The 288358-nt window shown below is 42.3% G+C and overlaps 6 protein-coding genes across 12 annotated transcripts; 4 read left to right on the top strand and 2 right to left on the bottom strand.

Annotated features, from left to right (window-relative positions):
* Positions 1-77439: 77439 nt before the first annotated feature.
* On the bottom strand, positions 77440-90383 carry LOC133130026 (glutaredoxin domain-containing cysteine-rich protein 1-like). The gene is made up of 4 exons (XM_061244237.1): positions 89982-90383; positions 82240-82479; positions 81081-81146; positions 77440-77619 (listed from the first exon to the last, which is right to left on the bottom strand). The coding sequence occupies exons 1-4, from the start codon at positions 90381-90383 to the stop codon at positions 77440-77442; spliced, it is 888 nt and encodes a 295-aa protein (XP_061100221.1).
* A 14229-nt stretch (positions 90384-104612) lies between these two features.
* LOC133130380 (phospholipid-transporting ATPase IA) lies at positions 104613-230481 on the top strand. Of its 2 annotated transcripts, XM_061244939.1 has the most exons (37): positions 104613-105020; positions 126509-126623; positions 133895-133994; positions 135696-135794; positions 143776-143821; positions 144173-144213; positions 146619-146692; positions 148609-148678; positions 150531-150658; positions 154384-154495; positions 155669-155834; positions 159229-159356; positions 160464-160541; positions 161388-161476; positions 168582-168626; positions 173501-173573; positions 176411-176516; positions 177914-177996; positions 180566-180615; positions 181242-181311; positions 181890-181974; positions 182573-182712; positions 184265-184403; positions 187220-187284; positions 194378-194550; positions 195979-196162; positions 199299-199409; positions 205264-205338; positions 208005-208127; positions 212219-212297; positions 213354-213415; positions 213704-213760; positions 214441-214548; positions 220583-220671; positions 221089-221181; positions 225819-225910; positions 227543-230481. In XM_061244939.1, the coding sequence occupies exons 1-37, from the start codon at positions 104975-104977 to the stop codon at positions 227638-227640; spliced, it is 3492 nt and encodes a 1163-aa protein (XP_061100923.1). In that variant the 5' UTR covers positions 104613-104974; the 3' UTR covers positions 227641-230481. The 2 variants fall into 2 exon arrangements, with proteins under 2 accessions (XP_061100923.1, XP_061100924.1); XM_061244940.1 differs by lacking the exon at positions 168582-168626.
* Positions 230482-231369: 888 nt separating this feature from the next.
* Positions 231370-241764, bottom strand: LOC133131060 (protein shisa-3 homolog). 3 transcript variants are annotated; one of them, XM_061246163.1, is made up of 3 exons: positions 241154-241764; positions 235413-235775; positions 231370-232899 (listed from the first exon to the last, which is right to left on the bottom strand). In XM_061246163.1, the coding sequence occupies exons 2-3, from the start codon at positions 235681-235683 to the stop codon at positions 232289-232291; spliced, it is 882 nt and encodes a 293-aa protein (XP_061102147.1). In that variant the 5' UTR covers positions 235684-235775; positions 241154-241764; the 3' UTR covers positions 231370-232288. The 3 variants fall into 3 exon arrangements, with proteins under 3 accessions (XP_061102147.1, XP_061102148.1, XP_061102146.1); XM_061246164.1 differs by lacking the exon at positions 241154-241764 and adding an exon at positions 236137-237379; XM_061246162.1 differs by lacking the exon at positions 241154-241764 and having other exon boundaries at positions 235413-237379.
* Positions 240643-268499, top strand: LOC133131059 (BEN domain-containing protein 4-like). Its single transcript, XM_061246161.1, has 5 exons — positions 240643-241357; positions 258363-258947; positions 259235-259329; positions 262308-262548; positions 263535-268499. The coding sequence occupies exons 1-5, from the start codon at positions 240895-240897 to the stop codon at positions 263768-263770; spliced, it is 1620 nt and encodes a 539-aa protein (XP_061102145.1). The 5' UTR covers positions 240643-240894; the 3' UTR covers positions 263771-268499.
* A 3085-nt stretch (positions 268500-271584) lies between these two features.
* pomk (protein O-mannose kinase) lies at positions 271585-274087 on the top strand. 4 transcript variants are annotated; one of them, XM_061246209.1, is made up of 3 exons: positions 271585-271709; positions 272389-272690; positions 273234-274087. In XM_061246209.1, the coding sequence occupies exons 2-3, from the start codon at positions 272424-272426 to the stop codon at positions 274005-274007; spliced, it is 1041 nt and encodes a 346-aa protein (XP_061102193.1). In that variant the 5' UTR covers positions 271585-271709; positions 272389-272423; the 3' UTR covers positions 274008-274087. The 4 variants fall into 4 exon arrangements, with proteins under 4 accessions (XP_061102193.1, XP_061102197.1, XP_061102194.1 ...); XM_061246213.1 differs by having other exon boundaries at positions 271595-271709; positions 272407-272690; XM_061246210.1 differs by having other exon boundaries at positions 271662-271787.
* A 2225-nt stretch (positions 274088-276312) lies between these two features.
* Positions 276313-285183, top strand: wdr32 (WD repeat domain 32). The gene is made up of 7 exons (XM_061245514.1): positions 276313-277033; positions 278138-278251; positions 278823-279020; positions 279665-279867; positions 280524-280613; positions 281774-281919; positions 282627-285183. The coding sequence occupies exons 1-7, from the start codon at positions 276585-276587 to the stop codon at positions 282996-282998; spliced, it is 1572 nt and encodes a 523-aa protein (XP_061101498.1). The 5' UTR covers positions 276313-276584; the 3' UTR covers positions 282999-285183.
* Positions 285184-288358: the final 3175 nt, after the last annotated feature.

Here is a 288358-nt window from a genome sequence, read left to right as displayed (position 1 = left end):
TATTAGGTATTTATTAGACTTTTTTTTTTTCTTATTGGTCTTCTGCTGCTGGAGCCTATCCACTTAGAGGTTCAACGCTTTGTTCAGAGATGGTCTTCTGCATACCACTGCTGTAATGTGTGGTTATTTGCATTACTCTCACCTTCCTGTCAGCTTTGACCAGTCTGGCCCTTCTCCTCAGAGCTCTCTCATTAACAAGCCATTTTTGCCCGCAGAACTGCTGCTCACTAGAAGTGGATCCCAGGAGATCAGCAGTTTGAGATATTCAATCCACCCTGTCTGGCACGAACAATCATTCCACGGTCAAAGTCACTTCGATCAAATTTCTTCCCCATTCTGACATTTGGTCTGAAAAACAAATGAACCTCTTGGCCATGTCTGCATGCTTTTATGCATTTAGTTGCTGCCACATGATTGGCTGATAACAGCAAATATAGCAAATATAGTATTTCCCATTTCTGACTAACTGTTAAATAAACTGTTCCAAGAGTTATTACTCCAGGCATTGTGATGAGCAAAGACTTTCAAGTGCATCCTAACAAGGGCCACTTTTTTTCCCGCAGAGTGATTAACATTTAAATTCTGCTCCATTTGTCTTTCCTTTCTTGTGGCTGTCAATAGCCATGAGTGACGGCATTGTTTGGAATCAATGCAGGAAGCAGGACTCTCTGTCTGTTGGCGGACGTCACTCTGAGACTGCAAGGGATGGGTACATGCAGCACATTGTCAAAATGACTAATGCAAATGGCCTTTCCAGGGTGGCATTTCAGAGCCTGCAGAAAACACGGCCTGCTCGTGCAGACAAATGACGCTGCCGGAAGGAATAATAGGAGCGTAATTAAGAACTCTTGGTGATCAAGCGCATCGTCCACTTGATCAGGAAAATGGGACGATTTTCACTAGGCCGCTGATCGTTGATCGGGTTTATTGCACAGAGAGTTCTTTCCCTAATGCTGTAAACCCAATGACAACTCATGTAAAGTGGATTAGATTCAATTAAGAGCTTTAATTGCTCTTGAATAAGCAAGTCTGCCTCCTGGTGAGAGCAATATACGACCGATATCTTTCGTTGAACATCCCCCTTTACAAACCTATTCTGAATTGAGAAATCCGCACTTTAAAGGAAGGGGTGGGGGAGGGTGCTCGGTAATGAATTGCTTAATTTATTCATCTTTTTATAGCAAGCCTCCCCTGCATTGCTTATGACAATATGTTACACCGTGAACATAAATGCCCTGTGGGCAGCAGAAATCGATGTGCTTTGACCCAGAAGTGCATTGGCTCAAAGCTACATTAGGAAGGATAAGTGTAATAAAGGGATATGCCCATGTGTTTCTAACTGAATAATAATAACTGAATGTATAAATTAATATAATAGTGCAGTTAAATAGGAACATAACTTAACTAAAATGTTACACAAGACGTGTACAGCTGTAGAGCAGAATGGTTGGGAAATGGGGTGGGGGGGGTCAATGGTTCAAGGTGTGAAATTGATGGTATACTTTCAAGGTTTCTTTATCTTGATCACTCCCATGCAAATGGCTTAAAAGTCAACATGATGTACAGTTATCGTATATAATTGAGCATAAGCATGTCAAATAAATAATATAATGCGATAAAAGCTGTTGCCAGACTATTGGCTTTGACATGTTCAAGGACACCCATAAATATCCCACATAAATAATGAGGGAATCCGTGGTGGGATGACATGTTTTGTAACAGTATGTCGTCGTGGCGACGACTGGAGAAAGATGATGGGATGTAAACTGTTGGAGGGCCAATCCACCAGTGTTCCCCATCTGTAGGGCTCTGTGCTTTAAAACCCACGCAGTGGGAACAGAATCTTCTCTCAATTGAGAATTTTTAATGGAAAAAATGTTGAAACTGAGTGGTATCTCTACATGGTAGCTGATTTTAGCATTTGTGAATTTCATAAGCTCTATTTAGAGTTTGAATGAACATTGCTCCATTTAAGTCTGCTGATGTCAGGCCAACATTTACAGGATAATTACACTTTTAAAAACATTACATAGACTTTTAGCTCTTTCAAGTATGGCACATCTCAGGATGAAAAATGAGCCATGTTGCGTTAGGTTAAGCACAGAGCCCTGTTTATTTGAACTGTGCCACAAGTTGTGTGAATTTAAACCACTAAGATGCCTTCATCGCATTACTGTGTCGTTCCAGCCGAGTGAGTCCTTTTGCTTGTGTGCCCTTTGAAAATGTAAATTTATAAATAAAAAAATCTTTATTCAAGTGCACTTCAGTGACATTATTTCTCTACCCATTGGCTTGCGGAGTACACTTGTTTTCGCATCTGTGAGTCTGTTGCAGTTGCATTGCAAATTTTTCTTTCTGTGTTTAGTGTATACTTTTTAGAGACAGAGGAATTGAATTTCTCTGGTGTGAATACTCGGGACTAACCAACTCTTTTACCAACAGTGATACTTTCATTCAGCTACATTGCACTATGTAGCAGATGTTCTTACACCGAGCATCTGCTTACAGTTTAAGAGAATGCAAATCCATCTGTAACTGCATCAGACCAAGCGGACAACTTTCCCAGACCAGTGAGTGTATAGGCAATATCAGCAATGCACAAATGGACATCGATAATGCTAACCGACAAAGTCCAAATCTAATCCCAGACAATATCCATTATGTCACAACCTGAATGTATAGGGATGTGCGCATGATGTCATCATTCCTACTGCATTCTGGGTAAACTGAAAGTGTCTGGGCAGTGTGGTATCCCAGGTATGCCACTCACCGAGCTGTCACACAAGACAACTGCAAGTGAACAAAGAGAGTAAAGAAAACCTTTCAACACAGAAATGGAAAAGCTATTGGAGATAAGTCTGAATCTGACCTGAATCACAGAGACTAGTAATTAATTACTTTGCTACTGGCTACAACCACTGATTTGAATACATAGTATATTATACATGTTTAGAGGGCAAAGGAACAAATTTGACATGGCACAAAGTGTGTAATTATGAGGCAGAAATGTGTTTTCACGTCTTGGTTACATTTGTAAAATCCCAGACAATATTCCTGGAGACATTAATTGTGTAGGCAAAGGTAAGATTGTGTAGAATAGTATTGTAGGAGAGAATGCAATTTCAGTATGTAATTAATTCACTCGCAGAGACTCGCAAAGAATTGAATTAAGAATAACAAATGAATTATACAATAGAAAGGCTTTGGTGATGGCATCACTTTAAATGACCCCTCTGGCCAGGAGAGGATGCTGATCTGCCTGCAGAGCAGTGGCCATGAGCCATCCCTGGAGGAAGGGCCATCAGGTCAGTGGATGAAGGGCAAGCGAGGGCCCGACCCGGGAGGGAGCCAGGAGCCACTGGTGGTGGCTGAGACATTACATTACATTACATTATTGGCATTTGGCAGACGCTCTTATCCAGAGCGATGTACAGTTGATTAGACTAAGCAGGAGACAATCCTCCCCTGGAGCAATTCAGGGTTAAGGGCCTTGCTCAAGGGCCCAACGGCTGTGCGGATCTTATTGTGGCTACACCGGGATTAGAACCACCGACCTTGTGTGTCCCAGTCATTTACCTTAACCACTATGCTACAGGCTGCCCTGTAGCAGACAGAAGCAGACGCAGACAGAAGCAGATAATGGGCATTTTTATACTCTGTGTAAATACTGATGATTGGCCAATTGAGGAATGTGTTTCCATCCTATGTCTCTGTGTTTTAACTTTTGTCTCACTTCTATTTTATTCAAAACTATTTCTGGATTATATTTCCAGTGTAGTTAGTTTACAATTATAACATCAATAGCCAGGCTTTTCTAAATAGCTTTCATGATAACGAAAAACCTGTTGAAAACAACCTACTGTACCAGGGCACATGCCAAATCATTACACATGAGGCACATGATGAATTTGTCAACACGGTCCACATTGTGCTCCTGTTCAAGAGGAATGCTATCAGACACATGCGGACGGAGCAGCTCTTGATAAGAGCTCTTTCTCGAAGCTGTGATCAATTTCATTTATTTATGTTTTTTTTTTTCCCCAGTTGAAGAAGAGCCCTTTCACAAGAAACAGCAGCAGGACTTTGATGACACAGTAAGTGGATTGGATGGGGGTTGTTGACAAGAAAGTCTTTCAATTTGAAAATTGATTGTTTTGTGTGTGATGCCACCGCTTGGCCTTTCATCAAGAAGAGCGAGGCGCTATAATGGACACTACGCAGGCACACACTGCACACAGGGGTTCCCGTTTGAACGGAGGTGCGAGCTCCCTGGAAAAGGACTCGGGCCACATTCATATGAGCACGGTGCACCATCAGGGCTGTAGCCTTTCACAGGTTATGCTCTTCCTGCAAGATTAATTGCTGCCATGGCTGCATGCAATTTGCACTGCATTATGCAGATCTTGTTCGTCTTCAAGGATTCGAGGATTTTGGGAAGATCCCAAAATCTACACACGGCACACTTCCCCTACAGTGGTAGCTGTTCAGCTGTCCAGCTGTTCTTGCAAGGAAGTTGGCCATCTGTACACGTTGGTTTTCAAAAGCTATTTATGAAATTGACAGCATTTTGTTGGGCATGAGAACCATACAGCTACATTTAGTAAGTAATTCACCAAAGTGCTAACTATAGGACAAAGAGCATCCTAAATGGGACAAACAATTTCGGTTGAAATAAGGGTTGTTAGGCATTGGGACTGCTGTCTTATTAGTAGGCATTATTCCTTCCCAATATTCGCTCTGGAAAATGTAGGTTTTGCAGCCAATTATCATTTCAAAATGTTTACCCTTTGCTTTTCCATTTTCCTTGAGAAGGTGAAGGACCCATCAAAGTGGGATACCAGTGTGCTCCCTTAATTGAATCGGAAACTATTTACAGATTATATTGCAGGGCTACCCAATACTGTTCCTGGAGATCTACTTTCCTGTAGGTTTTCACCCTAGCAAAGCACACTGCATTCAATAGCTAGAGGTTGTGTTGAGCTGCTAATTAGTAGAATCAGGGGAGGAAATTAGGGTCAAAATGAAAACCTACAGCATAGTAGCTCTCCAGGAACAGGAATGGGCAGCCTTGTTATGTCGGATTGAAAGCTAGAAGTACTTCCTCATGGGTTGGAGATGGAACAGATTGTAAAAAATTCCAGCTGAGAAACTTTTATTGCAGTTTTGCATTATCTGCTGTACACTGGGTTGAGGGTTATATGTCTGTCACTTTCAGTAATGTTACCTTCCCTGCTGACATTTTTCAACAGGGAGAATACAAAAATCACATTTCCTTTGGAATTTGTGGTCTTATCCAAACATCACTGCCATGCACATGCTTAGCAGGACTGTCTAACAATGCCCAAATATAACAAACTGCAGCAAATGTGCAGAAAATGTTCATGTCTTATTGTTTTTTTTTAAATTGTGTCATGATAGAGGTCAACAAACAAAGAGAATGCCTTTCAAAAATAAATCTGAGAAGCAGCTTTACAGTATGTTTTTCCACAATTTCAATAAAAGCAGAATATTACATGAGGCCAGTTGTGTCAAACAATCACAGGCCAAGAACTTACCCGAGGCCAATCTAAATTTTGAATGGAGATTTTCCATACAAAACTTAATCTATCTTATTCTGTGTTTATGAAACCAGCCTGTGTCATTGTTGAAAGAAACACATGAGCAGAACTTAACAATTTTCCTGTTTAATATTTATGTAAGGAGAAAAAAAAAAAGGTTTTGCCCTAGACTAAAAAAGTTTGCAGCGACAGACTTGGAGGGGGTTGCACTGTGGCTTTTACATTTCAAAGCCTTAATCATTCGGCTGGAAAATCATGCAATGATGAAAAGCTATTTTGCATTTCGCAGGCACACAAAATACAGGGACAGCATCTTTTAAGGAGGGCTCTGTTTTACTCATCTAAACATGCGTGTGAAATTACATTTCATTAATTTAAAATGAAATGGAAAAGGGACTAGTACATCTAATTAGCTTTCTGTTGGATGCAAAAACAATTCAAGAAAAAATATTTAAGAAAAAAAAAAAAGATTTATCATGTTCACATCATATTTTGCCATCAGAAGCTTTCAGAGAAATCATTCTCCACCGGATACACATTTGCAGCAACTCACTGTATAGTGAGGAGTGTTAAATTACATGGAAATGCATGAACATAAGAAGTATAGGATTACAAAAGGCAAGTATATAGCATATAACAATATTCATTGTTTCCATACTAGTGTGAGGACAATGTTACAAATGTATACAATGATGAATGTATCTATAACACTATTACATAAGTGGACAGAGATAGTCCAGGTTTCAGAGACAGATGTTCGGTGCATATGTAGCACTGGTTCATAATGGGGTTCTAGCACCTAAACAGGAAAACATTAATTGCATTAGTGGCATTTGGCAGACACTCTTATCCAGAGCGACGTACAGTTGATGTACGTCGCTCTGGATATAGTGATAAGATGAAGGATGAGTCAATGCAAACACATGAAACCACCCCCTTAACCCGCAGTGGATGTCTGGCTTCTGTATCTCAGCAAAAGAATACAAGTGGAAAGTAGAAGTCTGTCAAGTCTGTATCTCAGCCAACTATGGGGCACGGTGTCTAGCCTCAATCTAGTCTGGGTCTCCCACCCGCTAATCTTTTTTTTTTGGCCTTTTTCAGCTTTTATTGGACAGTATATAGTATAGAGAGACAGGAAGAATGGGAGCGAGAGAGAGGGGAAGACATGCGACAAATGTCGGACGGTCAGATTCGAACCGCCGACGTCGCGGCTCGCAATGAACATGCGGTCAGTGCTCTACAGGCTGCGCCACCGAGACACCCGCCCCACCCGCTAATCTCCTGATATCCATGACTGCAATTTATCAGACTTACCCACATTTAATCTAAGTTTGTGTATTCTCTGCTCTGGAAGAGATGCCTGGGATTTCATTCCTGCTCCTGTTGTGGGACATTGTTAGAGTGAGCATACGGATAACTGAATTAGACAAGAAAAGGTCGTATTTATTACATTTGAGGACAATGTGAATATCATTTTTGACACAAGCAAGCCTGCCCACCTCATAGTATGATTATGACATGGTTATTATAGCTGTAGAGCAATAATTGCATGATGTGAACATAATCATATAGCTAAGAAATACTGAATTTTATGTTTCCATGGACCTGGGTGGGTTAAGATTTTTTTGTTTTGTGTGTGTGCTGATATTTATGTTCCTTGTCTTCAGAAATGCTTCTGCGATTAAATGTAAAGGGCATGGTAATTGTCAAATATCACTATCAAATATCCATTTCCAGGTTATAAAATGTTATTTTGTAGGATAGAATATCTTAATCATCTTTTAGATCAATGTATTGCCCCAGAATATACAAATAGTCTGAATATTTGAAATTCTAGTACTGGCAATCTGACTTTTACGTTTTTTATAGATTTTTAAAAAGTATAATTCAGGGGAAAATAAGCCCACCTGAAATTTGAATCCCCAGCTTAACTCTAGGTATTGCAATGTAAGTATTGTCAATCACTCTTATCAGTTTCCCACCGCAGGGAAAAAAACAAACAAAACAGACTGAAAGATCCTTATTGATGTATGAAGGAGCTGAGCTGACTATCAGTTGAACATCAGGGTGCCGGTAAGAATCACATTTGCATGGGTTTCCATTTCGGAGTTGCGGATTTAACAGCTGGTGACATGAGGACACCGCTCCTTCCGGAAAGATCTTCCATCTGCTTCTGTTCATTTGTTTGGGAGATGGAGAAGCTGTTCTCCCCCAACAAATGCCTCCCCCAACTCTTTATAATCCAGTTCATCTCTTGCATCTATCCCTCCCTTCTGTCACCCAGACGCTGCTGTCCAGATCCACTCTGCACACCTTCCATCTTGGTTCTGTGAGGTACGGCCTCCATCGTGGGCTGCCCCACCTGCGTGAAATGAGCGAAACAAGCAAGTGAGGCTTTGGAACCACAGACAGCTTGATCTTATGACTCCATGTCACAGTCTGCCACCATCTCGGATAAAATGGATGGGCGAAATTATAGCCATCGTTCACGGACAATGGAAAAGGGAGGAGACCATTCAGTCTGACAAATTGAGTCTGAAATGGAGTTTTCTTTCTCCTTCCCTGAGACCCCATAACCTGTGTGGGTGAAAAAAATATGACTGTTTCAATTCATCAACAAAGCCAGGAACATTTAATGAAGAACCTGATTATGAGGGTGTCTCCACCCCCCCCTCACGGAAATTTAATTTTGTCAAAGTTTGCTTACTCGGATTGTATAAAACAGATTAAACAGCCAGTTGTGAGACTGGTGGTGGGATAATGCAAAATAATCTATTAGTCTCTTCACATTATAACACAGACAAAGAGGTGAGAACAGTCTATGAATACAGAAGCTGGAATGTGAATTAGCAGGATATCAGTTGTTTATGCCATACTTTTTCTTTTTTATTGAGACCATTATTTTTTTATTGAGACCATTATTTTTTTTTTTGTATTTATCAGTTGCAATGCATGTGATCTCAAGAGCCATCTAGTGCCATCACAAAGACATGCCACTCTCCATTAGAGGCTCTTTCCTCATCAGTTTACTGTATTACCTGGGAACCCCTAGGTGGCTGTCACTAAATCCATGACCTGTATGTCATTTGAATTCATGAGGAATATGTGCACTCCACTACGCCTGAATGGAGAGGTATCAGCGAAAGCACAGCCCGGTGGGTTTGTAACAAGAAAGAAAAAACATACTTTTATTATTTTCATTTTGACCTATGTAAGAGGGCCAGTATTAACTGGAAATTGCGGCGAGAGAGAAAAAATTAAGAGAATATTTATAAGGAGGGGAAGGGTCTGTGAGAACACTGAGTGACTGTTTGAATCCTGGGGAAATGCAGTCTTTAATGAGTTATAGCATGGCCCTGGGCAGCGTGGATTTTTAATGCAGGATTTCTGCCCGCCTCGTTGTGCAAGGTAGTTTGCCTGCATCAACCGTGCATGATGCGTTCTCCACCAACACAATGACTGTCCAGCCCGTTTCGACCTGAATGTCTGTGTATTCCTGAACTGACAAAGGACTTTGTAGTTACAGGATGGGCTTCACTGCACATCCCAAATTGGGGAGAAAATGAAATGAGGAATAAAGAATGGTTTTAAAAATGGCATTTTTGCAGAATGCATTTAAAGTGAAGATTTACAATTGAAATTTAGCTTCACAGGACAATGGCCCATGGGAGTCTGATATTACTTTTCTGAAGAAAACAAGGACGGAAAAAAGAAGTCTGGAGTCAGTTGGTCGATATCTTGAGCTGAATAGTCCTTATTCTCCCTACGAAACACCTTATTATGCCCCCATTTCAAATTTGAGAAGCATTACACTGCAGTGCTCAAATTGGACATCGGCAGCACAATCTCAGAAATGATTCAGCTGAATGAAAGTATAACATTTATTCTGCCAAAATATGCCGGTCTATTATGACAAACTGTGAAATGTACGCTGAATCCACATCTCTGGTTTTTAAAAAGCTAACACAAAAGCAAATGAAAAAACCTTTCCCTAGCAGACTATGTATTGTACAGTTTGCTTAGCAATACAAGCCCTCGGAGGTTTCTCCATCTGAACCGATCTTGTGATGAGTGATGAGAATGATTTGCATAAATTAGCCAGTCCACTCACAAGACAGACTTCTTCCCAGTCGCAAAAACATTTCCTGAATATTCACTCTTTTGATTCAATTGTGTGGGATGCTATTGAAACCGGAGCACCTTCAGGATAACAATAGCACAAACAGCACTTTGATTCAGAATCAATGCTATGTTAATTAAGTATAGTTAGGGGAAAGGGACTTAGCACGAAAGTCATTAATTAAACCTTTGATGTATCCACTCATAAGTACAATGAAAGACCATCAATTTGTTTTTCATGCACTTGCATTTACATTATTTAAATGTGTAATATTTTCTGAATAATTATGGTAATGTCGAAATATGATGCAAGTCCTTTCATTGGTAATTCTAGAGAAATGGCTCTGATTGCACAACTACTTGAAGAATTAGGCTTTATACACCTGAATGTGTGCAATACGTAAAGATACACAGGGGCCAGGGGGAGGATCAAATAGCCTTAATCAGGGAGCTATTGTTGATTATGCCTATACTGCGCATACATCATAAAGCTCAGGAAGAACTTCCTCTTCTTAAAATATTCACATATTTTTATGTATTTTCCACAAGGTACTGTAAAGAGATAGTAAAATTTGCTTAAAATAAATGTTTTAAAAGTGCAAGTAAAGATGGGAGCAATAGATCTCTAAAGACCCTGCACAGTTAGTATTTTCTACTTTGAAAGTGTTCATCAGAGGGGTGGCACAGTGATGCAGTGGGTGCCTCATAGCGAGAAGGCTTGCATGTTCTCCTCATGTCCACGTGGGCCTCCTCCCACAGTCCAAAGACATGCAGTGTATGTTAATTGGAGAGTCTAAATTGCTCCTAGCTATGAGTATGTGAGAGAAGTGCTCTGGGACGGATTAGCGACCTGTCCAGGGTATGTACTTGTCTCTCGCTGGGATATGCTCTAGCACCCGTCCCGGACCCTCTCCAGGAATAAGTGGAGTAGATGATGGATAGACATGTTCATTAGTTCATAAGAACATTGCTTAGCCTGTCCAAATATGGGGGTTTAAATAAAATAAAAACAGACCCATGGCAACCATGTTTCGTTTTCGGAATGCAATTTGAGCACGGTAACCATGTTTTGTTTTAGTAATGCAATTTGCGCATGGTAACCATGTTTTGTTTCAGTAATGTAATTTGAGCATGCCCTATTTCTCTATTTAAGCATTCTCTAATCAAACATTCTGTTAAATTAAAGGCAAACCAATGCTCTTTGTTTCCGTGTTAAGCGATTTATCCGTCAATGTATTTCAGTTGTCAGCTTTTCCGTAGCAGCTGTCAACTTCTAGTTGATTTTCTTTATTTTCATTTGACCTTTATTTAACCAGGAATACATAATCAAGATTGAAATCTCTTTTGAAGGGGAAAAATAGATTTATTTGAAACTTCAAGCAGCCTACTGTTAGCCTACTGTTGCTTGTTATTTCAATCATTCCCACTATGATATGAAATCAATTAATTAAATAAATTTAAAAACTCTGATTTTTCAGCTTTCTTTGGTTTTCCATAACGTTCAACAACTTTGAATGACTGCTCCGCCACTCAAGAAGACACACACTCTGCATTCCTGATCAGTAATCCCTAGTATTTCCCCCTTAAAATTCAGCAGAAATATTTCCCCCAGCTAACAGCACAGTTGTAAAAGAGGCTGGTTCAATAAGTACAAATTAACTGTGGGTGTGATGGGTGTTTGGTTTAATTATTGCAAATCAGACTGCCCCATTTCTTTCCCTTTAAAAACAATGCATTAGCATCACAGCAAACCAATAATTTTGTGTTGGCCAAAGACCAAGTGAATTATGAAAGATAAGAGTCTCTTAAAGGCCGATTAGATTAGGGAACTGCAACATCTAAATGCTAAATATATTATTATGGCCACATCCCAAGTGGCATAATAATAATAATAATAATAATAATAATAATAATAACTACTATCATTATATTTTTTAAATATTAAATGTTCATGACAACAGACAGAATTTAAAAGGAGGAGTCAATGTTATGCCCCTGCCTTTATATTGGATTTCCAGTGTATAGCAACAACAAATGCCGAGGGGGACAGAAAATGAAATAAAAGTGAATCTCAGTTTGACCACCTTCAGTTCCATGGATATTACATTCCGTTTAATATGTTTTTGATCAATTCTGTGCTGAGGATATGGCTGTCTCTCATATTTTGAGCCCCGGTTTTGAAGGATGTCTATAGACTGACCCATGGTATTGTAACTGAAATTTTATTTCTGACAGCAACACAAATTACCTGTTCACTCGAGCTCAGTGGATATTCATCCTCCCCCTTGATATGAAAAAGTATATCCCTTTCCTCTCAGTATCTGCCACTGTCAGCAACATTTGGCAGATTTTCACAATTAAAATAATTGCACAGCCCCTAGTTACTTCAATAGTATTTAGTATGTGGATTAATATTGCGTTGCTTTCCCTGGCGAGCACAGATATTTTTAGGACAAACCAATAAGGGACGCTGGGTAACTAGCCCTGACTGAGGACAAATCACACCCTTGAAGTCTTCCCACAAATGGCTACAGCATATGGGCTGGCACCAGGGGCCTACAATAGCAATTAGCATTAGCATTAGTCTAAGACCCATGGGCCTGCACAGGCCAGGGCATGATTACTGTGAGCTGGGATTCAGAGACACAGGCCGTTATTTAGTCTGGGCTATCAAAGAGAAGTGTTTCCCTACCCTCCATTTTGTGTTCCAATGAACACAAACAGTGAGGCTTCTAAACTGACAGAAAAAGAAAATGGCTCCCTCCACATATCCAACCTCTTATTGCTCACATGCTCTTTGAATAAACCTTTGGGTGAATTCTAAGCAGGACTTCATCATGTATATGTCCAAGCATGAATTGCAAACAGTTACAGTATGTGACAAATGGGGAATCCTATGTGGTCTGTTGTTGAAGTTAAGACCCTGAGATGGATATGGCATGCTCTGTAGTGTGCTCTGTCTGTACATCAGGACTGAATCCTCTGGAGGAGTCCCGTGCCTGCACAAGATACATTTGCATGTAAGACAGAGCAGGACAATAATGGGGAAAGGCTCGTGGGAAAACTAGCAAGTGAAACAAATTAGCCGTTGATTATCCTCACGCCTTAGAGACCTTTAGCACTGATTCTGGCACCATTGAGTGGGCAGTGAATGGACATCACTTGTAGCTCTACAGTCATTTTCACATGCTGCATTGTTACACTCGTGTCTGCAGATATACACTCAGTGAGCACTTTATTAGGTATTTTACTTATTTCTTCTGCTGCTGTAGCCTATCCACTTAGAGCTTTGATGTGTTGTGTGCTCAGAGATGCTCTTCTGCATACCACTGTTGTAATACATGGTTATTTGTGTTACTGTCACCTTCCTGTCAGCTTTGACCAGTCTGGCTATTCCCATCGGACCGCTCTCATTAACAACTTATTTCTTGCCACAGAACTGCTGCTCCCTGGATGTTTTTAGTTTTTTGCACCATTTGCTACAAACTCTAGAAAGTGATGTGCGTGAAAATACCAGGAGGTCAGCAGTTTCTGAGATACTCAAACCACCCTGTCTGGCACAAACAATCATTCCACGGTCAAAGTCACTTAGATCACATTTCTTGCCCATTCTGACACTGGTCTGAAAAAAGCTGAACCTCTTGACCACATCTGCATGCTTTTATGCATTTAGTTGCTGCCACATGATTAAATATTTGCATTAACAAGCTGGTGTACAGGTTTACCTAATAAAGTGATCACTGAGTATAAGTTAGTGAACATTCCTTTCATGTGTAACAAATGCATTTATTGTAATAAAACTAGCGAATAAACTCCCACTCTGTAGGCCTACTGTAACTGTGAATTAAAGTATTCAATATGCTGCTAGATGTTCACAATGCTTAGCCAGACAAGGTTACTAAGCAACAAAGCTGATCTGTAAGTTCTGATGGCTAGTTAGCTATAATAAGATTACCATATCTGAATTGCTGCATTAAAATATAGTTTATAAAATATAAATAAACAGACAAATAAAAAATATTTATTTGGTTGATTTGCCAGTTCTTGCTGTTTTTTTCCCCAGCGGCACCCATAAAAGATGATAATTGGCTTACTGGGTTGTGACAATTCTCATGTGTCCAAAATATTTTGACCTGAGGATACAGAGTACTCTGCAAATCAGGAGATGCACCGTTAACAGTGCAGATATTGGTCTCATGCCATATCAGCTAATTACATTACATTACATTATTGCCATTTGGCAGACACTCTTATCCAGAGCGACATACAGTTGATTAGACTAAGCAGGAGACAATCCTCCCCTGGAGCAATGCAGGTTTAAGGGCCTTGCTCAAGGGCCCAACGGCTGTGTAGATCTTATTGTGGTTACACCGGGATTAGAACCACCAACCTTGCGTGTGCCAGTCAGTTACCTTAACCACCATGCTACAGGCCGCCCCAGTTGGTAGCGGGCAGTAGGCACTCTTATGAGATGGATGCTTGGGGGTTGGACCCAAAATGCACGACTCAGAAACAGGGGTGTAGTAAAGTCCCGTCAGGGCTTTATTCAGGGAGTGTCCAGAGAGCATAGTAAAAAAAACAAGCAATGTTCATACACGTAAAATCCAGCCAAAACCAAAGTACAGTACGGAGGGAGAAGGCAGTCTCGTAATTGGTACACCATGCAAAACGTCCGGTAGCCAGGAAAGCTGTCAGTGGGGCAGAAGTACAGGCAGATGGTAGGCAGGCTCAGGTTCGAAGTCTGTTCCGCGGGGCAAAAGCACAAAGACAGCAGGCAAAGTCGTGGTACAGACAGGCAATGGTGAACAAAACAGAAGTCAATAATCAGGCTTGGATTGTAACAGGTAGACAATGGCTTGACAAAACCACTCAAAAGTGCACTGACAAACAGGGGGCAACAATTTTGAGCTGGCTGAGCTTATAGGCAGGTGTAGACAGGTGTAGACAATTAGCTTGAGAGCAGCATGAGAATGGAAATCAGATGTGGAGGATTGACAAGTTAACAAGGTAATTAGTAATCGTTAGTACTAAACCTATCCTGCCCTAGCATTAGTAAATTAGTAAATGACATGCACAAGAAACGTAAGGTAACATGAACACGTGGTTAGAATGTTAGTATTACCCAATCCTGATCTAAAGTTAGTAGATTAGTAAGAAGACAAGGGAAATTGAAACAATTAGGGTGTGAGTGACAGAAAGGGAGAGAGACAAAGCAGGAATGCAAGATTTGCAGAAAGACACAAAAAAGTGTATGCTAATCAATGAACAGTACAACATAACATGAAACATAAATTGTGACATAACAAGTTTGCAAAACTATGACAATAAACTATATTACGTGACATGACAAGACTAACATAATATGTGACATGACAATGACATAACCAAGACAATAACTAAACATAAAACATGACATGACAAGCATGAAACGTGACATCTTATTCACCAATGAACAGATTCAATCATGCCCATGACTGTAAAAACACCTAACATTGCTTTTGAACACTAGAGCGTTATTAGTCCAACAGGGTATATATAATGCTGTTTTTCAGAAAATCTATTAATTTTCAATAGATTCACTGGATTTACATGACTCTGTAAAACTATGAAAGATGAATAAGGGGGATATACTTGTTTATTGATTGGACTGCTTATGGATTGGTTTACTTGTCATACATATTTAGAATACAAGAACATTTAAATGATTTAAACAGCATTTCAGTCCGTCTGGGCTATTTAGATTGGCCCTGTTGATACCAATCTTTTCTTCTACAGAGCCCCTCTCATACATTTAAATAAACAGTCAATCAAATGCTTGAACCAGCAAAACAATATTTGAAATATGCTGTATACCATGACCAAAGAACATGTGTGAAGCAAATCAATCTACAGTATATCCAGTGCTGCATATTCTGAAAAGACTCAGTTATCCAATCATCCAGTTAGTTCTAGACATACCTCCTTTCAAAATGAATATCATAAACCAATGCTTTTACATGGAAACTAATATTTTACATATGTGAAAGAAAAACATTATGCTGTATGCTAAATTGATGATTTTTGTTACAAAATGTTTCCCCATAATGCGATTCTGACACAGAGACCTCCAACCTCTGCTGCTACTGCCCTTTATTTATAAGCTCCATAGGAGGACGTCCTTTGAAATGCATGACTGACCTTTAAATTGCATTAATGACAGCCATGTTGATCTTAATCTTTCAGATCTGTATCACTCAGCCTTGAGATACATCACCAACTCTATTTTTACGACTCATCATCGCACTCTATTCAACATGACTGGTTGGCCGTCCCTTACTTTGCACAGGCTACAACATTGGTACATTTAAATTTATAAGAATATTTTAGGCAAATTTCCGACATACTTAAGTCAGAAGTTTTTATTTTTGCAAAGCAGTCATAACCTGAGATGGCACACATGGCCTCAGTTTAAAGTCTTTTCATCAGAGGATGTGGTCCTTGGTCCTGGAACGAGCTGCAGGCCAAGATCAAACTTGATTATCTTATTTCATTAAACAATTTGAAATTGAGAATAATGGATGTTCTCACGGTTATCTGCAACTGTTTTAACTAACACTGATGTGTTTATGTCACTGTTTCCATGTCTTATGTTGTCGTATTGTATTTATTGTAATGCACTTGTATGTATCTACATACTTATGTATAGTACTGTATTGTAATGGTTCTGTGATTGTTATTTTGTAATTTTATGCTGCTATGCTTGGCTAGGTCTCATTTGTAAAACAGGTTTTAATCTCAATGTGACTTCCTAGTTAAATAAATTCACTTTCAGATTACAGAACAGACTGAAACCCAAAGGCTTAATTTCGTTGTTTTAAAAGGTCTGTAAGATCATTTTTGCTTATAATTTTTTCTATTGTTTTTGACCTGGTGCCTTTGGATTTACACAGTGAGCCGTATCTTTTTTTGATGATGCAAATAATATGCAAGTATGCGAATAACTATTCAGGAAGTGGAACTGTGCAAATATACAGGTTGAAGATGGAGATCCTACTATTTATACTGTATATTATACAAGGATTTTCACTCATTTTGGTATATTGGTAAGGTATGCTAGTTATAATCTTTCTCTGTTTGTCCTAGTGCCTGTTTACCCAAAACAATGTGTTTGTGAGAGCAGCTGAGCATATGTAATGGATGGAGAAAATGTATTGTTTGTCACATCCATAGAGCACTTTGACTACATGTGATAAACATATTGCCGAGATAACAGAGAAAGCCTCAAATGGAATTTTAAACAAGCATCTGTATTCTGATTATATGGTCACTGTGTTTGCACTAGGGCTTAGGGTCATATACTACTATGACTAATAATGCTAATAATAATAACAACAATACTTGGGGATTTATGTAGTGATCGATAATAATTACCTCCTAATATTTTAATATAGAAATCCTGTGAAATATCTCTCAGACCAAAAACATCTCACTGCCTGATAACCTCATCTAGCCACTGTACAACACCTTACAAATTGAACTACCTGATAATAACCTTTGATGGAACATAAAGGCATTCTAACATTATTATTAATATAGCCCGCTATATGCTGGATGACATGTTACGAAGATTTGTATTAGGTGCAGTAATATAGGCACCCTTGCTAATGTGGGATTCCATTCTTGATAAAATACATCATATTCATGAACTTATCTTGAACAGACAGCCAACGGGAACATTCACCAACCAGCCAGCACGGTGGGTTGTTAAAAATTAGTTTCACAATTTCAATAATAATTAAAGCGATAACAACACCGTGATATGAGAACAACGTGCTTGTACAGAGTCCTGATAATTCATATTCATTTACCAGCCGAATCTCCAAATGAATACACAAAATTAAAAAAGACCCATTTAAGTGACACATACATTGACGTGCTATGCATTGACGTACAGCCGGCAGCTTCATAACTGAGCATTTAGTGAGTAATCTGCACCCCCAAATAGCGGAGAAAAGGGTGAGGACGGTTCTGTAGCAGCCTGTGCATTCATTTCTCCAGTCTCCATCTCCTCCTGCATTTACATGCAGGGCCAGCTGCCTCCAGCGTGCAGAAGAGTGATTGCGTTCTATCTGCCAAGGCAAATTGACAGCTCCTCACCCACAATCTTGTCCTCCTCATCCTGGCTGCCGGTTTCCTTTGTATTTCATCATTAAGGGACAGTGCTCTTGATTAGCTCATTGTGTGGAGGGTAGACTTCCACGCATCTGAAAAGACAGCTGAAAGGACCACCACTCTCCTGGTTCCATCCCTTTCATCTAGGAACAGAGATGGTCGCTGCGATAGAGTTTAAGGTCCATTTTTACATATACTGTACAAAAACAACTTCTATCCAATTTACAAGCAGCCTCTGGGACAGGGGATCGTCTTTTCCGCATTTGTCGGTTCATTTCTGTTCAGCGCACGCATGCCGTGCCTTTTTATTTCAGATCAAGTCAGCCGTTTTATCATCTGTGGTGGCATTGTGGTTGTTTTCCTCATTTTGATTGGCAATATAATTTTATGAATATGAAAATGATGAGAGACAAGGCAGTCGCAGAGACATTGCTATCATGTATCTGTAAAATGTGGAAATGTCCCCACAGATGGAAACAAATATCTAAGTGTGTGTAAACGGAAATGATATTGACAAAGAATTACCATAAAGTTTTAGTATATGCTAAAACTTTTTTCCATCACAACACTATCTACAATATCTAAAAGTATATACAGAGAAAAATAAAAACTGCTAAATAATTTAAATGAGAAATTCAGATAAATATATTTGATATTTATTTTTACTGTAATTTCCCCTTTTTTGACCAGAGAAAGATAACTATTCTAACCAAGCCAAATAAAGCAATTTCACATGAAAACAAGGTTTCAGCTGCTGCTGCTTCTATAGGCCAATATTGACCGACTTATTTCATATTTCAAAGCACAGAGACAGTAATTCTTTAAAGTCCAGAAAGGGACTAGCCATCATTCAGTGGTGGGACATTCAGTTATTAGCCTATGAGTATCAATGCATACCTTACTGTCACAAACCTGTTGCCACTGTTCTTAGGCATGCCCTAAAGGCATGCCCTAAAATTACAGTATAAAACAGAAACCTAGCAATAGCAGCAATAATTTCATGCATCTCAGTTAATTCGTACAATTCTGTCACTCAGGAATCAAATGAAACTGACTTCCTGAAATAGGCCTTTTGACGTACAGATAATCTTAACTTTGAGGCATAAACTCTGCCGCATTTCATTAATACTGGACCCAGAGGAGCATTGATGTGTATGGATGTAGAACTCTGTAGCATGCACTGTAGACATTTTCAGGTTGCCGGTCTATTTGATTGGTGCTCCTAGGGTCTGACATGTACAGTGGAGGAAGGGGACAGTTGTGGGGTATTGTGTGCTGGAACTGACATTAGCAGGAGGGTTGGATGGAAAACAGCAGGATCTGTGTTCATGCAGGCACTGACTAAATAGCACCTAATTCAATGTCCCAGTTCTAGTGGAAGGATGTTTGCTTTGGTATGGGGGAAATTGGTCTGTTTTGATTGTCGGGAGAGCCAGGCTTGAGTCCATCCTATTTCTCATTTCACTAAAAGTAAACAACTGAAACAGAACGAAATGGAACAGACCTTGTGTGGTTCGGTGTTCACCTTTGGCAGACTAAAGTCAGGTCCATGGGGGCAGGACTGGGCCTAATACATGGGTGTGAAGCAGATAAGCTGATTGCAGTTGTGTGTGTTTACTATACAGTGGGCTCCAGAATTAATGATATAATTAATGAAATATGCAAAAATATAGACAGAAAAAGACAACACATAACTTCAGGTCAAATAAAATATACAATTTATACATTTATAAAACAAATCATATTTTACATCTTAATTTTTAAATAATTAAGTCTTACATTTTTCAAGTTAAACAAATATTTCCCCAAAAAATAGGTTCCTCAATTATTGACACCCCTGGCAAAGATGACAGCCATGAGTCTTTTCCTATACTTTGTATAAAGGAGCACATTTGGAGGTATTTTTGGTTATTTCTCCATGCATCACTTTTCAGAATCATTGATAATCATGGGATACCCCCCTCACAGATCACCGATTATTCATGGGATTTAACTCTGGAAACTGAGATGGCCATTGCAAAACATGGTTGTTGTTTTTACTTAACCATTTCTGTGAGGATTGAGATGTACAGTACTGTGATTTCTGCATTTGCAGTCTTAGGCACCCTAGATTTTATTATATATATTTTTTGTGTGTGTTAGTATAAAAAAACACATTTGAGATTTCCAAATATTCATTTTCCAAAAGATTAAATTTTACAGAGACATTTTTGTATTTAATTTGAAAAAGTAACATATTACTGTAAGCAATTGACTATTTTTTCCATAAAAACTTGATCAAGGCTGTCTGAGATCAGAAGCAAGGAGCCAACCAAAGTCTGCAGAAGAACTATGGCAAGTTCTCCAACATGCTTGAAACAAGCTCCCTGTTGATTGCCTTATAGAACTGCAGGAAAGCGTTGGCTATCTCAGAGAAGTGATGCAGTTTTAACGCCGAAGGGTGGTCACAAAAAATATTGATTTGATTCAGTATAACTATTCAGTCAAACTATTCTGCCAAATTACTAAAATGTAATGTATAGTATGCTTATTTAGGACCTTTCATTGAATTATTTTGGAAAGAATCTTATCTGTACAGAATGTTATGCAGGTGCCTAAGACTTTTGCACAGTACTGTATGCTTGGAGTCATTGTCCTTCTGGACAATCTACCTATGACCAAGACTCAGCTGCCTAGCAGAGAGAACCAGATTTTCTGCCAAGATTTCCTTGTACTTTGTTGAATTAATTGTGCCAATGATCTTAAATAGTTCCCCTGAACCACTGACAGCAAAACATCTCCAAAACATAAATGACCCACCTCCATATTTCATAGTAGGCAAGAGGTGCTTCTCCTTGCATGCATTCCATTTTGTCGGCAAATTTTTTGATGGGGTGTATGCCCAAACCATTCAATGTTGGTCTCAACTGCACTAGGTCTCATAGCACTCTCTTCCTGTCATAATTCCAATGAAGTTTGGCAAAAAAAGATTTTGATCCTTGTGCTCAGTAACGGCTGTCGTTTTGCCACCCTTCCAAATAGTTTGCTGGTATGGAGGTGCCATTTTATTTATTTATAATTATTTTTAGACGTGGTGACCTCAAGACACAACCAATCTCTACAATTCTAAAACTGTGATCTTTGGGTTACTTGTGAAATGCCATCACCATCTTCCTTACCATCCGTGGGGATAATATGTGCCTGCCTCCTCTTCCCGGCACGTTTCCAACCATTTCACATGTTTTCTGCATTTGCATTCTTGCCCTTACTGTGGTAAGAGATATGTTTAATAGTTTATGTAGTTTTTCTGTACCCATTATCTCACTTGCTGGTCAATTATCATCTGTGTGTTCTGAATTGTTACCTCATTTTTATACTGAAGTGATGGAATGACACAATAAATGTAATTCAGACTGAGATTAACAGAATCAAAATAAAATTGTTTTGGCTATTTCACATTGTTTCACAACAGTTAGGGTGCCAATAATATTAAGTACAAATGAGATTACTAAATATAAAACATTAACACAGGTTAATTGTTGTGCGTTTGAACATAAAATATAGACCATTATCATTATTTATTATATGCAGTGTTTTAAGTGTGAATTAAGTGTGCCAATAATTCTGGTGCCCACTGTAACTTGTGTATTGCTAAGCAACAAAAATGGCAGGTGATTTGGAGAATGGGGTCTTAGTAAATCATTAGTGATGCTGTTTTCGAGGAAAGAAAAATGTGTTATTTCCTTGAAAGCACAGGCTTTGGCATAATACAGTTTACCCAAAGCATGCAATTTAAACATGCCGTAGCTGTCATACTTCACATAAATACTAGGCCCGGCCGTATCTTTTATTTTACACAGTCGGTAATCGGTGTACTATAGAATCCTTGTCGGCGGGTGTTCTTTTTTTTATCAAAATGTCTTTTTTTTGGTCGATTTGATGGATGATGAGATCACAATGGATGAAGAGAATGCAGTAAGCAATGCAGCTTATTTTCTAGAGGCCTCATCAGTCAATCTGAACACCTATTCTAAACCACGGTAACAAAAGGAGGGTCTCCGTTCACTCAAAGGTGTTTTCAGCCTTGCTGTACAGATAGCATTTTGTGTTGCGCTGCCGAATATGATAATCTAATTACTATGTTTTATCAATCCTGACACCCCGATTATCTTTTTTAGCGTGGCTGTGTGGGAGGAGAAAGAGTGCATGTCATCATTTTCACGGTGCAATTTTCCCTGTAACGAGAACAATTAATAAACGTGCCATTCTTATCACAGTCTGAGTTCTGTAGACAGGTCCATTTAACATTGCCCACAATTCAAGGCTGTGGAACCAGCCTTTTCTAAAATGGACAGCCACAGGTCAGCTGTGGTCTTTCCCCTCCGCAATCAGTCCTTCATCAGAACTGAAGTTGGATAATGAATTCCTTCAGTGATAGTCTTACTAACTGTCTGTACTTTTGGACAGCTGAGTTTATTTTGTGACTACTGGTCAGTTCTACGGATAATTCTCTGCTATATTACCCCTCAAGGAGACATTTGCATAATATTCACAAAATAGATCAATAAAAATGCGGAAAGGAATTCATGACACTTGTAATAACTGGTGAACTAAATGGAATGTGCGGTATTTAAAATGTAAGACAGCATTGACCGTGAAAAATCCGCTGAACAATATATGAAAAATGAACATTTGACAATTGATTGGAAAGATCATATTAAATTAGTCCGTAGAAAAGTAACAAAATCACTTGGTGTCATCCATAAAATCTGTCCATTGCTTCACTAGTGCTGTCTTAACTCTGTAGCATAGCCTTATTTACCCATATACAGTGGATTTTATTTAATATAAATTGAGAAAGGCTGCATATAATAAACATGGATAATGATCTCTATTTTATGTTCAAACATATAGGAAAACTATGTACATACTTTTATTACAATACATTTACTGTCATGATTCAATGCTTTTTATTTAGTAATCAAATTTCTGAAAACTACAGGTGCCAAAAATTGGCACCCCTAAAATTAAAATCTAAGAAAGTGAAACAAAGTGAAACAATTGGCAATACAATTTCACTTTAATTTAGTTCATATCAGTCTAAAGGAACTAGTATCATTCCATCACTGCCTGTTTCACAAGAGTATAAAAATGTGGTAACGTGGATGCAAAATCCCTTTGTCGGCCATCAGCATGGGAAAAGCCAATGAACTGTCAATTCAGAAGACACAGATGGCAACTGATCATCACAAGTGGGGTAATGGGTAAAAACATACATAAACAGTTAAACATACCACTTAGCACTGTAATGGCAATATTAAAAAAGGTAAAACATATGGAATGGGTGCAAACTTGCCAGGAAGAGGATGCAAGTGCAACTGAGCACAATAAACATAACCATGCATTTTGAGTTTGCCAAACTGCAGGAATTATGACTGGAAGAGAAGGCTATGGTCAGATGAGACCAAAAATTTTTTTGGCCATATACACCATCAACATGTTTGTTGGAATGCATACAAGGAGAAGCACCTCATACTTACAAACATGGCAGTGGGTCATGGATGTTTTGGAGATGTTTTGCTGCCAGTGGTCCAGGGGAACTATTTAAGATCAATGGCACAATGAATTCAAGTATCACTTTGTTGTACGTCGCTCTGGATAAGCGCATTTGCTAAATGCCTGTAATGTAATGTAATGTACCAGGAAATCTTGGCAGAAAATCTGGTTGCCTCTGCCAGGAAGCTGAGTCTTGGTCATTGGTAAATTGTCCAGTAGGACAAAGCATACATCACCATCCACAGATAAATGGATGTGTGGTTGAGTAAAAACAGCAACTGTGAACTGCAATACTGCAGTATATTGTAATATTGCATGGGCCACTACATACCCCACCTCTCTTCATAGAATATTCATTCCTGCAGGAAAATTGTAAGACTAATTATTCATGCTAACCGTTATGAGCTATCGTCCTCACTTTTTGATAAACAGAGTATACTGTCTATTTTTGATATTAACATTCATATAACATGCTCTTTCATCTACAAATATTTGCATCACCCAGAATCCCTTTCTATACCCTGCCAAGATCTATTCTGCCTTAATTCTCAAGTTCACACATATAGCAGTAGACAAGCCAATAATTTCATCTCTCTCGTTCTCTCCTCTTATTGCTAGTTTTCAATTTGATAGAGGTGTATACTTATGGAATGAGCATTCAAACCAATACACTCACTGAGCACTTTATTAGGAACATTTACTTTATTACACCGACTTATTCATGCAATTATCTAATCAGCCAATTGTGTGACAGTAGGGCAATGCATACAATAATGTAGATGGGTGAGGAGCTTCAGTTAATGTTCACATCAACCATCAGAATGGGGAAAAAATGTGTCCGAAGTGACTTAGACTGTGGAATAATTGTAGACAGAAACGGCTTGTTAATGGGAGACGTCAGAGGAGAATGGCCAGACTGGTCAAAGCTGACAATAAGGCAAATAACCACACATTACAACAGTGGTATGCAGAAGAGCATCTCTGAACACATAACACATCATAACTTTAAGTGGATAGGCTACAGCAGTAGAAGTTTTCATACATAAGTCTAATAAATACCTAATAAAGGTCTCACTGAGTGTACATAAAAACAGCTCTTTTGAACTTCAAATACAAGTTAAATACATATGTTACACTCACACACATACCCATGCTCATATGTTATACACACACACATCCATGCTCATATGTTACACACACACACACACCACACACATACTTTTGGAACTACTAGAATTGTGCATTTTTATGTGCATTTTTACTATATCTGCAGGTTAATATTTGTCATATTTCTTTTGCTGTATTGCGAGTTTATTTACTTCTTGTATAATATGCATATGTTTATAATTTAGGGGAGGACTCCTAAATTATAAGCCCCTTCTTTCCTCTCCCACACAAACTTTCTTATGTTTTGATAATATCCCTTTATGTTGTTTTGTGGAAATGAATCAAAATTGAAATAAAAAATCTTCACCAAGAGCAATGTTTTCAAAATAATTACTTTTACAGTATGTCTCTATAAATAATTACAGGAGAAACCCAGCAGTTGAGATCAAGTAGTGTGGGTGTGCAGCATTAATATAGCAGAGCATGAAGGAAGCCAGCCATCATATTGGTACTGACACATACCTGAGAACAAATGTTTGATTATTCTTGGATGCATACACAGTTACTGGTGGTAGGTAGTTTTTATTTTACTGTATGAATTTTGCTTATTTTCAGGTGACACACTGTCATCTCCCAAAGATGTACAGTATAAACAAGCGTGTGCAGCGTGCAAAAAATTCTGGTAGAAATTAATTGCAAAGGCATGATTGACTTGATGTACTTTGCCATACTTACATGAGATTAATGTACAACTTCTATTGTTAGTGCTTGCACATTACAGGAAAGGCGCAGTAACTATCCCATAACTGAGACAATCAATTAATCAATAGTAATTTTGCACTGCCAAACATCCTGAATATTTGGTCTCTCAACAGGGCAGAAGTCAACAATACCACTGCCAAGCTCATAACAGAATGGAGTTGGAGGAACACCTTTCATATTTCACTTTGGCATACAGTTGATGTGCACCAGATTGACCCCCCAATTGGCCAGGTGTGGCACATCCAGGCAGCAGGCGCATCCAAACACACACACACACACACACACACACACATGCCATTGTGGGTCCTGCTTTCTGGCTCCCATAAAAAAACATCTTTTTGGGTATTGCATTCTGTCATCTTTAATTACCAAGCTGGCAAATGGCACCCTCTTTGTGTTGTGACTACATTTATAATTCAGTTGTTAAAATCTCTTCCTGGCTTATGAATATCAACTGTCCAATAGGGAAATCTCATTCTCTTCTCCTCCCTCCATCCAAACTCCTCCCCTCTCCCGCCCATATCATTCTGTCTCTCAACCTCTCTCACACCATCTCCATATCTCTTTCCCTATCTGAATGGTGTAATATAATTCACTTCCTCTTCTCAGAGGGCCATCTGGTAGAGCACTGAGTCATGCACCCCCTCCCCCCACTCCCCAAAACAGGAAAAGCTGCAAGTCTGGAGAATGAAGTGACACGGAATCTGTCCTCATCAGAATCTCATATTTGTATTGTGCTCCTCCCACTGGTTACCCTTCAGAATATCAGGGCTTTACACAAATAACAAAAGCAACAAAGATTACGCTCATGTTCTGGAGACTGAAAGAGCGATGTGACGAATGCAAAGAGACACTTGGTGAATAATCACCAGAATCAAAGTGGTTTTAATGGAGGGTGTTGAAGGAACTGACGTAGTTAAAAAAAAAGAATATAATATCATTGGTGTCAGTTCTCTCACTGGGTTTTTAAGTGTTGAGAAATGTGCAGCTGCTATTGTTCATGGTGAACCATCATCACTTGCACTGTTCAGGTGAAGCTAAGCACTGAAACATACAGTATTATGTGCATAGCACTGTTCAGGTGGCTAGCTAAGCACTGGAACATACAGTACTATGTGCATAGCACTGTTCAGGTGGCTAGCTAAGCACTGAAACATACAGTATTATGTGCATAGCACTGTTCAGGTGAAGCTAAGCACTGAAACATACAGTATTATGTGCATAGCACTGTTCAGGTGGCTAGCTAAGCACTGAAACATACAGTATTATGTGCATAGCACTGTTCAGGTGGCTAGCTAAGCACTGAAACATACAGTATTATGTGCATATACACTCAGTGAGCACTTTATTAGGTATTTATCAGATTTTTTTTTAACTTATTAGTCTTTTGCTGCTGTAGCCTATCCACTTAGAGGTTTGACACATTGTGTGTCAAGAGATGCTGTTCAGCATACCACTGTTGTAATGCGTGGCTAGTTGCGTTACTGTTACCTTCCTGTCAGCTTCAACCAGTCTGGCCCTTCCCCTCTGACACCTCTCATTAAAGCCTTTTTGCCCACAGAACTGGTGCTCACTGGATGTTTTTTGTTTTGCATGCCTTTATGCACATCGGCATGCTTTTATGTATTTAGTTGCTGCCACTTTAGATTGGCTGATTAAATATTAGCATTAACAAGCTGGTGTACAGGTCTACCAAATAAATAGCTCACTGAGTGCATATAGCATATAGAACGTTTCCCAGCATGCATTGTTCGGTTCATGAGTCAAAACTGCAGGCATTATACTCCGGTATAATGCAGGAACCTTGCTGACTCATGGTTCAGTGTGTCACTCTGAATGTTTTTTGTCCTTTTGACCTTTGTCACCCCAGCATCACAGATGCAAATGAGCTCATGCCAGAGTTAGCTGCAATGAATGCATAAGCATCTGAAGTGAGATTGTGAGTGGCGGAATACAGTAGAGTAACAGGAGAATAGTAATCACAGCACAAATCACAACAAACAGGAGGTACAAAGAATATACAGTATATTTTCCTGGAAACGTCAGGATGGCCAACAACATGAAGCATTTTTTGAACATTACAACATCCCACAAACAGTGCTGCAACAGTACTCAACATTGTACGGGGTCAACAAGTTAAAATTATTCTGCTCTAAACAATGGCTATAACTCTTCTTATGAGCATACACATTGTGGGGCCAGTTTGTAGCAAAATAAAGAATTAAATGCTATTAACCCTTTCCACTTTGGCCCCCTAGAAGGTAATTTCAGCCTTTTTCAGCATTTTGTACTAGTCCTATGAAAGTGTCAACATCTCAAAAACTATTTCCTGCAAACAAATGGTTAAAGGGGCTTGTATCATTCAGAAATTTTAGACAGAACTAATTTGTCAGAGCATGTACATACAGCATATACAAAAGATATATAAAAAATACAAATAAAAATGGCAAAACACTGTACTGTGTTTTTATAGTTTAACACTGAATCTGAATCTGAATTTCTCAGTTGGGAACCAACCCAAAATGACTTTATATTTTTGCACAAACTTGATCTCAATGTGTGCACAAGATTTGGCAAAGAGTTTTCCCAAAACTGCACCCAGATGTCGTCAAGTATCCTCAAATCTCTCCAAATATGAAAAATCTGCATATCTTTTTGTCCAGACACATTAATAATCAGAAAAGCTTTCTTTTTCTGGCCCCCCCGCTCCCCGCCCCGCCTGGGGGTTCGCCGTCCGGGCGCCGCGGTGGGTGCCGCCTCGCCCGCCTGGGGGCCGGGGCTCGGGTGGGCGCTGCCGTGGCGCGTGGCACGGGTTGTTGTGGTTGGGGTGGGCTGGGCCCTGGGGGCCCGGCTGCCCCGGCCCACCCCTGGGCCCCGCGCCCCGGGGGGTGGCGTTTCCGTCTGCCTGCCCCCGCCGCCGGCCCCGCGTGGTCGGGCGTGTGGCCGCCTGGGGGCGGGGGCCCCGGGACCCGGCCGGGGTGTGCGCGGGGGGCCTGATGCTTGGGGGCCACTGGATGGCGGGGCCAGCCGCGCCCTGTCGCGCCCCTCACATCCACCAACGTTCCACAGGAAGTGACAAACCTGCTCACGCCCACTTACATGTGCGTATACACACATACCACTTTAGTGAATATTTGGTTCATCTTGATGCTAACCTCTTCTCTTGTTACAGCCAAGTCTTTAGTGTTGTAGTTGTCTTTGTACTGTCTTGAACGTATTTCTTGTTATGTTTGGTGTCTCTCCCCATCACTTGTGTCCCCCTCCCTTCCCCTCTCCTATGCCCCCCCCCCCCCCCCGGCCCCCCTCAATCTGCGGCGTGGGGGAGGAGAGCAGTAACAGCCTACTCAGGGAAGAAGACGAAGACGAAGACTTGCTAAACCCACCCCCCCCCCCCCCCCCATCTCATATCCCATCCCCATATGCCTAAATAAAGTATGAAATAAGCAACAGGGGGAACATCTGACACCTCTGGAAGAATACAAGGGTACCAATACTCCCCTGTTATAGATCAAACTGGCCCCAAAACACACGGCACCCAGATCAATCATACTGCTTGCCCAAGATACCGGGGACACAAAACAAACAAAAAAAAAAAATAATAATAATAATAATAAAATAAAATAAAATAAAATAAAATAAAATAAATAAATAAATAAACAAATAAATAAATAAATAAATAAATAAATAATAATTTAAAAAAATTAAAAAAATATTTTCTATTAAACTCAGAAAATGTAAAGAAACTATTCAACCAAATTAACCTTTATGTGTGTTTTATTCACATATATGACAGTAGATTTTATAAAGCATGCCCAATGTGTCAAAAAAGCTCTCTAAAAAGGATTTGGTTTTGGAAATGTGTCTGCATTGAATAATTTTCTAAACAAACTTATATTTGTACCAAAACAGTAATATGTTGGCCGGACGTGTAGTAAAGGTGAGCTAAAAATAAGAATGATGTTTATCTATGCAACTTCTGAATTCTGTATACTTGTGTTCTTTAATTGGAACATGATTTTTTTTTACATAGAGAAATGGTATCAAGGATTGTTAGGATATGCCTTTTGTTGTCTCAGTGTGTGACTCGTCAGCATTGCAAAATGTGGCATGGGGGTGCCTGTTGTTTTATTGTCATCAAAATATGAACCCAACAATAATTTGGGACGTCGACGTCTCAACCAAATCGGGGCAGCGTGAATGAGGTTAAGCAATGCCATTAAGCAAATAAGCATATTTACACGGGTGACACAACATCATGTGTCACATTTTCTGTGAAAATGAAGTGTTATCTACTCTCTGGAAATTGTAATGATACTTAGCGAGAAAGGCCCTTTTCATTTGCTGGATAGTTTCCCTGTCCGTCTTTAAAGCTTGGTCCCAGGGGAGCAGAATTCCTTTAATTCGAACTCTGGCTTTGCTTTCCTCACAACCATTCCTTAAGCCTGTCAGGGAAGCCGAAACCCTTATTACAACACAAGGGTAATCTATCAAGAGCTTAGATTGGGGCTTTAAACTGGCCCAAAGGAGCAGCTATTGAATTGGCTCCATGATGAAGTTATAAACATGCCTTTCACAATCCACAGTCCAGTCTGCTGGGGACTTGGGAGGAAAGACATTTAAAGTTAAACACAGAAAGGAGCTATGAATCAGTGGAATCCAGTCAGCGTATTGATGGCAGCATGCACAACACTTTTCAGTGGCCACAGCACACGTAGCAACTCTAATTAACCCTTAACGATCTTGCTATAATGAATGCGTTTAGTTTATTACCTGCGCACACAGTATTAAAAGACCTTTTCAGTGGATGCTGTTAATTTATTAGCTGCTGGAACAGGATGATGGCAATAAAAATGAATATTGTATATGTTCTGTGATATTTTATCCAAGTTCATTCATGATAGAGCCTTCAGCTGATGGCACAAGTCAGCCCTGTGATCAGCCCAAAACCCTGTAGAGTAAGCCGTGTGTTTTTCCTATTCTGGGGAGAGCTATCAGATCATTAAATAATACAATAATAAAAAAAACGTTATTCTTTCGCATGTTCAGTTTTCTGGTTTTAAATCAATGCTAAAATGTAATAAAAAGTGCAACACGTTAAAATGGAAACGTTCCGAAAAACATTTCCACAGGGGCTGCATCAAGAATGTTCAGTTTGTAATTTGTGTGTTTTGGTTGTGTGACCCTAAAGGTTACATTTTTTGGATGTTTTGCCTTGCTGATGAGTTATCTTATTTTTGATAATATGCTATTAAATTCTGGATTTGCAAACCTCTGACTGAATGCGCTCCCCTCTGTTGCAATGTGCTGCTAAAATGTAAGATTTTCTGAGAGCTTTGCAGTGCTCACAGTTGGACATAGAAAATAAACCCCTGTACCTGCCTGCCTGAAGCCAAACCTCTTTTACAGCCAAGCTGCCTCAGGACATAACCATGGAAACGTATAAAATTACAGTCAACCCAATTATGACTGAACAGCACCCAAACACCATATTATTTTTTGCCGACACAAAAGGGCATAAAGCAAACTTAAGTGCAGACTGCACATATAAACACTCAATTTAATGGCATTCTGACTGTCATCAATGACATATTACACATAATAACAGAAGATTATTATTATATATATATAAAAAGAAACACATTTGTTCACATAATATGTTTTTTTGAAAAATCCACTTCCACAGGAGAGATAAAAACCACCGGCTACAGCATTCAGGGACATGCCCCCCAACCCCAATTAAACATTTTTGTGTGTTACTATAATGGTAATGTAATGGCTCACATAAGTCTTTTTGTATGAGCCAGTCTTTTCTGAAATATCATTGTAGTTTGGGAATTGTTACTTTGATGTCACATACGACTATTAAAGGTACAATAGGTACGATTTTTGTGTTAAAACATTGTTACAAGACCATTGTAAATCCCTTCCTATCACTGAAAAAGGCTCACTGACATGATGACTCACCCTCTGCCTGTGTTTATAGTCCTTTGGAAATTCGGGAAGCTAACTAGTAATGGCTAATTTGCTTGTTGTTAGTGATAGCGAACTGGTATTGTATTATAACTAGATAAGCAATAGTGCAAACAGTTTCAGTGATTGCTTGTCAGGAGTGGAATTTGGGCAGCGACACGTTCCTTTTATCTCTTTACATGTTCAATCATCCGTGTTGAGCTAAACCTTTATTTCTCTCACACTGTAAGTTACAGTTGCATCGTTTGTGGTAGACTATCATATCTTAGTTATATAGCCAGCTAGTTACATTACATTACATTACATTATTGGCATTTGGCAGACGCTCTTATCCAGAGTGATGAACAACAAAGTGCATACCCATAACCAGGGATACGTTCGCTGAAAGACCCTAGAGGGAAGTACAATTTCAACTGCTATCTGTACAACAAAGATAAGGACGAGGGCCAATTATTATTATTAGTTTTTTTGAACAAAGAAACAAACAAACAGAGCAAAAGTGATCAAAGTTAACTATCCAAACACTGCTTACCAGCCAACTAAATATACCGATACACAAAGCAAGTCACAGAGACAACAATTAAGGTTCACAGGGAGGTAGGGAGGGATGGGGAGAGGTGCTGCTTGAAGAGGTGTGTCTTCAGCTTGCGCTTGAAGGTGGGGAGAGATTCTACAGTTCTGACCTCAACGGGGAGTTTGTTCCACCACCGTGGAGCCAGAACAGACAGTAGTCGTGAGTGTGAGGTGGAGGTTCGGAGAGGGGGGGTGCCAAGCAGCCTGTGGAGGATGAACGAAGAGGTCTGGCAGGGGTGTAGCGTCTGATGATTTTTTGTAGATAAGCTGGGGAAGACCCCTTAACTGCTTGGAAGGCTAGCACCAATGTTTTGAATTTGATGCGAGCCATGACAGGCAGCCAGTGGAGGGAAGTAAGCAGGGGGGTGACGTGTGAGTATTTGGGAAGGTTGAAGACCAGACGAGCTGCTGCATTCTGGATAAGTTACATAGCCAAATAACTTGCTTGCTCACAATATAGTTGGTTAGCTAAAATGAAAACTTTATAAAAACTATAAATAGTGTTGTGTAGCACACCAAGTCAAGATTTCATAAAGTCCCCTGTTCAGCGAACATTTTCTTACTAGAACACTACGAAAAGACAGTAGGCTCTGTTGCGTTTGTCACTGTCAGCTTTCCAAAACAGTGCATGAGAACACTGAACTGTATAATAACGTTTTATATTATGAATTATATTCATAGACTGTGGGAAGCATGAACAGTGTTGTGCTTTGAGGCTGTTTGTTGTTGCAATTCCTCTCCTGACATTACCTATTGTACCTTTAAGACAACCAAAACGAACGCTATTTCTCACGGATAATGTTTGCTGCTTCAGTTGCTGTCCGTTCATCTTCTGTATCCTTCCCTCTAAAATCCTACTTTCCATCCACAAATAAACCAAACCAAATAATTATCCCATTTTTGGCAGTGATGAGGAAGCTCAGTGAAGCAGCTCAAAAGGAAGGACAAGTAGAAGCACAGTGCCCCACCATAGGGTGGACCCATGTCCTTCTCGTCTGCAAAGACCCTTTGCATTCTACAGCAGCATACAGCTTCAAGATTGAGGAAAGATCAGAGTATGGAAAGCAGGAACGAGTGCTTAACTGTTTTGAATGAAGAAAAATCAGAGCTATTCAGAATTCACAAAATCAAGTCAAGTAAAGTTGGTCAAATATCTCTTTGTTCTAATGTCAGCAAATGCTGAATCACTGAAAATCCAGTTAGAGGGATTATAGTTCCAGAAAAATTTACAGAAATTAGCATTTCAGATCAGATTTCCCCTCCCTCATTTGTATAGTTTGTACAAGGGTTGTGTGTAATTTAAAAGACTTAGTCTGCAAGCCTTTACTGAATGATTTTTCAATACCTTATTCTATAGACCTCAGTTTGTGCATGCCCGTGCATACGGTTAAACAATGGATCCCCTTTTAAAATTCTACTCTATAATTATATATAATTCATTGAACAGCTTTTGATATTCATGTTGTAATTCGATCACAGAAATTTGAAGTGCATCTCAGATACAGACCCTCTTTGAAAATATGTTTGTGGTTTTCTTTGAGCTTCCTCTTCTTTGCCCTCTTTACAGAATCAAACAATGATTGTATCAAAGGTACCAGAGGTGAATTTTCCATGGAGGAATCACTTTAACAAGAGACATCTCTACAGTCTGGCAGTCTGGCAGAACCCACTACCACGGCCATGTTAAACCAACGGGCATCATGGGCCGCAGCCCAAGGCTTCCCCTGCTGAAGGGGTAGCATAGTGGTTAAGGTAAATGACTGGGACACGCAAGGTCAGTCGTTCTAATCCCGGTGCAGCCACAATAAGATCCGCACAGCCGTTGGGCCCTTGAGCAAGGCCCTTAAACCTGCATTGCTCCAGGGGAGGATCGTCTCCTGCTTAGTCTAATCAACTGTACGTCGCTCTGGATAAGAGCGTCTGCCAAATGCCAATAATGTAATGTAATGGGTCTCCCTGGATGTCTTCAATTGTTTTTTTCATTAATCACAGGCCTGTGTCTAATGTTAATTGCAGTACAACAAATATGTGTTCATGTAATATATTATGCATATAAAACTACGTCCAATAAAATAAACAAAACCTTTTTGCAACTCAAACACTTTTGATTGGCCTTTTAAGCAAGCCATAGTTATTTAGTTACAGATCACATAGTAAGCTAACACACATTCACAGCATACCTACACTATTTAAGAAATGTAATCTAGCATCGGGAAAAATAAAAGTAGGGCAAAGAGGAAAATCTGTCAAATGCTGAAGAAGTACGAAACAAAAATCCAGAATTTAAATTTTAGACTCACCATTTCCAAACACTCTCCAAAGTTGGCTCACAATGTTCCGGCTGGTGCAACCTTTTATGACAAATGACTAAGAAATTATTTCTAGATCAGCTTTGGTTTGTGTGTGTGTGTGTGTGTGTGTGTGTGTGTGTATGTAAAGTCGAATTCCTTCCGTTTTCATGAAAACTTGGCACAAGTCACATAGGCGTTACATTTGAGCATACAGTGACAAGGTAATGGTGCTCCCCAGTGACAGTGTGGTGGGGAAGCTGTTGCTAACGAGAGCCTAATCGGGCAGGCTTATAAGGCTCCGCCAAAAGTGTTCTTTGTAAAATCGTTCACGCACACACACAAAAATGTTAAGATTGACCAGATGAAGATTTAATAGAGATTTGGCTGCATAACTGTAGTAGTTGGGCCTCAGGTGCGGTTTGGAACATCGTGCACTAACACGGTTTTCCAAACACAGGGAAGTTGTGTAGTAATTTGTTGTTTTCAATAAAATAATTGCTTCAATTAACATCATGTTTTAGTGTCTGGGGTGGCCAATAAGCAACCATAATCATAAACCACATTCCTCAGAAGAAAAACTACCAATGAAAGGATGTTAAATTCGGTTAGAATTCTATTTTTCTACAGTTTATGGGTGCAACCTATTTGAATTGAGTTGCGTCGTAACTCTGAGTTAATGTTCAAACTCGCCTACATTTGAACTCACGTTATACTGATGAACAGGCTGTGGACTTTACGAACATTGAGGAATTTGCAAGGGTGAAAACAAGGAAAAATATAAAATAATATGAAATGTATTTTCTAATAAAGTACTATAATGTGAATAAATAATAATTATGTGCTGACTGATACAGTAGGCTACTTCTGTGATGTGGTATAGTAGCCTATAAGGCAGCATCTAATAGGTATATTTTGGCTTTGAAGGAGGCTACTGATTGTGAATCTCAATGTGACTCTGTACATCTCATGCTCAGAATCAGTACAGTGGGTCACTCTCTTGGAGCCACACCTATGCATCAGCCCAGGACCTCCAAACCCCTTAATGTGGGCCTGCCCACTGGCGCTACAATAGTCTGTTCTGCATGGAAATTCATTTGAATGTGCAAGTGCTGTGTGAAGAGGAGGAATTAAGCAGACATCCCTCAGATGGTCACCATGCCAATGCAGTCCTATTCAGTGCTACTCCCATTTCTAATAGTTATCCAGTGCTGAACATAATGTACCCCATTTACAGTCTATGGAAACTGACAACTTTTCACCCCCTAGTCCACAAGTAATAATTACAATAATTACGATTGGTTGCGCTTCCATGAAAAACTGCATATTGTTCCATACGCAATATAGAAAATTGCAGAAAATTGTACACAATTCCCATATACTGAAATTTATTTGCTGAGCCAATTGTCCCATGCTGAAGAGGAAGAAAAACACTGGAAAATGCATACTGATCATAGCAGCAATTTGCAATAATACTAGTTTTTGGGGACAGAAAAGCCTTTTGTTCATAAAAATAACACAGCAAGCCTCTCTAATTCAATTCTACCTTATGACATTTGTACTATAATCTATGACCAGGAATTATGGAAAACAGTTGGCTTTGTCTTTGCTCTGTGTCAGCCAGGATTCCTTAGGTTATGACTGCCATCCTTATGGTAGCTGCTCTTTAGCGATCAGTGAGTGATGCTGCTGTCTGAGCTAGCTCTCCTGTAGCACCCTGTATAGGTTACAATGTGAAAAATGTCCGCTGGTCACTGGTTCAATTCACTGGCTGGAACATGCTGAATGAGGGCATGCCCTATAGCCACAGTGTTGCCCACAAAGATATGGACGGGGTCGTGATAATGTGAGGGAATAGTCAAATAGGCTATTCCATCCATTCATCCATCCATTTTCTATAGCGCGTACTCCTGGTCTGGGCCACAGGGGGACCGGGGCCTATCCATTACATTACATTACATTATTGGCATTTGGCAGACGCTCTTATCCAGAGCAATGTACAGTTGATTAGACTAAGCAGGAGACAATCCTCCCTTGGAGCAAAGATTAGCATAAAAAGGATTAGCATTTACAGCTTCTGAAAATCAACTGGGAGCACAGGTTACTATCTCCTTTAAGCCAAAATTAAAGAGCATCCCCACCCCTTTGATTGGCCAAGAGGGGAATGCACCAGGCTGTTCTCAATTACCAATTAGGAAATTACCAGTTCCCACACCCTGAGCTGCAGGTGAATCCAATCACCGTCCAAGGTTAAGGGCCTTGCTCAAGGGCCCAACAGCTGTGCGGATCTTATTGTGGCTACACCGGGATTAGAACCACCAAACCTTGCGTGTCCTACCTTAACCACTATGCTACAGGCCGCCCTATCGAAAACTGAAAGGCAGGAACACACCCTGGACGGGCCACCAATTATTCCAAATTAAAGAAAAAGGTTAGGGCAACAAGTAGGAAGAAGGAACATACATTGTGATCCAGTGCAGTGGCTGATTCTGTCAGCACAGGTGATTGTAAAGGCTCTACTCTATCGTCTGCTCCCTGAATATTTTCTCCACCTACTTCACAATCACAAGATGAGCTCCTCTACATTCACTCTGACCCAGTAACAAACATTTCAAATTCAAATGTCAAATTCACATCTCATAGGAAATACAACCTTTATTCTGGGTTAGGCTAGTAGCATTTATTCAATTCAAGTAATTGAATGCATTATTCGAAATGCAATATTTTGTATTAAACCACTAGGTTCATCAATCGAAATAATGGAATTGTTTTTTGCGGCCAATGGGAAATCCAAGGACTGGAAACTATAAAAGGAGCTCACTATTTTGGAATTGAACAGATTGAAGCAGCTCGTATCACATCAAACGAGAAAAGAATAAAGTAGTAATTAGTGAAGAATAAATAAAACTAAGGCTGGGATTCGAATCAACATTGGTCATGAATTTTTCTTGACTGAAAATCAAAGTAAAACAATTTCTTTTGTTCTTCACTTACAGTTTGGCGTATTTAGCAATCAGTAAAACTGACTTTTGAAACTGGGAAACTTTGTGAAGAATAAAAGTGTGATAAAGTTCTCAAAGATCAAAGTTAAGGACAAAGATTGATTGAATAGAGAAGAGATTATCTTCACTCACTCATGATTGTGTAATTTAGTTTCATTCTGGACCTCTCACTGAAGAAAGCCACTACAACCTCTGATGCAAGGCAAGTTCTCTCTGGTGCTTAAGTAAACAGTAAATTAACTCAAACAACTAAAACCTGCAGGGCAAGGCCATAATTAGGGCTAGCCAAGAGGTTTTGCAATGACAGGCCCGTAAGCCCTGACAGCGATACAAAATATACCACAAATGTGCCGGTAACCAGCGCAAAGAGACTCTAAAAGGATTAGCATTTCCAGCTTCTGAAAATCAACTGGGAACACAGGTTACTATCTCCTTTAAGCCAAAATTAAAGAGCAAAGCCACCCCTTTGATTGGCCAAGAGGGGAATGCACCAGGCTGTTCTCAATTACCAATTAAGAAATTACCAGTTCCCACACCCTGAGCTGCAGGTGAATCCAATCACCCTCCAATTAACCAAGGGGAAGTTTGCTCTGCTGCAAACTGAAATACTATAATAAGAAAAAAAAGAAACAAACTCACTAAGGAACTACTAGCCAGCACCAGAAAATTGGTGACTGCCACAGACCACAGATGACAAGTTTAGTGTTTAATTCAGTGGCTGTATAAGTATTTTAACATTGTTGCAAATGGGGAATATACAATATCACTGCCCAGGTGTTTTGAATAAAATTTGAATGTTATTATTAATTACGCCATGTAATAGCAGCTTTTACTAAACCCCGTGGTTTGATAAAACAGGCACTGCTATTACCATACAGTTTTAGAGTATTCTTTAATTGGTCTCTTCACTTCAAACAGGAATTGATGTTTGACATGAATAATGGATCAGATCGAAAAATGTTGTTTGCAGAATCTCTCTGAAGGAAATTTTGGAACTAACTGACTTCCTCTGGTAACATGAGGATGAGTGAATGCCAAGTTTTTGTTTGCCTTCAAGCTTATAATCTCAAGCAAATGTATTCACTGAATATGAATGCATGCTTCTGATGCCACACTTAGTTTGATTTAGTTATGCTAACCTACCCTGAAACTCTGAAGGAAAGCTTCTCCATGGCACATGCAGGAAATCTTATCAAGTGACATTTACAAAGCTGACATTTTGCGCTGTTGTCAGGCAGCCATGTCAACCAATATCTACATCCTGCATCAAAGTGAGGTTTGGCTGTCAAGAACCACAGTAAACCCTTATGCGCCACTAGGGGCAGTCGCTTCAAGGGACCAGCTTTCAGCCTATCAGTTTCGGCAACTGATCGCCCCTTAGTGAGATCAATATTTTCGCTCAAAAAGCCAATTTTCCCATAAGCAAATATTTCCGGTAATATATTGATTTTCAATCTATGTTGCATATTTTGTTATAATTTTTTCATTATTTTTTCATAGGTTTTTTCATTATTTTTTCATTTTCATTATTTTTTCATTATTTTTTTTATGTCCCAAAAAATGCTCGGATGTCAAATCTTTGCACCCTCGTTTGGTAATTGCCCAAGCATTTCATTATCCTGTGTTTTACTTGTTGTGCATGTGACTAGACTTTTGACCATGGACACAGCAGTACAGTGAGTGAAACTGAAACTATTACACTTCCTGGTGCTCTGTGTGGCATAATGTTTCCCTATAAGTTTATATTGGTGTCATTGTCTCTATATATTATATATTTATGTTTTAAGACTGAAAAGCCCAGTGCAATTACAGGGACTGTAGTAGCTAGCATTCTTCAGACTGTTGTCATTAACGATCCCTTAAAAAAAGGTATGTAAGTCCAGTGTTCCAGACAAATTCCAAAATTTGCTGTCTCATACTGGTCATCCCCTAAGAGCTAACTGGCCAAACCCTGGGTTTTCAGCAGGGGGTCTGCAGACTCCTAGGGGTAGTTGAAGGTAGTGTAGGACAAGTGTGCACAATCCAGTTCAGGATTTTTTGGCAGCTTCTTATTTAATCAGCTCAATCCCATCTTGATCTAACATTAGTGTACACACCAGCTATAGCCTGTACGTGTATTGTAAAGAGTGTACTCTGCTCCAGTACAGGAGGAAACAAGTGTAGTTTATAAATAGGCTGACTAGAAAACCTCTATTTCCCAGACATTTCTTTTCTTTAGGACCAAAAATATCCATCAAGGGCAGAATTGTAAAGTCTTAAAAATGTCCGGCTAGGAAATTGCTCCTTAGATAGTACAGTGGGTTCCAGAATTATTGACACCCCTGACTTTCACTGCACAAAAATGACTTCAAAGGCAATTGGTTGGAAGAAAAACTAGCCTGTAGACCAAGCCTCCTGGATGTGCAACGCTGCTGTAGGGGGATCCTGGTCAGACTTTATATGCAATGTAGATAGATTTGGGACAATATTCCAAAATATTAAAAAAATATATAACCCTTTTAACTGGTGAGGGGGTCCCCAGGATTCCTTTGAGACAAGGTGGGATCCCAGAATCAGAAAAGGTTAAAGACCTCTGGGCTACACAATCCCATTATCCCCTAATCGCCTTTGTTCTCCAGATTATCACTCAATAAGAAATCCTTGAGGTTCTCAGTTGACCTTCCTGGTTAATATAGACCAGAAATTTAATTAAAGGCTGGATATCTCCTTGATCAGATTAGCATTGGTCAAAATGTTGCTTATACATGTACTGTAACTTTCGATGGAAACTCTATTCTTTTACAATGACCACAGCACTTTCATTGATTCCCCTCTGAATATTTTCATAATGTGTAGTTAAGAGGATTGCATAGTTTGTATGTGTAAGGAATAGGCTACTATGAATTTTTTTGTCATTCTTTCCAATACTGTAAATGTAAGTCTTGCACCCTGCTACCATGAAGATTCTTTATTTAATAATTTTGTTTATAGTATTCAGAGAACAGTTTATTCAAAACTGCAATAATTTCATTTCAAGCACATAAAAGCAATGTTTAATGTTATTGTGGTACAGTAGCCTCGGTAGGAGCAGGATTGCATCAAAAACAAGTCCTCTGGCACCCATAACCGATTCCTCTGCTTGATGACTAATTAACTGACCTAATTGCTGTAACACGTGCAGTGCAGGACAAATATTATGCCTGAAGATTTACAATGATTTAAATTAATGAGTGGTTATATTTTTACAGCAAACACAGAGTTGCCATCAATTCAGTCACAAAATCACAGCTAATACGGAAGAGGATGTCAAAAGGGAAAGGAACATCAAATATTACCAAACACAGTTTATCCAGTATGACTTGTGTTCTTCATCTTCACGGCGATGGGATTCAAGGCCTCCATCTCATATTCTTAATGCGCCAAGGGAAGAGGAGGTTTGGGGATGTGCTCACTCACCAGCTGTCTGTACAAACTATTAATATACCAATTCCCCAAATTCTCTTCCCTTTCTTTCTCTAAACCTGTGCCTGGAGCCCACAGATTTATTTGAAGAGACAGAAAAACTGCCAAGCAAACCTCTGAGGAAGGGCGCTCTATTCTCTAAATGAAAACAAAGAAAGTTGTTCATTTCTCCGACAGGAAACACTCCGGTGTGGGCCATTCAATACAAGCTAAGGAGGCTGTCGTTGCCCCGCTACCTGTGAGATGTGTGAAAGTTGAGTTGCTCTTGGACAGGTGTAGTCATTATATAAGAGCAAGTGCAAAGAGAGAGCATCTTCACATGTGAAGTTCCAAAAAGCTGCTGATGGGATTCAAAATGGTGCTGGGGAGAAGGATTATAATTCAATGTAGAACAAAAAACACTCACTATTGTGAAGGTCCAAAAGATCCATTCACACTGTGGAACCAAATTGCCAATTTAATTCAACCGCATGACTTCCCAAATCATCTCCATCTTTTGTAAGCGTAGAAATCCCATAAGAAATGCTTTGACCCTGACAGTGTGGCATGTGACACATTGGGGGATAAGCCTCCTCACTGGGTCCCTTCTACAGAAAAGAGCAAAGATTAAAAGCAACATTAAAATTGTGGTTGGGAATGTGGCAGCTGTTGTTTGGAAAGGTTAAGTGCTTAAATTTATAAAAGTGCACTGATCAGTGAAATTTTAGCATTTTATTAAATCTGGGATATGCCACAGCCATTGTGAGCCACCTCAGATGATTGTTTACTCAGCTAGCATCTCCATGCAGGGCAACTTCTATAGATTATATTTAACATAATATTTAACTTATTATTCATGTGTACAGCTATAGGTGCAGCAATTATGGTTGAGTACTGTACGTTCATATAATGTAAAAACCAATGGTCTGAAGATGTCAAGCCCAGGTCCTGAAACACTGCAACACATTTACAGATGATTTATGCTTTATCTCAGAGAATCATATGGAATACACTCTCAGAAGAAAGGTCCCAAAAGGCTCCTCTGTGTCTCTACTCAGGGACCCTATCTAGTTCAAGAGTTCTTTGTTGGGCAAAATGGTTCTAAGAGCTTTCACACTTTTCACACCTACAGTTGAGGGTTGCATAAAGAACTGTAAAAGATATTTGAGTAAGTTTCTTCATTAGATTTTGTTCTGCATTTGTTAGAATCCGGGGCGGCACAGATGGTGCAGTGGGTAGCACTGCCGCCTCACAGCAAGGAGGTCCTGGGTTCGAATCCCTGTCGGCCGGGGCCTCTCTGTGCAGAGTTTGCATGTTCTCCCTGTGTCTGCGTGGGTTTCCTCTGGGTACTCCAGTTTCCTCCCACAGTCCAAAGACATGCATGTTAGGCTGATTGGAGAGTCTAAATTGCCCGTAGGTGTAAGTGAATGGTGTGTGTGCCCTGCGATGGACTGGCGACCTGTCCCTGGTGTATTCCTGCCTTTCGCCCAATGTATGCTGGGATAGGCTCCAGCCCCCCTGCGACCCTGTTCAAGATAAGCGGGTTCAGATAATGGATGGATGGATGGATTTATTAGAATCCAAACATCAATGTACTGCATCTACCCACTGGCTGTACACATAGACAAAGAAATATGTTTTAATGAGATACTCGTTACCGCTAATTAACTGTATGATTATGATATTCTGACTACTTTTAATTGAAACCAAGATTTTTAGCTATAATAATAAACAAATAAATAATTACAATTCTTTAAAGTGGTGTGCTTTGACATGATTTTCAAGTTTCATGAGTTCTGAACAACCTTCTTTCCGTTATCATTCATGTCAGAGGTTCTAGCGAAATTTAATGAAAAGTGACAAATTTCTGGTTAATGCCTATCTATTTTACACCAATGATAACAAGGAGCTTGATACGGCTTAAAATGGACATTAACTAAACCAAAAATCCAACCAAGCAGAGCCCAGAGGAGAGAATGTGGTGTGATTTAAACTGCACTCACTACCACATCTCACTCAACAGGTCCTAGAGAAAAAGCTGAAAGCTGTCCCCAGCTGAGACTAGCGCAGTCAGGTTGGTATTCATCGTAATCTTTCAAGCCAGCTCCTCTGATAACTATCTCCAGCATAAATCTCATTTTGTCACATTTTAAGGGGACACATCTCTTATCGGACTTTATTTTCTTACCCTGCCTTCTGCTCCTCTATGGAATGATAGGAGTGACAGTGTTTTTAGCCAACATAATAGACTGTTCTGGAAACTAGACCTGCACAGTCTTTTTCTTCTTTTATTTTGTGAGATAAAGGTGAGTCCTGACATGAATGCATGTGTGGCTGTCAGCTGATTATCAGCTGATAATATGCATCTGTTCTTTAGCATTCAGCAGGCATTTTTCCACTCAATTTAGACAGAGAATTTCAGTACAGTATATTCCCTTTATTAGCAAAGGAAGCATTCATACTGTCGATTAACCGCCAAGAAATGCCAGTTACATCTGAACTATTCAGAAAGCAAAAAAGAGAGCAGGCCACAGCTCTCATACAAAATCCTATCTTATTTCATTGTTTGAATAATTTATGATTGCAAATCTCTCCTCTTCCATCCACTGACTTCAAACGATTTGATTGATCCCAAGTCTAATTTAGATTCGTACATGCGTTCTTGTTCTGTTTTTTTTTTTTAAAGGCCACCAGTGGTGTAATTTTAGGCCCTCTCAAAACTTGTCAATGCACATTACCAGTCTGTTTTTCCAATTATCATACTTGTGCACTCTTTCCTAGTGGCTATTTTGGCCAAAGGGTATCGAATGCAGCACAACGTGCCAGCTACGCCTTCTATATGCAATCCAAACATTGGAAATTACACTGCTGGGCAAAATAAATAAATAAACAATCCAGTTATGCCAGAAACCAAATGCATCTCCTGAAGACACACTAGATTTCAGCTGTGAAATAGCACTGTGAAATGTCTTATTTGTGGTGGTCGCACTCATATTTAATTAGTTTCGCTCCACTCCTCTGCCAGGTCTCCTAAGGACAACAAAACAGGACCAAACTCCTCAGCGATGCCACATCGCATTATACGGCACAGAGGAAGGCAGCCACTGAAGGGAGAACCACTCTTGTCGCGCATGTGCAGTTAGCAACGATAAAATGTATTCTGTGCAGAACTGAGAGCTTTGATTCATCTGCTGGCCCATTCCATATTCTGTCAGAACATGAATATGGGATTCTTTTTTAGCTTTCTTACCTTGCAGACCATGATTGCAGTTCCTCCAGTCAAGCGGTCAGATTTTCTGAGTGCTCTCTTCGTAGGGCTACCAGTTATCAAGGATAAAATAATCCCAGTCTGCTGGCTGGGCAGGAAGCCTGCAGCACAGAAGTTTGACTAAACTATTTTTGCAAGTCTTACACCAGTATGTTCTAGCATGGACAGTCCGTTATGCATGAGAAATTGTGTATTTCTCATCAAAGTCTAACTGAATACAAAGTGCACTTCCAAAACATTCTTTATAATGATTAAGCAACAAGGATATTCACAGGGACATGATGAGAGCACCTGTACAAGAAGAAGATATTGCTGCAAACTGATACAGGTAACGAAATGTATACCTAGCCACCCAGTGGCTACAGACACAAAATAGGGAAAAAAAGGTTCTATGGAGATTTTCTATTTAAATATTAACTATGAGAGGAGTCTATTTCAAATATTCTTACAGAAATGGAAATAATAACATTTATAAATGCAAAGAATAATTAACATTAAAAGGTTGTTTTTGTTATGCAATGTTCAAGGTTTCAAGAATTCTGAACAACCTTTCTTTCTTATGCATTCATATCTCGTAGGTTCTAGTGCGATTGAGGTCTTTTCTATCAATGAAAACTGACAGTTTAACGCTCCTCTTTTTGCAGCACTGGAAATGAGGGGCTTGATTAGGCTTAAAGGAGGCATTAGTGGGTAAACAAAACTAAGAATCCATCAGAGCTGAGTCCAGGGAAGAGAGCCCATGGTGTGATTTAAACCGCACTCACTACTCAGGGGCAGAGGCACCACTATGGTACGTGACAGAACGCCACAGCTCTCTCAACTGGTCCTAGAGAAAAAGCTGAAAGCTGTCCCCAGCTGAGACTAGCTCAGCCAGGTTGGTATTCATCGTAATCTTTCAAGCCAGCTCCCCCGATAAGTATCTAGCATAAATTAAGGAGGCAAAACAGACAACACATTTCCTGTTTTTATTCAGACCTCTTTGAGTGAACCCTGTCCTCACACACATGCCCTCCTTCCCTTCAAAATAATAATAATAATAATAATAATAATAATAATAATAATAATAATAAACCTGTGCCTGCTTTCCCACCAAAAGACAACAAGCTCACATCTGAATTAAAGCTATGGTTGTCTTACTGTTGTTTATATTTCGTTAAATAGTTTTTGTTCCCCACTATGGAGTCATGTGATGGAGAACTAAATTCACACAAAATGTATGAACCTTTCAACCCCTGCACTATTCATGAAGATATAATATAGACTTTATGCATGCCAAACCTGGGAAATGAAAAAGAACTGTTTCACAGACCTTTGGCTTTGGATCTGAATGGCAGACATATACTGTATCTTAGCCAATAAAGAAACAGAAGGGAACTCTCTCTCTCTCTCTGTCTCTCCCTTCTTCTCCTCCCTCCTTCCTTTGTCTGCTGTGTGAACTGCCTCCACAACACAAAGCTGGCACGAGCAGATTAGCGTGGCCTGTTGTCTGCACTGTGCCAGCAGCAGGTCCATATTCCTCATCTCCCAGCTTGGCTCTGGAGCGGCTGCCTGAAGTGATTCGTGAGGTGGCTTCTTGTGCGAGCGCTCTGCCTCATGAGAGCTGCACTGGTCCACTGCTCTGCACACACGTGTCCTTTATACTTCGGGTGATTGGCATGAACATTTGTCAAGGACCCGTTAAACTGCATAAAGCTGCTTTTCTGATCAAAAGGACATGAACTATCCTTATTTGAAGATTTTGTTTATTTTTCTAAGACATCCACAATAAACTGGATAATGAAAGCCCCAAGGCAGTTGATGAAATGGCTTCAAACCTGCCGTTAATAGCAGTGGCATCTATTAATGCTCAGGACTATTTTATAGTTTACCATGTTTACCATTATGATTGGTTAATAAAATTAAATGCTACACATACATGTACCTATAAGCTGTGAACTTATAACCTGAATGCTACATACAATTATTTAGGGTGTACAGACATAAACTGAGTTTTGAAGAAATCAGTTTAAAACTAACAAGTGAGATCTGCACTGTCTGTAACAAGTTCACAGTAACAGGCATGGAGCCTTCCTGATCAGACCACAGTTGTGGATGGAGGCATACGAACCTCAGGTTTTACATTGAATAGGGCTCCCACTGTCCATAAGAATGTTTGAAAATCCTTTCAACCTGCAGGAAGTCGTTCTATAAAATAATGGAAAAATCGGGTAAAAGTCAAGTGCAATATTCCACTGTGAACCTTTTTATTATTATATTCTGTTTTTTTTTTTTGTGAAGTGAAATTCATCTTTTTAGCAAATTGGTAGTTGATTTTAAGTCATTCAGTATCCATGCACTAATTCAGTTAACTAATTGAACAGTTGTACCTAAGTTGCAAAAGCAAATTTAGTTGGTAATTGGGAGTTGGGAGAGTAAATGAATACCTTCATAGGTCCTGCATATTGAATGTAATGTGCCTCTAAATGTAGTTCCACATTGCTCTGTAGCTCAATGAGCGCACTACTGCACCCAAAAAAAATCACAAATGTATCCTTAAAATGTCATTGAGATTTCATGGACAATATGTAATTTGACTGAGAACCTTGATTGAATATTTGGCTTCTGATTTGCTGAACTGCAGTCATTCTGCACGTGTGAATTAATGCGATGATTGAATAATCAACCATTGCAGGGACCACAGCTGTTTCTTGGACACTACTTGTGATGGTTTTCTTGTTGTTACTTTAACCTTGACGCTACCATAACCATGTTAAACATGTCACATGTAATCAGTTTGCCTGTGTGTTTACAAAGACTATAACAGTGCAGGAGAGTGTTCTGGTATAGCAGCTGCATAATGCATAAGGAGCAGTGTCACGCCTTGAACAGCACTGTATAGAAATATTTCTGCCAGTGACTATGTCTCATAAATGTTCTGTGACCCTAAGATGTCAAGATAATGTAACAACGACAAAAGGCCACGAGGGAAATTCGTTAGTGACACTAGCCTTGAATGGAGCATTTAGAGTTCTCCCCTGCACCTGTGGGCTGTAGTGCTGTTCTGTGAATCTGTGGAGAATGCTCTGGGCACGTGCGCACTTGTTAACAAGCTAAATGAATGTTTCTCCCATGTCCTCCTGCCAGGTGCATCTCCGAGGCTGCCTGCCTGCGGATGGCTGCCCGCTCCCCGCCCATCCGCCTGCAGATGAGGCGAAGCGTGCTTTTGAGCACCTCTGTGTGCGTGCGCTCCTGCTACAAACGCCTCTGATTGATACCAGTCAGCCTTGGGCTTTTTGGGCGCTGTCGTTCGCTCAAACGACGCCATTCAGATTGCACACAGCCTGCGCCAGCGCAGATGTGCCCGGCATCAGGCTGCCATTCTGCAGTGATCAGATCAATTGTCTGTCACATTTAGGTGCCCTGTTTAACTGATTTCTCCAAAACCCTGCATACCGTTTTAGTCATCATACACTCTGTGCAATCTTGGCCCTATTTGGAGCGGTTTATAGTCGAAGACTGTCCATGCCAGAGCTTGTAGCTGAATGATTGTATATTTAATGTCACATACACATGCATTGCCCCCCCACACACATACACATACACTCAGTGAGCACTTCACCTTCACCTTCCTGTCAGCTTTGACCAGTCTGGCGATTCTCCTTGGAGCTCGCTCATTAACAAGGCGTTAACAACTGCTGCTCACTGGATGTTTTTTTTCCACCATTCTCTGCAATCTCTATTGGCTGCTGTGTGTGAAAATCTCAGGTGATCAGCAGTTTCTGAGATACTCAAACCACCCTGTCTGGCACCAACAATCATTCCATGGTCAAAGTCACTTAGATCACATTTTGTTCCCATCCTGGTGGTTGATGTCAACATTAACTGAAGCTCCTGACCCGTATCTGCATGATTTTATGCATTGCACTGCTGCCAGACTATTGGCTAATTAGATAATCACATTAATAAGTACAGACATATTGTATTTCAGAATATATAATAACTTTTTTGTTACTGATGCTGAATCACCTTTATGAATGCACATGAAGGAACTGACAACCCTGCCATCATTCACTCACTTAGCTATACTACACCAATTTAAAAGCCTCATTTGGAGTCTCCTGGACTCCTCTTCAGTTTCAATTAACAAGCTGCTACCATGTTTCCAGGGTTGCACATGAGCCCATAGAGGATAACTGCAGTTCTAGTGAACTGTGCAGTCACCACTGTACAGACAGCTGTGTAACCTTGGGTACTATAGACACCCAAGGCACAGTAGATTTGCAATATACCTGAACAAGGAGACCCATCAACAGGAGATAAATAACGCATACTAATGCTGAGGTATTTAACATGGGATGTATTCAATTGGCAGAATGTCCTGTGTTTTGTCTAGAGAACAAAGTTAGCTACAGTACACAGCACTCCATAAGAGACATTTTACAGCCCTACCGTGTGGGAACTTTGGGAGACTTGGCTTCAGAATAAAGTCTGCAGCACACCTCATGCAATCGCCCCACTATACCGTACCTACAGCATCCTGCAGCTTGACATTCAGTTCAATCCCATTTCATGTAACATAATGTACTAAAGAGTAGCCATTTTCTTGTTGCTCAGCTAGATATAAGCCCCACTAGCAAAGAAAGGGTTAAGCGAACTGTGAAGAAGGAAAAAGCACAAAGTCCTCCATACTGTAGTTCACAAACAGGCATATCTGAAGCCACCTGCTAACCCCCATATCCCTGAGCTGCTTCCTCATAGAGAGGACCCTGCTCCATTGTACCTCTCAGGCTCCGTATTTTGGGGTTGCCCATCTGGAAACAAGGAGATGGTATTCTGTTAAAAGCTAATGAGGTGGATGCGCTCCAGGCTGGTCGACAGGAAGCCTGCTCATCAGAGCAGTGAAGGGAGAAGATAGCCTGGCTGGAAACGGTCCTCATTACTGTCCGACGAAGACTACAGGAACGGTCTGGCCACGCACCCAAAGAGCGCTTTGAGCAGTGAACACAGCGAGGCACTGGCACACCGGGCGCACTTCTGATTGCACCGACGAGCAAATGCCATTAATGCTTTTGGAGGGGAAAACAAAAAGCAGGCCGTCGCCAGCCTAGTGCAGAAGCGATTGTGAGTTTTTAATGATAAACGAGTCGGAACAATGCATGCAACAAGGCGTACTGCAATCGCATGGAACATTAAGCACGCTAGTAATTCAGTGAGCAGTTTTGCCATGGCGTGTTGACGCACCAATGCCAAGAACCGGTCCAAATTGCCAGAAGTTGATTGGTGTAAATATTTCAATTGTTTCCATGGTCTGTGGCGTCTCATATTTTCTGTATTTTGGAAAAACAGTAATGCGCATTCATGTACCACTGTACAGACTGGGCCATGCACCGCTCGGCAGTCTAAACGAGAATCGGCAGAAGTTGAATACAATAGAACATATTCCTCTCAGCTGTTTCCGCCCAAACCCGTCTGTCCAAACTAAGCCATCCAGTTGACAATGCTGGAGACCCTATCAGTCTTGGCTGGCAGTTAAATAACAAGCCATTCTTCACGGCACCCAGCACTCACACGAGTCGAGTGATCATTACGCGTAAGTTGAAATCATTTTTCAAGCTATTTTTACTTCAGTCCTGGTTATATATTGCGTCGTATACTGTGGGATTCACAAGGCCCATTAAATGACCTGACTGCGCTGGCTTGTGCGCTGTGGATCCGTGTTCAACTTAATGGCGTGATGGATTCAGAGCTTGTCTTTAGAATCCTCTGTGGATGCTATATGAAATGGCTCTCTTCAGCACTGCTCATATACCTGCCTGATGGCACACAAAGGAAATGGCTTATGATCCAGGCTGGACATGCATCTCAGGAACAGGGCATTAAGTGTCATCAGAGGAATTATGTCTTCCATTGTGGCTCTCTGAGTTGGCTCTGACGATGTAAGAGAGGACATCTGTATATGAGAAAGGATGAGGCAGACGTGACACTCAGAAAACTGGGCTGGAGGAGAAATGGTACTGTAAATGATGGCAAATGTTTTTTTATGTTCATGGTTGCTTACTTCACTGTGATTCAGCAATTTACAAATATATATTTTTTATATTGTGGTGAAGAGTAAGCATCTTTATATACTGCACCTTCTCTTTCAGAATCTTTTCATAAAAAAATATTCTTGTGATTATGAGCCCTGTAATTCCTAGGCTATTCTTTGTTTAAATGAACAGCTTCAACCCTCTGAGGTATTCTGCTGCTTCCCAAAGCATTCAAACTTATGGAAAGTACTGTAGGAAGTAATATGGTTGTTAACACCAGACAGAACAGCCACTGCAGCTGGATACTTTAGAAGTCATGGAGTTACTTCAGAATAAAAAGTTCAGCCCTAGAATTATACTCGCCTGACTGAAGCCCTAACAAGTAAATCACCTGGGTCTGGGCCTTAGTCCTTATCTTTAAAAAAAGTAAGAAATAATAATCCAAAAGGGTTCCCAAACTTTTGCACAGGGCCCTATTCCTTTTTTTATAAGTTAAAAATGAAAATAAAAAGCAATTTCGCCTTCAAATGCGCAGAAAGGTCTCATGTTTAACTCTGTACCATTTAGAGTTCAGGTTTGCTTTCGATCACATACAGATTCATTGTAAAACACACAAAACCAACTTTTTGCACTCAACAGTACAATTGTTAAGAATAAAATAATAATAAAATTAATTAAAATAGTATCCAGTATGTTTTCATTATAAAGTAAATTAATATTGTAGTTTTTTTGTTGCTCTTCTGACACATCCTTTTCCCTTTGTGACAATTAGCATGGGGAAAACTGACAATGAATGAATTCACTGTTTTTTGCACAAGAAACAGATACATTAGAAGGACCACTCATGTTAATTTAACTGATTTTTAGACACTTTGATTTATTAAAGTGACTATAAAGTGGCTGGAAATAGAAATAAAATAGCCATAAATTATCACAATGGATCCACTACTCAGAGAAGGAGGGAGACTTGAAGAGGGATGAGCAAAATGCAAAAACAAATTGCATGCTACAAATCTCTATAGAAATGTATGGAATGATGGAAATATTAAGATGATCGGTATTGCGATGCAGTTCGAGAGAGAGAGAGAGAGAGAGAGAGAGAGAGAGAGAGAGAGAGAGAGAGAGAGCTTGCAAAATAAACTTAAACTCTTTGTCCTCCCCCCCTCAGGGGTAGCTTTTCATCCCCATAGCCAGCTCAGTCTCCATAAACACCTCTCTCTCGCACAGCAGTTTTCCGGTCCGGTGCAAAGAAGCACATCTTTTAAAGGCCTGGGCTGATTCACTACATAGTCCAGGTGTGTGCCTATTTAACCAGTAGGTGTGGTCCTCAGATCGCCCTGCTTCCTTCTTGCAAACCGAGTCAACTTGCCACACTAAATAATTTTCTAATTTTGGAAATGGTTCTTTAGCAATTGTTTCTGAATACTAATAAAATGATTATAAATAATTCAAATTAGTATTTGCAGTGTTTGCATAGCCTAGCAGACTACCACTTAGCCATGGGTCATGGAGGAGTCACATGCCCATATTTCACAACACGCCCGGCTCTGAACAGTTTAATCAAGTCTACCATTACAGTGCATTTACACAACAATTAAATGTTTATTTCATTTTATTCAAACAGAATTTTTATTTTCTTCTCAATAACGGGTTTAGAAACTTGCTGAACCTTGCTTCCCCCTGCTTGGAAAAAGCCCTGTACACTGACTGAAACTGTTGAAAACCTCTATCCAGGAGCACTCTGTTTACTCCAACTTCATAGCCCATTTATCTGTATGTTTGTGCCTCTCACCATTGTGCAATTACCATTCCAGAAAAGAGTAGAACAGAAAATTGCGGTCTTGTAATTTTTTCTGCCCACTTCACAAACTAAAGTTTTCCTCTTTGTGTATGGTCCCAATTAGCAGGCCAGCAGCTATGACTAATGACCCTTCAACAGCTAACACCCACCAGAGACATTACTCTGCACCCACAGACAACACAAAGAGCGTTTGACTCGCAGTGCCTCCCACAGCACCCTCTGCTGGTGCCTGGACGCCAAGCAGAACAATTCTTAATTTTCATTCCACGCTAATTCGGCAGTGATATTTCAGACGTTTCCGAACCAACATTGCGCTAAAGCCTATAGTTTGTGATGGTGTTGTTCCTGCAAATTGTCACATTTATTTTAAAGTGAACTAACAAACATATGTACAAATACATGCAAAGATATACAGATACATGCTATATTAATTATGCCATGTATCTTAGTTGTTGAAATATAAAATATGTTTTACACTGTGATACCACTGGGGAAAGGTAATGCTGTTGTTATTGCTGCTTTTTCATCATAACCTTATTTGTATTTCAGCCATTCCAGCTGTCTGCAAAGGAAGGTGGACATTGTGAAACTCAAATATTAGAGTCTGAAGAGATGACCTTTAGAAAGCATTGATATGTACTGCTCCCCATGATTTACATTGGTATTCTACCCATAAGACCTCGCCATATCCCATATGTCAGCTAATTTATTTCTGACTTCTCTTTTATTAGTTTCATGTCTTTCTGAAACATGGGCCTGAGACTGTTGATATTTCCAACCAATTACACCAATATATCTATCCAATCTACAGTTTGAACATATTTACATTTGTCACTTAATTTTCTGCAAGAGCTGGCAAATTATGCATAAGAAATCATATACATTAAGGTCTTGATGGTTTTTAAAGTTAAGTTTCAATAACAAATTTTGTCAAGCACTTTTTAAATGGACTTTCAGATAAATTGTTCAGTGTTTTCTATGATTGTATCATGAAGAACAATATTGTGTAGGTCCTCCTCATGCCGCCAAAACAGCTCTGACCTGTCAAGGCAGGTATAAATACACAGGGAAATGAGACAAACTAGGCAGGGCATGGGAGTGAGGGCGGTCTAACAAATAAACATCAGGTGAGACACATGAAAGGGCAATAGGACAATAATGAGGGGGCAATGAAAACACGGACTGGATTCACAAAGACACACATGTAATACAAACGGCTCCGGACTAGGGAGTAGACAATTTGCAGAGAATCAGGAGAGTAATCAGTGATAGAATAGGGAGGCGGAGTTACAGAACAGAATTGAAACTGGAGATGCATTAGCAAGTTAGTTAAGTGATTTAAATTACAAATACCCAAAACTAGTGAATGTTAGTTTGTTAGTTTGACAAACATAATAGTGTGTTCGTATAATTAGTACTGTACAAATTCATATATTAGTGCTATGTACAAACATGAAATGGAGAGAAAGCAGGAAGTAAGGAATGCAAGATTGGAAGGAAGGTTGAACCCCGGAACTACCGCAAACACCCGAATAGTGGGGCACGCAGACAAGGGGGTGACTGGGCTAGTAAACATTCAGACTCAGATATCACAGGGGAAGACAAGTGCAAAGACTAATGACTATAAACAGAACACCAGACATGAATATGAAAAATAATAAATAACAAGAATAACAATAATAAACTAACAGACAGAACACAGGAACATAACAACATTAGCAGTAGATCCTATAAGTCTTGTAAGTTGTGAGGTGGGGCCGCCATGGATTGGACTTGTTTATCCAGCACAACCAACAGATGCTCGATTGGATTGAGATCTGGGGAATCTGAGGCCAAGTCAACACCTTCAATGCGTTGTCCTGTTCCTCAACCATTCCTGAACAATCTATGCAGTGGCATTATCCTGCTGAAAGAGGTAGCTGCCATCAGGGAATACCGTGGCCATGAAGGGGTGTACTTGGTCTGCAACAATGTTTTGGTAGGTGGCACGTGTCAAAGTAACATCCACATGAATACCAGGATCCAAGGTTTCCCAGCAGAACATTGCCCAAAGCATCACACTGCCTCCGCTGGCTTCCCTCCTTCCCATAGTGCATCATGTGGCCATCTCTTGCCCAGGGAAACAAAATACATGCACCCGGCCGTCCACATGGTGTAAAAGAAAATATGATTCATCAGACCAGGCCACCTTCTTCCATTGCTCCATGGTCCATTTCTGACGCTCACGTGCCCATTGCAGGCGCTATGAATTATGCTGGAAATGAAAAAGGTACATTTTCTGTGGCTTATTCCTACAACACAAAAAAGTAAGAATCCCTATTGCCATGTTAGATCCGCATTCACATAACATTTTGAAAACCAGCTTCCTCTGCCGTTTGTCGTTTTGTCAGTTTGATTCATACGTGTCATCTTCCTTCCTTATCAAAAATGCATTGAAGACGGACACATACTCCACATGTCTAATGGATTATCTGCAGTCGCCTTTCAAAGGAATCAATAAAGTGGGTTTGTGACTCCCATGGTATACCGTTTTCACTAAGACTATATGCGCTGGTGTCCCTGACCATCCGGAGCCAAAGTTGACATAAAAGCACAATGATTACAGAGCATGCAGTTCACATAAAAGAAGATAAAATTGCCATTTTGAGGCAGCCTGCTCATTGGGCGTACAGCACAGAAGCCTGTATACGATAGGGATGCCTTCAAAGCCATGTCTGTGCTATCAGATTGTCCTTTACTGTTTCTTATCTTAGCAACGGTGGTGTCTTGTCTCACAGGAGGAAATCCGGAAGCATTTTATTCCCCTTTCAATGATGAGATGGCTCGTGGCTCCGCTACAGAACACAGCCGAGAAACAGTCTCCCTCTGAAGCCCCGTGGAGCGTGACAGGAAGTTGCCTGCAGTCACTTCTTTTCTCCCGCCACAGACAGGGGGTGACAAGGGGACCAGGGTGGCATTAGCCTACTCATGCACAGGGCTGACAAATGACTGACAGCGAGCTAAGCGAGTGGGATATGGTGACAGAAGAATGATGGAGATTTATGGCATTATCTAAGCGTGTAATAGGGTTGTCTGAAGCCACCATGTCAAATGGGAAGCACCCTGTATTGGGCTCTTTTCATGAGACACATGACAGTAAATCATGTAGACATGCAGTGGAAGTGTCTCCTGCCGTGCATGAGTGTTTGCTTTGGGGGTTATCTTCAGAGGAAGACATTCGTATGTACATACAACGTCAAAGGGGGAAAATGCACAAATTAGTTTGATCAAAAACATCTCCCAAGTAGGAAAAAATCCATTAGATTTTATTTATGTATTATTTGTGTTTCTCACGATACTACTGGAGCCATAAAGGGACTGGAACACAATAAAAAAATGAATTCATTGAAGTTTAAGGATCCCTGCAGGATTTGTGCAGGTATAGCAGTGACATTAACCAATAAATCCAGTTCTTTTTTAGAAGAAAATTATTCATTGCAGTAAAATTGGTGCATAGATACTCAGCACATATTTGTTAATGGCTGAACATTTGTTTTCCTCCAAATTCACTATACAGCACAAAAAATGAACTCAATCTGACATATAGAGTACTAAATAATGTTATAATAATCGCAATTATGCACAGTCAGCAAAGGAATCAATTTGTAAGTGAAGCAAACTCACAAGATTTATTGTGTGGTTTAACTGAGATTCAGCAAGACTGGAATGCATGTATTTATTGTGTCCTCCAGTCAAAAGAGGAGAAACTCAGAGGAGAAAAACATTAAAAAACTCTGATATTAACAACATTCACAGTAACATAAACTGAAGGAGCTTATGGATGGAGCACTGCAGTAATTCAAAGAATGTGAGCTGGCACAGTACCCAGAGCCTGATTGCTCATTTGAGAATGACGCTGACAGGTGGGAACTCCTAAAAATAGATTTTTTTTTTTTTTTGAGGTTTACACACGTCAGACGAGCACTCCAGCTCTTTAAGTGCCTTCTGTTTCAGCTGCAAAAGCCTATAGAGGAGAAGAGAACATTATTCCTGATGAAGGACGCCCGGATCTTGTCCTTCGCACACCGAGTACGGAGAAGCTCCGGGAGGTTTGTTTAGGCTTCCTTTGCACAAACAGCGGCTACTCCCACAGACAGGACACCGGCTTCACACGAGGAGAGCAGGCAGGTCATACTAATTACTCGCCGTTGTGCATGAACTCGGTATGACGTGCAAACGTGTGGCACGTTTATTTGCGACTTTGCTCGATCAGACAGACGTCAGCTGATATTTCAGCTGTCGCTGCTGAAACACCGCAGCCTCATCAGCAATACTGTGTCAGTGGTTTTAGAATTTACGTAATTAGTCGGACAATGCCCGTCCATCATTATTGAAATAATCATGAATAATGAATGGGCCTCTTCATGAAAAGCAAGGCATGAGTTTCAGTATAATCATTCATTCCTTTTTTAGGCACACTCTATGCTTTTTGTTTCTGCTGTCTAATTTTCCTTGAAAGATGACTCCTCAATACAATTGTTATATCTTTATTTAATAACATTGGTGTATGCCCAATACAACTCCTTGGCATGTTGAGTAAACTAGAGGAAAGAAATGTGGCAGCAAATACCCTTATAAACGATGAGATAACATCTCAGAGCCAGAGTCCACACTCACGGTCTGCTGATAGTTGCACACAGCTCACTGAGATCAGTGCCAGTGGCCTGCACTTCATCCCCACCTGTGCATAGCATAAAGGGACTTCCAATAGGTCATAAGAAATCGAATCCAGTTTAGCACATCAGAGAGGATCCGACTACTGCTGCCTCAGCACCGCACCTCAATGGCAGGGGTCTTCTGATGAATGTACTCTCAACCATCACCCCCGCTGACTGCAGGCCAGCTCAGGAGCCAATAGCCACCGTAATTTCTCCACATGCCAGAGGGAAGCGCTAACTGCACATTTTTAAATATCGGAACTTCGACCCATTTCAATACCAATACTGATATTATCTTTTCCCCCAAAACCTCACATTTACATTTACAGTAGGTGTTTAGCGGACACTCCTATGTAATCTATAACATTAAATGCCTCAGTGGGTGAAAAAGGGAGATTGATGATGTAGCGCTTTAACTAGCAAATGGATCTGGGGAACTGATCCATTTACTTAGATGGAGCATGTTTTTGAATACTCTTGAGGGCCTATTGAGACTTGCGATACACACACCCAAAGTTAAAGTTGTGATACCACTCACAATAGGCGCTTAAGCCCTTCTTTCATTGCAAACTGACCACTGAAATCCCATCAGCTTTTTTGGATATATTAAACCACTAATCAATACGAAGTTATTCCTTGTTTGAAAGTGTCACGGTCCCAGAGCCATGTTTTCTGTAATTAAAGTAAAGAAAAAGAAAACTTCAAAATGCAAACGACAAAGTAACGGAATGACCCACTGATTCAATGCGTAGCCTTTCCTTTTAATTAAATCTAAATTGACTTCTGTTTTAGCCCACAGCAGACCTTAATGAAAGTCTCATGAAATGTCATTGGTACACAAAATTAGAATAAGGATTGTTACCAAGCCTCACACTAATGTAAAAGGGAATATCCGAGCAAAGGGAAGGGTTTAAAGTAACGATACAACCGTGTATTGAATTGTGATTTGAAAATTAATGTCAGAATCTAATCAGATCTGTAATAGCTTTGTTTTATATGAAGAGTATGTCTACTGTAAATAATATATAGAATGATATTGGATGAATCCACTTTCATTAACAGAATTCCTCAAAACATTTGCCAATTAGAGCATCTACAAAATGGGAAAATGTTTATCTTGGGAGACATCCTCCTCTGGACAAAGGGAATATTTGATCACTCAAACCATCTACACCATTATGAATCTAACAGAACCCTGCATGGTTTGAACCTTTTCGTGTTTCTATTTTTCATCACTACTTTTTTATATGTATGGCTGAAGAATATATTGTGTTTGTAAACAACCTGTAAGATTCTGTTGATGACCTTTTAAAAATACAATTCTGATATCAAACACTCAAGGTTGATCTCCTCACAACATTTGTGCAAACAGAAAGGCTAAGAGTTGGAGATATGAATCACTGTTTTTTCAAAGGAATTGAGAAAGAAAACTTCCAAACAGAAAAAGATAAATGTGCTTTCACATTTTCCCACGGAAAAATAAATTGCCTCAATTAAAAGTTTTCAAAAGACTGCATCAGCTGCTGTTCCTGAGCTTTGCGGTTTTCTTTCGCAGCCACTGTTGTGTGGCAGCACAGCCCCAGGGGGCACTAGTGGGGCCTCGTGCTCAGCTTTTATAAGACCGGGCGTTGGGGATGCGCTGTCTAAGAAACATTGTCTAAAATGGGGAGGGTAGGTAGGCAATCGACCTTGATCACAGCATCTGTTTTCTCCCTTAGCTGTTCAATGCAGCATGCTGTCTTTTATACTTTTTTCCCCAACTGAACTTTAAAATGCCATACATGGCAATGAGTACTATTTAAATTGAAATTTTAATTCCAGAAAGTCTAGACACAATTTTTGTGAATAAATCCTAACACATTTTATATTTTGGGAAAGTTGCTTTCTTTTTATGAGTGGTATTCATAATAGTCAGCGTTAAAATAGCCTGCTCCTCCAAACAGCGAATCATGTGGCTGCAACTCAATAGAGCATATAGAAATGAAGAAGAGATTTAGCTGCCATTTGGCCAAACATTAGAATGTACAGGATGATCTGTAGTGACTGACTGTGGTTTGATTGGTGGTGCCAGACGTGGTGGCACCATGCGCCCCTGCTCCTGCTGAATGATGAAGCTCGGCAGGTGTGGGTACTTGGTTAGTACTTGGATGAGACTAACTGTGCTCATTAAAGATCCCATGGCACTCTTTGCAAAGAGTAGGGTGTCCTGGCTAAATGACATGCCTGGCTCACCTAATCTGCCACCTCCTGATTTAATTGGTTAAAGAAATGTTTTCTCCCTCTCCACCTCAGTTGATGTGCGGTGAGCATCCTGGTGCAAAATGGCTGCCGTTTTGAGGTGAAGTGAGTTCCCCCCCCCCTCATCACTGTAAAGCACTTTGAGTGTGATAAAAGCGCTATATAAATGCTTGGCATTAATCTCAGAAACAGCTGCCCTCCTGGGATTTGCACATATAACAGTTTCTTGAGTTTACAGAGAATTTCATGATTAAAAAATCCACTGAGTGGCAGCTGGGCTACTGTAGCAGAACACTATACAGGGTTCTACTCCTGCCAGCTAGGAACAAGAAGATGAGGCTGCAGTGGAAATGTCCACTAAAGCTGGACAACTGAAGATTGAAATTCATCACCCGGTCTTACAATTCTGCTGTGACATTCTGCAGATGTTATGGTCAGAATTCGGTATAGACATACGGTAAGTCAATGGATCCACCCTGCCTTGTGTCAATGGTACAGTACAGGCTGGTGGTGACGGTTGTGTTCTAGGGAATGCTATGGCATATCTAAGTATTGTTAATGACCATCTGCATCCCTTCAGTCTATCCTACAGTCTACTATTTCAAATGGGTACTTCCAGCAGGATAATGTGCCAATCACAAAGCATGCATGATGTCAAGCTGGTTCCATGAACAGTTTACTCCAATGGCCTGCACTGACCCAAGATTCCCAACCAACAGAGCACCATTTGGATGAAGTGGAATGGGAGGTTTTACAGCACGGTCATGGATGGCCATGGACTATAGTCTCTAAGGAATATTTCCAGCATCTTGTTGAATCCATGTTGAATAATATTTTAGATACAGAAGGTGATCTAATAAAGTATAAATAAAAATATATCTAGAAATCCTTCTAGATTCAGAGTTCCGCACAGAGGATATACATAGTGTACTTCATCCTATGGTGTGCTCTGTGGAAGAAGAAGTGGTAATGATTAATCTGCAGTGTAGAGAGTAAGCTGTACCTAGCTCTCCAGTGACTGCCATTGTGCCATTTCTGGTCCTGCAGGTAATCACTCATTATAATCCCACAAAGTACCTTCCGTAGTTCAGCAGCACCGCATTCTAAAACTTATATCAGTAAACTATAGAATCAGTTGCCTAAAGTGCCATCAATTAAGCCAAGAATGTTCCATAATGTCAGCAGTGGAACCATGACAAACAATAGCACTTTTGCAATGGCTTGTATTGCGAGTGTGTTGTGTGCATTCAACATTTGAATTTAAGCACATGGAAAAATATTAAAAAGGTCTAGAAAGATAAAATAGTGAATTCATTATATTGTACTTTTTTGTTTGAGATATTCAAATGGTTTGACATATTCTTCGACCAAGTTGAGTCGAAGCCTAATTTCGGAGAAGTTATCTGTCATTAAAGCTGCTAATTGCACAGTCTCCTTACATCCTTAGCTTTTCATGTTCCCCTGTATGTGCGGAGCTGATAACGGGTTTGGTTTATCAACAGCAGTCAGCTCTGCGTCTCTGTGTGTTCCGAAGCTGGCAGCACAGATTACGAGAGTTGCGGCATACTTCTGCATGCTGTGAGTGCGCTTCAGAGGGAATCGTCTATTTGACACGTTTCCGTTTAGGTTTTGTGATGCTCCCCTAATCCCAGAAGGTGACAGCCAGGCCTCTGACACATTGCTGCTCTTCTGTCTGGTGCACAGCATTTAGCTGAATTTTCAGAAGGTTTCGGCCATCATCAATAGCCAAGCTAAAATTGCTGTGTTTTCTCAGGATACATAGATCATACATCCAAGATGGTCTACGGGTCCTATGAAACATAGTGATTTTAACTTTTTCAGTTGCCCAACCCTATTGCGACGTTTTGTGTCATGGATGCAAGATGAAATGCATTACATAAGAGTGTGAAGCTTTAATCATCACCATAAAGCCTGAGAATAAGACATCTGGACTAATGTATATTCTATTGCTATGTTTCACCTTGGCTGTCTTGGAACTAGCGTAATTGAATTGTGATGAATCCACTTGGGAGAAAAGCATGATTTAAATGACAGTGATGTTGAAATTGTTACATTTTCATTATGATTCTTAGATATTTTTCATGATTTTACATTGAAATATTGAAATATTGAGGGTAACATAATATTAAATTGAATTGAATTCAATAGCGATCATACTATCCAGGTTTACTCTGCACTGAGTGCATTTATCCTGACTGTGGAAGTGTTTACTCGCCACTCAGGGGAATCAATGATGGAAACTGTATTTAAGCCACATACAGCTCAAGCTTATCTCTGTCTCCATGAATGCATTGTTATGGTAAATCTGTGGAAATTGGCATATTACCTAATACTTAACAACAATGTGAAATTGTTTAAAGGCTTGTTGCAGTATGTCAAGTTTTATTGGTTGCAAAAATCAAACTTTTTTGACCCATAGCTACTGTTCTCTGTCTTTCACCCATAAAATTAATTTGGCAAGGTCTCTGTGTTCCTTTCCTAATGGGCTGTCTTTAGAGATAAGAGCACTAAGTATATCTGTCCACATTTGAATAGAATAAATTAAATCCGTCTTTTTCCCCACTCCTGCTGATTAGCTCTTGTGAAAAATGGCTATTGTTCATCACCCAGGTGTACACATTGTCAGCGACTGAGATGAATAATCCAATTCAACCTAAAGTGTACGAATGAAATAAAATCTGCTGCATAAGTGCGACTGAGCATTATCATTCATTAATGAAAATTAATTATCTGAAACATTTCACCAGTATCTACGTAGGCTACATGTTTTTTAACTGAAATTTGGGTTATTGGTAAAGTTGAGAACTCTCATAGCTGTGTATTGTAACCCCTGCGTGAAGGGTAAATCTCTACTCACCGTCACACTGACACTAATGACAATATAATAGTTACACTGCATAAAACAACAATCTGTATCATAGGCCAAATCAGAAGATCTAGGGTTGCAGGAGCTAATAAGCACACACACATGAGGTTTCTGTATTACAAAACTAGAAGGAATTATTTGACACATTTACATAAAAACATAAAAGAAAATACACTCTTTTTAGTTTGATTTGGTCTCTCTTTTCAGAATATCTGGATAGTTACTACTTTATACTTTGATCACTAATTTAAATGACTATTTAATCACAATATGAAACGGTTTCAAACCAGGGTCGCAGGGGGGCTGGAGCCTATCCCAGCATACAGTACATTGGGCGAAAGGCAGGAATACACCCTGGACAGGTCGCCAGTCCATCGCAGGGCACACACACCATTCACTCACACACTCATAGCTATGGGCAATTTAGACTCTCCAATCAGCCTAACCTGCATGTATTTGGACTGTGGGAGGAAACCGGAGTACCCGGAGGAAACCCGCATTGCTGAATGTTCTTCTCCTGGGAGGCTCGCCATCTTGTTTTCCTTCGGTGAAACGTGGTCGTTGAAGCCACACGATGAACTCGTCGTCAATTTAAACGTGCGTTATTCCTTGTTAAATCAACCGGGGAAATTATTAGTTCGTTCACTCTCCAGATTCACTCCAGAGCGTTTTGTAGCTACTTAGCTGGTTAGCTACTTTCCGTAGGTCGATTTGTTTTATCACAAATATCGAAGTTCTTCCTAGGTTATTTCTGTCACCAACCGGTAGAACATGTAGTTATACTGTATATTTCGGTTATTATTCGTTTCTGTTTCTGTTTTGCGCAGCTGACTCATTCTTCTTCTGTTTTTATTTAGCTATCGGAGGTCTGTTATTTTCTACAGTTCTTTTTTTTATCCACAGGGTGGAGCTCTAACATGGAATATGACCCTAATGTAATTTTGCTTCAGCTTGTTACAATCGTTTTAAGAACGATTTATATTTATTTATTTTACATAATTTTGATATATGTCATTAGATATTTAGATAAAAACTAATAAATTGGTTATCTTTACAGTTCTACAGGTTAATGCATTTTAAACCTGGGTTACAATATGGGCAGGGAAGTATTTAGCTTGGTATCAAAATTTAATATGTTAATATGTGTGTGGCAAGGCCACGGTTTGCGAGAAGGAAGCAGGGCAAGCCTACTGGTTAAGCAGGCGCACTCGTGAATTAGTCCAGGCTGTTAAAATGTGTGCTCTTTTCCACAGTAGGTGCCTGTGACTGAAAAACCACTAGGGAGAAGAGAGACGTTTTCCTAGGATTTACCTGCTTCCTTCCCACAAACCGCACCCTTGAACAATGTGTTAGAAATTTGAAAATGTGCAATCATGTCTCAGCCGAATAGTACAGTCTGATTTTGTGATTTTGTGATATTCTGAACAGCCATTCTGCTAGCTATGGTTTGCTATGCAGATTTTACTGAGGAATGTGTTTTTTTTAATGTTTAAAATCTTCTGAAACAAATTATGTCTCAAACCAGTGTAATGAAAACAATAATACGCAATAAAACAGACTATTTAACCGCTTTTGACAGTCATAAATAATTACGCTAAATACATAAAAGAAAAATCTTGATAAGCCCTTTCAGACGTAATGAAGGCAGTGTTGCATTTTTTTTTATCCCTCCCCAACAGAGCAGTCTTTGGCTTGCTCGAAGCTGCAGAAGTGTGTGAGATACTTAATAGTGGTAATTGTCAGGAACAATCCTGGTGCCTGCTTTGCAAAATGACTTCAGGGCCAGTACCAATTAGTTGTATTTTTTTGTCACATTAATGCTCCAGATTGTTTGTTTGGTTTTGTGCCCCTGTTTTTAACCTTTCTTTTTAACGCCACTGCATATCACCCTCATTAATGTATGCCTACAAACAGATGATGGCCATGGTGCCAGGTCTGGAGGCCAGTGGTGACCTGCTGGAGTAGAGAGACTGAGAGTTGCACTCTCAATACAGTTTTTTGCTAGGAAATTCAGATCACCATGAAAAAGGATGGAACTGAGGGAATGAAACAGTGAAATGGTGGTTATTAATTGCAAGAAGGAGATCAAGTGGGGGTACTATTTATGCTGACCTGTCATAAACTCTTAAGCATTAGGAGGATATTGTACAATCAGCATGAGTATTGAGCCCTGGAAATCTTACCTCAAGAATGACCACATACACATGTATCAGTTAAATTGTAATTTAATGCTCACAAGCCATTGTGCTTTTAAAGGTTTGTAAAAATCGATGGAGCAATTGTTTTCATATTTTCTCATTGTGATGCGTAATGGATTTATAGCCGAATGATAGACGAGTATGTAAAGTTTCCAAATCTGTACTTATGTCATTTTTGACCAAAATCGAGTCTGACTCGTTTTTAAAGTATTCTGTGTAACTGTGAACTGCGCAATGTTATCCCCTTGGTCATGCGGCGTCACAAATTTGTACAAGGAAAGTGTTTACAGAGAAGCCATTTTTTAATTGAATTCCAAAAACAAAAATATCTTTCTATCATAAGAGCTTTCTAAATTTAATAAATAAATAAGAGCAAGGAGATGGGGAAATGTCATGCCTCAATGCTTAATTTCTCAAAAAAAAAGAAAGGTTTGGCAGCATTTTAATGTAGCACCATAAAACTCTGAAACATGAAAAACTAGAAGTGGAATAGGACCATAATTATTTTTTCAGCTTCTTAGAATTTAGACATGTTCAGACAAATAGAGGTTTCTCTCTTAAATAGAGCCATAAATTATAACATTTTATTTATGGGTCCAAGTAAACATTTTCTATTTGTGGATGCACTTGATGCATTTTCATCAAAAGGTAGAGAAGGCATGTATTTAAATCCTCATTACAACAATCATGGCTTCTTGTCATGGTTGGAGGATGGCAGTAGTTGCAGGACAGCATATTCTGAATTGGCAGTATGTACATTCATTTTCCATTATTTTGTTGTTTTTATACAGTCTCTAATTACTGAATACTTTAAACTTTTCAATGTGATGACTCTCACTTTGAGATGGTTCACTACCTGTATCTTGTCATATTTAGTTGACTATGATTGACATGTTACTTCTGTTGAAATGGAAATGGAATTGTCTGTGTCATGCACGAATATCCTTTCACAGTATGCCATTACCGCACACTTACATTTTATATTGTGAACTTATGCATTGAAATGAGATGCAATGACCAATTACAGAAATGTTTTTGCATGCCACTCAGGAGGTAATGTGCAGTCATTATTATGTGGATGACTGTGCATTTTGCTGAAACCCGACATTGCCTGTTTCGACAAATAGAAACTGTACTGTTTCCTGGGAAACAGCAGCACCCTAATAACATGAGAGCAATAAGGGGTGAGATTGGGACTGGTTTCCGCCAATGTGTAATATGTTGTTTTATTGTTGGCCTGTCTCACTGCTGCCGTGTCAGTTGAGAAGACTGTGGATGAGCATGTTTTCTCCGCTGAGGAGCACACTGCCAGCTTCTGTTCCTTTCCATTCCACAATCCTCAACCAGGGCGGCCCTGCGATTGGAGGAGTACACCGTGCACAGCGTGATGAGACAAGGCCAAGCTCACCAACTGAAATCCTCCCTCCCTGGGGGTGCAATTATGCACCACCCTCTATAGCTGCCAGCTGCAGTCAGCGCTGATGCGATCTGAATTCAGTTCCAGAGTGTGGGGCCAAACAAACACAAACTGGAACGGCATCTCAGCCAGATACGGAGCACCCAGCACACCCATGTTTAATCTTCTATGCTGCCCCTGCATTTTGCCATCTAGTAAATGGCTTCCCACTGCACCGTCACCAGACCGGCTATGCCAAAACAGATGCCTTAACAGTAAACCTCTATTCTAGAACTGACATGCAGAGTGATGTCATGGTAACAGCTTTGGGGAGGTTCTGTCCAAATGAAGACTGATCTGAGAGCATGTTCTGACATCATCATTGTGTAGCTCCTCATGCAGAGAAAGGTAATGAGACAAGTAATTGTCCACCGTGAGACAGTAGGCTTGATGAACTCTCCTCAAAATCAATAATCATATTTTTCTAAATCTCAGAATAACTGCATAAATGCAAGGTTTTTGTCTTCTAATGTGTCAACAACAGGTCTAAATACAAAAATGAATTATTTGTGTAATGGTAACGTTTACCCTGCCTGGAATGTTTAAAATGTAAATGCTCACAGGTGTCAGATGGCTAATACAGGTAGCACAAAACCATGGCCATTCATCAGCTGAATATCAATAATCAATTACCAGATAGTTTCTCAACTAAGCAACTGGAAATAATGAAACACAAAATCCATACATCTTCCTAGTGCACACAAGAACTGTCACCAGAAATAATAATCAAGTGTGTACCATGTTGCCAGAGGAAGTAATTACCTACCAAATTAAGCAATTAACTTCCAAAAAGGTCTTCTTGTACATCATCTGGATCTGGAGGACCTTCTCAATTCAGCTCTTAACCCACCAATGCTGGTCATTTCCCAACTGGGCGACTGCAACTCTTTTCTTACTGATCTGTTTGTCTCCCAATCATGCTCTGTCATCTTATCCAGAACATTGCAGCTCATCTAATCTATATCCTTCTCAGTAAAGTCATTAATGCTACTGGCTACCTACAGTATATCAGCTCACTTCAATTTCAAAACCTTGGTGCTAGTCTATTCGGCTGAAAGAGTGCTCCATTTTATCTTTACATCCATTATATAATTATAATTTTCTACAATGAAAAGAAACAACGATTATGTACATAGATATAAGTGCCTCTACCAATCACTGGTAACAGCTAAGGCCAGTAATGGTTGCTGGATACTAGTTCTGGATAATGACTATTATTATCCTTGGACTTACCATGAAGTGCAGCCAGAAATTATCGTTATTGGTGTTGTTGTAATGGTTCTTCCCAGAATAATACATAATTGGTGGAGCTATTTTATGTTTTGTTGGCATGGAGTGATTGGTGCAAGCAAGCAAGCACCTATCAAACTTCCATTAGTGCTTGCTGTCAGTTTAGCAGTGTTCAGTAAATTTGTGTCTTTTTCTGCCAGTGGTAGGACCTTCAACTGCATCTTTTAACAGATTTTACAAAATCTTGCTGGACTGACAGCTGTGCCAATCGCTAGGCGGCGCTATATGTTTGCTGGCTAGCAGCTGTCACATCAGTTTTGCTAAGGTCTTTGCGGCAGAAGAAAATAAAACGGACGGCTATGAACCTACGCTGGAGGATTTGATCGATCCTCTGCAGGTGCATGTGTACACTGCTGTTTTCTCACACTCGGAGGCCCCTCCCGCCCTCCTCTCCCTTTTGATGATGTCATCTTATTGGTTTGTCATTCAGGCCGTGTGGTTATGCAGAGTGCCACTGGGATGAGAGGGCACTGGTGGGATGGTCTGGCGAAGTGGGAAGCTAATGTCTGTCCTGTCGCTCTCTGCCTGCAAAAGCATCGCTTCATCACTCAAACCAGAAAGGAGGGGTGCTGCTAAGAAAGCTGAAAGCAGGTCCACTGTGTTAAAAAAAAGACAAAGGCTGTTTGGCCACCATGTAACACAGACTTTAGCAATTTAATTAAGATGAATCTCTGTAAAGCCATTAACAAGTACTATTCCTAACACTATTGTTATTTTTGAGCTCACAAATGCATTAGCGGTTTTATTACAACAGATATTTTCAGTAAATTAATGTGTGAATGCATTTAAATCACCTTCCTGTTTACTTCACATAATTAGTATTGACGAATTTTCCTCTAAGCAGTCATATTGCTTTGCAGTGGAGGATGTGCTGTATCTCAGATACTACAGGTACTGCACCGTGGTTATATCTCTCGCAGTTATAAAATAATTAGTATAAATTTAACTTAAGCAGATGGATGCAGGAGGGATCATCATCCACTGTTATAAAAATGTACTTTATCTGGGCTGATTTAAGATTACATTTAACCTTACATTGCTTCCACTATATTTTCAGATGTAGTACTGGGTAGCAGTAATTAGACATAGACATAGTAAAGACATAGTAGTGAAGTTCACAGTATGAAGGGCACAAATACTCATACAGGTATGCACATACATATGCCATATGCACATACAAGCATGGATACACAAGAGGAAAGAGAGAGAGCTTTGCATCCATAATTCTCTTCAGGCATTGCACCTCTGAAGTGCATCCAATCTACCTCCTTTAAAAAAAGATTCAAAGATTATGAATCTTTGAATTTTCATGAAAACTGGTAGAGTGCAATCTTCTGAAAACTGGGAAGAATGTGTCCACCAGTAATGGTTGTTTTAAGGGGGGAAGTAATAATTGTTCATTTTTACTGAAAATAAAATAAGAGAAAACATTGCCCCCAAGTGGTGAGAGCATGTTAAAACCAAAGAGGGACAACAGCTCAGAATTACCTTGAGGTAAATGGCTATCATTCAGTCAACTTTAACACTCTTGAGGTTATGGTTAGGTTGTTAGATGTGCACATCCCAAAACAAATAAAACACCAACAAAGTCACTTTTGGCAGCACAGTTTTGAGTTTTATGTACAACTTTTATATAGACATATGCCTGAGAGTGGCTGACAATCCAATTGATGGGTGGTAATTCTAGATATTTCGAACTTTTTATTAGAGTTCTGAACACGAAGAAGACTCCCGAGAGTCTGGCTGACTGCAGATGGAGCAGCAGTGTGACCTTTTCCCCGCCCGGGCGTGACTGACATGAGCATTTCACGCGTGCCCACGTCCTCGTTTACACACGACCTGTTTTCCCTCTGCCCGTTCATCCGGAAGGTTCCGCCACGCTCCCGCGTTGCTGCACAGCTCATTGTGCACGGACATAAATAGCAGCGGCATGGCCATCTCTGGACGCGCAGAAAGGCTCGCAGGCACACCCCCTCCTCTCCCGGGCGTAACGTCGGAGTGCGGCTGGGGAACTGGGAGGGGGGGCGGCATCCCACCAGAATGTTCTCACGATATCGCCACGCTACAGCACTGCTGCTGCGTCCCTGCGATGTGGTAAAGCCGTTATCTCATCTCCCGCTTTCTGCTACCAGAAAGCACTCGCCCGTTTCCGATGAATATTTTGTTGCTGTTTACTTGCTCTTAACGGCCCTAAATTGTTTAGTAACCCACACAGAACTACAAATGGGTAACAAGCGTAATCTAAGTGATGTAATTAGTTAGCACTATGCGATGGCATCTGCTAAACTATCACTGGATTAGCGTGGATTGCAGGAGAACATAATGCAAAGGAATGGGGTGAAATGGAACATAACAGAATTAAATGGAGGACAGAATAGCATGATAAATCTTGCCATAGTTTGTAGGGATGGTCATATCTAGGAAAATGGCTCTCGGGCATTGGTTATGGCACATGATGGATTGGATTTACGCAGCATCTTTAATGGATCTCAAAGTGTTTTACAGTGAATTAGGGGAGCTCACTTCAACAGGCTTTGAGGGGCTTGGGATGTATAGCCTGTCAGGTACAGTATCAGTGTAGCTCAGTGTTTAATGATTTTGCATTCAGTGACTGGAAAAATAAATTGAAAAGAGACTCCCAAGTGGCTCCCAATTGGCAGAGGCGCCTGAACTGGTGGAGTCAACCCAGTATTATTCACTGATTTCCTCTGATATTAATACCAGCGTGCCTGAGTGTGCATCTGCATGTGCCAAAGAATGTAGCATTGTGCATTAAGATGTGACTATCGAGAGACTCATTGGGCTGAAGTCAGATTGTTAAGCAGGTGACATTGTGAGGTTTGGCAAGCTGGACATGGTCCGGTATTCAAAACCCGCAGGCAAGGTGATGCACCCTTAACCACAGTGACGCAGCCTAATTAGTCCAGTATATATGCAACAGGATGGTGAAATATTCTTGCAATATGCTAAATAGGCATCCCTACACTGTAATACTGTCTATACAAATAATGTGTTGAATAAATTAAAGAGCTAGTAATAAAGATAAACTTATAACGTGAAAAGCCACTTGAATGCCGGACACGTATGTGATGAAAAACCATATCCTATTCACCAAACCCAGAATAATTTCAGCATCAACGGTTTTTACTCCGGGCTGGTAATTAACTCAGCCTCGATAATGGGAGCACGTAACGGAACGTCACACCTGGTACTTATGGCGTGTTCACTGTCATTTCGGAAGGTTGGAACTCAAATAAAAGGGCAACGCAATTAGCATCTCTCTGACCATACCACATTTATGCATGCTTAGAATAATGGATGTCACCAAAAAAAACCCCACAATGTTCAGCATGGTGCTTCGTTCAGCTGTGATGCGTTTGTTACCATCCTGTTAACTCGGTCCACTCCGGAGGTGCCTGAGATTCCAACTTGGAATGACAACATTTATAGCCATTCAACAGGACTTTTCCTAATCGGAAGTTGGAAACTGCAACTTATGAGATGCCGTGAATGCACCAAAAGTCAATTGCAGACCCCAATGGACTCCTTCCTCACATGCGTTCAGAAGGAACATCTTCTGTAGAGACGTCTCTGGGGGGGAAGTCTCAGCAGGGCACGGGTGCTTTCAGAGCGTCAGCTGTTCATCTGCATTGCCCTTTTTCAGCCCTTAAGGCATGACGGGGTTAAATTAATTAGAGGGCAATAACACACAGCGGTGTGTAACAGGGCTGTGAGATTAACTTCCAAATCAATAGCCTGTGATTTAATGCACCAAGGTCCATGGGTGAATAAGTCTCTGAAGCGTCCAGATAATAAGATTTTCGGACTCAGCCCAAGGATGCAGAACATGGACATTCCAGGAATTAGATGTTGTTTATACCTTACTGCGGTCAGCAAGTCATTTACTTTGAAGGTTTGTTGAGAGAAGAACTATTCAGAAATTGACAAAAACAATATCACCATCTACTGGTGAAAATGTGGCACAGCATTGAACCCACTTTGGGTTTTTTTTCCTTGAATGATTCTATGGTGATTATCTCTTGCTCTTACTTTGCTGCAGATGGACATGTGGGGTGTGTCCCATTATTTTGAAAAAGCATACTCCTTCGCTCCACTACCACCCTCCTCCACTCCATGTCCTGGAAAGTGATCTTTGTGGACTCCCTCCCTCTACTGTTGACGAGTGAAACAGCTTCAACTACGCCCTCTTCCACTCCCCCAGTGAAGTGTACAATGATGTACGTTTTATTGGAAGTCTTTTCAGATTTCTGCATGACTTCATCATGTTCATGCCCACATACTAAGATCCAAAAAGCGAAGATGGCAGGGAACTTTAATTCCCCCAATTGTGCTGTGCTGTAATGTTGTTATTATCACACATAGCATCCTACCCGGATTGCAAAATGTCAGTTCAGTTTTGTGGCTCATATACTACAAACAAATTTGGAAATTTAAAATGAGAAGTAGGTGACTCTAAATAAGCACAGCAGCTACCATTAGCATTACTTCAGTAAGTGAACATGCGTGGATGCATTTATACAACCAACCGTTTCCAACAACATATTTATTACCAATAAATTGGTGAAAGATTTTACAGAAATAATTGTTTTTCAACATAAACACTGAATATTGGAAAACAATTATTATTATATACTATTATTATATATTATATACTATTATAATATGGAGCACCATATAGGCTAGGCAGGTTTCACTAATCTACAGAAATGTTTCTGAATTAGCTTATGTGAGATGCAACTGACAATAGCCTAGAACACTGGCTGTTACAGTACAGGGTGTTCAGATCGGTAAATGTAATCCCAGTTTGTATAGATTTTTACTTTGATCCAATATTGCTGATTTCATATTAAATAGTGTCTTGAGGCAAACCGCAATGTTAGGTCTGTGTTTTTACATGATAGTATCCGCCTATGCAAAGCTATTTTGTAGCCTTAAATAGGCTGACCACGTGTAAGATCTGGAATTGGTTATGAGAATATTTGTGGGCAAAGAATAACACTTATGATAGGACTGTTTCTTCGACATCGACTTTGACTATGGCGAGATAACTTCTAGTCCTGTTTTTCTTCACTCCCCCTTCATTTACTCCTTTTTTCTATTCGCTAACTCCAGACCTTTGCTCCACATACTTCCGCTGGAGTGGAGGAGTGGCAGTGGAGGAGTCGAGTAAAGCAGGGTGGAGTGAAAGATAATAGATGCACCCATGGAAAAATGGATCCTTGAAGGAAGTGGATCCTCCGGATTTTCCTAAATGTATCCTTTATTTAAGTCAGCATGCTTGATCAATTACTGAGGACCGTTCAGGTAAGGGTATTTGTTAAAAAATTTGAAAGAAGACAAACACAAAAAGCAGCACTCCCAGAGAACGATTTTATTATAATTATTGTCACATAACTCATTTTAGTTTTCTAATTTTGAGTATGGTTATTCATTATCTAATAGATAATGAATAAAGATATGACACAGCAGGGTAATCCTATTTCTTCATGATTGGCATGTTAGTTGCTTGTTTAATTGATGCACCTTGAGTTAGGCTCTTAATTTAAATGTTTACTTACCTAAAGGCTTAAAATATTCTCACCAACACATAGAATACATCCATGGATGGCCAAAGCAGTAGTAGTAGAACAATCATGTAAAAATGATTATTTCTGGATTTTATAGTAACACAAATTTCTTACATACATTTCCATACACATTTGCCTTAAGAAAATGATCCATATTCTTATCATCGTAATAAGCACAGTATTTATTTGTGTGTCTGTGATATATATTTCTTAATTGACAAAATTACTGAATTTTGGATTTTCTAGCATTATTAAATAATGCCCAAACTTGTCTATATTTATGATTGCCTTAAGCTAATCATAAATATTTGTTTTATTTGCTCAATGAAATCAAAAGCTTGATGAGCAATGTATTCAAAACTACAGCCATGATTTTGTATTTTCATTTTATGTTGCTATAACATCACTTTGCTGTTATCCTGCAGAACGGAGGCATGTAAAGTATAAAAGAGCCAATACAAAATGGATTCCTTTATATTTGCAGCTGCTCTCTCTCTGTTTGATGAGAGATATGAAAAACCATTGTCCCACTTACATTCTCTCATTGTTCTCCATAGACCTGGCAGCCAGAAACATGCTGGTTTTTAACATTTGGCACTGTTAATGTGATGTGCTTATGAGCTAATGCTGTTAGATCCTTCCAGGAATATAGATTGCTCAATTGTTCTCTTTCTGTGCAGTACCCATGAAGATCCACACTTTTGATTAATGTGTGGAACAGATTCCGAAATCCTTCCATAAATCCTCTCTGTATCACTCTGGTGATAAGTAAACATACTGGGTGGCAAATTTCACATCATCACCGAACACATTAATCCACTAATGTAATTGTAGCTAATTTGGAATAAGGGGGAAATGGCTTTGCTTTTTATACTGGCTTTGCTTTACATCAGAACCACACATACACAGACATACAGACATACACGTGCACATGCACAGGAGCACGCACGTGCACACACACAACACACACTTTTTGTGAAATACCTAAACAGAATGCAAATGCATTTCCATGGTCATATTTCTATCCAACATTGTGCATTCACATAATATGTGTATGAATATACTGTACCTTATTTTTTAATACAAAAAAGTGTTAATATATGGGTACTTCATATAGCTTTAATCTCACTTCATAGCAATCTCTCAAAATGATGAATTACAGAATAAAGAACTCTTTCTCGGGAAATATCTCTCTGTGTGACAATGATCTAAGCAGCACCATGTTGAATAAATATTTGGTATTGAGGTCTCCCATTTTGTTAAATATTGCCATCTACTGGGCTGAAGACCAACTGCAGTGGACATAACTGAACTGCTTGCTTTCTGTGGACAATTTGGACCTGGTGAAATACGCATCAGCATCACCCAATTAACTAATGAAGTACAATTTAGTGATTCCCAATTTTGGTGGGATGCCTGATGAATAAGACAACATAACTGCTAATATAGAATAAAGCACATATCTCTCTCACTGACCAATAGGAACACACTGTCTGTATCTAGAAAGATTATGCTTACAAGATTATTAAGCCTACATTTGTTTACACCCCTTATCTGTGGCAGGGTTGCATTTGAAGCTAAAGACCTCATTATGGTCTAAATAATTGAAAGTGAAGTAAACAATATACATTAATCAGCTGCTTAAATTATTTATCACATTAATGTTCTTGTGCCAACGTTGTTTTGTGGTCTCATCGTACTAAAATTAAATATTAAAAGTTATTTCACTTTAAATATGGCTTTGTAGAGATGTCCAAGGCAGTCCTTGGACAGCTGAAATACTATTGTGCAACTACAAGAGTTGCAATTTCTGCCACTTTCTAATAAACCAGGGAACATTTTAAAGCTTTATGGAAAGGTCCATTAGGAACATAACCAAAACTAATAAACAGTATTGGGAGAAATAAACAAGCCTTTACATCAGTAATTATTTAGTTCTAGTTTATTTAAATTGTTTATGAGACTACAGAGAAGCAGTGTTGACATATGTGTGCCTGGTACAGGGAGTTACACTGCACTAAATTGGATGATATTTATTATGTAGCATTTGAGTCGCTGTGAAAGGTGCTAAGGTCAGCTTTTTATAGTTGCTGTGAGTCTTACTTTTGGAAGCATTCCCTTTACTCCATCACATAGCACAGTTTCACCTTACAGTATACAGTACCACCCTGGGCTAAAAGACCTTGGGCTGCAGTGGGTCGACCTACAAATACAGCTGAGATTGATTTGTAATCTGCCCTGCTGTTCCTCATTGCCTTTTACAGGCCCTTCATGTGGACTGTAAATGTGTCTTGTGTCTGTAGGTTTGGACCTCATAGATTTAGAGTTTAATGAAGACAAGTTTAATGAAAGTTTAATTAAATGTGTCCTTAAAGGAGAGTCACTGAATGTCAGATTTGTGTCTGTCACATCCAATCAACATTGAATTCAATGGCAGCCACACATACTTGTTTTTCGATAAAGATTAAATGACATCACATGCATTTCTTCCATAAACAGAATTTCCCGTCTCTTTGTACAATAGGATCAGTTGTTTATTGAGATAACTCCCAAAGGGATAGCTGTAGTATTGTGATACTTTATGACAGCAGAGATTAAGATTAAACACATTAAACTCTGCAGGTTATGTTACACAAAACTGAAAGTCCTTTGTTTTGTATTTTAAAAAGTACTGCTTGGAGTCATAACACAAGTGAAGCTGACACATTTTGACAATGATTCCTCTACAATATATCACTGTGTCAAACTCCATGGTGTTTTGGGCTCAGCACCTGCAGTTCATTCAAGTCATTGATTGGCTAAAGAATCCACACACCTTGTTCTCAAGGCCTTAATTGACAGCTGATTGAGAAGAAACCACAAAATCCTGTGGACACTGCAGCCCCCTGGGATTTTAGTTTGACACCCCTGCTCTAAGGGCGGCACGGATGGTGCAGTGGGTAGCACTGCTGCCTCACAGCACGGAGGTCCTGGGTTCAAATCCCGGATCGGCTCTCTGTGTGGAGTTTGCATGTTCTCCCCGTGTTTGCGTGGGTTTCCTCCGGGTACTCCGGTTTCCTCCCACAGTCCAAAGACATGCAGTTTAGGCTGATTAGAGAGTATAAATTGCCTGTGCCTGTGGGTGTGAGTGAATGGTGTGTGTGCCCTGCGATGGACTGGCAACCTGTCCAGGGTGTATTCCTGCCTTTCGCCGAATGTATGCTGGGATAGGCTCCCCTGTTCAGGATAAGCGAGTTAGGATAATGAATGAATGGACCCCTGCTCTATATGAACCCTAGGAATGGGATTTCATAAATCCGCATAAATTCAGCCAACCACTTTCACTTTGCGATTAACAACATCATAAAGTAAATTATGCTGTGTTCTTCATACCATTAGGAGAAAGTTACTCACCGTATGACTTCCCAAGCTTCATTTTAGCTCATTGAGTTCATGTGACTCCAGGTGACCAATGAAATGGATCTGGATCACATGTCACTGAATCACAAGCAGAAGATAGGCTAATTGAATTGCACTGTTACAAACATTTGCCATTTGGTTTTGTTTTACACGTTTCATGGGTACTACATTCAACAGGTGGCAGGTTCAATGTTCAGTGTCACCTTTGTCATCAAGGAATTCTAGCATTGAATGACTGAGTCTGTAATGACAAATAAATGATGTCTGTTAACCAAAAGAGGGATATAAATGTATGGACATTGACACGGACTTTTAAACAGACTGTGCCGCATTGCCACCAGGTTGGAGGTCATCTAAAAAAACTGCATATTGCGAGTGGTAATTTGCGATCATGTCAATTGGAGGCATCCTGTATTGAGCCCCATTTGCATGTTGTTAATGCAATTTAAATATGCATGACCCAGATGGTGCACTGTGTCGCTAATTTCCCTGGCAACGCAGTGCCGTTGTGTGTGCTTTCCACCCTCTGTGGGTGTTTTGTGACTCGTGCGTAATGTTTTCTTCATCACAGCATCACAGTTGTGTGTTTACCCGCTCAAGCCGATGTTGTACTCTACAATCCAGATTGAATCAGCGCAGTCTATGGTGTAGTGGCTAAGCTGCTTGACTGGGACCTGGCAGGTTGCTGGTTCAAGCCCCATTGTAGCCCCAATAAGATCAGTGGAGCTGATGGGCCCTTGAACACAGCCCCTTAACCCCAGGGGATTGGCCCCTGCTTAGTCTAATCAATTGTAAATCACTTTGCATAAAAGCATCAGCTAAAATAACTGTAATTTAAAATAACTGCAATCCTGATAATGCCATACGGAGACATCAGTCCAGCAGGGAGGATTCGGTTGAGTGGTGAGACCTGAGGATATCCATTTCTCATCACTCAACAGGACTTCTGATTGATCCAGCACCTGCAACGATGATTATGAATGCAGCAAATATAAACAGGCAATGAAAGGTAAAAAAAAACTAAAGACATCAATACAAGCTGGATGAAGGTTGAAAGTTGCAGTGGGGGGCGGCGTGGAAGACAAAGTTGATTAAATGGAATGTGACTATTATTTATTTATTAAAATATTTATTTAACCCAGCAAAAATATCTGCTGCTGATACGAGTGGCATGTTAGCGTTTGACCACAGGTCACTGCTGACACCAGAAGAGACCAGCTCATTGTAAAGTATTGCTGACTGGTACTGACTGCTGCCCAGTCAGCACCTGGACTCATCATAAGAGTTCACACTGATGACACGTATGAAGCAGTGCTCTTGGCTTCTCCTTCACCGTAGCACACCAGCATGACAACTTTCATTTTTGCCCTCCATAAGAACATTACTAAGGGTGCTGCCATTAGGACATATACATATATTATATAATATATTATATAACCAAATAGGTCAAACTCTAAGGGCTCCCTGCTCGGCTCAGTGAAATTATAGACTGTAATTATAGACTAGTCACTCAGGTTTGCAATGTCTGATACATTTTTAAGTTCACCACAAAATATCAAAAATATAGGCAACTGTAAAACACAATGAGATACTGAGGTTTTTCTAAATGGGAAGGGCTAGTTGCATGGCACTGAAGTCTGGTATACAGCATCAAATTTCTATAAATTGCTTGCCATTATTTTGTGAGCTAACATTAGTTAATTACTTTCCTTCAGCAATTATGCAGTTAGCTTTTAGTCACAGCACCCTTTAATAACTTTGTAAGGCTGTCACTTGTTTAGAAAACAATACAAAATTCCATTTCTGTGGAGGAAGGGGGAAAGATAATGTTTACTTAAAATGTATTTGTATTTCTTATCACTGTGTTTGTTGGATATACTGCTATAATAATGTATAGCCTACTTCTAACATAATTCTGAAAACACTAATTGGCATATACTGTAATAGCTGAATCAATAATAAAGCATTCAAGGTTCTGTTTGTCTGAGAAATACTGTCTTTATTCACATTTGCGTGAGGAGAGTGCCATGGGTATTCTTGTGCAGTCCCATGCTTGGCCTGTAGGGGCAGTCAGGTGATTGGGGCAGAGAGGGGGCTTGGGGGGCTGAGTGCGTGCATGCAGTCCTATCGGGTGCAGCTAGGGCAGGGCTGCAGGCCGTTCTCATTGCAGGCGGTGCATTTGAGGGCCTTGAAGGCGTCCGTGAAGCAGTTGCGGAACACGGACATCTTGCTGCCATGGCACATGGGGCACGGGATGAAGGCAAATCCCCCACAGGTGGGGCAGGTGTGGGGGTGCTGCACTCTCTGGAAGCAGAAAGAGCATGATACCCCGTGTAAATAAGATAGCTTCGGAGTTGCTGTAAGGTCTATTTCTTCACTTTGAAGGAGGTAGACTCCTATAGGCTTCAAGTCTTTATGCTGAACCGAGTCAGGTGAATGCACAAAAATGAAAATTAAATCGAATGTCTCGTCTGAGTAAGTCTGGGTAATTTCCCCAAAATGGCGGTGTATTCCTTTAAATCTGGTCAGGCCCTTTAGTGAGGCTCAGTACTCCAGTTCAATCGGTCATCTTCCTGCTTATAACTTCACAGATATTATAGCTTAAAAAGATGGTTGACTCTTATGTCCTGCTTTTTTTTTTCACTCTCAGAAATAAAGGTATAGTGAGGGTACATTTTTGTTCTGTAGCCTAACTATTGAACACGGCCGTAACTATGCCGAAATAACAAGCAAGACTTTAATATTTACTTGGTTGCAGAATCAGTTATGTGGCAGTTTTGGCCTGTGCACAGGTTAACCTGCTTGCTACTATTCTATCCTGTATAAGCCCGAAAAACCCGTAGAGACAGGTAATTAAAGTCGGCCAGCCAGCCGAACAACAAACTCTTTTATTGTAGGTAGCCCTAACGATAACTAATTATTGTAGTGTAACACTAATTGTCTTACCGAAAACCGGCTAATAATATAACTAGCTAGACTGCGAACGCGTTTGAAATAATTAAATAAGGGCAAACTAACGGGATATATGGGATAACTACCGTCACTACGTCCCCTAGCTTGGCTATGTTGTTTCAGAATGTGAACCACTTAGCGGGGGTCTTATTTGCACTGAAACGTAACTTCAAAATAATTTATATTAGAAAGGGGTGCGGCTTAAGAATCAACACTAGACGCTTTACACGCATGACATACCCTAAAATAACAATAATAATCTATTTTGCAACTAATTAGTACCATCTACAAGCAAAAAGGTACAAAATAATTATATATTCCTGGCTTGGGGTACAATGTTATGTACCTATAGGCTACCACCCCAGTGACAAGCAATTGTGCCTTTTTCTGAGAGTTCCAACTACAAGAGGTCCCAGTTAGTAACAGGGGTGTCTGGTGTTTCAGAACATCCACCCACATCTAAACCCAAGACCTGGTTGGTCTTCCGTAACATTTGTGGAACTACAAATCCGTCCTTGTGTCATTGCATATAGCATACCTTACAGTACATAGTATACTTTGTAGGCATTTAACAGCTCTTATCTAAAGAAGCTTACAGAGCTTACAGATTTTACATTCAGTCCATGTATACAACTGGATATTTATTGAAGCAATTCAGGTTAAGTGTCTTGGTCAATCTGCAAGCTTTGAGTTACAAGCTCAGTTCCTAAACCAATACACTACATCTGCTGCCCTTTCTTGCTCAATTGTTTCCCCTTGTTTTTACCATTGTGCTGTACTGGGCTTAAGGTGGGTTGGATTTCAGGGCCGCTAACAGGTTTACTTTTTATAACATGCTATTGCAAGCCATGCTCCTCTCTGCCAGAGGAAGCCCAATTTGTTCTTCCTGTTTAACTTTTTTAACATACGTATTGTATGTGTACATGTTCGAAGTATATACTGTATTCTATAATATTTATCATTTTGCAATATTTCTTTTCCATATGATTAATGACACAATAAGAATAATTATCATTGTGGCAATCATAGAAATAACAATAATGACAATAATGAAAAGAAGAAAAGATTGTGAAATGTAAACTGTAATATTAATCAATAATAATAATAACAAACAAAATATAATAATAACAAAATAATAACATTAAAGCCAATGAAGAAAGGAAAGGAAAAACATGCCGATATAGTGATAAGCTTGGAAATCCAGATGCAATATGTTCGGATTGTCTATATGTGAAGTGAATGGTCCACCAATACAGCTATTATACACTAAATGACCTAAACATCATTACCATGAGTTCCAACCCTCTCATCACACTGAGGCAAAGCTCACATCCATTTGCTCTTCCGAGTGATATGGCTCCCCCTGCTGTGTGTCAACAGTTTCAATGAATGCAAAGCTGGCACCCTGCATGCATTATTTATGCCATTTATTGATGCCCATTCATAATTCATGGCAGCTCGCAGATGCATAATTGATGACATGTCTCTGCGTATTTCTGCTTTGGCGCAGTTTTGCTGAGGCGAGAGGGCAGACTGGCACAGACTCGCTGGCCACATAGAGGGCACTTAAGTTCTCCGGTCACAACTGCCAGGAAGCTGGCACCACGTGGCTTGGGCATTTGAGAACTTGGGGTTTGGACACTTGTACTTCCTCTTCAGTACACATGGGTAAAAACAGAGCACATTGGGTTAGTCACCAGAACAATGTCCCAAACGCTGACACATAATGTTCTCATAATGCTGCTTCCACCATTACAGAAACAATGGGGATGTTTTGTGGCAGCTGAACAGAGGTTTCAGCACTTGGAGTAGCAGATGCCAATGGGAGCTGAGTGGCAGACAGATGAATTTGAAAAGATAGAGCTCAAAACAAAACAGTAACAGAACAATAGTATGAGATGACACCTTACATTTGAAGTCCCATTAACCCCTTAAGTCAGTTTTTTGGGGTTTTTTTGCATTCAGTCCTCTTTTCATGGTGAAATTTTCAGTCACTGGTAACAAAATATACCTTTTGAAACAAGCGTGCTATAAATATGGTAATGTCAGTGTCCTTTATAATTGACTTCTGAATTCCCATCGAAAAGCGACTCATGCTATACATCATTAGTTTAGAATAGGCTATTAAATGCCATATTAATAATGTATGATAATTGTACTGTTTTATTAAATGTCAATTGTTGGCACATTAACCTCTTAATGCAGAGGCAGAATTTGTCAGTACCTATTTAACCCTTTTTTGGAATGCTTTTTTCAAAATTCTAGGCCAGTCTTCAAGAATTTTCAATTACCAACAATAATTGTTGCATTTAATGTGCAGTTAAGAACATTCTAATCACATATTTATGATCTTGCACATTAAAGGATAAAATTATACTTTATCTAGAACACTGTAGAACATGCATCTCAAGCTGTTGGCCTCAGTGTCTACAGATTTGTGTGGCTTCCTTTCAATCAACAGGTCTTGGAATGTTTCCATTTAGGCCTAGGAAAAGTGTATGGATTCATCAATCAATTACTTAAATGAAACACTTAGGTGGCCAATAAAACAGCTGACACTGGGGTCTTCCAGAAGTGGATTTTGAGAACCCCACTGTAGATGGAAGAAAGGAAGGAAAACGGCATTTTCTTACTCTCACTCTTGGGTGTGGGCTACTATAATACTATATAAGCCAGGCCACAAACTTGGCTTTATGAACACATATACAGTATATTACTTTATTTTGATATAAAAATATGCAAATGGTTGACCTTTTATCAGGTTTATATGATGAACTATGATCGTTTGTCTGCATTGGCCAGTATTACTGTACCTCAATTTTGTTGAGGAGATCCTGAAGCTCTCCCGATTCATTCATCCCCAGTATTTTCTGAGCACCCTGGGAAAATAAGACAAACTATCAAGAAGTGTAAAACTTGTACACAACATTCAGAGATCAAAGAGGTCAGCAGTGTTCAATACCTGAGAATTTGTTGTGGGAGGCACTGAATGTAAAATAATACAACATCAAGCAACATCAACATCTCTGTGGGCTTAACGGAGAACAATTTCCACACTGAGCTGCTTCTAATGATTGAAAACTCTCAAGAGTTCTATTTTTTAGACACTGCATTCTATTCACCAGATATTTATCGAGGTTTCACAGAGAGAATACAAGTCAAAGGCAGAAAGAAAAATCTATACACAGATCTTGAGAGGTATAGGAGCAGCTACATGAATTAATTGTAAGCATATACAAATAATTCAAGGGGTGTAGGTTGCTCAGGATGAATGCATTCGCTGAATACATAAAATGTAGATGTAAATAGCTTGAAGTGATACATTATATTATCAGCTATTATGAATCTCCATAATTATGCATGTTGCTCTCCATGCAGGAGTTTGTTATGACAGGACAAGATATGCTTTATTGAATCCCATGGGGTAATTTGTCCTCTGCATTTGACCCATCCTCCCTACTTAGGTGCAATGGGCAGCCACAGTGCAGCGCCTGGGGACCAACTCCAGTTCTGAGGCCAGTGTCTTGGTCAAGGGCAATGTTAGGAGTATACCTGACACCCATTTCTTTCAGTTAGACAAGCTTGTGTGAAGGTTGTAGATATCTCACACATTTATACGTTTGTCCTGTAATTAATTTCCTGTATTTCCAGCTCACCTACAAACCACACAAAATATCAGTCTTGCATCAAAATGACCTTTCCTGTCGATTCAGTCTCAAAGGGAAGTTTGTTATATTGCTTTAGCGGACCAGTATGTGAATATATCATCAGCTTTAAAGTTTTTCAAATACTGTTTTATAAATATATATTTTTATTACACTATACAGCTTGTGTGAATGGTGAAATGTTTCTGTAAAAACATAAATGGTGTGACAGAGCAGGATATGTCATCGCTACAATGAGGTAATGTATTCATGTGATTACTTCCATGCGTGTGGCGGTGCTTGCTTATAGACCGAAGCCCAACTTAACCCCGAGGTAGTGTCCGTCGATGAAGACCACGGGAAGGGAGGGGGGCTCCCCCACCTTCCTGCAGCGCTCCTCCAGCTCCTTGCTGTAGTCGCTGTTCAGGGCCACGTTCTTCTCCAGGAATTTAACCCGGTGGTTCTGGAAGATCTTGTGGACTAGCTCACAGCGCTCGAATGTGTCCCTCACCACCCGGAAACTTGTGGTGTAGATCACAATCTGCCCAAACTCCACTTTCACACTTGACTGGGGAAACACATTAATGCGTCATTCATTATTTATTCAACTCTTAGCAGGCAGAAATATTGTTTTGTCACGACCGGAGAGGTAATGTCATAGTAATTGCTTATTAAAGTAAGGTCAGTATTGTATAAGGAAAACAGGTCTGACCCCATGTTAGCACCCCTATAAATAATGCTTCCACTCAGTGTGCATTATTCAATATGCCTGGATTCTATTGGCTGCCCAAGAAACTGACACTGTCATTTGGCTGTCATCACGTTTTTAATTTGTCATTTTGCTACAGTATACCGGTAGATAAAGATATTTCACACTCTCCAAGCTGGGTATATACATGTGGCATACAGTATAGTAAATACCTGTAAAAGTAAATGCATTAAATTATACAGTAATTGACAATAACTGGAATAAGAATCATCAAAGTTGATTACTTTTTTGTGGTTTGACATGAAATGTACACAAACTGTTGGGGAAAGCTCAATAATTTCTTGAACCCAGTGGGTATGAAAACCAGGAACAATACAGAGAAAACAACATAAATATACTCATTATTTTAAGGCGATCAACTTTTTTGCCTTTATTTCCAAACAGAACAATCAAAAGCCTGTTCCTATTATGGACAGCAAGATAATGAAAATGAAGTATAATATTACAGATGGATGTCTAATGCAATCACAAAATGGAATTATGCTTACCCTTAAGTGGAACACAGACTGCCGTCTGTGACAGGTTACAGTACACATCAGTGAGAGGAAAGAACAGCGCACAGCAGAAGAATGAGATGAAGAAATCCCCTAATCCATATCGTCCCCTAATTAGACATTATTTAAGTATTAGCTAATTAACTGAGTACTTAATCAGTTATTAATGTCACCATGCTATTTTGAATGTATTTCAATGTTAAGGTGTCCTTGTCAGATGTGGCCAGCAGTCCTTTTCAATGTACAACTTTAACCCTTTAATGGTCAAAAATGACCTGCCACTATGTTTAACAGCAGAGAAAATCCCCTAAATTATCTTTTTTTCAACTTTAAATTTGACGACAAATTTGTGATGAGTGGCAGGTTGTTTTTTGAAGCAATATAAATTTTGGGTTTAAAATTCAATTAAGCTGCTTTAGTGATGGCGGACAGCGTACAGAATGTTCAGACTACACAAGGGTTAATTCATATATTTCTTGTAACAAGAAATACAGCATCTGTGTATGCATGTGTGTTTAGACCAACAGTGTTTTAAAATGCTTGTTTTGCTGTTGTGTTGTTGTTTTTGTGTGTGTGTTTCTGTGTGTTTGTTTTGTACATTGATAATGTCATAATGTCATGTTCTTGTGATTTTGTAAGGTCACATATATTGTAAAACACATTTTATATGACACTTTTTATATATGTCATATAAATATAACATGCACATGAAGCATCATAATAATTATGACCTTCAATGATGCTGGGGAGCTGTGGTTTCAACAACAGTCAAGTTATAAAAACTAATGATGGAATACAAAACATTTAAAAGCTATAAAACTTTAATCTGCATTAAACAGAAAAAAATGTGTAACCAATTAAACTCATTCTCACATATTTCAAGTTAGGCACAAAACTTCCCAATTCAATGAAAAATACATTTCTCACATGGACACTTTACTGTCTCCTCCACTCAATGGCAACCACAGCCCACAAATAATGAAAATAAAAAATGCAAAACACATTTTACTTGTCAAATTTCACAAAGGCAAGATACAAAAAAAAAAAAAAAAAACAATTCACTAGTGACTAGTAATTACAATACAAAGAAATACAAACCAAATCTATAATCTCATTTCATGTAGGACACAGCTACAATTTGCACATTTACAAGGCAATAATCTATTTATGGATTTGCACACAAAATAGATTTAATGTTTACAAAAATGATCATTTCCAAACGTATTTCTTTTTTATTCTGAAGGAGACTGCCCCCCAGCTTTTTGTCCTCTTTCACAGATTGACAAGAAGTATATTTTTATGGGACGCAAGAAAATAATATTTTAGATTTAGACTTTCAGACCCACCAGATTTTAATCTAAAGAACATTGTTATTTGCAACTCTGAAAGAAGGGGACAATGTGGCACAAACTTTGTAAAGATTTGCCAGCTCCTCTCAAGGGGCTTCCAGAAAGCAGGTATAAATTCATCACTGTCTCTTTGTTTCTGCTGGCTCAATGGAGAAGAACACCACTGGATTAATGGGCTCTTGATAGTGGACCCATCGCTTCCACAACCCCTGTGTGATATTCAGATAAATCACAATTCAGGGAGTAGCATGGCAGCTAGCAAAAAGAGAATGCTGTGTACAAGTCTGAAGTCCAGCTATGCTACGCTGGTTCACAAAGTGCAGTGGTCAGCTTTTCTATGCAATGTTCCCAGAATTGTTTTACACACAGTACTGTAAGTAGAGGAAGATCTGCAGACCAGGGCAGAAATAAAAAATAGAGGGCCTATTGTATCAGAACTTGTGAGATGGACTTCCAAGGCCAATACCTGAGATTAATTTTTTGAATATACTTATAGATATTTCCTTATATGCACCTACCATTCCTGATATAAGCAGAGTTTTGAATATGTTGAATATGTAATACTTTTTATACTATTTTTATTTAGAAATTAATAATGTATATTTATAGTATCACTGGCTGTGCAAAAGCAAAGCACATAGTTTTTTTTTTTTTCATTAATAGATGAATGCTATATTTTACATTGCAGAGTATTTGATTTATTGTAGCTATGCTAATGGTGGTATTAATAATCATGTCATATATCTCACATTGCGCAATCTCTTTATGTGGAATGCATTCTAAGACATTCTTCTAAATGGAAATAATATGTGAATCATATTACTTGGCTCATACAATATGTTCCCTTTTCTGATACATTCTATTGTTGGAATAGTATTGTATTATTCTATTGTAATAATTCTATTGTAGCTTCAGTGGGATTTAAAACCGACACCCAAGCTTAACATCTAAATAATTCATGAATTAATCCCTGAAACTAATGAATAAAAAATAAATAAACAGAACATATTATAGTGTCGACTATACACAGTTAGGAATATTCCAGTACAATATGTTATTTTTTCTTTTGAGCTGTTTATGAAACTTTTCCTTTCAGTTTAGAGTACCTCAAGTGAATTGATATGTGATTTTCTTTATTTTGCCATTGGTTTATATGGGTTCAGGGAAATCTTTTTTGAATTTGTTTGTTGATACGCTCTTGTCCAAAAGACTTTTCATTTCAGTGCTGTACCTACATACTTATTGAGGTTTGTATACTTGCATTTTCATGAGCGCTCTAATCCCAATCTGTTGGGTTATGTTGTTATTTCATTTATTTTCTTTTTAGTCTTTATTTATAGAAGTAACTCCTATTTTGGAATGTAATAGATCCAATCAACAGGGGAATGGGTAGGTAATCAGATACAGACAGGTTTGAGGGAAGTTGTCCAAGGCACAGGAGTTAACACCAATACTGCCCTAACGAGTGCCATTGGCTCTTTAATGGCCACAGTGTAAGAGAACCTTTCTATCAGCCATAGAGGAAGGGAAACAGACAAATAAGACACAGATACTGCAGAGATGGCAGCTGCAGAGTAGTGGAAAGGGGTGAATTGGGAAGGTAACACTGTGGCAGTTCTGGCTTCAGCCCCACTCGTTTGCTCCGGTGTCCCAGGGGTGCCCCAAAAATAAACCCACTCCCAGCAGCCTCTCCGGCAGAAGGCCTTCAGGGATGTTCTTTCTGCAGAAGCCTGTTGCCTCGGATGGAACCCTTCAAGAGACACAATCATAGTTTCAGCTACTTCAGCACGTATCACCAGAACACCTTCTCGGCTCAGAAATGCACAGGTCCAGCAACTGAGGGCTAGAAGGGGCAATGGGTGAGAGAGTACTGTTTCTATGGCCATGGGCCCGATTTACAGCAGATTTGGGGAGACCTCACCTTCAGATTTTCATAAGTGGGGAATTCCTCCACCCCTAGTAGATTTTTATGCAGTATAAGCCCCTCCGACCTGCCGGAGTGCAGCCCCCCAGAGCTGAAACTGGGCACCCCTGAGACACACCTGAGCACCAACCTTCAGCACAGAATCGGCTGCTCTCTCCTATTCAAAATATCCTACCCTATAGGACCCACACATATTTGAAGGCAAGGCAGTAACCATAGATGGAATAAGAAACAGGTTAAAATCCAGTCCTGGAGGGCTGCAGCGTTTGCTCATTTATGGTGTGTGATTGAAGTGAAATGATTCAATTCTGTGTAATTCTGTGTTGAATGTATCAAAGCTTTTTCTGATTTTCTTCCTTAAACACAATGCAGGTTTGGCTCCTTATCATTTGCGTTGTCTTTCAATTCCTCATTATCGACTAAATGGCCAGTTTTATATATCATGTGTCCTCATATTCACCAATTATCATGTTATCAGTAAAGAAAATGTACCTCTTTTATCCAAACATTTGTAATATTGCACAGTAAACACAATGTGAATATGTGACTTTTGAATATGACTGCATAGGTACTGCTGACATAATGTGGCTTAAGAGGGTAAACAATCTCTATAAACACGAAAATAATCTAATTAAGAAATATGATAAAGATTTGCAACTTGCTAAAATCCTGGGATTGCCATTGTGGTTGGAAAAAAACCATCATACACAGGGGCACCCCAGGATTGAGTTTGAGAACCATACTGAATTTATGTCATTTGATTGGTTCAAGTCTCAACACACCTGATTCCCCAGACTTTAATTGGCTGTTGAAAGGAAATACACTGCTGCCCTCCAGCACTTGAGTTTGACACCCCTGGGGTAAATGCACATGCTTTTCTTCCTGCATGCACAAGTACAATGCACCACTGTATACTGTACAGTTACTGTACACAGCAGGGACATAATGTATGGTCAGATTAGGAAAGGTAGGTGCAGGGCATTGCTGCCTTCACTATCATCTGTGTATTTCAGTACACAGAAAACATTGCACTGACAACTGACATAAGATTATGGAATAAATAGAGAATTACTCTGTCTTTAGGGGTGCCCTACCCACATATCTCACTGCACCTTAGAGGAATTTACATGACCAAAAATGTTTGCACTCTGCAGAAATGGTTAGTGACCAATATTACACAATATAAACTGCAATTCAAAGGTTTTGCTGGATTTTCATAGGGTGCATGTGCCTGATACACAGTGTTATCCAGTTAAATAGTTTCATTGCTCACAACTCAGGCCAGCAAAAGTAGTCTGTCACTTTGGGATCAGTGTCTCATTAGCAGGACACTTACGAAGTATTGTATAGGTAATGGCATGTCAATTTGTAAATTATGACGTAAGTAACTCATGACTATGTTTGACCTGTTCTTCAGTTTGTACTCTTAAGTACTCTGTAGGTAATTGTAGTAGTCAGCAGGAAGCCACAAATGATATCAGGGTCATTCATTGAAAAATCAACCAGTTGTGGGAGTTGACCTATCCAATTTTGCTCAAGATTTGTTCTTTGATTTTGATTCTTTATATATTCAGTAAAGATCAATCAAAATATTAGCCTCATTGGATTTGTCATTCTAGAGATATTGGGTCTTAAATAAGGGGGGGGGGGGGGTGATACCCAAAAAGTCACTCGTGAGTGGAATATTTGTCTAGTTCATAATACTTTATAGACTTTCAAACTTCTCAGACTAGTCCATATGTTGATTAAGAACAGTCACAAGGAAAATGAAGTCAAATAGATAATTTCTTTTTTTTTAATTGTACAATGCCAAATTTTGGTCCGGCCAGAAAATGACCAAAAAGTGTTGCATATTCAACCAAAATCGTTGGGAGGATGGAAAGTTCCCTATCAAAATAAATGTTATGTAGTTCAAAATGGAATAATAGGCCTACTTATGTACAAAAAATGTAGTTGATACTGCAATGCCTTAGCATGTTTTAATCAGTTCAAACCAGACCTCACATTACATTTAAATATTTAAGTTTGAGAAAAATTGGAGTGGTCAACTCCCACACCTCTGGCTGATTTTTCACGGAATGACCCCATAATTGCATGTTGGTGTCTGAAACCTTTTGGCATATGAGTGCAGGAGACTTGCACCAGGAGTGTCCAAACTAAAAAAGGGTTCACATTTGTATCCTTGTGGGTACAGATTTTTGGTCTAGCCCAACCATGATTAAACTAATCTTCCTTCACAGAATACACAAAATAATGTTTTCTGCCATGTTTAGCTCAGCCAGCTGACAGGATTGAGGACATTAGCCTGGATTCAATATGTAAATATTGGTATACAGTATATGATGGGTGACATTTTGTCTTGTTGAAACAAGAGAAAATCGTATTTCCACAGTTTAGAAATCTCACCATTCTCTTTATTTGTCATGTAATTTATAATTTGTCTTCTCATTGTCTGCAACTACAGGCCAATGACCCTGCAAAATGTTGAGTCACTAGAAAGCGGAAGTCTGTAGACATCATTAACCAGATGGGGTTCCCCTATAACACTTAACGAATTGAGTCATTAATCTTTCATTTGGCAGTGACCCCGCCTGCACTGTGATCATTCATTCATTTGGGCTGTTCTTGAGAAGGAGAAAGTGACACATCCTGTAGGCCTATCCTTTCCTAAAACACCAAAATGTACTGGATATATACTGCCATTATTTTCTGCAGTGATATAATTAAAATCTGTAACAGTATCACTTCCTGTTGGAATTAGTATCAGACAAAGGGGAGTAGCACCTGCTACTAGAAAGGATTCATATCTGTTTGAATTGACAGAATAAAGTGTAATAATGTAAATACTCTAAATGTCTAAATTTTTGTGGCAATTGTGTTTATGCAGGGATTTAATGCTGCTATAATGTGGCCATCTGCAGATAATAATATTGTTAGAAGTATGTCATTTTCTGAGGATAATGTTTGTTTGCAGTGATATCTTACTAGTTTACTGCTACACTACTTGTTCCAATATCATCAGCATGCAGACAGTTGGAAAGCCCACAAAAGCTCTAAAAGATTTGACTGTCGCTTGTCATATGAACACGTGTACTGTAGCTACTTTGGATTGATATGTAAAGTGTTGTCTTTGTCTAACTGACAGAACCAGAAACATAATTAAAAAGTTAAATCTCAAAATAATTGTTTCTCTCATTCACACAAAAAATTGAACAGAGCTAGTTCTGATTTCTGATATTTAATCTGTTCTTTTTCCTATGCTGTGTGTCTGTTTCCCTTGCATAAAGGCTAAACTGTTTTGTTGTTGTTGTTGTTGTTGTTGTCGTTGTTGTTGTTGTTGTTAACCATAGAAATGGCACACATTTAAAGTTAATAGCCTTTTGGGGGCTTTAAATCTCTGGACACCAATTAAGTAAACTCTGTGTGGTAACCCAGATGGAAAAATGGTTCCCAGGCCTGTGTTAAGAAGGAAGTAAGAAAAGAAAGTACTTTAACTGCAAAACATTTTTCATAAAGTGTTTAGATGATACTCACCCCATACACGCTGGACAGGTTGTTGAAGAGCACCTGACCAGCGCTCACTTTGTGTTTCACCCCACGCACTGTCCCATTTTTGCTCAGGATGTTCACGCGCTTGGTGCTGAAGAGTCTGTCTTTGGACGCACTGGCATACAGGAGCAAGTCATCCGGCTCGCTCCCGCTGTCATCCAACTCGGAGTTAAGTCCATTGAGGTGCCCGTTGGCTTCGCTGGTCGAAGGGGTGCTGACCCGTTCCGCCTCGGAGCTGCTGGAAGGGCAGTCAGAGTCCAAAGAGTCCGACGGCACTTCATCCTTGTACACCTCCTTTATGATCCGCCCGCTGTTCGCCGAGGCCACCCGAAACCTCACTTTCTTTTGCGGTTTATCGTCCACGGCTTTTAAGGTTGCCCGCTCCATTGAAACGTGAGAGGTTTACATGATCCTGATGATTTTTGTTTTATCATACATGCCACCATTTGATGCGAGGTCAATCGATATTCCAATGCGAGTCCGCTGTTCCGTGAAGACCTATAAACCTGTACTTCACCATTCCGAAAGAATTGGGACGCAAGCAGCCAGTCTGCCACCCAGCCAGTTAATAATAAATGACGTTTTGCCATGGTAACCGTGAAAACCTACAGAGTAAAGTGATAGCTTTCGATTAAATAATTGATATATTCTACTAACTTTTCAGGCAGCTTTAAAACGCAAACCGGGTCCCTTTTTACAGTGTGTACTTGAAATAATAATTTCTGGAAAGTAAGAGGGAAGTAGCCTGTACAGAAGAAACACTGTTCCCTCCAGTATTACCTTCGTCATCAATAGCTACTGCTTTTCAATGAAGCAGCCATGGTCTGAGTTAGCCTATTTTTCCCATCAGTTCACATTCTTTGTTTACATTGAGTTTGAGGTGGATTTTTCTGGATGTTTATCTGTGTGTAGATGTAAAAATGATGGGTGCACTATGCTGTGTTTGGCAGTACGGCTTGGTTCTGGAATCCCTCATGCCCATCCATGGATAAGGCAGGGAGGGCCGTAGTAATAACCCCCCAGAGGTGTGTACAGATACAGCAGCACTGAAGACAGGTCATAAACACATGAGGGAATGGAGTTGCAACATTATGTCAAATCAAGGTGTATAGACAAATATTCTAAATTAATAATCACAATTTTTTTTGTTTTCCAGGACGTCTGAATTATTCATTAGCAGTCCAGTGCACTTGATGATGGAAATTTAAGCAGGTATGGTACAGAACAAAAAAGAGTTCTTTGTTGCTTAACTCACTTCATTCCGGTGTAACTGAAATGTTACACTTATTTTAATGGATTTTTAAAAACTTTTTGCCTTTTTTTTTTACATTCAGAAGTGAAGTTTAGGGAAAAAGTACTAAATGCAGTTATAGATAACAATCAATACTTGCCTATTATATACTGTAGGGTGCATTTCCCCTTTGTGAAGTTGTGGCTGTTGTGGAAGGTATGGAGAGCCAGATGAAATCCAGAATGTATGGAATTATTTTGGGGGTTCAGTCCATTTATATGTGTTTTAAATTAAAATTAATTCAAATATGTTTAACCGGGAATAATTTTGAATTATTCCAAACCATTTTTACTAAGATTAATATTTTACTGAAAACCATTCAATTACACATCCTTTTCTGTTAGATTATATAGAGCTGCACTATATTTTAATGAATCTTTAATTATCATTTGGAGCTCAATGGTTTTCCACTGCAAAAAATTGCATGCTGCCAGCAAAAAATGCTGACATATAAGACTTCCAAATAATTTGATACAAGCAATACACCACTTCTCTAAAATGTAAAGTCCATTAAACTATGAAGCACTTCAGAGTTGTTCTGAGAGATGTGGTCTGTCAGTAGTCAAGTGGATGAATATGTATCATTCCTTATATTCTTTGTATGATCAAAAGCAATTCTTTTATTTATTTTTTCCCTTTCTTGTGTGAATCATGAGATTCACGCCGTAAAATCTCATGGCTGTAATAAAGCAGATTTATGAGCTGTGTAAGGAGGAGATGAGCAGTGGACTCTATTGATATGCAGCGCACAGCGGCCCCGCTCTGTGAAGCTCAATACTCCTCGCCACTATATTATCCAGACAGCGCCAAGCATCTATCAGGGCATGAAATGGGAATCGATGATGAGCTCCTCTTAGAACCACTGTTTCATTTTACCCCCTCTTCTTTCACGTCACGAACACTTCATTCCATGACACATCCGCATTCCAAATCCGAAGTCAATACGAATTGTCTGGCTCTTGGCGCGTCTCCAGTCTGAAAATACACCTTGTGATGCTGGCTGGCTATGTAAAGACAATCGATGAAAATGTGCATCTGCCAAACCCCTGCTGTTCTTGCACTTCTGCCTTAATGAGGTTGCTGCATTACTGAAATACAGTATTTTGGGGCCTGCACATAATCTCTTTTGGTGAGCTGGGTAGCCTCAGTGGTGCTGCATACCTCAGCAGCATTCAAATGATGAAATTCAACTGCCTGCAAACTTGATAAATAAATGAAAGTCAATGCATGGCAATCTATGCTACAATTACCATTGCTAGATTTGCTCGATTCTTCCTGCATACCTTGGGAAGAAATCCTGTGAGGTACTCTTGCCTCCCTAAAAACCTGCAGCAGCCTAAGTGATATCAATTCTAGCTTGAATCCACTCTTTTGGCCAATTTAGACCTTCAATTTCCACAGACTATTATTAGGGGCATTTAAATGAGCCTCCAAACAGTCTGATGGCTCAGGAATGAGTTGCATGGTAATGTCAGTCAGCCTATAGCCTTGTGGCTAAAGTAAATGATTGGAACCTGGAAGGTTTGAGGATCAAGCCCTAGTGTAGTCAGTAATATGATCAGTGCAGCTATTGGGCCCTTCAGCAAGGCCCTTATCACCCATACTGCTCCAGGTGGGATTGCCCCCCTGCTTTGTCTAATCAAATCAAAGTTGCTTTGGATAACCGCACTAGCTAAATAAATGTAATGTTAATGTTGTCAGTGCATGGAAACAGGTAAGAAAGCATGCATAGAGCCCATATCCTGGATCCCATGTCCTCTGCAGTAACACTGCATATGCTGTCTATACATCGCATCAGAGGACTGTGGTGTGGTGTTACAGTGTGAGGCCATGCCAGTGGGGTTGGCCTCACTGCGACTGTGAGCAGAGAGAGGGCCACGGGCCCTTGACATCCACAGCTTCACACTGACCCTCTAATGGTCCAGAGACACCCAGAGGTCAGCCCCTGGGGTCCCCCGACGAGAGGCCACGGCCCGGCCTGTCACTCTCTTCACTGCAGCGGGAGTGTGTGTGAGAAGGACTGCCTGCAGAAGGGTTATTCAGTGAGTCTTTTCTCATGCCTTAATGCAGACGTGAAACCTGCCCCCTGGAAGACTGGAAGTGACACAGACACACAGTGAAATATCCAGTGTTGATTCAATTCTAACAGAGTACATATGAGTCTAATAGGGACCATTTTCTTAGCCTGGATACTGTCACATCAAACTCCATTTTGCACTTATCGTTTGTTGTGTATTGTGTTATGACCTGCGAAGGGACTACAGATGGAAATTAACTGGAGCTAACTCTGGTGTGATGCATCATATTTCACAAAGTGAAATGTATGTTAAAAACTAAACATGGTCCCTGTGAACTAAATTAAATTAATGAACGTGTTAATGCTTTTTTAAACTCCTAATAGTCTTCAGGCAGCCCTGTCCATACCCCATACCGTCAGGTCTCGTGCCCCAGGATCAGAAACAGGGCAGGATTCTACAGGCTCTCCTCTCCCCAGGGCCAATCCCTGATTAAGATTCAATTATCTCAGACAGGTTTTCTTTTCCTCTAAATGACCAGCTTCTTAGATTCAAAAATCAAACCTGCATTTGTGGATGTTCTGTGTGTTTAGTTATTTACCAGAGATAATTGCATTAAACTGCCTGAACGGACAGCCTGCTGTAATGGAGTTAACATTAGTAATTGGTGGATCTTTTTGCTGGTGGTGTTTTTGCCCCCTAGATTTCAGTGGCATATGGAGGAAAGGAAGGGAATTACTGGTGCTTTAAATGCACTTTTCACATGAGCTCATCTTTAAAATAGTGATGCAAAGGTGGATTTGTATACAGTAAGTGTTGGTGTGTGAGGATTTTGTTTGTGTGTCTGTCTGTGAGTTAGTGTATTTTATTTCTGCACACAATTTCCGCTAAGTGTGCCAGAGTGAATCTGTGATCATGAAATAATAAAGTTGCCCCTTTATGGAAAATAACAGTAATGCTGAATTAATATTCAAATTGCTCTACACAACATTCTCCAAAGCCCTTAACTTGAAAATATGCTTAGAAAATAATAGCAGTACAGGATATAAATTCACTGGAAAATTGCAGTATGTCCCTTTAGTGGAAACTCTAATTGTATTAATTTGCATAACTGAAATCAAAACTGTAATAGGTTGTGGGCTAAACGTATTCAACCTGACTTGCTGCAGGAAATATCCAGCTAAGTGCATGGATTGGATGTAAAATATCTGGATTGGATATCTGTGTCGCTCTGGATAAGAGCATCTGCTAAATACCAAAAATAAACTTAAAATGAAAATATATAGCCACTAGGGGTCAGCAGCCTACCTCTTTTTAAGAATAGGTACGGCTTCACTTACAGGACACAATTAATGAAACTCAAATCCTCTCTGCCTGTTCAGTGCAGCAGCTGTTCCTGCCTCCGTTTCCTTGGGGAACAGCCTCAGATCTTGGTGACTTACCAGCCGTAGACTTTGAGCAGTGCTTGTAGAGAGAGCACACTGGTTTAGCCGGCTCTTTAGCAAGCACTACTCCTCAGGCTGCTGAGGATGAAATGTGGTGGAGTGGTGGATTTAAACTGCAGCCACATCACATCAGGATTACTGATATGACAGGAATATATGTCTGCGCCCAGATGCTCAATACTAAAATGGATGTGTCCCTATTTTTGTTACATCAGTATCTACAGTATCTATCTTATCTATCTGTATCTATACAGTATATGTCTGTCTGTCTACATAGTATGCGTATCATACACAGTATGATGTTCATTCATCTGTGCATGTAGTTTATTATACTTTAATATTGCTCCACTTTTTGTGAAAATGTGTGACTTTCATGATACAATATGAGCATTGATCAATGTGCACAACCTAACAGCAGTTTTGAGTAAAGTGACATGAGAAAAAGAAAATTCCCAGGCCAATATTCACTCCAGCCCCATCAATGCTGAGGATGGGAGATGGCGGGCCGCAGTTTGGCTGGTTTATGGAGCTAAAGGCAGGCTTCAATTCTCAGTCGCGATGAGATCACAGGATAATGGTCTGTTCAGGCCCCACTCAGCAAGGCTGCCCACACTTCCCCATAAGAGATAATGGGTCTTAATCTGACAAGAAGTAAAAAATGATTTGAGACACCAGACTGTGCTAAAAATAAAGCGCATAATAATTCATAAATCCTTGCATGGTGTCAGGATGTTGGTGTCATGAATGTGGGGCAAAGCTATGGTGTTAAGCCAAGACCTATGTTTAGATCAGTGATGATATATATACATATATATATATTTCACAGGAATAAAAACAGCACTTATAAGAACATTGTCTTGGGCCCAACTCAGACAATCTGTTTTTCTCAGTGGGTTCCAGGCAGGGTCAAGAAAAGGATCATGTGAATTAGAAACATGGAGGAAAAGAAGAAAAGGAAAAGAGAAGTCTTACAGAAAAAAATAAAAGATTTCATGAAGGGTAAATACAGTACAAGAGAAAATATATACAGAGAAATATGAAAAATATATATAACAAATAATTATAGAGGGACAGCTAACTAGTCTTACATGATTGGGCAAGGCGTGTAAATATTTTTGCAGATGTTTGGAAGTATTTATAGATATGGATGTTCTGAGGGGTAATGGTAGGGAGTTCCAGATGGGAGTGACTGACTGAAGAATGATTTCTGCCATAATTGTTTTTAAAATCAGGTATCTTGCTGGGATATGGATCTGGTAAGTCGTGATTGTCAGATGGGTGAGTTGGTAGGAGTGCGCAGATTGTTTCAGGCAAATGCTTATTTTTAATTTGATAGCACAGCTTCATAGCGGATAAGATGCAAGTCATCGAAACTGAAGGGGCTTGAGTTCTGTGGTACTATACACTGATGTGTCCATGGTGTAACAGATGAGTGTGTTTTATTAAGTTTATTATAAGGTTTATTATTTATTACTGAGGTATATGTTGTGGTTTTTCTGTATGCAAAACATTAAAAATTACAGTACATTACATTGCATTGTTATTATTTTTCATTACTGGTAGCCAAAGTATAAATCATATATGGCAAATGAGATGTGTTTTGGTGGGGATGTAATTCTACAACAGTCTAAGAAAATAACACTTTCAATGGGTTGAAATTAGCTTTGTGCAGAGTATGATGATATAGACAATATGTTATATGCTTTAAAATGTTATATTTAAGTTATATTTTATCTGACACTGGCATTCCTTCTGTATGTGCATCAGTAGATTAGCGGCACAAAGCAACAGTATATGCAATTTAATACAGTAAGCAGAGTATATTGTATTAATGTATGCATCCATGCATCGTTGGATGCATGGCTATTATAAGATATCGCCATGGAGACCACAAAGTACCGGAAGCGCAGTCTTAAATTTCATAAAGTATGAATGAATAAATGCAGGGAATTCTCCTGAGGAGCTTGCAGGCTTCCTGTAGATTCAAGGACATATGATGATGTCACTGCTGCAATTCAGACAAAAAGCTAGTTTATGGTACAAACAAAGAAAAAGGCAATATATGTGCATAAAAACTTACAGTATAATGATTACAAATCTGATTCCACTAGACAACATTAACATAATGCCCGTTGCTGTACACAGTATAGACTGTATTCAGAATATACAGAATATCACCATGAAAGTATACACACAGGAAATACAGGACATGGAAGAAAGCAGGATTATGCTCTTCTGTGGAAATTTTCCATGACACACAGTCACTGCAGCAATGCAACACCTGCAACACCCCACCGGCACGCAGGATGCTGTCATGCTGAAAGACTGCACATATCACGCCAATGTCTTCTGCTGTGCTGAACTTTGAAAGGACTGCTCCAGAGTGAGAGAGAGAGAGACTGTGTGGGTGTGTTTGAGAGAGAGAGAGAGAGAGAGAGAGAGAGAGAGAGAGAGAGAGAGAGAGAGAAAGAGAAAGAAAGAAAGAAAGAAAGAAAGAAGGGCTTGGGAGAGGGCGCCACAGGAGTTCACTGCCGGTTGTGTCATGCAGACATTTCATATGTTCGCATCATTACCAAGCCATTTGGCTGACGACTGCTCCCAAGGTGACTGTCTAAGCTTTTTCAAGCATTAATACCCAGTCTGCCTCTGCCTTACACACCACATTAAACACGGCAACAGTCTGTCTGATGTCATGTCAGCATGTCCAAAGTATTTTTATGCCTTTGATTTTACCATGGTAAACTAGGCCAAACCAACAGTTCTACAGTTCTCAGTGGTGAACATGCTCAGCAAGGCAGACAGGTCAGATTTGTGCAGATGTTGGCCTGATCTTGACTGAATGCCTTGTACTGTAGCTTTATGGATTTAATTTCCTGTCTGTTGTCAAACACATCTTTAATATGTAATACAAAATGGCGTCTTTACTATTCTGTGCTAACCCTCATGAAAGCCAATTCTGCAGTTTGGATGCTTCTAGAAGGACCGCTCCTTCCCTGCATCACAGAATATAAAGGCAAAATACAGTATATTTCCAAATAGGCAGTTGTGCAGTTATACACCATCTTTGTTTTGGTCAGAAAGAGTATATTCCACAGCTCACAAGTTCATATTGGTGTCACTTTTTCAATGCTAGATATATGACATGTCAATTTCAGCTTTGGTCTATAGTCAAAACCAGTTTTCAGAAAGAAAGTACCTGTCTTCCTCTGGCAAAACTCCCCGCTGCCATTGCAGATACACTTTTGTGTGTGAAAACTGCTACTGTAATTAGCCGCGTTAGACGGCTGAATTGCTTTAACAACACCATTTGTTGAGCGGCCGTTTCGCTCCATTGAGAAAAGTTCAGTGGATAGTAAGGCCCATAAATTACATTGCCTCAACATGGGGATGAAATGTGGATTGCATGCGTGATTCATGATTCCGGCAAGATGCTCACTCAAACACAAAACCACTGCCCACAAGCAGAGAGGCAGGCTTTTCCTCCCTGTTGCTTAGCAACCTACCAATCATGAATCTAAAACTCAGCAGTGATGTAATGATGCTGTCTGAGAAAATATATATATACATATAAAACTTTGGAAGCCACCCAGCTAAAAAAAATTTTAAAAGGAGAAACTATTAGTCAAATAATAATAATAATAATAATAATAATAATAATAATAATACTACATCATTACTAATGTTACTACTATCACTACCAGACACATTATTTCACAAAGGGAATTGTATGAGTATTACTGAATGGAATAAAACCTTACTGTCTATAGGAAGTCAGCCGATACTACTGGGAAAGCATATGATTGAGGTTGGCGATGTTTGCAGCTTGTTTCAACAGTGACAGATAATGCTCTCCCAAGCCTACCGGCAATGAATTAGTGTGTTCACTGTGTTCTATTATAACAGTTCAGCTGACTATCAAATACACAAATGTTGTGCATAAATACTAAATGTTGCAACTGTACTGTTGTGGGCTGCAATTTACAACAAAGTAACACACCGGAACAGCAAGAATACAGCAGAGAGGGTCTATGATGTATGTATACATGTACATTTTCCAGTGAACATCCACTACAGGTGGACTGCAAGCAAAACCAAGCACAACTTGAAAACTTGCATTGTGAAGTCATTTGTATTCTGGGTCCACACCTAGCAGGTAGGCAAGTGAATTAACCAAAATACATGTACAGTACATCACTTAATTTGAAGATTAATTCAAGTTCAATTATATTTAACTACACAGAAACAGAGTGAACCCAAAGGTTTTCCTCAAAATATGAGTTAGTTTGAAGACGTAGAGTACAAGGTTGGTAATGATTTCAAAAAAATTTAGTATGAAACGTTCCAAAGAGGATGCACTCTGAATGGTTTACATTACACTCACAGTAACTATGATTGCATATGGTAGATGCTTGGTACTGAAATGCATTGAGGACATTCCACATATGCATTGCATGAAAATCTGCAACAACCTATGAGCAGTATATGGGATTTAGACCTGTGTTCTGTGGTACTAGATTGATATCATAGCCTTGAGCATGAAGCTTGACCTCACTGACAGCTGTAAAGATTTAGTTCGAGTAAAAGGTTCCATGGCTTCTGAACTCTAAACTGCCCTGGATGAAGTAGTCTACCAATGGTTTACACTGATGTCCAATGACCTGCAGTAAAAATGTGGGTAGAAAAATGATTAAATCTGCAGTACATGGTCACCAGCGCTATGAAAATCAATAGCACGGACAGCAGGAGCACAGTGGTGTGTTGTGTGCACTCTGCTAAATGTGTGAGCTCTGCGGAGTCCAGTTTATGAGACAAGCCAGGGGTGTCTGTCACCATCATTAACAATTTTACATTTAAAATGTTTTACTTTCGGCTCTCTGGTACCTCTGTGGACCACAGGCGGTCTATTTTCACCACCATTGTGCAAAAGCTACCAGACATCCTCCCTTTTTTTTTGAGCACTGGCTCACTGCACTGGCTGCCATCTTAATGCACTCAATGTTGAGCTGCAGGTGACTCCTGTTTTGTAAACAAGCGTAGGCAGGGGGTGAGGTAGAGGATGGGACAGAATTTAGAGCTGGGACAGAATTTACAGGGGCTCATTTTGGAATGTCTTTTTGGGTTCTGGGTACCCTGGGATGGTTTGGCTCCAAAATGAAGAGAACAGAAGCTCATTATTATGTGAGTTCTGACAGTTGTATACTCTACCTCCTTCTTACCTGTCCACACAGCCTACACACTTTGAAGAAGAAATGGAAAGCCATTGGAAATATTTTTTCACCATCTGAAACTAGGCTCAAGATCATCACTCAAGATTGGATCCTGTGTAAAAAAAGTACGGGCCGTTCATTTTCCGTATTTAGGACATGAGGTAAATCTGTACCAATCTTGGCATGTAGGACATACGCAGTGGAAAGAGTGCTTCATCTCAGACCTGAGGGGGCACTGTTGCTTGATAGCTGACAAAGGGCTGAGGTCAGTTGGGGAGATGCTTGGAGAAGGGCTGAAGACAATGTCTCTTCTGCTAAAAATTTAAGACACACATCTGTGCTCTGCCACACTACCTATGGAACCATATTATAGAATCACTGACCTCTCTTCCTTGCTTTTCAGTCATTACCTATGTATTCAGGTTCTTAAGGTTGGCAGATTGACCATAATCAATCCAAGGCTCCAAGCCAAACACAGTCTGTTAACCGTCCTGCCATCTTTAGAATCTTAGTTCCATCTTTGTTTAATGGACAGTTCTCTTTTGCTTTGTCTCACAAAATGCACCCCATTGACGTCTGAATAGTGTGTGCGATAGATGTTTGGATCCCCTGCACCCCAATAAACTCATCTCAAAATTCATAAAGTTTTATTCAGTGATCTACATCTGGTATCCATTCCTGAGTCACAACCCTGACACTAAAATTCCTGACCAAGGCCAAAATGGAATGTACCCAGAAGAGATCACATGTTGTCCTAAAAGTGTTGAATCATCTTAGCTAGGCACAACTGTGCTTTTGTTGGTTACTTCCTGGCAGTCTTACTTGCTTACTAAAGCTTAGCTGTAATGGAAAGCTTATACCTTAAAGCTGTTTCCAGCTAATAGTGCCCACATGTTGACTTTTCCCTCTAAGCAAATGCACCTGTCCATTCTGGCTCAGGGAATCCAAACAATAGCACAAGCTCTTGTTCAGTTATGCAGGGGACCAGCTGTCCTTTAAAATGTGTGATGCAAACAACAAAGAACATATTTCCAAAAATGACCTTTTTTTCCCACATGTGAGCAATATGCCCACAGCTTGAGGTGCAGATGTCCCAGTAAAATCTAAAATACTGTGTCAATGTATTCCTGTGTCATTTTCATTTATCAAAATGCCAGTCAGATCCACAGCAAAATTGGCAATGTAGTGGTCAGTCAGTGGCCAGAAGAGGGAGAATTTCAATGAGTAGAACACAAATAAACTGATAATTGATCACAGCAAGCTCAGTTATTATTTATCTGAGGCAAATAATTCTGAAAACAATATGGCATCACCACACAGAAAACTACAAAAGCCAAAGCTGAGAAATATGGAAAGTCTGCCACATAAATATTTAACTGGGGTTGAGAATTATTATTGTTTGTGATGAAGTGACAACAGCTAGCTAGCTTCTGTTTGCGTGTGTGCACACGCACACACGCACACGGCTGTGAGAGGGGAAATAGAACAGCTCACTTTTTATTGTAAGAGCTGGAAAGAAATTTGACTAAGGCAGACATTTCTGTGGGGTTAAAGGTATAGCAGAGTTGTAATCTGTGGTGGACAAGTCCATGCTCCATCTCAGTCCCAGAGTTTGGTAAGGGTTCAGTAATCAGACAACAGTAGACTCTGCTGAACCAGTATCCTTTACCCTTTCACATTGTTGTTTTTTCCTTTTGCATCCAACAATAGACTAACATGACGCTTTACAGACGCGCCATTTATCTCCACCATTTATCTGTAAGTAACTGGTCCCAGTACCTTGCAGATATTTTTCCTTTTTATCCATTTTGTTCCTTCCCCTCTCATGTACTTCCGGACAAGCACCATTTGATCAACAGAAAAACTTCTTAAGGGACGATTGCATGTTTCATTTTTTTACGGACTGTATTTTGAATGTGAATCCTGGAGAGATAATGCGATCTCTCTGTAGCTTCTCCAATTGCTTTTCAAGAGCTCTCAAAGCATAGGGTACCGACCGCGGCTTGCAGAATTTAAGAAATGCGTCATCCGACACATGTAGCTTAGCTTTTATCCCAGGCACTAAACCTAGCCCATTCTAAACCTATACAATGTCTCAAACACTGACCCATAATCATTGGCTATATCGTTCATCTCTCTCATTGTCACTTTGTGCAAACGTGACCAATCTAGTTGTATTTTTGATATCCAGTTTCTACCAAGTAGCGCTGGCCCGTTTCCTTGAACTACCTACCAGCAATTCTAAACATTGTGATTTGTCTTTACAGCCGACTTACTTCAATTTCCCCCAACAATTAAATTACTCATTTGAATGTTCTCAGCACACGGTTAGCAGGTTGAAATTTTACAGCGTTTAACCGAAGACGACACTTTTAATCTTTAATCTTTTAATCGTTAATTCTCATGTATATTAGACTCTAAAGTCTAAACCAACCCGTTCGTTTTCTGGCAACTCACGTCACCTTGTATCAATGTCTTGTGAAAACTCCAACGTCTTCTGTTTCTTCTACTTCCAAATACTTTGTCCAGGCGTTCTTAGTCGTTTGTCCCATGACGTTAGCCTGGATGGCTCCTTTTTGTCACCGGCTAGCTCGAACGATGTGTCCTCGTTTTCCACATCCTCGGCACTGCAGCACTTTGTAACGGCATTCTTTGGGCCCATGGCTACTTCCCAGGCAGCGGTAACACTGACGAGACGCTACTGGCTTTGCCGCCATCTTCTTTTCCACTACGTTCGCCCTGATGTTAAGTCTCTTAAGACCTCCTCCAAAAACTGTCCACATTTGCTATTTCCTGACAGCTTTTAAAAAAAATGGGCCATGTATTCACTGCTACTCTAACCTTCCATTTGGTTTCGAGTATGACATTTGCACCGTTCCCCAATAAAATGGGTTTTGGGAACATAAAACCCCCTTAGCGCGTCCATTACTTCTTTATAAGTTTTCCCGCTTGGCTTATCAGGTGCATACAAGTCCATGAGAACTCCGTGGGTTTTCCGCCCCACAAGTCAGAAAAACCGACTTCTTTTTGTCGTGTTCCGTCAGACCATTCGCCTGAAAAAAACAGTTCCAGCCTGTCCTCATAAGCTTAAAAGGTTTCACCTTCTTCTTCGTCTGACTTTCCGAAAGTCGCCATTTTGTCTTTCTTTTTACTTATTAAACTAGCCAGCTATCTTGTTCTCGCATTATTTAGGAAATCCCATCCTCATCGCCAATTCTGTTGTATACCCAACAGAGAAAGTATAAATAATGGGGAACGGAGGTTTCGCAAACATATGGCTATTTTATTTAGTCACTAGCTTAACACATGGAGGAAAAGTTAAAAAGCCACTTCTCTGGACTCTCTTATCCGATGCGCATGTCCTCTTTTTCAAGAGGGTCTCAACTGTTATTTATTTGACCAATGAACATAAAGGTCATGGAGGAAACCAATGACATTGTAAGGAGGTCATTTAAACGTATTATGATTTCAAACCTTAATATACCACACTGTCGATTCGTTATCTTCCGGGAAAACCAAAAAGAAAAATATTATTTCCGTTATAACGCAAGGTTCCTGTTCCTGCTTATCATGTCACCACCACATTGGTGGGCGGGACGGCTTATCTCTGTATGTAGTAGTTTAGCGCAACGAGGAACACTGAGGGGCTACATAAACAAGACGCTCTACTGGAGGAGTGCATTGCTAAGTACAACCAAAAGCAAAACACAAGGTAGAATGGTAAAATCAGTGCTGGATAACCTTAGCTAAATAAGTGCAATCTCAAGTTACCATTTAATAGTTGTGTTGGGACCTGCTTGGCTACAAGAGCATTGTACCACCACAACCACAAGCACAGGTTATCATATGGAATATGGCAAACCAGTAGACTTTCAGTTTGAGCCTGCAGAGTTCTAGAAAAAGGTATTGTAGACAGAAGAGACCAAGATTTAATTATATCAATGTGTTGGAAAGAGCAATGCGTGACAGCCTAAACTGCCCAAGATCCAAAGCATGCGCCCTCCCACCTCCCATCTGGGAGGGTGCTTCATCCTACAGCAAGAAAATCCCAAACATACAGTACTGTGAAAACAACAAAGCCAAAAACTAGACAATGTTTGACTGGCCAAGTCAGTCACCTGATCTGAATTGAAACTGAACATGGCTGCATTACAGGCCTAACACTGCATCACCAGAGAAGACACTCAGCACCCAGTGATGTCTAAGGGTCACAGACTTCAAGCAGTCATTGCATGCAAAGGATATGCTACAAAGTTTCTTTCTTTTATATAACATGAATATGTCCCAAACATTATGGTGCCCTGAAACGGGATGACTATGTATAAAAACTGCTTTCATTTCTGCATTGCGAGACCAAAATGTATAAACATAGCCTTTAATTACAAATCTAAAATTGTGCATTGTCAAAACAAAACAAAAAAACAACCAAAAAAATAGCCAAATCAAGAAAAAATATATTTGTCCCAAGATATATGGAGCTCACTGTAGGCTACGCACAGAAGCACAGTAGCACACAATGACTTCATTCTTAGAAGCCTCCTGCTCGCTGTTTGTAATAACCTTGTTGGTATGAACAGCTCCCAGTGAAACCCTTTCCTCCCCCATGCGACGCAAATGGTACCGCCTGAATTGTAAAAGGACGCTGTCACTTTCAGATTAGGAAACCAAATCGCTTCGGAACGTTGAGCCCTGTTGTGTGTGTTTAGCTAGCTACGCGTTGCTACCAGACGGCTACGAAATGTTTGCGACATTCATTCACTAATCTACTGCAATCTCTGCGTGAAGATCTGAGGATTTGTCTGTGTTTCATTCGAAGTTGCAACGCGACAATGAGCTGCACCAACAGCTAGCGAGCTAGCTAATTAGTCTGATTTCGTTGTTCCTTCGTTGTGTCCAAGAACAAGGCATTATTGTTACATGTGGGCTGGTTCTGAAAGACAGCGACTGGAGAGAGGGAACGGAACTGAGCGCACAATAAGCGGTTGACAGGTGCCTTTACACGGATTGGTGCGGTACAGAGATGCCGGTCCAAAGAACTATGTCTGATCTCCGATCCCGGGTGGAAGGTAGGTAGCCGGTTGGGTTGCGGTAATGCATGGCTCCTGATTGCATAGAAAATGTTAATACGCGTACAGTGTAATCAATTTCTGAAATATATAGAGCCATATGCAGAATAACAATAACAATAATAATATGAAACATGCATCTTTAATGGTCAATTCGCATTACGTGCGTGAGCAACAAGCTGTAGCTTTCCACACAGTTTGGAGGCTAGCGGCTGTATCCTGCTGAAAAGTACGATTTGCAGTCTCCAGTTGGACTAATAAACTCGTATGCTTTTAATATGCTGCTTATCATACTCAACCATTTTGCTTGGGGACATACAACGCAAAGTGTTCACAGACAATCCTACCAGATCATAGCTTTCTTGCAATAGGACTCTTTGCTAACGTTAGTGACTCTGGGACTGACGAGTTAATTTGATGGCACATTGCAGTGGTTTTTAGGTATCAGTTGTCCACCTACCCCGCCTGCTATCACCTACAAATACAGTTATAGCACTATCCGACATAATGGATGCATTAAGCTCCAGGTTTTACGACGGTGCCAAGCATTCAAAGTGCTGAGAAGCTTAGTAGACACACTGATGCGGTTTTGCTTGCTTGCGCTCTCGAAGCCAAGCAGTGCCAGGTGCGTGTACAGTAGTTCAAGCGAGGCGTTGTCGATTTGCTTGGTGGAGCTGGGAATTACAAGTGGTGGAAGAGTGCGAAATCGTTTGTTTTGACGCCTTATGATACCATCATCATCAAACGTGTTTTTATTATTAGAAGGTGGATGCACTTGCACTGTGAATGCTATATTTTCCATCGCAGTTTAAGCCTTTCACATTCACAGGGTTTAGGTAGAGGTATAGATGGTTTGGTATTGAACGTTATTGATATCAATTTTGGTTCGGAAATAATTTGTTCATTGCAGCCACAGCAAAATAATAATTATAGCTTGTTTGATTATTAAAACGTTTAAAGTCATCATGCAGTTATTCACTAAATCCTAGTTCAAGATGTAGCCTATCAATGATAACATTGTTGATGTTTTGCTACAGTATATTATACAACTCAGTTTCTTTATTCTGAGACCGTTTCAGCTTTGTCTGTACTTGTATGCTATCTTGAGCCCTTAATGGGAGAATTCAATTTAATTGAGCTGTATCAGTATATCCTGAATCATTCAACAGGTAGGCTGAAGTCTAAAGGCCACTGCAGTGGTTCTGTCTTGTGTCTTATATGCTTTGTGTCCAAGCTTGTGTCAGTGTTCCCATAAGTGGGCACAGCCAGGGCACGGTGTCCCTGACAGTACTGACAGATGGACTGTTGAAGGAGCTGAGAAGTGGGGCGTAGATGCACCACGCACATTTGGATCTTGATCAGCTGGCATGCTTCTGCTCTTTAGTGTGTCTATATGGCTTCCCGCTGTTCACTAGTAATGTTCTGCAACAAATACTTTTTTCTGATAATGTCTTGGATAGTAGTCTTTCTTTGCGTTATTTACCTTCTAGTAATGCCGAAGGGCTTCATAAAGGACTGAACAGAGAACCAAGTGTAGGTATAGCCTGTATCAGTTTTGGTATTATGACCTGACAATGTGAAATTATGGTGATCTGCAAGCTTTGTCTTCTTGAACACAAGAACTTCAAAGTACTTATGGCACTTTTGATTCCTGTTGGAAAACAGGCCTTCTGTTTGTTGTTCTACCTTTGCAATGTAGATTATTGTATGAGCATATAATTCTTGTTCTTAATTAGCCTGTATAATTGGACATGAATGGTTTCCCGCCACTGTGAACTGTTAATAATTATGGACCAGTAATTATTACTTTCTGAAGTATGTTCCGTGAAGTCAGAGAGGCTTTGCGGTTTGCTGTCTTTGTCTGAGTCATGATGTGTGACTTTGTGTGTGTGTCTGTGTGTGTGTGTGTGTGTGTGTGTGTGTGTGTGTGTGTGGAAGGAGGTTAGCTTCTTTTATTAAGAAACTAGACCCTGCTGAATGCTGTGTACTTCCCCTGCCTCTTTAAGTGGTGTCTAAATGAAGACTTCAAGAAGACTAAAAACACAAAAAATACACTAGTTACAATCAGGGACAATGTAATTATGCAGTGTATATTGATCTGTGTAGCTTCTTTCATAGACTTCATAAAAGGACAACAAATAATCTTTTTAATCTCACAGGAGTACTGTAATGGGCGTCGTAAATTGTATGCACACACACGCATGCATACACACACTCACACATGCGTGCATAGTAGGACTGTTATTATTCCTCCTATAGTGCAGGAGCATGTGTTCTTTCCTTTTGTATCTGGCCTGTGCAGGCCCCACCCCCTGTGTAAAAGTATCCTATTTTTCAGTGCAAGCACTTCTGGGAGAATGAGAATCGATCAGGCTGTTTGTCTGAGGAGCCTGTGACCTCTATGAGCCAGTCACTCCAGTCACTGGTGTTATGTCTTGCTGCTTTGCTGAATTCTAAATCTGCCTCTCTCCTGCTCCACCTGATTAACTACCTCCACTAACTGCCACCAATTGCAGGCCTTACACACTCTATCAGTGCTGACCCCACCCACTACTCAGTGCCCCCTGATTTTGATACTGTTTGGAACCAAATTAGACTAGAGACTAGAGATTAGAGATTTCAGCGGGATACTAGACGGGATTGGTGAGATTTCAACACCATGTAAATCTGTCTTGTGAGGGCCACTGGCTTGGTGCTTGGGTTGTCTCATGAAATGTTCTCTTTGGGTTTCATTATCTGATAAGAACATTTCTGACTTCTTCCTAACAATGGATTTCATGTTGCAATGAGACAAAGATTGTAATGATAATGCAAGCTAATGATAATTGAACAAACTTAATGATAATTGCCAGATAAATCACCCATCCGTTTCCAGACAACAGTTTACTGTCCTACTGAAGAATGTGTATAGGCAAACAAATAGACTATTCTGATTCATGCAGCAGTAAAAATCCACGAACCAGTGCAGGAAGAGTTAGTATCAGAGACTAGGGACACTACTGTTTGTTGCTTATTCTTTAATGGTTGGCAGGGCTGGAACTGCAAGTCAATTTACAATGAACTCTATAATGTTTGGAACAGGCTTGTTTTTTTTTTTATCTGGCTCTGTACTCCACAATTGTAGATTTCTAATCAAACAATTCACATTTAGATAAAGTGCAGATTCTCAGGTTTTATTACTATTTTTATTTTAAAATTAAAGGGTTTTTCTCCAGAAAAAACAGTCTCTATCAGAAATTGATTTGCCACTGTTGGTCAGCCACTGTTTCTTACCCCACTGTATTTCACAGCACAGGGTCGCACTGACATGAGTAGGAGGAAGATCTTTCACGTGCAGATGGATCATCCAGAAGGACTGGAACTCTCTTATCTCTTGGTGAAGGTAGAGCAAATTGTACTGCCCTGGCGGGCTGCCAGCAGCACTCGACACTGTTATGGTCTGGATTTGATAGGAGTCTGTGGGGCCCATCTATGCACTATACCAGTGCAGTAATAGGACAGTCCAACCAGCAGCCCCTGGAGACTTCTCACTTGTTTTGCTGTGCGTTGATTTGACTTATCGGTTCATGTTCACGTAGGCAGCCCATGTTACTAAAGTTCTCATTCTTTGTTGGCCTTTCTAATCCATGTCGCATTCTCAAAACGCATTCAAAATATGAAATGTGAATATTAAGTTTAGGCCCAGGCGATGTAAAATTGGCTGAGATCTGTGGTGCAGACCTGTGCTGTGATTGGCAGGCAGCCCTGTGCAGTGTCTCCCTGATTCGTGCGCACCAGGCAGGCCCAGCTCCATGACTCGTATTGTTTCTCTCAGCATCCTCCTCAGCTTGGCCGCTACTCGATAGTAAGTTAGCAGGGGAAGGGTGCTGGTTGCCAGGCATGCATGGCTCCCCTCCTTCCCCTACTCTCAACTCAATCTGTGGTCACAGCATGCACACAAACACACAAGTACACTATGTCTGCGACCTGCCTCACTCGGAGGTGAGACCCAAGTTCACAGTAAGAGGCCACGGAGGCCTTGGCACAGGGCAACTGAAAACCAGCCATTATCAGGAAAGCTGATCCCAGATCTGCCCCAGGTCTTATTTCACCTGGTCAACAAGCAACATGGCATTAGAGCCACAATGGATGACAGTGCCACGTGGCCCAATTGTGTAACCTACTTTCATCTGCCAGGAAGTGTATTGTACCTCATAAACGTGTCCAAACGGGAGTCACATTACTAGTGAGGAAAAAAACTGTAGATTACTGATGATACTGTCACGTCCTTGTTTCAAACAATAACAACAGTTTTGCAAAAATCTGGATCGATGTAGGCATTTATTAGCCTACTTTTGTCGGATGAAGTTACAGCGTAGGTTCGGAGCACTTGGCAGAGCTGAGCTGCAACAGAAACATGTTTTTTTGCCGTGCCTTTATGACTGTTATTTGTTTTATCTGCGGAGACCTGTCAAGGACAGTCTTTAGACTGTAAAGAAATATTCATCCTTTGTTAGTGTCTCCATGGGTTTGCCTCTGTGTATGAGTCAAGCAGGCTGTCAGATATGCCGGGTTGCCATTAGAGGTGTGTGCACCACAGTTCAGCCCCCGGTGATCATCACATTCTTTTTCTTTCTCTTTTTCTTTCTTTTTTATTCCCCCCAACTACCATTCATGAAGCCCTGCTATGAACTATCAGAAATTTGTCAGAATACTTTGGCACGATGCCCTTTTTTGTACACCGTAAGTTTAATTCCTGTTTCATAGCCAGACCTATGGAATCAGATTTTATTTTTATTTGCGATTTAAGATGTGAGTGCAGAAGGCTCGGTGTGCAACAGTAAGGACATGATGGTCTTTATGAGCTTCAGCCCTGGGAGTTAGGCTGACATGGAAACCAAAACCTTGCGTGTGGACATAATACAGCCGACGTCAAAGTTGAGGAAAATCTTCCCCTGTCAGGTATGTCGGCGCATTATCGACAAGACCTAAGAGCAGAGAAGTCTATTTGTTATCCGAATGCCAGCATGGGTGCAAATCTTTCAGTAAACACAGCAATCTGAGAGGGGACAGATGCCTGGATGAGCATGTGCACAGTCATAATCCTATGCAAATTCATCACACCGCAAGCTGATATGTGTAGAGATGACAGACCGTCGAACTGGATCCAATGTTTGTGTTTGTGTGTACTGTATGTGAATGTGTGTGTGTCTGCGTGCTTATGAATTAGTGCTCTATAGAGGAATTGGGTCAAAACGTCTTGCTACATCATGGCTCAAATAATTAATGTTAATGGTAAAACGGACACATAATCATGCATGTTTCTAAGTGCTTTTCCTTATGCAACCCTACCCCCAGTTGCTGTTAATAGCCACTGTGCCACTCATCGTGGCTCGTGATGACCCCGAGGAGTGCACAGCTCTCCATCCGAAGGGTTTTAGCATCTCGTGTTAGCGCCGCAAAGGGACCGACGTGACACTTTCGCCGCGAGGGTCAGAGAAAAACACTCGAGCAGTTTTGCAGTGCGAAGGAGGAGATGGGAGGACAGACGCGTTCGATGAAGGATGCTGTCATCCAGTCCCGTCGTGTCTTACGAAAGGGCCGCCAGCAGGCCACGGGAGGCTACCTGCCTGGACTGCGTGAGTCACCGGTCGATTTCACTGCAAAACATGTCTGATCAAGCTTGTTTTAAGTTGCTGTTAGCTTGAAGTGAAATTCTCACCCCATTGGCAAATTGTAAAATAAGTCAAGCTCTCTCACCTCATTGGCAGTTTTTTTTTTTTTTTTTTTTTCATTTGTATCAGTAATAGAAATGAGCTTTTAAGTAGAAATATTAGTCTATGGCCCATGACTCATTCACGCTCGGGCAACTGAGCGGAGCAATTCTAGTAATTCCACCTTCACGGTGTGTGTTCTGTTTGTGTAGAAGTAAGCGGAAGGCCCGCTCTGTTTGTTCATGGGAGCTTTCACCTCGAGAAACGAGGCTTAATGGGCGTGCAAAGTACAGTCGCCTGGTGATTAGATTCAGCCACAGTGCGAGTGGGGCAGGGAATTATGTGAGACGCATTGAACCACAGTAGCATGTTTGCAGCAAACTCGGTTACTCTTGTGGAGAACTGCGGTTTGTTCCAGTCATCTGTGCGAGGAAGCACTTATCGTTGTCACAGATATTTCTGTCTACCCAAGCACCTTGATGAAGGTAAGTAATGCTATTGGAGTTCATTCAGAAGTGGCTGTTTCAACATTCGCTTAAACTTTACATTTTATGGATTACAATTTTAAATAGTTTTTGTTCTAATCACCATTGGGGCAATGCTGTGGGACTCCAGCATACCCCTTAACCCCTGGGCACTTAGGTCAAGATGAAAAGAGCTGCCTAATCTGCTAACAGCAGCAGTGCACTGACAGAGCCATTAGAAAAATGAGGTAGTCTCTCTCTCTTTCTATCTCTCTGTCTCTGTAAGAAAATATTATTTTGCTCTGGATGAGGGCGTCTACTAAATTAATGTAATTTAAAATCATGTCATTATATCACACCGTTTTATAAGGAATGAAAAGAGCAGCATACTATTTGCAGGTCTAAAAAGTTTTAACAATCAACCGCAAATATATTTTCTTTAGTTTAGCTGGTATCATACTGTAGGTATCTTGCTTCTACCAGGTGAGAAACTGTGGACCTGATACAGAGTAGTGATGGAAAATTCTTAAAACTTGCTTTTCTAGGATGAATGGTGAAGGACACTTACTTACTAATAATAATAATGAAAATGGCAAAGGTGCAGCTGCATTTTACATAAAATAATGTAATAAAGACTTGTTTGTGTGGCAGCCACCAATTGTGAGAGTTTAGCAGAAAACCCAGTGTCAACATAATTTTTTTGCTCAGTCTCTTTGGGCTTGCAGTCGGTCTTGGATCATTGAAACACATCGGCGCAGAGCTAGGTCTCAGAGCGCCCCTCCCTTTCTCACGAGAGAGCAGCAGGGAACCACGGCGCTGCCAGAGGTTGCCATGGAGATGGCGAGAGAGGCTTAGAACTCTGGCTTGAAATAAAGAAGAAGTGACAAAGCATTCACTGGAAATCAGAATGGGGTTTATTTCAGGGAGAAATGTCAGCTTCTATCTGTGGAGTGGGGTAGCCCAAGTTTTCATCTTTGTTTCCAGAGATATTCTCATAGTGTGTTGATTGAGAACAGAAATATGTTAAATGCAGGTTGTTTCAACTTCCGTTGTGCTTCTTTTGTTTTTCGTAAATCAGTAAGTGGCTTTTCCGGATGTACTTGTATTCCTGAACTCGCTGACCTTAGTTAATAACTTCTAATCGGCTAATCTGACTGTGAACCCTTTGCTTATGTAGCATAATACTTTTTAAAAAGGGGAAAAAGATGACCGCAGAAAGTTCAAAAGGTCTTGGTGCTTAGTGCTTTCAGAAAGGGAAGCCACACACTTTTAATCCGCTCCTTAAACTCTGAGGAAGCGTTGTTTACTCAATGGGAGCCTGCTATCTGCTCTATTTCCACCCTCCGCCTTTTATGTAAAGATCCCTCATCATCCAGGCTTCCCCTATAAGCCCTCAGGTTCCCCCTCCTTCTGGTCTTTAGTTAGACTAATCCTCTAATGTTGTCACCCTGGGTCAGGACATCCCAGTTTAGTGGCGGGCGGGAGGAGGAGGGGGGAAAGCGCTGCTGTTTTCCTGGCCTGGGTTTCGACGGTACTGTACGACCACAGTCCAGGGTAGGTTAAGCTTCTCTGCTGAGGTAGACAGAAATACGAGGAGATTATCTCCTGCGATTGCAGCCTCCGGCCCGTGCAACTTTCCCTGCAGAGGGATGGACACTGGGGAAGGGGGTGCACCACCTTCACTGACCTGCTCGGCGCATATACACACACACACACACACACACACGCACACACACACGCACACACACACACATCACACATGGGCACATGTGCACGCGCACACACACACACACACACACACACACACACACGGGCACATCACACACATACACACATACACACACAGAAATGCTTAATATGTGTTATTTGTGGTCTTTCACCGTTTTAATGTCTTTATCACTGTCTGTATCAATCGTTTGAAAATGATGGGCCTAGGTTTGAAATGGATTTTGAGACCCTTAAAATTGCTACTATACGAATAAATGTGAAAGAGCAAAATCTTTTCAGTGTGAAGGTATAGGCCGCTCGATGCAATGCTAGTTCATGTTAGCATAGCATAGTCTGGAGCCCCAAGCGTTTAGCCTCAGAAGTCTCTGACATCTTTTATCATTCCTTTATAGCTGAGAAGAGAGCAGGTATGGACAACATATAGCAGAACATCCATTTTTTTAAAATGACAATTTACATAAGATGCGTTATTATTGATCTACTTAAGATCAGTTTTTAAAAGCCAATTTCCTTCATTATAGCTCTTCCCATTCTATATTTTTCTGATGGACACTTTACGGTTGTGCCTTTACCACCTGAGTTTAATTAAAGTTATCATGGCTGCATGGCATTGTGTGCTCGTTTGCCTAAGTGATTTAGCTGAGCGAAATGCGTCCAGTACATTTAATCTTGAGTGTTGTGCCTGCTGACTGGAAGCGCTGTTAAATGCGCCGTCTGTAGAACTTCATGTCAGGGGCAGTCCTTTTCAGTGCTCGCTCTGACATGTTAATTAATCTCCGGATGTCTAGCTGTCTGCATTTGAGGTGATCCTCTATCTTTCTGTCAGTGGAGAAATGTGATGCCCTTTAATATTTCCCCTTTAAAATGAACAGAAGTAATGAATATGCCTGTGTAACGTTTTGCTGGTTCACAATCTTCACCCGAGAATACGTAAGTGTAAGTGTTCCACGCCTGCATTACGGCCTCAGTGCTGTGTGACTTATGCATCGCCGCAGGTTGTGCATTATGTGCTTTTAATCCATCCTTGCCAATAGTCTCTACAAAATACTTCTCTTCTCCTCATCTGTTTGAGGGTGCCAGCGTCCCCCTCCCTCATTTATATAAGAGATATTATTACATTTGACAGGCCTCTCCTCTCCGTTGCAGTAGGCTGGACTAGCCTGCCAAAACTGCAGAGGTGCTTTGGCAGCCCACATGCTCCCTCTGTCCCACGCACTGCGCACTCCCCTAGCCGGAATGTCTGAGGAGCGCCGCACAGAACACCCCTGTTTGGGGATGCCTCGTCCCTGATGGTATTGGACCCCAGAGGTCTGAATCTCCACAGGTTCGGGCCTGCTGTCTACCCAGAAGTTTACAGATAGTAGCGTAGCAACACTTCTGTCTGCTGTTAAGGATTGATAATAGTGCTGCAGACCTTCCAGTTTCTGTAGTGTGCTGTAGTGCAGTGTGTTGTATTGTAGTGGCATTATGCTCAACTAGCTAATTAAAACTGCTCTATTTGAGAGCACAGGGGTGATAAACGTATTCATATTCACGTTTAAGAGAAGAAAAACAGCCCTAAATCTAGCTGGTTAGTCTGTTCTGATCAGTGCGAACAGCGACAGATGTATTATTTATTTTCATGAGGGAGGAAAAAGAAAATAAACAAGGTACATATAATTCAGTCTCAGGCTGAGGCTACACGCTTGGCTTACCTTTAGCAACAGTAGACTTACAGATAGCTAATGCACAGAGCAGCATGGGCAGAGGGTCCCATCTCTTCCCGCCTCAGTTGTTGTGTGGGAGGAGTTGGTCACGACCAAACGCAGCGATACCACGCAGTCATAGGAGCCTGCAGGAAGCCAAAGGCACAGGTTGGCTGTGACTGAGCCACACATGATCTGAAACAAGAGCTTCAGCCATCTGATCACCGCGTGTTTACTGATACTGACCGGAGTCGTGAGATGGGTATTTCCCAGTAATCTGGTACACCCTGGAATGGTCCACACCTTGGAATATATTGTGGCAGTATCATGTATCTTTACTGCATATATTAATTGTATCCAGTTCATATTTTCCATATATTGTGACATTACGCAGTATGAAAATGTTCCGGTGCTTTAACAAAAAAATGTGTTTGTCTTTTCAAAAATATGTTTTAAAGAATATTTTCTTATTGTGGCATATTCCATTTCTGTTAAAATCCAGGACTTTATGTTCTGCTAAACCATCAATAGTATAATGGAGATCTCCTCCAGGTTAATGTTTTGTTCATTTAAAGTGACTGGGCTTAGAAAAGCACTAGGCTAAATGTTAATGCTTTTAGAATACAAACAGAGACCATTCCTAAAGGGTGAAAACAAATCAATTTCCAGCTAACAGGGTTTCCCTCTTTTACAATAGCCTACTGGCAGTCCACAGAGTTGTTTGTATGTAGCTCAAATCTCTGAAACTTTTTTGTCATGACAAGTGTATCATTGTTATTTATACTACTCGAGTCACTGGAACCCTATAAGGAAATGGCATTTAGCCATCTGTGTGATGAAGTGCGTGTATGTGTGACTGCGGAGAGGTATGCTGGACAGAGCGTCGTTAGCTTTAGCCCATTAAACGCTTTGTGGAGATTAGCAGGTAGTGCTCACTCCTTTCATGGGGGCTCCGCCTTCACCTTTCAGTGTCCACGTGGTGGGTCATCTGTGAAGAGGCACACAGGCCGACACACCTGTGTCTCACACACAGACACACACACACACAAATACACACACACACACACACATACACACTCTCTCACACACACACACACACACACACACACACAAATACACACACACACACACACACAAATACACACACACACACACACACATACACACACACACACACATACACGCATATACACACACACACATACACACTCTCACACACACACACACATACACACACACACACATACACACTCTCACACACACACACACACATACACACTCTCACACATACAGGCACACACGCACATACAGACACACATACACACTCTCACACATACAGGCACACACGCACATACAGACACACACACACGCAGACGCATGCGCACACACTACTCCACCGTCTCGTTCAGTTTGGGAAGGTGGCGCATCAATCATGTCAGTAGCCAAGAGGGCTGGCTGTTCATCACGGTGTCACTGCTGCCTGCAGTGTGCATGCGGCTCTAATTAATTTTGCCAGTCATTCTCTCTAATTTGTCTAGGGGTGGCTGAATTAGGTGGAGTGGTCCATTTGCAGATTTATTATTTAGTTTATTTGCTAATGGCTCTTGATATATTTACCCATAGCGGCCGAGAGGATTAGATTCAGAAAGCAAAGCAACTGCAGGGCCTCGTTTTGTTTTTGTTTCATTCTCGTTTTCGTTTTGGTTCTCCTTAGGACCTTTTGATTGGCAGTTACCATGACGACCACATTAACGTCAGCTCTGCTGTGGCGGGAGCTCGATTCCGGCTCGAGCCAGGCCAGCAGGGCGGGGTTGTTTCTATCCGCCCTCCGTCACAAATTCTGCAAGGGGCTCTGTAAAATGCATTGGGGCCTGGGACAATCTTTATTTGTTTGTCACTTTTCAGATTATGGAGCTTAAAGTACTTTCCAAAACGAAAGAAAGATGATAAAACAGACCAAAGTAACACATGACGGTAAAAATTAGACCAACAATGCATAGACAGCATTATAAAGAAAATAAAATCAGATTGATAATAACATAAAATGAACAAAAAATTAATTCACACAAAGGCCAACCTAAAAAAAAGACTTGGTTCTAAAAATAAAAAAACGAATAAAAGGCAAGACAGACAGGGCCTGTTGAAAGCAGCACGGACGTGCAGATCTCTCCACTGGTTTAATGGAGAGAGCTTCCTGTAGGCTCTCCTGGGTCCTTCTCGTCGCTGACACCAGTGGTTTGGGTGGGGTCGAGGGCGGTCGATCCATACGCGGAGCTAATTATCGTCCCGGGGTTTTGTAATTGAATTTTAATGAGCCTTTTGCGTCTAGAGCTGAAGCAATAGAAAAAGCCCTGATGTGACCCATGACAACATTACTCCACCTACACCCCCACCTACTGTACACCTCCCTCCTCCACCTCCTCTCTGTGGCCCTTCTGAACCTTGTATACGGACCAGCATACAAGGCCCCGGACCTGATGGCTTTTCTGGTCAGCATCTCTCCTATTAAAGCTCCTGATACAATATAGCTAGCTGTTAGTATCTGGGTTTAATTTTAGAAGTAACTGTAAAAGTTCTTGATGTTGCAGGTGTTTAAATATGCTATTCCAGGCCTGACTGCAGCTATTCCCAGATTCTGAGATGTTATTTAATAATTTATTTTAAATCCCCTGCGCGTACTCGTTATGTCCTGAAGCTACGCCTCTCTTCCCTCCTTCATCCGGCCTCTGCAACTCCCTGGCTCCCTGCAGCGTCCTTTCCCACAATGCTCTGTTGCCGAGCGGCAGCTGAGCATCACCACAGAGCGAGGGGGTAATCCTGGCCTGGCTTCACCACCCTGCCCCCCTCTCTCTGCAGTGCCGGGCTAGCCGTTGTGTAACGCCCCCCCCCCACTCCTCGGTTTGAGGACAGTGAACTGGAGTAAACTTGCCCCCCTCCCCCCTTCACCCCCCTCCTGTTCCTTGCTATGACAGTGCGGCTGCTGGGGGTGGGCTATTTTTATCACAAATCCTCCTCACCAGGGAGAGGTAGCTGGAGGTGCCCCCACTCTGAGCTCTGGAAAACCGTGCCGCAAACGATAAACAAGCAGCAACACCCCGCTCCCGAAAAATCCCCGGGACGGCGTGACGCAGCCGGGGAGGGAGCGACACGGGAAGGGAGGGAGGGAATGGACGGAGGCGGAGGAGGAGTGACGGGAGTCCCACTCCGTTTCCCCGCGGTGGGGCAGGAGACGGGGGAGCGAGGAGAGCGCGGGGGAATGCCGAGCGGCGTCTCAGATTACTGTGTTTTCGCACCGCTAGTTTTAGTTCCCTCCTCTCCTTTCCGGCAGCTGGTAAGCTTTGGTCACAGTTCCGTTCCCTGCCTTCCTGGATAGCCGCGCCCTCTCTCGTGAATATTAATTCGCTTGGCAGGATTTTGGTTACGGGTAATGACGTCCCCCTGACCTTTGCGGATGGCGGTAAGGCAGGCTGGGTACATGGTGTGAGGTCTATGCGGGGCAATGCGACACTGACGGTGGTGGGGTTGCAGGTGCCGCTGTCCTCAGAGAGATCAGCTTTCGGAACGGGGCTGGCAAGAATGGCCCGAAACGCATCTCATCTCAACGACCGCAAAAACAACCGTAACTCAACCCCCCCCCCCGAAGTCTTGTCACTGGGCCCATTTTACGGTCCAGAAACCCCACCCCAGCATTTTTGGGTAGCGTCCATCAGGCCTGCTTGTGTACCGCCTGGGTCCTGAGGCTTTCAGCTCTCTGGCTGTACCCTCTCTACTTTAGGAGTGTGGCTCTTGAACCGGGGCGCCTCTGTGCTAGCCGTCTGTGACATCACTGGAGTGCTCTCCAAAGCCAGATTAAAACCTCGTTCTGGGAATGACATCCTCGCCGTCTCCCTTAACAGATGGGCCCCCGCTTCTGAGCACGTCGCCTGAGAAAGACGCCTGTCTCAGCTGCACGTTTCTCGCGTGGAACGAGACGGTAACGTGTTGTCTGTGTGCGATCGCGCGTCGTAATTTTATCGCACCTTGAGCTGCGTGGGAGTAGGACTACGCGGTGTGTTGAGACAAGTTTCATCATCCTTGCGCTGAAATGCTATTTTCCACATTCCTTATACAGCTGCAGTAACACCTGACAAATTCTGATTTCATTCTCAGTGGAAATCTTTGCCTGTAACAGATCTCTTTGGCTAATTTTAGCATGCCGATCCACTGCAATTCCGTGCTCAAGCTAGGTTTTGAAACAGCTGGTAGCTGGTTGACCAGTTAAACCAGGCCTATACTCAACATGGTTTGACTGGCTCAAGCTATGTTTTGAAATGGCTAGTAGCTGGATTTTACACCAGGGTTCAAATATGCTGCACATATGCTTCAAATATGTTTCAAACAGGATTTTCTGATGCAAAGCTTGTTCATGTGGACTTGTATTTGTATTTTATTTTTTTACTCATTCACGCAAAAACAATATGAGAGGATTACATTTAAGGTCATGACCTAAGATTATATAAGCCAGTACTGTTTCAGGATTTCAGGATCTCGACCAATCAGAGTCCAGTGTGTGTTGTGTACCCATAGACTGAAGCGCCTCATCAGTAGCACCGATGTTGAGTTTCGTGGAAATCTGGCCTGAGTTTGCTGGCATGATTAAATGCTAACATTGCTGTAATCAGTATCAAAGATTGAGCACAGTCCAGTGGTCTTGCGGCCGGATTTCCTACTTCAGTTACCATCCGGAGAGTCCTGCAAGCCTTTCTGATTAGGTGCCATGTCCTTGTTTCATTGGCCCAAAAACAAAAGCATTCTCTCTAGCTGTTTCACAGCTCCCCGAATGCGCAGAACGAGCTTCAAAGCCATTAGTGTTGGTGTTTTGATGTCGACCCTGCAGAAATACAGCATCTGTGATGCACTCTAGCACCCTCCTTTCAGCCATATTTAAATTGAGGGGGAAAAATGTATTCATGGTGAGTGTATCGGGTTGGGATTTTCACCCCCTAAACTGGATGGGAAATCAGCAGTCGAGTGGAATTGGCCAATGACAGAGACCCACGAGGCAGCGTGGATCTGAATCCCGCTGAAGCACCGTGTGTATTTTTAATGGGATGCATGAGAGGCATGATTGAGTATATAAGGGCTGCCAGCTGCTTGTGCAGGCGTTGAGCCGCATACTGTATGTTTGTGCCTTAAAGCATCTTTAGTATTTTGGTATGTACAGTAGCAATTCATAATGTAATAATGGCACAATGTTATCTGCCTATGGTATGATAAAAATGTTCCATTTATTTTTGCGTGTAATGTACAGCACAGTTGGCCAATCCTGATCATGGACAGGAATGAGGTTGCATTTATTTTTGTGTGTAATGGAGCCTAATAATTATTACATTGCATGCAAAAAGTTCTTTGATTTTATGCCACGGTCTGGGTGAATACTTGATTTTGATTGGATGCTAGGTGGTGATTATTTTTGTATAATCATTCAACGTTTGGCAGATAGTACCAGTCGAGCCTAATCATTGTTCTAAATTCATACACTGTCTGCAATTTGCTGCAACTAAAGGAGAGACCCAAAGCCATCAGTGTGATACGAGATAAAAGTTTTTATTTTTATTTTATTGATCATGATTTGTCATGCCAATAAAGCGACTTGCATGTAAAAATTGTGAAATGGTTTTATGAAGTTCAGTGAATAGCCATAAGTGCTCTATTGTTTTGCGATTTTGTTTGCTAATTAACCTCACTCTACACAGACTGGATAGGGAATGACTGTCAGTCACTCTTAAGACATAACCTATTAGCCAGCTTATGAATGTGAAGTGACCAGATGTGTCAGGAAATATTTCCTTGGATTTTTCAGCACACAACATCTTTAAAGGAAAGGATTTCATACAGGATAGGTAGATACCCTTATCTGCTGGAACAAATCAGAGTGGTTTCTTGAATGAACCAAGAGCTCACACCACAAAGCATGAGTGCTTTTCACTCCCACTGAAGCAATCGCAGGTCTCTGCCGGTCTGTAGTCATGTGACATCTACCTATTTAATGCAAAGTAAAGTAATTACTTTCCATGATTTCTATAAAGGATTCAATTTGCGGACTCCGTACCATGTAATATTTGGAGCATTCTGGCATCATTTTAATAAAGTATGCTCAATACACGGCAGTATATTAATAGCATATTCTGCTCAGTCTAGCACTTGGACAATGACTAGGCTCATATATTAACAGATTTGTTTGCTGCCAGTGATGATTTCAGCGACAATTTAATCTTCTAGCCTTCCATGAAGCTGCAAACATGTTGTCAATTAGGTTAGTTACCCCTCATGTGTGGCAAAGTTTTATGTGCCTATTTTGAATTGTGTGTTATTCATATTTGTGTTTGGTTTAAGTTCTGTAGCTATTTGTTTTATTTGAGTTATTATTGAGTTATTATTGTTTTATTATATAAATCGTTGCTTTAATAATATTTATTTGCTCTTCTTGAATCTAGCTCATAAATAAAATGAGGTCATGCAGACAATAGCAAGAGGAAATTGCTAAAATTAGATTTGTTCATAGAACACAGACAAGCCATCCACACTGTGACTGACAAAACGACACAGTGCATGTGCATGCACGTGAATATGTGACATGCAGGCTACACTTATTGAAGCTGATGGTGAACGTGCGCTCATCTTTCCCGGTAATGTGTGCAGTGTGACCAGGTGACGTGACCTTATTTCAGTGGCTTGTTTTACAGAGTGATGCACTTGACATTAAGCCAAAGTTCTCCTTTTCGATCCCTCTGTAAAGGGTTTCACTTTCTGACCGATCCCTCTGTAAAGGTGTTGGTCAGAAAGTGAAGAGATCACCGTGGGTGCAGGACAGGTCTCAGAGACTGTCAGGCCTCCATTTTAAGTGCCGGTAATTATACCCACCACAATAATGCTTTCCTAGTGACAGGAGAGTCAGGTTTAACTCCCAGAGACCTACGCATATTTTGGCAGATTTCCCCTCCTCTTAGTTTTTAACACATAATAACTTTAGTCTGCCTTTACCTTCACCATCAACCTATTGATCATTTTTTTTAGAATACCACCAACACTTTCAAACTGTCGTTTCATTGTATTATGTGTGTGTGTTAACTGCGATGAACAAAAAAATGATTTAGTGAATTTCTTCCAATATCTGTTCCAAGGTCTTTTATTCATATTTCTGTCACTCCAAGGTCTTGGCATGAACAAAAAACAACGTCACATATCACAGAAAGCATAAAATATTTATATAATTATACATTGAAATTGCCAAACAAAACCGTGTAATTGGCAAACAACTAGAGGAACCATACAAATATAGGCGCTATCTATACATGAAATATATAGTACTCCTAAAACGTCTCTCACTCTGCTAACTCCTTTCTTGACAGAGGCAAAGTGGGAGACTCTTTGCAACTGGACTGCCTACATTCTTTATAAGATATCCCCATCTCTGTTTACTCTTACGGAGTGTCTACGAAAAGCGGATACATTTCTGCATTGGTAGATAGATGGTAAACCCCACCCCCATTTACATTACTACAAAAAACATGATGGTAACCGTCGGCTTTGTGAGAATCTTAGCTTTTAAAGTATAAGGAGTGCATTATTGCCCCGGTGACCAGGGGGTCTCTAATAATGCCCATACTGGGTGGAACCACAATGGGCTGTCATTCACTGACTTGAATGAACCCATCATAAGACTTTGCTGTGATATATAATCATTTTACCCAGTTTTGGTTTCATGAAGTCCTCCACCAACTGAGGAAACTTTGTTCAAAGTTGCTGGACTTCCACAAAGTCATATGCTCCACTTTTGTGTGCAATGGACTCAACTACCAAACACAGGCTGTTCTGATTTGTCAGTCTTTATTCTCACAAAATATGCCAAGGGGTTCACAGCCTTTTGTGCCAGTCATATACCTTTTTGCTATACGCCTGGTGAAAGCAGAACATTTTGGAGCAGTAATCCTACCTGCTTTGGGCAATATAACCAATACTTTATTGCGAGTTACACCAATTCAGTGAATTGGAGCTAAAGGTTGCAGTTCAAACATGAACTATGAGACGCTGGTTGAATAACGAGAGCTGTGTTTCTGTAGTCCTTTCACAAGTCTTCCTCTGAGAATCTGACCGTTGTCTAAACTGGCATGTCTCTGTCGGTAGTACAGAAAGTGCTGTTCCCAGCCAGCGAGACCACAGTGTCTTAGGAGCTTCCAAGATCCGACCATCTGGCTTTAGAGTCACTAAATTACCATATTTACAAACTTGGTGTTGTTGCCTTTAATCTGATTCTGATTGTCTTGCCCTACAATTGTATAATTTTAGTAGAGAAATGGCAGTTCCTGACAAGTGAAGCTTGTACCTGGTCACCCACTGTAGGGAGTTCTGAATGCTATATTGGTTCTTAAGAGTTTGCTGCTTAAAAAGCACGAATGCCAAAGTGGCCTATAAATAGTTTACACACTGTGTCTTTGTTCCACTAACAAGTATGAAAATCATATCACCCATTATCCAAAGAATTTACATAATGACCTAAATCAGGGTCACACCCTGGCCTAGAGCTTTCAGTCCTTTCTTTCTCTTACCAGAAAGCATCAAGGGAGTACGTGTTAATTAGCTTCATGTGGTGGTGTTATGTTATTGTCATGTTTCTCTCCTGACAATCCGCAGGTAACCTGGGAATGCTTACCAGCAGCTCACCGGCTGGCTTCAGGGAACATAATAATAACTTAATTATACAGTCAGGTCCAGGATTATTGGCACCCTTGATGAATATGCACAGAAAATGCTATAAACAAGTAAATCATAGAAGTAGTGTACTTCATTAAGGATTCAATGGAATCAGCCAATAATACATATATTTCCAGAAAAAAACAGAAAACAGAAAATGGTTTTACAATTATTGGCACCCCTGGTTTAATACAAACACCCCTGGTAAAGATGACACCCATGAGTCTTTTCCTATAATTTGTGATATGGTTAGAAAACATATTTTGACGGATTTTTTACCATTTCTCCATGCAGAACTTTTCAAGATCATTGATATCCTCTGGGCTTGTGCTCATGGACTGCTCTCTTCAGTTCAGACCGCAGGTTTTTGATGGGAAAGTCTGGAGACTGAAATGGCCACTGCAGAACATAGATGTTGTCACTGAACCATTTCTGTGTTGGTTTTGATGTATGCATGGAGTCATTGTCTTGCTGGAAAATCCACCTCTGACCATATCTCCGCTTCCTAGCACAGACAACTAAGTTTACTGCCAAAATGTCTTGATAATCTTGAATTCATTATGCGATTGATCTTAAATAGTGCTCCTGGACCACTGGCAGCAAAACTTCCCCAAAACATTCATATTTGACAGGACTGTAGGTATTAGGTGCTTCTCCTTTTGAATTCCCTTTTGCTGCCAAATATGTCAATGGTGTATATGGCCAAAAATTCATTTTTAGTCTCATCTGACCATAGCGCTCTCTTCCCGTCATAATTCCGATTACATTTGACTCAAATGCTTGCTTGCATGTATTGTGCTGGGTAAGTGCTTTCTTTGTGCCACCCTTCCAAAGAGGTGTTTTATTGTTCTTTTTGAGACTTTGTGACCTCAGAACGCAACTGCAATTCATAATTCATTTGTTATCTTTAGGTTATTCATGGCCTACCTTACCACCTTTCCCCATCCGTGGGGAAAATGTACACATGCGTCCTCTTTCTGGCAAGAAAACCATTCCATTCCTTATTGCCCTTACAGTGCTAAGTGGTATGCATTTATGTATTTATTTGTACCCATTACCAGACTTGAAGGTAACTTACAGCAGCATTAGCAAGAGACCTTTTGCTTTATGGTCATGGGTAACGATCATTGCCTTTTAAGAATTTTGAAGAGCCGTTGGGCAGAGGGCAAGTACAGCGTGTGGCGTGGTCCGTCCAATGAGCCCACAGTGGCACAGTATCGCATTGGACAGCACATCGATTTGCGCGTTAAAGAAGGAAAGAAGCGGTCTGCGTGCGTGGCTCCATGCTGAGTTATTGCTCAGTTGCAGTACTAAAGTTCCTCAGTTCATGAGTAACTCTCTGGCATTCAGACTGCTCTCTTAGCCACCGTAAATAATGACCTCAGGAATGGGTGGTTGGACTGGAATCGATCCTACATTTTCTTGTATGTTGAACTGGACTCATTCTGTAAAAGCTCCATCTCTCTATAACTGTCTCAGATCCTAGATTGGTCTGACTTGACTTGACCACAAGTGTGTGATTCTCGTTTTTTTTTTCTTTTTCTTCAAACAACCATGGGATTAAACAAACTAAAGCATGTAGTTAATGCAATGGTTCATGAAAACTTCTGTGTTGGTCAGGAGTAAATTTGTCAAGGAAATGAAGTGACATACATGTGGTTTAGTATAAGTGTGTGTTTGTGCTCGTGTGCGTGTGTGTGCAAATATGCTTGTGTTAGCACTGCCCATTTGGCCCGTGGGCAAAGAAGCACCCATGTGCCCTAATGTTGGTACACTAATTAGATCAGGGCTGTTTGGTAGATTACACAGGCAATGGTGTAGACACTGAAATAAGAGGCCCATTGTTCTCCGCCCAGGTCAGCCCAGAGTACACAGCGCTCCAGACAGGAGAGACAGAATTATCAGCACTGCAGACTGCTGCCCTTTCTCTCCATCTCTCCCTATCTATTCTCTCCTGCTACCTTTGTTTACCTCCCTGTCTGTCCCTCCTATTACACCTTCTTTCTTTCCCTCTCACTCATGCTCCTCTCTTTCCTGGATTATCCCTGTTTGGTGAAGTGACAGAAAGGCAGGGGTAGACGGAGCTGTGCTGTCAGAGACGTGCTCTTCAGTGGGGCAGGGCCTTTTCGCAGGTGCGCTGGCAGGTGGAGGAAACGTGAGCACGGCGCTGCATCGTGTGCTGGTGCTGCCGTGTGGCTGGGTGGATGTGATATAATCTGGACTGCTTGTTCCTGTCACTGTGGCTGATGTGTTCGGATGCTCCTGGAGGTTTTCCTGTGGGCCAGATCCCGCAGGGATTTCACTTCAGCAGTGTGTCTCCATGGGGATAATCCCCTCCCAAAGCATGAATCCCTGAGCCGCTCTGTCACTCACTCGCACTCTCTGCTCTCCCTCTCTGTCTCTCTATGTCTCTCTCTCTGTCTGTCCTCTCTTTCTCTGTCTCTCACTTTCTGTCTCTTTCTCTGTCTGTCCTCTCTTTCTCTGGCTCTCACTCTCTGTCTCACTCTCTTATTCTCTCTATCATTGAAGTGTGTTTGTGGATCATCCACGGTGTACCATTTGGACAGTGTTGTGGCACGCGGTGTCCTTGAATTACTGGTCACAAGTTTTTGGGTGAGTTGCAGAACTCAGAATAGAGTGTTTCTCACAGCTCTTGTGCACATTATTGTGGGGGCTTTCCCAAGTGCTGCTTTTTAATCAGAGTCCACAAACTCTCCCCAGTCTGGAGTCGCAGTTATAATCAAATTAACAGGCTTATGACAGTGATTCCACTGTGAAAGAACACTCCATTTACCCCAGCCCCCCCACCCTCCTCTGTTACTGAGGCCAACATGCCAGAACATGCTCTGTTCTGCGCAACCAAAGAATTCGCACCGCAGCCCGCATGAATCTGTACATCACAGAGCCAATCCGGTTCATTCGCTTTAGCAAAAGAGAGTTTGGTACGCTTGGACAGAATACACTGGGTCTGTTTTATGCTGTAACCATGCAGAAAGAAATGATTCTCTGAACAGATGGCGGGAAAGATGCCGTTATAGGTCGGAGAACAGAGGACTGGGTATTGCCTTCTGGCAGCGATTCACCCAGCCGGAAATGTCCAAGGCTCAAAATGTGCGCGCTGCTAACTAGAGCCTGCTGGTCCTTAAATCCTCACCCTCCACCTTTCTGTTTTCTGTCCCTCTCAGGGTACGAGAAGACGGAGGATGCCTCGGAGAAGACCTCCCTGGCCGATCAGGAGGACGCCAGGCTGATCTTCATCAACCAGCCCCAGTTAACCAAGTTCTGCAGCAACCGTGTCAGGTAAGGCAGTCATTCCAGGAGAGGCCCAGTGCGACCAAGCCAGATGGAGGCGTTCTCATTCGATACTGTCACCAAAGAACAAGAATATCTCACTCTTTAATGCTGCAGCTTAATCGAGCCCATGACGGCTAGATTTACTGCAAGTCCTGAAAAAAAAAAAAAAGTACTGAAATTTCACTTTGAATTGGCAAATAAAGAAAGGTCATGAAGTATAAAAATATAAGTTTTTTCTTTCAATGTGTGAGTCTAGTGCTTTTAAGAACTATAAACCAAAAAACATTTGATGATGAAAGCAGGCTTCTCAATAAATCTAGGCTGGTTCGTAAGGGACCACTGGCCCTTGTCCGATTGCTGTTCCTTGCAGTTGCTTACAGTACAGTTTTGTAGAACCTGAAGGAGTTGAACAATGAGTGTGGCTTGTCAAGTTCTCTCAGAAATTCCCTTCAGATGTGTAGAGCACAGCACAGCCCCCTTGGGCTAGCAGCACAGGGGGCGTTGTCGCATTGCGGTGCCTTGCCGCATGACACCCCCCTTGTTCCTGCTCTTTTCACACCATCAGCAGAGCTGGGAGGAACCCCCCCCCCCCCTTTAGAGATCCACTGAGGGGCCCGCAAAGTTCACAACACTGCGGCAACTTTTGAATTACACCACACTACAGAATGTCACAAGTTCAATTCCCATGTTGCCATTGGACCCTTGGGTGCAGGCATCCCGCTGTGTGAATACATAATGCCACAGCTCGGAGCTGTGTGGACTTCACACCAACCACAGTTTCCTCTTCACCCAACTCGAAGACTCTAGTTATCTCAGGGTCTTTATTTTAGCTACTTGTAGTCATCTACTTGGCTGTAGCGTAGCGGTTAAGGTCTTTGACTGGGACCTGGAAGGTTGGAGGCCACAGTGCAGCCTACATTGGTCCAGGGGGGATTGGCCCCTGCTTAGTCTAATCAGTCCTGAGTATCAGAAGGCTCAGCTTGTTTTGGTTTTTTTTCTGCATAATAGATACTTAAGTGGTAAATAATAGTAATTGGACCACCCCTTTTGTAGTCCAATAAACAGCTAAGAGTTTTATGCAAATTATTATTAGCATTTTTAATTTAAAAAGAAATATTGCCTGGCAGGATGGTAAAAGATAAAAAAGGTGGTGTTTTTTTTGGATTTCATTGGTCAGTTGCTGACTTAACAACCCTCCTCCAGATGGTCTTGCAAAAGTTTCCAAGTTTTAGTTGCTAAGCCTGCTAGCTGCAGTAAAAGCACCGGCCAGCCAAAGAAATCTGTTCAGTGAGTAATTCCCGCACTGCTGGCCATTGACATCAGCTAGATGCTTTTTTATCACACTAATTCTGAAGACACATAGCTGTAAGGAGGTGATGTGGTGCAGTATACTTACCATTGATGTGGCAGTGACTAGGTGATGTATAACATCAACAGACCCCTGCTGTGTTTGACAGCTGGGGACAACTGGCAGGCAATGGCTTGCTCATGGTATTCTGTAAGTAAGCTTGAACAGAATTGTTGGTGTTTTATGCCATCACACAACTAACACTGGTTAGGTACAGTATACTGATTTCAAGCAGAATCATTTACTGCATGTAGACTATCAAAGTACAAAAATGTAGGGTCTACAACAATTTTACGTGTGCTGGCTCAAAATGGCTGACAAGTCTCACCTCGGTAGTGGTGGTAATAATAACGAACAATGATAATACAGGGGCAGCCTGTAGTCTAGCAGCTAAGGTACTGTACATGACAGGGACCCAGAATGTTGTTGGTTCACCGGTGTAGCCACGATAAGGTCTGGGCCCTTGAGCAAGGCCCTTAACCCCACATTGCTCCAGGGGGGTTGTCTCCTGCTTAGTCTAATCAACTGTAAGCTAAATTACAAATTCTTTTTTTGTTTAATAATATTACCCGCAAGAGGATAATATTGTTGTTTTATCAATGTGTATTCTCTCGCAGCTTTCATTAGGTCACTTCTTTTTTTGCTATAAATTACAGCTCTAATATGCTGTATTCATTGTACCATTTCCATAAGGCATAATATGCTATTTTTACACATCTACATTGTTCCGCTGTGTGTCCTTTTACTTTCATGCCTGGCCTGGAGACTGGAGTCCTCATCTATTTTACATTTTACGTCATATGTGTGTTCAGTACACACTCTGAAAATGCATTTAAAACCATCTCCGCTGTATAAGATGCTTTTTTCCCCTTTTATGGGATCATAAGCCTTGCGCATTAAGCCTTGTTTCTGGAACCAGGATAAGCCATTCTGTCAAACCTCAGACACAGACAGGTGCAGGTTTAAGCATTCTGGAGATATTTTCAAATTTGTGTGAGTTTTTCTGTGAGTTTCTTTATCAGTTTATGGAGTCAATCCCTCAGCTCAACCATACACGGTTTATTGTGAATGAGTAAAGAAGCGTTTCCTTTTCCTCCATGTAAGACAGGATTAGGGGGACTTAACATGGCTGTCTCAGAAACCAAAGGGATTTCTGCTGGGTCGTTACAGTCTGTCCTGATTACAGTCCCAGTTTAAATATTAATGGGGTCAGAGGAGGTGACGTGCGTTCTCAAATTGTCACCGGCCACACTGTGGAAGCCAGCTCCAGACAGAGAGCCAGCCTCTTTGGGTTCAGTACATGTAGCACTTTGAATGTGAGGTTACTGAGTGCAGTACAGCACATTTAGATACAGAATGTCAAATTTCAGTTTTAGAGTGGTAAACCCTGTCATTATATCTTAGGTATGTATTCATTTGAAGCTTAAATGTACCTTGTGTTGCTTTATCCATCAATACCGCAGGCACAAAGCTAGTTGGTCCACTCGCCTGTTTTTAAAAGACTGGCTTTCTTTGAGCCTGCATAGAAATTGTAATTGGCATATTCTAATTAAAATTATTCATTTGTTCAGCGAGTCAAAGTGAAGAATCTTTTCCTGGTCTGCGGGCCACAAACACAAAATGAAAGGCGCCGCTTGCTTAATTGTTATTGAGGGACCATGAAAGAAGGCCTTTGTCTTTGAAAGTGTGCACGCCAAATACATTTAGCAAAGTGTGGCAGAGGGAGAAGGAGGCTGCGACAAAATAGATTTTGTGATGTGAAAAAAGAGAGATGGAGGGAGGGAGAGATAGGTGTAGAGAGCAAGAAAAGGAGGGATGCAGTGAGGGAGAAAGGGCAGGGAGGGAATAAGAAGGAGAGAAGACAGATGGAGGGATAGTGAGGGAGTCAAGGAGATGGAGGCAATTGGGGTGGGGCGGTGGAGAGAAAGCATAAGCAAATGGGGAAAGAAAGGTAAAGAAATGATGGATATCATTTTGTCTAAGTGTCCAGATGTTACACATTACCATGCTCATGGTTTAGTGCACAAGAACATCACAGGCTGCTAGGTACCGCAGATTATCACTGAGCCATAGCCACATTTGAGCTATGAACTCATTCATCGCTTTTACAGAGCAAGGTGTTCTGCAGTGCTGGTCTGTTTACCATATTGAACCGAATCCAAGTTGTTCAATCACCGGTCTTCTATTGAGGAGAGGCGCCATCTCTCTCTTCCTCCCCCTCTCCCCTAAGACTCTTTCCTCTCTCTCGCCCCCTCTCTTGTTTTTTAATGATAATGTGTGCGTGCACTGTTTTCACCCTTGTTTCTCCTGTAAGGGAGCCTGCACATTATTTTTTTCCCCGGGTGCCTGCATGAATGAGCGTGTGCCTTCATTGATGCTTTTGTGAGCTGTGCCATGGTGCAGAGAGAAATGATGGAGAGTTTCTCTCAGTCAGAGTGTCTCTGCTCATATGCCCCTCTGATGTGTGTGTTTGTGTGTGTGTGTGTGTGTGTGTCTCTCTCTCTCTCTCTTACTAAGCACACACATCTTTCAGTGTCTGTGTACATATCCCTCCCAATGTGGAAAGCGTGTCTAGCTGCCTGCTTTGCACGTATCTGTCATTGTCTTTGTTGTGAGTATGAGTGCAGCTGTCTGTGCTGTGAGTGGGTCTCTGCTGTCAGAGATGTATTTTTGTGTTTGCTTTCTCTGAAGCAAGTTTGCATATGTGTGCTAAATGGTTGAAGGACTGCATTTATATAGCTTTACAATGAATGGCTCTCATTCACACACACTTGGGTGCCATGCCAGTCCCTGACCAGCTTGTCAGAAGCTATTGGTGGTTAGGTGTCTTGCTCAGGGACACTTTGATACACCAGTGGGGGATTGAACCAGAAACATTTCGACTGCCAGACAACCGCGCTTACCTCCTGAGCTAATGTCGATCACAGGCACGCAAGCACACACTCATACAGATACACACATATACATGATCACAAATACACCAGCAAACACACTCCATCACACAGATACAGACAGTCACAGAACACTACAACACACACTCCATCAGACTGATATACATGCAGAATACACCAACATACCCGCTATCACTGAGATATGCTTGCTCGCGCGCACACACACACAGACACACACACACAATCCCACTTGTATAGTGTGTGTGTGTGTGTGTGTCTCCAGAAAGTTTTTGCATCTTGGTTGTATATGTGAGCAAGTCTGCATATTTTTCTGTTGTAGTGTTTGTGTGTGTGTATGTATTTGTGTGTATCTCTGTTTGGTGTACTTGTTTTTGTGTATTTCTGTTTGGACGTCCATGTGGGATTGTATGTCTGCATGAACACTGAAAGTGTGTGTGCTGGTATATTCCTGGGATTATGTGTGTCTGTGTGATGGAGTGTGTGTTGGAGTGTTCTGTGACTGTATCTGTGTGACGGAGTGTGTGTGCAAGTGTCTCTGATCTTGTGTGTGGGTATCTGTGTGATGGAGTGTGTGTTCTGCTGTATTCCTGTGATCATGTGTATTTGAGTAATGGAGTGAGTCTGGCGGCACGGATGGTGCAGTGGGTAGCGCTGCCGCCTCACAGCAAGGAGGTCCTGGGTTCGAATCCCCGTCGGCCGGGGCCTCTCATGTGTCCCCGTGTCTGCGTGGGTTTCCTCCGGGTACTCCGGTTTCCTCCCACAGTCCAAAGACATGCACGTTGGAGAGTCTAAATTGCCCGTAGGTATGAGTGTGTGAGTGAATGGTGTGTGTGCCCTGAGATAGACTGGCGACCTGTCCAGGGTGTATTCCTGCCTTTCGCCCAATGTATGCTGGGATAGGCTCCAGCCCCCCTGCGACCCTGATCAGGATAAGCGGGTTCAGATAATGGATGGAGTGAGTCTGTCAGTGTTTTCCTGTGATTGTATCTGTGTGCTGGAGTGTGTGTTCTGCTGTATTCCTGTGATCATGTGTATTTGAGTAATGGAGTGAGTCTGTCAGTGTTTTCCTGTGGGTGTGGGTGTGTGTGTGTGTGTGTGTGTGTGTGTGTGTGTGTGTGTGTGTGTGTGTGTGTGTGTGTGTGTGTGTGTGTGTGTGTGTGTGTGTGTGTGTGTGTGTGTGTGTGTGTGTGTGTGTGTGTGTGTGTGTGTGTGTGTGTGTGTATCTGTCTGTGTGATTGAGTGTGTCTGTCAGTCTCTCTGCCCCGGCCCCTGTCAGTGGAGTGACCCTCTGCTGGTCTGTGTCCATTTGTTCTCCCTGGATGGGGTCTAAAGTAAGCAGGCCTGGTCTGCATCATCATATATTCCCTCCAAAGTGGCTGTGCTGCTTGGCTTTAATGCAGCGATAAATCAGAGCCAAGGGCAGGCTGCAGACCCACCGCCATAGCTAATATCACCCCGTCGCACTTAACTGCCCCTCTCTCAAATTATTCTTTATATACACTCACCGAGCACTTTATTAGGAACACCTACACCTACTTATTCATGCGATTGTCTAATCAGTGCAGTGCAATGCATCAGATCATGCCGATACAGGTCAGGAGCTTTAGTTAATGTTCACATCAACCATTAGAATGGGGGAAAAAATGTGATGGAAGTGACTTTGACTGTGGAATGATTGTTGGTGGAGTGGTTTATCTCAGGAACTGCTGATCTCCTGGAATTGTCATGCACGACAGTCTGAGTTTGCAGAGAATGGTGCAAAAAACATAAAATATCCAGAGAGCAGCAGTTCTGCGGGAAGAACGCCTTGCTAATGAGAGAGGTCCAAGGAGTATGGCCAGACTGGTCAAAGCGGACAGGAAGGTGACAGTAATGCAAATAACCACACATTACGACTGTGGTATGCAGAAGACCATCTCTGAACACACAACGTGTCAAACCTCTAAGTGGATAGGCAACAGCAGCAGAAGTCTGAAAAATAAGTCATAAATACCTAATAAAGTGCTTACCCCTTTCTCAATTACAATTTATGAAAATAAATGTGTATACTCCAGTGGGGTTTCCATATAACCGTTATGCAAATTTAGAATTTGCACATTGTAGACCTGAATGGAATTGAAATACTGAAATATTGTGAATAGCTATGCAACCTGGACTAAATCGAATTTCATGTGGAGAATCTCCATTCAAAATAGAATTCAGTCTAGACGAGGCTTAATCTTCGTCTACGTTATACATTTAAAACTAAAACATCTTTCTGGAGCGGCAGTTACCCCTGCAGTCCATGGTGTTTTCACGTAATTCCTGAAAAGCAAACGGAGCGATCTTAGGCGTGAATTCTGCATTAAATCCAGACACTGGCATTTTCCTGCAGTGCTGTTTAAGGGCAGGTGGAGTAGGTCATTCTAAAGGTTAGTGAATGTATGAGTGGACCGGGCATAAGCCTGGCATTATGGTGAAATAAATTATTTTTAGAGTCTCTGTCTGTTGTGTCCCCCTGCTCTGCCACCGTTCACTGTAGTTAGACTGACAGGAGTGCGTGAACTTTAATGCATTAATACTTGCGTCCTTGAAATGTATTTGTACAGCATGAGAACAGCTCTGGAGAAAATAAGCTGACTGCACAGGGGATGACATTTTTCAAAAAAATAACATGAAAATTGTGTAACCTCTGAATGGTACTTCTTTGTATATCAGTCACTCTCTGCAACATTATTCACGGTAAAATAACTTCAGACAAAAAGATGAATAAAGTATAAAATCCATTGAATATCACAGTGAATCTGGCTGAAAATCAGGCAGTTAGTATGAGTAAATATTCAGTTAATTAACTTTTGTGTGACAAGTAAACCCATGATTTGTGTTATGAAGGCTTTTAATATCCATTTATTATTATACTTTACTAATTGTGTTTACTCGCGTGTTATTACCACTTTGTTCATTTGTAATAAAGTAAACTTTGTTGGTAGTTTCCACGTGAATACTAATGTCTGTTTCTCTCTCCTGTTTCTCTTCAGCACTGCAAAGTACAATTTCCTCACGTTCCTGCCGAGATTCCTCTATTCTCAGTTCAGGAGGGCAGCCAACTCCTTCTTCCTTTTCATCGCCCTCCTACAGGTAGGGCGGACTCTAGAGGGTACATTTCATTACAGTTGTTTAGCTGACGCTTTTATCCAAAACAACTTACAGTTGATTTGACTAAGCAGGGGGCAATCCCTCCTGGAACAATTTTGGGGGCCTAGCACAAGGGAAGATCTTATTGTGACTACACTGGGTCTTGAACCACCAACCTTCCAGGTTCCAGTCACATGAAAGGGAGGCCTTCTGCACAGTGAATGTGGCACTACACTAGCCATGTACTATTCAAGCACTTTCCAAGTCTAAAAATAAAACATAACAATGTAGTCCCCCTGCTCAGGTCAGGCCTGGAAACCAGAGCTTGCTTTGAGGCACAGGCCTGTGTGCACTACACTGAACCCCGTAGTGAAACAAAAAGGGCCCTTTAAATATGCAACAGTCTGACAAGGCTGACCCGGTAACTAGGCAACATGGAAGGGGCCATTTTGATCTGGTCTTTTGATCTGCACAAACCAATAAGAGTCTGCGGTTGCATCCTGTCAGTGTTAAAGCACTGAACGCTTGTTGGAATATGGCTAAATAATGGGTAAAGTGTAGGCCATGCATCTTGAGTGGTTGAACTGCAACCCTAGCTTGTATAACAGAAGGAAATACAGTCAGATATCACTTAGCACAGCTGCAGCCTTTGGAAATATTAAACTTAATTTACATGAGGTTGTCATGCTGAATCAATTGGCAGTATTCTGTTTGTATCCTAAGAATGAATGGACAAAACATGAGGGGATTCGATTCCCGTTAACATTTTTAAAAGCTCTCTTGTCCTTTATGGTAATGCAGCTAATGGTTGAGAAACATGATGGAAGGCAAGCTTGTCACCTCAAACTCTCTGTTGGAAGCTTTGCACAGTGTGCACACTGAGGTTTCTGCTGTGGGTCATACTGTGTAGGGAGGGGTCATTCCCAGATTAGAATTCAGTTCGCTTCAGATTCCTTTTGAATGCACCGATTTGACATCCAGTGCCTTAATCTAAAAGCGAGAATGTCATTTTAAGTGTACCACGTATTCTTTCAAAGAAAAGAAACCAGGTCAAAGCTCAGCAGAGTGGAGACTGCCCATTCCACATGCCCAAGGTGTAATCTGCCATCTTTTCATTTTTATTTATTTTTTAATGAAAGGATCCTGGCAGGTGCTTGATTGCTATTGTTGTGTAAAGCCTGAAGTTTTGTGCAAAGCCCTACTGGCATCGTGCAAGCTTAGTGAAATTTTTATTTGCTGCTTTAGCATATTCCACATCTATTGTATTTTTTTTTTTGTTGAATTTGTAATTAACCAGGCACTCCCACTGAGATGGAATTTGTTTTACAAAGAAGACCTGGCCAAGCGGCTGCTCAGTATGCACAAAACACACATAATAATAGACAACAATGATGGCAAAAAAAACAAACAATACCCATGATTTAAAAATGATTACATACACATCCCACGGTGCTTCTTGGCTTCTTGATTTTAATTTGCTCAGTGAAATGTAGCTCTCGACAGGGTTATTCCAGGACCAAGGACCCAGGATGTTGAAAGCTTTCTCTCCCTAACTTAGTCCTTGATACCTCCAGTGGGAATGGCGGATGGGGGTCCACTCAATTGAAGCCTTCATTTCATTCAAGTACATTGTCCTCTGCTGTTCGAATTTCAGAATTGACCTCTTCCCCATCCCCCCCCCCCCCCCCCACCCCCCACCCATAGCAAATTCCGGACGTTTCCCCGACGGGACGATGGACCACCCTGGTGCCCCTGCTGTTCATCCTGGTGGTTGCGGCCGTGAAGGAGTTCATAGAAGACCTGGTGAGGAACCCAACGCAAAAGACACAAACGCAAACCCCACCAGCATACCACGTCATATTGTTCTTCATTCATTCATTCATTCATTCATTATCCTAACCCGCTTATCCTGAACAGGGTCGCAGGGGGGCTGGAGCCTATCCCAGCATACATTGGGCGAAAGGCAGGAATACACCCTGGACAGGTCGCCAGTCCATCGCAGGGCATGCATACCATTCACTCACACACTCATACCTATGGGCAATTTAGCCTAACCTGCATGTCTTTGGACTGTGGGAGGAAACCGGAGTACCCGGAGGAAACCCATGCAAACACAGGGAGAACATGCAAACTCCGCACAGAGAGGCCCTGGCCGATGGGGATTCGAACCCAGGACCTCCTTGCTGTGAGGCGGCAGTGCTACCCACTGCACCATCCGTGCCTCCCCATATTGTTCTTACGAAACCCAAATTTCTAAAAGCATTCTGTCTCATCTGTGAGTCAGTTTTTACTTAACTGAGTTGGACTGGGGTTCAAGCTGCCTGGCTACGTAAAGCCATGTACAGCCAAGCTGGGTGCTTTTCAGTAATTAACAGCCAAAGCAGTTGGTAGTCTGACTGTCTTTATTTGAACATTATGCTAATCATGCATTCAGCTTCTTCATTGAAGTGCTCTGAAGGAGTCGTCCGGAAATGATTAAAGGGAAGATCTTGCGACGGCTGCGGACCAACTTTATTTAACAGCATCCTGAATTTTTTAGTCATTTTTAATTGAAGTGTCAGCCACGCGTATGAGATGTGTGAATAATTTAAGGAAATTGAGCTGGCTGTCCCGGCGTAGCGGACTTCCTCTGGTGACGTCCCTCTGAGCATCCCTGCGTAGGCCCATGTTATTTATAAATTGGATTTAGACGGAGGGTGGTGAAGTTTACCCCCTCTGTGTCTCAGACCGGCGCGCAGTTGAGCCGGACATTTTCCTGGGCTGCGTGCGGTGGGCGTGTGGGCCGCCATTCCTGCACCGGCGCCTGTCAGTCCCAGTTAAAAGCACCTGTCAGTGGGAGCCCATGGGCCCACGGTGGAGCGATAAGCGGGTTGGATGTGACGGGTGGAGGCGACAGCCGAGTGGACAGCCAGCCGTCCAGTTAGCACCCGCTCGCTCGAGCGCTGCCGCAGCATCGAGAAGATTGATGGGACTCTTGATGAATGTATTGGGACCCCCTCCCTCTGTGGGCTGTTTCTCTAGCCTGTGTGCTGTTATTCAGCTGGATCACCGTTAGCATGCGGCACGAGGGTGGCTGAGTGGAGGCTCCCGCAGGTTTCTGCCAGTCCTGCATGTGACACGCTGACCGCAGAATAGGCTTCCAGCGAGTTTGGGAGCCCTCCCCAAAATCATTAATCACAGGGCTCTCTTATTGCTCTGAGCACACTAATTTCTCAGAGAGAGAGAGAGAGACGGGGGGAGGGGGGGAGGGGGGGAGGGGGGGAGACGGGGAGAGAGAGAGAGTGAGACCCTGAGAGATAGTCCTCTTTTTGTACACAAACTGCCACACTCGCACATACATGTGCTCACATACACATACACACACACACACACACACACACACACAGAGCCGTGTTTGCTCACACACAGGAGAGCCGGGGCATAAATCTCAGGCAGTCCAGATCAGTCACTTCCCCACACTCCTGCCTCCTCACCCTGGCCTGAGGGGAGAGCGCACGCTAATGTTCCCGAAGACGGCCTTGACTTTCATCCACAGGTCACATAGCATCGCATTAGACGCGGCCTTCGCTCGTATCGGCAGAGACAGGAGTGCAACTGTTGCTGCAGTTATGGCGAAAGATGGAGATTCTTGCCCGAAAGCACTACATTAATGTCAAACCGCAGGGAACCGAAGTCCCGTCTGTGCGGCACAAAGAATGCAAGCCGGTTAGACCTGCGTCCACCTTTAGGAGAAAAGGGCAAAAATGAGCTGTGTTATGTGACTGTGAAATCTCTGTGCCACTATGTTGTTATATCTGCACCATCCCACCCTCGTGTTTAATTGTATTTTAATTTGCTCAGTTTCCCCTCAGACTTTCTAACACTCCGGTTGCAGATGGCGTGCAGCAGGGTCCATCGTGGTCTGCCATGTACTTGAACTCTATTGGCACCATGTAGTTCTGCGGTGTGAGACGCGCGTCTCCTCCTCACCTCTGATGAACAGCCAGCCTGGCGCTTTTCAGGGGCCCCCTGCATGCGGATATCATTGAGCGGGCAGGGGCCGGGGGATGTGCCGAGGACCTCGTTATCCTGGTGAAGGTTACCCTCCCGGCCCTGTGGAGCACGTGGGGCAAGATTCTGGAAGACAGCGTCTGCTCTGAATTTTGAGTTTCTGTTTATTAATAGCACCTTTGCACAAGTGGAACATATGTAAATAGATTTACAGTTAGCACAAACCGAAATGATGGATAATTCTTCTCTCTCATAGCAAGTCGCACACAGTTCAGGGTCTATGACTGAGGTGAAAATGTCCTTGTCCGAGTTTTCTACCTCGGAGCACCGTTTTCAGCAGAGGAGGAAAATCCGGGTTTGAATAGCATAATTCTTAAGGCAGGAGGTAGAGTAGGGCTAGTGAAATCAGCTGGCTGAGTTCATATGTGGAACAAAGACGTGGCAGGGCTTTTAGTTTCTGACCCCTGGACATTCCATCCAGTACAGCACTGAGAAATACTCAGCATTCCAACCTCCATGTAGTGCCACTATACACAAACACTGTCTTGTGTAACAGGTGAGGTCACCTGCATCGCTCCGGTTCGCCTTTCCCTTCCTCTTAACGTTCGTGTTAGCCTGGGTCAGGGTCCTCAATCCACCCCTTCCCAGAATACACTGCAGCACCCCATTCTATCGCGATCATCTCCTCGTTTACTCCTGCATCGTCCTGATTAAAAAAGTTCATCTTTTTCCGCCCCTCCCAGGAGAGGGTGGCGGGAGGGCGGTGAGAGAAGCTCTCCTGGCCCTGCCTCTCGTGCGTCTGGTGATTGATGTGTTCTTGCACACGGGCTCTCTCACAGTTTTTCTCCCCTCCTGAAAAAGGCCAGCGTCGCAGGAAAAGGTGAAGCTCTGTTGCGCTCAGCTGTCCCTGCATTAATGACTGCATTGCTCCGGTCGTTTGTCATCTTCCGTTCAGAGAAAGACAGGCTCCCCGCAGGGGTTCTTCTCGTCGGGGTTCGGGGGAGGAGAGGAGATCTCTGCGGAACGGCGGAGGGAGACCTCGCGGGGAGGGGGGAGGGGGTTACCATGGTAACCTGTGACATATTCCGAGCTCGGAGAGGGGTGAGGGCCGCAGCTCGGCGCAGCTCACTGAACGTACTCAAATTTTCCCCAGGTGCTCATCAACCAGAAGAGAAGGGGCTTGTGATCACCCTTGAACAGCAGAGTCCCAGGACCTTTGTAGACTAAACCTTCAACCCCCTGTTGCCAAATGAGCTAGGAGTACAAGGATTTATAGCACCGTACTGCACTGGTACTGTAGGGAATGTGTTTAGGGAAGGATGACCTAAACTGTTGAGGGATGGGGGACTAGATACTGACAAGCCCAGGCGTAACTCTATGGTCCAAAACTGTCACTGGTTTAGTGACAGCAGGGCTAGGGCTGACTCAGTTGTCCAAACTGTCACTGGTTTAGTGACAGCAAGCCCAGGGCTGAGTCTATGCTCCAGACTGTCACTGGTTTAGTGACAGCAAGCCCAGTGCTGACTCTGCTGTCCAAACTGTCCCTGGTTTAGTGACAGCAGGGCAAGGGCTCACTCTGTTGTCCATACTGTCACTGGTTTAGTGACAGCAGGGCAAGGGCTCACTCTGTTGTCCATACTGTTACTGGTTTAGTGACAGCAGGGCAAGGGCTCACTCTGTTGTCCATACTGTTACTGGTTTAGTGACAGCAGGGCAAGGGCTCACTCTGTTGTCCATACTGTTACTGGTTTAGTGGCAGCAGGGCAAGGGCTCACTCTGTTGTCCATACTGTTACTGGTTTAGTGACAGCAGGGCAAGGGCTCACTCTGTTGTCCATACTGTTACTCGTTTAGTGACAGCAGGGCAAGGGCTCACTCTGTTGTCCATACTGTTACTGGTTTAGTGACAGCAGGGCAAGGGCTCACTCTGTTGTCCATACTGTTACTGGTTTAGTTTCTGACCTGCCATCCTCCTCTACACGGACTCTTCCCCCTGGCTTCCCCTCATAATAGCCCTTCTGTCCACCACAAACATGCCCCGGCCTGTGTTTTATCGCTCTTTTAATTTAGCAGACGTTCAGGGCCACGAGGCTGGAGGCATGATTCATACAGCGTTCGTAAACGTTTTCCGTGAGGAGCCAAGGGCCTTGCTCTCCTGGAAGCAGTCACTTCAAACATATCATCGCCTTTTGCCGCCTCGCCCATGACACGCTTTTCTCCACGCCTAATAGCGATATCAGCGTGAGTGATAACCGTCGACACATTGCGAGTCACATAAAAAAATGAAAAATATCACTTTTAAAAAGCTATTATGGACTTGTGGGAGGCAGTTATAAAACAGAATGCATGCCTCTGTTTGATGAAAATGTGTCAGTCTGCTTTTCAAAGTGGTTGTAAATGGCTTGTTCAGACTTTTTAATTAAAGGTAGTCCTTGGGGAAATGTTTGTTTTCCGGCTGTGAGCTGGCTCTCCCAACATTTCGGCCAAATAATGCCCTTTTTTAATTCAATAGAAGAATTACGCCATTTACTCCAGCAAGCACATATGTTTTTTCAATGAAAGCATGTGCTAATAATGACGATCTTTCATTATAATCATGATTCATGATAATTTATATTACTGTTGTATGGATTGTACTGTATTCTGCTGTGTTTTAAGCTGTGTGATTTACAAAAATAATTCTGGTCCTGCGTCATTGCTATCTCAGTGGGACCTAGATAAATAAACACATTAATCGTAGTTGTACATAGGGTTTTTTCCACAATATTTTTATATGTCAATAGTTTTCATGACCATTGTAGCACCTCTTTCGTGTTTGTGAGGTATAATTGCCTTGTAATTGTAATTGTACGTAATGTTTGAAACGGTGCATTGTTCGTTCACTGTAAGTGAGCTCTTTGTCTGCATTGGCATGAAAAGGCTCCAAAGTTTTAACGTGTTAGCCTTCTGAGAAAGCGAGCCGGTCTGGGGAGACGTAGGCCTTTTCTCGTACCTGAGCCTAGTCTTTGCGAGGTACACGCAATGAAACCCCTGGGATCGAGCGGTGACATGCGCTGCACTCTGTAGCGTCGTGTTTCCCGGCGGGATTGAAGTGCGACACACGTCTCCCCTCCTCCGCTGTTCGCCGCTGCAGAAGCTCTGACCGTCAGCCGCCGCCAAAGAGCTGGCGCAGACGGCATCTGCTGCTCTGTGTTTCTGGAAGAGGTCCAGCGTCAATCTCCACCAGGGTCAGCTTGCACCCCTCCCATCCTCAGCTGTTTGGAATTTAGCTAATTCAATTTGATTCAGGTTTATTTGTGTAGTGCTTTTTACAGAAGACTGTCACTAATACCCTTTACAGAGTAACTGAAAAGAAGGCCAAAAAATTTAAAGGGCGAACCCAAGGCCTGAACCGCCAAATTGCAAGCGGTATAGAGGAGCCTAAAGGTAGGATCGAGGCATGACCATGAATCAGAGGGGGGCAGGAATTGAGCAACCTCAGGGCGAGGGACAGGGCTGGAGTGATGAACTTCATGAACAGTTCTGAATTTGGGAAGGTGAGCGTATTTACAAGGGGGGATTGTGCCGCTTTACTTTCCTACGGGAACTGTCTTGGCCTCGATGTGCTTATGTGTCACCATCGTTTGGCTTAGCGGAAGCCACGATCCTGCGCTAGCACTTTTACATGCGTGTACTGTCCATCCATCATTATCTGTGCCCCATTAACTGAAGCGCATGTCATCTGTATACATCATTTTAAAGCTTGAGCTGTGTACTGTCATAAACAATAAAGACCTAGGTTTTCAAGAGCCAGTCACATTTACAGTTGTACCAGCCAGTGTTTATTCTGAGTGGGGTAGCCTCAGGTCCAGCATTCTAATTGAGAGATCCTTGAATTTGTTTGAAAGAAACTGTATTAATGTGTGTGGCCTGGCCTTGTGGGGATGTTCCACTGGCTTCATTGTGTGGAAGTTCTGCAGGAGGGACTATGTTTCCTTCCTTGCCTGGGGAGTCCTCCACTCCACAGAGAGGAGAGGCCCACTGGGTCAGGTGATCGGTACCGCCGATCAAATGCGCGGATGCTTGCAGTTCCACTGTGACTAGAGGAAATGGAACAACAGAGCGGAGGGAAGAAAGCCGGGTTTTAATGGTGGGGAGGGGAGTGCATGGTTTAACAGTCACTGAGTCATTCCTGTGAGGGGGGGTGCTGGGTTCCCTCGCCTCGTAGACTTAGGCGCTTCTGTGCACCCGCCTGCGGCGGAGGTTTACCCTCGAGGCTCCGGTCGGATGCGTTCACGGTCCTAATCACTGTGGCAGGGGAAATCCACAGCGAGGAGGATTCCTGGGTCCCCTCCTCCTCCTCCTCCTCCTCCTCCTCCACCGCTGTGTTGGATGAGTCATCCTGCATCCCAAGCGTAACACCCTCAGGACTTCTTCCCACTGGGTGACCCCGTCTCCACTCCGTTTCGTCTTCACTTTGTCTCTTCCCCTCCCCTCGTGGGTTCCCGGGGAGGTTTTCCCTTTCAATGGTGAAATGGCTCGCAGGTCTGTATCGGCGTAGAAATAAACTAAAGAAAAACATTCTGTCCATTATTGGTTATCTGTGTTTCGGTAACGGGCAGGCTCGTTATTGAACCGCAGTCACTACACAATCAGGCGCTCACAAACAGCCCCAGGTGCATCTATTGTGATTAATAATTATTGGCTGGCGGATGTTGAGTGCTGCAGCATGCACGCAGAATCGAGTCGTCGCTAACGAGGGCTGGAGGAACGCACAGTGAGGGCGGCGCTTTCCTAACTGCTGTGGAATTCTCTTCCGTTGAATAGGCTGCTTTGTGTGGAGCGAGAGCATCTCCCATGGTTCTCATATAATTCCCAGAAGTGTGCGTCATCAGTGCTCCAGTAAATAAGGGAGGTTCGTGTGGAAGTCGCCCTGTTTGGTTCACACTCTGTGCGTATGTGTTCAGAACACGGGAAGTTTTTTCCTGAGCCGGCCTGGTAATGAGCTCGGTTTCTTGTGCACACTGACCCTGGATCGGGGGAAACCGAGCTGGAGATATCCAGAGGGCGGTTTGCTTTTCCGCGTAATCCCGGTGCGAGTAGACGCACCCGAGATCAGAGAAGGAGCGCGTCTCAGGCCCATTCGCCGGGGTAACGAGCGGACGGATTGCGCGGGAAGTTATTTCTGACCTGCTCAATTAAGGGGGGATCAAAGCCAGCGTGTAAACAGAGAGAGGGGCGATCGTGTACACACCCGACACGCTTCCGTTCCCCAGCCTTAGCAGTTGACCTGGGGAGTTCTCTCTTCCCTCCCCTCCCGTCCCTCAGTGGGGTGAGCAGCTGAGTTTACATTTGATTGGCTGGTTCCTGACACATGATGTCTCTCTATCTGTGAAGGCGGTATTTTCCTGACACTACTTCTTTGGCACAAGATGCTTTTCAGAAAGCGCCAAATATTTTCCACATTCCTGTGTGTGGATATAAGATATGATTGAATATTGTATGAATAAGATGTATTTTACTTTGGTGTAAAGAAAGGAGATACCTTGTTAAAATATTCATCGTTATTATTTGTTATTCTGTCTGTCGTAGGAGGTATGTTGACATTGTGCAGATTTAGACTTGGACGTCAGTCACAATTTTTGATGCATCTGAAATATATATATTTTTTGTCAATGGCTCTAAAAAAATGGCTCTAGAGTATTTTGCCCCCAAACACATTCTCATTCTGCTGTGCAGCATGAAAGTGCATATCTGTTGGCTGGAGACCAACTGTAGAAGGAAGAGTGTAACCGTTGCCTGTTTCTTTTTCCTAGAAACGGCATAATGCAGACGGCGTCGTAAACAAGAAGGAAACGCAAGGTATGGTCTACCTGCAACTTCTATAACAGAGAAACAAATTAATTTACACAATACAGCACCTCCACAAGGCAAAAATAACAGCAGTATGCAATGTTTAGACGGCAGCATAATAAAGTAAATCAAAGAAATACCTCATAAAGTGCTCACTGAGTGTACATGTTTACCATGCATCGATTTGTCAGGTTTAATTGATGCCTTAAGCTTAAGCTTAAATATTTGGCCGAGATACAACACTAATCCACATTGTGTTGTTTTGCCTTGGTAATGTCCCTCATCGCTTTAAGATGATTTATTTATGAGCCTCCATCACAAAAAAAGCCTGTGTCTCCTTTCTTCTTCTGCTTCTCACAGTGCTGAGGAACGGGGCCTGGGAGATTGTGCACTGGGAGAAGGTATGTAGCCTGGGCTTATGCCGTGTGAAGAGGGGGCCGATGGGCCGGTGGGGTGGGAGTGGGATCCGGTAGTACTGCGATATTCATCAGCAGCCCTATAAATTATGCAGCTTTGCATTTGCGGACCTTTTCCAGGCTCTGACGTAACTAGCCATGTATTATTAAGGGCAATTATCCCAGTCTGTTTTGCAGAAATAGAGCACCGGGCAGGTGTCGTTTTGTTTCCCTCCCTGCACACATCGCACCTCCACCACCTATATCTGCTTATTAAGAAGAGAAGAAGAGATCTCTCGTTCTGTTTGCTGTAGGTGCGCAGAGAGCATCTGCGTCAGCCTGTAATTAAATCCAACGATTCGCCGTCCGCAGAAACCGCCGGCGACACTGGGGAACAGAAAGCAGCTTTTGTCTGTGAATTTCTTTTTTTTTTTCATGAGCAGAATTAATTACCTCGTCAAGAATGCAGTAGCAGTAATTAGAAGGCGCGAAGCCCTGTTCTCTGAAGGCTAACTATGTTTAGCCAGCGACCTCACACAGGCAGTATACGCGAGAAGCAGAGGAAACATGCAGCCGTGCATCGTCACTGCAAACACACACTGACGTTACTGTCTCATTTTCAGGTTTATATAAGGCTTTGTTTGGTTCTTGAAATCTGAATGAACTGGCCTAGTTTTTAATGTTTTACAATTATAAGCAAAATGAGAGCCACGCAATTATAATGTATAGAAAGTGCTTCTATTATTATTTTGACTGTTCTGGAAAAGAAAATGTTTGAAATCTTGGGATGCTTTCTAAAACACTGTACTGCAGCACTGAATCCAACTCTGTCGGTTTTTGACATGAACAGCATACCCCTGTAGAATTGAACCTTCAGTTACATCACTGGAACTCTTTGGCTTGACATTTCAGTACAGACAGCAACTATATAACCAGAGATACACTGAAAGAAACTGTTTTCTTTGTTTTCATTGTATTACTAGGACTGATGGTTCTATAGGCAGACTGCAAGAAAGTGTGATTAACAGTTTAGTGTTTATCGCTATTAGACTTCAATCTTCGGCTGTCCTTTTAGAAGTTTGTCTCTGGGATAAGGACGAAGCAATCGTAGCAATCCCCACCTTATTTTGAGAGGCAAAATGCAGCCACTGTTCAGTCACATGAACTTCTGTAGTCACACCTCCACTAAGGAAACAAGCGCATCTACAGTTTTAACAACCAGTGATCAGACGTATTGTCAACCTCTGCAATACTTTGCCTTCTCTTATCAGGTTTGTCAAAGTAACTGATTGGGCAGTGTCCTACCTCCCAGTAATATGAAAGACTAATTGTTAGCTTCCAGCATTGGAACTGAGCCCACCACGGTTCAGTTCTGTCTGTGAAGGATCTTAATCAATGGCTAGTTTGTTTCTTGCAGGTAGTGGTGGGAGATATTGTTAAAGTAAATCGCAAAGAGTATATGACAGCTGACACAATCCTACTCTTGTCCAGGAAAATTGGGGAGAAACTAAAGTAATGAAAATGACCTGGAGGACTGACCAATTGTAAATTAGGCTGCTTGTCAGGACATTTTTGGGTGGGTTTCCACTACACTCAGTCTAGTCTTCTGGGGAAGTGATGGGTGAAAAATGGCAAAACAAAGGAACATAAATTCTGATCAGAATTAGCAACAGTACATTTGAAACATATTTGTACACATGTATGTACAGTGTTTTATGCTCTTGAGAACCTTCCAGAATGTCATGCACTTGGTTCCCATCTTACCAACTGCTCCACTTGTATCTTCCCTATGGGTGTGTACACGTATTGTACAGGGTTGAGCTCTGAGTAGTTTTGCCTTATCTGAGTCATTACTTCTCTTTAAGAGGACAGCTTTCTTAATTATTTTCATATAATTTTTGCTTCTCCATTTTCCCTTTATTTATTTTTTTCAAAACTCCATGCCACATCAGATCTTGCTGTGAGATTTGCAATTTAGCAGGACCAAAGACCATGTCATGATGTCCCCTTCTAGCACTGAACAGCGTCCGTGAAGCCGTGATTGGTTCCGACTGGTGTCTGACGCCCCGAATGATGAAACGGGTCTTGTGAGCAGTGACATTTGGCGGTGTGCATTAGTGTGTACCAGTGCTTTAAGTGAGCCTTCCGGCTTGCTCCACTGCCTCTTCTTTTTGCTGTGTGTGACCTGACTGAAATGGATTTAGAAAAAAACCCAAAAAAACAGGAAAATTGGGTTTTTGGAGAAGCAGTTTGTAACCTTGTGTGTGGTTATATGTTCTCAGTAAATTTTGTTCACCTCTCTTGTTCACATGCTTTTCCTGCCATCCCTTGTTTGGTCCTCCCTCCCTCCATCTCTCTCTCTCTCTCTCTCTCTCCCCCCCTCTCCCCCCCTGCTGTGGCTGCTAATGTAGGTTTCCGTTGGGGAGATAGTCCGAGCCACCAATGGAGATCACCTCCCTGCCGACCTCGTCATTCTCTCATCCAGGTCAGGAGTTCAGTCTGCTGCCTCTTTTGTAGAGTCTGACCACTGGGTCCTCTGTTCCAGCCAAAGGGGCACTCGGCCCGGCCAACAAAATGCATTCAAGTGGTGCTCATTGACAAGTGATTGTAATGTAATGCGATGCAATGAAAGATGCAGTTCAAATTCCATAGGCGACAAACGCGTAGCCCTTGGTGTACGCAGTAAATCCGTTTGAAGTTGTCAGAGGAAAATTGGCCTTGCCGAATACTCCTCTGGAGGGAACAGACAGGGGAAGCAATCTCTGTCTGCTTCTATCTCTAAATCCAAGATTAAAGTTCAACAGCTGCAGAATGGAGGATGATATTAATAGCGTACTATATGCTCAACGTTGAGAGCTCACCCTGTCATGTGCAACATTGTTCATAATCTCAAGTTTAAGAATGTAGTTTTTCTCTGAAGTACAGTACCATGTGTTGTGTCTCCAGAGAAGGGAGCTTTTCTGGGGTAACAAGTAACTGAAGTGACGTCTAAAACTCTTCCTAGTTTCAGTTTTTATATGAGAATCTAAACCATTAAATGGCTCTTGCTGCCTGTGTAAGAAAGTAGGAGCATTGTAAAATGCCAAAAGGAATTCTACAAAACTTATTCTCTCTAGAGTGAGTCATGTAATATCTCATGTAATTGATAGAATAAATGTTCAAAACAAACCTTTCAAGCTTATTTTTTTATTGAAGTCTGCATATTTCCATTTAGCTATACATAATTAATGTATGTATAATTGTTTTATTTTCATTCTGATGTTTGACTTAGAAGAACTGGAGAATTTGGAAAATGAGTCCATTAGACTAGAGCTAAGTTCCAAAAAATGGAAAAAGAAAAAAAAGCTATTGTCAATAATAATTTGGTGAATCAGAAGCACAGAGATTGGCATTCAAAACAGCTGTAGAGAGGAGGCCTTGCATTTTCATTTGCTGATTTTGTATGCATTACTTCAGCTGCAATCTGACCACCAACTTTGATTTAATGTGACACAATGTACCAAAATTACAGTTCCATAAAACTGCTTAAGTGCTTATTGTGTCAATTCTCATGAATGAATTGCTTGAAAGCTGCAAGAAATAGTGTGTTTGCAGTCAGTATTTCATGCACATTTATATTTGCGTTTTACCTGTGCATGTATTTGACTGCTGCATTTTTCAAGCGCTGGCTCATTTGGTCCTGCTTCAGTCTCTATTGGGTGGAACATTCTGTACCTGTTCTACCCACCTTGTGGGCACTGAGGTCCCCATTAGACTGGTTATTTCTGATATTTAGGTTGGGTCCTCACTGTGCCCAATTTACCTGGCTAAAGGGATTCATAATTAGCCGCTCAGCCTTCCTCAAGCACCGTCTTGCTCCGGCTCGGTGTGCTTGTGCTGGCTAATTGTCTGCCTGATTAACTGCAGTGTGTGCAGGTTGCTGTTTTGTGTGTTTTTCTGTTGTACGCAAAGGATGGCTAAATTTGCAAGATCGGAAATGGGGAAACTGGAAGCAGTTCATATCTGTGCTTTGATTTATTTTATTATATATATATTTAGCAATCTGCCAAAGGGCTGACTCAAATTTCGAAATTAGCTATTGACTCTGGATCTGAGGGACATTTCATTACAGAGAAAATGTGTCTGCTCAGTCATTTTCTGCTGTCAAGCTTCAGAACGTGCTCTCCTGTCTCGGGTTATACTGTCATCTTTAGCTGTCCTTTCTGAGTTTTCATTCCATCAGACATCTTTCAGGAGAAGAAACTTCAAACTGCAATAGAGAATGACAAAATGAAATTCACTTTTAATTTCACTTATAAATTGTGTGTGCGTGTGTGCGTGTGTGCGTGTGTGTGTGTGTGTGTGTGTGTGTGTGTGTGTGTGGACTGAACACAAAATTCACTCTCATTCCTTCTTTACCAGTGAGCCCCAAGCAATGTGCTATATTGAGACATCAAACCTAGATGGAGAGACAAACCTTAAAATACGACAGGTGAGTTTGTTTATATATATATATTTTTTTGAAGCATTGCATTCCTCTGCGAAAGATTACTTAACTCGTGGCATGGCAGGAACAATCTCCTAGGAGACCCTCCAGTTATACTGTACCTAGGAGGCCCCATTGTAACATTGTAAGCTTCATACATATTCATGCTAGTACATGGCCAACGGTTGATTGTGTAAATCACTGTGACATTGCTATCGCTACAGCTATACACAACTGACTATATTCAAGTCATTAGCAATGCTTCTATCCTGTTATGTACTGTCACATTAGCATTGACATACAGACCTATATGTCAGTCATACATTGATCCAGGCACTGGGATTCCAGCTCAGGTGTCAAGTATAATGTAGCTTAAAGGCAGAGGTTTAGTCTTTGTTGGGATAGATAAGTATGTCAAGGCTAAAAGCCCTGTGCTTTTCAAAGGTATGGAAAGCAGGATAAGAAAGGGGGCTGGACTCTCATAAAGCAGGCACTGACTGGCATGTCCTGTGACATCACTGGTTTAATAGATTGTCAGGTACCACTTTGCACTGGAGTGCACCCCTCACAACTGGGCCAGAACCCACTCAGCTTTCCATTCCCTGTGGAGGGACAGTTCTCTCTGCTCCAGTGAGCCCCAAACCGTGCTTTCCTGGGCAGCTTCCATGTCAGTTTGTGGGGAAGGCAGGCACAGGGCTCCCTGGAAGCAGGGTGTCCTTGAAGGCCACGTGTTGGGAAGCAACTGAACCATAAAGCATTAGATTTGCTTGTGTTCAGTTCCTCCTGTAACGGTAATTACAGAAAATACGGCATCTTAAACGCTGGAGGACAGATAGAGCGTCACTGCTGATTCCGTGCGGCCTGATTTATTCGGTGAGAATATCGGAGGTGAAAAGTGTAGCAGGTGTGGGTAAATGGCTCTTCAGCATGAGAAATGGAAAGTGTAAAAAGGGAGAGGAGATAATCATTTGCTAGAGTTATATTGGGAAGTGTGAACTGATGAAACCCCCATAACACACATTTCTGTCACAGTGATTTAGTTGTATTAATATTAACAAGATTTGTTATTTTGAGGTAATTATGTACTGGTTTTTAGGTCATTATAGTATGTAGTAAGGTTGTATATACACTCTGACCACTTCATTAGGTAGGCCTGTACACCTGCTTGTTAATGCAAATATTTAATCAGCCAATCACGTGGCAGCAACTAAATGCATAAAAGCGTGTTGACATGGTGAAGAGGTTCTGCTGTTTTTCAGACCAAATGTTAGAACGGGGAAGAAATGTGATCTGAGTGCCAGAGAGGGTGGTTTGGGTATCTCAGAAACTACTGATCTCCTGGAATACTCACTCTAGTCTCTAGAGTTTGCAGAGAATGCAAAAAACAAAAAAAAACATTCAGGAAGCAGCATTTCTGTGGGCAAAAACATGCTGTTAATGAGAGAGGTCAGAGGAGAAGGGCCAGGCTGGTCAAAGCTGACAGGAAGGTGTCAGTAACACAAATAGCAACGCATTACAACAGTGGTATGCAGAAAAGCATCTCTGAACACATAAAGCGTCAAACCTCTAAGTCAGTAGGCTGCAGCAGCAGAAGACTAATAAGTCTAAAAAAGAAGTTTAATAAATACCAGTGAAAGTGCGCACTGTGTGTATATGAATGTGCAACCATAAAGATCCAACAGTTAACTGTATAAGGATACAAGAATATGGCCAGTGTAATCCCTGAGTACAACTCCGCAAATCATAGAGGGGCACATTATGGCTGTGTTTGACCTGTGCATACTTAGCATTAACAGAGCCAAGATGACTGCCACTACATTCTTCTAACCTCTTCCTGCTTCTGCTGCTCTTTTCCCAGGGCTTACAGATCACAGCAGAAAACAAAGACATTGACAGCCTGACCAGGCTGTCTGGACGGATGGAGTGTGAGAGCCCAAACCGTCACCTGTACGACTTCGTCGGCAACATGAGACTGGAAGGCCACAGGTTGGAGTGACTCGTTGGTTGGCTCGTTTGGTTTCATGGTGGAGACCTTCCTTAGGCTTCACTAGGGCTTGGCCTCATGCTCGTAGTAGTATTTCTGAACAGTTAATGGGGTCGTTCGTCAAGAATACTGTGTCCTTCGGTGGAAACATCCGCTTGCATGGACACAGTTGGTGAGTTCCTGCAGTAGGAAGGAAGAAGGAGGAGAAATAGTTCTCAATTAAAATGTGCATTTTTGAGCTCTGTTGATGTTTGCAAGTAAATATGGCATTTGGAAAGAGACATTGCTCTTGAGTTTTTCGCCTGTAAATCGTTGGCGCATTGATTACTATAAATTAAGAGGTGCATAGAGGCTCATTATATCATGGCAAATTGTGTCTGAAAGTTCATCAAATGTAGAAAATTTGGCCCATCTTCGCGAAACTAGGTGGTTAGATAGTAATCTGAGGATAGCACTGACGATAATACTCTGGGGATACATGCTTTAATTTAATTTTTGGGTGAACTGCCCCTTTAATGAGCTTTTAAGGTACATTTTATTTTACCTTCCTCTAATTGGGTGCACTGTTGTAAGGTAATCTAATTCTCTAATTCTAAAAATGACATGAGAGAGGAAAATCTGATTCCAGAGCCCAGAGGCCAAGTGTCCTGCTGCTGCACGTGTTCTTTTGCTTTTAATTTAATTCAGGTCCAAATGAGATGATATCACTACTTTGATAGAAAGGAACATTAGGCATTATGCAAGTGCCACTCGTACCAACAGACAGCTTCTTATTTCTCATATGAGCGATTTAAGAGAAATTCACCAATTATTTATCATTTTTTCTTAAGTAGAAAGAAAATTAAGGAGTGGTCCCGACCTGTCACACAAATCATGTGAACAACACATTCCATTAATTTTCTATGGAGAGGCTTAGAGTGCATGTCCGCACAACTCGCCTGGCTCACAGAACTCAGATCAAACTTTCAAACTAGATGCTGCTGATCAAATATGAATCAAGATTCAGCAACTGCCTTGCTTTTTTCTTGCCTCAAACTTATTTAAACTTATCTTCATTTGGGACAGTTTTCTGAAGTTAGGAGTGCTTGTTGAATCTGACGTGGCACACTTGCACAGGCCCTTTGTACAAAAAAATAAAAAAATTAATTTATTATAAGAATATGAACATGTTCTTGCATGAGGCCCATTGTAGTTGTGTGGTGTGGTTCTGTTGTGAAACAAGAAAAAAACTAAGTAGTTAGATTGTTTTCTGGTATTAACTAATTTTGTAATACCAATTTCATGCAATGGCATCTTATGTGTTATCTATTCACTTTTGTATGGTATAGAAGAATACAATTATTTGGGGTAGCTGCTTTAAATGATTTTAAAGGAAAAGTTCACTTTCTTGGTTTTTATCTCTGTTTTTGTTTATGTTTTTTATTGGCCTTGACAGTTTTATGTGCAATGACCGATATTTTAGATACTTACAAGAGTTTATGATAGCCATACAGTTTTACAATGGCTGGTATAGGAGCATTTGGGGGTTTGTGGTGTAAAGTAAGAAACTATACACTTAGTAACTGAAAACTGCTTGTATAGCAGCATTATATTTCCAGAGGCTATACTTATGAAAACAGATCTATTATTATGCATTTATTCACAATTATAAACATAATTATTGTGTTTTACTAGGCGGCACTGATGGTGCAGTGGGTAGCACTGCCGCCTCAGTTTGCATGTTATCCCCATGTTTGCATGGGTTTCCTCCGGGTACTCCAGTTTCCTCCCACCGTCCAAAGACATGCAGGTTAGGCTGATTGGAGAGTCTAAATTGCCCATAGGTATGAATGTGTGAGTGAATGGTGTGTGTGCCCTGCGATGGACTGGCGACCTGTCCAGGGTGTATTCCTGCCTTTTGCCCAATGTATGCTGGGATAGGCTCCAGCCCCCCTGCGACCCTATTCAGGATAAGCGGGTTAAGATAATGGATGGATGGATGGATGGATGGATTATTGTGTTTTATATCAAACATAGATATCCGTTTCAATTCCTTCCAGGTTGCAGGAAATAGTTACTGCTGGAAATAAGATTAAACATAATATTTTGAGGACTTGAGTAAGACAGAAGTACAACCTTGAGGCATAGTTTTGCTGTAAAAAAAGGTTTGGAATTACATGGTGGATTTTGTGCTTTTAATCAAGAACTTCCAAATACCCCTATCCCAGCTATTGCAATGGTAATAGGTTGTCAGAATTGTGTGTAAATGTCTCTAATATCCTTTGTTGCACCCAAAAACTGTGAGCCAATCAGAAAGATATGCTAAAACTAAAATAAAGCTCAAATGATTGTAAAAAAAACAAAAAAAACACTTCAACTGAATTGTCCCTTTAAGGGACCTGAATGAGTGTGTCTTGCCCAGGGGCATATTGCCAATGGTCACATGACCAGCGGGAGTTGTAGTCTGGGAGTTGGAGTTCTCAGGAGGGCTCTGAGCGCTAGCGCAGATGAGCGCTTGAGGGAAGGATTAGCGCTGACGGCGCCTCTGGCGAGCCTCCAGGTTAAACTGGCCCAGGGGCGCAGTGGGAGCCTCCGGCCTGCCCAGTCCGTTTAGGGCCCGTCATCACCTCCTGTCTTACCCGACTATCGCCTGTCACACCTCAGAGCCACATGCCTGCAGACCCCAATGCTGCCAGCAGGATCGACCGCTAACAGATTACAGACGCCGAGAGACCAGAATTTTTTTCCTAACCAGCACATTTTTTGCATACATATATTGCACGTCTTGGACTTAAAAAGTGACTGGCTAATGCAAAGTACATACTGTACAGCCCCTTACAGAAATGTCAGACATTATCATAACATAATACATAATAAATATAGTAGCAATACGCTGCGAAGCTTCATGATACATTTACAAATATACAAATTATTTATTCTTTAAAATATTGCAATATATTACACTGCTGTAAAATCTGTTTTCAAAAACACCACATATTTCAGATGTATTGCAGTACATTTTGATTATGTAAGAGCCAGTGGAGTGCAGGGTCTTGTGTGTAATATTGATGAGATTGTAATCATATTGCTGAGCATGATGATTTTGGTAGAAATACCGTACATGGCAGTTATAATAACCTGATGCAGCCTCCAGCTGAGCTGTACTTATCCGGTCATGCTCGCTCTGTTGGTGCAGATTTGAAGCATTAAATGCTATTATATGACGCTGTGACGTATTGCACGTGGCCTTTTTTTGCTTTCAGCATATTTAAAACTCTTGTACACAGCAGATTTATAGAGTATGTGCCGTGTGTGCGTTCTTTAATGGCACCTACGGCTATCATCTAACTTCAGTAGCATAGTGTACATATTAATTTACATGTACATATAATTTGAGCTTGAAATGTGAGGTTTTGAAGAAGAAATCGATTTGATCTAAACGTTGTACGGTTTTGTTTTGTTTTTTTGAACATTGACAAATCATGTGCTGTCCTTTCCCCCATTACAAATGTAAATATATAATTTTAATTATTGTTATTTATGCTTCTGATATAGATATCAGAATTTCCGTTGATGCAGTGTGAAGCTATTTCAGATGCATTGCTTCTGTGTTTACAGAACCTGTCCCAAAGGTTTTTAGACTATTTGGAAATGCATACAGTATGTGTATCTCAGGTGAAGTCTGTCATCATGTCATTATGATTTTTGTTTATTTTTCCTTATGATGAGTCATTTTTTCCCACTCTAGCACCGTGCCCCTGGGTCCGGACCAGATACTGCTGAGGGGGGCCCAGCTGAGAAACACGCAGTGGGTCCACGGCATCGTGGTCTACACCGGACACGACACCAAGCTCATGCAGGTAGGGCCGCCCATTCCATCATTCTGCCTTTGGCAAGGATCGAGGCGAAATCGATGAAAGTGCCGAACATGCACTCTGAAACTAATAACGCCTCTCTCTTTGTAATAACCAAAGGGAGCCCCGCTCATTTATGCTGATATGGCAGTATGTGTATCTGCAGTATATTTACATCAACCGATATGTGCAGCCTGCTTGTATTTCATGGTTTAAGTGAATCTGTGGCTGATTCTCATGGTGAAACAGGTTGCATAATTTGTTTGATGATACTAACATACTACGGCCCTTACCTGAGGATGTCCTCTAATGTCATTTTGCAGTGGAGCATTCATAGGGGATGAAAGAATCCCTGCGTTTTCGCCCCAGTCACTGCCCTGGATGTGAATGGGATATGCTATTTCATAGACAGTAGGGATGTGTTCTTTCCTGCTTTACCAGGAACTTTATGGACACAGCATTCCCATTCATTTCTAATGGAGATTTATATACAGTACATAGCAAGAAGTCTTTCCAAATGTGGCTGTACATGCAATTCATCTTGTGTATTTGTGAGATTTTCCTCTTTTGAGAGCTAAGTTTTTTTCATCTGTGAACTAAACTCTATGCTGGGTGGAATTTACAAACATGTATCAAATCTCTTTGGCAGAGTCTGATTCAGGTGAGCAAATTGCATTCATGAAGATGTCTATTCACACAGGATCAGTTCGATCGAAGGATCTCTTGACTGATATACAGTCCTATAAAGATGGACATGGACGATTGGTATGGGATTAGCACTCTTGGGATTTTCTCAGAAAATAATAATTGTTTTGTTTTCCCTTATTCCCTACCTCCATTATTGCTTTTTTAATGTCCAAGCCACATAAACGTCAGTTAAATCAAAGCTTTTGTATAGCGCTGTTGGGAAATGGGAAATGGGAAATATCAGCCCTAAGCCCCCAAATAGCACATGAGGTTAACGACTCCCTAGTAGGAGGAAACACCCTCAAATATTGGCGAGAAAAAACTCCCCAATGGATAGAAATCCCGAGAGGAACCCAGCTAAAGGGGGATGCCCATCCTCCCCTGGCATAGGTTAAGATGATAATAGTGCAGGCATTAAACTAGCAGGTAATCTACAGTTTATCTACAGTTAATCACAGTTCTCTTCTCTCTTCTTTCCCTGCAACGTCCCAGAATTCCACACGGCCACCCCTGAAGCTGTCGAATGTGGAGCGCATCACCAACTTCCAGATCCTGGTTCTGTTCGGCTGCCTGCTGGCCATATCGCTCGTGTGTTCCATCGGTCAGACCATATGGAAGGCGCGTCACGGAAACGACGCCTGGTACATGGACCTCAACTGTAAGAGCAGCGGCCTCCACAGTGCCCCCTATGTGCCCCCCCCCCCCCCGCTGTTAAACACCTGTGCCCCTCCCTCACTGTCTACTCCTCCTTTATTTGCTTCTGTGTACCTTGTTTGCAATTATTGTCCTTGTTTTTCATGTTGCTTTTTGTAAAATCTGTGTATCACAAAACCGAGAGTACAAAAGACTTCGAAGGAGAAGAAATGAAAATTGTGGCAGTTACAAACCCTCCCCCTTTTCTCCTTCTCCCCCCTCCCTCGAAAGTAAAGATAACGACCCCACACATTGAATGAAATGGTTGACTATCTCAGTTGCTGTTTTTTTATTTCTAACATTCTGTTTTGGTTTTTGTTTTCTTTGTTGTTGTTTTAACAGCTCCAGGTAACAACCATTTCAGTGCCTTGGCCATCTGTGAATGACTCCCTCCCCCTCTACCCCCCCCCCCCTTTCCCTCCACTTTTCTCCCCCTGAATAACACCTAACTGTAGCTCCGACTAGCAACTCGGTAGGCAAAAGAGGCCCCTTAGGTCACCCCAACTTCAGTAAGCAGGGCCTGCGGACCAAACAAACCTGGTCCAACGATCCGTAGCTTCTACACCATATAGATCAGATCAGGGGTCTCCAGTCTTATCTGATAAGGGCCGTTGTGGGTGCAGGTTTTCCTTTTAGTCCAGCACTACAATACCTGATTCAACTAAGTAATGAATCATGGTCTTTAATCAAGACCTTGAAAAGTAGAATCAGGTGTCGTAGTGTTGGGCTCATACAAGAACCTGCCAAACCACAGCAGCTGTTTTTGGATAAGATTGAGGACCTCTGTTATAGATCCTCTCTAGTGCCTGATCCTGACAACATTTCTCCCCTCCCTGCATTCGGTGACGCGCTAAACTCTTTGCAAACAGAAGCTTTCAACCTTTTTTCTCTGTAAATGAGCATGTTTTGCTCTCGTTCGTTTTTCTTAAACCCAGACATTTGGTTGGTTTCTCTTCAGATGTGCTGGGTGGACTCATCTGTTTGTTTAGAAGTAGTATAGCCTCAGGGACTGAGCACCATGACATTTGCTAAATGTCTGCCAAGCCTCGTGTATAGTCCTGTCTGATGTGCACCAAAGACATCCAACCAGGCTGTACAGATTGGAAACAAGTGCCCCAAATTGGATCTGAGATCTACAGCTTGTTTTTATTGATGATGTTGCTTAAACAGCCTGAAGAGGGGACTACGCTAAGTGTAGGCTTAGCTTAGTCTCAGCTGTGTAGGAGCGTATAAATTGTGGAATTTGTACACGCTGCTTAAACCACGTTTGCAAAGCGTTTAGCGCCTCGATGAAACCATCTCTCTTTCTTCTGAACGGGTCTATCGTGGAGTGACTTTTATTTATATTTTTTTGTGCCAGAACAATTCCAGCTTGTTTTATGACCGATGCTGTAACCCCTCGTGTTGCGCTGCAGTGTCTCAAACTGCCAACTCTGCAGCACCTCAGCCTAGGCGCAGTGGTTGTCAGGGGAAAACGGTCCCCGCCGATAGTGACATCGCACGAGAGGGTGAAGTGGAGTCATAAAGCAGGTCATCATTTTCAGATTGATTGTGATCCCTGAAAAAAGGGGGGTGTTTCAGTCTACTGCACATTTTCCTCTCTTTCGTCAAGTGGAGAATTGTGTGGATTGCTGCCCTGTGAACGTGTCTGTTCCGCCACACCGTTTTTTACTTGCATTGCAAACCACCTCGCGCAGGCATCTACCATTAGTCCCGAAAAAATACATTACCGTGAGAAAGCAGTGTAGTTGTAATTAGAATATAAATTATGTATCAATAACTAGCACATCGTACAGGCTAATGGTTTGTGCTTAAGAAACACAATACAATGAAGATGCAGGACAGCGCAGGAAAACTTACTGCATAAATTTGAATAATTTCCTTTATATTTTGGGGTCAAGCTCTCCTTTACATAGGGAGAGCTGATGATAAAGTCGCTCATAATTTATGCCATAAAGGGGCAACACTAATTTGCTTGGCTGCTAACTGCATAACAGAGAGATTTTGCGCAGAATGTTTTCTTGCTGACGGTCAGAAAAGGATCTGCTGACCCTGCATCGCACCTGTTTAATTTGTAGTAGTGCGTTTTTCTCAAAGTTGCTGGTCCTTGCTGCAGGTCTTGTGTCAGACGGTGTGCTGATGTGTAGAACCCGAAGGCTTCAGTACTGTCTGTGCTGTGAAACCAGACACCTTGCGGAAAATGTGACAGCAACATATTTCTAAAATCTGAAGGTGAATCCAAAAAAGATTGTGCTGTAACTTTTTAACTTGATAATATGTAGGAGTTACATTGGTTCGCTCTTGAATAAAATTCATTTTTCTTGTCTTTCAATTTGGAGAAAGTGAGACAATGAATTTATACATGTGTAGGCTGCTGTGGATATTTATTCCTGATGGTATAACCTGCTCTGAATCTAACATATGGCCATTAAAGAGAATTTCAGCTCCGGCAAGTTCAGTAAACTGTAGACCAGTATCTCTAATTATTGTTCAGTTTAACATAAGATAGAAAATCTATTATCTCCTATAATCTACTAACAATCGAGCCCTGCTTATTGTCTGGTCCGTTGCTTTAGACTGAAGCTCCCACCTGCCCAGCCGAAGCATAACATTCTCACAATGTTCCTGCAACGTCGCCGCAACGTCATCGCGTTGCCGTAGTCTGGCAGCTGCATTGTGAGAATGCTACGCGTCAGCTGGGGTTTGTCTTGAGAAATCCAGCACTCAGATTGTCCTCCTTCGCACTGCTAGCCAACCTCCCCCTCTCTCTGCGTGCTGTAAGTCATGCAGACAGGTGTAGGATCCATCATTCCATCCTCCGTTTTTTTTTTGTTTTTGTTTTTTTTTTCCTTTTTATTTTTGTCTGTCCAAAAACCTGTCGAAGCGAGCGAGTAGCCGGGAAGAGCTCTGGCTCCAGAGCTGCTCTGGCTAACTGCAGTAGTGAGTGCTGAGGCGCTCGGGAGCCGGGCTGAGGGAAACGGCCCTCTCGGCTCCTGCGGGAGGAAAGGTAATACAGATTACTCCGATATTTCATGTGGGTTCTCTCTGTGTGCTGTGGGGCTGTATTTCTCCTTTTGATTATTTCCCTGCAGGACTTCCAGGGTGTGGGGGGGCTGGGGTGGGGGCTAGCGGAAATGAAACCAAAGACGTTATTATTATTATGGCATGTATAGCGAGCTTTGGGGCCGAGGCTGGGACACAATGACCCGCTGGTCCGCAGCCCGTCGACGGCCGCTGAGTGGAATGTGGTGTCGTTGAGCGAGGGGACTGTGAGGAGAGGTGTGAGAGGGAGGAGTATCAGACTCCTGAGTGCTCTTCGGTGCCTCGCTTCCACTAATCGGGCTCCTGTCTTCAAACAGACGGCGGCGCCGCAAACTTCGGCCTCAACTTCCTGACCTTCATCATCCTCTTCAACAACCTGATTCCCATCAGCCTGCTGGTCACCTTGGAGGTCATCAAGTTCGTCCAGGCCTACTTCATCAACTGGGTGAGCTAATGGGCACAGGGCAGGTCATGAGAAGTACAATACAGTCGTTGCCCACTGGTTGCTAACATAGTTTAAGCAAACGAAGTCACCACCAGCAGCATATTAATCGTATTAATTTCATTTGATCAGGACATTCAATGAAAGTGCACTGTGATCTTTTTGGCTGTACTGTGTAAATGGCCCATAATTTCCTGTATTTCTGCAAGAGCATCTGTTCATCTGTACCTCTGTTAGTCCCATTAGTCCAGAATAGCTGCAACATTTACAAAACAAACTGAATGTTTGATTCCTCATTTTTCTCTCTAGCTGTTTATAGAATAGTCTGTGCACCAACCAACTGAAACCGCAATGCTCTGCATCCAGACCAGCTGTGTTGCAGTCTCAAGGACTGAGGAGCGAATGCCGACCCCCTTTTCATCCTTTTTGGTTTCGGCCAAGCGCTAGTTGCTCCAGCTCCCCTGTGAGATGTGTTGATTTGTTGAGGGGGCGCAGAAGGGTACTGTGGGTGGAACGTCAGTGCCAGTGAGGGGGTGAGGAACAAATCAGGGGCCGCAGCTGCCCTCCTGTGCCCAGCGTGACGGGCGCACCGTGGGAAGCTCCAGAAATAGACAAGGGGGGGGGTTGGGCCTGGGCCTGTACAGGGGCACATCGCCCCCTCTCCCACCGTCGTGCTTCTCTCTCTGCCAGCTCTGCTCTGATTGGCATAGTCGTGTTTTCTGTTCGATTCCGCCGCCTTAGCTCCCTCCTGCCCCCAGGCCAGCGGCAGACTTTGAGTGGGCTCGAAGGCTCAGGCCACAGGCCGTCTAGGCCGGCGGGTGGAAGGTTGAGGCGGGCGTAGTGCATGTCTTTTCACACTGAGGTTCTTCGGTCAGGAGGCCAGGAAAGGTTTTGAAATGGCGTCCATGGAGGGTGTGGGGGAGGTGTTTGGAGACGGGCCAGTTTTGAAGCTGGCATTCGATTCAGAGACCGAGGTTCTGCAAACCAGCCTTCACCAGCACCAGCCGAGTCATGTTTGGATAGCAGTGGCGTGGGTGACTGCGCTGTAGGGGTTGTTTGGGCTGGCTCTCAACATTGTCAGTATTCATTATTCTGTCTGCTTCATTTTAGGATATGGACATGCTTTATGAACCCACCAAAACCCCAGCCATGGCGCGGACATCTAACCTCAACGAAGAACTGGGACAGGTAACCATAGCCACATGACCTTTCCAAAGGAGGGCAGTCAAGCGTATCATCATAGCAGCCATTTTCTTCTCCAATATAAACCAAGATGTCTTGTGTCATGCCGTTAAATAAATTTACTGTTGCTAATGGATAGATGGGGGAAATGTGTCCAAGATGCACCAGCGTCTCATTTCCTTCCCTGCCCTACTTCCTATCGGATAAACGCGAGACCCATTTGTGAGCCCGCGTCATCAGAGGAAACTGACACCTCCGCCAATGCGAGTAAAAACAGACATGACACAATGTGACTCACGGCACGAGACGCCACAGGCCCCCAGGCTGCAATTATTAAACCCTTTGCCATGTTGGCTTTGTCTTTACTGTGTTTCTCAAGAATTCTTATTGACAGAGTGTTTGAGGAAAAAGGCCCCTCGGAAGAAAAATTGTTTGCTCTCATGCCTAATTCTATTTGAGCGGCTGGATTTCTTTCATGTTTATTATATGTCAAAATCAAGATAAAGATTACCGTCAGGCCCACTGGCATTTTAAGTGGAAGATAAATAAAAATATGCTGAGACTCCCCATGCTGTTTAGAAGAAGAGCTCTCAATTCCAGTCCTGGTGGGCTGCAGTGTGTGCTGGTTTTCACTGTTACTCCGCACCTGATTGGTCGATGAAAGTATTTACTTCACAGTTACCTCACCTCACCTGGTTTATTGCTGGTTTTACAGTGAAAACCAAAGCCAGCAATACCCTGCAGTCTACCAGAAACCCAGGGTTACAGGGAGAACATTGTGAGCTGGCAGGTTTTATTTCGTACTCTGTACTAGTGTTTTGGTTTAGAGCAGTTTTGTTTGGTTTGTTTCAGGTGAAATATATCTTCTCAGACAAAACCGGGACCCTGACCTGCAACGTGATGCAATTTAAGAAATGCACCATCGCGGGCGTGGCTTACGGGTGAGAGACAGTCTTATCGCTAACCCTGTTAGGCGCATCACTGAATGCACCAGGAACCACTGGGGCAAATCTGCTGTTTTCTGTGACACAAAGGTTTGAATTTTACAGAGCAGTGATGAGTCAATACATGTGGCTGAGTTTCTACCTCAGTATGGTACGGTTCAAGATTCCAAGTTAAACATGTCACGCTTACAGTAATGAAAAGTTCAGATCACTTGTACTGTATGTATGTTTTGTTTTACATGTCCATCCCTAAAATAACCCCCAAATTCATCAATAGGAAATGTCACCTGTTTCCTAAATCAGCTTCCATGAATATTCTCTAACATGCTCATTGTGAAGAGCTAGAGGAATGAAGGAGAAACTACAGATCCCATGATCCTTTCCTGTACACTTTTGTTTTGGCTATGCTTCACATTCTGTCTCACCTGCTGTCTGGTGCTCACTTTGTATTTTTTTTATTTTATAGCAATTTCCAGTTTGAACTGAACATATTGCTGGAGTCATGGTGTGAGTGTAGTGCAGGTAGCATTGATTCAGCCACAGTCAGGATGCTCACTCAGTAGCTCAGAGCACTGTTACTTCACCCTGCTCTTGGTGTCTCTCCGTTTCCACAGAGCTTTCTTTAAATAGAGACCTACTTTAATTAAATCAGTTCTGATTGAACTGGTAATTTAATACAGACCTGGAGGTGGGAAATCTTGCAAGCCTCCTACAAGTCATTTTTTTATTAAATGAATGCATTGCCTGTCTGTTTGTGGCAATAAAATATGAGCAAAAGCTTCCCAAAAAACAGAGTTTTACTAATTTCATATATAAATATTCCAAAGTATGAAATAAACATTTGTCAACTTGAATATTTTAAACCATAATGCTACAGTACAGTATATTTCATTGAGCAGTTTTCTTTCTTAAGGATTTTAAGGAATCCAATCGATTCAGCTTCAGAAACATATGCAGTGTCGTCACGTGACCGTTTCTTAACATTTTTGGAAAACTGCAGTATAGTTGTTTCACAAAGGTCATTGAGGAAATCTTCAGTTCCAAAACACTGCGATATGCTCTGCTCTAAATATAACTTTGAAAGGTTGAAGTGGGATGTCTTGTAGCACTCATTAATATGTATGACCATATGAATGTTCTTATTACTGCAGCTCAGTCCTGTATCTTCAGCAGAGTATGAGTATGCTGTACGTACAGGGGGATGAACCGGTACAGAGTATGTGTATTTGTATTCCTGGGCTTTTCATAACAGAAGGTTACAGAAAGTGACACGATACGTCATACGGACCTGCTCGGCTCTGAGCGTACTCTGCGCCACTGTGCCTTGCTATTATTTTGCCAGTTTGCATAGCAGGCACTCTCATTGCATATATATCAATTCGGTTTTGCTTGATTTATGCCAATGGACGTTCACTCATGCTGTTCAGGTTAAGTTCCTTCCTCAATCGTGAAGTTCCACAGTCCCACCTAGTACTTGAACCTGCAGCGTTTTAAATAGCGCAGCTGTTTCAGGACTTCTGCACAGTTGTGCTCCAAGGCACCCTGGGGTACTCTAGTGTTTTCTAAGTAATACAATATTTTAAGGGTCCTCACTATATGGAAGCATCACTTCCTCTGCTGGGAAATGATCCGTACTGAAGAGTTAAAGTGCCTTGATTTAATTTCATGGGCTCGATATCTTCAAATGAGACAGTTGAATGACTTGTCAACACGTCTGTGTTGTGGTTTCTTGCCTAGTGGGGTTGTCCTGTCACCCTTTCATTATGGCACCCTCCACCTCTCCACACACTCAGCTGTTAACTTTGCACCCCCCCCCCCCCCCAACATGAAATGCAGTGGAAAAAGTCTTGAAATGAGCAGGAAACCATGTGATATTGGATGTTATTGGAGATACATTATTGATTGTCTTCTTAACCAGAAATGAAATAGATACAATCATCACTCCGGATGAGAGTGCTGTGCATGACATCATTTGTCTCATGAAGAAAAGCAGCACCCTGAAGCTGGCTGTCATGGTCACACCAACGGGGCCAGTTGTCTGCGATCACAATTTTCCCCTGTTCAGCCCATAATCAAATTTATTGTGTGGCCACGTGGTGCCTTCTGGGAAATGGCATTATTTTACTATAAATTGGCGCTAATAGAAGACTTCCTGACATGGGGGTGTTTTTTTTTGTCTTTAATTAAGTAACCACAGAAATTGGCAGAAAGCATTTCTGGCTTTCTCGGTTATTTCTCTAACGAACTATTTGGCTCCAGGCATGGGATTTTACAGGCCATTATGAATGGGCTTCTGTCGCATATTTTCATCTCATTCTGTTTCCTGCAGTTGAGAAATTAAAAGTCATGCAAGAAAAACAAAAGAAAACAAAGTGGTCCACCCATGAATTTGTTTTTATTGTGAGACTTAAAGCTGTTAATCTGAAATTACAAAACACAGAACTCTTCATTGTCAGATTTATACACAGAATTTAAGTGTTCAGACCATTCCAGGGACATACCCTTTGTTTATCTGAATGTCACTTGTAGTAATACTTTTGAGAACAAATTGAACCTGGAAGATCATAACATTCCGCACTGGTTACGCTATTTTACTACCATTTTCAATCATGCCAGATTTGTACATACCTCATGAGATCAATGTTTTTAGTTTTCATAACCTAATTCCTTGAGTTATGCAGTATTCCATATGTGTTTATGTCAAGACTGTCTCATTTTTGCAAGGGGGTGGCCCTGAAATATTCTGTCTATGCTCGGCCAAACCAACTTACCCGCCTTGGAGAGAAGCCCTGAACTCTTTATTGTTAATAGTATCAAAAATAGTAAAAATAGTATCAACCACCCTATATAACTTTGTAACAGGTCTATAATAATTGGACACAGATGAGAGTGGAAGACAGTTCAGCACATCTGCACATGATTAATGACACCGCCTCATTTGCATATACAGTATATTACTTATGGGACAGGACTCAATACATGTCAATATATCAATTGGGTCTCTGTGTGGGGGAGTGGAGAGCTACGACCTCTTTTTGGCAAAGCAAAATAAAAATAAAAGGACTCAACTGCCAGTTAAATTGTACTAGAGAAGGATGCGAGGCATGGGCAAATGAAGAGGCGGGTAGAAAGCTGGAAGACAAGTTAAAGGCCAGGCACCTTTTGGCTCCAATTGCCTAACACTGTTGAAGGCGTACTGATTTTACCTTCGTCTTAGCTGTAGTGGCAAACCATGCGTGCGTGCGTGGGGGGGCGTGCGTGTGTGTTTTCACCTTTTTGTGTCAGAGAGCAGGACCTGGCACAAGTGACAAACTGCGCTGGCATCTCTAAGGTGTCCTTGTCATCAATAATAAAAGACAGCAGCTGATTTCCCCATGAAAGAGCTAATCGGGTTAATCCAGTGTCTGCGCCATCTTTAACACGAGCAGCTGTCTGTGATAGGCAGGGGTTGAAGGGGCGGGGCTTCAGGCTTTCCTCGTGATTCCTGCCCTGCACCGCAGCAGCCGCCGGTCACAGGAAGGAGGAAATCACGTTAAACGACTCCGGCAGGCATGCGCTCGCGTTTCTCCTTCCCAGATTAACGTGGCTCTGCATGTCCATGACGATGCATGCGGATAGCGAGGTACGCTAATACCCGCGCCATGCGGCGCAAAAATAGTTCATCTCCATATCCACCACCGCCCCTCCATCCCCCATTTCCTTTCAGCATCGGCGTCTATTTTTATGCCCTGACTGGGGATTAGTGTGGGTTCTGGGTTTCAAAGCTTAATGTGCTATTTTTTGCAATTGCCATAATCCGCACTAAGTAGCAGCATTGTGTTTTTGTTGTCGCACGCCTGCCCTTGACTGAGTACAGGCCCTGTCCGTCGCCTCTAGCCTCTGCCTAATCAGCCCACCGGTGTAGCCACCTCAATGTGATTATACATAATTACAGTACACAGGCCGACACCTTATACAACTTGTACCATGTATTCCTGGCTGATCAGATAATTGGTAGGTTCCCAAGTGTTTGCACCAAAGCGAAGTCGACATTGTTTTTTTAAACTGAGGGGTTTTTTTCAAAGGAGAAATTATACTCCTCAGAAGGTTGGTCAGAAACTAAGAAGGCTAAGAGTGAACCTTCGCTGCCACGTATAAATATGAATGTTGATTCATGTTTATTTAAAATAAGATCTCGCACCTGACCCTACATTGCGTTATCTTTTCACATTTTATTTTGGGCGGGTGGTGCAGTGAATAGCACCTCACAGCAAGAAAGTTTTGAACCCCAATCGTGGGCCTTTCTGTCTGATATCTGCATGTTCTCCCCATGTGGGTTTCTGCGGGGACTCTGGTTTCCTGCTGCAGTCTCAGGTCATGCAGTGGGCTAATTGGACACTCTAAATTGCCCGTAGGCGTGAATGTGAGTGAATGGTGCATGGCCCTGCGATGGATTGGACTGTCTAAGGGATATTCCTACCTCGTGCCCACTGCATACCCACGCTTGTGATCCTGACCAGGAAAGAGCTGTTTAGAAAATGGATGGAGGGATTTAAATGTTTTACATATTTATTTATTGCATTTCTCAGTCTTGGGAGTTTGTGTTTTTGAATTGATCTGTTTGTAGTATTGTTATTAGTTAATTCTAAACCCCATGCTGTTGTAATAGAACAGTCTTTGGCTGCATTGAATGTTTCTGTGCCAGTGGTCTGTATCTTGGGTGCATAGCCCTGGCACTGTGTCACAGGGAAAAGAGGAAAAAACACCTGTGCAAAGCTGCCATTCATCCAGTAAACTGCAGAGAGTTCCAGAATTCCTCTGACTGCGTTTAGACCCAACATATAATTACATAATTAGATCAAATGTGAGGCTTGGAAAATGCTATTGACCACATGTCCTGAGGTCCTTTCCAAGTATTGTACTATTTTGAGAGACTGTAAAAATGTACAGGAGAGCTCCTTTTCCTATTTGGTCATAATGGAGGAGAAGCATGGAAATGTACTCATTTTATTAATTTAATAATTAATAAGGTGGGTCTGTGTGTGCCTCTGTGTGTGTGTCTGTGTTTGTTCAGGAAATGAACTAGGATAAGAGGGACACAATGGGATCACATCAACTAGAAATGAAAACGAGTGTTTCAATAATGTTTCATGCGAAGCAGTGGAATATTGTGTTCTGCTGATAGAAAATCTGTACATAATTATAAGTGCTCAGTCATAATGGTAATCAGGATAATTATTATAGGTCAAATACCAATATGTATGGTTTATAGCAAAGCGATTTTACATTTACCTTAATTGGCAGTAAACATTTGAAATATTCTTTCAACATTACATTGAATGGATATTGAGTCACTGTGAGTAGCTGGGGACATGAGCACTTTATCTGTTTTGAATAGCTTTCTCTGAAACCATTTGATTCTAGGGATGAAGGTAAGTGATGACTCATGGTAATGTATCATTTAAGTAGATGTGCTATGATCCAGCCAGTACAGATATTAATGGCTTTAAATAAGCTTCAAAACATTATGGATAGAAAGCTTGAGAGTGATACTGTATGTGCAATTTATTTTAACCCAAACATCTCAGGATCAAATTCACTTGTTTTGACTCATATTGTGGCATGCTTTCATTGTATATAATTGGCCCATTGTTTTTCTGACTATTTTTTTTACCACTAGTCTGTTGGCAATGTGTTTGTGTTTCCATCATTTCGCAGTACATTTTGGGGGATTTTTCTCAGTCATACTGGGTTAGTACGGTTCACTGCGCAGAATACTGTCTGAGCTGCGCAGTCGTAGTGCAGCTGCTGCTCTGCTGGCGCTGGCAAGCTGCTATAGCCCAGTTAATCAGAGATATGGGTGTTGCACAGTCACACAGGGCATACCTGGTCCCTAACCCGCCAACCCGCCAATCAATCAGTCTGTGTGCATTTTTAACAATTGCATTTGCTAAGTGCTGGATGTCTTCCATCGGGATAAATCCAAAGCTCGAGGGGTGAAATGACACCCAGACCTTACCATCGTCACGAGAGGCCCGATAGCTTCTGGTCCCGTCTCCTCGTTTCACCTGTCTCTTTGTGTTCCGCCGGCAGTACGTTGTGTCCACGCCCTCTCATTCCTGTCACGCCTACGCATCCGTTTCCATCGGCAACTGTCAGTCACCCACGCCCCTCAGCGCTGTGGGCCAGTTGGCAGAATGTGGGGAAAGTTCTTGTGCTGTTTGGAAACTGCCCTTTGTTGTGTTTCACTTGAGCAGAACCACCCTTTAAGACAGCATTTCAATAGCGATCCCCCGGGACTTGCTGCAGATACTACCGTGGGTCCTACCAGAGCTCTCTCTTTAATTAAATTTGATTGAGCTATGTGTTGAATGCTGACCTGAGTTTGACATTACCTACCTGTTCTCTGCTGGAGGTAATTTGTGAAATAAATGGGTTGCTGCTATTTTTCCTAACAGCAAGCTGTAAATTTATTTAGGATATTTATGTTCATTTGTGTCCCCGTAACAAATGAAGATCATTTATCCTGATCTATCTAAAGTTGTGCAAAAGGGCCTAGAGCTATTAATGAACTTTAATGATAAGCTATGAAACATGATGCGGCCGACTGTGGATTCAACATTATCTATTTTTTTTTTCTGTAATTTATTCTGAATAAAACAGCACTATAACTCCCTCTCTCTCCCACTGCAGTGAGTAGCAGACATTTTACCATCTAATATAAGTCTCTTTTTTTCTTTTTATTGGTGCTGATAAAGCTCTTACCTCACATATCTTCTTCCACAAATCACTTACGGCAGATAAACAGCTGATTGGTCAAGTAATGGTCAGGAATCAACAGCTCAATCAACTTGCACTTCAAACATATTTTTAATGACCTAGCGTGTGTTCTGTGTAACGAGACCCAGGGCCCAGGGGACCTCTGCTGAGAAATACGGGCTTAAAGCATGTTTTATGCGTGTTTGTATGTAACAGGTTCCAGAGTCAGTCTCACCGGGTTCGGACTGCAGCGCGCCGTCTTTGCCCCGTGTATAGTTGCTGTATGTCATATTTATCAGATTTACATTTGGCTCTGTGTCACGCTTTTCTGCTTTCTCCCCCTTTTCTCCTCTGTGATCCACAGCCACTGTCCTGAAGCTGAGGACCTTAGTATGTCAGGGGACGACTGGTAAGAGCGCCTCGGTAGTGTGCTTCTGTTGTGTATCTGGCGCTTTGCCTTGTGGGAAATGTGATCGATACAAAGGGTTCTTAGCCGTATCGCCCCTGTTTTTGCGGTGCCTTTGTACTTTAGATGCATCTTGTTGCAGTGGAGTGAAACATAAGAGGTTTTCCTCTGCATGGCAGAAGACCGGATTTCGAGACTGATGGTTTAAGATTTAATAATCACAATAGACTATGTGGAAAGGTTGTTCTGAGTCGGGATACTTGTTTCCTTCTGGACATTTTATTTTGAAAGCGCTGATATAGCCGTCTGATATAGCCGAGAAACCATCCTCGTCTCTGACTGCTTATCAAAATGCATGATGTATGGAAAAAGCTTTTCTCTGTTCATCCCGGAAGGGTGTTTTTTCAAATGAGAGACTCGCGAAACAGGAAAAACACTCTCCAGCTTCTCGGCAGTTTCATCAGGCACAGTGAGAAAATGTTGACTCTACTGCCATAGTTAACAGCTAGTTCCCAGTTAAATAAATGAATGTGACATTAGAGGAGTGGGATGATCAAGGAGTGTGAAAATATCCTGCTGATGGGATAGTTTTGCCTGGTTCGCCTTATACTACGACGTCTTTTTGTGAACCAAATGCCACCTCTTTAAACAAGCTATTTTTACTGTATGATATTTTAAAGGCAGCAATTGCACTTTAATTAAAATTATTCCGGCTGGGTATGTGAGGGATAAGATATCGGTGACAGGATAATATTAACATCGAAAAGTCCACCTTCCCAAATCACTCCTGTCATTACCCTGTTCAAAGATTAGCTTTCAACGATGAAGGGAATAGAAGACAAACGATCTGATTGGCCATTACACCCTCACCACCCCATACCTGTGACATAATCTGTTAAATCAACCCCATTTAAAATAGCCTTACACTTTCCCCACTCTGAATGTAGCACAGCATGTGTGCTATTGAGTATCCCATATGTGTGTACGTGCTACAGTAACTCTTGCTATCCACCGTAGCCTTTGCATTGTAAAAACATGAGCCCCCTGTGTTGTCCTTAACGTTCTGTGCATTGGGGTATAATCGTCGTAGAGGTACGCAATTCAGAGCAACCGCCGCGATGGCCCAACTCTGCCCTGCACACCGCCAGCACTCTGAATCACTGCCTGACAGCACGTCGTTGGGTGGAATGGGTGCCGGGTGATTGCTTGTTATGAGCTAGCCGCGGGCTAGCGGGATTCTGCTCACGAGACAGGGCGGCGGTGGGGGAAGGGGCAGGGAAGAGGGTGGTGTCGGACTGCTTATAGCATGCTAGCTCTCTCTCTACTTCCTTCCCTCTCTCCCCCTCTCTTTCTTTCCCTCCCACCCTCTCTTTCTCTCCCTCCCTTCTGCCCTCCCTTTTTTTCTCTCCCTCCCTTCTACCCTCCCTCTTTCTTTCTCTATCTCTCTCCTCACTTTCTCCCTCCCTCTATCTCTCTCTCCCTCCCCCTCTCCCTCCCTCTGTCCCTCTCTATTTCTCTCTCTCTCTGAAGTAGAAGGATGGACTGTCAGAGGGAAGCCATGTGCAAATATCAACCTCATACCCCAAGCCATAAAAAACTTGATAAAATAAATATCAGAAGTCATTTCTTTCTCGATGGTGCTCATGAATAATAAATAGCACCAGTCATTGCTGTAATACGGTATATTGCTTTTTGCTGATATAAGGAGCAAATATGAGTGCTCTAAAATGCCCAGTGTCAGAAACTCCACACACTAAGAACATGAACCTCATCCTAAAAATAAGTCCAAATTACCTCCTTTTTCTTTCGTGCGTACTCTGGCTTGAAAGTGACCCTAGAACCGCAGTTCTGTGTGTAATGTTGCCTCTCACAATGTGCATCAGCTGCCTGGCAGGGGGTTGGCACTGCAAGGATAAATTTGGCATCGGCAGACACGGCTCCACGACTGCACGCATATTTACGCCTTCTTTCAAAATGCCCTGTGCGGTTCACTCTACGGCGACAGGTTTCCCCCCCCCCCCTGGGATTATAACTGAAGGCTGCAGTTTATTTCATTCTGTGGGTATCAGCTGCCAGGCCCTCTTTTGACAGTACCTGGTACAGCTCAGACCCAAGCCTAGTCCATTGGGTTCTGGCTGTTCAGAGCTGTCTGCAGGCAGTCCCTCCCACAGAGTACACCACAACCCCACAGTTAGCACACATTAAAGCACACACAATAGTGGGCTTTCAGATTGCAAATACAACAATTATATTGTTTACTGTGCCATGCCTGTTCAGGGCTGGCATTGCATGCTCTCATTGTCATGCCAAACACTTGGGCTTGATCTGGAGTTTGAGGACTTATTTTGTTCCCATATTGCTTTTGTTTGTATTATATTGATATTAATACTTCAATTTGTTTTGTAATGTATATGCCGTGACGATACTTCAGGTCATATCTAACATTAAGAATGCTGTGCAGTGAACCCCAAGATGGGAATGGAATATACTACTACAGTAAAGTATATTGTACTTTTTTTCCTGCCAGGTCAAGAAGATCAAGTACAGTGAAAAGATTTATTTTATTGAATGTAGGTTCAAGCATACAATGAGGATCTAATACCCTATACTTTATTCAATATTTAACATTTTTTGCAGTTTTTCCATTTATACAGACCAGAGTGTGAAGGTGATCCTCAAAATCAGACTTCCTCTGATGAAGTTGATCTAGGGATGCTTAACACTAGCATGCTCAGTTATATGCATGCGACTGTTGAACGAGACACACATCTTTTCCTCTGTAAGGCCACTGACACTGTGCTACATCAGTGCCAGGTACGTTTTGTGATGTCATGCTGATGTGCCACGCTTATATCACTCTGTGGCCTGTCACTGTCTTACCTCTGTCCAATCACCAGACACTGGTCCTGCATGGGGGGCAGGGCTATTTCAGAAGGCTAATATATCCGCTGTGAAATGCTGATTGCAGCGGAAGCCTTTAAAGAGGCACACATGCCGCAGACCATAGTTTTACATAGTACTTGCATATTTTTTATGGTTTTAACGCAAGCAGTTTCTCAGACTGCAGTCTTGGAGTATTCAACTGACAGCCCAGTGGCAAAATGTCGCTCCCTGTAGTCTTGGCCCTTCTGATACAATTATGATACACCTGAATAATGCTATGTTTAGAGGTCAGGCTAATTTTTAGGTTTTAGCACACGCAGGCTCCAGCAGTTGCTTTCCCGTGCGCATCCGCTATGAAATTCCCCCCGCGCATCAGCTGTCGCTTTGGGAAGGGGGAAATCGATAACGGCACTGGCCCCGGAACGACTTAAGCCCCAGAAATCTCATCCCGCTGAGACGAATGTGGCAGTAATACCCTCTGCGTTTGGCCAGATCAGGGCCTGTGGGCAGCGCTAATCTCCATTTAAATGCACAGCACCCGAGCAGTGGGGACATGTAGACCTGAGGGAGGGGGGAATGGAAGGGTTTGGGCAGGTGATGCTGGCCCAGGGAGGAACAGGGCAGCCGTGCCCTCGGGCTCAATCGCGAGGACCCTCTAAGCCCCCCGAAGGATGTCTCGGCTGTGGAGAATGGAGAGCAAGTGGCTGGGTTTAGAACTGCAGAGCGGTGGGGAGGGGGGGTAGCGGGAAGCACTGCAGGCTGACGGCGGCTTTCAGTGCCCAGACCTGTGCTCATCCATCACTGCCAGGACGCTCCGAGCCTGCAACAGCGCTCTGGAGGCTGCTGTGCTGCATGAGCTATGAGCCCAGCGCACAACGAGATGTCCCCACAATGCTACTCAAGTGTCTGTGAGACAGAGCCCTATGAACAATGAGATGTCCTCACAATGCTGCTCGAGTGTCTATGAGACAGAGCCTTATGAACAATGAGATGTCCCTACAATGCTGCTCGAGTGTCTATGAGACAGAGCCCTCTGCAGAATGCGATGTCCGTACATTACTACTCGATTGTCTATGAGACAGAGCCTGCTACAGTCACCACTGTACCTGTCACTACCAGTGGGCTTAATATTTCAGTCACGCTACACAAGAGCTTTCATTTGGGCTTCCTCAGAGGGCCTCACATGGTCTTTCTTTATGCAGGTTCAGCATTACCTTTTCAAAAACACTGGCTGCTTAAAGTTTCATTAAATTCCTAGTAGCAGAACATACTGTCATGCAGTTGGTCGAGTGACAATGAGGCATTTCTACTCCCAGAAAGTGAGACCCCTTTCCTTCTTGAACGCTTCTTTTCGGAACGAGGTCCTTGTGTTCTGCATATTGTAACATTTCAGCATCTTGACAGGCTTCCTCAAAATGGCAGCAGGCCTGAATGAGGCTCTTTGGGGATGATGAGCGCACCTTAAAAAAGTGTTTTTCACACTGCCATTCTGAATGCTTTGTAGTGAACATCAGTGATGCCTAAGCAAAGTATTGCGTGTCTGTACCAATTATTATTGATCAGCTGGCTGTCAAATTCAAAACTGTGTTTTATATGTTTAAAATGTATGCATGTTCAAAGTGTACATCTGTGCCCATCTGTATACAACTTCACCGTTATGTTTCTTTGTGCTGTGGTGTTAGTAGCCCACCCCAGCTGTCTGAGCATTGTCTGACATTACATAACCTGCACCTCTATTTAAAGCCTTCACGCCCCACTCGGTTAACCCTGAACGCACGTGATATTAAAAAGCATGTGAAACCGGCAGCTATTCCTTCTTCCTCATCAATCATGGTTCTCTATAATCGTCGCAGCAATCAAGCAGATGTGGTCTTTCCCAGTCTGTGGGGGCTTTCCCCATATGTTTCCTCTGGTCTGTGTTCAGTTGAATGAGTGCATAAAATCACTCTCTCTCTCTCTGTCTCTCTCTGTCTGTCTCGCTCACTCTCTCTCAGGCACACAGCGCAATCAGCCGAAGAAGGAGGGTTTAATGATTCCAGCTTACTGGAAAATCTCCAGAGCAATCATGTAAGTACCTCTGGATGGCGTCTTAACCGTCCCTAGTGTACCCGAGCAGAGAATTGTGGAGAAGAACAGGAGTGGTACATTCACTGAAATGAGTGAATAATAAAGCAGGTCTACGGAGGCCCACAGCCGGTTAAATCCAACATGATACAGGGGATGGGCATCGCTCTCCACACGTGCCTTTGTGAGCTTGAGAATCATACAGCTTGTCACATGAGCACTGATTTCCTTACCATACTGTATGTCCCACCCCGTTTAGTGCCAGGAGGCACATTGATTGATTTTTTTCAGTTGATGGTGCTAATTTGTTCAGCTGTAGTCATGCATTCAAAGGGCACCAGTGGAGACGTAGCCCAGTGCAGACAATGAGAGAAACTGGATTATAAACATCAATAAAATGTTAGTGTGGCTTTTTGCACTGCATGTCTACCTTTTGACAATATTTACACTACCTTTGTTAGTTGGGACTACTAAAGCACAGGTTACATTCTACCTGTTGTAGTTAATATCGGACAGTAAACCAGCCAGGTGTCTGGCCCACTGTCTCCCTCACAGATTGAATCCTGGAAAAAAAAGAAGAAGATTTTCTTCTCTCAGCCTGTAATCTTTGTTGTTCTGGAACCTTCCAGGATCTCATTACTTTGAACCTAAAGGCTGCTGCAGATTGGCATCACCCTAGCCTGGTGGAGGTGGAAACGGGCAACATTGATTAGCCGGTTGTCACAAGCACTGCCTGTCAAAGGGTGATATTTTTAATGCAATGGTGTCACACTTGTAGCTTGGGCTGTCAGAGGATCCCTAGACTGCTCACATCCTTTTAGACATCTTCAGTATGAAGCGGAACTCCCCAACAGCCATGGCATGATGCATAGACTTAAGGTCTGATTTTTATTTAAACCACTGTTCCCAGGAAAGGATACATCTTTGGAGGATCCGCTAATCCAGCAATGTTTTGTTTGGCTAATTGATGTCCAGGTGTACAGATTATCTTGACGCTAAATAGGAGGAGGAGACGCTCTGCTTCACACCATGTTACAGGACACCTCAGTTAGTGAGAGCACGTCTGTCATGTGGCTTTGTGGCTCGTTTCTGTTACAAATACGGCTCCATTATTTGTGCATTAAAAATGTACTGTATAATCATTCAGAACAAAGCGGCATCCCTCTAGCCACTGCCTCTTGAATGCTGGCTAACTTGGGTCATTAGCACCCACCTTGCTGGAGGCTATGTGAGTGCAGCATGTTGATCGTTAGCACATGGCTTGCTTAAATGGGTTCAAAATAATAAACAGCCAGCAGCAACATCCAAACTGGGCAGGGTCAAAGAAGGCATCTTCTGAGCCTGACTACGAATGATAGCACCTCCTGTTCAGACCCAAGGAAGATGGTAACGCTGTTCCAATGATCTGTTTACATCCCAAAGTCTCAGACTGTGAGCGCACAACAACTCTCAGCCACACGGCAGGCTGTGGGGATTCTCGGAGTGCCATTAGCGGGCATTTTTCAGGGGAACATTCTAGAAGGCTTGGCCCGGACTTGGACCGCCGACTGCCTTGGCCCCGCCTTGCCCAGGGCAGCAGGCCAGCCTTCCCTGATTAGCATTCCCGTCTGCTGCACCAGTCCTCCCCGCCACCTGGTCTCACTGCGCGTGCGTGACCTTCTGGGGAAACTGTTGATTTCATTTGGCCTTTTTGCTTCCACTTACCGAGAAATGGCTCCGGTCTGCCCGGCCGCGGGATGCAGACGCAGATTTGATCAGAGGCAAGGCCTCTTCGGCTCGGGTACTCACAGTGCTAGCGTCCGTCGCTGCTACAATAATGCTAATGGCATGACATTCTGCCACTTCAAGGAGTCAGGAGCAATGTTCCTGGAATGTTTTGTCAATGTTTAAACATTGGCCCAACATGGCAACAACATAGTGAGAAAATGTTTTGTTCGCTGGGCTGGGCAATGAGTCCGGTTATGCTTGCTCAAGGAGGGAGAAGAAAAGCACACCAGAACTCTTGACTGCTGGAAGCTGTGCATGTGCATTTTAGGGCACGTGATTTATCATTCTCTTGACCCTGTATTGAGTCTATTGAAATGACAATGCTGTTATTGTACTCCTCATTGTTTCAGTGCATTTCAGTGGTCCCTGCTTCAGATTCTGATGTCACTGTGCTCTAGCATTTACCCACAGTTTCTCTGTCCCTGATGCTGTAAACACTTATCAGAGGGGCGTCTCCTTCCAGACATTCCCCACAGGCCTGATGTTTTAATATATGATTTTCTCCAGTATCAATCAATAGGAGACTGGGCAGCGTATTATTGGCCGCCGTGCGCAGCCAATAAAATGACCCACTGCTGTCCTCTACAAGCCTGTTGTGCTTCAGTCTGATCGAGGTCCTGAAAAGCAATTTCGTCGCCCTCGATTTGTTTTCATTGGGAATCAATTTTTGCAAAAGTGACAATACAATAGAAAAAGTGTAATATGGAGTATTTCATAATTTAGCATTTACCATTCTGTGAAGGGATGGGCTTTGTGTGGGTTTCTTTGTATTATGATCTCCATATGTCTAGAACTGTATTTATAATACCTGTATTTACCAGCAGGTATTACAAATGTTTATAATATTAACTTATTGTTTTTTATTTATTAATTTTTGTTACAACTTTCTAATGAGTATAGTGCTCTTGAACTCAACTGCTTTTATTTACTGGTAGTGCTGGTTAGAAGATTCTAATCACCTGTGATCTTACACCTTACGTGATGAATGTACCTTTCTGCCAGGTGCCTGACTTTTATGTGTGTGTGTGTGTGTGTGTGTGTGTGTGTGTGTGTGTGTGTGTTTGTGTGTCCAGCCCACTGCCCCTGTGATCCTGGATTTCATGACCATGATGGCGATATGTCACACCGCCGTCCCAGAGAGGAGCGACGATAACATCATCTATCAGGCGGCCTCTCCAGGTGCGTTCTGACCGGCCACGCCAGGTCACTTCTGCACAAACGTTACCCGCACGAAACAAACCCCACATGCAAATTATCGTCTTCTCGTACTGCAGTGATGTTCACGGAAATTGCTGTCATCCTCTTTGCCACTCCCTGGTAATGAGCTGAACAAAAGCCATGCAGAGTCTTCATTTACAATTAAACAGTTTACAATCATCAGCACTCCTTTTTTCCAGCTGTGATGAATTTTCAAATTAATTTCAATTCAGGAAATGTTTATTGTCCCTAACGAGCAATTTCTTGCAGCATAGTTGTAAAACAACATAAAAGTATAAAAGATAAACATTCGAGAGTGCATTAAAAAAGCATTAAAAGTGTGGAAGTACAACCGCATACTGCACGTTGTTCTCTCAATGAGCTTAAACGGCAGCATGATTAAAAAGAATAGCAGAGCAATATATTGCACATTAAAACAACGGCTGTTTCATTCCCTCATTCCTCAGTGTCTCCTAGATTGAACTAAATGCCTGGCTTGATATTTGACAGTTGCTGGGTAAATGAGTCATGGACACATTAAAGCACGTATCGCACAACTGCTCCTGCAAGGTGCACTTTGCCCTTTAAAACTGTTCGCTGTTTGATGCAGAAGCAGTCGTTCAACCTCTCACCAACCGTCCTCATCCCTGGCTATGCTTAGATTCTTAAACAGAGGTTTATATCTACTTCTTCCATAAGCTTGGGAAAAACAAAGGCTTTTATCTGCGTACTAAGAGTTCAAAATGTAATGCTGTGGACATGGCCTAATTCTCTTGCACTTAAAAGGACCCCTCCCTAGTAAACAGCAACAGAACTTTCTCAGGCACATTGTTTTGAAAAGAAAGTTATTCATCGATTTGATCAAACTCTCACTCCCTAAATTTCCCTAGATACTCTTAGTCGCACCTGGATGTGTGTGTGTGTGTGTGTGTGGACCCTCTACAGCTTGTGATTAACAGCAATGAATTCCCTGTTCATGAGTTTGTCTGGGAGTAGAGAGCTGATAAAAGCGTACTTAGGGAAGGTCATTACCTTTTAATTAGTATGAGCTTTCTGATGTCCATTTGAATTACAGTGAATCTGTGTCACACAGTTGGCCTTTCTTTTTCTCTGATTGGTCTTAAGTGTTGGGCTGCTTAAGGTTGTAAAGTAGTGTAGGTTGGATTAATTGAACAATATGCACCCAGAAAACAAACAAAACTGTAATCTTAGCATTGTTGTAGCAGTGCCTTTACCTTGTCTTTGACATTAACATCGATAAAAGCCTCTTTGATTGAAGAAGGGGTAGACAAATTCGGAGCAGTGACCAGATATGGCTTCACGTTTGCATGTTAGCATGGGCTAAATTTACCCATAATTCCCCTTCCTGTTTCCCACAGACGAGGGGGCGTTGGTGAGAGCAGCTCAGAACCTGGGCTTTGTCTTCTCAGGGAGGACCCCGGACGGCGTCATCATCAAATCTGTGAGTGCATTGTGGGGTCGGCGGGCGGGAGCGCAGGGTGTTGTGTCATCGGCTGATTGTGCGACCACAGCACTCAGGGTTCCTGTTGTGCCAGGCACGCTCGGTGCCAGGAAAACAGAGACGTCTGTGTTCTGACATCAGAGGGGCGGTCCCAGGATCACTTGATTTCAACCCGTCTCACAAACGCTCCGTGCTGCAAAACAAAAACCAGATTTCAAAAGAGAGTATGAATGTGAAATTGGGTTGTTGGAATCCTTTCGCTGAGGAAGATAAGAACCATGGAAAGCAGGAAGCAATGTTTGTGGAAGAAAATTGAGACATAACCCCCCCAAGCTCAGAACCACTGTGTGCGCTATTTCATTAAGCGATTTGTGTCATGACTGGTTAGTTTGCCCCTTTCTTCCTGATAATTGGCTGACCTGATGATACCGGTGATGGAGAGGGGTGATAGAGGGACAGGTCAGATTAATGTTCTCATTTTAATCAACAAACCTCAGCTGCCCTGATTCTAAAAACACATTTCAGCATCCCTAGGGCCAGTTAGTCCCATTGCCGCTCTCTTGGTTGCAGTTTGGAGCAGTCGAGGCCGACCTTGTGACATAATTTGTGCCCATCTGCTGGAGATTTGGGAAGCCTCATCAGTGAGGTGGCTTTGGAAGAGCTAATAGGAAACACAGCACCTGCTTCCTCCACAGTTTGGTCATTACGACCTACGAGTGCTCTGGAAATGGGTTATATTGTAAAAGAAGAGGTAGGATTGGAAAATCTATTGAAGTGAATGAAATGGAATGAGTTAATCTGTCAGGAATGAACTTGTCCAGTGGAAACCTCAGTGATATCCTCAAAAACCAAACACAAAAACCAAGGGACAATGCTTGGCCACACAGACCATTATTCTTTGTTTTACATCTAATTTGATCACTTGGAAAAAATAATTTAATTTAAATGTAATTGTTCTGCAAAATGTATGCTTTGTTTGAAATTATGGTTTGGTATGGTTTTTTTACTAGGGTATGAACAGCTATCTCAGAGACTGTGGATTGCAATTGTGGTTAGGACGAAAACCAGCATGCGCAGGTGTACTCCAGGACCTAGTTTGGGAAGCACTGATATATAGTTTGCAATACCTCTTAAACGCTGATGTTCAGTGCCGCCTTCATCGTAATATAGTCACTGTACACACAGTATGGCGTTTCTCCTCTGTAAATCACTCAGTAAAATTTTACACCATAAGATCTTTATGGACTCTTAATTAATGTCACAGAATGCCAATTAAATCTAATCTTGCCCCTATTAATTATCACATTGGAATCTTTGCTGTAGTAATCAAGCATCCCACGATGGCATTATGATTTATGAATGGTGTCAGTGGGAGAATCGCACTGTGAAATATTACTGAGGTCACACCTTTGGGATGGTGGGGGGTCTGCTTTAATACGGCGCTTTATCAATGTAACGGAAATCGCTGCAGGCCCCATTAGAAATCACTAAACTGTCTGTTTTAGAGATAACGGCTCAGCTGAAGACTATTGCGTCCATTAAAAACAGTCAGGAAATGGCAGCCTTTGGGACACACAGGCCTCATGCTGTTCTCCTCTTAATTGAAGATTTTGAATAGGGCGACCTCAGCCAACCTGGTCCTGCAGGCTTTAATCAGTATAGAGACCGAGTCATTTCTTTGGGCCTAGAGGATCATAATTGCCTATTTTGATATAAAATCCCAGCTTCTGTTCTACCCAAAGAATGGGATGCAGTTGTAGTGATAACCGGTACATGGTAATCCATATCCATAGGTGTTGACACTATGAAAAGATCTAGAGGTGAAATTTCATGTAGAGCTACTATTCATAGTTATGTGAATGTTAGACACATCGTTATTCAGGAAAAAAGAACATGATTGAATAAAAAATAAAGTGACTTTAGTTACTATACTGCCACCTGGTGGTGTGTGTGTGAATGTGCGTGTTGGCGCATGTGCATGAGGGCATGTCTACAGTCTCTTTAATTCCAGATCACAAATTCTCTTGAGTTTATAAATGTTTACAATGCTAAAGAAAGTCAAAAATAACCTCGTGTGCTTCTCTTGCTCTCAAATGCATTGAAATGCAGTGTAAAAAACCTTTACTAATAGAATAATAAACAATTTATTAGGAAAGTTTTTTTTTTTTTTTAAACCTGAGAAAGTCACTGAGATCTTTTGGATTTGACTGTGTTTCACATGGATATAACAAGCAAGCCATGTTCCTAGGCTGGGGCCAATGTGTACAAGGGGTAGCACATTGGCCACGCATTGGGTTCACTGCGGTGAACCCATATTAATCTGCACCCCTGTGGGACTGTTGCACAGGAGCGGCGGACATTTTGATATGCTGAGATCATGCATCCCCTAACACCGTTCATTAAAATGTTTCATTTTTATTCCCAGATCTGGAAGGATGTTGTAATGCCTGTCTGCCTTTACGGCTCTCCCGCAGAAAGAGCGCTTTACTGAGTGCCTCTGTGCTAATTGGAAAGCTCTGTTGGATCATTACTCTTTACAGCTTTTCTGCTTTCTGTTTCCTTCCTTTAGCTGGGCCAGGAGGAGAAATACGACCTGCTGAACGTGCTGGAGTTTAACAGGTAGCCCTGGCCACACAGGACAAAATATATATTCACATGTATATCAAAACAGTTGAAATATATGGCCATGTATGTTGGTCCTTCCTGAAATATAGTGCTTATATTCTAGAAATATATTTCAAAAGACATGTTTTTTTCTGTATGGGTTGTGCTCTCTCTATCTGTTTGTTGCATCCTGTAACCCAATGCTGTTGATCTGATCATTAACTGAGGACAACGGATGGTTTGGAAATCAGTGTTACTGACTTTCTAAGTTCTCTGGGCTTGGTTCTCTGTGACTCTTTAGGGACGTAATAACCCAACCCATTTGGTGTCAGGTTTGTTGTTGAAATTACAAGTAGTACTCCGCACTGAAAGAAGAATTTTAATGAATGTCACCTTCCTCCTGTTCGTTTTTCCAGTTTGTTATTTCACTTTTAAAGAAAATCAATTTGTTTCACCTCTCACAACCTCATTCTGTGGGCTTGAATCAGTGGTTTTAGGGATTTATTAAGTGTTCTTGGTCACCATGTGTGTATTTCAGGTGCTTGTTCACTATGTGATTTTCGTGCAGTACTTACCGATAGTTGGTTGTCATTGCAGTGTATGACCTGCCTGTGATCTGCCCCTTCTTTGGTTTCCCATAGCAACCGGAAGAGGATGTCAGTTATCATGCGCACGCCTTCTGGCCGGATCCGGCTGTATTGCAAAGGAGCTGTGAGTATGCCTTCTCAGGCAGAATGTTAGCCACCTAAAGCCACAGGGGTCCTCATGGAGGTCTACATAGGAAACATGTATTCTGCAGTCGTTCTCATCTGTATAAAGAGTCCTCTTTTCTATTTTAATAGCTGCACTTCACCTGTTGGAAATTGAGGTTAAACAGTGTCTGGGGAAGTCCTTTACCAGGACACTCTCTGTGGTCAGACCAAGCAGGAGTTTTATAGTTTTATTATCATCTCTGGTAATAATAAGTTTGCTTTGCTCCATAAAAGTACTTATGCCTGCCACTCCAAGGTGCTAATTACAGTATGCTGCAACAGGTGTTTCTATCCTCCTGAGAAAGAAGCGCTATGCTGTTGAGCCCATGGAAGCTCCAGATTGTGAGCTGGACTGATTTGTATTCAGTCTTCTTCCCCTGTTATCTCCTGCAGCTAACAGAGCATTTTGTATTCAGCGTGTGACACGTTGAAGCTTATAAACGTCTAAACATTAGACTTCACCGAAGCTAAATGGCCACAGCTGGAGGGTGTCGGTCTGCGGTGGCAGTGACCGGTGTGACCTCTGACCCCCTGCAGGACACGGTCATTTACGACAGGCTGGCCGACAGCTCCAGGTACAAGGACATCACGCTGAAGCACTTGGAGCAATTTGCTACCGAGGGTGAGTGAGCGCGAATGTGTTTCTTCAGACTCCATGCAGGGACACTCTGCCCGTGAGGTCATTAGTTCCCCTAGCACCGCCGTATCGAAGATGAGCTAACCTCGCTGTCACCGCGAGCTGATGACTCTCATCAGAGAGCCACAGATACACCCCTCCCAGCTTCTTCTCCGTTGCTATGGTTACTACGCTTGCCTTGCCTATTGCTCTGCGCTGTTCTGTTGCCTAGAGGAAGAATGACAACATGCAAGGCCAAATAGTTTTTTACCTAATCGAAATAATTGTATTTATTTCTGAATGCTCAAATATACAGTACAGCATGTGTAGAGTTGTTTCTAAAAATGAACCTTTTTAGGTTCATGTCCATAAAAAGCAGATTTGTGAAGTGCTTGCTTGGGGGGAAAAAAATAGTTTGCATGGGGTTCTTTCCTCTCAACAGTATTTCCAGCCCAGGTGTGTTTTGATTTGCAGTGTGTAAGGGAGTTGTTGGTTTAAGTCATTGCTGATGTTCTGCTGTGTGGCAGCAGGCTGGCACTCTCAGTGAAAGTGTCATAGGTGGGGAGGTGGAAGCTCGCTCACGCCCTCGCCCTCCGTCTTGCAGGGCTGCGCACGCTGTGCTACGCGGTGGCCGACATCTCTCAGGCGGCGTACCAGGAGTGGCTGGACGTGTACCAGCGCGCCTCCACCGCCATCAACAACCGCGCGCTGAAGCTGGAGGAGAGCTACGAGCTCATCGAGAAGGTCAGGGGTCACCCTTCCATCCCAGAATTCCATCACAGGATCTCAGGCCAGGCTACCTCGAGTGCATGGAGAGATTTTCTACAGTACTCTGCAGCTTTCTGTTGCTTCTACCCAATGTCTTCCATCATGGGAGTTTCACTACATAAGAGCATAATACCTGTATCTGTGGTCAAAATTGTGAAGTTATATTTGCCTTGAAACTGATTATATTATTTATATCATTTCACTCAATGCCCCAGACCCCCTAGAATAAGTTTATCATTCATATACTGTATGTACCCACTTTTAATTCCACAGTATAAGTATTGGAATTTAGATGAATGGGGAAGTGTAGAATAATATGGCTATTTTAGCCAAGTATGAAATATTTTACTAAATTAAATGAATTTTTAAAAATCTTTACTAAATTAAATTAATTAAAATTCATATCCAATTACACCCATGTAAGTTCAATGTGGTATGTCTGCTTTCAGTATAATGCTTTTTTAACCTTTTCCATGGTATGTATGTGAGGTCATTTAGTCATGCAATTTCAAGTAAGCTACAGGTACCTACACTCCCCATTGTTCTTATATGTACGTCTTAGTACTAGTGATGTTCTGTTTGATCTGTTTGTGGATAATGCAGACAGTAAATTCACTGAAAACTCTTTTTTTTGAAGTTATAGTACAGTACATCTTCCTGAAAGCTAAAACATGAGGTTTTCATTCATTTGTCTTTGAGTGAACCATGACTTTAAAGTTTTGAAATTCAAACTCTTTGCTGTAGAAACACCCTGCTGTGGAAGAAATCCACACCGTACATCAACAAAAAAGGAAACCTGCTCTAGGAATTTAATTTGGTTCCCTACAAGATATCGTCTGCTAAGCAAACAGGCACTTTAATGATTTATTTGCGCACTAATCCGTGTGTTTGCCCAGCACACACAAGGGCAGTGTGTGCTGCTTCATGCCTCTCCTCCACCACGTGAGGTCACAGAGTTCAGCAGCCAGACCCAGCTCCAGCCTAATCTCCAGCCTGGTCACTCTGGCATGGTGTACTGTGGGCTGTGCTGTGAACACAAGCAGACCACGGTGATAGTGGGGATAGTTAGGTCACTGGGGTAGAATCAGGGCACTGTGTGGAGACCAGGTGGCTGTGCTCATAAGTCACAGTGCCAGCCCCAAACACCCTGCCCACATAAATGAGCTCAATCACCCCAATAAAACCTCTCCTTCATTGGACAGAGTGCAGGTCTGCAGTTCACCACTTGGTGGGAGCATTTATCTGTTTTCTGCCTGTGTTCAGTTGCCCAACTCACACACTCACACTCGCACTCACACACTCACTCACACTCACATACACAGACAGATGCCTAAAGTCCTTACTGAATTCTTGAGTCAGTCAACTGTGTGTTAAATATGAAACTTCAGTATGTTTCATAGGTGCTTATCGGGGCGAAATAGAGGTGTAGGTGAAATGACAGAGAAGCTGCTGCCTTTCTTCTCCTCTCTCTCGGGAACGGTGACTGCTGTTGAGTTACATATCTCTCTCTCTCGGTCTCCCTCTCCAGAACCTGCAACTATTGGGGGCCACAGCCATAGAAGACAGACTCCAGGACAAAGTCCCTGAGACCATTGAAATGCTTATGAAGGCCGACATCAAGATCTGGATCCTGACCGGGGACAAGCAGGAGACCGCCATTAACATTGGTGAGACATATCCCACAGAGGTGACATAGACCTCTGTTTCTATAAGGAGCACTGAAGCATCTCCTACAGAAGATGATGTTAGCACTTGGACCTTGGTCTTTAGTCTGGTGAAGGATGTCTGTGATTTTGTTGTTTTGTGCATGCTGAGGGCTTTGATTCAAAGGATACAGCAGACCTACAGGCCTCTATCACACACAGACGCACACACACACGTACGCACACATGCACAAGCGCACACACACACACACGCAAATTTCATGAGCCAGAAAAGGTCAGTCTGTGGCCGTACAGTATGGAGAAACTGTTAGCGTAGCTGTCAGAGCTTACATGTTGATGCAGGACGTGTATTACAGAGGTTCAGTACCTTCACAAAGGGGCACGGTTTCCCACCCTCAGATGTGGCGGCATTAGCTACGACGCTAACGTGTGGAAAATAAATCCCATTAAGCGCAGGCATGAACACGGGAGGCTGAGAGAATGAAGTCCGCAGCCACCTCCCTGAATCGGCCCTTTGTGCGGTAATAAGACGCACGGGAAGCGGGGCAGCTGGCGGAGCGGTGTTTTTATGTCTCCGCCAGCTGACAGGGCCGTTCTGTAGCGGGGATATTTACTCAGTTCCGACCCGCTCCCCAGGGCTGCTCGCCACCTCCCTGCACCGACTCATATCCATAATACCCGGCTCCTCGGACTCGCTGGGGCCAATTAAAACCCGGCCGTGAAAAATGCTGTGCAGCGTGCCGTGTCGTAAACTTTGTGTTTACCGCAGTAAAAACTCCTTCCGTATAAAATATCAGTGTGTAGGCCTGTATATACACATCTATAAAACCTTCATGTTCTTTGTTTGATTTGCCAAGCGAGCCATCTTTCGGTCCTTACCTGAAAAAGAGAGACTGTGATTGAGAGAGAGATTGAAGGAGAGATAGATCAACAGGTAATGATTAGTTTAAGTGTATAGTGTAGTACCGTCAGTGTTGCTGTGGACACATTCTTACCACATAATGATAGTGACACCTTATTTGACCTTGGTGTGGTTCCGGCCTCAACCAGGGTCCTTGGTGTGTGGAGTGGACTACGCTGGTATGGAGGGGCACCATGCCCACATTTTTAATGAAAGCACACTGGCGCTGGTCTGTGTTCTGATGGTCCAGGCCTGCAAAGTGGCCCCTGTGTTGGTGTTGGCTTCCCTCCTGGACACAGCAAGCGAGAAGGCAAACGCATCCCGCCCTGCCAACTTAAACATGGGCCCAGTCGCCCGACTCCTCCAAGACCAAGCCGGGTTCTCCACATTTCCCTCAAACTGCCCCCACTCTCCCTTCAATCTCTGCGCATCTTTAGCTACCGCCCCCGTACTCTCTGGGAGGACTATTTAATCCCACGTGTCACAGCACAGCATTCCCCTGCTCACCCGGGAGCCACTAGAGTTTAGTTCCGCCTGAGAGGAGTAAATAAAGAAAGTATCCTTTTTCCCTGGGTGAAACTGGGCCGGCTTGGTCACGGTGCGCAGAGTCTGTAAGATAAACACATTACTCAGCTCCAGGAGTCGCCAGTGGCCCAGGGGGCTGATGTATGGGCATCAGTCACGCTCAGGGGGGGTGGGGAGAGGGAGCGTTTCGTCGGTAAATATTTGTAAATTAGCCCATTATCACTTAAGAAAACAATCCGCAGGGCCCAGGGTCGCGACCCGCGTGGTGTTAAAGAGAGAGATTTACAATCTGGAGGCGACGCATTCAGACAAACCGGAGAAACCTCTCATCTTACTCACGTTCTCACACTTAGTTAGCACAGACGTTCGGTCATTGTGTGAAGGTTGATCTGTTCTCTTAGCCATAGTAAATGGGCTAGACTATGTTATAATGAACTCGAAAATGCTGAAAAGAAAGAAATATTATAATGGAAATTCCAAATGATTATAATAGTAATGACAATGATTTTTCCCTCATAAAACAGTATTAGCACTGATGAATAACACACAGACAGATTTGTCATTGGATAAACTATTTACTTCAATTTGGTATATATATATATATATATATATATTAGGTTTTTACTTCAACCTATTTTTTTTTTTTTTTTAGGTTTTCTCAATTAGAAATGGTTAGGTTAATTTTCAGGTGTGGGAAGAAAAAAAAAGAAATTTGAAATGTAAGCAAAAAATGTCCAATGAAGCCTTTTCGTATGTGTGTAACATGAATAATATGTCAATAATATTTCAATCCAACATTGAATAAGCAATAGGAAAATCCCAAAGGAACAATTGAGTAATCACTTTATAAAAAAACATGACACACACATTCCATATTTGTCAACCGATACTCCTTGTAGTTTTTAACGACATCCAAATTCCTTCCATATTTTCTTTCTATGACTGCATTTAAATTACACGCCGAGAGAAAAGACCGGAAAGTCTCTTTTATGAGAGTCATTTGTCACACACATTTTTATACCTTGTTATTAAAGGAAATTAATTGCCTCAAGCTTGCCAACAATTCAGCCTGACACTAGTTCCTGGGGACCTTGTGGTGAAAAGTGTTGGGAGCTGGCAGTAATGCATTTGGCAATAGTTGTCAGAAGTTAGAAAGGCGCAGGAAAACACCACGGCCCTCACAAAATTGCTTTTCAGACAATGGTAGGATTTGTATGCATGGAAGATTAATTGAACCCTGTGCGTTAATCTCATATTGTATGGCCTGGAAATGGCCTCAGGGAGATTGCCTTGTGAGGCCATGTTTGAGCTAAAATTGAAAAAACAAAAACAGTTTGTGGCTGATGGTGTTTTTTTCAGGTTCACAGCTGACATGTGTGTCTTCTCCCTGTAGGGCACTCCTGCAAGCTGCTCACTCGTAACATGGGCCTGGTGGTGATCAACGAGGGCACGCTGGACGTGAGTACCTGTGCTTCCCCCGTCCCTCTTCCCCTCCTCTGATCTGTCCATCCCAGCCTATCACAGGTGCAGCGCGAACCAAAAGAATGCATGTTTCACGTCAGCCTAAATCAAACTGACCTGTTCTCATGTGGTTTTTGTCAATACTAGCATAGAGCTACATGTTTCATGTGTTAAGAGGACCTTTAGCCAAATAAAATTGCAACGGGATACCTCTATCCCGTCTAAATAGATGGCTCTATATCTACTAAGTTGGCTCGAAATGTCGTAAAGTTTGTAACGTTTGTATACCGTTACACAGGTGATGCGTGTGTCACATTTGCATCTCTGTAGCGTTGCCATGTTGTTACGGTGTTATGCCAGCACTAGAATATCACGTGTTAGCTGGGGAGCGGATCATTGGGAAGTCTCTGCTCGTCCATGCTGTTCGGGGCATGGTTCACATCCTTACGGACAAGGTGCGGTTTGAATATCATACTGGGAAACACAGCGCGGCTCGCCTGCTTTCTGCATTTTTTACTTTCTCTGTCTTTTGAAATTGAAATGAGTGCGGCCTTTTAAACAGCCTCTCTTTGTGGACTGGACTGATTAGTATTATGATTTATTGGAGCCTCCTCACGAGGAGGAGATGAGAAACCGGAGCCGTTTCTCTCCTCCCAAAGCGCTCTGCGCTTTCCCTCCCACCTCCTGCTTTCCTTTGTCTCCTCATACTCTCTCCTTCTCGTTCTGTTTTCTTTCTCTCACCTTTCGCATGTCTCTTCGTTCAGTCTCTTCTCTGGTTCTCTTCTGGCCTCCTCTGGTTCCTGCTGTCTATCTGTAACTCTGCTGTGATCTTCAGCCCGTTTGTTCCTTCTGGCCTCGAATGGTCTCTCCTGTATTTCTCCATCTTTATTCTCTTTCTGTCACTTCTGACCTCTCTCTTTCTTGTCTTTGCTTTCCCCTCGCACTCAACCTCTCTGTATCTGCTTCACCATTCTCTCTCTCTCTTACTCTCTCTCTCACTCTCCTCCCCCTGGTTGTAGTACTTTGTCTTATTCCCAGTAGTTTGATTGACAGTGAGCTGAGGCAGTTAGGGGATTTGACAGAGTGGTGGGAGGTGGGACAGCCCACCTGTGCAGAGGAAGTTGTGTCGGGAACCCCCTGCGGTGCCGAGCGTGTCCCCCTAACGGGGGGCTGACAGACAGCTCTCAGCGGGGCCTGTCGATCAGCGTGCGTGCTGTATGTACAGTGAGAACAGGCCGAGCTGCAGTCACGGTACGCTGGAGGCACTGCCAAGATTTTACTGTGAGGCTGCAGTCCGTCATGTCACTCATGTTACAGAATGCTACATTTAATCTTCCCCAGTGGCAGTCAATTGATGGCCAATGAAACTACCTGACGACATCTGAGAGTTTAAAATTAATGGAGTTTTTACTGCTTCGGTTAGTTCCAGAGTTAGTTTGAAAACTGCTCCGGGGCTACTGGAGCTGTTCCCTTCAAAGATATATACCGCTGGGCGTTTTGTGTTTTACTGTTTATAAGTTCGCTAATAATCTTGTACTAAATTTGTACTGAATTGAAGTTAACATTAATATTTGAAGATGAATTCATGACTTCTTGGCACACAGTAAGTAGACAATGCTTCTCAGAAAGCCTGGTGAGCGCTCTACTCATTAACCTGGCTGCACCACAGTAACTTTTCTCTGAAAAAGTCATGATTAATGAAGACATGTTTAATGAAGCGATGGGGGCCCACCAGCATGAAGTGCATAATTGGAGATCAGGACCAATGATCTGTGGCCAGCCGTTTGACAATAAAAAGCTTTTATGAAATAGGAGAGGGAGAGAAATGTAGTGCTTGTGTGTGTGTGTGTGTGTCTGTGTGTCTGTGTGTGTGTGGGTGTGGGGATCAGCAGTGTGAAGACGGCAACAGCCACACAGTCATATAAGCATCATCCCATTACGTCATGGCCCATATATCACATCAGCTGCTTCTCGGGGTCTGCACTTCATGCACGAAACGAGCAGTGTTTGTCAGGATCGCTGAATGAGTGTGTTTGTGTGCATGTATTGCAACACGCATGGTGGTGGGTGGTCCGTGAAGACGAAAGGGAGCGGAGCCACGATTACTCACTCCGTTAATATCCCTTCCGCAGAACCTCCACGAGCCCCAGGGTTCCCCGTGTAGCGGGCTGGCGCGTCTGCAGCTTCCCCCGGGCGCTCGGCGCCGTCCCAAGGAGCCCCGCGTGTCGGTGGAAGCGGGAGTGTGTTTGCTAACGGGCGACTCCTTCCCCGTCCGTAAATCAAACTGGGGGCCGCGCCCCGGTGGCCTTCTCCACCAATTCAGCCATAACAAAGAGAGCCGTGGAGGAGACGCGCGGAATTAGCGCTAATATCCCCATTTAAGAGGCGCTGGGAACGGCGGGGCTTAGCCCCCCCATTACAAACGGCTGCAGGCTCTCCTCCCCCCGACTGTGACAGCTCCCAGTGAAAGCCTGATTAATTGTAAAGGGCCCTAATTAAAGTCCCATAACTCCTGTACGCGTACAGTCAACACGGACAGTAATCCGCTAACCACATAGTTTGCTCGCCTCCAACAGTGATACCAAGGCGAGTGTTTCCTGAGTCCTGAATAGGGGTTACTAAAGAGAGTTTGTCACTTTCCTTTCTCAGCGAATATGGTAACTCACAAAGTACTTGATTGTTGATGCTGTATGCGAAAAGCAGGAACTCAACCAACGTATTGAAACGAATAGTCATCCATTTTCTTTATTTCCGATCAAATTTTACTGTTTGTTTTATGACCATTTTATCACGTTTGTCCAGTTTTGTCAACAAACAACACATTCCGTTGGACCACAGGGCCAAACATCCATGCCCCACAATGGGCAGAACAAATGCCGTGTAAAGGTCCGTTTGCTCGCGCTCATGGACCTGTGCTTGAAGCCCAAAGTCAGCAGTTCCCTCTACACATTAGTCCTGCCCCAATGAACATGCGTACACACTGACACTGTCCAAACAGTGGGATTAGCATCTCCCACGCATGCTCTCTTACGCACATGCACACTCACACACAAACACACACACACACACACACTCTCTTACACGCACACACACACATAAAATCATGCACACACACCCACACACACTCATGCACACACACACACACACACATACACACACTCATGCACGCACGCACAGGCACATAGTCACACACTCACACGTATGCACATACACACGCACATATCCACGTATGCACACACACATACGCCTGCACACACAAACACACACAAGCATGTAGTCTTGTTGTTGATTCCCCTGGCCCGAGCTGTCCCATAGAAATGCTCTGTTCTTTTCCCTTCTCACGCCCTCTCATGCTCGCAGTTCAGACATATCTAGTTTAAATGTATTATTGACATGACACACTTTACAAAACACACTCCCAAAGCGTGTAGCAAATATAAGGGAGAGGAACATAATTGTAGACATAATAATAATAAATTACAAAACACTGTACTCAAAGTAAATCCAGTTAAAACCTGGGTCTCCCTCCATCTTGCTCTTCTCTCTGTGAACTGCATGGCCCCAGGGTCTGACATATTTGGGTTTTGGGTGCAGTCACAGGCGCTTAGCACGGACACATTCGCCCAGGGTGAGGATATTCTCCCCTGCCCTGGCCTCGTTTGGGTCCCCCCCTGGGGCCCGAGTCCCCGGCGGCTGTTAAGAGGCGCATGCCAGAGGTCTGCAGTGATAGATGGGTGGGGGGGAGGCCTCTCCAGAAAGGGCTGTGGGCCGAGAGACAGGACCCCACTAATGAGGCGGAAAAGCTCTCCCACCTCAGTGCCGCCCGTCACCCTGCTCGCATAAACACAGCTTGTTTTCTTTTGTTCGTGCCGAGGAGGGGGGGGGGGGCTTTTCTGTTATTTAAGGTGTGACATCATCGCTGCCTTTTCCCTTCGGGGGGTTTTCTGATGCATTGGGCAGCCAAAGCCTCGTTGCTGGTCAGGTGTTTAATGTCTTTTCCAGAATTAGACACCCAGGAACGCCTCGGACAGCTGACGCCTGAGCATTCGGCTCGAGCTTAATGTGCTTAGAGACACAATCGGACAGTAAAATGGATGTATTGCCTCCCAAGCCGTTGTCATGAAGTCATTAGTCTGGCTGCAGAATTAATAAGGAATAATAAGTAATTGTGTGATAAGAAAAACGGGAATGAGGGAATGCAAGAATGGAGGGTTTAGAAAGCGTCCTGCTGAGAACTGGAATGGACAGAGATTTTTTCTTTCTCCGGTCATCTTCACGCTCATTAGTTGCATTTTGCACTGATTCTTTTTTGTTGCTATTAGACTAATTTGTATTTTGAGTGGTGAAGGGCTATGATGACATCCTCTTGATAAAGGTTCATGAATACCACATTATAGGAACAACAAGTTGTCTTTTAAAATGTTTACTTTCTAAAAGTTACTTTAGTTGAAAGTGTCCTTTTCCACAGGACGGTACGTGGCATGATGCAGGAGTGTCTCCATGCCAAGCTAGGCTGGCTTCTCTGTATTGCTCATTGTTCCAAAATATATTGGATATAAGGGTGCACAGAAAAGGGTGTGCGTCTCTGTGTGTGTCTGCTTTTCCTTTTCATTTGGGTTGCTCTCTCTGCTCCTTCACATTCTGTATGTGCTTTTTGTCAGAAACATTATCATTTCTCACTGCACAAAATTCATTTTGTTTTCCCAAAATTTGTTTAAAACATATTTTAAAAATGTATTTCTGTATATGAAAGTAAAACAAAAACCCAAAGAAATTGTGTTTTTCTTTAGTTTCCTTTCCAGTTCTAATTCCATCTGGACCCAAACAGCTGCTTCCTTCATGTTCTCTTGTGCCGATGGATGCAAACATGCGTGTCTTCTTTCAGAGTTATGGACCCAATGAGCCTGGTCACGCCAATGCAGTATTTAACCTCCTCTCGTGCTAGTGCTTGTACAGTAGAGGTCAATCTCTCCCCCAGAAAACTTGCATCAATAGACAGTTTTGTTTTGATTATCACTTTAAAGATTAAATTCAAAGGTCTGTTAGCTTGCAGTTCATCCATACCTTCTCTGGTGCCTGTTCCTCTGGATTATGCCCTTCTGGTATTTAATGAAACAAAAATGCTAAATAAATAGAAAATCCTTGGGCTTTTCAGACATTACAATGCATTCAAATGTAGCATTAATATTATGCAATTAAACATAATAATGGTATAATCCTGAGGACCTTAAGTACCAACATGAACTCATACTCCACAAGTTAGTTTTCATAAATCCCTGCTTTCTGAATGGTGCATATAGTCATTCCCCTTTATTTTATTGGGTACAACTGAACAGTGCACCCAGTTTAATTAATTGTGTTTCTTGATTGTTATGGAAAACGTGATTCTGTTTTGAAGTGTCCAGTTCCTGTCTTGTAATGTTCTGTTCCAGATCTGTTTCCAAAAGGCAGCTCCACAAACCTGCTAGTGATTCTGCGATTTCAGAAACTTAGGAGCTGTAATTATGTACTTTATATATAATCAACAGTTTGACCATTAATATAGCTAACCAAAACCAGAAGTACGAGCAAGGCCTCCATGTTGGCACTGAGACAGATTAGCATCAGGGGGAATGTAGGAGTTCGCACTGCAAATTAAAAAACAACATTGGATGACACTGGAAGTTTCCTTTTCAAACACGCTGACGGGAGACTTTTTTTAGTGATGGGTCAGAGGAATTAGTGTCATTTGCAAGCACCCCCCTCTGTAGACAAGTATATTTTTATACTTTTATTATATTACAAGGTTGTTATGCACTGGTCCATATCTTTGTATGCTCCCATGAGAGAATAACCATGGGAAAGCAGTTTGTTTGGATGTACAGAGATTTTTCTAAATAAACCTTGTCCTTGTGCAAAGTTGGACCATCCAAACAAATTCTTTTCCGTGGGTCAATTTAGGGAGATCTTGGGGTTTGATATGTGTTCAATGAAAACCATACATTGAGGTTTTTGTAAAGCAGCCCTTGCTTCCGTTTTGAAGATCCGACATAACTGCCAAATTTGCCTAAATAAATAAATACAGCGGAGGAGGAAGAAGCCTACTGGGCTGATTTTTTTCTATTTTTCATTTTTTTGTGGCAGAATGTTAACATCTTGATGTATTTAAATAGCAATGTGGTGTAAAATGTGATAGAAGGCCGAAACAGATGAACCCTCAGTCTCCATTGATTTATAGTACGATAAAAGTACATTTCTCTGGGTACTTAGCAAACGTCAGTTATGAGTTGGGTGATGGTTTGCACGCAGGTTAGAACGGTCACAACTTTGATCTTTGGCAAGATGAAGCTATCCAGGAGAAATGTAAACCTTGGAATCCACCATAAGTCAGGACTCATTTCGGGTTGCTTTTCTCAGAATAGCTGTGCGAGGATATCTTTGAAATGTCTTTTTACAAAACAGATGCCTTTTACAAAGCTCTTGCCAGAAAGCAGACAGGAACATATATATGATGGAGTGTAGCGCATTCCAAAGCTTCACAACCCTATGTGATAATCACGTAGCCTAGCCCCCACTGACTTGGAGAGCGCGAGTGTACACGTTTTCCCTTGACGAGTCAGCGGTGATTAAAATCTTCCAGGTTTAATCAAGACATGGAATGATTCCAGGTTTCCATTTCAGAACATTCAACCGGTGCTCCTGGAGGGAAAATGTCTGGTGAAAACCTGACTAATGGACTTCGATTGTGACATGGGATCATAGCACAGAGCTTTGTGACCAGATGAATTCTGCATCATTAATCAGATTGTTCTTGTTATTCATTGCTTCTTTTTTGTTGATGTATTGTTGTCAAAGGAACCATCAATGCAGATCGTAACGTTGTTCTACTGTACGTAATGAGGCATGGGAATATACTTGATCAATAATGTATTTCTACTGGTGTGTGTTGTTCCTTTAGGTTCATTTTTCATTTCTTTTCAGACCCGGTCTTTGAGTGCTCGGAGGAACTGAGAAACCGTCGTCATATTGACTGTGTTGATTTGTATTTGTCATAATTAGAGTCTGATAATGATGAAAAATATGACTGCCGTAACGACCCGTCTGTCTGCAGGGCACCCGGGAGACGCTGAGCCGGCACTGCGGCATGCTGGGAGACGCCCTGCACAAGGAGAACGACTTTGCGCTCATCATCGACGGGAAGACGCTCAAGTACGCCCTCACCTTCGGCGTGCGCCAGTACTTCCTGGACCTGGCCCTGTCCTGCAAGGCGGTCATCTGCTGCAGGTAACCATTCCAGATGAGAGCTGACCTGTTCAGAGCTGACCTGTTTGTGCGCCGCCTTTGTTCCCCAAAGCATTACGTACTGCAAGGTGCTGCCCGAGAATAGCTCAACTGAAGAAAGACAAGACGGAGGAGGTATTGGCAACGGTCCTCATGCCCAGTTAAGCTCCCACTTGTGGGGCGGCAGGTCTTCTGGCTTCACGGACCTCAGCAAAGCCTGCCGGATGAACGTGGAGGGCGTTAACGGGCTGGCTGTCAGCGGCCCGACTCTGAAGCAGTGAAGATAAAAGCCTCTGAAGCCACCCTGCTTTAAGAACGCGTTCATCACTTCGTGTCGCATGTTCGAGTGGCAGTGTGATACCAGGCTTAGGGTCCAGTGAGATAGCTGCAGGGAGAGGGGGCTGGACCCCTGGTGATAGCAAAGCACATTGGGTCTGATGTTAGAGGGAAAGGATCTGTCGGCCCTCCCATCCCGTGGAAACAAGGTTGTCACAGTGCCCCCTGAAGTGGGTGCTGATCTCACTGTTGAGCATAACTGGCCATCCCAGAATGCACCCCGCCGCCATCTTAATCACACACATTCCAATCAACTCCATCATGCCAGCTCAAATTCTGAGGCTGCTCTGGATTTAAATGAAACCACAATTAATTCAGCTCTCATAACAAACCTGTTTACATTGCACTGCTCTGGAATATGAGTTTACAGGACTGTTGGAGAGACCTGTTTGAGTCACAAATAGCTCAGAAACCTTGCTTATCGATCGTGCCAGACTGACATTTTGTGTTGCGTGCGTCAAGCACCCATGTGAAGCCTCTCCATTTTTGTATTGGTACGACGTGACTCTCATTCAGCTCGATAAAACGCAATTAAACAAATGCCGACATTTGAGTTCACTGGCATTTAAATGTTACAGCATGACAAATATGGTATGCAATCCAATTCGGGTTTAAAAAAAGGGGCATTAAACTCAATTCAACTCCAATTCAATTTTGTATGAGGGGATGAGGACAAAAGGTGCAGCATGAGGACAAATGAAGGTAAAAGGAGTCGACACAATTAAACCATCACCATTTCTTCCTAATCCCATTTAGCAAGAGACCTGGCTGGAATTAGGACATCGCTTGATTGTAGGCAGAAAACAACGCTTCCATTCTGCCCTGGAGAAGAACGCTCATGACCCCTTTGGGCATTTTGCTTTCTACTCTGTTATTCATCCCTGTACTGTGGATGCTCATTTTGGATTAGATAATGGAGGCAGCAGCCCCGCTAAGTTGTGTCCCCTCGCTGCAGCTGGAGCGAGTGTGTGAGCCGTACTGCTGCTTCTTCTTCTTCTTCTTCTTCGTCCTTCTAATTGTGTTGGCGGACTGAAGCTAGCTATGCCGCTGCGGTCACGGAGACGCGGAGCGTGACTGCTCTGCCTCCCCCACCAGGGTGTCCCCGCTGCAGAAGTCTGAGGTGGTGGAGATGGTGAAGAAGCAGGTGCGTGTGATCACTCTGGCCATCGGCGACGGCGCCAACGACGTGGGCATGATCCAGACCGCTCACGTGGGCGTGGGCATCTCGGGCAACGAGGGCCTCCAGGCCGCCAACTCCTCGGACTACTCCATCGCCCAGGTGAGCGGCCAGGGCTGGGAGGTGGGGAACGGGCTCTCCTCAGTGTTTTACACGGAGGCCCATGGGAGCTGAGTCTGCTGATGTTACAGTTTGAGTAATGTAGTGTATTGATCGTATTGACTTTAGCTGACCTCGGTCAAATACATCATTGTGTTGGATTCAAATACTTTTCAATACTTTACTGAGCTTGTCTGGTGTATTAAAGTGCAAACCCTGCCAAACCCTGCCTTGGCTCTGTTGCACCAGACAAGATCAAGAAAAGTATTTGAATCCAAAACAATTTACGTATTTGACCCAGGTCTGGTTGGCGGTGCTTACCATTGGTTTAATCACCTAGTTTGTCCATGTACTGGTGCAGGTTCTGTTGTATCAGGAACACACACTACACTAATGCTGTTTTCTTTAGTTTTTTAACTGCTTTAGATTCAAAAACATCTGTCAAGTCCCAATAATACAATTTATGGCAATTTAATGTGTTTCTTTGTGGAAGATATGGAATATTTTTACAGACGCTCTGGATGTCACAGCCTATCAGCAGCTCTGTGAAATGTTGTATAACACTGGGGCTGATGAAGGCACCCAAGGTATGCAGGGTCACTGAGGTCACGTGGCTTGACGTGCAAAGGTGTGCTGTGCTCTGTTACAATGAAGACTTCACGTCCTGATTGTAACAGACAAAGGGAAGCACAAACCAGTTTGAGCCTCATTTGGCTAAGTGCACTGTGACTCAATTTAGTTGAATTGGCTCCTTACTTTTTTGTATGCACCCATTTCTTCAGGTAACATAGCCTGACAAACGCGTGTAGGACTGAAATGTTGGTTGGTTTTTTTATGAAATTACAGAGCACATAGAGTGTGTCATCTTCTCATTTTTGAAATTGTAAAAGGGAAGAATAAACCAGTGTCTTTCATATTTGTGCATTGCTCTTTCCCTTGCATGTTGCGTGCTATCCTGCCCCAACATTAACCACATTGTCACTATCAATAACCAACGACACTCACATGTATCCATAGAGATGTTTTGTTTCGTGGCGGCCTTCTGATAGCACCGCGCGTTTCACTTGTGTTTGTGTCCAAACCCTTTGGCGGTACGGCAGCGGTGCTAAACTTTGAACCATGGGTGACACAACAAAAGAAGACTTTCACAGCGTGCTGGTTTCGGGTAACTGCAATGGAGAAGCTGTCATTAGCAGTCTGCAGGAGCATTTAAGAGGCAGCACGCTCTCGTGAAAACCGACCCTATCACGGAACCTGCTTCCGTACCCCATTGACTCCCAAAGAATTCCAGCTATCCGGTTGCACCTGGCAGGGTTTATCAAATGATTTGCTACACGTGTATTGTTTTGGATGGGGCGTCTCTGTGACACCACGCGCCCTCGTGAATGCACATTCTCTTTTTGCTAAACTGTAAACTATGTCCTCTGGATGAACCCTGTAATGAATCTGTAAGCCCCCGATCCCTCCATCTTCCCTCCCCTGCTCACCACACACCGCCGTCCATCTTGTTTCTCCGAGCTGGCATTGTTTGTGGTTAGAATGGTGTGTTTCTCCATAGACCGTTGCCTCGCAACTTTTTGGTGGGGTCTTTGTTCATCAACGTTGTGTCTGTAACGATGCTGTGTCTGTAGTGAACTGATTTATATGATCCCCACAAGACCCTGTGACAAGCTGTACAGAAGTGGCTCCAGACTACTTTAAGTGTCAATTTACTGTTAGTGATGCAAATTATGAGCAATGAGTAATGCCTCAGAATGCAAAATCACTGAATTATGATGCTTTGGCATCATTATAATCAATTTATATGTAGTCTGTTTCCAATGTTTCTTCTGGAGAGCTCTGCCTGTTCATAGTGGATTATTTTGCTGCATATCTGGGGCCCAGTGTATTTGATCCCACATATCCCACCTGTGATAAGAGACCAGCCCCCCGCCCCCCCCTCCGAAGTGATAAATTCCTCAATCACTCCACCATCGCTCAACCTCTCTGACAGATTTATATATTGGGAGTGTGTTACATGTTGTGATGGTTCACCGAAAGACGGGCTTTAGGCCAAGATGGATGTATTTAGAGAAGAAGCAGTGGCTGTCTGGCTCACTGTCTGGGGAATTATCCAGAATTGATGGATTGCACAGCAATGGGGCAGAGCTATAAAATTGGACTAGACATACTATATTCATGACTAAAGGAAGAATGGGGGAGGCATACTTGCCTACAGGCTCCTTTACATCATTGAATGTTTCTAACTTCTTTATCCAAACTTGTTTTTTGCAGCTGAATATTGGATCGAAAGACATGTATCCAAGTGTACAGCTGTCGACCTCTGTTAGTCCTTAACTTTGACTTGAAATTATAATGCAAGTCTTATCGTTTCTTTCTCCCACAACTTTTCAAGTTAAAATTGGTCATTGCTGAACCCACCAAACTTGTTGAGGAGAAAAAGGCTTCAACTATTGCATTGAATTGTGGGTCAAACTTCAGGGCGAATGTTGATTGAGTCCAGACTTCTGTCTCATAACCTACAACTTATCCTCTGCTGTGCCGGATGTCCAAAGAAACCACAACCATGGAAAGAGTTTGTAGTCACATTTATCAGCTCACTCTGTTAAGGATCTTAGTTTGATGTATTCAGGGGTCTCAGTGTTCAAATACGTATTGGCTTCATATAGAAGGTTTGATCATTGACATAATCTTGGGATCTATAGCTTATCCTAATGACATGAAATGAAAAACCCTTGCCTTCAATTGGAGATACTCAGGGGGACTAATTTAAGTTTGTGGCGCTTTGACAGTACTTGGGTCTTCGCTCCATTCAAGTTGATGCTGCGTTAAGTGTCCCAGAGGGAGTGACACCACCGCTCTGTGCCCTTTTCAAAACCACATGAACGCCTGGAAATGCAATCAAAGTGCGATGAAATATTCCAAGAATGTCTTCATTAAGAGCCGTGCCCTCCTCCCCCACAGAGTCGGCCTTTGAAGCAATGGCGGTGATAAGGTTGCCCTATTTTTGATCAGACGCCCCTCTTGCAGTTAACACAGGCGTTCGCTGATTGGGGTCCCTGGTGATGTATGCTGTGGTGCAGCACACTGTTATCCTGTAGGACTGTTTCTCATGAATTTCTACCCTTACTTCCCCCAGTTCAAGTACCTGAAGAATCTACTGCTGGTTCACGGAGCCTGGAACTACAACCGTGTCGCCAAATGCATCCTCTACTGCTTCTACAAGAACATAGTCCTATACATCATTGAGGTAGGCCATGCTGCACTGTCTGTCTGTCTGTCTGTCTGTACTCTGGCTTTTTGTTGGCCCATGGGTTCATCAACTCTGCCCTTGATAGGCTGTGATAAAGAGCAGGCCTTGCATCCATGTGTCATTTTCAGGGCTAGAAGATCTCTTGACTAGTCAACAGCAGGTTATCAGATTTTGATAGCGACATTGTGGCAGGGTGAGTTGAAGCTTTGATCAGCCCCCACCAGCCCCCTTTTCCCGCCCACCACTGTTTCTGGAGCTTTGTCCTTTGCTAAAGAGGAACTGGATGCTAAAGAGAAGGCTTCAGCAGTTCCGGGTTCATTGTTTTTGGAGCAGCTGGGAGCCCCCATTTAGTCCCCGGAGCAAAGTATCAGGAGCGATCGCTCTCTCACGTGGACCGCTGGAGGGAGTAATGAGCACCCAGGGTTCCCAGCGTCATGGCCGGGTCAGCTTCAGCTGCGGCGGTCCTGGTCACCGCTGGACTGTGACCGCAAACAGATGGGAGGCCCAGCTGCCTCGTATGCACGCGTTCACGGTAGACTGCATCTCAGAGCTCATTTAAAAGTCACTTAGCATGGTATAAATAAATCCAGGCTAGCAGTACAGTTGTTTGAACATACCAGGTCTTTAAATACCAACTTTAGCAATGTTATTGACTGGGTATGGACGTGGCACTTCTAACAACGCTCTTCCAGCAGTTCCATTTTAGTTACCTTTTGCCTTTCTCAAACAATCTTGAATTCCAAGCTCCTTTGAAATGTATCTGACTGGTAGTTGTTCAAATGCTTTAAGGTATGGTGCTATAGATAATGGCACTGCTGTGTATGAGATTGACCTTCCTCTGTACTCTTGGTTGTAAAATGCTAGATTTGGGAAAACACTTTTGGGCAGACCAACTGGCCAGTTATATGCTTTTTCATTGCAGCCAGTGAAAGATTCATGCCGGTTAATAAAAGCTGATGTGGGAATATCTCCCTGATATTTAACATGTCTTTCCTACCCTCAGCTACAATCAGTGACCATGAAAACAACCTTTTTTTTGAGAAAAGACATGTATCTGGTGATGGTGAAATATTACCCCCAGTACCCCAGACGGAGGGTAAGAGCGTGAGGAAGGAGCCGAATGAACCTCTGCCCCCCCCGCATTCTTTCAGGATAAAGGCTCAATGTTATCTCTCCTCCGCTGGGCGCGATACGGCCCCGCAGTCCATGTACACGCTCGGGGCCCTCCGGAGAGACATCGCCGCCCCAGTGCACACTGGGAGACCGGCTCCTGGCTCCGGGTGGACACATGCAGGCTTCCGAGGCGGAAAGCACGGCCAGATGTCATGAGAATGTCACTGCCGGCAAATGGGGACGGGGTTTAGGGGATGGGGTTTCGGATCATAAATTGGCTCAGCCCAATGGGAAACATAACCTCCTTTCAGATTCTCTCTCGCTCTCTCTCTCTGTTTTTCTTTCTTCCTCTTGCCCTCTGTCTTTCTCTTCCTTTCTCTTCTCCTTTCTTTCTTCTTTCTGTGTTACTTCACTTTATTTTCTTTCCTCGTTCAGTTTTATGTTCTGTAGTAAATCAGTGGAGAGCCTGAAATTCCACCATGTCCTTTTCTGGTAGGACCCCAGACTAAAAAGCTCTGCTCCCAGCTAACCCCTTTAATGGAGCTGAGCCCTGCTGTGTCTACAAGCAGCAGAGGATGCCATTGTTCATGGGGAGGGTAGTATTCTTGTTGCTAATTAGCCTACACAAATGCCTTGATTTCCTCAAACATGGCTGTTTACACACATTTCAAATGAACGCTCTGATTTTGATTAGCCACTGAGGACTTTAATAAAATGAGCATTCTGAATATGGTAATATTCTGAATATACAGTAATCCAAAAAAATAGAATGTGAGAAGCATGTGCAATACAGTTATACTGTCGGCGAGCTGTATGTGTGTGTGTGTGTGTGTGCGTGTGCGTGTGTAAGAGAGGCCGCGAGCGTGTTTGTGTGTACGTCTGCATGCGGTTGCAATAAAAAATAACGTGAGAAACAGAAATACAGTAAAATGCAGTTATACTGTGGACAAGCCTGTGTATGAATGTGTACATGTGTGTATGTGTGTGCACGAGTGCTTGCTCAGCTCTGTAATCTGTTCACAGTACTGACCTCCCCATTGATGGTCATGGGTATTGCAGTTTTGCGCCTGTAGCTAATACAGTAGGCAGTTGTGGTACGGCTCTCTCTTCTAGCCCTGCCTTTTTCCCATGGTTTGTAGTAAAAGCCTTTTCACTGTGAGAAGAGGGTGAACAGTATAGGCCTTCAGGCTTCACTGAAAGAAGTTCTACAGTACGCTTTCAAAACTGGAACCACTTGAGACAGTTGGAACCAACAGGACTGCTGTTGTTGCCTTTCTGTATAACTTGGCTTCGGACTGCAGCTGCCTAGGTTTCCCTATTTTCTTCCTTCTCTTTTTTCTGTGATTTTGAAGTGTTTGTCGAAATTTCCTCTGTATTAGCTGTTCAGGGTCCAGTTAATTTGCAGTGAACGCATGTCCAGCCTCGAACACAGTGAACGGTATGTTACCGGGAATCACAGGCGGTGTTTGTTTATTGTTGCAAGCCGAACTTTCCCAGAATGCACTGCACATCCAAACTGCTTGAGCCCAGCTGAAATAAGACATTTTTATGTAACCACCTCATTATAGCATTTATGCTATGCCTTACTAAGTGTTTGCCTTTGGAGGAGCCAAGTGACTATGCTCTTTCGATCAATCATAGGTATTAGGGTGAAGTTTCTTTCACACTTTTGCATTGGGTCATGTAGTCCAATGTGAAAGCTTGCAGACATGATATCAAACACAATACAGACTGCTGACCGAGCTCTGTGTGTCAGCCATTGCCTGAAGCAGTGGCAGATTGCCACAGTGGCTGTAATTGCTACAAAGGCTTGCTTTAATACTGTATGTTTCTTTCCTCTCCATATGGTCAATTTACATTTATTTCTAAGCGGGAGTACTGTACAATGTGGAAATAATTATATCCAGGTAGATCTTGACTGTGTAAAGGGGCTCATTCTTTATCATGAAGCAGTACCGCAAGATAATTATTGGCTGAGGGCTATGTTTCGGAAGTTTGGAAAGTATCTTTTTTTTTTGTTTCTTTATTCAGGAAGCTTGCATATTTTTGCATACAATTGTATCTTCCGTCAGGGGAATCGCCATAGTGATGAATTTAACTTAATCAGTCAGGAGGGCCTATTGGTGTGGGGGTTTAGGGTGGGGGGTAAGGGGGGGGTCAGGGTTGGGGGGGTTGGTTCTGGCTTAAGGCTTGACTGACAACTTGTCAGCTGTCCCAGCCACATTTGGGTGATTGACAAGTGGCATTTATGGGCTAATTACAAGAGGTCCATTCAGTGCTTCCTGAAAGCACAGAGAGACGCAGAGAAAAGAAGCCATAAAGGGCCCCAGCAGCCGACTGCTGCTGAACTCTGAAAAGGAGGCGAGGGTCTCCATCATCATTGTGACACGTCTTCCCCTCCTTCCCTACAGTCTCTCTCTCTCACACGCACACGCACACACACTTGCACTGAAACACACTCACACTCGCACCCACACATTCACTGACACACACATTCACAACATATTCACATACACATTTTCCATATTTGCTGGCCTGTCTGGTACCCCCTTCCCCTCTTTCACTCTGTTTCTGGTAGAGGAATTAGGGTTCCATTAGCATTTTGGTGGTCACAAAAGGACTGCGTGTAACAAGGCTGTTGGTTTGTGGCTCCATCGTTCAGGCGTGGGACAGCACAGAGGTCACTGATAAATATGCAGATGCTAGAGATGTTGCTCTCTCACTTTCTCTCTCTCTCACTCTCTCTCACTCTCTCTATCTCTCTCTCCCTCCCGTGCTCTCTCTCTGTCTCTGTCTGTCGCTCTCGCTCTCTCACACTCTCTCTTCTCTCCCTCTCTCTTTCAGTCTCTCTGTCATGTCTCTCCCCCGCACAGCATAGCTCCCAGTCCCTGTTGTTCTCACACACACACACACACACACACACACACACACACACACACACACACACACACACACACACACCTATGTTTCGGTGCAGGGCAGCGTGGGAGAGGGAGAAAGAGCCACATTTGCTTTCTCTCCGTCCTGTCCGCCATCCACCACCAACCCCCGCCCCCGCCCCCGCCCCACCCTACCCCGGCCTTTCAGATTGTGCAGCAAGCAAGGAGGCCTGCCCCGCCCCCCCGCTCCAGCAGAGGGGCCCCAAACAGGACGTGCGGCCCCCAGCCCACTGTCCGTCGACACGCCGATGCATCTGCTCGCCCTACATGCCCCAGACTGCACAGGCGCTCCGCACGGCACCCATGCAATCGATTTGTTGATAAGTTACGGAATTAGCTGCGGAGGGATTAACACTTCTGCCCACCTGCTCCTTCAAAAGTCAAATAAATACAATAAAAAAACACTGCAAATGCTGGTAGTAATGTCACTGTAAACGTTTTAGTCGTCATTTTGTTGTTGTAGTTTAATTTATTTTAAAAAATTTCCAATATAATTAAACAAATTAAACAATTCCCATTTTTCCCTGGCTATATTCAGGTAACACATCTTTTTTCCTCTTTGGAAGGTGAATGATGTGTTGTGTATGGAAAAACTGAATGTGATGAACGCCAGAACCCTGAAGGTCAGAGAGGAGCACATCTGACTCGCAGAGAAGGGAAGGGAGGGGCGGCGGACATTTGTTTTGGGAACATTTTCACGCATTTGCTCACACGATTAAAAGTGAAGGGCTGGCTGTATGGGCGTGAGGCGCAGGGGCCAGCCTGGGGTTGGGCTTTGTGAACCCCAGAATTTGTAATGATTCACACTTTCATAATGAAGTGCAATGAAGCGAGGAAGAGTTCACCCAACAGGGCCACAAAACAGCTCACTGCAGTCTGTTCAACACCACTGCCAATCTCACATCAGCATAGTACACAGAGAGTCCAACACCACCCTATTTCACATTAACACAGTACAGAGAGAGTCCACCACCACCCTATTTCACATTAATACAGTACAGAGAGAGTCAAACACCACTGCCCTTTTTCACATTAACACAGTACAGAGAGAGTCAAGCTTCCTGATGAAATTGAGTTTACATTTAAAAACTGAAACCAGTTCAGCACTGTGCAGACAGGAAGCGCTTTGCCCATGCCGGTCCTGGAGAATGATTTTGGCAGTTAAAGGGTGTGCAGCCTGAACGCAGGCTTCTCGAGCGTTAGCACAGCATCTGGTTTTCAGCTCATAATTTCATTATCAAGATGGTGTTTCAAGATGGGGGCGTAAGCAGACTCTGCCTTATATTAGCAATCAAGCTTTCAAGCCTGCTCTTTGCATCTGAGCAGAGTTTAACCCAGACAAGTCAGGCTAATCAAGATAGCGGCTGATAAGACCCATATCCTAACACGTGTTTGAAATGCATATTATTTTTCTTCCCTTTCATTGCAAGGGATCGTAGATGTGTATTACCTCATAACTCCTAGCAGGGATTTCAGTGATCATGAGAGGGCCAGGGATAAAACAGTGTGTTTGATAAATGTATGGATGGCTGTAATCCCTGCCTAAATCCGAGGGAAATTTACCCTGTCAGTGGCGGCTTTGCTGGGGACGGAGCCGCGATGAGCACAGTCTGTCTCACTGTCGGCCTCCTTGATCTTTAAAAAAAAAAAATTCTTCTTTTTAACTCTTTCTAGTCAAGTTCGGTCACTCGAATGTCATTTGAAACTACCTTAACTGAAATTGAATATGCTTGAAAATATACACCCATCGTTCTTCCTCTGGACTCACCAAACTTTCCTCCCTCCTTCTCTCCTTTCAGATCTGGTTCGCCTTCGTTAACGGGTTCTCCGGCCAAATCCTGTTCGAGCGCTGGTGCATCGGCTTGTACAACGTGGTGAGTGTCCGTTATCTGTGATTGGTCCTCCTCCTTGTCTGATTGTGAACGCGCTTCAGATGTCCTGCCCAGCTGAAACCGGCTGTATTGCAATAACCCACAAAGTCAATGCCCCTTATTGCAAAGCGGCGACCATCCTTAACAATTAGTCAAAATCTTACCCGCTCAAGGCTGAAAAATATTTAGAAATGGAAAGAAAAAGGCTTTCATTACCAGTGACATCTGTGAGGGTTGTTTGAAGCTGTTGGCTGCATGTAACTACTGTGTACCTCTGATAAGTCTCCTGAACCAAAGTTGGCCTTTGGCAGGTTATCTGTGATGGCTATGCTTTTCTGCTGTGCTTCCATACCAGAATTGCTTAGGACCTGTAATCTGGGGGTGGGTACTTACTGTACCTGTACATCTTTTAGGCTAGTGAGTAGTCTCAAAGTGAGTTGGGCGGCCTGTAGTGTAGTGGTTATGGTACATGACTGAGACCCGCAAGGTCAGTGGTTCGATCCCCGGTGTAGCCACAATAAGATCTGCACAGCCGTTGGGCCCTTGAGCAGGGCCTTTAACCCTGCATTGCTCCAGGGGAGGATTGTCTCCTGCTTAGTCTAATCAACTGTGTGTCACTCTGGATAAGAGCATCTGCCAAATGCCATTAATGTAATGTAATGTAATATAGTCTCCTACTGTGATAGGACAGAACTCATTAAGTGACAGGATAGAAAATGCCCTTAGAGGGGCAGTGCTACTGAAGTGAAACATCATGAGACGGGTAGAGCGCAATACAAATACAACCACAAAAAAAAAAAACATTTTAACCCAGCTAAAACCACCCGTTGATGCGGGACACAGTTTAAAGGCAACTATGCATACTATTTCAGCGACAGTTATTATCTGTAGATTGTTATCTAATGGGCCATTTTGTGCAAAGCCTTATCTTAATTGGAGCCTATTAGCCGCTCACCCTCAGCTCCCATTTGGCTGTAAACTGTTGGGTTGAGGTGTAATTCTTTATGGGTTTTAATAAAAAGGAAACTTCTGTAGGAATTTCTCTGGTGCAGCGAGTCCAGTCTTCCCTGACTGTGAGAGTAGATCTCTCTTCCTACCTCAGGGGGCCCCACAGGACTGCACCCTTAAGCACACCAGCCAAAACCAGCTTTGGCTAGTTCAGATGGCAGTGTAAGTGTAAACGTTTCCCATACTCCCCTTGTTCAAGTCCTAAAACCTGTTCACGCATGGATTTAATGGAAAAGACATGGAAGCTGTAAAATAGCACTGGTTTATGCTTCATTTTTTCACAGCAAGCAGAATAATTTATTTCTTTGTGACTTGTTTACTGCAATGTCAGTTTGCTGATATCACGAACAGATTTAGCTAACAAATGGCTTTTACATTAGGCCCATTACCACTGGTGACTGGCTTGACCTGGTTTGTTGCCAAGAGCAGTTTGTGAGTGTGTAAATTCACACAGAGAATATTCTGGAAGTAATGCATCTCCCTAGCTTTTACCCCCATCTACTCTGCTTTTAAGTACCCTAATTATACAGGAATGTAGCTGCAATTTACCATTATTGTTGCAGCAGTCCTTGAAAATAATCCACTTCGCTCTAAAAGGTAATTGAAAATTAGTGGAAAAGTATAAATCAGATTTTAGGTCATTGCATGCATATCTGAACATATTAAAGTGGGAGAACATCCAGTCAAAGTAGCGTTGCAGAGGATGGATAATGGCTTTGGGTGAGTTCCCTGCAGCTCCGACAGGATTACCTTAAAGTGTTCCTGAGTTTAGGGCAGGCCAGTTGTTTCCTTGCAGCAGCCACTGAAGTGGTATGAGGGGTCTGCTTTGACTCATTTGTGCGTACGTCAGTGCCGCGTTTTTTCGTTGCCCGCTAGCTCCATTAGCAGAAGCCTGCAGTCTTGTTTCCACTCACCTTGATGGCTATCTGGAGACAGGGGCTTTGGAATCCAGTCTAAACGGCCACTAATTAGCGGAATGTGGCTTCTCATGCAAACCCGCACCGCTCCTGGCCTGGCACAGGGCTCTGAATTAAGCAGTGAGGTTTCGGTGTGATGGCGGCACGGATGGTGCAGTGGGTAGCACTGCCGCCTCACAGCAAGGAGGTCCTGGGTTTGAATTCCCGTCGGCCAGGGCCTCTCTGTGTGGAGTTTGCATGTTCTCCCCGTGTCTGCGTGGGTTTTCTCCGGGTACTCCGGTTTCCTCCCACAGTCCAAAGACATGCAGGTTAAGCTGATTGGAGAGTCTAAATTGCCCATAGGTATGAGTGTGTGAGTGAATGGTGTGCGTGCCCTGCGATGGACTGGCGACCTGTCCAGGGTGTATTCCTGCCTTTCGCCCAATGTATGCTGGGATAGGCTCCAGCCCCCCCGCGACCCTGTTCCGGATAAGCGGGTTCAGATAATGGATGGATGGATGGATGGATGGTTTCGGTGTGATGGCGTCGGGCTGTGTGGAACAAGTCGATGCTGTTTTGATGTGTTTGGTTGTGTACTTACTTGGAGGAATGATGGTGTGGTTTCTATATGTGTGTGGGGCAGGTGATTCCGTTTCAGAGCGTGTTTGCGTGCGTGCGTGTGTGTGTGTGTGTGTGCTTGCGTGCGTGCGTGCGTGTGTGCGTACATGTCGTAACATTCGTAATGTTTCCCTGCGAATGGTGCAGATCTTCACAGCCCTACCTCCGCTGACCCTGGGGATATTCGAGCGCTGTTGCAGGAAAGAGAACATGCTGAAGTACCCAGAGCTCTACAAGACTTCCCAGAATGCCATGGGCTTCAACACCAAGGTAACCGCTGTGCACAACAGCTCCACCGCCAATGACACGGGTCTCTTTACTTTTCATTACAATAGAGTAACTTGAGTTTACAAACAGCCATACCACCCTTCACCCTTCTTATGTCAAACTGCTAAAGCTATGCACAGTTCAGAGACCTCCTGGAAGAAGCCAGCACTGGGCACACTATCCTCTGTAACAAATGGATATCTAATAGCCTTGCACTGTGATGGGGACACTGTGCTGTATAAGGTGTTGTACTTTCAATGAGACGTCATGCTGAGGTCCTGACTCCTTGTGGTCATTAAGGAACCTGTGAAACTTTTTACAAGAGTAGGGCCATTAACCTCTGTGTCCCTGTCAAATTCCAATGAAACTGTCCTTCTACATCTGGCCACCTAATCATCCCCTGCATTTCATTGGCTACACCAGCAGTTCTCTTTCCCCTCACCCCCACCACCCACTCATCTCATTAAAACGGTTAATGTTTGAAACCATTAGCCAACATCAACTACCGGCTGCAATCCAGCAGCTGTTTAGCACATTAGTTCATGAAAGTTCGTCTAAATTGGGATGTCATCTCGTATTTATATCAGAAAAATTCTAAACTTATAAATATGTAAGTAACGATATGGAAAAATAGACGTCCCTGGAGCCCAGTTTGGGAGCCCCATTTCCTCCCGTTCCCTGATTTCCCGGGTCATTAGTGCAAAAGAGAATTTAGTTCTCTGTTGATTAAGTAACTGATTGATTAATTACTTGATTAATTAAAGTTTAAATAAATGAAAAATAAGTAATATAGCATCTTTGTGCATCTAAGGACACTTATAGCTGAGCCCAGAAGCAGTCTAATCACAGTGTGAACCAATACCCCTGAGGTCCTGTCACTAGCCTGAACCTCCCCAGTGCCAGTCAAAATGCCAGTCAAAATGCCGTCCCCTGTCCCCCCCCCCCCCACTGTTAATAATAATAAAGCCGTCTCCCCATGGCCGAGTCCCCCCCCCCCCCCCCCCCCCGGTTCCCCCAGTGGCCCTCCGCCATTGCAGCCGGGTCAGCACTGCGTGGAAATGGATTACGCGCCCCCATTGAGAGGGAGGTCAGGGGCTTTCCCCCATCCGTAGAGTTGGGTTAAACCAGCGAGACCTGTCGATTGGCTGTACAGGACTGGTGCCTGTGTGCCCCACACAGCAGGGGAGCTCATTGACCCAGCTGCCCCCTGTCTTAAGGCTAGCACTGACCCTCTGTTCACTCGTCTCGGTGTTGGGTTACTGTCTGGAGAGTCTGGGCTGGGATCTTGGCAGCGCACAGGCATTTGCAAAGGTGAAAAAAGTCCCCTTCACCTCAGGAGTTTACGTTGCCAAGCAAGATTTTTCAGCCAAATTTTGAAACAATAGTTGAGATAATATGATATGAGCGCCAATGGGACTAATGATTTAAAGCGGGGTCTGTCTGTCTGTCTGTCTGTCTGTGTGAGTGTGAGTGTGAGTGTGAGTGTGAGTGTGAGTGTGAGTGTGAGTGAGTGTGTCTGTGTGTCTGTGTCTGTGTGTGTGTGTGTCTCTCTATGCATGTGTACATGCATGCATGTCTGTGTGTGTGTGCGCTTGTGTGTCTTAATGGCGGGAAATACAGCCAAAATATTGTGTTAACACCTTTCAGGGATTTCCCTCACACCTTCTGTGCCCCTGAGTGTCATGGAGAGATATCTCAGTCTCAGTGTGGCAGTGGTTTGTGTGTGTGTGTGTGTGTGTGTGTGAGTATGTTAGTGTGTGTGTGAGCATGTGAGTGTGTGTGTGAGCATGTGAGTGTGTGTGTGAGTGTGTGCGTGAGTGTGTGCGTGAGTGTGTGCGTGAGTGTGTGCGTGAGTGTGTGCGTGAGTGTGTGCGTGTGTGCGTGAGTGCGTGAGTGCGTGAGTGCGTGAGTGCGTGAGTGCGTGAGTGCGTGAGTGCGTGAGTGCGTGAGTGCGTGCGTGAGTGCGTGAGTGCGTGAGTGCGTGAGTGCGTGAGTGCGTGCGTTGCCTCCTGTGCCTCTGAGTGTCATGGAGGGATATCCCAGTCTCTGTGGCTGTGGCCTGCTGTCTGTGTGAATGACGGCGTTTGGCACTGAGGGGTGGGTGGGGGAGGGGAAATCCCCTATCACTTTGAATTACACATAACTGACTCTGAAATAAATCACCCTAACGAAAGCGCCACCGGTCGGGGTGGCCCAAACCGCCGCCATTACCGCGCCCTGTATGGTCTGCCTGGCTGCGTCGCGTTTTGTGCCGGGCGGCAGTTGGAGGGGGAGGGGGGAAAAAGGGGGGGTAGAGGGGGAATATTTGGCCAATGTAAAGTACATCCCTTCATGCTTTTTTAAGCAATTAGCCGGCCACAAAGCGCACGTCTTTAGCCCTGCCGCGACAGAGGGCATCGCCGCGGAGACACGAATCAGCGCTGTGACAAATGATTGTGAACATTTATTGATTTCATTAGCATTCATTACATGGGAGAGGGGGGAGCATCAATGGGGCTCTGTCACAGGCTAGCTGGTGGCTGAGAGAGTGCATGTCAAAAAGACGCCGTCATTGGAGGCTAGCTGTTGTCTGCGTGGGGAGGGGTTGCTGTTTTCTGACATGCTGTATGGAGGAAGGAGGGAGGGTGGAGGGGATTTCGGGGAAAGGGGGTGTTAGACCAGAGGGTCCGGCTTTCACTGCATGTGGGAGAGGCTAATTGGGTTAAACGTGAAATTGTACTAATCGCCATTGCACATTGGCAGTGGGGGGGGCGGGGGAATGGAGCAGGGGAGGGCTTCATGCCTCCTACAGGGCCGAGGCAGCGGGGGAGGGGTTGTTTTGGTAAGACAGCGCAGGGGGCAAGAAGGTCGAGCCAAGAGGTCAAGGCGTTCTCTAAACAGCCTGATTTTTTTCGGGGGGGGTGGGGGTGGGATAGAGTGTAGGACAGAGTCGTCTAACACTGCTCTTCCCTCCCCCAACCCCCCACCTGTGGTCTGGCCAGACTCGCCTAAGTGAGGGTGACCACACAGAAACACAAGTCCCGCCCCAAAAACCGGACCAAGTTGCATTCCGACACAACAGACGTTCTCCCCAAAGCTGAAGTCCTACAAACACTCCCTGTGGATGCAACCTGTGCTTCAACTGCACAATAAGTCACAATCAATATCCTGCTACATGTAGCTGCATTATAGTGTGTGCTGTAGCTTACTTTACAGTTGATTTACTGTTCTTTATTATTTGTCCAGGATAATATCTCTTTGTTACTGAATGTTGTGATTCCACTCTACGGGTGTGTTTTTGGAGCGTGAAATTCAATTAGATACAGGTTTGTCTGCTTTTACTTAAACATGGAATTACTTGTTACATTTTATATTTATTTGCTTTGCTGCTCTGTATCTGTCCTAATCCGTTGAGTTTTGTACATTTGACTGGAAAATTTGTTGAATAAAAGGAGAGAATTGGGCCATGGAGGGAGAACGGGGATTTAAAAATCTGAGTTTTTGTAGATTTGATTTCACGGCTGTTTCACGCTACATCACCAATCGCTGTTTTCTTTGGCCTGTTACGCACATAGCTTTCATTTGAAACAGGGTAGCTTTGGGGATCGAGTATTGATTTAAAAAACGGGGAAAAAATGTAAAGGCTTCTTTATGAACTCCTTCAAAGTTCACACGTACGCACACTACCTCGCCTGTGCTGCCCGTACCAGACCAAAGCTTGGGCAATCTCCGCCCGCCTTTTTTGTGAACTGGGGACAGGCAGTTCGTTGTGCAATATCAGAATGTAATGTTTTTCTTCCAGGTCCAGTTTAAGGCTCCTGTTTTGTCTCTCAGCCCAAATGTTCTAGGCTGTTGAAAACGTTAGAAACACAGAGTAGAAACGCCACCCTCCCCCCCCCCCCCCTCTCCGATGCACTGTGAGTGGACTCGTGCACCTCGTTCTTCCCTGTAGCCTCACAGGATACAAAGTGGCTGCCAGTGGGGGTGCTTTCACTCCCGGGGCCTTACAAATGCGGGCCTTATGGGGCGCCGAGCGATTCTAAAGAGGCTGGGGTCGGAGGTCGTGTGGTCAGTGGCACGGTTCCCATGGCTCTCCCCTGCTCTCTCCCCTGCAGGTCTTCTGGGCCCATTGTCTGAATGGCCTCTTCCACTCTGTCATCCTCTTCTGGGTCCCGCTGCAAGCCTTCCGGCATGGTGAGTGTGTAACTGTTTGTGTGTCCATTTCTGTGCGTGTGCGTGCGTGCGTGTGTGTTTGTATGTCTGTGTGTTTGCGTGTGTCTGTGCACTCATGTGCATGCGTGTATGTGTGTGTACATGCGTGTGTGTTTATGATTGTGTGTGTTTGTGTGTGTGTGTGTGTGTGTGTATGTCCGTTTGCTACAAGCGTCGCAATGAAGGTTAAGTGGCAAGACACTTACCTTGTCTGAAATATATTCGCCTTTCTGGGTGCACCCCACCCCCTCCCCCCAATCACACATTCTTAGTAGCTGAAATTCCCAAAGGAAAAAAAAGAGAGACGGCACCAGCAACAAGAGCGCAGGAATGAAGAATGGGGGCTGCAGAGTGGAGATGGAGTGTGATGGGAATTTCAGCCGAAAGACCACACAGGGCTCCGTGTTCCGTAAAACAAAACAGGAAGTCCCCGTCTGTGATTGACAGCCTGTTTTAAATCCCTGTAAAAGAGTTCCAGCAGACTCAGCCCTCTGAATGATGAAGCCTTGCTACCTGTCAATCACACGTGTTTTGTTTTTTATGGCATTAAAATGTACGTATGTAGCAGTTGGAACCAAACGGGCGTATTCCTTTAAAAACTCCGCATTCTTATTGACTTTAACAAATTGAGCTGACATGGGTCTGTCTCTGTAAGGTACAAGATAATGTGTTGCAGAAATCTGTGAGAATGTACAGTATTCATGGAACTATTTTTCCGCTGGAATAGAAAAGAGTGTTTGACTTGTCCAGAGCACAATGACTGATGCCTTTTAACAGTGTTTTAGTTCCTCTTCAGCTTTAGCTGAGCTTGATGCTTCTCCGTCATTGAGTCCTGTGTAGCGGTTCATTAGTCCTCCATTAGGGCTACAATCTTGCATGCTCGCCAAGGTGTTTACGTTCAGAGTTTACACTGCCGTCCTGCCGTCGACCATTTCCTCCTATTAATGACATACCCTCTGTAACCTTTTCAGTCATCTGGGAACTGTAGTCTCAAAAAGATGAGCTCTCTAAAAGCCGGAATGTTGATTTTTTTGACAGATACGGTGTTTGGAAACGGAAGAACGCCTGACTACCTCCTCTTAGGGAACATGGTTTACACAGTAAGTTATCAAATGTTTACACTTTTGAATCCCAGGTGGTCTTTTTTTGCCTCAGTGAAGAGCTGGCCATTTGTTTGCCTTTTTTTGTGGAAATATAAATAATAATAAATAATACATTTCTGAATCAATAGCCTGTGATGCTGTAAGGTTTTTCTGTCGAGTTTTGAGTTTATATGAGCCTATTTAATAGGGCAAAATGAGTAGGGATGAACCAGGTCTATATTTCACATTTGACTAATTGTGATAAAAATATTGTTCATTGGTGGCTTAATTCTGTTCTTCTCCTAGTTTGTGGTGATCACGGTGTGTCTGAAAGCTGGCCTTGAGACTTCTTCTTGGACTATGGTGCGTTTATTTCACTGTACTTTATTTTTACCCACAATTCCCTATCGTTCTACCATTTCTACATCTCCTGGTCTAGGTTCCAGGAATGCCATGGTTCCTTAAAATGTTTTTAAAAAATTCGGGAAAGTCATGGAATAATCTCATGTTCAAATAGTCCACTGTCATTGAAAAGTCCGTTAAAATGCTGTAAAAATGAAACGCAACTATTCTGCACATTTAAATGGGCAGCAAATATTTTCCAACTCACTAAAGTAGCCCTGTACTGCTTAGCCCTCACTATTCTTCCAAAACTAAAATCTTGAAATGTATACATTTATTCTTCAAATGCCATTGGAAATATACATATTTCTTTGAGTGGGACCCCTGGTTTTTTTTCTTCTTCTCCTCCACTCTTTACTCTCTTCTACACCATCTTGTCGTTGTTCTATTGGTAATAGATGGTAATGCACTGTATGGAAGCACAAAGATGTTTTCATATGCAGTATGTTTGATGTAGTGACCAAAAAGAGTTTGAGAGCAGTTTTGGTGTCTGTAGATAAAACGGTTGAATAGATGTTGGGATTCTCTTACATGGTGGTATGAGTGGTTTTGTGATATGGCAGAAATGCGTAGATGTTTGAGAGACGTGGTGAGGTGAATAGAACGGACGTGATGTCTTGACACCCTTCATCTCCCCGCAGTTCAGTCACATCGCCATCTGGGGCAGCATCGGTCTGTGGGTGGTGTTCTTCATAGTGTATTCCTCCCTGTGGCCTCTCATCCCCCTGGCCCCGGACATGTCGGGAGAGGTAGGTAACCCCCCCTCCACACACACACACACACACACACACACACACACACACACGTACCCATCCACCCACCCACACCACACCCACACTCTTACAGCTAGGCATGATGGGTACTGTTCCACAAAGTTAGCACATAGGAGACATCATCAGCCTTACCTGGGGATCTTTCAGGTTTCATACAACAACAAGACAACAGGTCCAACTTTTTCTATGGTCTCAGTTCACAAAGTTGCCTCCATTATTATTTTTCTCTTAAGTGTTCATCTGCTGCATAACCTAGCTGCTACTTTGCAAACTTTTCAAATCAGATTGACCACAAAGTACACCTTACCTGACCTGCACTTCAAGGGTTTTGTCCAAGGCTAAAATGTCACAAAAACAAAATAAGCAAACTGATTTTAAATGTAGAGCAGGCTCCACGTGAACATTCTACATTGATTTCTCATTATAATTCAAGCCTGCCTCTTTGATATGTGGTGTTTTATAAGGCTACGATCAATTCTCCGCTTGCTTAGTCAGAATCGCTCAGATCAGCGCAGACGTTTCTGTACAGGAATGTCGGAGACCGCTGTTCAGCGCTCGTCAGAGGAACCTGCTTTCCCCGGCGATAGGGTCAGCGCAATGCAGGCAGTCAGAAAAAAAACGATCCAAGCTGCATGTCATAAAGAGGGAGCGTGGGTCCCAGCTCCGGAACGGATCCAGTAGCACCCCCCAGGTCCGTGGAGACCCATAAAACACTCAGCGGAAGTTGAAACTCAAGGAAACTGCTTGGAGTTTTATGGAAATGCACATAACTTAGCTTTACGAAAAGCCGCAGAAAAGGCCTCTGATACGTGTAACGCGTCTTATATTGGCTGACTCCTTCGACCGGTGTTTTCAAAGGGAATGAGTTGTACTTTAAAATGTGGCTAGTAATTTGCACAGCCCTTTTGACTCTGCGGTCAAGCCGCTCACTCGGGGTTCATAAATCTCAGTGGCTGCTGGTTTAATGGGGACCATGGTCTGGAGCAGGAGAACATGGATGCACATTTAGGCAGTAACCTGGAGAAGCACCAGCTTGGAAACCAGCATTAGGGCTGAATTGGTGATGATGGTGATGGTGATGATGATGAGGAAGAGGAGGATGAGGTGGCGACAGTGGTAATCTATGATCATGAGAGAGCGCTCTGAGGACTGTGTTGGAATTCTAAGTGGCTGGATCCCGTGAATGTGCCTGGGACAGACACTAAGAACAGTTTTTTGTTCTGTAGTGCCTTGAGCCCTGTGACCTTTGACCCTCAGCATTACAGCGGTGTGTGGTCGGAGTCGTTGGGATGACAGTCTCATCAGAGTCGCCCTGGAGAGGAGATTACCTGCATGTGCATGTGCACATGTGTGTTGTGTTTTATGTGTGCAGGTGTGTGTGTGTGTGTGTGTGTGTTTGTGGTGTGTGTGTGCGTTTTATGTGTGCAGGTTTGTGTGGGTGTTTGTGGTTTGTGTGTGTGTGTGTGTGTGTTTCTCGTGTGGGTGTGTGTGATTGTGTGTGTGTGTTTCATGTGTGCAGGTGTGTGTGTGCGTGAGCAGGTGTGTGTTTTTCTCTTTATTGTTTGCATGTGCGTTCCTGGCGGGGCTCCACTGAGAGGGTGTGTAAATCAGCTGAATTATGCGGCAGCGTGTTCAGCACTGGAGGTGTTCTGCTGCTTCCAGGCAGCCGGAGAGAGGGGAGTGTCCTGAGAGTGGCGGCGTTTGTTTTCCATCGGGGGGTAAACACATTTAGAATTCCTCACAGTGCGCTGGAGACTCCTGGGACCCGGGGCAGGACAGGGGGGGGCGGTGGTGCCGGGTGTCTCCCTCGCAGTGAATATTGAATGCGGCTGGATACTCAGATATCCCTAAGGAGTCACCCACCCCCCTACCCCATTTATTTTCAATAAAATCCATCTGATTGCATAAGCCTTAAAAGTTGGAGGGGGGCCTTCATTCTTGGCAGAAGCCGATCCAATCCCCCCCCCCCCACACACACACTCATCAGAACAGTCTCCCCCCTGTTCCAGTCCATTGTACAGGGTGCCTGGCCTGGGCCTTTCCCAGCTGGTCAGGAGGAGCTGGGCCACACCGCACACTCCCCTCTGAAAAGGGGGAAGGAGGGACTGTGTGAGGGGCAGTGGGCACTGTTACAGAAAGGGGGGATTGGGGGGGTACCCCCACAAAGAGGCTTGATCTTTACGGCCAATGTCAGCCCCGCGTCTCGACTGTTTTGGATTAGCCGAGTTCGATATAAAGGGGGTGAGAAATCTGACGTTCTTTCAGATATGACACAGAGAGAGTGGAGGAGGAGGAGGAGTCGGTTGGCTTTTCTGAATCGCTGTTGCTGCTTTCTAAAGCCAAAGGCCCAGGCCGGGGTGAATAGCAGGTCCGGATTGTTCTCCCTTCACGTTTACCATCACAATGGAGGGAATTAACATTCCGCCACCTACGTTATCACTTCTGGACCGTCTGGGCACCCGGCGCGATCAACCGCATCACCGCAATCGCCGCTTCTCCCGCCAATCACGGTCAGGCAGCCAGAAAGGGCCGTGGATCACATGACCAACCACACCACACATTTTTACCAAAACAATTTTCTAATAACTTGTTGTTATTCTGCAGTGGAAATAATTATGAGGTATAATATAATGTGATTACAGTCTTGCCTTTTTTCACCCTCCTCTGATATTGTCTGAAAGTGTTCTCCGTAAGTTCGTTAGTGGTGGTAATTAACGGTTGTTGGCGGATTTACTTTTTCTGTGTTTAACAAAGCGCTGACAGAATTGCATTGGAATGCTTAATAACGCATGAGGGCAATTGTTTTCTTATCGTCCCCTCTTGGTAGGTTTATCACCGTTTTCAAGGTCTTGCTCTTACCCTGCATTATTTATTCCAGTTGAACTCTAAATGACTCGGGCTGTAAGTCTTTAGCGGGGTGAATCACACACCATCAGCAGTGGCAGGAGTGGTGTTCTCTCAGAAATAAAGGTACGAAAGTACTCAAAAAGGTACAAATGCTGGTCGCTGGGTCGGTACCATACAGGTAGTTGCATAAAATTGTACCCTTGTATAATTATTTTGTACCTTTAAATTTTAAATTATTTATTACTTATTTGTACCCAAAGAGAACATAACTGTACATTCAGGGTACATTTGGGAAATGTGATCCTTGAAGAAGAAAAATGGACCTCCACAGTCACTTTGTTTCGGGGAGTGGAGGAGATCTAGAGCAGACTCGCATTCGGTACATCACAGCGATGGGTGAGATAACTGATGAGGGGAGTGTGGCTGGGACTTAACCCCGGACGCACGGGGTCTCCGGGGTCGTGATAATTACGCACCACAGGAGATAAAGCGCCTGGCCACCGCGACCACTCCCTCGTGAGACCACATGACCGCAATCACTCCCTTCAGCCCCTGAACCTGCCAGGGTGGGGAGGGACCAGGAATGCTGATCGCGCACTCGCTCACGGCAAAGAAAGACGGGGAAACAGACTGGAGACAGACAAGAAGACATGGCCAGGGGAGGAGGGAGAGATTGACGGAAAGGGATGGAGACATTTCATGTGTTTTCTTTGGGTGTATGGTGTTGGGTTTGTAGGTGTGTGTGTGTGTGTGTGTGTGTGTGTGTTTGTGCGTGCATGCGTGAGGGCGTGTGTGTTGTGTATGTGTGTGTGTGTGTGTGAGAGAGGGTATGTGTGTGAATGTCTATTGGATGTTGCATGATTTGAGAAGGTCATGTCTCTTCTAAATGTGCGAGAGAGAGAGAGAGAGAGAAGGAGTATTTGTGAGAGAGAGCGAAAGAGAGAGTGTGTGTGCGCGAGAGTGTGTTTGTGCATATATGTTTGTGTATGTGTGTGTGTGTGTGTGTGAGAGAGAGAGAGCTGTATTAGGTGTTAAAACACCCTGTGTGTCTGTGTGGTCAGGCAGCGGTGGGCACTGAGAGGGTTGGTGTCTTGTGAAAACATGGCGGCCCTGGAACCGCAGACTCAACCATCCTCTCGCCAGGCCAGCTGGACTCATTTCCCCCAAAATACCCTTCTCCCCCAGTGCTCTAGCTCCCAGGGGCGTGGGCGAACCAGGTCTACCAAACACATCTGTCTGTACCTTCTAAAATCTCTTCACAATTACAAAAGCATTGGCACGTTTCATTGCTGCAGAAAGGATATGGCAGCCATGACACAATGCTGAAGCATTGACTTTTTTTCACTTATTCATCACTTCAGCACTAATTGCACATGAGCTGATAAACATGTTATTTAATCCGGACATGGTTAAAATGCTTTGGTATATTTGATACCAGAGAACAAGTGCCAGATTGCTGTCCATCTCGCTTTTATTAGAATGTGTTGCTGGGGAGTTTAGTTAAGCGGTCCCGGTACTTCAAACCGATCATTTTCAGATTTCAGTTTTCATAAATCTTGGAAACAACAATTCTGCGAGACTGCTCTTTGCGTGCCTTTCCCACCACGTCTACGTTTCTCACAAACAAACGCATATTTATCTCCCAGGTGATTTTTTGATTGCGGCTGCGCTCCGTTTGTTTTCTCGGAAGCCTGTGGGAAACGTGATTCCCGCTCTCGACGTGCCGGGCAGGGTGAATTGGGTTTTCTCCCGCCTTCAAAGTACGTTGGCCGACGATGATTGACAGATCGGCTAATTTGCGAACACCTGACACCTTTGATACCTGCGGCTGGGATCCGTGCTCGAGGGGCCCGGGGGAGTCGGATCAGGGAGCCTCCGAGGGGGCCCACCTCCGCCCGGCGGGACAGGGAGGGCTTTGTCCGCCTCTCCCAGTCTGAATTAGCGGATCCGGCACGATCCGCCATTTGCGACGCGGGACGTGTTCTTCGCTCACTGGCCTTTAATAGTTTCTGTGTGACGAGCCAAAGCAAACACGAGAGAGAGGGAGAGAGAGGGAGAGAGGGAGAGGGAGAGGGAGAGGGAGAGGGAGAGAGGGAGAGGGAGAGGGAGAGGGAGAGGGGGAGAGAGAGGGAGAGGGAGAGAGAAGGCAGGCCGCGTGCGACTCGCCCTCAGGCCACTCCTGACTCCGTAGGGTTTGGTCCGTTTCCCTCATTTGTAATTAATGCAGCCTGAGGGATGGCGTTCCCAGCCCTCTGTTGAGGCAGTCTGACTCCATCACTGTGCTTGGGATTTAGTCTGCTTCCTAAATGAAAACTGAGGGGAAGGGCTGTACTGTGATAGAGTATTTGGCTTATGATTTTAGAGAGAAATACCATATGAGTTTGTGGATGGAATAACACCTTTCACCTTTCCACGGAATAACAGAGTCCTCTTATGATGTTTTATTGTCCTTTTGTCAAAACTGACTGCCAAAAGGACAATAAGTTGAAATTGATTTTACTGAAAATGTACTGTATTGACATAAGATATACATACAGTATCGAGATGCTATAAAGACCAAGTGCATGAAAGTGCACTTCACAATAAAAATGCTAACATTCCAATTATTGGCAATCAAAATTATTTTTGAAGGCATTGCGGTGAAGTACTTCCAACAATTTCAGTATGTACAGTTTTTACTTAAGGCAATGAAATATAAGATGACATTTTAAATTGAATAAAATTGAAAGGATGAGCTCAAAGTGATTCTATTTTACTAGTGACACTGTCTGCAGCACCTTCCTGTCTCATTCAACTCTGAAATGACTGAAGTGAAGTTTACAGTGAGATGGTGTGGGGTTGGTGGGTTTGCAGTGTACACGAATACCCATCACATTAAGAGACTCCTCACTCCAAAGATCCCATCTCTCTTTCTCTCCCTCTCTCTATCTGTCCCTCTTTTTCTCTCTCTACCTCTCTCTCTCACACAGGTTTATGTTATGGAAGTGAGGCAGAAGTTAAACTAAGCTTAGTGAATTACCCTCTCGTTATAATTTTTTTCGTAAATCTATCGGTAAAGGGAAATGCGTGTTAGAAAGAGGTGTTGGTGTTGAGGTCGGCTTAATGACCACTGTGTGTGTGTGTGTGTGTGTGTGTGTGTGTGTGCGCGCGCGTCCGTGCGCAGGAGGACATGATGCTGAGTTCCGGAGTGTTCTGGATGGGGCTTTTCTTCATTCCCATCACCTCCCTGGCCTTTGACGTGCTGTACAAAGTGTGAGTGCCTTCCTCCATCACATATGCTGCAATAATGTCAATAACAATAACAAGGGTTCCTATTCATTTAAGCCTTCTGGAGCATAATACGTACAATTACATCATTTTTAAATGCTGAGAAACAATGCTCACATTGTTATTCTCAAATTCCCCATGGGCAGTAAAGTTGTGTGAAGTACTTGTATTTAAAGAGTGTTTGTGAATGTATAAAATTAGTTGGCTCTTAAGTCTTGCTCTAGTTTTGTTGCATCCTGACAAAGGCACTCTTTGCCAAAAGGTGTTAGTGTTTTAAAGTGTTCTTCATAAATGTGCCACTCAAAAAAGGACATATTAAAAAGAGTGCCTTTTTCTTTTCATTATTATCTATGCATGTGTTTGTATTCCTAATATCTAATGTTGATCGATGGTGTCCCACAGAGTAAAAAGGTCCTGTTTCAAGACCCTGGTGGATGAGGTGCAGGAACTGGAGGCAAAGTCTCAGGACCCTGGAGCAGTGGTTCATGGGAAGAGGTACACTGCTTCCTACTTCCATCCTAATCCTACCGAGCCAATCATTCTTCTCATTTTCTGTACAGACAGACAGTATTCAAGAACTCTCTGTAGTGTGTATGTGCAGTATGTATATATATATATATATATGTATATATGTGTGTGTGTGTGCGTGTGTGTGCGTGCACTTGTGTGTGTGCAATGTGTGTGTGTGTGTGTGTGTGTGTGTGTATGTGTATGTGTGTGTGCTTGCATGCGTGCCGTGTGTGTGTATGTGTGCGTGTGTGTGTGCTTGCATGCGTGCAATGTGTGTGAGTGTGTGTGTGTGTGTGTGTGTGAGTGAGTGAATGTTTGTGAGAGAGAAGCAGTCCACTTGTTATGTGTGCTCAGTACATCAGCGCTGCTTTGGAAGTCAGCCTCCTGTGGCGCTCTGCTCTGCTACTCTCCTCTAACTCTGCAGGATTGGAAATGTCATTTCTGTGCCTTAGTGAGCCATAATTGCCCTAAAGCTGCAAGGTTTCTCTCCGTACTGCGAGAGTAATGGAGGCAATTTATTACGTGTGCATTTCCTAGAGCCCGTTAGTGAGCGGTCACTTGGCAGGCAGAAGAGCTTTAATGCTGAGAGCCACTGTGAAAGGTGGTGGTGGAGGGGAGGCAGAAACCATGAAGAAATGTTTGATTTTATTCAGTCTCCCATTATGGAGTGAAGCGTGCAGCCCCTTCAAATGGCCCGTGAATTAGCAACTGTCTGTTGCAGCTTAAAAATCGCAGTGGCAAATGTGAATTACTACGCTTCTGGCACAGGTGGGTGTGAGACACGGCGGTGCTTGCACACTGTTGCTCACGCTCATTCTGCTTAAGATGTGAGCGCACGACGTATATTTGCAGGTGCTGAGGTCGATCGTCTCAAAGGGATTTCAGCACTGACAGGAAGGCTTCAAGATAGTAGCAGTGTCGTGTTCTTTCCACTCTGTATTGCTTGTTGCTTAGCCTTAGATGTTAGTGAGGATTTTGGTGGTGTTTAAAAGTGCATCAGGAAAGTGCAGTGGGCTCCAGAATTATTGGCACCCCTGACTGGCAATGCACACAAAATACTTAAATAACAACTCAAACTCAAAATGCCAACATGTGAAAAATACTTGATTTACTTCATTAATGTTTCAATTGCACAAAATCATACATTCATTTAATAAAAAATACATTTCAGGAAATCAAGGTTTCGGAACTATGGGGGAGAGGGGAATATTATCTTATTCAGAATAATGGCAATAACCGGAATATTGTGTGCATGTAAACATAGTCATCATCTTGCTGTAAAGTCCACCTATGGCCAAAATTTCCTGATACTTGGTGGAATCCATTATACGACTGATCTTAACCAGTGCCTTAACCAGGATCTCTGGAATTAAAACACCCCAAAAACATCTCTGACCCATCACCACGGAGGTTAAAGAGAGCCAGAATCATTTCAGAAGTACGGGGGCCAAATATTTCCTCAACCACTCCTGCAGAAACCAATGATAAACAGTGCAACAAAACATTGAAACAATAAAAGTCTAAAAGGTAACATTATAATAAGCACTTTGTAATTAGTAACACAGGGAGGAACTGGATCAGCACAGCTACATTTGTAGTCATGTATTTATTTCAGCTCTGACAGTGTTCGGTGAATCACAGAACAGAAAAGGTCTGGCTATAAGATGAATTCAGTCACTCTTGGTCTTTCTTATAGAAAGCGGGTTTCTGTCCGGCTCTTAGCCTACACAAATGGGCTGCAAAGCAATAAAATCAAGGTAAATATAAATACGTTAAATATACTCCCACTTGAGAGATTCCTGTAGCCCTGTCCTGTCTTGTCTTGTTGCTTATAGTATAGCCTATAGCAGCCCTACTCAACTCCACGTCCTGTCGGCTGCAGGGTCTGGAGGCATTTGCTTCAACCGTGTGCTGATTTCACTAATTGGCGTATTAGTTGAACAAAGCAGGTCAAATTATTACTGAAATCAGGTGGTGTAGCACACGGCAGGAGCAAATACCTGCAGACACTGCGGCCCACAGCACGTGGAGTTGAGTAGCGCTGGCCTATAGGCTAATAGCTTGTTGTTTTTGATGGTCTACTTTGTAGTCTACTGACAACTCTGACCGTGTGTCTTGTGACTTCTAAGGTAGGCTAGCCTAGTTCTTTATTAGTTTCATTTTTGAAAATGATCTCACAGCATAATATTCTCTGTTAAAAAGAGCTTAAAATACAGCTTTAAATACAGCAGTGCAGCAAGATCTTTAATTGATCCTTAATTTCCAACCTCGATGTGGCCTCTTCGTCTACTGGTTGAAGTAATGACATTATTTGACGGTATCTTGGCTTTAGCTTGATCAAATGTTTTTTGCGGAATTCTAGGCACCAAAGAGAGCTCTTTTACTTACAAACCATACTGCCGACTCAGTCTCTGACCTGATTTACTGAGTGATGTTTTCTGTAGCTTCATTTATTCATCTTATGATCTGGTCCTTTGATGTTTTTGCAGAAGCACTTGATCAGTAAACTGTATGCATTTGATTTGTGGAACAATGGACACTGATTGGATTAAAACATAGCTAATCTTCCTTTTTATGTTTGCATGCTATAAATTAGGCTAACTTTAGGGAATTAGCAGGCAAGCAGGGAATGTAAAAATGGGAGTTGGGGTGGGGGGGCATTGGCCCTGTGGCCCTCTCTGTTCCAGAGCCAGTACCGTGGGTATGAGGTGCTTTTATGTATGTCTGTTTTGATGCCAAACATGCCAAATACATTTTTTACGTTTTCTTTGTGCATTGCCAGTCAGGGGTGCCAATAATTCTGGAGCCCACTATATACAGGCATTACAACTAAATAATTGAATCAGATTCATCCAGTGAATTCAGATTCAGTATGTTAATTGGACACTGTAGGTACAATAAATTTGATTTAAAAATAAAAGGTAAAGTAATATGTATGTAGTGGTGTATCTGTTGTGGCTTTGAGTTTTATAGTCAGTAGTGAGAGCGGGCTGTGTCTGCCTCATGCTTACTGCATCGCTGTGCTGGTGTCCCAGTGCTCTTTGACTAATAGAAGTGTCAGTTTGCAGGGTGTGGGTCAGGAGCCGGGACTTCCTCTGTCTGTCACCAGCGAGACCGTAATTGTGTGATGAATGGCAGTCTGCCGGTTTCAGCTGAAATTGTTTAGCCTTCGGTTTTGTTCTTAAAAACGCCTCTACCTCCCTCTCTCCACGGTTGGAGCTCGCCTGTGATTAATGGGTGGAGCATGGTCTTCATGAGAAATGATCGTGGCGACCCCTGATTCAACACGAGGATAAACCTAATGCTTTGTATATTGTCCGTGTCACTTTTCTACAACTGCGCCCCCTTGATCGTCTGGGTTCCCATGTTTTTCCCCCAACGTTTGTTTGCTTTTTTAAGCTCTTGTTTGGTTGCAAGCTATTATTCCCACATTCTCTGAAATAATCACTTCTGCCTGTTTTCTCTTAGTCTGCTACTCCCAATAACCTCTGGAATTCATCCAGCCTCAAAACTGATACTTGTGTGAGTTTGTGAAGGCAGCATATCAGTTGTAGTATTGTTTAACAGCGCTTAAGCTTGAGGATCAGAGATTGAATGATCATCCTTAATGCTCTTGTGGGATTGAATTTCTTTTGTGTAAGTGATTTATTATATAACATTTATAAGTGGTTTATTAAATGATGGAAAAGGGGGACTTGGTGCGTGCTGTAGTTGATGTCTGTTGCACGTAATGTTTAAAACTGGCTGCAGTGACTGGTCTGTGTCTGGTTAAAAGTGTTCAACTCTTGTCTTCGGAGAAAGCGATTGGGTATTTGTTATTAATATTACCTCTGGTGTACAGTTACTGTCTGGCAGGATATAAGGAAACGCTAAGCGTATAACCCTGGGGACTTTCTGTTTTGACGTGAATACAAATATTGGAGGTGTTGGTGGAGTGGAGAGCATTTGTTTCTGTCAGAAGGAATAAAAACGCATTTTCACAGGCTTTCCACCAGACGATGACTGGGGTCGTCCTGTAATAAATGGCATCGTGACTCGGTTTTAGGAAATGTTTTTGTAATTCCTCTCAGATTAAGGCCTGCTTTCTTCCAAATGGGCAACAGGCAGACTCGGCTGCTGGCATAAATGGTGTATATGGCAATGTTTGCGACAACGCCCACCCACAACCACCACGGTCTGCGATTGGTAGCCCTGGTTACTTCTTGTTTAGGGCCACCAAAATCCTGGAGCTAGCTCTGGCAAAAGCTCATTCACCTTTAGTGTCCCTAGTCACTTTGCTCAATACGACCTTATGGCCATTTTCCTTCACGAGCTTCAGACTTTTTATATTTAAATATAAAACCTTTATTGCGAGTTTAATGATGTTGCTACTGGTATGTTTTGAAAATATTGTTTTAATCCTTAATGACAATGAGCCTTGGCTCTCTGGCTACTCTCCCAGCTCAAAGAGCTGAACTGTCGCATGGCCATTTATAGTCGTCTCCCACCAACTCTATGCATGGTTCAGTGTCTCCTTCAGGGACCGGTGGGATTTGGCACGGCTCCCCAGAGGTGTTTAAGTACAGGGGTAATTAAGTCTATCTGCAGCCCGCCTGGCTTACTGTGTGTCTGTCTCTCCTTAGCCTGACAGAGAGAGCCCAGCTTCTGAAGAACGTGTTCAAGAAGAACACAGTGTCCATGTACCGTTCCGAGTCCATGCAACAGAACCTGCTCCGTAAGTCTCTCTCATTCTCTCCTGAACCCACACGCACGCCCACAAATACGCACGTTCTTACTTACACACACACAAACACGTACACACACACACGCATGGACGGAAAACTTTCACAAGCACGACACCCTAAAGTGGTACCATGTGCTTGGAGGTATTATTACTGGTTACCTTATGGGTTTTTGGGCATGACTGCTTGACATGTCATGTAGCCAAATAAGTCAGGCACCCTGAGGTATTAACCAAAGCATAACAACACATTAATAGAAACACTTCTCTAAACACCGGAAAACACAAGCAGATTATGCATTCAGTAATGCTGACCAGCGCAGTGGGACACAGTGTAATGGCTGCTATTGCCCAGGGCTGAATGCTGTGGACTGGCTCTGGCTCCCGTCATCTCTTACAGACTGGTGAAAGCTGGTGTAGCACAAGGAACAGAACCATACACCATCAGATAGATAGAGCCCTGCTCCAGACTTTACACATATCTGGCCCAGGCATACAAAGCAAGGCTTCATTCCCATCTTTCATATGTCTATGTGTTTGTGTGTGGCCCCATAGTGTATGTGGCAGTAGTTAGGGCTCTATCCCTTTGCCGTTCTGTGGTGCTGTAGTACATAACTGTGATTCCCAACTGCTGGAACGTTAAATGTGTCTGTCACTGTCATTCCCACAATGCACTCCTCTCACTGGCCACACCCACAAACCTGCAGACATGCAGGGAGTGGCTGAGTCACTCAAGGTCTAAAGGGTAAAGGTGAGTCAGGGGGGCAGGCCAAAGGATGTCTGCTAGGTAAGAAACTGTAGCAGTGTGACTGCAGTAGACAGATTGAAAGGTTTGGTAGTTATTCTAAACTCCAAACGCAAAGGTTCAAAGACGGATTTGAACCTGAAACTAAAAGGATCGGTTTGTTGACTTTGCTGTGCTGATGTGGCAGGTTATTGGCTCAGGATTAAAGTGTAACCTTACCCCCTAACGGTTGACGGCAGCCTGGCTTTTGGAAGGGCCTACGGTTTTGTCTCCAGGCATTGTGATGTCATCTGTTAACGGGTAAAACGTTGGCTTTAATTCAAGACCAATGATTGGACGAATGAAAAAGTAGAGTTTCCGAGTGTCTAGTCACGTTTTGCTGTGCTATATGTGTGTTTGTCTTTCCCCTGTCCCAATGCCCTCATCTTGACTAAAACCAGCCATGTGCAACATACAACATTCCCAGGAAACAGGTCACCTGGACACACAGTGAATTCTACTTCAATTTCACAACAGAAGCCATTTCAGTGTAGACTAGTGTCTGTGGAAATTTGCTGTGAGTGAAAGCAGTCTGCACATTGTGGGTGAGCATTTTAAGGAGACACTTAAGTTAAAATGGTCCATTATGAAACCATTAAAACATTGCATTATTAACAATTCAGCACATTTGCCTGATATGAACAAGAAGCCTTCAGCATTTCCATAGTGTATTTAAAGGAAAGTTCTGGAACATGGTTATAGGCTAATGAGAAATTCTGGAGGAAACCAAGCTTTATTGTTGATTCTGTGGTTTTCATGGAGTGTTCGTAGAGAGGGTGATTGCTAATGGCTGTAAAGCCACGACCATCCGCTGACGTTTTTCCCCGCGTTGTTCCCCGCAGACGGCTACGCGTTCTCTCAGGACGAGAACGGAGTGGTGTCCCAGTCGGAGGTGATCCGGGCGTACGACACCACCAAACAGCGCTCAGAGGAGTGGTGAAGCCCCGCCCCCCGGGAGGACACCCACACTTGAAGCGCCGTGCTCCAGCCGCGCGTTGGAGAAAGCCAACAGGAAGTGACAGTTGCGTCCACTTCCTTGAGCTCTTATTTTTTCGCCGAGCGAGAGAGAAAACAGCAGAGGCGGTTTCTGACGGGCGGGAAAGGGGGAATCACGAGAAACAAGACATTTACAAAAAAATAAAACAACAAAAAAATAAAAATTGTTCACTTTCTGTTGTTGTGACATGAGCACTGAGCTTACGTTCCAAGTCTGTGGTCTGAGGTTTCTCACTTTGACCACTCAGTCAAAAGGTGAGATACTCTTTGTTGTTTCAGTTTTTCGGGTTTTTTTTCTTTATATTGTTGGCTCATGTTGAGTATTTTTAGAAGCAAACCTAGAGGGCTGTGCTGAAGAGCTCTTTTTATGGTTTCATTGGAAAGTGAGTAAATGTTAAATGCACTGAAGGTTTCTTGACTTGGACTCCCACGTTGGAGGTGGTGAAAATGACTGAATGAGATGCAAAAGAAAATTGTGCTTTTTTCTTGGAGGTTCAGACACCACTCCATGAAAACTGGAATCTGAAAAATAATAATTCTAGAGTCTAGATTGCCAAAGAACAAAAAAGTGTGTGCAGTGTTTTGTCGCAACTGCAATCTGACATTCACAGATGCAGTTTAAACTTGAAATATTAAAATCTTAACTGAAATATTATGTACAATCCGAAAGCCTACTGAATTGTTCTGACACTCCAGAATGGGATTCTAGTGTTGAATGAACCTCCACAAACTGTACATTCTTGTAACAGTTATTTATTTTTGTGTTATTTTTGCACTCAATGTTATGTAATGTCTATGGTGATATACCAAGCCTTGAAGGCCTTATGTGTGGCATTCTATTGACTTTAGGCGTTTAATTTTTATTTGAGAAGTGGTTCGTTCATTGTGCCTGTCAATTTATTTTCTTTTCATTCTTTCCAAAAGTCACCGTCAAGAGTTATGAAAGTTTTTTTTGCATTCAAACCATTTTGTACACTGCTTCAGTTGCTCTTAACAGTTAATTTCATTCCACACGTTCCTTGGCTGCAACTATCACAACAGTGCCTACCAAAATATTTCCCTGACAGAAAGTATTTCAGATGAAACAGGCTATTATTATTCAGCTCTGACTGAACATCCAACAGGAGAGAGAAAAACCTGTCTTTCAGTCCTCAAGCCTATACACTGCAAAATGGCGGCTAAGGGCCAGTTTTGTCCGACGTGGGACACGGGTGCTTTGCTCATGGGGCACTTTTTAAATAAAAATACAATGGCAGTACAGAGAGGGGGATGGGGGTTTGGAGGTGAAACCACATTAAATTTATTTTCGCGTACATGGCCCTCTTTTCTCTCTATTTTTGTTCTTAGACAAAAACCTTCTTACAATGCAGAGTACATCCCTTGAAACATAAGTGCCATTAGCTTGGGGGGGGGGGGGGGGGGTCAGTTTGCCAGGTATCGACCGTACACGATAACAGTGTCTTGATAGTCATATTTTTATATAGGTCAAGTACACATTTTACATTTACGTGCTTTGTATGGATTGTGCACTCATTTGGATATTTAATTTGTTTACCAGACTGACAAATGTCTTACCACACTTTGTGTGAATGGTGGTACTATTATTATTATTATTATTATTATTATTATTAAGGTCAACTTTGTCTGTGTGTTCTCTTCTCCCTACGGGAGATAGGTTGCTGTATTTAGTGTGTTTGTGTTCCTGCAAGTTGAGAGTATTATTTGTAGGTAATAGTCCGTCCGTGTGCGCATGCGTGAGGTCAGGTGTGCTGAGGTGTACTGTGGGTGTGTGTTATTTGTGTTCCTTTGTGTGTGAGCACGTGTGTGTGTGTGTGTGTGTGTGTGTGTGTGTGTGTGTGTGTGTGTGTGCGTGTGTGTGTATGAGTGTGCGTTCGCTGCTCCGTGTGCATGACGCCGCGTGTCTCCCAGCTACTGCATGGCCACAGTGGGGTCCCGTGGGTCTCGGTCAGCACCCAGGCCCTCATACCCACCCTCCCAAAAACCATAGTGAGGGGCGAGCGAGGGGGTTATCTTTCCAAGCCAACGCTGAACGTTTAATGTGGCTGTTTGGAACCTCTAACACCTGTTTCTCCTGTTGCATACGCATTGTGTTTCCGCCGCGTGGCTGTGTGTTGTGGTCAAAAGCATGCTTTAACTTTTGACAATGTGTCTTGGGATGCATCATTTCAGAATTTTAACTCCTTTTGTAAAAGTTGAAAAAAATATATATCTATATATTCACTTCACACAACCAGTGCAACCAATGTATCTGATAAGGAATATCTGGTGTTGTTTTCTGACTCAAGGCATTGTGGTTTTTGCTTGTTAAGATTTTTAAAAAATGAATACTATTTTTTTTCTCTATATATAGAATTTCTGTCTAGTCAGACCTTCTATCATGATTCCAAAACTCTTTGAATGTTAGTCCTCTGATGTGAAAGTGAGGCATGAACTGGACACAGGAAGTGCGCGATGGAGAAGGCCGTGTTTTGCTTCCTAAACCGTGTGTCAGTGAAAGTCTGTGGCTGCATGACTGGGTTTCAGTGTTAACGGTTCTCTGTTTCTCCCTCGGGTGACCAATGCGTTGAAGGAAGAAAAAAAAATTGCACTTTTTTTCAATTTGGTCGTTTGGTTGTCGTTTATACTGTTGTCCTTATTTGTCCTGACTTACAGGTTTTTGGCTTCTGTTGTGATTCTTCTGCATGTAGCGACTGCAAATTTTAAATGTTCTGTCTTTAACTGCCATGAAGGACTACTGAAATAAACGTTACAAGTGGGGAAAATAGCCTGCTTCCGTTTGTGTGAGTCTTTCCTTTTAGCTTTTAGATTTAGAGCAAGAGTGGGCTTGTTTTACACAATATCGCACACAGAATCTGCTCAATGAATAAAACATTAGGCCTACCTGTAGACTTGTTCATAAATCACATTTCACGCCTACAGTGAATCTAATCTGTACAGGGCAGCTGCTGAGTATTTACAGTTACATTTCCTATTCAGGCATAAAGGCCTAATTCTTCACCGTGTAAACCTACACACGAACGGCTCAGTCACTGACCGCAGCCATTCCATTCCATGCTAAACTGCTGTTGAAAAGTCTGAGAAAAGCAAGTTAATGCACATTACCGTTATTTTGTCATGGCGCAAGAATTTGTGAGAGTCTGACAAGTAAAACATTTTCCACACCACATGTGTGGAAAGAAACAGATTGCAAACAGTGGAGAAAACATGGTTGACAAATGGAGGCAGAATTCTTCATATTAACCTCGTTAATTCTCCCACTGCAGTGACAAACGAGTGCTGTTGCCTACACACGCTAATTGCAATTATCCAAGGTTTTTCCCTTCTCTGTATGTGCCTTTACTTGAGATTATTACCCTATTTGCGAAAATAGGAAATCATTTGTTATTTTCATCAATGAGAGTGTATCGCAAACTGGAGTTCTCTATTATAGGCAGATTTCTCAGGTGCAAGTCAAAGCCAGAATTCAGAACCGAGAACTCTTCCCACAAACACGGCATTTGTTAAATGTAGGCACGAGAACTGTCAAAAGCTGTTTCATGAAAAATTTACGAGGGATCATAAACTGTAGCCCTAATGAGTTGTACTTTACCCTGCTTGTTTTAATTAAATTTATGGTTCTATTTCTAAAGTGCACAGGCTCTAAACTTCTTTCAGCAGTAGAAATTCTGAAAAGGGCAGATTTAAGTGCCCTAACCACAATAGGTACAAAGAAACTGATTTTCTTTTGATTATTGTTATATTTTGAATTAGTCCAAACAAAACATTTGATACAGTTACTGAATTTAACTTCCCCAAATAGTTAGTAAAACACTTAAAACATTTCTCCCTGCATGTTAATATTAGTCCTGCACAATTCAAATAGACTTCCGTTAGTCTTCATTGCTATTGTGAAGTCGTGAGATTGTCTGCATCACATTTTCATATTTAGTCTCTTTATCTTCTTTGACAGGTAGCCAGCTGTGAAAACCGAGTGTTTTCCCAGAATGCAAAGTGAGTGTCACAGCATCCCTCCGTTCCTGCAAAGTGGGTCTTGCTTTTGCGGCTCACGACTCGGTGTTGCAGTCCTGACGTTCTCCTGCCTGAAAATTCAGGCCAACCTTTAGTGCAGAGGCCGATGTCCTGTTTACAGAACGTAGAAAAAGTGCATGTGGTTCTGTACGTTAGAATAAAACTGCGATAGGAGGTCCCTGTAAAAAGCCACCGTCTCCACAGAAACGTGTGTCCACCTGGTGCCCTGGCCCAACTCCCACTCGCTTTGGGTCTGTTTTTTTTCCCAGGATCCTCTGGGCCACCTCATCTGCAGTACCGAGCTTCCATCCAACTCCTTCCCTTCAGTACCTCACTGGCCTGCGTTTGTGTTGGCCACGAAAATCCTCCCCCCCACCCCCTGGTCTATAAGCTATAAACAGGGAAGCTCCACCCGAGAACACCCCCTGATCCTCCGTCCGACTCCTCTTCCATCAACAAAAACCGCCGTGGCCTCCCCACCCCTCCTCTGCACGCTGTCCAGGGGGAGGCCTTTCCGCAAGACGGGTCCTTCTCTCCCCCCAGTCACGACCCCCCGACGGCCGTCAGCTCTGGCCGAAGTCTGCGAAGCCTTTCCCTCCGGAGTAGGGCTCGGGCTGTAGGGGGTAGGAGAAGTACTGCTGGGGCAGGAGGAACCCTGGGGGCGGGCCGGGGTGCAGGGGCTGGTGCAGCTGCAGCTGGGCGTGGGTGTGGGAGTGGGTGTGGGAGTGGGAGTGGGAGTGGGAGTGGGTGTTCGACAGGGCGCCCTGCGTGGCGTACGGGGGCGGAGGGGGGGGAAGCAGGGCAGGCTGCGGCTGCGTTTGGGGGTTATGCGAGGGGCCGGGGGCGGCGGTGGACACCAGGCACTGTTGCCCCGCCGACGCCTCGGCCCGGCCCAGGGAGAAGCGGCGCACCGAGCCCCCGCCCCCGCCGGCCGAGCCGGAACTGGTGGTGGCGGTGCTGGACTGGCGGGAGGGCGTGCGCTGGCTGGGCGGGGCGGCCGTCAGGATCATGGGGATGGTCTCGCCCTGGCAGCTGCGCAGGGAGAAGCGGGCGGGAGGCTGGGCCGGCTGTTTGGGCCTCAGGCAGGTGCAGCAGTACACCGCCACCAGGGAGCCCACCACCACAAACGCCACGAAGATAGAGCCCACCATCAGGAAGGGCACGTAGATGGGCTCTGCAGGAGGGGAGAGAGGCCACATTAACCCCCACACTCTCAGGAGGGTACATTACATCAAGTGCCTAAAAACATACAAATGCTTGTCACTGGAGCAGTACCCTATAGGTATATACAATTGTACCCCTAGCCAGCAATATATAATGAATTTGGAAACTAATTTGTACCCAAAGAAAACATTGCTGTACATTCAGGGTACATTTGGAAAATTTGATCCTTGAAGAACAGATAATCTACCTCCAATGTCATTTTTTAATTCTTTATTCTTAATTTTCTCATTATTTAAAAAGATTTCTTTTTATATAGAGATTTTATTTATATAGTGCAATAGCGTGTGCATTAACTGAAAAGTCAACTTGGGGAATAACCCATTTCTTAGAATTATTATTAATTTTTATACTGTTATATATTATACTATACTATAGACTATACTTGCAGCCACAGAATGTGAGCATAGAACACCTGGAGGAAAGGCTAGATAATATGAACACTGTGAATGCTGGCTTTAGGGGTCCTGATGGCTTACACAGTCGAGGAGAAAATGTTACCTCAAACATGCATAAAGCTGTGTGTTTTAATTGAGGAAAAACTGGACAAGTCATAAGACAGACATTTCAGCTTTCTTCAGTGTGTAAAATAGCTCACATAATAAAACTAGTGGAATAGCGTGGCTCATTAATTACTATTACAGCATATTATTAATATTGTAAATAAGCTGGATCACTGTCTGATTAAATGTAAAGTTTGAATCCAATATTTATTTAGGCATTTCCTCTGTGAAAGAGGGGAGTTGGCAGTAAACTAAATAGGCTACAATAGTTGTATGGGAGAGAAAAGGCTTTGATACACTTTGCATGTTTAACATAGCCTCATTTGTTGATGTTTTTACGACAAAATTCACAAATAATTTTATTGTTTTTATTATTATAATAATTTATTTTATTATTTAGGAGGCCTATTGGACTGCTATTGGCGATATTGTCACATGCAGTCTACACGGGTACACGTGTCCTTCCTTTCAAAACTAGTTTTTTTTTTCAGGTTTTTATCGTTTCATTCCGTGATGCAAATGTTCCGGGTTATTCCATAACAAATGTCTGTAAAACTTAAGGTTTTTTCTAAAAATGCGATAGAATTCATATTTCCTCGTGCAGGAAACAGATGGCCTACAACGTTAAACAGTAGTATTCTTATAAGCATCAATGAAACAAGAACTGACACATTGGGTCTCTTTTTAATGTCACTGCAGCGCTGCATGTTCAATTTAACAAATGTCACACTTTGAACTCGTGTATGTGTAAACCCGTTAATCTTTTATGGACTATTGCATACTTGTCAGAGTTTGAATTACTTTTTAAACTCCTCTAATTGGCAAGTGAGTGGCATGGCTCCTTTTAGTGTGTCTAAATATTATTTTCCAAGGGACTAAGCTAATTAATCACCAATGAAACCAGCAATTGGCCAAATAAAACTGCAAGTGGAGGAATAACCTATTCTCTGCGACTAAAATAAATTAGTCCGCTCGTCATTAGTCTAATTAGGCAAACTATAAACGTAGTGAATCCTAGCAGAAATGCATGCAATTGTTAATATGTAAGCAACTAAAAACTTCAATTAAAATATGCCTAAATAATGAAACTTAAGTTGAATTGTGAATAATACCACCAGGTCAATTAATGGGTGAGATATGCTACTTAAATATTCTGAAGAGTTCCTCAGACAATTTCAATTGCTTTACATTAATGCTGGAAAATGTATAAACATTACAGCACGCTTCTGATGACCGTGCTCAGCTAATAGGCGTGGTCCAATCGTTCACGAACAACAACTAAAAAGGCCTACCTATATATACAACAGGCCTAGCAAACATATTGAATATACAATGGGCATACTTAAGTTTCAATTTGATTAAAAAATATGTATATAGAAAATATTTGCGAACGTAATTAAAAGAAAAGGCTACACACATTGATGCTTCCAAAATGATCAGATTCTTTCTATTTCACTAAGTTTTTAAATGAATGTGTAATATAATATCAGTGAACAGTAAAGTAGCCTATACAGACGATTTAAGACGTCTATACTTTATATATAAGACACATTTTTCGCATTTCTTTGGCATTTATTGTAATGTTTGACGTTTGAATTCTTGAGTGTAGCATTTATTTTCGGGTTTTGTTCCCTGACTCGTGCTGTTGTTCTTGTTCTTGTTGTTTTCTTAAAATATAACCAATAACTAATCAGTAACAGAAAATGATATTATTATCATTGTTGTTATTGTTGTTCTTGCTGTTGTCGTCGTTGTTGTGTTGATACATTTCATCTGCAGTAGCTAACCACTGCAATTTAGACAGAAAGGTGAACTACATTTCGCTTAAATGTAGCTATTGGACAACGTCTCACATTGATGGTCCCACTCCTCCTGGCACAAAATACAGTTTTAAACAAAATGGGTTTTGTAGTATTTGTGGTAGAATCATCTTTGAAAAAAGTTTGGACAGTGGGTTACTTACGGGCGGCAAACTCGGTGTCCTCGAGTTCTCTGTCATTTGTACAACTTCCCTGGTCCAGTCTTGCGTCCACAGCCGCGCAGCAGTAGCGGAGGGAACAGGAGCCACAGCATACGGTGGCGTCCATGGTGTCAAAGTCCTCTGGACATTGAAATCCTTCTTGGTAATTCCCATTGCTGTCCAGCCATCCGTGGCAGTACTCCCCCTGTGCGTCGGATATCCGCATGTTCCATGTAAAGTACCCCAATAAGAGACAGTTCAGCAAGCGCACCATCCCGGGAGATGCTGGTGTCCTCTCGGTCCAGCTGTATTCACCTACTCAGTCTCGGCTTGGACTCGCTTGTTGTTGTTCTATATTGATATAGGCTACAGGAAATGAAACGATCGATCGCTGGGTACACGAATTTGCATTTAGATTTGCGAAAATAATTGTTAAAAAAACTAGATCAAAATCCGAACAAAGTGTAGGCTACTGAGAACATAGCCTACTCGACCAATTCGTTTTTCATGCTCTACAGCATGCTTTTAAGAATTAAACTAGAAATAATAACAGAGAAATATTGTCACCTCTGCCTCTATGCTACCAAACTACGACAAAGTACATTCACAATCGCATAAAAGTTCTAGCTGTTTTTGACAGATTGCGCTGTAGCAGTTTCAAATTAGGTCAGGGCACAATAAAAACCCAGTCTTCCCGTTATCCGATTTATATATGTTTCCACCCTACCTCATTCTCTCCAGTCTCTTCTTACTTTTATTCTAAAATGCGTATCTTTCTACTGTATGTCTTACCAATTGTTCCGAAACCCCTTCACGCTACCCTCGTGGAGCGATAAGCTGGTACTCTCCAGTCCCATTTCAAAGCTGATGTCTTTTGTGGGCGCATTGGACACGCGCACGCCGCTTGTTGCATCTGACGTGCGCATTCACAGGCTTCATTAGCGCACAGTGTGAAAGTTGCGGAGTAACTTGGGGGAGGGGACAGTAATGAGAAGTCCATGTAAATATAAAATCCATGTAAAATTAGTCTACTTCTGTGGAGTTGACTTTTTACGGCATTTCATCATATCGTAGCAAAACTGAAAATATTTCTATTAAATATACATTTTCATTATATTTAATAGAACAACTCGCCTAACTTATGTTTTTCACATTGACCTTATGCTCACTTTATGATTTTTTGTTTTAGTTCGAATTATAGCCTATTCAAAGATGGTGACTTTCAATTAATTTATCATGAGCTGCAACATTTTAGCAACCTTAGATGAAGTAATTGCAAGATACAGAGGAAAGAGTATTACGTTTCAGTAGCTAAATCTGCATAAAAATAAATAAATGGACACGGACCGTTTACTTTTTAGTAAGAGTCTCTAAAAGTAAAATGGAAAAATTAATAATAGCTCTGAAAATATATTAACGAATGCAGTAGGCTACTATTCCAATTCTGAATATAGATCAGTTGCAGATAGATAAATTAACGTTTAAAGGTAGCCTATTACGTCCAACGCTTCTGTAGCCTACAGAATGTAATGAATTAGGTTATTGGAATTGATGTGCCTTTTTACAATTATTTTTCTAACACTAATGACATTTGTTGTGTTTGTTTTAATTACAGGAGGGATTCATTTTTCATTCGCTGGCCTTTTCATCATTTAACAGGGTGGTCAATAAATGATCCAAGCAGCCGCCCCGCGCGATCCGTTGCACCTGCCATTAACGACAGCGCACACTAAAAGCAAATATACTGATGTAAGCGCCCTCTTGTGGTTTTCTAAAACATCGTTTGATTGTCCCTTAGGTCTTACCCGCCCGTTTTTTATTTATTTATTTATTTATTTATTTATTTTTTAACGGTGGAATTATAAAAGGCTATATAAAATAATTGATTGAGCAAACGATTATTCACAGTGGGGTGCAAAAAGTTCGCACGCCTGGTTTAAATGTCTGTTACAATGAATCTGGATGTGGTTGAAAGCAAACTTGAACGCTAAATGGTACAGTTAAACATGAAGTCTTTCTGCACATTTTAAAGCAAGGTTGCTCTTATTTTCATTTTTTTTTTTTTTTCATGTTTACAAATTATATAAAAAAAGGAAAAGGGCCCTGTGCAAAACTTTGGGAACCCTTTTGGATTATTCTTTGTTACTTTTTGTCAAGAGTATTACTAAGGCCCAGACCCAGGTGATTTACTTGTAAGGGCTTCAATGAATCAGATGAGTATAATTCCAGGGCTAGACTTTTTATTCTGAAGTAACCCCATGCCTTCTAAAGTATTCAATTGCAGTGGCTGTTCTGTGTGGTACATGCATGGGTTCCTCTAAACAGTTGTCCAAGGATGTGAGAATGAAGATGGTTCAATTCCACCAATAATAAGAAGGCTACAAAAATGTTTCAAACTACTGATTTCCACTGTCAGAAACATTATTAGAAAATGGAAGATATAATTTCAGATAGAATGGCCTGAGACCTGGTGAGAATAATATAAATCACTGCAAAAGAGCTGCAACAAAGAGTAGAAAATACAGGTCTTGCTGTTCACAGGACAACAATATAACTTTATAATATACTTTAAACAACAAAGACCAAATGGCAGAGTAACCAGAAAGAATGACCTCAACACAAAATGAAGCATTTGAAGTATGCAAAAATAAATATTGAGAAGCCTGAAGCAATTTGGAACAATGTGCTTTGGACTGACTACATCAAAATGGAACTTTATGGCCACCACCAAAGAAGGTATGTTTGGAGAAAATATTGTGAGAGTAGAAGGAAGAATGGATTCAACCACATATCAAGATATATATAATATATTGGTCATATGTAGATTGTCCAGGGGGACAATGACTCCAAGCATACATAAAAATCCACACAGAAATGGTGAAGTAAAAACAACAACTATGTTCTACAATAGTCATCGCAGTCTCAGTCTCCTTAAATCCTGTGGAAAACCTGTGGTCTGAACTGAAGAGGGGGGCAGCCCAGGGATATCAATGATTCTGAAAAGTTCTGTATGGAGGAATGGTCAAGAATCCCTCCAAATGTGTTCTCTAACCTTATCACAAATAATAGGAGAAGACTCATCTTTGCCAGGGGTCTTTGTGCAAAGTATTAAACCAGGGGTGCCAATAATTCTGGAGCCCACTGTATGTAGTGTTAGTATATACAGTCCAATATTTTTGGTTAATGAACATGCCTCAATTGTTCAACTTGTACACACAGCCCAAAATATGTCCCTCCATGGTACTGTAAAGCAGATTTCCTTTGCAAGATTAAAAAAAAAAAAAATCAAATAACGCTATATTTTCTTCTCTAGATTGAGAAAAATAAGTACAGATTTCAGTCACTCCAGATCTTTGCTCCAGGCCTGAGAAATACTGCCATAATGTGAATGAAAATAAAATTGAAATGTGACCACTCATAATTCATGCACTAAAAACTGAAAGCAGAGTAACACATCAGTAACAAGAATGTTATTTCCAAGGTAGAGTATCCCCTTGTTTTCTCTCACCAGTTCATAGCCTGTAGCCAAACCTTTTTAAAATGAAAATTAATTACAAAGCTGCTTCAATTTTGTAGAGCATTCTTGACTGCTAGCAGTATAGTGCATGCATTGTATAAAGTAGATGGTGCAATTGTATTCTGAGACAATCACAATGACAATTCATGGTAGTTAGCTGGTGGCTGTTTGAGAAGCATACCAGCTCATCCAATTCCACTGTGTATGTGACCAGGGAAAGATACAGTAGATGGCCAGAGCCTAACCTTTGAGCCAAAATGGCCACCACCTCAAATTCAAATGGCAAAACAAAGCAGCTGCACCATCAGTTACAATCTTATGCCATTTACCATTGATATTCCAGACAGTCTCGAAAAATTAAAATGCAGCAGCATTCATTGGCATCAGGCTCATTCTAGTCACTGGGGAGCCTCTCCAATGAGATCCCATTAATACACCAATCAGTGGTGAAATTAATTATACCTTTTATTTCACAGTGAATAAGTACTGGAAAGCTGTGCTGACGTGAAAGGAATGATACCATGTATATTCATTGAACACATGCCATGATGCCAGTATGCCACACCCAGCTTTTGCTCCTCTCTTTAATGACCTGCAGTTTCACAAGCTGACACCTAGTTATAATGGCACTCACAATGCAACACTTAACATCAAAGTTAATAAAACGTCTACTGAGGTTTGCTACCATGGCTCAGTTCAGCTCAGTCACACTTTTTTTGGCCTAAAGTAACCCTTGACTGTAGATATAAATAAAGATGGGGCAAATTCCAAAAAAGAGATCTGATCCATGAGAAGAAAGATTGGTATTCCGAAACAGATCCATCATTGATTTTTATATTGGCGAAACCCTTGTGCTGAAGTTTAGCAGATGTGTTTTCTTTCTTTCTTTCTTTCTTTCTTTCTTTCTTAACTGTAGTCTAACTGACACCCACGATTCCTTCTCGGCCAGCGACCTCGAAAGAAAAACTGCTCTTAAAATGCTGCTTGTCGTTGTTATACCAGTAGGTGGCACTGTAGCATAATTGTTCGATAACTATATGTACAACTCCAAGGTTGTAGGATTTGATTCCCCTGTGTAATTTTGAGTACTGTCCTTAGCTCGAATTGCTTCAGTAAGTATCTAGCCGCATACATGGATAGTAGGTACGAAAACCACGAACTGTGTGCGTAACTCTGGATAAGTGGGTCTGATCAATGTAAAAAAGCAAAAAAAAAGCCAATGGCTACGGGGGCTGTTCATGATGTGTGTTGGCCTATTGTGCATGTTACAGAATACATGTAATAGGTACGCTATTGCATGAATGGAAATACTAGTATCTTTAGAATATTACATTCTCATGGCCTGCAAGTGTTTAGTTCTTAGTCTTTAGAGAGCTATGTTGATAGAAGTGGGAATTGGGAGTCGTCCGAAGCATTCTTATTTTGTTACAGTTGGAATATTACGTAGAAAGAAAATAAGAGAATAGAAAATTGAATTGGAATAGATAAATAAAAATAAAGACGTGATGCATAATAATTTAACACATTGCTCTTGTTGATGTAAGTGTATCACGAATTTCGCTTTAAAATATATCAGCTATCAAATCCCTGGTGGAAAAAGTTCGATTGAATATTGTAATGTTAACAGTTTTATATGCAGAGCTTGATAAGAACAAACCATCCGGTGCGCGCAACAAACCGAAGCGGACGCAACACACCTTGTAGACACAAGGCGAACAGGTCCCGCCTGTGTCCCCCTGTTGGTAGAAACAGTAAAAACTGTCATTTTCACGGCGCTCCCGTTTGAGGATTGGCCCGGTGGCTTGTCAGTAGCCTGCTCTCCAGAGTGCCGGAGACATTCAGACGGAGATACGAGAGAAAGGAGTGAGAGAAGGATAAACGACACACTGCCATACACACACGCACAGGGGGAGAAGAGACGCGACACGAGACAAGAACTGCAAGCGAGCTGAAACAGCCACGGAGGTCATGCAGTCAGCGGACGAGGGATCATGCGTCTCCAAAATCTGTAGGCAGCGGAGCCCCTACAGCGCCCTCAAGACCTTCCCCAGCAAGCGAGCGGCGGGGAAGGCGAGATACGACAGACCCACCATGGTGGCAATCCCGCATCTGGGAGGAGGCGGGGGCGGGCATCATTTTCAATATCTTAACCCCCATCATCAGCATCTACAGCACTTACAGCATCACCAGAATTCCCTCGCCAGTACCAACGAGCACAACCACATACCCCAGCGCTTTCCGTATGAGAACGGGCCCAGCTTCAGAGTCGCGACATCTACATCAGCATCAGCCTCGGCGGCAACGGCGACAGCATCAGCAGACAGCCCGCGGAGGGTCGGCGGCACAGCTGTGCACCATGTTTCCACGCATCCGGCAGGTAGCGCCTCGTCATTTCAAGATCCCACGGACAGCAACCAAGGGCTAAGCGCAGGTATTTATTCCAATGCTGTTTACAACTTCGTACTAGTACGAACTACGAGAAAGTTGCAATTAGTTGTTTATTTACGGAAAGAAAAGCATAGCTTTAAGAATTCGTGCAGTCTCTACAAACGGTGTATCTTAGCAATGCGCGCCGCTATATATTTGATAAGAACAATGTTTTGTCTTTACTCTGTGAAGTCATAGGAGTGGATGCATTACGCTTATCTTTAATAATTTCTTGATTTGATCATATTTTTTCAGCTGCGGAATACAATATTTTCAGTAGCTACTTTCTCCTTTCTATTCGTTCTGAAGATTAATTTAGCTCTAAGCAGGTTTCCTATCAAAAATGTATCTGTACAAAGAAATGGTCTGTATTAGCTGTTTGCAATCAGTTTTTGCGTTTTCCTGGCACGATAGCCTACTTGTTACCACAGTCCAATACTTTTCGCAATTCAGAATCTGCGCGTCATGCTTTCTTCTAGCAGTACGGAAGCCGTCCGGAACATGTTTCAGCGATTGAAAACTACAGTGTCGATCCATATACTGAGCACTTTATTTATTTATTGTTAGTGCAAATATTTAATCAGCCAATCATGTGGCAGCGCCTGGATGCATAAAGGCATGCAGATATGGTCAAGAGGTTCAGTTGTTTTTCAGACCAAATATCAGAGTCGGGTAGAAATGTGATCTAAGTGGCTTCGATCATGGAATGATTTTTGGTGTCAGGGTAGTTTGAATATCTCAGAAACTACTGATCTTCTGGGATTTTCACACACAATCATCTCTAGAGTTTGCAGAGAATGGTGTGAAAACCAAAAAAACATCTACGGGCAGAAACGGATTGTTAATGGGAGAAGTCAGAGGAGAAGGGCCAAACTGGTCGAATACCAACTCACTGAGTGTATATAGTTTGTATTTGTTGTGGCTTAAATATTGTCTTGAATTCCTGAGCTGTGTGGGTGCATCATGTTTGTGTTTGCAATGTGCCGTGTAAGTGCGTTCACGCATACGTGTACGTACAGTATGAGTGTCCTGTGTGTGGGTGGATGCATTATGTTTGAGATGAGTGCGTGTGTGTGTGTGTAGAAGGTACAATGTGTGCATGTGGAGATGCTGTAACTGTTACTGACAGTGCATGTTGATGAGTGGTGGTTAGTGAGACATGTTGTGAGACTGTATGAGTCTGTCCGGCCACCAATATCCCGTGAGGGTCTGTGTGTAAGGAGCAGAGGCACTTTCTAAAGAGTCTTTGCCCTGCCCCTGACCTTGAGAACAGCTACATCTCTCTGTCTTTTCTCCCATCTCTCTTTCTCTCTCTGTCTTCTTTCTCAACAGGCTGTACAGACTGTTATTTAGATTTAGATGTGATTGTTTTATACTAGAGATATTTTGGTTCACTCTTCTTTTTGTAACAGCCATGCATATTGTAGATGAGTAATACATTACTTATTCTACCCTACATTTAAATTTTTTACCTTTTGTTCTCTATCTCTCTGTATCTGACCTTTCATTTCCTGTGATAGATTTGACACCATACTGCACTGTCTGTAAGCAAAAAAACACCAACGGTGTCAGGTGCAGACCTGTGCATATTTTATGTCAGCACAAATACTTGTTGAGAGAGAGAGAGAGAGAGAGAGAGAGAGGGAAAAAGACAGGGCACTTATGTGTACATGTGTGCTTTTATCTGATGATGTGAATGAACTTCCCTGTTGTGTTCAGTCCATTTTGAATGGGTCAGAATGTAGAGAAAGTGGTGTATTGCTGATGCAGCCCTTTTCACCTAGCAACCACATTGTTGAGTGAACAAATGCAGGTAGGGAAGATAACAAAGTATTCTTATCTTTCGGCACATAGGTAGTGTAAGCCTCCGAATCCCCTGGCCTTGTGTCTCCCTGGGAGATATGGTCCGCTAACACCTGCAGCCCTGGAGATAGCAGCTCCTATCTCCATTGGGAATTAGAGGCCTGCATACTAATGGAAACAGCCATATAATGTAGGGTTATTGGTGGGAGATGGTCGGTGAACAAGGAATGATTGTCCCAAGACCTCTATTAATTTGATCCAAGTCGACGAGAACAGGCCACTCAGCTCAACGATGCCTGCCATTTTCCTGCTCCTAATTTACCTACAGACAAAATAGCATTCAGCACCATATCAAGCCTGTTGTTAAAAACCCCCAGAGTTGCCTCTCTGCTACACGTGTGAAGAAATACTTCCTGATGTTTTTTGGAATCTACCTTTTGCTAATTTCCATTTATGCAACCTCATTCTACTGACAGAACTCAACCTGAAGAATCCCCTGTAGTTCACTTTGTTTGGCCCATTTATGAATTTAAAAGCCTCAATCTAATTTCCCCTAAGTCAACTTTCATTAAGATTGAAGAGATTAAGTAGGCTATCTTAAGTATCTCTTAACATTTATCTTTCATAACAATTTGGTTGCCCTTCTTTGAACCTTTTCCAGAGCCTTTATCCTTCTTGTTATTTTTCCTTAACCAGTACTCAAGTAGTCCTGCCTTATGTTTTTATTTTCCACATGTAGAAGTTTAGAGCTGTATTTAATTTCATTTGCCAGGTTTTCACCCACTTCTGGATGCTGTTTCATAGCTTCCAAACTGTTAGCTAAACCTCCAAGTTTTGTATCAAAAATGTAACTCTCTGAAATATCTCCTGTAATTCCTACTGTCTTCATTGTGGTAATGAGTCTCTCATGTGATGCCTTATCAAATGCTTTTACAAATCTAAATATATAATACCTTAAGCCACTCCTCAATGTTTTTATCTACGAGTAATTAAACAAGCTCCCATCTTATCTATTTTAGGAAGTCAAACACTGGATACCTTGATTACATATCTACAGATTCCTTACACTCACTCTGAATTAGATAAGGCTGCCTTTAGTTTCAATGCATAGTTTTACAAAAATCTTTTAAATTGGATGTGCTGGTGGAGCCGTTTTAAATTTCTTTTAATTATGATTTTATTTGGATACATGTAATTGTTTTTAAGGGTCAGCTGTTTTTTAATTTTTTCTGTGGTTTCCTTTTTGTGCTATTATTTATTTGAGTTATTATTAGTCTTAATATTCTGCCTAATTCTGCACGTATTGCTGTTTTAGTTATTCTCCGTGCTGCACAGGGCACACTTGCGAAAGAGACCTCGGTCTCAAGTGTTTCCCTTGTAGAAACAGAATGATTTAATAATAAAGGCCTTGCTGCAATCAAATAAGTAGCTTCCACAAAGAATGCCAAAATCTTTGTCAGGCATGTTGTTATTTTCACTAAATAATTACAACATGATAGATTCCAGTATTTTACAGATGCAAGTTAAACTGACAGTCCTAAGTTTTCTGCATCAGTACAGTCCCCTTTCTTATTTATTGGTATTATATTACCTTGCTTCCAGTCATACAAGATCTCTCATGTTTCTAAAGGCTGTCTAAAAATACCTGCCTGTGGTTTATAGATGATTTCACCTAACTCTTTGAGTGTCCATGAGTATATGCCATCAGGGCCTACTGCCTTATTTGTCTTTAGTTTACGTATTTATGTTGTACTTCTATCCCCTATCTTATCTGCTGAAACATTCTCAGTACAGAATAGGCCTTCCAGACTATTAGTAACTTTCTCTCTGGTAAAACTCTCAACAAAGTAACAATGGGAGGACTGTGTTTGTCTCATGGCAAATGCGTACCATACTTTATTTTCTAGGTCCTGTCAGTTAAATATGGGAGACCTTTTGTTAATAAATCCTTTGGCATATAAATTCGCTGTTTTTTAGAAGCCTGTGTCATAACTTCCTTGAGGTCACTGCTAAATGGTATGTTGGGTAGCTCTAGAGTGGACTTTCACATTCTGCCTACTTGTGAATACCTGGGTATTGTTTTGGGTATGTAATTTATTGTAATTCAAACATATGTAATACCCAAAAGCATTTTATCGGCCATTACATGCTCTTACCTGCTCCGGGAAGTCTGCTTCAATTCTGACAATAACATTGGCTCAAGTTCAGCTAATCACTGTTGCTGTTGGACCACTAATCTTCTGTCTCCTTTGTCATGCTGAAATCTTTGGTTCCAGTTCCAGTTATCATTCTTGTGGTGACCTTTGTAGAGGCATGCAGTGTGGTATAATGTGTAATATGAAGAAACTTTTTTTTGCTGATAAATATTTGCCATTTCAGTGGCTTGCTCTGGCTCCTTCCTCTCTCCACACCCTTTGTTGGTTGTGGGTTCTTTCATGTTCCATCGAAGCCATTTTGGGTCAGTGTCCCTTTCTGGACTTGGGGGAAAATTGTTCATCCCAAAGAAGATGATTTTCATGAGAACCATGTTCGAATTCAGTGAGCCGATGGTATTTCTGGTGCTGTTAGACAGAACCAAGAGTAATGTGCGGTGCATACAGCCCCACGCCAGTGAGGATTTTCATAGTGAAACGCTGGTGAAATGCCATCAGCATTCAAGTGAAAACCGGGCTTTATGTGGTACTTGAAAAGTAAAAGTTTTCTGGCCAAGTCAGATGTAGCAAAGTCTTATTCCGGTAAAAACTGAGCTATATTGAGGTTAACCTCATCCATTTATGTCAAAATATCTCTCAGCCTGGAATTCCATCCATCTATAATACGTCTAGAATTTGGCTTTTGCTCACTTGAACATTATTGGTAAAGTAGTACTGATTTAATTGCCAATATACTTGCAAAACCATGTTGGTTTTTTTACAACCACTTGGGTTTTGAAAGGCTTGAACAGAGCTTCAAACTTTTCAATGTAGATCTTATCTTGAGCAGGGTTGTTTCAGATGGTTCGAAGTGATAAAATTGATTGAGACTACAGTGTTGACTGTGAAAGGGAATAGCTGAACATGAGATGAAAGCTCTTGTATGAAGATAAATGTGTTGTCTTTGCCCAGTGTCTGCTGAGGGGAACAAATCTTCCTCAAGCGATATCCTGTGATTCACTGCTTTTGTACACTCTGTCTGTTCTTTCGTGAGCTCAACTTGTTTTGCTCCCTATTACCGCCCATGACTGGCTCATCTTGTGAATTTAGCAGGAGGCTCTTTCAAAATAATTTCAGAAAATCAAATCCAGGCAGGAAGAATGCAGTGTATCTTAGGCAAAGTTGATTCACATCATTATGTGTATAGGTAAAGCACTGTACTGTACTTAAATATTTTGCAGTTTAAAACCAGTGAGAATTACCTTAATAGGTAGTTATTATTGGTTAATATTATTTTACAATGCAAATATTGAAAGCCAAGAATATCATAACACTTATAACAGAATGAACAATAAAGGATTAAATTAATCTTTCAAAGTAAAAGAAAAACACAATCCTTACTGTTAGAGTAAATTCAGAGCTCAATCAGCACTGCATGCATAACACAGACCACACATAACCCCACACACACATGTCCTTTATGTTCTTAAACATCGCGGCAGCAATTCATCTGTTTCGCGGCAGCATTGTGGTATCGTCTGAGAACGTGCTCCAGTTAGAAAGGTAACAACCACTGTACTTATTGATGAACTATAACACCAGATAAGTAATAAAATCCTAATGACTAGATATTTTGGAGACAGCATGAAAAAACAAGTCTATGGCAAAAAAATAAATAAATACTTCAAATTAGGCAAAGAAAAAAAAATGAGGAAAAAACTGTGCCCTGCAACTGAAATATGTTGACAGTTTCAAACTGTTCAAAGCACCCAATTCTACCCCTCAAACTCAAGAATTAAGAACGCAGTGTACTTTATACTTGCATTCAAGGATTATTGGTTTTGGTTTTCTCTCATGATTTTGAACTCCACATAAAATGACTGAATTTTAACTAATTCTCTGCTCAGTTCATCCTCAGCTTCACGCTGATATCAAGGATGTGCAGTTGTTTTGATCTGTGTATGTCCCTATTTCAAGCATACAGTTAAAAGCAAAAAAGCAAAGGTATTGCAAATGTATGACAGAATTTTTGTAGTGGAGTGCAGGGCTTCCTACTCAGATCACCCGTAAATATGTAAATATGCTCAAATGAAACCTGACACTCTGCACTTTAACCTTGTATTTAATATTCATTGTTTCATTTCATATCCAATGTGCTTGAGTACAGAGCCAAAACAACAAAGATTTTTTCACTGTCCCAATACTGCATTTAACTATAGCTTGTGTATAGATAACTCAATGCAAAGTATGTATTATTTCATTATATAAAATCTCCTCCCTTTTTCCAGGTGCTACAGTTAAAACTAAGTAATACCTTCGTCTTCTATATGCATGCTCAATACACTGTTGTTCAGCATCTTTGATGTGAAAACCTGGCTACATTTGGCTGAAACATTTTCTCATTGACTAGGATGTAGCCAGGCTATATTCAGATAAAACCTGAGCTATATTAGGGCTGACCGAGACCATTTACAGTTTGTCGAAATGTCTCCAACCTAGATTTCCACCCCACTAGACAGCTAGATCTTGGCTTTTGCTCACTGTGAAGGGGGTGGATGCACTGAATTTTGGGTTTTGTGTATTTCCTACGCTGCACTGTTTACACGTGACACAGACATCATGGTATTGAGCTGAAATGTGGGGCAAACCATTCTCACTGTGCAGTGGTTACCATCCCCCTTTTGTTCACATGTGCCAAACCATGGAACATGCAAGCAAAGTAGGGCAACAGACCTGGGTGCAACCAGCTGGCTGTCCTGTGAGTGCGGTGGCTTGTCTGTGTGCAATGGGCACCCGGAAGATGATCACTTACTCTTTCCCTTGTCATCAACCGCTTCCCGAAAGATCATTTCACTGAACGGAGAGGCCATGTTAGTCTGGAAGAGGGGGCATGACGGTCTGGAAGAGGACATGTTGGTCTGCAAGAGGGCATGTTGGTCTGGAAGGGGGGCCATGTTGCTCTGGAAGAGGGGCCATGTTGCTCTGGAAGAGGGGGCATATTGGTCTGGAAAAGGGGGCATGTTGGTCTGCAAGGGGGGGCATGTTGCTCTGAAAGAGGGGCCATGTTGCTCTGGAAGAGGGGGCATATTGGTCTGGAAAAGGGGGCATGTTGGTCTGGAAGAGGGCGTGTTGGTCTGGAAGGGGGGCATGTTGGTCTGAAAGAGAGGCCATGTCAGTCTGGAAAAGGGGGCATGTTGGTCTGGAAGAGGGGGCAGCAGCACCAGCTAACACATTCTCCGGGGATGTCATCTTGAGGTGATAGATGCGCCTATGAGATAGATTTTATAATTGCTGTAATACCTTGTGCTAAAACGCAGGCCCTTGTGAGAACAACCAATTCGGCCATTTTGACTGAGGTTCCCAAAGGGAGTGAGGCAAACCGAATATCCTAAAACTAGGCAACCATCAGGAATCCTATAACAGGAGCCATCAGAGATGAAAATCATATGAGCTGTATGGGCAGGTCTGTGAGGTCAGGGCTGGACTTAGTGACAGCAGTAGCTATGTAGTCGCTGTCTTCTGAAGTCAGCAGGAGGTAAGCAGGGTTAAGGACAGGACATAAAGATAGTACTACAGACTGGCTACAGAATGGGGAACTCCTACACTCCTACACAGCTGCAACAGATCTGAAACAGGAAGAGAAGCCAGCTGAAACAGCGTTGAACTGTGTGCTAAAATAGCCCATAGGATGTGCTTATCACCATGCCTTTGAGCAAGAAGATACTCCCTTTTTGTGGCTGTAAAGAGTGAATGGCTTTTATAGTCTAGAAGGCCAGGTCTGCAGCAACTCCTTTGTAGCTTCAAAAGCCTCTTCTACATCCAGCGTCCACTGTAGCGGTTCTATGGCGTTGTCATTCCTAAACAAAACTTAAACATTGATGCATAGACTAGGATCCAATGATGATTGATGGTAGCCAGCCATGTCAGGAAGAGTTCTCATTTGAGTCATGGTAGTAGGTCTTTTGAAGTAGTCATCTGCAGAGAGGTGATTGCCTTAAGATGCCATGACTTGCAAAAACTGTAGTTTATCTTTAGAAGTCTTGTGAGCCTGGGCAGTCAACAAAACAATGGAATCAGTCTTACAGCCTTCCTCTGTGGTGGAGGCTAGCAGTAAATTGTAAAGTTTAATAAAAAAAATTTTTACAAATAAAAGCTCTGAGATCCTATACAAAACAGTATGTGCCTTTATTTTTTTTCCTTCCCTTTGTGGATTTCTTTATTGGTAAAACAGAAGTGGGGACAATAATACCTTGCTCTAGTAGTGATGTGATGATGTCTTTGCCTCTACTTCAGGTCAGGGCATAGAGCAGTGGTAGCCAACACTGTTCCTGGGGATCTATCCTGTAGGTTTCAATTTCAACCCTAATTTGGCACACCTGACTACTACTACTAATTAGCAGTTTCTTTAGCTGTTGAATGAGGTGTGCTTTGTTAGAGTTGGAGTGAAAACGTACAGGATAGCAGATCTCCAGGAACAGGGTTGCTTACCACTGGCATCGGGGATATTGTGGTTTTCTATGGAAAATTTTATTTTGGACAACTGAAAAAGCAACACTATGAAATATCTTTGCTTTTGTTCTAGCTCATCTGCTGCTGGGATGTTGGGATGGACCCTCTCCCTCTAAAACAGCCTGTTCTGTACAAGGTTGAGGGTCCGACTCGGCACTAAAACAGTTTCATCATCCTAACATCATGTTATATTGGTCCTGTTCCTCACTAGCATCCCCTAGTTAGCTGAGGAAGCAGCAATGAGGCAGTACAGTGGGAAGGTCAGAGGATTGCACACTGTGCTCTGTTTAGCTTGTTTGTTTTTATGAGTTTTGGAAACTGGGCATTACGAGTTTTGCATTTTCTTTCTATGAACCCAAATAACCTTTCCTTTGTTTTTTGGTAGTCTATCCACCCCACGGTTTTAATGCTCTCCCTAAATCCCTGCTGTAACATCCAGCTGCCTGCTTGGCCAGCTCGAAGGTATGAGCTGGTCAGCCAGCATGGTCACGCTGGTCATTAAGCTGGTCTAGCTGGGTATGAGTGGATCAACCAGCAAGTGCTGGTTGCTTGTCTGAGTTGGGCTATCGTCACCTGTTTCAAAACATAGCTTGAGTTGGTCAAACCATGTCAAGCTGGGAGCTGTTAAACCACATCGAGCTGGGGGCTGGTCGAACTGGTCAACAAGCTACCAGCTGTTTCAAAACCTTGCTCGAGTTTTATTTTCAGCAGGGCTCAGAACTATTGAGTCATCACAAGTGTATTGGTTGCAAATATTTCAGACTTGGACTATAAAAAGGCTGGATTGCCCTTTGGATGTGGGTGTGCAGTAGATGATTGCTTCACAAGTACATACAAAGTTTGCAAACAAGTCAAGTGAACGTTCAGCATCCAAGAAAAATTATTTCTAGCATGCACAAGTTCCCTTAAAACCTTTCCGTTGTTAGTCCATACCTTTCAGAAAAACCACTAATGGAGCTGTGCCTTTCAGAGTAACCTTTTATACTGTCACCAAGATCCTGTATCTCTCAGAGCACCCTTCTACCTAACAGAGTGCTCACCAACAGAAACATCCATTTCCATAGATGCTTTGATACATAGATAGACTATAACCATAGCACTTGGAGGATTCTCAACAGAACCAGGCTACTTAACATTCCAAAAACCAAAAGCCTCATTCAAGGTCCAGTTGGTGTAAGCCTTGCAGGCACAACAGGATAGGAGACATATGCTGTCTCAGACAATGAACACGACTTTCAAAAGGTCCCTTACCTCTTATATTTGGTGCCCAGCTTCGAGAGAAAAGGGCATCTGTTCTTCCAAAGCGTTGTGGTCAGGTGTTGCTATTAGGGTCATGGCACCATGTAATTCTGGAGGAAAACTCTGTTTTCACTCCGGGCTCATTCAGCAGAATCACATTTATTAAAGCATATGCCCGTTGGATACAAACACACACAAACACACAGACATGCACACACAATATTTCTACAGCATTCAGTTTATCTGAAGACAATAACTGCATTCCCTTTATTTATGCTAATGATTTTTTCATGCAACCATTTCTTTAATATGTCATTAGGTTACGTATTTGCTTACTATAGCCTGATAGAGTGAGTCTGGAGATTTGAGTTGAGTTGACTGGTCTGGGTGTCAAAAGTAACTGACCCTGACCCCTCTGTCTGTCAAAAGCAACTATTCTTTTCTGTCTCCTAATTGATTCGTACACCTTGGCAAAGCTTTAGTTTTTCCCAAAGAAGGCCGTAGCATTGAGATGTGAGAGATTGAACTCTAAGGTAATATGGCTGAACAGGGGAGGGAGGTGGCAGTGTTTCCAGTCCAGCACAAAGACTGTGCATGCACAGAATTAGAGATGAGAACAATCGCCCTTGATTTGTCGTTGGGGTGGAAAAGCGTGTGTCTTTGTGTGCGTGGTTGTTTCTCTCAGTGAGTGTGTGCGTGTGTACGTATGTATGTGTGTGTGCATGATCGCTTGTGTTTGTGTGTGTGAAAGAGCTTGCACATGCATGTGTGTGTGCTTGCGTGTTTCTGTGCGTATGTTTCTCCATGTGTTTGTGTGTGCTTGTGTGTGTATGTCTGCATGTGCACCTTTGTTTGTTCTGCCATTTATGTTTAAATATGTTGATTTGTCTTTGTATCTGCAGTAGATTGAATTTGTGTCTGCATTTCTGCATGACAGTATATTCACGTCAGTCTCTGACTGTGTGGCGGGGAGGGGGGGGGGGGGGGGTAATTGGGGGGGTGCAATCTTTTTAATTTACTACCCTGGAATATGGGGAAAGATGCATAACCGCCTCTCCGAATTCAGTGCAATAAAGCAAATTGCATTTAAAAGCTTCTCCAAAGAGTCGTGATTAAAATAAATGGCTGCGATATATTTCCCTCTCCCAGAACATGTCATCTTTAATGAAATTTTATGAGCCTCTCTCTCTGTGCGCCGTCAAGAGGTGGAATAATACCAGGCACGTCTCAGCGGGCAGGCGCGTACGCGCACATATGAATACGTCTTTACCGCCGTGTCTGTCACTGAACGGCAAACCTCCTGAAACACAGACCTGTCCATCACACACAAGGCAGCCATGGCTTTGTGCGAAAGCATTACTTTTGCAGCATGAAACTAACCAGGGGGTGGGGTCTGGGGGGAGTATTCAGCTTTCATGGTGGTGGAGTCTGAAGGCTTCTTTTGTTCAATTATTTCACATTGTACTGTCTTCCTGATGTTTGCTGGGGAACATTTGAACAGTTTTATTCCTTGTGTTTTCTAGCTGTGTGTCTCTTATCTCGTTATAGAGATGTGGCAGAGATCAGGAAAGTGAGGAGAATGGAGAAAAGGAGAGAGAGGGAGGGAGAGGGGGAGGGGGTAGGGAGGAAAACAGAGCCTGTGCAGCAAAGATATACACGACCTCCACCATAAGCAATTCAGCCCCGGGGTTCTTATTCAGAATCTCACTGTTTTCTTTGATGGTGAAAATATATATATTTTTTATGTCTGGAAAAAAGCAGAAAAAAAGCAGAACCTTTTTCACTACAATTGCAATGGAAGTCTGCTCATGTCATATGTCATATGAATTTAATGGGTTTGTAGAATACTGAGATTGGATTGTAATTAGTATCATACTGTTTGTTGCCTGTCTTTATTTTCACTGAACTTTTATTCAGTTGGAAAAAGCTTGCTCTCAGTGCAAAATGGTAATGTACACAATTTGCCATCTCATTATTTTAATGTTTGCCTCATTTGAATCTGAACAACTTCTGTCCTGAACTATAATGTGTTCCATTTAAAGTTTGTAGGAATGCATTATATAATTTGTAAATCATTAAGTCATTGTGAATTATCTTTTTATTATATTATTACATGTTTCAATATTAGGGATATATTAATATTCCTGCTTATTTAAAATCGTCAATATAAATGAGCATTATTAGCACTGTGAGGTCTGTCATGGCTATAACTGTATAGAAATAAAACCTGACAAAAGCAAGGTTGAAAAAGCATGCATGCACACAGACACACACACATGCAGGTACTACAGTAAGATCTACAGAAATTACAAAATGAATAACATCCATTTTTGAAGTCAAGTTTTTATTTTTTTTATTTGATCTAGATTTTTGATTTCAGTTTCCCTCAAGAAAACATTTGTAAATGTATACATCCAGATTAACTGAGGGCTTTAGACTCCAGGTTGTCTTCATTATAGTTATTTACAACTGCAGTAGTGTTTCATACAGACAGAACTTCATTATTGTTTGTAAACCAGGTCACAAACACAGTCTAATTTTGGTACAAAGACATAACTTCAGAGGCCCATCTAGAGCAGAGAATACCTGTGAGGTTTTTTATAAACAGAAACAGTTTTTGTAGTGTTAATCATGAGTATCATTTTCTGATATTTTTGCCTTTTTAAAAGTGTGCACATGCAGTGTGTAATCTTTATGTGTGTGTCTGTATTGGTATTAATGAAACAGCAGTGATCCCCACCTTAATTACTGCAGCTCTTTGAGCTATATTTCTCAGTGAAGCCTTGAGGCCTATTCACGTCTGTCAATTGTGTATACTTCCATTTATTGTAATTGGCTGGGGATCATCTACCAGAGACCCATGTACACATCAGCAATGTTTTCCAACAGAGACCCTTCATCATTCCAGTGAAGGTCTTTACCCAAGCCCAGTTGCTGGACTGCACATAGAATCACTGTGACACTTCAACAACACAATACAAGCACACTGGGGACATCCCATGCATCCTGCCTCTGTAAGCTCTGTAAACAGAAATTGATCACCAAAGTTTCATAATGAGAATGCACTCATTGGTTCAGCTGTATGCATGGTTGGGTGGGTTTAAATTACAGGGGTCTGACTCCCCCCCCCGGTGCTCAGGTGTGAAGTTCAGATGGTTAGACGCTCGGCACAACCAGACATCCTGTAGAGCTTCACCACAGGTCATGGGTCACAGGTCATGTCTCGGGCTGTGACCTGTGGAAAGCCGTCAAAGTTGTGAAAACTGAAGTGTGTGCACTCTCCTGGCTCCATGCATGCCGATGGACACGCCTCACCTCAAAGCCCAGGAATGCTAGGTTCATAAGATGTGTGCTGGCTAAGATTTTCCAGTTGCAAGAGATTCATCTTTCTCATGACTGTCACTAGCTCTCTCATGTAGCACTGTGTGGACTGCATGGTCACTGTTTTGCTGGCTTAAAATAAGTTTTCAAATATGAAATAGCTCAAATTCTGCAGGGGAAGAAAAAAAGGTCAATCGTTTTTAAATGGCGATTAATGATAACTTTACATAATGTGATTTTGAAGTGAAAATACATTGATATTAGAGAAGATTAAAATGACTTACATTAATGATGAATGATGCCTATGTCCTAGTAAGAATTCATGATGGATGCAACTATGAAGGGGGTTTTCATAATCATTTTCAGAAATTATTTTATTATTATTTTATTTTTATTTTTCTCAGATGAGTGGGAGTATTGTCTTCTCCTAATGTGGGTGTGCACCATAAATGCATTGCAAATGACCAAATGTATCTGAAATACATTTATTAATTAATGCAGGCTTAATTGGGTGTGTCAGAGTATTGTACATTGTGCATTTAGATGAGAGAGAACGAGAGAGAGAGAAAGATTGGTGTTGTTGGAGTTTCTTATTGAAATTGCATCCCATCAGAAGCCAAAAACATGACCTAATCTTCTGGATTTGTTTTCATTGTGTTTATAGCATGGATTTGGAGAGCTGTGAGCTGGACTGGTTGTGGATTTATGTGTTTACCCAAATAATACATAGTGTCATAATGATTTAATGATCATGATAAGTTGATTTTCCATCAAAATAATTGCATCTGTGCAACAAACCTGATCTGAGGTAGAATGATAAGCCTGTGTCAGTGTCAGGCAGACTTATCCTCCTCAGTTCTGTGCTTCCCTGCCAATCTGACTTCAGGGATTGCATGTTTCACACTTAAATGATATAAAAAGCAAGAATCAAACAGTAAACATACAGTAATACAGTAATGCAGTTTTCAGAGGGTAAAAAGAGGTCGCTGTAGGTCATTGTAGCTGAAAAACAATTGCATCAAGGATGAATACAGAATGTGTAGGTGTGTGTGTGTGTGTGTGTGTGTGTGTGTGTGTTTGTGTGTGCGTCCCTAGCTTTAGTGATTGACGAATCAGTTTCCACTGACTGATCAACAACAGAGACAGAAACTGTGGAGCTCTATGCAGATGTTCTATAATGATCCAAAAAGTACCCTGTTTCTTATTTCACTTGATAACATCTCTGACACTATGTAACCTGCTTCTCTTCCTGCTCACAGACACTAAATGACAACCTATCTTTCTGTGTCATGTTGAGCAAAAGGAGGGGTGTGCAGAGAGCAGGCCACGCTGAATGAGTTATTAGTAGACAGAAAGTTTGTAGACTTAGTAACTGGGCACGAGCGGTGCTTCCCGCTTAACTGAATGTGTGGGGGTCTCAGCTCATACTTCCTCTCAGAATTCTCAGCAGGTTCCTGCAGTCCTATATAGCCAAGGCAACCCACATTCACCACCTACCCTTGGTTGGGCGAATGCCATGCTTCACAATGGTTGTCCTGTTGCACTGTGTGCATGTGCGTTTTGCTTGTTGGTGCGCTTTCATTGAAAACGTCAGCTAATAAGAGAAAATAGTTCACAAAATAATTACACCAGTAATGTGATGATGCTTCTGCCAAATAAACCCTGATTGCAAGTCATTTAAGGCACTACGACAAAGATATTAAAATAATGTCAATAAAACATGACATGCCAAAGAATGCGTATTGCTAGATGGCGTAGCCACAAACCGTATCACTAACCGTATATATAATTTGGCGAAAATGATATATACGGTTGGATAATTCAGTTTGTAAGTTTTTAATTCTATTATTATGTTCCCGTGATAAATGCAATATTTTTCAGTTCCTGCAGTGCTGTATTCATAAATAACACTACTTTCTCTCATTACGCAGTCAAACAGTCGCTGCATGGAGTGCATAATCGATCTTAAAGCGAGTCGATGGGCCTAGTAACGTTGCACGTAGAAGCTATCCCTTAAGCAACCTTAAAGCGATAGTTCAGGGAACACACGTAGAAAAGTAAACAACTTTAGTAAGGTATACCTTAGAGAGTCTTCGTGAAGCGCTAAGATACACCGTTAACGGGAAACGCACCCCAGACTTTTAAAAACAGTTAAGGAACATTACATGGACAGGGAAGAGCTTCAGTGCACTTGATACCCCTCTCCTCTGGCTTTCAGGATGAGCTTTCAAGCTGGCTTTGATTCTGTAGTGAAACCAAAAATTGGTGGGGCTACCATATGCCATCAGGGACTCACTGATTTCAACCAATCATTTTGCTGTGCAACATGTTTTGATTGGTACAGACAATCCTGTGGTTGACAGTCCACAGTTCACAGTCAATTGTAACACCTTATTGCATAAAAAATATATATCCTGTGCGTTCGTGGTGCCATTTCTTGGCTATGTAAGCCTACTCACTATATGAGATTTAACCCTTTCGTGCATGGTGTCCACTAGAGTGGAGAGATATTTAGAAGCCATTTTGAATATTTTTATTTGTGTTCACATGCCAAAATGGATGCACTCCCTTGAGTTTTGCCTACAATTAGATATGATTCTTGTCCTTATGTATCATTGTCTGTTTGAACTATGACAGCATACATTCAAAATGGCAGAGGAAAGTGGAGACACACCAAGTACCTCTGGAGCAAATCCTTTCAATTAAATAAGGAATGCTTTTTCCTGTTGTCAAGCATCAGTCCGATAAATAAATAATACATTACATTATATGGTATTTACAATGCTGATATGCTGCAAGAATGCTATTGTACTGTATAGGGCTACCCTATGCAATATATATGTTTGATATATGAGATGTTTTAGGACATGGTTTTGTTTTTTTATTACATTTATTGCAAAATCATGCTTTATTTTTTCATCATTTTACCCGTGTTCCAAAGTAATGAAAGACAGTGGAAAATATTGCTCTGTGTTTTAATAATTCATGCATGACAGGGTTAAAACCACCATGATGACCCTCTGTATTATTCATTAGGTGACTGCATTAACATACAGTTCCATGATTTCTTAAATAAACAGTCTTTTATTGCACTCACAGACACAGGCACTGTCTGCCTACAACCTGTGTACAATACATGAACAAAGATTATTCCATTAGAATAAAACAAATAGCTTTATGGCAAAAATAAAGACATGCTATTGTGTTGTGGGCAGTTAGTATTTCATGTTAGACATCATCCTTGTGGTTCCGTACAGTTTCAGGAAATAGCTAACAGAGGTGTCTACATTGCCAGCCATACAGAATAACCTCCTCATTCAAAAGCACATAGTATATTATGTCCTTGCTTTTCCAATAAAGGAAAGTGAGAATAGCTATGGTGGTGGGATAAATATTCTGGATTTCATTCAGAAGTGAGTGTTTCACAATTGTAGGACAAAATGGATAGGTTGTTCGCTGAATCTGTACAGTCTGTCTCTTCCACATTGACATTATTTGTCCTTGTACCACCATAAAATAAAAATGAACAGATTACTGTAGACTGCTCAGTTTAAAAACTGTTAGGCCTCATTCAGAACTCTGTCACTCATTCCCTATTCCCTCAACTTTATTCTAGTGCCAACCTGTCGGCTAAGTTCAAAGTGTAGGCTACAACTCCTGTCAAGAAGGGGAGAGATGCGTGCGGAAGAGAGAACACACATTTTAGGAGATGTGTAGACTGGAGCAGACGCCATTACAGTTATTACAGTTATTGCAGTTATTCATTCTATAACTGAAAGAACACACATGACTGCCTTTTACTAGGCAACATACATAAAACAAACTGAACAATGGTATAAATTTTCAAAGAAAGAACGATCATCGCAGTGATGGAAATTTAATGGTGTGGATTTTCATAAACGGCGGTATGACAGATTTATGGCGATTGGGACAGCCCTAGCACCGCCCGTTATCAGGATCATGAAGCTGCATTCTCTCCTCGTTGCTGTTGTCTGTCTCTTGCAGAGAGCAGGCTGATCCTGGACGTGTTCGCTCAGCAGTGCAGTCGGGTGTTGACCCTGCTCAATAGCAATGGGAAGTTCCTGGACCCCGGGCCTTCCTTCAGCTCCCCTGCAACGGCTCTGATGTCCCGCATCAAGCAGGAGGAGGGGGCCTACCCGGGGGTGGGCCGCTCGGGGGGCCCCTGCCAATCGGGCGACCCCAAGACTCAGGAGGCGGGGCCGGAGTCCCACCACGCGCCCCACAGGAAGCAGCAGCAGACGTCTGCCTTCCTGCAGGCCTTCACAGAGTCGCTCCAGAACTACCTGACCCACCCTGGCCCAGCCCACAACCACGCCCCAGGCCCCTCTTCCGGTGGGGAGTACTGCCAGCCCACGGACCCAAACCCCCTTTCTGCGTCCCCCGCCCACACCCTGGGGGGCTGGACCTCCCCAGCCCCCTCCGAGTCCCACGGGCACCCGTCCTCCACCCTGCCGGAGGAAGAGGAGGAAGAGGAGGGCTGCTGTCCCCGCTGCCTGGAGCTGGAGCAGGAGGTGCTGTGCCTGCAGCAGGAGAACGAGGAGCTACGGCGTAAGCTGGACAATGTGCCAGGTACTGCCCCCCTGTAGCCAGCTGACCTTATTACATTGCATTGCTGTTGTTTTGGCAGACTTGTACTAGCAGTGAAAGAGTCTTTCTGTCACCGGATGTTACCATTGCACACATTATGAGGATTATGAGGATTTTATTTCTGAAATCCTTGTCATATAATCTTTTATGTGATAAAAATGGATGGTCATTCATCACAATAGGTGGTCATCTATAATGCAATGCAAAGTAGCTTGGAGATAATAGCCACCCATAATTCTCTTTCCATTTCTCTCCCTGCCTCCTGGCAGTTCCCTGTCAGACTGTGCTGGACTTTTTCAAGAGGGTCCTTCTGCACAACAACCAGCTTGGGCAGCCTGCATCCCCAGAGGACCAACTGACAGAGGTACAGTATAGATGCAGTGTTCTCCAGTGTCCCATAGCAGTGCTTGCTGCCACTATGCATGACATTGTCCAGACTGTCTTTTTTGACACAAAATACTAAACGCAGCACTCTACTGTAAGCGATTGATTGAGATCTGCTTTTCACTGAAGGATGAGAGGTTCCCATGGAACATCCCTATTGCAGAGATTTGGTCTGGGTCCAATCAACATCTGTCCTTATTTATTTTCCATTAATGCAAGTTTTACCATTTTCTTAAAAAAAACACACAAAAAAACACAAAAAAGCAAAAACAGTACTGGTGATTTAATTTTGATGATTGCTGAACTCTCCTGAGTTCAGTTCATTGTGAAGAGAATGAACACGTGCAGTTGTTTATAAGTTCAAATTCAGGACAAATGTTGATTGAATTCAGGCTTTTATGTGATGAGTGCACCTGTCCGCGGCTCTCAACCGAAGCTCCTGTACTCTTCCCGTTCTTCTGAGCTCTGGCCTCTACTCCACTGTCTCTCTCTCGGTACAGGGGATGCAGAACAGTCCTCTGAATGGGGTTTCATTAAAATTCAGCCTCACCCTCCTGTCTGGTCTGAGGTCTGCTTTCGGCAACGCTGTTTTCACGGGTGTCACAGAGACAGAGAATAAGACCTGTGCTGCTCTAGAAGTCAAAAACAAATCATGCAAAGCAGTAAAAACAAGAGACATCACCAAAGGGTCAATGCCGAGCACAGGGCTATTTACCAAACCAATGCAAAGCAGCACCGGGATGATAAGGAATGTTACAAAGAAAGGGAAAAATGTATGCTGCCCTTACTAGCTGATCTGTCATTTCACTATGAGAATGAAGGAAAAGAAGGGACTTTCTAGAAGCCCCAGCTTTTTCATTACTGTACTTGTTACCCAGCATTCTGAGTAGCGGTTGATATTGTGTGGGTGAAACTAAACACTCTTCTTAGGCGTACAGAAGTCAAGCACAAGGCATTCTTTTTCGGTCCCTTTGATGTTGTGATCTCTGTGTTAATCCACCTGACCTGAATTTAATGTGCAGCAGATTTCACCGCACACCTCGTGCTGTCCACCACTGCCTGTGCATCTAAATATCTCTGATGAACAAATACTATTTAGGCACTTCCTCACAGTTCTACTAATGTGCTTGAGAGAACTGGATGGATGAATTTCCGCCACTCTTGGAGAGAACTGAAGCAAACTCTTATTGTCTCACGGCAGATTAAGCTCTTTTTATTCAGTTTCATTTTATTACCAAATTCATGTTTTTAATATTTTCAGATTCAGAAATGGGAAGTATTCATACTTTATTCAAATAGCATCAGAGGGATTGTTTTGCAATGCAATGTCTGGTGACCTAGTTAGTGAGATTGTTTCCTGTGAACTATATGTCTCATTCTCCCTATAAATAATTGATATAGTATGTATATCGCATATCTATAAGATAATATGTTATTTGCCAGAGGGTAGTTATGACTAAGTATAAAGTTCCCCCTTTTTGGTACCTTGGCATCCACCCCCTTGTTGGTGTGAAACCAGAAGCAATTGAAACTGAAACTACCATGCAAATGCACTGGGTTTCTGAGAGTGGTGACAGTAATGTTATGTAAGACAGCTAATAATGAGAATCTCCACAAATGTCCTCCACCAACATTTTTTCTTAAAAATAGTTTGACTCACTTTTATGTTTAATGAAAAATGACTGTCACACAACAGTAATATCAGGGAAGCATATGACAGTAGCCAAAAGCATAAATGCAGCTTGCGGCTTTAAAGAGAAACAGCACAGTTGGTCATGCATGTGAATGCATGTGAATTGTGTGTGAACAAGTGATGTGTGTAGGACTATCACAATCACTGTATTACTGTCACACCAGCAGTTATGGAAATCCATGTGATTAAATTTCCATCATTGCGATTGATGGCTTTTTTTTAAACGTATACCATTTTTCAGTTTTGTTTTACATAAAAAGCAGTCACATGCGGAATTCAATTATAGAATATGGAACAATAGTAATGCCATCTGCTTCTGTCTATGCACCCTTACAGAAAATCCACATGATGTGGAAATCCCATGTGAAAAGAACCACATGTCAAATCTCAAGTGAAATTTAAAATGTTAAAATCACATGGGAAATATGTGCTTTGCACTTGGGAAACTTGGAGCATGTTCATGGTATAATGAGTGAAGTTCTATGAAATTACATGTGAAAACCCACGAACACCCATGTGAAAACCCATGTAATTATATGTGATGCTGATGCTTTTATAAAGTGTGGCTTCCAGTTGATTAGACTAGGCAGAGGACATTCCCCCCTGGAGTGGCTGTGGGTTTAAGGACTTTACTTTAAGGACTTTACTTATGATCAGCTGTAATGATCTTATTGAAGCCACACTGGGGCTTGAACTGCCAACCTTCCAGGTCCAAGTCAAGCTCCTTAGCATGTGCATTGTCCATGTCGTTATAATGTGATCAGCCACATAGTGTTTTTTTTTTTATTGGTTTTTCACATGTGCACATAAGGTTCCCCTAAAAGGGGATCATGTAGCATATGACAAGGTGGGAATTTCATGTGTTTTTTCTGTAACGGCATCTTAAATGCGCTCTCTCTACTTGCCTGTCCTTCTTGACAAGACGTGTACCCTACACTTTGATCTTACACCTCACATACATGTCCTGTACATTACCAGTTCCAGAAGGACACCCTCTCACATTGAAAGACAGATCTTTCTGTCTGAGAAGTGCTAACTACAATTTAGCCACAAACTGTTACAGTTTTACAATATCTTCAAAGTAAAGATCCTGCATACAGTACTATGCCTTTAAGAGCAGAAGTTGACTGAAGTCCAGAAAGAGATATGGCCCACCATGATTCCCCACCCCTACTCTACATTCATTCTAATCCCATCTGCAAGGATTTTATGATGATGTGATGTGATGATGCCGCTGTTACTCCATCACTCACCCCCTGTCCCAGGGCAGTAAGCAGCTCCTGGGGAACTACCCCGTCTTTATCACCAACAAGCAGTGGGATGAGGCGGTGAACTCGTCCAAGAAGGACGGGCGTCGGCTCCTGCGCTACCTGATCCGCTTCGTCTTCACCACCGACGAGCTCAAGTACTCCTGTGGCCTGGGCAAGAGGAAGCGCTCGGTTCAGACCGGCGAGGCCGGCCCCGAGAGACGCCCCCTCAACCCTGTCAAGGTCACCTGCCTCAGAGGTACTGTCCCGGGCACTGATACCAGGCTCTGGTACAACAGAGCCCTGATGCAAAAACGGCTCAAGCTAGGTTTTAAAGCTAGCTGGCTGACCAGTTCAGACCAGCTCCCAGCTTGGCATGGTTTAGCTGGTTGACCAGTTCAGACCAGCTCCCAGCTTGACATGGTTTAGCTGGTTGACCAGTTCAGACCAGCTCCCAGCTTGACATGGTTTAGCTGGTTGACCAGTTCAGACCAGCTCCCAGCTTGAATTGTTTTGACACAGCTGGTAGCTGGTTGACCAGCTCATACCCAGCTAGACCAGCTTTATGATCAGCTTTGCCATTCTGGTTGACCAGTTGATATCCAGCTAGACCAGCTTATGACTGGCTCAATTCTAAAGCGGGTCAAGCTGGCATAGCTGGATTTTACAGCACAGTGGATAACCTAGTCTAGTCTATAATAAGTCTAGGTTTAAGGATTTGGAAGCAGGTAAAACAGGTTGTCAATGTTTAAGTACTTGCCCTTGCGTTGTCATGTACTCGAATGATGGCTATCCTGTTTTTGCTATTGTGATTGTTTTTTTTTCTTGGTTGTAATGCTTTATACATACTGTATTTTCAATGTTCTGTAATTTATTTGTCTGCAATTTGTATATGTCTGTCTGCAGCCATGTTATTTGTGATGCTGCCTGTCTTGGCCAGGACACTCTTGAAACATTTATTTTTAATTGCAGTGAGGTATTCCTGGTTAAATAAAGGTTACATAGCTAAAAGCTAAAAAAAAAAAAACGTAAGCACATTTTCGGAATTATTGAAAGGTCGTCACTGCTCATTAAGTAAATATCAAGCGTCATGGGGGCATAATAGCAGCATGGGGCCATAATAGCAGCATGCCAGCACTCTTTTCCTGTTCTGGTCAACCTGTTTACCGCCATTTAGTAAGGGGGGGAGAAATGGTATCATATTAGCAATTAGCATTTTTTTTTTACTTCTGTTACCCACCGCAGAGTTCATCCGGATGCATTGTGCCTCGAACCCGGACTGGTGGATGCCCTCCGAGGAGCAGATCAACAAGGTGTTCAGTGACGCGGTGGGTCACGCCCGGCAGGGCCGGGCCGTGGGCACCTTCCTGGGCAGCAGCGGCAGCTGCAGCAGCGGTGGGAGCAGCTTCTACCTGGAGAGCATTGACGGACACCTGTCCCAGGACGAGCTCTTCCTGCGCGGCTCCCAGGACGGGGACTGAGAGGGCGACCGGCCTGAGAGAGTCCGGGCTGACTGAGTAGGAGTCTTCCAGGTTTCCTGTTGCTGGAACTGTGGGATTCTGGGAAATGTAGGAAAGGTTCGGTAAACATTCCAGTGCAGCCCCATCCCAACCTGGGAGGGGAAACATGCTGAAATTGTCTTTTATTTAATTTTTTTTATCTCTTCTTGTCCTTCATCTCACTGTGAAAATGTTTTCCTTTGTGGTGAGTGAAAGAAAATGTCTCTGGAGTTCAGGATTGGAGGATTGGAGTGCTATATGGTTACACTGACAGTATTGGCAGGTCCATGTATGGGATTAAGAGCTTCTATCGCAAAGGATCAAATTTTATCAGTAACATTGTAGTTTGGAATGTACAGTTCTGTCATTACTCAAGTCCGTCTAGGTGTCAGTTTAAATCAGGTTATCCCAGGTAAAATAACCTTCTCATCCTGTTTCTGAAAATGTGGAATCAGTGTTATCATATTTCAATGTCACAGACTAAGGCTAGGTTACAGTGATGTTATAGTATTAGATGGTGTTGTGCAATGTCCTGATAATGTTGCAAAACGCTTTTTGGGCTGGACTGTGGGATTGTTCTGTAATCTCTGCAGTTGCCAGATCTGCAAAAAAAGAAATACGTGGCCAGTACAGCATGTTCATAGCATTGTACATCACACAAGCTTTGAACAACTTTAAAGGAATTACGTCTGACAGAAAAACGGGAAACAGACTGCTTATTAATATCTGGCTTCCATCAAGTGTCACTGGGTTCATCACAGCCTTCTCCTGCTGGTGCCCAGGCCTCAGAGTCCAGTGACACAAACACGGGTGCTGTGGTTCTACACCCCCTGCCCTGCGAAGCCTCACACACCTCACTAATGCATGGGCAGTTTAGTTTGATAAGACTGGAATTTCCCAAAGGAAACCTCTTACAAGGGTCTTGCACGCCTCTCAAATTGACCAGTTATTTTAAGAAGTACCTTCTGGAAGCTCGCCCCTCCAAATGTACCTTTTCCATTACCGACATCTTCCTTGAGCAGCTAATCCCAAAAAGGTCTCTCAAAGTACTTATTGGCAGATGAAAATGATTCATTATTAACTATATATTCCTATATATTCACATAAATTTAATAAAGACCCTCATAGGACAAGTCCCATCTGTGTATGTGCTGTTGATGCTGTCAAGTTAGCTGAACAAGCTAAATGGACAATATCTCTTTGTAGGTTGTAACATGTTACCCATTAATTTACTAAGCAGACAATAGTTATTTAACCATTATGTCACCTCTGTTTCAAGAAAGAGAAATAGGTGTAAATAGGTGTTTAATGTGTTGTATATAACAGGTAAAAGGGTAGCTTTTTTCCTCATATGGGGGTATTGTTAAGACAAAATCATACAATATTTACTTGCATTTACTGTGTATTACTGGGCCTCTTTGCAGAATGGCAGCTTCTATACAGTTTTATATATGTCTTTTATTTCTCTTTTTGTTTTTTTTTAAACCAAATCTGTTTTCAATCAAGTTATTTATATATACTCTGCAGTTATCTGTCTTAATATACGGGATTTAATTGATCCTCTTTGAAAGGAGTCAGTGCCATTGGTTTTGTCCATGCCATTGGTTTACTGCATAAATGATTTATCAAGATCATGTCAACAGAAAGCAAAAATAGATTAGTTTACAAATAGATACAAAATTAGAATTAAATTAAAATTAGTCACTTCAGAATACTGCCAAACTTCCACTTTCTGTGTTCCATCAACTCTAATGGTGTTAAATCAACTCGATGTTTATATGAATCGAATAGGAACAATACGTACTCTATTAAGAATACCAGAGTTGGTATGAAAATTTTTTTTGTGTGGGACCAATGTGTTTGTACCTCTACAGATCCTCTTAATACTGTGAAACATCTCAGGACCAATGGCCTTTCACTTGTTTATTTACTTTTAAACAGCTTTTGGGCTCCTAATTTTCATTTTCTCCCAGATATGAAAAGCCCAATCATGACTTTAGGCCAGTTGAAGCACTGCCCCATCCTCTGTCATTCTGAGAGAATGGACACCAGTACATTTTGTCCTTGTGTTGTGTCACTAATTTTCATTCTGCTGCGCCCTGACCTACCAGAGGTGTCACTATTGAGTCATGAGGCAGAGAATGCCGGGGCAGTTAACCTTCCTTCCCTGGATGATTGTATGACCAGTTATATGCTGGAGCTAGCCGTCACAGCTAGCACAGGGACACGAGTATCAGATCACTTTCGTAGTGCAGCTCTGCTCTGTGCAATGTCTCATAGCCTTACAGCAGTCGCCTCTCTGCGCCATACTCCCAGCTGCAATCTGTCATCGCTCCTAGTTTCCATCTGCATGAGCCTCATACTCCCAGAAGCCATTTCTCACAGCCCAGTGCTCCCAATTGCCATCTCTAATAGCCTCATACTCCCAGAAGCCATCTGTTACACCATGATACTCTCAGAAGCCATCTCTCATAGATTGATACTCTCAGTTCCATATGTCATATCCTCATCTGTTATATTGTCATACTCCCAGAAGTCATCTATCATAGCCTCAGACTCCAAAGCATCCTCCTGGAAAATGTAAAAGATCAGATTTCCTGTGTTCACAGCTAAATGAAAAAGGTAACATTACGCAATGTGCATTGTAATAATAACTTGTGGCTAAAGGAAGCTTTTCAATATTGATGGACCTGCTTTATCGTCAACAAGATTCACAGAAGTAAATGAATGTGTTGCTTTCATATAAGAGCCAGTTAGGTTGTCACAAAGACATTAAGTGTCATATTATGGCACCTTATATCTCTGACACAAAACTGCATGCTTACAACTGATTCAAGAAGTATTTTTCTATCAGTATTTTTCTTTCTATGTCAGCAGTTACCTTTTTTATTTTCAAAATTAAATATTAATGTATATTATGTATAAGCAGCAGAACTTTAAAATTCGTTATGGTTTTCTTCACACCCAGGAATTGTCCTGGCCTCTTACGCCAACCTTTCTCTGATTTCGGTTTACAGTTAACTGAGCGGTCACTTATGTCCACCTAGAGTTTACAGTGGGAGCATTATGTGCAAAAATCTCAAACTACATTAAGACAGTATCACCTTTTCCCTTCTGAAAGAAGGAAACAAAAACATCCCAAAATATATGAGCACTATTACTTGCTTATTAGTGCATGGCCCATTCAGCAAATTCTCATTTCCTTCTCCCCAGGACACATTGCACATTCCTTATCCAATTATTTTAGTCCAAGCTCATTAAATAGCAATTTTGTGCATGTTAGTACTGAACTATGAAATTCCCTATACCTGTGAAAGTATTTGGTATTGATCACTGTAGAAAAGCTTAGTATCCCACAGCAGCCTGCACTGCCCCCTGTTGGCAAATTTACTGTAAATGTTATAAAAGGCTATAATTATGTTTAGCTTGAAGAGTAAGTATATGTGAGGTATTCTTCTGTATAAAAGTGCACAATGAAGTGCCCTTATCTTTTGGATTCTTTAGACTATCTAATATCATCATTATCTGTATTCAAGACACTTGCATTGAACATTAAAAAGGTGCTCTTGGAAAAACCAAAGGTTTTGCAGTAGCTGTTAGTCTGCATGCCGATAATGTGTTGCTTCTGTAAAGAAAGGACAAACAAAGTTTACACTGTGTAGGATTTAAAATGGTTGACATACTGAAAGTGTCCTTTTTAAAGCATGTATTTATTCCAGAATCATTTGAACATGGCATTTCAAATCATATAAACAGTTCAGGATATCACATTGAATATGTCTTAGATCTAACTTTTCTGTAGTGACACATCATATGGTTTATGTTTATGTATCAACTCCAAATATTAATCCCCTGAGGAAATCCACTGAACTCAATACACTCCTTCATTTCTGCCTCTAATATAAAAAAACCGTATTAAAAAAATAAGTATTGTAATTGCATCACAAGTCTTCATTTTAAATATTGTAATTTGCACACAACCACTTGATGTCATTCTGATATTTTTTTTATATATTGAATTTATTTGTGTCGACAATGCATTTCTGTCTTTGACCGTGTCCGAAACATAGAAAGCAAATCCAAGAAGTTCATGAATTGGTTTTTTAACTTATTGTTACTGTTTCAGTAAGTGTGATACCATTATTTTGAACTATAGACACAGTTATCTGTAATGGGTTGCAGATTATTCTTGTCAGAAAATAATATATTCATTCATCTATTATACTGCCTTTGTTAAGCAATTAAAATTCTAATTGCTTTAGTATGGATATTTTTCTTATCTACTGTAGATATGTGTTTTTAATGCGGATTTGCCTTTCATTGTAAGCATTTATGAATTAAATAGCAAAAAAAAAGTTTTAAAATAAGAACTGTATATAATAAGACTGTATATAATAAAAACAATATATAACATGCCTACATGGTAATTATACTGTGTATAACAGGCTTCCTGTGGGTGTCAAAGGCCGTGCTTCTGTAATAGGTTCTCTCCTGAGGTCAAGTGGAAATGTGTGTTATGATCAGGAAGGTCCTGGATGGAGACTAGCCTGCCTTGGAAATTCATCCAAAGATGCCTCTGTTGTTGTGTTGCCTACAGTTTAGAATGACCATTGTGAATGTGTTACCAATTGTTCACTTTCAGACATATTTTTATAATCAAAAATTGACTGTTCATGTAAACACTGTGAACCAATTAAAGAATGTTTTTCAATTTCTGTTTGATTCTTTTTTTTTCTCCTGTTTTATTAATATATTAATAAACTAATAGTGATACACATGTCATGTATAAAGGGTGGGTATATATTACAAAAAGATTCGGCTAATATTTTGTGTTGCTTTTTGGTTGCCATTTTGAAGTAACTGGAAATTAATTGGCTGGGCCATTCATGCCAAAGACAGGTCCTGGGTTCCTTCTCAGATCACTTTTTGTGGTGTTTGTAAGAAAGCCATTAATTTAATTAATATTTCATATTTCCTCTTATATTAAAGGGCATGAGTAAGCATTTTTAATTCTGTATTAATTATATTTTAATTACTATAACTCTCCCAGTCACTGTCTTAATCATCAGCTCATTTTCATAGTAATATATACACTATATATGTGACCAATTTATTAGGTAGACCTGAACACCAGCTTGTTAATGCAAATAGTTAATCAGCCAATCGTGTGGCAGTCACTATATGCATAAAAGCATGCAGGAGGTTCAGCTGTTTTTCTGACCAAATGTCAGAATGGGGAAGAAATGTGATCTAGATTACTTTGACTGAGGGATGATTGTTAGTGCCAGACAGAGTGGTTTCACAGAAACTGCTGATCTCCTGGAATTTTGCACAACAGTCTTTAGTTTGCAGAGAATGGTGCCAAGAACATCCAGAGAGCAGCAGTTCTTTGGGCAGAAACGCATTGTTAATGAGGGAGGTAAGAGGAGATGGGCCAGACTGGTCAAAGCTGACAGGAAGGTGACAGCAACGCAAATAACCACACATTACAACAGTGGTATACAGAATAGCATCTCTGAACACACAACGCGTCAAACCTCTAAGTGGATAGGATATAGCAGCAGGAGACTTAATACATACTCAGTGAGCACTTTATAATGCATTTATGAGACTTATTTTTGAGTTCTGCTCAAACCACCCTGTTTGGCACCAACAATTATTCCACAGTCAAGGACTTTCTGTACCATGATTCCATCTCTTAACATAATCCACTTTATTCCTGTCTGAATCAAGTCGAAACATGCACATAGAGGAAGTCTGTCTGCTTTCCTTTAAAAAAAAAAAAAAAAAAAATATATATATATATATATATATATATATATATATATATATATATGTATGTATATATATACATAAAACCACATGACCTTCCCAAAAACTGGCAGTGAATCATTACTCTTCCACATAATACACATAAAATTGTGCTTTTATGTTTTGAGCATTGCATATACATTGACAATACATTACAAAAGCCATAATGTTTTACTGAATAAGAGAATTCCCTTGGAACTAGGAAAAGAGAAACAGAAGAACTGGCAGCAGTTAGAAAATCACACCAGACGCACCCCATTTCCTTTCACCAGTGCTACTGTCCTTTGCTTATTTAGATGCACTGTAATTGACTTTGCTGACACCCTAACCTGCTTCAGTACCTCCATTTTTCTACTTCAATTTTAGCTGCAATCCTGGTCCTAGTCCTGGAGTGCCATATGATCTGCTATCTTTGTTGATACTCTGCACTTGATTAATCAATAAAAGCAGTTGATTACACAGTTAACTCACTTCACTTACACAAACCAGCAGAGCCTGTGATGGGCCTGTGTATGAGAATGGATGCAAGACAGTAGAGCTGTGAAACAGTTGTATAGTTAATTCGTTAATTTAATTCACAAATGTATTACATACACACACAAGAAACGGCAGCACTGAAAGAAAATGACACAAAGGCAATTTTGGACGAAGTAGGCTCTTACGAACGTCACGTTAAGGACTAAACTTGGCCTTCCAAAGGTTAGGCTATGGGCTATAAGCTTGAGAGTAGTGCCATCTTCCATTTCATTATTAATTCATATTTAATACTTTACCTACTTCATGCATTCATAATGTTTTCAATATATATATTTTGGTTTAAGTCATGAATAAGCCTGTAATGAACAGTAAAGTTGCTTGATATAATTAGTTGTTTACAATAAATTCGGTTGTAACCTGTCTCTGAAGCGACAAATTTGCAGATTTGACATTTAGGCTAAATTATTTAATTAAAAGGGAACGGTAAATTTCCGGTCATGGAAAGCATGAGCCAACTATGGAAGTCTCATTTTAATAAAATCAAGAAAACACAAGGGACTTTTTCACAAATCGCCACGAGATGGAGACAAAAAGAACATGGTCGACGATCGAGTTCAGTGGAATACGTTTTTGCTTAAGAATTGCTTCCGGTTGAGAAATTTTAAATGAGAGCAAATCATTAATTCATTAATTTATTCATTCATTCATTCATTCATTCATTCATTAACCTAACCCGCTTATCCTGAACAGGGTCGCAGGAGCCTATCCCAGCATACATCGGGCGAAAGGCAGGAATACACCCTGGACAGATCGCCAGTCCATCGCAGGGCACACACACCATTCACTCACACACTCATACCTACGGGCAATTTAGACTTTCCAATCAGCCTAACCTGCATTTCTTTGGACTGTGGGAGGAAACCGGAGTACCCGGAGGAAACCCACACAGACACGGGGAGAACATGCAAACTCCCCACAGAGAGGCCCTGGCCGACGGGGATTCGAACCCAAGACCTCCTTGCTGTGAGGCGGCAGGGCTACCCACTGCACCATCCGTGCCGCCTGAGAGCAAATCAAATGTGGCAAAAAAAATAAAAAATAGAAATTTAAAGAAGTATCAAGACAAAATGTTTTAATGGTAATAGAAGAGAGTGGTATTGACTAGATTACGGCTGTGACATGTATTAAACAAAACACGAAAATAGCAGCAAAACACCACACAGTGTGAACAAGAGGAGTCGGTGGAACCTGTAATTATGGTGTGTAGGGAGTATGAAACTCAGGTGATGAGGGCTAAATTGAGGGGAAAACGAACCAAGTATTTACATTAAAGAGAATATTGGGTGAAGTGGAATACATCGAGTTTCGTGCACCTTTTTAAGAGAGACTCTTATTTCTTAGGATTTTGGAATGCACAAAAAATTTAAATATAAAGATGATTAATAACGGGAATATTGGTAATTTATTTATAGGGCAAGTTAATGTAGTCTCTGATCCACACTCCGGAGCAGAAGGTGGCGGTAATGCACCACAAAGTTGTATGACAACTGCCGCAAAACAACAAAAATAAGAAGAGTAACGTTCAGTTTTTTCCTGAAAGCAACTGCGATTGCGGAACGCTGATAATTGTAAAGTTGAGTATGGAGCTGCTTTCCAATTTCATGAGTTTTGAGAAGACTAGCACTATCCTGCCTATAATGCTGGTATAAAAGTAAGAACGTGGTTATGGAAAACAGAACAACATGCGTGTGTGTATTAAGCAGGAAGCGTTTATCTAAGGATTAACGTTAGCTAAGTTACTAAAGGTGCCAGTGTAATTTGTCTGCTTGTCCCATACGGCTACAAGTAGAGTAACTTAAAGTTAAAATAAATGGCCTAAAATATGAACCGTAACGTAGCTTTTTCGCTAGGTTAACCGTATTAAGAACGTATTGACGTTAGATGTCAGACTATACACACTTTTAAACTAGGCTTACTTGTTTTATAGCTTACTGCTATTATTTCATTTCATAGATGTTTCATTTCAGTTTCTAGAGACCAGCATTTCGATTTTATCACGATTTGTGTCTTTTAACGTTAATTCGCTGGTGATCTTTAAAGCAATAAGGACTTGGTGTATTCTGGCTAACTGATTAACTATGTTTAGCCTACATAAGGTGTTTTACAACAGCTGGTGAAACTATGCATGTAGCCAGAATATGACATGGCATCTAGGTTGCTAACGTTAACGTTACAGTAATGTCTGTGTCGAACGTGGCTAGAGTGTATGCTACATGCATAGATAAATGCCTAAACTAAGGTTTGTGTCTTAGTCTGCGTGTGTTAATCAGGTGACGATGCCACCACGATGGCGAAGGGCGTGAGCAGTGCCAGTCGGAGTGTGCCCATTGTGCTGGTGTGTTTGGGCGCACTGCTATTCGCCAATGTCCTCATCTACTTTTACATCGAGTCCCTGTACCAGATCAGTGAGACGCACGTGTCTCCCCATGGTGACTGTCCGCCGAGACACTTCAAAATGGGCACCATGAAGAATTGTTCTCCCTGGCTACAGTGCCCTGCTGTGCGCATGGAGGTGCGCAAGTTAAAGATGATTGGCCAGGGAGCTGTGAAGCAGGTATGACATATTGTTTAAAGACTTCTACCAGGACAGCCCTCATATTTTATGTGTTCCTACGTTTAAGAAACCCTTAAGCAGCTTTGATCTGTCTTTGTACTGTACATCAGGTTTTCTCAGCCTTTACCCTGAGGGCACATAATACCTGTTTGCCTTTGTTTAACTATAGGCTTCACTGTGCTCACTACATGCTGATAGCAAGTTTATAGAATACTTATACCAGCAGTTATTGTGATATCTTGTTCTCACTTCCACTTTAGGTGTACACTATTAATGCAAAGTCTCTGCATCAGAGGGTCTGTTAAATTGTAACTGATGTGGGACCAGGACCAGATTTAAGGATCTTTCTTTGATTAGATGTATTTTTCCCTAAGGCTCATTCCCTTTATTGGTTGAGATTAGATAGACTGTTCTGTTTGACAGCTGAATGACTCTTTGGTTTATTCTTTTTGTTCTCATTTATGAGGTTCAGTTTGCTCATTTATGGCGTTCTCTTGAAATACCATCTACACAGTGATAAGCATTTTTTAAATGTTATAACAGGTCTTCCTGTCTGAATGGAAGGGCCACAAAGTGGCGGTGTCCAAGCTGTCGACGCTGGAGTACCAAGAGGATTTTCTGCACGGGTTGGCCATGCTGCAAGCACTGCAAGGCCCCCACGTGGTGCTCCTGGTTGGGTTGTGTGTGGAAGACCACACTTTCGTCACTGAGTACCATCCGCTGGGCTCTCTGCTCAACCTGGACTCTGTGCTGGAGCAGGAGAAGTACCGCAAGCTGGACACCTGGCAGACCCGCCTGCGCCTGGCCCTGGAGTACGTCTCGGCCCTGCATTACCTCCACAACAGCCCTGTGGGCACGCGTGTCATGTGTGACTCCAACGACCTGGGCAAGACCCTCTCCCAGTTCCTGCTGACCAGCGACTTCCACCTGGTGGCCAACGACCTGGACGCCCTGCCAGCCGTGGAGAGGGCCCGGGGCGGACTGGTCAAGTGCGGCAGCCGGGAGCTCCAGGGCGAGTTTGTGGCCCCCGAGCAGCTGTGGCCCCACGGTGAGGGCATGCCCTTCTCAGACGAGCTCATGCCCGGGTATGACGAGAAGACGGATGTGTGGAAGGTTCCGGAAGTGGCGCGCTTCCTGCTGGGGAGGGTGCCGGGCGGAGACGTGGCCCATTTCCACCTCTTTCAGATCCACAGCCAGTGCAAGAGGAAGGATCCGGCCAGCCGGCCCTCTGCCCGCGATGTGCTGGGCGTGTACAGGACGGTCTATGCCAACATGATGAAAGATAACCCCAGCCCCGGCTCCAGAGACATGCTCTGAATCCTCTCCACCCCTTCCAAATGCCAATTTCCCTGTACTGAGATCCTACTGACCCGAAATTAAAGGATTTAATTAACTGACTTGTGCTTGTCCTTTTCGTAGCACTTTGTAAGTTTTGAAAATATGTAGAATTGATAAACTGCCGTGTCAATGTGCTTGGTGTCTAGTCAGGCACAGTCTAGATATCTGGTCAGTATCTGGTTTATGTTGTGTAACAGGGATAGTGTGCAAGGGCAGTGTAATGTATGTACACTGTACATTTACAATTTACAGTGGGGTGCAAACATGTGGGCACCCCTGCTTTATATTGAAACTCTACATGGTCGAAAGGAAACCTGAATTCTAAACGGTACAGAGTTAGACCTTTCTGCAAATTCTAAAGCAAGATTGCTTTTTATTTTCATTTTTTACTGTTTATAAATGCTAAAATGGCCATGTGCAAAATTTTGGGAACCCTTTTTTGATTATTATTTCTTGCTTTTTAAAAAGATGATTACTAAGGCCCAGACCCAGGTGATTTACTTGTTAGGGCTTCAATGAGTCAGGTAAGTATAATTCCACAGCTGAACTTTTTATTCTGAACTATGCCTTCTAAAAATAACCAAATGCAGTGGCTGTTCTGTCTGGTGTTAACAACCATGGGTTCCTCTAGTTGTCTAAGGAGAAATATTCAGAAGAACCCACACATCACTGCCAAAGAGCTACAAAAACAGAGTAGCAGACACCGGTCTAGCTGTTCACAAGACAACAATAGAGTTGCTAGAAAGCACAAACCTCAGCACAAAATTAAGCTTCTCAAGTATGCGAAAAAGAAGCCTGAAGTCTTTTGGTACAATGTGCTTTGGACTGACAAAACCAAAACTTTTTGGCCACCAAAGAAGGTAAAGCCAACTTTGCCAGCTATTAACCATGGAGGTGGATCAATCATGCTTTGGGGTTGTGTGGCAGCTGGGGGCACAGGAAATATTGTGCAAGTGGAAGGAAGAATGGATTCCACCAAATATTAAGAAATTCGAGAGGCTAATTTTCAAAATTCCAAGAGCAAGAATTTAAAGGCTTAGCTGGCTACAGGAAGCATTTACAAGCTGTTTTAGTTAAAGTACTGCACAGGGCCTTTTTCCTTTTTTATTATTTTGAAACGGAAAAAAAAAGTAATCTTGCTTTAAAATATATTGAATTGTGTCTTGTTTAACCTACCATTTAGAGGTCAAGTTCACTTCTGTTCACTTTGATATGAATTGCAAAAGGCTTTTTGACCTGGTGTACCCAGATATCTGCACATTGCTGTATGCTAGACATCTGTTTGTTGTGTCTAGATCTTGTGCAACTGTTGATACAAGACGGGTCTGTGAATGCTAGTGCGCCCATGCACTTGGCTGTCAGTGGTACAAAGTGCAAAAAGTTCTCCCATACTTTGAACTTAAGGCTTGTTGCTTTTAATTCCAGAAAGTCTTTGTAGTTGTAACTTTTAGCTGATAATGTTTCCCACTCCTGTTCCTGGAGATTACCCTGTAGATTTTCATTTCAAAACTAATTTGGCACACCTGATTCTTCTAATTAGCTGTTCAATGAGATATTTACCTGCTGAATGAGGTGTGCTTTGTTAGGGTTGGAATGAAAACCTACAAGACAGTTGATCTCTGGGAACAGGGTTAGGAAACACTACTTTAGTGAGACATTCATTGCTGCCTTATTACTCAAGTCCCGGATGTGTAATGCAATCACACATTTAAGTATGCTGAACAGTGTTTAATTAGGAAGTGACCATATAAAAAAGTTTCAATGGCTAGTGGGGGATAACATTTTTATGTTTTATGTGAAATGACAAAGGTTATGTTCATATAGAAATTAAGAATGTATCTTCCCACTGGGAACTGCTGGTGCAGTTTCAATGCAGTCTTAAGGCATCATCTTAAAAATTGCTTCAGGAGGTCAGTGAAGTGGGACAACTTACAATATTGTTAAAAACAGAGCATCTCAGGATAAATGAGATCTGTCATTGTCTTTTGAAACTACTTTAGGACCTTCTTACAAGTGGGAAGTGTGTGACAAGTGGAACAGACATTTCTGCATAATCATAATTCTCCGGATGGAGAATCTTGTAGCCGGTTAATCAGTATAGCTGAATATGTACATAAGAGACAAGAGACGATTGTCTCAGCTAACCAGGCGGTTTGTATTTCTAGCAAACAAACGAAATATTATATATAATGAAATATATGGGATGCAAGCAGAATACTTCATGCATTGCTTTGCTTTCCTCGTGCCCATGCTCGGGGTGGGGAGAGGAAGCGGAAATGTGTCGTTGACTGTTTTGCATGCTTTGAGAAAGTCACCACTAGGAGCGTTTTGTGTTGCAGCGTTCCTTTGTTTCGACACGCCCCTGACAACAGGCCGCGGAGACGGTACGCGGATCGGTGTATGCGGGCCTTTTCTTTGAAGTAAACCATAATGCAAGCAGACCCGGGCATGTGGCATTTTACCTGGTGTAGCTAAGCGACCAAAGCGGAGTCGTGCGTGGAAGGGTATAGCGCAGGCGCGAAGACGACAGTGAATATACTGCAGAATACGCACAGAATGAGCACGAGTCGTCAAAGCGACAGCGAAAATGCTGATGAAACTGAGGCAGACAGGCCGAGTAACAACATATCCAGGGAAGGCCTGGACAATGAGCAATTTGACGAGGAAGCGGACACCCGGCTGCAAGGGACAGTTCCTTTACGGGACAGGCACAACGCTGACCCCGAACAGAATAGCACCAGACCGGAGTTTACAAAAGATTCTAAAGCAAAGTCAACCAGTGCATCGGAGCTCAGAACAGAAGGTTCGGCCAGTGGCATCGGTAATTATGTGTTCCGATGGCTTCGAAAAAGGACAATTGGAACAGGACCTTTTGTGGACCCGGCTCGGGATAACTTCCGGACAATGACGAGTTTGTACAGTTCAATGAACCCTGCTGCGGATTCCGTCAACATAAGCACCCAAACTCACGGTGCAGTGTTCAATTTAGAGTACTCGCCGGATGGGTAAGACACGTTAGCTAAGATGCCGAAATGCGAACAATTTCGGGGTAAATGGACACAATAGAAAATATCCACGTATGGGCTATGTCATAAAACCAGTAGTGTGACATTTCCTTTAAGAACGAATTGAGTATACTTACTTTGAAGGTCTTATGTAACATGTCCCCAGACCTTGTTTACCCCCGTTTCGTATGTGCCAGGCGCGAACATTGGCATGCATCACATATATTGGGCAGACATTCCACTGCAATTTAAGCGATTTACAGTGAATCGCATGACTTATATTAGCTACAGTTCCGGACCTGACGAAAAACATTCAGACCAGAGTGTATGCTACTCCACTAAAACAGTATTGTTAGTTAACTATACTATGCAGAGCCGGAATACTTCTGTGAATATATAACGATTGCGCCCATAAAAAGCCTTGAAAGACCCATACAGCCTATTGGTAGAAGGTCAGAACGGTAATAAGGTTGGCAAGGCACACTAACGAACATATAATCTAATCATATGTATATATATATATATTTGTATATACCGAACATGCATTTATGGGTGCTTTCTTATGAGAACATACATACTCTATAAGATTACACACTCACCTTCTCTCATTGCCATCAATGTAGATAGCAGATTATGGTAACCAGAATGACCTCGTTAACCCTTGGTCCATCAGTGTTATATTGATAAATTGCCCATAATATATAACTATGCCTTCATACCAGCAGAAGGCTTTTTCTTTACGGGTTTGGTAATTGGTACTCTTGCATTGTAGGTTTGGGATGATGGCTTGGTTTCACTGTATAGAAACAGAAATATTAATTCCCTTTTAAAATTGTAACAATTTCCAATAGCAAAGATATATTACTACAGGTATGTGGAGCCAGGTAACTACAATAAAAAAAGTACTGTATACACACAGAACAAAAATAAGACACAAGTCTTGCGAAAGTAATTCGCTTTTGTAGTTATTAGCTCTTGCTCAAGGAGTGCTCAGGTAAATCAACGACAGGTTCTGCAACAGCAAAATGTTAAAATTGCATAGATCTGAATATTACCCCAGATATCTACCTGAAGGGAACTGGAGGTATCTTTTCTGTCCTCTAGGTCTGTGCTGACGGTGGCTTGCGAGCAGACAGAGGTCCTGCTCTTCGATCCCATCTCCTCCACACACATCAAAACCCTGGTGGAGGCACACGAAGACTGCGTCAATAACATCAGGTGGGTTTGCCCAGTGAAGTGATCTACCTGGCCTTTTCCATTGCAGGTGAAGTAAGCCAAAGTGATTTATCTGATTTGTCTGCCTTCAACATGTCACTCCTGGACTAAGATTCTGACCTTATTTTTTTATCTCAGGTTATCTTGGATGGTGTGCTTAGCTGCTACTGTAGGCTTTGAATACTGTCTCCAACAACAGTAATAGCAGCTAATTGGTGGCTGTTGTGGCAGGCTTTGTTGGAACTGCTTTAATGAAAATTGTATCTGGTTTCATTGCAGGTGCTAATTTGTTTTGGTCTTTGCCTACACCACTCTCTTTTTGTGGTTTTTATGTTGTTGTTTTCTTTGTCACACACAACCTGCAGGGAATACTTTGGTGGGATTCAATCAATTTGCGCTTAACTTTGACTAACTGCAGTCTGATTTACTAGCCTGAGTTTGTGAATAAAATGTGTAATGTTTGTATTTACTTGTAAGTCAAAGATAGGAACATTTCATTTGATTTCCTGCCTCACTATCATGTTGTCAAATTGCAAGCATTTTTTAATGAGGCTTTACCTTCTTGTATTATTAGATTTCTGGACAATCGGCTGTTTGCCACTTGCTCAGATGACACCACCATTGCATTGTGGGATTTACGGAAGATGAATTCCAAGGTGTGCTCGCTGCATGGGCACACCAGCTGGGTGAAGAACATCGAGTATGACACGAACACTCGACTCCTGGTCACTTCTGGCTTTGATGGAAATGTCATCACCTGGGACACCAACCGGTGAGAGACGGAATATTGGCTTTTTAGTTCAATTCAATTACATTTTATTAGTCTTTAGTAAAAAGTGCTATACAGTCACAAAGTTGCTTTACAGAATAATAGAAGGGGCACCACCAAAATACACCCAAATAGCAAGCACAAAAGGTTAAAAAAAAAGAATAATAATCACTGTTGGGAAGAAATCTTGGGAGGAACCCGGCTATAGAGGGGGAGCAAGGTGTAAAGTGAAGGTAGAATGGATATAACAGAAAAGTAATAAGAAACTATTTCACTAATCATTCACGACAGATGGTTTCACCACAGACAGATCTCCTCCTTTCATAATGCATACAAATGTGCTTTCATTTTTCACAAAACATAACCCACTATATTTTCACACATGCAATCCCCATCAAGTCATCTTCCCCGCTAGCTCATTTTTAAAGACGCACAGTTTCTGCTCAGGTCTACATTGGTCACCTCTCACATAATTTATAAACAGTGCTTTTTACAGGTTTATTTATGATATGACTCCAAACTGCACCGCTCCACTGGGCTATGGAATGATTATTACATCATTCTTTTGATAATTGATCTAGCCTTTGGAACCATTTCTTCCTTCTTTTGCTGTTGCTGTTTTTACAATCTCCCTCCCTCCTGTGCAGGTTCACAGAGGACGGCTGCCCGCACAAGAAGTTCTTTCACACCCGTTACCTAATGAGAATGCGGCTGACGCCTGACTGCTCCAAGATGCTCATCTCCACCTCCTCCGGCTACCTGCTGATTCTGCACGAGCTGGACCTGACCCAGTCCCTGGAGGTGGGCAGCTACCGCATCCTGCGGGCTCGCCGATCCACCCTCAACTCGGGTAAGGGTCGGCCCGCCCGTCTGCGATTCATCACACTCGGGCCTTTATGTTAGGGCCTGTGATGGATATTCAAGTCTTTCTCCACCTCTTTCTCCACCCCAGGGAGAAGCCTGGTTGTTTGTGTAATTTAGTGGGTTGTGTTGCCTCAGCTACTTATAAGAGATAAGGATTATTTATTACTAATAAAGAGAAAACGTTACGACCGGCAGGTCATTAACGTTAGGACCTGCTGGTTGAGACGTTGTCTCTGCATTACTGACTGGAAGCATTCATGAGCAGTGTGAGGATAATCCTAATCTCTTACAGTTTTATATACAGTATTTGCTTGCTCTGCACATGTCTATCTCCCTTTATCACCGCTACTTATCAGCACCATCGAGAGACTGGATCTGATATGCTGTGTAATGTACAAATGTTTCCCCCAATTGCTGATACAACAGCACACAAAATCTGCTGTGACTCAACATACCTCTCAAGTCCCACAGCTTGAGATACATCTCCTTAACATTGCACATCATATTGATAAAATCACGGTCTAAATTAGTTTGCTTGGTAGCAGCAGCATGGGTCTGCTCCCCATTAAGCTAAATCTCTGTTGGGTCCTAGTCTATGAGAGGTCACGATTAAATTTTTATTGGTTTTATTCCCGCCGTCAGAAGGCACCACCGCCAGCTCAAGGTCGGCAGGCACCCCTCGTCATGGCAACGACTCCAGTAAGGTCCACCCCCAGGCCTCACAGAGGGAAGGTGAGTGCCTTTCTCATTCTACTGTTTCAGGGAAGAATCACTGAAGACTGACCATATACGAATTTTAACGAATTTTACATTTTTATATATTATCCATATAGCTGACGCCATGGCAAACATGCACACTTGAATAAATTAAGGCCCAATCCATATATCGGTCGGTTGACAATATTGGCTGATATACTGTTGGGCCTCCGTTGATATATCTGTATCGGGGGAAATCCTGCCAATAAAATACCGATAAAGTCTCCTGAAATGTCAAGAAAGCACATTCATGGGCCTGACAACTATTTTGAATAATAGCCATACATAGAGGGCGTTACTTACTGACTTTGCTAATCTGGGGTGTCAGAGGGTCCATCTGACTGAGCTCTATGGTCCCATCTGTTATCACACTGGAGACATGACATGACGTACAGCGATACATCGTGTGACTGCACAGCGCACTTGAGGTGATTACAGTTGTATCCCAACTTTAGACAGTAACCAGCGATACTAGCAATGTGAGTACAATCGTTATGTCTGTTATCAAGGGTAGACAAAGCATGAACTCACTGGCACAAAGCTTTTGCACGTGGATTTGCTCTCCAGAAAGGACATATTTAGAGTCTCTGCAATCTCTTGCCATGAATGAGCCCGCTTTTGACAGATTTTATAATCATGCAAAGATGAATCATACACTTCTTCTGATAGTTTTTCACCTATCATCTCCATGTTCATCAAGTGAAAAACAAATTAGGAAGCAGAAAAATATTAACGATCACAACTTTGGTGTTCCCTGTGGTTGTCTTCCCATCCGGTGAGTAATATAGGTGCCCAACACTGAGAAAAAGACCATCTTTTTTTTTCCATTTAAAATTACATCATTTTTGTCAAGCGGGACTTGTTGAAAACATTATGTGAATAAGTATGAATTAGGCTTTATAAGTGAGTCACAAAGCAGTCCAGTGAGAGGAGGATCCCTTTTTCAGCATGATAGAGAATGACTGGCTGATGCATCGACATTGAGAATGATAGGTTGACATAATGTAGCGGATAATTGGTTGATTCTTGCTGATGGAAGCTGATTGGTTAAGCTGGGCAGATGGAAGCAGGTCTGTTGAGGGTGATTGGGCTGGTGTGGGTCAATCAAATGTTATTTTCCCGCCCTCTTCCTTCAGGCGGATCTCCAAGGAACAGCCTGGAGGTTCTGACCCCTGAGATCCCCGGGGAGAAGGACAGAGGGAACTGCATCACCTCCCTGCAACTGCACCCCAAGGGCTGGGCCTCGCTCATCCGCTGCTCCAGCAACATGGACGACCAGGAGGTGGGCACGCCAACCACTTCATAAACCCAGGCAGCCTATGGGCAGACCTGGGTCTAATACGTCATTGTTTTGGATTCAAATACTTTTGTACTCTTACCTGAGCGTGTATGGTGTATTGGAACTCATCAAATACTCTTACAAAAAAAAAAATTGAGCACAGATCAAAAAGATCAATTGAGCACAGAAAAGTTTTTCTGTACAAAACAATTATGTATTTGACCCAGGTCTGCCTACAAGCCGCTGAATATCTATTCACTCTGAGAACTGACCCTGTAGATTTGCATCAAGATCAGATTGATGGCCAGCCTGCTCAAACTACTGAATGATTGTGGTCCTTCTGGTCTGTCTGCAGGAAAATTGGCAGCACTTTACTTGCTTTGTTCTGAGATTGTTTGCCAAAAGGTTTGGTTTGCAAAGATAGATTTATTTGTTGCAATGTATATTCAGATGTGACACTGCATGTGTTTAGTGAGGTGATTGTTTATCAGTGAAGTGTCGTTAAATCAAAATTGTTATAAAGGTCTTTGAAGTAATACTCAAGTCCGGGGTTGCGCATCTCCCACCCTGGAGAGCCGATGTGTTTTCTGGTTATTGGTGTGATTCAGTGCTTAAGATGTGATTCACAGCTCAAGAGCATGCTGGGTCGTGTAGTTGAGTTACAAAGATGATGCACCGGTAACCGATAAACCTGCCCGTCTCCTCCGCAGTGGACCTGCGTGTACGAGTTCCAGGAGGGGGCCCCGACGCGGCCGCCCGTCTCCCCGCGCTGCTCCCTCCGTCTCACCCACTACATCGAGGAGGCCAACGTGGGCCGGGGCTACATCAAGGAGCTGTGCTTCAGCCCTGACGGCCGGCTCATCTGCTCGCCCTACGGCTACGGTGTCCGCCTGCTGGCGTTCGACGAGCGCTGCGGTGAGCTGTCGGACTGTCCGCGGGCCAGCACCAGCTGCCTGCGCGAGGTGCGCTCCGTCTACTCCCACAGTGACGTGGTGCTCACCACTAAGTTCTCCCCCACCCACTGCCAGCTGGCCTCCGGCTGCCTCAGCGGACAGGTGTCCCTCTACCAGCCCAAGTTCTAGAGTCCCACGGCCTCTACGGCAACGAGGCTCAGCCAGGGCTTGAAGATTGACTTGAAGAGCCGGAAGAATGGGTGGATGTAGTGGGGTGGGGTGGTGTCGGACGCCTGAGACTTCATCCCTGAGGTGGTGCCCGTCTGAGGGCTTAAGCAAAAGATGTCCTCCCCTCCCCCTACCCTCACTGGAACACCAATAAAATCTTCCCGGCGTTGTCTCTGAATTATGCTTTTCCCCTTCAGCTGCTTCTGTAGTGCACAGTTTGGGGGGGTGTTTGGGGCTAGCATTCTTTTTGTTTAGTTTTTTTTTCCCGGTTACTTTTCCGGAACTTTCCAGAGGTCTCATGAAAGGAAAGGTGCCAACTTCACGCTGGTGACACTAAATGAGTAGGAAGAGTAATTTTAAGGAGGAACTTACCCAGCATCCTCTGCATAAACATAGAACATTGCTCTAAAATAATGCTGGCTTGCTCTATCTGCCTTCCACAGGAAACTAGGAAGACGAGGGAACGGTAATAGATTTAAAAAATGGTTCCCCTTTATCCCTGCCAGTGTAGGTCACTTTGGACAGTATTGTGGAGCCAGTGGGCATTAAGGGATTCTGTGACCGCGTGGTCTCCTGCAGCTGTTACATGTACTGGAACCCCACCCCCACCCGCCACTCAATGCCTTTCCTGCCGATGTTGCATATAACTGCTGCATTGCTCTGTGTGCACCGTGTGTTCTGCCCACTTTATTTTTCACCTTGTCATTAGTTTATACTTTTTTTTTTTTTTAAGTCAAGTTCAAGTTCCCAGAGCCATTTTTTTTTTAAATGTATCAAAAGTTTATATATTTTATGAATGTTCAGGACACTATTCTATACACTATTTGCATTTTACACCGCTTGTATTTTAAATACAGTGCACAGACCTGTCCATCATGTCTTGTCTTCATTCATTTCAAACTGGATGGTGTGAGTGAATGTTTAGTGTGCTTATGCTGTACTGAGATGACTGCATGGTATTAGTGGTTTAGCAGACACTATCTTGTCTTGCAAGAGGGGTCATTCTGTGAAAATCAACCAGAGGTGTGGGAGTTGCCAACTTCAATTTTGCTCACACTTTGTGTAAATGTTCTTTATATATTCAATAAAGAACATGCAAAACATTAGCCTCATTGGATTTGTCATTCTAGAGATATTGGCTCTTAAAAAGATATTATTTTTCAATATTTGATGGCATACTACAACAGCACCACTTGGTGTATGACTTCCAAACTTCCCGAGACTAGTAGATATTTTGGTTACGAACAGCCACAAGGAAAATTAAGTCAAATATTCCTATCAAAATGAAACTATGTAGTTAAAATGGTATAATAGCCTTATTTATGCTGTCGCAATAACAAATACATTTTTACATGTCTTGATCAGTTCAAACAGGACCTCAATTTACAGGTACATTTACATACAAGTAACATCAAAAATGTGGTCAAATTATAGTCTTTGGTCTAAAACAATGGCAAAGCCTCTTTTGCATTTCTGTATTTAGTTTTAGCCTTTTCACATTGATATAAAATAATACAACTTTTTTTTTGTTCATAATTGGAAACTAAAATCAACACAAACCCCAATTTCCACTTGTGAATGACTTTCTGGGGACCAGTCCCCCAATATCCCTAGATGACAAATCAAATGAGGCTAATGTTTTGGATGTTATTTATTGAATATATAAAGAACATTTACACAAATCTTGAGCAAAATTGGAGTGGGCAGCTCCCACACCTCTGGTTGATGTGTTATGGAATGACCCGGAAAACGTTTTGCATAGAGCCTTGTTTTCAGTGCATCACTGTCCTGATAACTCACACAGCTTTGTGCTAATAACGTGCCTAATTGTGCTACTAAGCACTCTGGAGTATTTCACAACAGAAAATAATGAGGCTATTTTTAGATATTTTAGCTGAGTATTAAGACTATACATGAAATGGCTATAGTCTTATCACAGCTTAATTGTCCATGTAGCCTGACCTTATATTAACTCATTCACACTGACAGCTTTTACTATTCTATGGGCATGAATTGCTGTAGTACAAAAAGAGAAGTCAGGATAAATAAATGGTGTCTATTGCAGTCATTTTTGGCCAAGATGTGATATAAGCCTAGTTTTGTATTGGCTTCAAATTATATATAAAAGCCCTACATTCTGTTTGTTTATCTGGGTTGGTGTCAGTTCCATTCTAATTCAACCTGAACTTCTGAACTGAATTAAAATATTTTGATTTACCTCAGCTGGATATTTTCTGAAGCCTTTCAGGACAAATAACTGGTTAAACTGCAGTGCTAGACATGGGATTTGAACCTGCATCTTCCTTGTAACAGGTTTATTGTCTATTGCAGTCATTTTTGGCCAAGATGTGATATAAGCCTAGTTTTGTATTGGCTTCAAATTATATATAAAAGCCCTACATTCTGTTTGTTTATCTGGGTTGGTGTCAGTTCCATTCTAATTCAACCTGAACTTCTGAACTGAATTAAAATATTTTGATTTACCTCAGCTGGATATTTTCTGAAGCCTTTCAGGACAAATAACTGGTTAAACTGCAGTGCTAGACATGGGATTTGAACCTGCATCTTCCTTGTAACAGGTTAGAGTTCACAGATCACTAACCACTATGCCATACGTTTGGCCAGATTCTCTTGACACTTTTGACTTTTGTTACCAGATTCATTAATTGATTCCTTACTCCTCACTCAGTGGTTTTTTGTTGCATCTGATCTCTTAGGTCAATTAGAAGAAGTTATTCCAAAATGTTTTCCTTTCAATTTTCATTTGAATTATTTCACGTCTCAGTCTATAATTTAATAAACACTAAATTCTGGTGAAATATGACTTAACAAGTGTAATTGACATTCATGTAATTAACAGAGAATATACACACAATGAGCACTTTATTAGGTATTTATTACTTATTTTTTAATTAATTATTCTGCTGTTGTAGCCTATCTATTTAGAGGTTTGAAGCATTATGTGTTCAGAGATACTCTTCTCAAACCACCCTGTCTGGCACCAACAATCATTCCACGGTCAAAGTCACAAAGATCACACTTCTTCCCCATTCTGAGATTTGGTCTGAAAAACAGCTTACACTCTTGACCACGTCTGCCTGCTTTTATGCATTTAGTTGCTGCCACATGATTGGCTAATTAAATATTTGCATGAACAAGCTGGTGTACAGGTCTAGTGGTCACTGAATGTACATTGTATGAGTATAATTCAGAACACAGCTTATTACAATTCAATGGTTGCAATCTTTTCCGAAATTAAAATAAACAGTGCCGTCCATAATGTTTGGGACATAAAGACCCATTTTGTCTTAATTTGCTACAATTTTAGATTTGGAATCACACAATTAATGTGGTTAAAGTGCACATTTTCAGATTATTATTCTTTTCCACCATGTAGAAATTACAACGTTGTTCATTCATAGTCCTTCCATTTCATGGCACCATAATGTTTGAGACACATAGTTTCACAGCTATCTGTAATTGCTCAGGTGTCCAGCGGACCAAATGCATAATAGGTTCTCATTCAAAAAATCTGCAAACTCACCGAGAACCATTGATCGAATGTCCATTGTTTAATTTCTCTGGAGGAACTATCATTGTTGTCAGTTTCACCGTTGTATACTTCTACAAAAGTACTTGTACATAGAAAATCTATTATCTACATTTTCTGTAGGCTTTTCCGAACACGATGAGACCAAGTACAACCCTGTCTGACCAGTATTTGTAACATAGTTGCAGAGAAAATGCGTTACCCCCATCCGTGTGTAAAAAATTCACTTTTAACTTCAGCTCATCAAAGAACCGACTACAGGCATGTTATTGAAATCATTTTAGCTAATGACATTAAATTTCCAATGGTGTATAATTTGTTAGGTTTGCATAAAGCAACACAGCATTTTTTTGCCTGTGTAATGAAGCTGTAGCATTTTTTAATACGCATGTGGTGTCTGTTGCTCTCCAGCAGTTCTTGAGATATTATGCCAAAAAAGGTTAACATTTTACAACAAGAGTTCCAATTAATCTCTCATCTGAGTGAATATTTCTGAGGAATTAAGGAATGAAATATATTTTACCTGCTTGGTTGAGGAAGTAAGCTCATTAGTGAAATCTGGTGGTGTTGTGCCTGGTTGGAGCAAATATCTGAAGACACAGCAGCCCCCAGAACCTGGGGGGTATTTCACAACGCAGGATTACTAATTACTGAGGAAAACCCGGAACAGCTCTTTTTACTTCAGTCCATGTTCCAGATTTGGGCGGGTTCTAGGTTTTACCCAGTGCAAATATCCAACTTCTAATCCTGTGACAACTCCCCCTTGGAGTTGAGTAGTGCGGGTCTAGAAAATAGGGGAATGGCTGTAGGTCAGGGATGTTTACATGGACCTACAGTGTATAGTCAGAATAGTGACTAGTCTTAGTGTTGGAGGGCCATAGTCCTGCTAGGTTTACATCTCCTCTTTGGTAGACTGATCTCAGATGTGGGAGGGGTGGCTGAGCCAGACAGTAATGTATTGACTTAAGTGCACAGCTGCTTCGGTAGTACAGAACCCTCCGGAACAGTGACCGGGTGTTGGGCAGTAAAAACTTGACACTTGACCTGAATTGTTTTTTAACTGATACCAGGTGCTCTTTTACACTGAGTGCACACTGTGCAGTCATGTGCAGTGTTATTTGTTTCTCTTTTCTTGTGAAATGTATATTTCACAGTTTTTTTCTCCAACTTCGTTATGCCCCGATGTTTTGGTAATGCTCTGGAAAAGGGTTGGCAATCAGCAAAGAGAAGCAAAGGTCACTCAAACTATTTTGCTCTTGCAAAAAGATTTCCTTAGTTGACATTTTCATGGCCAGGACTGGAGGATACTGTTTCTGCCCAGTCATGCAGAAGTGGCTGTAGCATCTCTTGCCAAGTCTAAAAAATTCACTACAGTATGCTTGAAAGCAAGGCCCATGCAAAATGATCCAATTCCCAGCATTCCGTCTCACAATGTGTTAACATAGCAGTATTACAGGAACACCAAGAGAAGGTTTTAGCTGGGCTCTTTCGATGATTCTTTGATGAATCCATTAATACTCCATTGTACTTTATTATATTTATTTATAAATATATAAATGCCTTATTTGACCGTGTCTTCACCAGATGGCCTTCACTCACCAACCGTTTATGGAGCAAGTTGTGCTATTGTAGATAGAGCCTGCACAGTGACATGCATGGCCAGTTCCTTTTAAACCTTCTTGTATTTGAATTCCAGGGGCTCAAAAATGTTATTGGGTGTAAACTAATATTAAAATAATTTCTGAAATTGTGCTCATACTAGATTTATAAA

The sequence above is a fragment of the Conger conger genome, chromosome 6 (assembly GCF_963514075.1).
Source record: "Conger conger chromosome 6, fConCon1.1, whole genome shotgun sequence".
Classification (NCBI taxonomy): domain Eukaryota; kingdom Metazoa; phylum Chordata; class Actinopteri; order Anguilliformes; family Congridae; genus Conger; species Conger conger.
Note: the sequence above shows the minus strand (reverse complement) of the source record. Positions and strands in the feature narration are given on the sequence as shown.

What these genes read in the sequence shown, in the direction of transcription:
- LOC133131060 (XM_061246163.1), bottom strand. Translation starts at nt 235,683, where the DNA reads ATGGTGCGCTTGCTGAACTGTCTCTTATTGGGGTACTTTACATGGAAC. An exon ending in GGACACCGAGTTTGCCGCCC is followed by an intron (nt 232,900 to 235,412) that starts GTAAGTAACCCA and finishes CCCCTCCTGCAG; the next exon opens with AGCCCATCTACGTGCCCTTC.
- LOC133130380 (XM_061244939.1), top strand. Translation starts at nt 104,975, where the DNA reads ATGCCGGTCCAAAGAACTATGTCTGATCTCCGATCCCGGGTGGAAG. An exon ending in TCTCCGATCCCGGGTGGAAG is followed by an intron (nt 105,021 to 126,508) that starts GTAGGTAGCCGG and finishes TGTCCCTCTCAG; the next exon opens with GGTACGAGAAGACGGAGGAT. An exon ending in TCAACGAAGAACTGGGACAG is followed by an intron (nt 160,542 to 161,387) that starts GTAACCATAGCC and finishes GGTTTGTTTCAG; the next exon opens with GTGAAATATATCTTCTCAGA.
- LOC133130026 (XM_061244237.1), bottom strand. Translation starts at nt 90,383, where the DNA reads ATGGAGCGGGCAACCTTAAAAGCCGTGGACGATAAACCGCAAAAGAAA. An exon ending in ACCTGTCCAGCGTGTATGGG is followed by an intron (nt 82,480 to 89,981) that starts GTGAGTATCATC and finishes GTGTTTCCCCAG; the next exon opens with TCAAGTGTGAAAGTGGAGTT. An exon ending in ATCTCCTCAACAAAATTGAG is followed by an intron (nt 77,620 to 81,080) that starts GTACAGTAATAC and finishes TTCTGCTTCCAG; the next exon opens with AGAGTGCAGCACCCCCACAC.
- LOC133131059 (XM_061246161.1), top strand. Translation starts at nt 240,895, where the DNA reads ATGCAGTCAGCGGACGAGGGATCATGCGTCTCCAAAATCTGTAGGCAG. An exon ending in TAAGCTGGACAATGTGCCAG is followed by an intron (nt 258,948 to 259,234) that starts GTACTGCCCCCC and finishes GCCTCCTGGCAG; the next exon opens with TTCCCTGTCAGACTGTGCTG. An exon ending in CAAGGTCACCTGCCTCAGAG is followed by an intron (nt 262,549 to 263,534) that starts GTACTGTCCCGG and finishes TACCCACCGCAG; the next exon opens with AGTTCATCCGGATGCATTGT.
- wdr32 (XM_061245514.1), top strand. Translation starts at nt 276,585, where the DNA reads ATGAGCACGAGTCGTCAAAGCGACAGCGAAAATGCTGATGAAACTGAG. An exon ending in TTAGAGTACTCGCCGGATGG is followed by an intron (nt 277,034 to 278,137) that starts GTAAGACACGTT and finishes TCTGTCCTCTAG; the next exon opens with GTCTGTGCTGACGGTGGCTT. An exon ending in GACTGCGTCAATAACATCAG is followed by an intron (nt 278,252 to 278,822) that starts GTGGGTTTGCCC and finishes TTGTATTATTAG; the next exon opens with ATTTCTGGACAATCGGCTGT.
- pomk (XM_061246209.1), top strand. Translation starts at nt 272,424, where the DNA reads ATGGCGAAGGGCGTGAGCAGTGCCAGTCGGAGTGTGCCCATTGTGCTG. An exon ending in GCCAGGGAGCTGTGAAGCAG is followed by an intron (nt 272,691 to 273,233) that starts GTATGACATATT and finishes ATGTTATAACAG; the next exon opens with GTCTTCCTGTCTGAATGGAA.